Source organism: Saccostrea echinata, unplaced genomic scaffold (genome assembly GCF_033153115.1).
Source record: "Saccostrea echinata isolate AGI-Se365-2 ecotype Australia unplaced genomic scaffold, CSIRO_AGI_Sech_v1 ptg000054l, whole genome shotgun sequence".
NCBI classification, from domain to species: Eukaryota; Metazoa; Mollusca; class Bivalvia; order Ostreida; family Ostreidae; genus Saccostrea; species Saccostrea echinata.
Window position 1 is genome coordinate 1,742,124 of NW_026889803.1, and position 273,147 is coordinate 2,015,270.

General features: G+C 33.6%; 15 protein-coding genes, 1 non-coding gene and 1 pseudogene across 21 annotated transcripts; 8 read left to right on the forward strand and 9 right to left on the reverse strand.

Annotated features, from left to right (window-relative positions):
- Window positions 1–1,758: 1,758 nt before the first annotated feature.
- Window positions 1,759–93,754, forward strand: LOC133204531 (transmembrane protein 132C-like). 2 transcript variants are annotated; one of them, XM_061340279.1, is made up of 10 exons: window positions 1,759–1,769; window positions 80,657–80,812; window positions 83,998–84,814; window positions 85,085–85,234; window positions 87,724–87,916; window positions 88,562–88,705; window positions 88,881–89,089; window positions 90,658–90,955; window positions 91,197–91,385; window positions 91,540–93,754. In XM_061340279.1, the coding sequence occupies exons 2-10, from the start codon at window positions 80,764–80,766 to the stop codon at window positions 92,689–92,691; spliced, it is 3,201 nt and encodes a 1,066-aa protein (XP_061196263.1). In that variant the 5' UTR covers window positions 1,759–1,769; window positions 80,657–80,763; the 3' UTR covers window positions 92,692–93,754. The 2 variants fall into 2 exon arrangements, with proteins under 2 accessions (XP_061196263.1, XP_061196264.1); XM_061340280.1 differs by lacking the exon at window positions 1,759–1,769 and having other exon boundaries at window positions 80,594–80,812; window positions 90,664–90,955.
- LOC133204533 (MLX-interacting protein-like) lies at window positions 4,497–29,145 on the reverse strand. Of its 2 annotated transcripts, XM_061340281.1 has the most exons (19): window positions 28,719–29,145; window positions 24,885–24,991; window positions 23,564–23,637; window positions 22,671–22,787; window positions 21,747–21,930; window positions 21,393–21,482; window positions 21,019–21,104; window positions 20,357–20,845; window positions 17,789–17,882; window positions 13,373–13,417; window positions 8,758–8,885; window positions 7,983–8,070; window positions 7,676–7,899; window positions 7,309–7,392; window positions 6,832–6,919; window positions 6,613–6,712; window positions 6,006–6,129; window positions 5,683–5,812; window positions 4,497–5,517 (listed from the first exon to the last, which is right to left on the reverse strand). In XM_061340281.1, exons 1-19 carry the CDS (start codon window positions 29,030–29,032, stop codon window positions 5,399–5,401), a joined length of 2,685 nt encoding a protein of 894 aa, XP_061196265.1. In that variant the 5' UTR covers window positions 29,033–29,145; the 3' UTR covers window positions 4,497–5,398. The 2 variants fall into 2 exon arrangements, with proteins under 2 accessions (XP_061196265.1, XP_061196266.1); XM_061340282.1 differs by lacking the exon at window positions 13,373–13,417 and having other exon boundaries at window positions 28,719–29,144.
- LOC133171781 (carboxypeptidase D-like) lies at window positions 34,508–63,694 on the reverse strand. The gene is made up of 26 exons (XM_061306580.1): window positions 62,847–63,694; window positions 60,281–60,423; window positions 59,703–59,872; window positions 59,184–59,276; window positions 52,895–53,283; window positions 50,814–51,005; window positions 50,445–50,728; window positions 49,288–49,387; window positions 47,828–47,970; window positions 47,500–47,669; window positions 45,741–46,135; window positions 45,118–45,272; window positions 44,551–44,639; window positions 44,205–44,421; window positions 43,642–43,750; window positions 43,286–43,441; window positions 42,156–42,324; window positions 40,423–40,615; window positions 37,724–37,859; window positions 37,132–37,260; window positions 36,832–36,936; window positions 36,408–36,439; window positions 36,082–36,213; window positions 35,638–35,826; window positions 35,410–35,518; window positions 34,508–35,156 (listed from the first exon to the last, which is right to left on the reverse strand). Exons 1-26 carry the CDS (start codon window positions 63,685–63,687, stop codon window positions 34,924–34,926), a joined length of 5,073 nt encoding a protein of 1,690 aa, XP_061162564.1. The 5' UTR covers window positions 63,688–63,694; the 3' UTR covers window positions 34,508–34,923.
- LOC133171532 (CDP-diacylglycerol--inositol 3-phosphatidyltransferase-like) lies at window positions 64,122–70,361 on the forward strand. Its single transcript, XM_061306294.1, has 7 exons — window positions 64,122–64,184; window positions 65,275–65,370; window positions 65,545–65,600; window positions 65,828–65,884; window positions 66,707–66,827; window positions 67,353–67,525; window positions 70,274–70,361. The coding sequence occupies exons 1-7, from the start codon at window positions 64,145–64,147 to the stop codon at window positions 70,328–70,330; spliced, it is 600 nt and encodes a 199-aa protein (XP_061162278.1). The 5' UTR covers window positions 64,122–64,144; the 3' UTR covers window positions 70,331–70,361.
- Window positions 75,746–80,366, reverse strand: LOC133204537 (thrombospondin-1-like). The gene is made up of 4 exons (XM_061340287.1): window positions 80,301–80,366; window positions 78,068–78,145; window positions 76,167–76,302; window positions 75,746–76,079 (listed from the first exon to the last, which is right to left on the reverse strand). The coding sequence occupies exons 1-4, from the start codon at window positions 80,301–80,303 to the stop codon at window positions 75,931–75,933; spliced, it is 366 nt and encodes a 121-aa protein (XP_061196271.1). The 5' UTR covers window positions 80,304–80,366; the 3' UTR covers window positions 75,746–75,930.
- An 8,042-nt stretch (window positions 93,755–101,796) lies between the features above and the next one.
- Window positions 101,797–104,865, forward strand: LOC133206362 (dynein light chain Tctex-type 5-B-like). Its single transcript, XM_061342314.1, has 2 exons — window positions 101,797–102,087; window positions 104,253–104,865. Exons 1-2 carry the CDS (start codon window positions 101,950–101,952, stop codon window positions 104,811–104,813), a joined length of 699 nt encoding a protein of 232 aa, XP_061198298.1. The 5' UTR covers window positions 101,797–101,949; the 3' UTR covers window positions 104,814–104,865.
- A 7,020-nt stretch (window positions 104,866–111,885) lies between these two features.
- LOC133172000 (uncharacterized) lies at window positions 111,886–139,471 on the reverse strand. 2 transcript variants are annotated; one of them, XM_061306796.1, is made up of 3 exons: window positions 139,295–139,471; window positions 127,401–127,619; window positions 111,886–112,347 (listed from the first exon to the last, which is right to left on the reverse strand). In XM_061306796.1, the coding sequence occupies exons 1-3, from the start codon at window positions 139,440–139,442 to the stop codon at window positions 112,124–112,126; spliced, it is 591 nt and encodes a 196-aa protein (XP_061162780.1). In that variant the 5' UTR covers window positions 139,443–139,471; the 3' UTR covers window positions 111,886–112,123. The 2 variants fall into 2 exon arrangements, with proteins under 2 accessions (XP_061162780.1, XP_061162781.1); XM_061306797.1 differs by lacking the exon at window positions 139,295–139,471 and adding an exon at window positions 134,600–134,743.
- A 5,670-nt stretch (window positions 139,472–145,141) lies between these two features.
- LOC133171999 (arginine/serine-rich coiled-coil protein 2-like) lies at window positions 145,142–150,727 on the reverse strand. 3 transcript variants are annotated; one of them, XM_061306794.1, is made up of 9 exons: window positions 150,591–150,727; window positions 150,077–150,272; window positions 149,644–149,714; window positions 148,176–148,472; window positions 147,502–147,704; window positions 146,751–146,917; window positions 146,396–146,535; window positions 146,172–146,297; window positions 145,142–145,745 (listed from the first exon to the last, which is right to left on the reverse strand). In XM_061306794.1, the coding sequence occupies exons 1-9, from the start codon at window positions 150,660–150,662 to the stop codon at window positions 145,482–145,484; spliced, it is 1,536 nt and encodes a 511-aa protein (XP_061162778.1). In that variant the 5' UTR covers window positions 150,663–150,727; the 3' UTR covers window positions 145,142–145,481. The 3 variants fall into 3 exon arrangements, with proteins under 3 accessions (XP_061162778.1, XP_061162777.1, XP_061162779.1); XM_061306793.1 differs by having other exon boundaries at window positions 149,644–149,717; XM_061306795.1 differs by lacking the exon at window positions 150,591–150,727 and adding an exon at window positions 149,903–149,957 and having other exon boundaries at window positions 149,644–149,717; window positions 150,077–150,218.
- A 24-nt stretch (window positions 150,728–150,751) lies between these two features.
- LOC133172001 (Fanconi anemia core complex-associated protein 20-like) lies at window positions 150,752–158,126 on the forward strand. Its single transcript, XM_061306798.1, has 5 exons — window positions 150,752–151,067; window positions 151,898–151,985; window positions 152,134–152,244; window positions 153,356–153,522; window positions 157,942–158,126. The coding sequence occupies exons 1-5, from the start codon at window positions 150,934–150,936 to the stop codon at window positions 158,012–158,014; spliced, it is 573 nt and encodes a 190-aa protein (XP_061162782.1). The 5' UTR covers window positions 150,752–150,933; the 3' UTR covers window positions 158,015–158,126.
- On the reverse strand, window positions 152,517–152,589 carry Trnal-caa (transfer RNA leucine (anticodon CAA)). The gene has a single exon. It is a non-coding gene; the product is annotated as a tRNA-Leu (tRNA).
- A 1,801-nt stretch (window positions 158,127–159,927) lies between the features above and the next one.
- On the reverse strand, window positions 159,928–163,430 carry LOC133206109 (acetyl-coenzyme A transporter 1-like). Its single transcript, XM_061342038.1, has 8 exons — window positions 162,801–163,430; window positions 162,472–162,626; window positions 162,192–162,376; window positions 161,837–162,021; window positions 161,447–161,567; window positions 161,194–161,302; window positions 160,833–160,939; window positions 159,928–160,500 (listed from the first exon to the last, which is right to left on the reverse strand). The coding sequence occupies exons 1-8, from the start codon at window positions 163,388–163,390 to the stop codon at window positions 160,342–160,344; spliced, it is 1,611 nt and encodes a 536-aa protein (XP_061198022.1). The 5' UTR covers window positions 163,391–163,430; the 3' UTR covers window positions 159,928–160,341.
- Window positions 163,431–166,047: 2,617 nt separating this feature from the next.
- Window positions 166,048–174,205, forward strand: LOC133205770 (uncharacterized). The gene is made up of 8 exons (XM_061341639.1): window positions 166,048–166,820; window positions 166,949–167,134; window positions 167,368–167,493; window positions 167,662–167,868; window positions 168,108–168,216; window positions 168,524–168,747; window positions 173,210–173,336; window positions 173,581–174,205. Exons 1-8 carry the CDS (start codon window positions 166,077–166,079, stop codon window positions 173,718–173,720), a joined length of 1,863 nt encoding a protein of 620 aa, XP_061197623.1. The 5' UTR covers window positions 166,048–166,076; the 3' UTR covers window positions 173,721–174,205.
- Window positions 174,206–174,330: 125 nt separating this feature from the next.
- On the forward strand, window positions 174,331–178,874 carry LOC133206366 (uncharacterized). Its single transcript, XM_061342317.1, has 4 exons — window positions 174,331–174,960; window positions 176,222–176,597; window positions 176,721–176,921; window positions 177,059–178,874. The coding sequence occupies exons 1-4, from the start codon at window positions 174,763–174,765 to the stop codon at window positions 178,252–178,254; spliced, it is 1,971 nt and encodes a 656-aa protein (XP_061198301.1). The 5' UTR covers window positions 174,331–174,762; the 3' UTR covers window positions 178,255–178,874.
- A 395-nt stretch (window positions 178,875–179,269) lies between these two features.
- Window positions 179,270–185,865, forward strand: LOC133206364 (uncharacterized; annotated as a pseudogene).
- Window positions 185,866–200,569: 14,704 nt separating this feature from the next.
- On the forward strand, window positions 200,570–209,120 carry LOC133204904 (ferric-chelate reductase 1-like). The gene is made up of 4 exons (XM_061340647.1): window positions 200,570–200,909; window positions 208,119–208,377; window positions 208,703–208,779; window positions 208,955–209,120. Exons 1-4 carry the CDS (start codon window positions 200,651–200,653, stop codon window positions 209,095–209,097), a joined length of 738 nt encoding a protein of 245 aa, XP_061196631.1. The 5' UTR covers window positions 200,570–200,650; the 3' UTR covers window positions 209,098–209,120.
- Window positions 209,121–209,745: 625 nt separating this feature from the next.
- LOC133204534 (sodium/myo-inositol cotransporter-like) lies at window positions 209,746–223,982 on the reverse strand. The gene is made up of 16 exons (XM_061340283.1): window positions 223,897–223,982; window positions 223,379–223,532; window positions 222,947–223,018; window positions 222,700–222,804; window positions 222,100–222,159; window positions 221,856–221,960; window positions 221,603–221,708; window positions 220,323–220,403; window positions 215,600–215,811; window positions 215,127–215,262; window positions 213,666–213,773; window positions 211,919–212,069; window positions 211,405–211,573; window positions 211,056–211,277; window positions 210,311–210,533; window positions 209,746–210,195 (listed from the first exon to the last, which is right to left on the reverse strand). Exons 2-16 carry the CDS (start codon window positions 223,508–223,510, stop codon window positions 209,975–209,977), a joined length of 2,103 nt encoding a protein of 700 aa, XP_061196267.1. The 5' UTR covers window positions 223,511–223,532; window positions 223,897–223,982; the 3' UTR covers window positions 209,746–209,974.
- Window positions 223,983–242,415: 18,433 nt separating this feature from the next.
- Window positions 242,416–257,771, reverse strand: LOC133205853 (uncharacterized). The gene is made up of 3 exons (XM_061341737.1): window positions 257,599–257,771; window positions 249,587–249,793; window positions 242,416–247,289 (listed from the first exon to the last, which is right to left on the reverse strand). Exons 1-3 carry the CDS (start codon window positions 257,711–257,713, stop codon window positions 246,199–246,201), a joined length of 1,413 nt encoding a protein of 470 aa, XP_061197721.1. The 5' UTR covers window positions 257,714–257,771; the 3' UTR covers window positions 242,416–246,198.
- Window positions 257,772–273,147: the final 15,376 nt, after the last annotated feature.

A 273,147-nucleotide genomic window follows, 5' to 3' on the forward strand; every position in this document is an offset into this window, starting at 1 on the left:
TAATTTAAAACAAGAAAAAAACAGATGTGCAAGTTTTTATTGCAGTTTGAAATAATGCTTGGGTACGCCAACAAAATTGAAAAAGCTTAGCAGATATAGGGAAAACAACAAATTCTTTATAGAATGCTTTGTTAATCACAACTATGACATTAAGAATTTTAGTTATCTAATGCAGAAAAGTTAAGTATACACAAAAATATACATATATACACACCAATTTCAAGTATCTTCTGTTCAGTAACCATGCAAAAGTACACCTGTCTCTAAAGCAAAGGACAAATTAATACTTTCACTACCTTATGTATCTATATACATGTAGTTCTAAGCAAAAATTGTCACACCTGGGCATGGGATCATATAAATTTTGGACTTCAGTCAAAATCTGTGTATTGTGCTATTAAAAATGCTGTAGAAGGCTCAAAAATACTACATGTAGTAAGAGTCACTTGTAGAACTAGTAAGAGTCACTAGTAGAGAAAACGGGGATTAAGGTTGGAAGATAGTTTTAATTTTTCTTCAGTAATGTGTAAATGTGAAACACTTACGGCACGGCACTGACAAGACATAGACAAGTTTTAGTGTTCTACTACTGCAAAGAGTGATTTTTTTAAATACCATTCCAACAGTGAGTAGCTCTACATGGAGAGTACCTTACTTGGATATAAAGGGTACCAGGTTCCCCATTTTCCTAATTAATTTTACAACTTTTTAACACTCATGAAGGTACTCAAAGAAGAACGAGAGGCCCATGGGCTACATCGCTCACCTGAACACTTAGGCTAGGAAAAAGCAGAAATCCGTTAAGTATATAAAAGTGGGCTGGGGGAGTATAATTTGAACGAACTTGAATATACACTGCCTAAACATGCTTCTGATATGACTAATAATGGCTTTGCTGTTCTTAAGAAGAAAATTTTTATCGATATATCCTTTATATTCCTTTGTATAACTATGGCCCCTCTATACTCTCAGGGGTCATGATTTGAACAAATCATGGCCTTGCTGTTCTTGAAAAGAAGGATTTTAAAGATTTTTCTTATGTTTTCAAACTTTGATCATCCACTGTGGCCCCACCATACTTCCTAAAGTCATGATTTGAACATTAACTTCATTCTACACTACTGAGGATGATTCCATATGAATATGACTAATCACGGCCTTGCTGTTTTTGAGAAGAATAATTTTAAAGATTTTTCTTATGTATTCCTATGTTAAACTTTCATCACCCATTGTGGCCCCACCCCACCCCCGGGGGTCATGATTTGAACAAACTTAAAACTACACTATCTGAGGATGCTTCCATATAAATATGACCAATCATGGCATAGCTGTTCTTGAGAAGATTTTTTAAAAAAGATTTTTCCTATGTATTCTTATGTAAAACTTTGATCACCCATTGTGACCCCACCCTACTCCCAGGGGTCATCATCTGAACAAATTTGATTCTACACTACCTGAGAATGCTTCCAAATAAATATGACCAATCGTAACTTTGCTGTTCTTGAGAAGAAGATTTTTTTGTCTGTGTTCCTGTGTAAAACTTTGACCACTCATTGTGCCGGGGGTCATGAATTGAACAAATCTGAATCTACACTACCTGAGGATGCTTCCACGTAAGTTTCATATTTTCTAGCAAAGTGGTTCTTGAGAAGAAGTTTTTTAAAATGTCATTAATTTTTCAAATTCATAATTATCTGCCCTTGGAAGAAGGCATGGCCCTTCATTTGAACAAACTTGAATCCCCTTTACCCAAGAATACTTTTTGGCAAGTTTGGTTGAAATTGGCTCAGTGGTTCTTGAGAAGAAGAGGAAAATGTGAAAAGTTGACGACAATGATGATGACAGACAACGGACAAATTTTGATCAGAAAAGCTCACTTGAGCCTATGGCTCAGGTGAGTTTAAAAGTGTGTGTGTGTGTTTTTTTTTTTATTGTTTGCAACTCTCAAGTTCTGAAAAATAATAGAGCACTCAAATAAAAGAAAGAAGAGGAATTCCATGCATCACTAGTGATTTCATAGGAAGAATTTGAGTCTTATTCACAGGTTAAGCAAATGATTGACATTTTGACTTGAGTCTGCTTCACAATCCAAAGACCAGCTGTCACAGCTGATTGCAAAAACTTCAGATTTAACTTGGGAGTTCAATTTTTGTAAAATTTTTGTAGCTGCAGGTATTTTTAATCACCCTGCCCTTTTCAACATACCATCAAAAATACAGTATTATCACAATCATTTATTTTTTATTGTTCACATTTTTTCATTCGCAAAATTAATGTATATCATACTAACACTATATGTCATATAATGTCATAGCAACTCATTAAATATACAACAACAGTTTTTGAAACAAATACTATATATATATTATACTCAGAATAATGATTTCAAACCACCTTTAATATAATTCATCTACTTTTAAACAAAACATTCTTCCATTATAAATCTATACAATATGAATTATAGTTATGTATGCTGCCCTTACAAAGTTTCCTTCTGTAATTTTTCAAAAGTTCAGTAATGCAAGAGGCCCTATTATTGATGAGGATAACAGAATTCAGCCAGTGTGACAGGAAATTAAATAATTCATAAATAAAATATTCATTTCCTATGATCAATATTCATGCCTGAACCTGTTGTTTCACAAACATTATTATAGTAAATAAAAGGTTCACTGCAACAAGTACTGAATCATTGTCAAAAATTGAGAACATATTTGCAAAAATTTGTTTCATACAATGTAGCATTGTAAAACCTGGCATACAGACTGAGGTAGATAGGGGTTCACTAGTTTTTACTGATTATCAAACTGTTATACTAACATAGAGTCAACACTGGTAACAAATTCAAATGCCACAGATCAGATATTTATCAAAGATGAAATACATAACATCTTTTCAATTTTAATTCTTTCACACAAGGCAAACAGCAACTTATATAAACCAAGAGAAGTTTCACTACAATCTTGCATAATACATGTAGCTCATGTACCAACAGTAAATCACAACACAAGTTTGTTTAAAGCCAGCATTACACTTCACGAATTTATAGTTGCAGAAATATGGCACTATAAATCTATAAATGTTTGAACATTTAACGTTGAGGTCAAAGACATGGTCATCAAATCTTTTGTGAAAGTTTGTGTAATAGTTACAATTTATACAAAAACTTAATAGATCTGCTAATTTTCCAACACATGAACACACCAAATACATGTATGCTTAAATGGGTGTGGACGCAGATTTTGAGTTAATATTTTCTGAAATTTTCAGTAAAAAGCATTTCAGACCAATATAAAAGCATGATTAAAAACTTCTTTTATCTGAAAATTATTAAAACTACAAATTTTGGGACGTGTTTGAATGATAAAGTAAAATGCATCCCTAATATTTAATAAAAAGTGTATTACTGAAAAATTTTGAAACTATAATCAGAAAACTTGGAGTAGAAACGTGAGAAAGCAAAACCAACACACCTGAGTTGTCAGCTCATGTTAAGTTATACGTGAAAAGTTTAACTAATGAACACACTCAGTAAAACGTAAACATTAATTAACAATAACAGAGGTCATGCCCATGTTTAGAAATTCAGATGTTTGACATAATGTTATGAAGAATGACATCACCGAATTTTAAGAATTTTCATGAGAGTTCATTTCATTAAACTAAGTTATTTTTTGCATAATTTATAAATGTAAACAAAACAACAGTGTAACTTTGTCCAGGCCCCTTTCAATTCTTTAAATCCATGATTAGCATGAAATACTTTACTTGATTCATACCCTCAATCATAAAATGCATTTGTTACTTAGAAAAACTACATGAAGTTTAATGTAATCATTGCCATATTCATACAGTATGGGTAAATATGAAATAATTAAAGTTGCTATTGCCTCACAAGGTATACAAGTTTATTGAGATTTAAGTTTTAGTTCATCCTCTGCTTTTATTAGGAGCAAACTGCCTTTTTAATAGCATGGTTAATACTGCCATTCAACACCGGTACAAACAGACAACAGCAAGTAAAAATGCTTGGTGACAAGAATTCCATCTCTGAAGGACAAGTGGAGCAACTTGCATGAATTGTGAATGGTGCAATAATGTACGATCTATGGCAAAATAAGTTTAAATTTACATTGTAAAGGCACAATTTTAGCAACTTTTCTTGCAAATCCATAAAGTTCACAAATTATACTCATGACTGTTCTTATAATTTGTTGTGCATTCTGTATAAATCTTAAGGTTATTTCCTGGCAGGGAAGATGTCTGCCATGCCACTTTTATATAATGGCCAGGATCATGATACTAATGATAATATTAAATAGTGTAATGTTCAGATATGTGGACTGATACTTTTTTTTCAAACAGCAAGATTATTACTACACATAACTGTAATAAAACATTTAACTTTATTCACCTTTTTATCTACAATTTCATGTACTTTGCATTGCATTATGCCATTTGAATTCACAAAGCAAATCCCCCCCTCCCCCCCAAAAATAACTTACTGACAGTATTGTTTACAGAAAAGAATTAATGACAAACATCTGAAAATTAAATGGTTCATACTTTTGCATCTATTTCAATAATAAAAATGTAGTACAGAAAACATGTTCCTGCATAGTCATCTAGCAAGTTTCAACTATCAAAACAGTCAGAAAAATGTCTGTTGATAATAAATTCATGATATTATTATTTTTCAACATGCTCTTTTAAAAATGATATATATCGATAATATTCAGCATGAATGAGAATTTCTCAATAAAGTCATTTCAACTTACATGTATGTTACATTGTCAAAAATTTGCAAATTTACAAAACCATATCACTTCCATATTCTTAATTCCCTATTGATATTGCTTTGTTTCTTCATTATTGAGCAGTTGTCCTTGGAATATATGCACTTTTAATAAATGCATCAGGGATTTCACATTTACCAAGTTGCTTTAATCTTTTCATTTTGGAAACAACATTTTCTCTCTGAGTTCGATGCCACTCAAATGTAATTCCATAAGTAACCAACAACTTTAAGCCCTTTAATCTTGCTTAGGCTCAAAATCAACTTGAAATAAGTTTATAAGTTACTTGATATTTCTTCATGTACAAACTCAACAAATGCCACTTTATGTCAGGAACTCAAAATCACCTGAACAAAAAGTTGGACATAAAAATTCATCAAACAACACACATATTGCTTTTGCCAGCAACAAACTTTGAATTAAAGCTGCCCTATGTTTTGTCCAATGTTCGTGGATTTCTAGACTGATCTCGTCTCCACAGAAAATCTACCTCAGATTACAGTCCTTAACTGTACACAACGGCAAACATCCGAGGTTGTTCAGTGTGTGCTGAACATTTATCAAACTATGTCTATGAGCACAGCTGGCCTCTGTATGAACAATCAGGTGTCTGTTGACTTGTCTGTTTTGAGGACTGCCTCTGTGGCATGTTCAGGCATGCGTGACGGGTCAGACAGAATACACGTTGTTGTGCTCAGTTGGCGTAATGCATTCAACACAGCTGTAACAATAGAATTTATCATGATGATGAAACCTGCTATATTTGCAAAGGTGATCTAAAATTACTTTGAAATTAATCTTTACAAGCACAGTTCTTTTCCTGACACACATTTTAAAACTTGCATCATTTTAATGTTTTATTCATGAGAATGGCATAAGACCTTACCAGGCCTAAGAACCACTAGTGAGCAATGCTGATCCAGCCAAGCTAAGGTGGTCCTACAGAGTTCATCCACACTGGCTGTAGACACCATGTTATTGTAAGTATCAAACAGACCCTGGATGATGGTGGAAAACTAGGACAATGTCAAGGAAACTTTTCTAATTATGATAAACAGACTCCTCCAGCAAGTTCAAACAAATGAACCCTTATGAGCAATGTTATTAAAACTTGCTTTTATCTATGGGTAATAAATGAACTTTTTTCCCTTCTAAATCCCCAAAATTTAAGAAACTTCACATATTTTGATGAATGCTTTAAAAGGATACAATCCAAAACTTCCAGTTTGTGAGAGTTCTGTTTTTGACATATTCCTGGAACATCTCTTTCATTTGGTCCACCCTCTGTCTCGTGACTGGTACCCCCGTGGCTGGGAGTTGTGCCTGGCACTGACTGTAATAAAAGGTCAGAGGTCAAGATAAACCGTGACTTTGAATTAGGCCATTCCAAGTTTTTGCTATGCTTAGCGTCCGCCTTGGTTTTTGACACCCCATATCATAAAAAACGAACAAAGTCATGAGTCCTCAAATTGAATATTCTGGTCAAAATCACTGAATTCTGTCAATTTCTCAAAATATTTGTCTACAATATGTCATATTAGGAATATTGTAAGCATTGAATACCTTGATTTTGCTGAAGAATAGGTTTTTTCTACGAGAAAAATAGATTAATGAAATCAAATCCTCTGAGTGACGTCATTTTTATGACTATAAAGTCTGTGTTTTAATTATTGGTTTGTGTTTTTTTGCGAATAGGTAGGTAGGTTTTGAAGATGGGTGGACACTAAACAGAGAAAAAACTTGGAATGGCCTTAGAGAATCTTTATTTGAACAGTGATTTACTGTGTCTGCAGTAAGTCCTTGTAATTTAACAAACCTTATTTGAACATTGAGAGATTCTATTTCTTGTCGAAGGATCTCTGCTTCATTTTGCATCTGTGCTCGCTCTGCTTTCAATTTCTTACAATATTCAGCAGCTGCATAAGAAAGAAGCTAGCTTGGTAAAACCTCTTATCATTCTAAAATGTACCAAATAAAAGTTCTCTCTCCACCTCAAAGTAAGATGAGATAGTAACCAGAAATAAACAAGACTTACTTTTTTGAAGCATTGCTGCCTTGCTTACTTTGGCATTGGGATTCTGACTAAGGGTTGGGATCAGTGTGTGAAGTAGGTCAAAGCCACTCTGAAAGAACAAAAATATGGGATCAGTGTGTGAAGTAGGTCAAAGCCACTCTGAAAGAACAAAAATATGGAATTAATGTGTGAAGTAGGTCAAAGCCACTCTGAAAGAAAATAAACATGAGATCAGTGTGTTATGTAGGTCAAGGCCACTCGGAAAGAACAAAAACATGGTATCAGTGTATGAAGTAGGTCAAAGCCTACATGTAAGGACATGAACATTCAATAATATGGACCAATCCTTGAAAAGAACAATTCAGAAATTGTATGCCTTTTTTTTTTTTTTACAACTTTCAGTATTTCCATGATGTCCATGTATTACACACAATGTGAAAAAACTTGAGATTTCTTTCTGAATTTTTGTAACACAAAACTTTTTTGTAGGTTTCAGACCTTGATATTACACCTCCTCTTCTGTTCAGCTGATGTATGATTTAGTCGCCTGTGTTCTCCACCTCTAAATTCTGCATCAGAGTCCTGAATATAAATACAAAATATATACTGTTGAACGTGGCTAATGTCTTAAAATGGTAAAACATTTTCTTTGTTTTGAAGCATTCTAAGAGACTTTTAACTACTGACTCAGTACTTAAATGTGTCTTAGAATGCTTTAAAACAAAGAAAATGTTTTACCATAGTATTTGTATGTACCACTACGTATTGTGTATTTCTTAAGGTTAAAAAAATGAAACTCTTCAAATTTGCTCCACTATACAGAAGGACTTTGTAGTATAAAGATCTAATTAATTTTTTTCCTCACCCCTGAATAGTTGCCAGAGGGACTAGTAACTGACAGACTTTCAGATGGACTGGTAGGATTCGACAACACAGTGGTTGTACTAGAAGGAGGATAGCTGGCCCGCCGAGGAGAAAGAGTCTCAGACAGGTGTGAAGAAAGGGAGGGCAGGGCTGTTTTGGTAGGAGTCAACGTTGGTACACTGCTAATTTTAGAAACTGTTGTTGATGTATTCGTAGATAATTTTACTGAAAAAAGAAATGAAACCTTTTCAGTGTGGAAAATACTGCATTACAAAGAACCTTTATGTGAACACAGTACAATGTTTTACCTGGATTCGAAACAAAGTTGATCAATGTATCTTTGGTAGCTTCAACACCGGGACTCTGTGTTTGTAAAAGTATGCTTGCATCTGTTAGCTAAGGAGATAAAAATAACAAACTTTGTATAACACTTGGACATTTAAAACATGTATCTACAACATTTATAACATGCACATGTCTTCCCGACATACAAAAACATTGAAACTTGCTGGGGTTGTTAAATATCAGCTCACAAAAATTTCTGGTGTCACTTCTTTTGCACAAATGCTATAATCATGCACTCAAAATCAAAGAGAGATAACAAATGAATATGACAAACAGAAGCAATTTTTGACAGTAATAAAGAATCATTAATTTAATGAAAGTCTGAGGTACACAAAGTATTATTAATCAAAATAGAATGAATCCAATACTGAAAAAAGCAAACAAAACTGGATTTATTTTCCTTATTTTATGATGCCTCAGGGCTCTGGCAGTGGCAAATATGTACTTGTTTTGTCAAATATAAAGACTTACCTAACATGGTTCAAATTAAAATTTTGCTCAGTTAGTATAAAAAGAGAAATCACAAGCAAATTCAAAGATTTGTAGTCCCCTGCTTTCGGTGTCTTAGTGGTTGGGATATAATTGTAATTGTGTGTCTGTTTGTGCTGTCTACTGTTTTTGTGACAGACAGAAAGATAGACTGACAGACAAATAAGAATGTCTCCTCACTTTCGCAAAAGCCTCACCTCATTTGGAGCAAATAATAATTAAATGCAGATACTTTTTATTGTACGTTACCTTATATGGAATAGAGGAGACAACAAGGGGTGTGGGAGTGGGTTGTTGCCCTTGGATTGTCACCAGACTAGGAGTTGCCACCCCTCCCGCCTCTTTCTTCACATTGATTATAGCCCCTGGATATGTCCCTGATCAAAAAGAAAAATTAAATGAAGATGGTTTTCATTAAGAATTTTCACAATAAAATATACTATATATATATTAACATAACCACTGTAATTGTGTTCATGACACTGTGCCAACATCAGAATGGTATACAATATAATGGGTATTTTCTGTCAGTGGAATATTTTGCAATTTGACTCCTTATAGGTAGCAAATAAATTTCTGCATTTTTAATTTCTATGGTTGCAATAATCTGCAGAAATTCCAATTAGGGGATATGACTACTGAATATTTAAAGATTTGGTAAAACACTGCAACGTTTTTATATTTTTGCCTATCATAAAAAAAAAATGCCTAGATTTTCATCCCCGCCTGTCCCAATTTTTTACCCCGTCTCGATTTTATTTATTTCTGTTTTTCTTCATCTTGATTCTGATTGGGATCGGTATTCAGCTACCATTCAACTTTCATATAAAATAACTAGGGATGTCAAAATATTTATTTTCTTTAGTCGAATATTCGATTGCATTATTCGAATGATAGTCGAATATATTCGAATCTTTTTCGGAAAATAAAATTTTATTTCAAACCTCATTTGTACACAGACCTAAAATGTGGATAGCGTGTTTATATTAACTAAATCTTGTCCATAAATCGGTATGTAAAGATGTTTTTTAGTAAGCATAAAAAATGACAGTACTATTTATTTTTTAAGCTTATTAAAATAATTGAGGGGTAAGGAGGGGGGGGGGGGGAAACACACAATACCCACAGGCCAGATGTCTGTGATAATTTTAAACAATTGAATATACTTTTTGTCCCGGCTATCAAAATGTCTTTGAATTTTGTAAAAGAATATTAACTTTATAATAATTATCGTAGTGTCCAAACATGTCACGGCTATAATGGGTACATCGTTTGAGATCAAGCCCAATTAATAATTTTACAAACAAAGCGCAGCATACTGAGATAATTTTATTACAAAAACAACACATTAATTGACAAATAATTCTCGTGGAAGTGAAGCATTTCTAATTACTGTACTCTCTACATGTAAAGTCAAAAACAGTTTTTAATGAGGAAAATCATCTTATCGACTGTGTCTGAGGAAAGACGGTTTCTCGATTTTAAGATGAGAATTCCATCTCTTTATCATTCTTTCATTGAATTTATTCATTCGAATATCGTTTCGTTATTCGATCGTCGGTCCATTCGACTGATAGTCGAATAGTCGACTATTCGTTGACATCCCTAAAAATAACACAAACGTCAGCATTATTTTAACAGCTGACAAGATGGTAATTGCAGTAATATGTATTTAACAAGGATCATTGGTTGTGAAAGATTGGTGATGATGTGTAGTAAGAGATATGCATATTTAAATTGACCTCTACTTCGACTTTTAATCGGGCATAATCAATAAATCTGCACTGTCCAATTGATCAGGTCAACAAAAAATCTGCACAATGGAAGAAATAAAAAATATACAGTAAAATCCGCCTGCCCATCTCAAACTTTTAAACCAGAAGTCTCTGATGAGACTGTAGCTCTACTGGTCTGTACGTATAACAAAGGAAAAGTAGCACTTGGATTTGATACTTTGCAGCATGCAGCAATAAACAGAATTAGGTATCTTAATGTAGTCTACTTCTGTGCCAAGTTATATTGAAATCAAACGAAAACTGTAGGAGGAGTAGCTTGTTGAAAGTATTTCACAGAAATTTCTGTTTTTAGTAACCATGACAACATCATTCATCGAAATCAAAAAACGAAATACATATTATTTATCTAAGTGTATTCTAATTGTGTGCCAAATTAGATTGAAATCAGACCAAAACTGTAGGAGGAGTAGCGTTTTAAATGAATTTCACAGAAATTTCTATTTTCAGTAACCATGACAACACCGTTCATCGAAATCAAAAACCGTTGCACTAAATTATGTACCTTATTGTAGTCTACTTGTGTGCCAAGTTATATTGAAATCAGACCAAAACTGTAGGAGGAGTAGTGTTTTAAATGAATTTCACAGAAATTTCTATCTTTAGTAATCATGGCAACACAGTTCATCGAAATCAAAAACCAATGCACTAAATTATGTATCTTAGTGTAGTCTACTTGTGTGCCAAGTTAGATTGAAATCAGACCAAAACTGTAGGAGGAGTAGTGTTTTAAATGAATTTCACAGAAATTTCTATCTTTAGTAACCATGGCAACACAGTTCATCGAAATCAAAAACCAATGCACTAAATTATGTATCTTAGTGTAGTCTACTTGTGTGCCAAGTTATATTGAAATCAGACCAAAACTGTAGGAAGAGTAGTGTTTTAAATGAATTTCACAGAAATTTCTATCTTTAGTAACCATGGCAACACCGTTCATCGAAATCAAAAACCAATGCACTATATTATGTATCTTAGTGTAGTCTACTTGTGTGCCAAGTTATATTGAAATCAGATCAAAACTGTAGGAGGAGTAGCATTTTAAATGAATTTCACAGAAATTTCTATTTTTAGTAACCATGGCAACACAGTTCATCGAAATCAAAAACCGATGCACTAAATTATGTATCTTAGTGTAGTCTACTTGTGTGCCAAGTTATATTAAAATCAGACCAAAACTGTAGGAGGAGTAGTGTTTTGAAAAATTGTTTACAGACAGACGGACAGCTAGACAGACAGACAGACAGCTAGACGGATGGACGACGGACACCTTACTATCGCATAAGCTCTTCTGGTCTCTGACCAGTAGAGCTAGAAATAAGGATAAGATTCTAGGAATTTTTTTTATTATGGCCTTACTATAAAATTGACATGTTGACTGTGTTCAGGGAGAATCACAACTAAAAATAAGCTGTGCTGCTCTACTATCTTCAAGTTAGTGTTCAAATAACATTTATTTCATACCCCCGGTAAGCAATTCTTTCTTTGATTTATACAGGTATTAGCTATAAAATTACAGGTTAAATCAGGCTAAAAACTATTTTGACATCGGCCCCATTTATCATGTTTGCGAATAAAAGATGATGCAATTACATATTAATATCTGATAATATTTTTAGAATATTTTGCCATTGCATTTTTAGTGGATTTTTCCAATCCCAAGAATTGTTTAAAAAATGGACAACGACAGAATATACCCATTATACTATGCATTGCTATAGTTTCCTCAGCTATATAGATTTGTTCTGTCTCAAAGCTTTAATAAAGCTAAACAGATTAAATGTTTGTTACCAAACACATTAAATTACCGTGTTCTGATATAAAATGTATAAATGTCCACTGGAATATTCAAAAGAAGCTGGGTTATTAAACATCAATATATACTTTAATATTAATCATGATTACCAGTACATTTTTCTGATGAAAAAAAATTAAATGGATTTAATTTTCATTTCCTTGAGGACTATGTCCTGGCCAGTAATAAAGGAGAAATATTTTGTTCACAATTGAAAAAAAAATATTAAAAAAAAATAAATAAATAACTTAACATCAAAGCAATACCGATACATGTATATTGAGAGAGTAATGATGACAGTTATGTTTCTAGATCATGTTTACCAATTAAGGTAACCAGACCAATTCATTTTTTGTCCTTTCCCTGAATACAAGGTTCTTCATAAAAAGCAATGGATGTTTCATGTATACAAACAAAGACTAATTCAAGTAATGTTCCTTCAATAAATATCTTTAGGATGTTTAGAACAATGATGGTGTGCATTTTCACATACAAGTTTATAAATAAACATTAATTAATATTACTGTAGACATACATTTTTCCCAAGTGGGATGAATTTATGCTATTTACATGGTCACAAACTTTCCGTGGAAATTTGTCACAGTGAACTTAAAGTGCATTTAAGACAAACAAAGGCAATCTAAGAAATCTGAGTAATTTTCCAGCCACAGTTGAACAAAAATGTTGGTTCCGCAGAATGCTGCTGACCCCATGGAAAAAAGTACATTTACAGTATTTTAAACAGGAAATCAATAAGATCTTTAGTACAAAAATATCCATCAAAAATACAATTAAAAAATTCTGTATCATATTTGATTGAAACTGGAAAGTGAAATCAAATCCTGTCATACTGTATTTTTAAGTGATAAACCGATTATTCAATGCTTCCTCTACTGTTAGGCTACATGTATGTCATATTTACAATAGGATAACCATTGGTACCTTACATTCTCAAACTCTTATCAATGACCAATTACATATATACATGTATTACAAAATACAATACATGCAACTTGTAAATTTGCAAATTTTATCTTTTTTTATTCCTTTGGCAGATACTGATACTAGCTGTTATTAGCAAACGATATATTTGAAGATAAAATTCACATTTCAAATTAATAATTAAAAACAAGAATTAGATAAAATATATCAGTACTGAAATGAATGCAAAAAAATTTTCCATACAAGAAAAAATATTAATAAATAAAGCATTCTTGAAATAAAATATCTTTAAAAAATTCATAATTCAGGCATGCATGTGCAAAATCACTCTTACCAATTTGCTGAACTTGGGATAATTGCATTCCTTTGAGGATCATGTCTATTAAGTAATTATAAATATTGCAAGGAAAAGGGTCAGTTGTATATTTTCTGACAAAAACATAGAAAGATCTCTTCTCTAATAAGTACCTACTACCTTTAAACAAACTCAAAATATCAACAAACTGTCAGTCTCTGGGGACCAATCAGGCATATATTACCTTAAGAATCATGATTAGATCATCACCTGTACATGAAACATGATGATGAAATAGCATGAAGGTATTCAGGAGGTCAAGGTCAAATCAGCACGCTAAATTAGCATATTCTGATGTTTTCTGTGACCATGCAGGGTCTGTTTTACTTCAGGGGAAAAATATGTCAATCATCATGTGATTGTTACATGACAGTCTGATTAAGAGTCAAAACAAAAGGTGATAAGATACAGGTATTAAGTAAACATCTTATAATCAGGACTATACATTGATATGTAAATTATTGGTTGGAAAAATTTCCAGTGATTGCATTTTTAAATTTTAAATTCTTCACTTTACTTGAGGATAATTTTGGAAAGTTTGCAAAAATGCAGAGAGCTACAAAATTATGCTAACGAAAATGTAAATTATTATAAATTATAGAAATTTCAAAGACTATATAATTATATTTATAAACTTACAAATCAAAATAATTTGTTGTTGTTACTGTTTTTTTTTTAATTATTATTATTATTTATTTTTTGGTTTGTGTTTTTTTTGTAATGAAATAAAGAAAATGAAATCCTTTTATTTCTCAGAAAAGAATAGTAATTCTTTTATAAATAGAGTTGAGCACCGGCCTTCATCAAGCCAAAAACACAAATACTTCCTTTGAAATCATATTATAAGTTGGTGTAAATACAAGTTCATCATGACCAAACTGAGATAGAAAACATCCCTCTGTCAAAGATACATCAAATGACAAATTTTGTTGATTCTAAGCTTCACACTTGATGAAAAAGTCCTGATCCATAACTAAGCCATACTTCATAAATTCTAAGCCTTGAAATTATAAAGACCTTATAATTCATAAGTTACATTCTTGTCTACAGGTAGCTGAAAAAAAGCTCTTCAGAAAAGCATTAGAAGTTTTGGTGGATAAAACAGTGGCTACAGCTAACTTCCTACCTTCAGATCTGTAAAAATTGGGATGGTATCCATCCCAATTGTTTCATACCAAGCGAGCTAGAGATCTACAGCTACTTAAACTTCCCATATGCCTGACCATGACAACTGATTCCATGGGCACTTGCTTAATTTTATTATTATAGGTGATGTACTTGTTCAAGATTAGCCTAAAGCAATTTGAAAGAGGTTGTCTTTGAAAAAAAAAAGATATTTTCAACACCACCATCCCCCTTTTTAAAAAAAATATTTTTAGTCAATCAAATTATCTGGTTTACATATTTGTTACATTATTACTATTTGTAATAGCCTTTCTAACAAATGTCATGTATAGGAGGAACGATAACTCTAATTTATTGCAGAATTGTTCATAGTCAGCCATACTGACATTCCATGACTCGGAGTTTCAATTAAGTAAATAGATTTGTGCCTCAACATGAGACAAGTTAAGTACTGTTTAAAATTTTTGAGCAAGTAGCATTATTCTCACGTTTTTGTCCAGGAAAATCATGTAAAGCAAGAATATTTGCGTAACAAAATGCAGACCAACATATTCGAAAAATTAAAAAAAAAATTTTTGAAGTCAAATGAAAAAATACGCTTAGGATTCACACATTTTCTGAAAGGGTAGAGGTACTGCTACAAAATGTAGAAAAATGGAATTTTTGAAGCTGTTGATTTCTGTTCCTGATTTTTTTAAAAGAATAATTGCTAATGAATCACATTAGAAAAATATAGATTAAAATTGCATTTGATGATACATGTATACATTTCATTTCTTGCAATAATTGATATATTTATATCTGAGTGATACATATAGCATTATAGATTTAAGTGAAATCAAGCTATATTTTTTTAATTTATTTCATTTTATGTCTCCCAATATTTTGTTATCAAAATGGAGTTTTCCCCATACTTCATAGTTTTTTATCAAGCACATTGATTTTTTTCTCTCTTTCTCAAATATATTTCACTTGTTCTATAATATTGGAATGTTTTGAATATGAGTTATAAAAAGACAACATATTTAAATAAAACACTGAATGTACAGTCAGATATTCATTATTAAATTGCCTCCCTTTTTGAACAACTTTATATAGTGATTTTCAATTTCTTTTAATTTCTTATTTAAACTACGAATATTACAAAATCTCTTTGAGTCCTTAATAGTACAAGTACCAATTTTACATATTCGAAAACCAAAAGATTCTGAGACATGATTCATAATTTAAAGAGTAAACAAATATGGATTCACTTAACTCACTTCACCTTCAAATAAGTTAATATTAGCTATGCAAAAAGGTCAAAATCAAGCAATCATAGTCAAAACATGGCATATACAGTCAAACCTCGTTATCTCTAACTAGATGGGGTCGAGAAAAACTTAAAGATATCCAAGGATTAGAGATATTGAGGGTAAAGGGTAAAATACTTAAAGAATAAGTAGTTGGGACTTCCAAATCAATTCAATATATCCATGGTATTTGAGATACCCATGTTCAAGATACCGAAGTTCAACTGTATTTGATATTACATCTATATATTTCTAAATAAAAGTTTCATTTTCTTTTTGGAAAAATCTTTAAATCTTTTCATCTATATCACAGGCACTTGGGGGCTGGACCCCCCCCCCCCCCCCCTTTTCCATTTTGTTTTCTTTTTAAATCTGGGGTGACCAGCTGGTGCACACCAACAAAATTTACCCTTGATGCAACTCATTTAATCAAAATATTTACAAATCGGTGGCACTTAAAAATGAAATGGAAATATGAAAAGGATGAAGAATGTGTAAAAAATTAATTGATGTATGCATGTTCCATGTTTTTTATTGCTTTTGATAAATAATAATGAATGCAAAGTTTAAGCAAGGTGGCAGACTACAAGATAAGAGTTGCAAGCCTTCTCTCTTTATATGTATCAGTCGAAAACAATATACTTAAAAACAGCTTATTGAGATGAAATGGTTACATTATTGATATCATGTAGTGCATATTAGAATACAAAAATAGGAAAAAGGTGTGTCAACCCCAATTTTATTTAGGAAAAAAAATGGAAAGGGGGGTCAAGGTCAAAGGAATGGTCAAGGTCAAAAAATGTTGATGCAGTTGAATAGCTCTCATCAGTATGTATCAGCATATGAAGTTTGATAACTCCATCTTGAATGGTATCTTTAAAACTGAGCTAAAAACTTATTTAAGAAAAGTGAGGTCAAAGGAAAGGTCAAGGTAAAAAATATTGATGCAATTGAATAGCTCTCATCAGTATGTATCAGCATATGAAGTTTGTTAAAAATATCTAGAATTGTTTCATTAAAACTGAGCTAAACACTAATTTAAGAAAAGTGAGGTCAAGGTCAAAAGAAAGGTTAAGGTCAAAAAATGTTGATGCAGTTGAATAGCTTACATCAGTATGTATCAACATATGAAGTTTGAATACACTATCTTGAATGGTATCTTTAAAATTGAGCTAAACACCAATTTAAGAAAAGTGAGGTAAAGGTCAAAGGAAAGGTCAAGGTCAAAAAATATTGATGCAGTTGCATTGCTCTCATCAATATCTATCAGCATATGAAGTTTGATAAAAATATCTTGGATAGTTTCTTTGAAACTGAGCTTTGAACAGAGCTAAACGCAAAGTGTGACGGAAGGACGGAAGACGGACATGACAAACACTATATGCCCCGGCCATATTCATGGCGGGGCATAAAAATCAGCATTGATTTTGAAACTTTCTCTGAAAAAAAATTTCTCACCTACCAACTGACCCAATTTTTTCATCCCGAGTCAGGCGAGGGCAAGCAAACATTATTTTAAAGTTGGTCTAATTAACGTGAACATACAGTACATGCTTTTGTTCATACATGTTTATCATTATCTAAATACACAAGTTCTTCTGACCCAAGAAAAAACAATGATTTTTTTTGTTCAACTAACATTATAAGTTCTGACCTGATTGTTCTCATTATTTGTAAATCTGTCCACATTCATTCCTTCTGCCTGGTCACTTATTTAGAGGGAGACAACTCTTTGATTTGTAACAAATCAATTTCCCACTCCCAAATTCAACTCAGACAAATATATACATACATGTTTTTGACATGCTTGGCTATTACCACATTCAAGGCTGTTCAATTCAAGGCTATTCAGGAAGATAAACAAGTAGCTCTCATAGCTCTCAAGTTTCAATCAGAGAAACTATTCGAACACTCCAAGATGATACACACACTGAGACAAATAGAATGTCAGAGAAAAACAAACTGTTAAATAACTAACCTGTTGTAAGAAGCTGGGCTAAGTATGTGTTGTTTGCAGAAGGGGCTGGAGTTGGAGCAATCATTCTTTGCTTTGGTCGAGTTGCAGGTTTGTTCTGAAAATACATACTTCATTTAGATACTGAACTTCAATCATTATACAGATGTGCTGCAAAAATCATGATGTTTCTGATTTTTCACTTAAAATAGGATTCTTTGAGATTTGCAACATCTCAGTTTTCTTATTTCTTTCTCTAAATATACATGAATGCTATTTTTTAAGTATCTTTTTAGATCTATCAAAATTTTAATATGTCTCCCATTCCTATCTTTTAAATACAGATTATCTTCTTGTTAAAGCTATTCAATGACTATCAACAAATGAGTTCCAAAAATATTGGAACAAAATATGATGCTGATATAGAAAAACAAGAGGCCCATGGGCCACATCGCTCACCTGAGTAACTTTGGCCATGCTGTTCTTTACCAGATTCCCCCCCCCCCCCTTGTAATACCTATTGTGGCCCCGCCCTACCCCGGGGGGTCCTGTTTGAACAATTTAGAATCTACACTACCCAAGGATGCTTCCACATAAGTTTCAGCTTTTCTGGCCCCGTGGTTCTTGAGAAGAGGATTTTTTAAGATTTTTCCTATATATTTCAATGTAAAACTTGGATTCCCTATTGTGGCCCCGCCCTATCCCCCGGGGTCATGATTTTAACAATTTAGAATCTACACTACCCAAGGATGCTTCCACATAAGTTTCAGCTTTTCTGGCCCCGTGGTTCTTGAGAAGAAGATTTTTTAAAATTTTTCCTATATATTTCAATGTAAAACTTGGATTCCCTATTGTGGCCCCGCCCTACCCCCGGGGGTCATTATTTTAACAATTTAGATTCTACACTACCCAAGGATGCTTCCACATAAGTTTCAGCTTTTCTGGCCCAGTGGTTCTTGAGAAGAAGATTTTTTAAAATTTTTCCTATATATTTCAATGTAAAACTTGGATTCCCTATTGTGGCCCCGCCCTACCCCCGGGGGTCATTATTTTAACAATTTAGAATCTACACTACCCAAGGATGCTTCCACTTAAGTTTCAGCTTTTGTGGCCCAGTGGTTCTCGAGAAGAAGATTTTCAAAGATTTTTCCTATATATTTCAATGTAAAACTTGGATTCCCTATTGTGGCCCCGCTCTACCCCCAGGGGTCATGATTTTGATAATTTAGAATCTACACTACCCAAGGATGCTTCCACATAAGTTTCAGCTTTTCTGGCCCCGTGGTTCTTCAGAAGAAGATTTTTAAAGATTTTTCCTCTATATTTCAATGTAAAACTTGATTTCTCTATTGTGGCCCTGCCCTACCCCCGGGGGTCATGATTTTAACAATTTAGAATCTACACTACCCAAGGATGCTTCCAAATAAGTTTCAGCTTTTCTGGCCCACTGGTTCTTCAGAAGAAGATTTTTAAAGAATTTTCCTATATATTGCAGTGTAAAACTTGGATTCCCTATTGTGGCTCCGCCCTACCCCCAGGGGTCATGATTTTAACAATTTAGAATCTACATTATCCCAGGATGCTTCCACATAAGTTTCAGCTTTTCTGGCCCAGTGGTTCTTCAGAAGAAGATTTTTAAAGATTTATTCCTCTATATGTCAATGTAAAACTTGGATTCCCTATTGTGGCCCCGCCCTACACCCGGGGGTCATGATTTTAACAATTTAGAATCTACACTATCCCAGGATGCTTCCATATAAGTTTCAGCTTTTCTGGCCAAGTGGTTCTTGAGAAGAAGATTTTTAAAGATTTTTCCTATATATTTCAATGTAAAACTTGGATTCCTTATTGTGGCCCCGCCCTACCCCTGGGGGTCATGATTTTAACAATTTAGAATCTACACTACCCAAGGATGCTTCCACATAAGTTTCAGCTTTTCTGGCCCCGTGGTTCTTGAGAAGAAGATTTTTTAAGATTTTTCCTATAAATTTCAATGTAAAACTTGGATTCCCTATTGTGGCCCCGCCCTACCCCCGGGGGTCTTGATTTTAACAATTTAGAATCTACACTACCCAAGGATGCTTCCACATAAGTTTCAGCTTTTCTGGCCCAGTGGTTCTTGAGAAGAAGATTTTTTAATGACCCCACCCTATTTTTGTCTTTTCTTGATTATCTCCCCTTGTAAGGAGACTTGGCCCTTTATTTTTACAATTTAAACTCCCCTTTACCCAGGGATACTTTGTACCAAGTTTGGTTAAAATTGGCCCAGTGGTTCTTGAGAAGAAGTTGAAAATGTGAAAAGTTTACAGACGGACGGACGACGGACAACGGGTGATCAGAAAAGCTCACTTGAGCTTTCAGCTCAGGTGAGCTAAAAAGAAGCCTTTTGACAATTGAGGTAAAAATGAGTTGAGTTCACCCTCTTATCATGACCAATCTGAGCATAAGTTTCAGGATATTGAGAAAGATTTTAAGATATATTGATTGGATAACACTTGAAGGGAAAACAGCAAAACACGAAGATATCTCTGACCTTCTTATCTGAAAATTTGCATGTACATTTTATTGACATAACTTTCAAATCTAACTTACTGGCTTTACAAAATTGCCTTCCTTTTTCTGTGTTGATTTTTTGGACACCTGCGGTGCACTTTTACTCTTGGTGGGGGGTCTAGATGGTGGTGTTGCAGGACTTTTTGTATTCTGATTTCTCAAGACTGGATTTTTGCTAAGTAAAGCCTCCTCCAATGACGAAATTTTGGGGATTGCAGGCTCTGAAGGTGAATGTGACACTGTAGGCACAGAAGGCACACTGTTTATTGAAGTCTCCTCATTATTTTGGGGCAAGAAAAAGAGAGTGTTTGATGTGTTTTGTTGCGTTTGAGCACCGGACTGTTGCTGCTGCTGCTGTTGCAGTTTTATTAAGAGTTGACTTTCAGGACTGTTTACATCAGTAAAGGATGCACTATTAATACTTCCCAGAAGGCCACTTAGGAGGTCTCCTAAAGTCTTGTTTCCTGGGGACTGAGGCTGTAGTTCAATTCCTGGAGACTGAGTCTGAACTTGTCTCGTGTCTATGGTCTGAGATTGAAAATAATGAAAATATACTTGCAATTGAAGGTAAATAGCAAAATTAGTGAAAAAAAATTATTCATACATATATATTTAATTTTTTTATGCCTTGGAATTATTTAGGAAGGAACTATCAATTTTCTACATAATTTTTTTTTTCTTATTGTTGTGTAGTACTTTACATTCGAGTTTGAAGTGGTGGTGTCCATGTTCTGATTTCCTGTGAAGTACATCACATTATTACCCTGTGAGCGAGTGGTCACAATATCTAAAAGATTGAACAAAACATGGTAGGATATATATTTATGAGCAACATTAAGAAATGGAATTATTACATTTCATGGCAGTTCAATTTTTATAGACAACTCTCACCCCTATTTACAACCTCCATGAATATTAAACAATTAGACCCCTGTTTATTAAATTATGTCCCTTGAACCAATGAATTTTAAGCAATCCACAGAATTAATACATGTACAATGATTTCAGAATACAACAAATCATCCACATCAAATTATTCTGTGCTACTGTGATCAGTTTATGAATATTTATATACCTTGAATTGGATCATAGTCCATCAAATCATCAAGATTTGGTTGCAGAGGAACCAACCCTGGCTGCATCAGGTCAGCAGTTGACATTCCATCTAAAATCAGAGAACTGACTTCAATTACAAACTTTCTTTATTATCTCACTCATTGCAAAATATGCCAAATAAAGCCTAACTTTAACACCTCATCTTAAAATCTGAGTATTGCAATTAATGTATGAAATTCCAATTTTTGAAACTTAAAGTATAAATCATTTTTGTCTCTATCACCCATAACATCAAAGGATCCACTAGTCAGTAACAGAAGAATTAGTAAACCAGAGTTATCTTTCTTTTCATTGCTTCAGAAAAGCTACTTACAAAATTCTTTTGGGTTGGGAAATGCAAAAGGATGATTCAGATTGTTGAATAGAGAATCGCTGCTGAAGTCAATGTCCATGAAGTCTGTCGAGTTGAGCAGCAGATCGGTGGCTGACATCTGCTGATTATTGGGGATGGTCAATACCTCTCCCACTCGGGACAGTAACTCAGTGTTAGAGGCTTTCTGAAAATTTATAATTCATAATCTGTCCATCATTCAATGCTCTGTCTTAAAAAACAAAACTAACAGATAATGGATGATTGTAAGGAAAGTGAAAATTTAACAAGGATGTTCAGTATCTCAGAAGTCTGACATGGCAAACCATGTAAACTTTGGTTCTATAAAACTTGGATAGTAGATAAAGCAACTTTCTGAATAAAAAAAAAGGTATATGACTGCCCTTCCTATTGGACTTTGCTTACCAATATTTACAGCACATACATGATTGTACTTTCAATCAGAATACAAAGTCAACTGTAATAGGAGAAGACAATAAAGCAGGTTTGAACCAAAGATTTCAGCAAGCAAAAGCTTTCAATTAAATGTCTTAAAATTTCCCTTTTGAGGTAAAATGACTGCATATAATTTTGGCCAGAATATTTTGTAAAAAGGTATGGAAACATTTATTAATAAGATATTAATTGCTACAACCCAAAGATTTTAATGTGCTCCCAATCCTTAAAACATGGTGGATGGTTGGAAACCATAAAAAATCTGTGACTCAAGACATTCAAATATCAAAGAAAATTATCATTTTTTTAAAAATTTGTCTAAATAGTGACTATACATGCTTTTTCACATCATCTTCATTTAAAACAGGAATGCAACAGATTTTAAATTATCACATTGCTTTTGTGTTCAGGATTCATGATGTAGTAATTAACACTCCTCCTGACTTCATTATTGTTAAATATCCCACCCACCATATCACTGCTGAAGTTCTTGGCAAGCTGACTCTTAGAGAATTTCCTCCAGCTTTTGTATTCCTTGGTAACAGTATCCAGTCTTCTTTTCCAGTACTTCCCTTCCAGCACAATTGCCTAAATCATAAAGCTTTATTAACAACTTTCTCATATTAAGTTTATATCATTTCATTAAAATTTCTTAACAAAATACTCAAGTAAGTTGCTTACAACTAGACTTACAATCCAAAAGACTCCAACAACATTGCAAATTTAACCCATGTAAATAACTATGTACTCCAAATTATAATAATCTGACCCTACTAAGTATTTTCACGATCTGTGTTTTGAACTGTGAAATCACATTCTTTTTTTCGCTTCTACAATTCCTGCCGCAAAACATTCCCATCTTCACAAAAATGTTATATTCCACATCCCAAGACCTTCGTTTAGACCAAATATCCTTAGCAATTAATGGTTATTGGGCACTCTTTGGTATATGGTAATAGACAACCCAAGCACACATACTGAATGAGTTCACTCGATACAGACCAGCATTACATATATTGCAAATATGTGATGTTCATAATGATACTGTCAGTACAAGTTATAAGTACTTTATTTACTTCTTGGCAAATGTCATGTAACCTATATAGACCCTATGGCCCCAAAAAAAAACATCAATTTTTTTTTCAAACCTACCAATGCTTAGAGCAAAACATGAGTATTCAAGCACAATTTCTTCTCAAATTTTTGCAAAGAAACCAAAAGATGAAAGAAAATAGAGGGACACTGGTTACACATTTATACTACTCTCCAATATCACCCACCCCCCAACCCCCAACAAATCTCCACCATGTTAAATTTTCAGTTTTAGTGAATTTGTTTACTCTGTAAAGTACAGAATAAGATACCTCTGGCTTGGTATGTATGTCATCTGATAATGGAGAAGCAAACTGGCAAACTGTTGGCTTTTTCCCATAAATATCTAAAAAAAGAAAAGCATGCTTCCTTAACATAATTTTGATGAACCTTTACATGCAACTGCATGAAGCTAAAACAGAACACCATCAATGTTAAGATGCAAGGAGCATGTCTGTGATGAAGGGTTTTCCAGCAGCTGTTAATCACTTTATATACTCATCTAATTTGTTGCACAACAGCTGATAAAGAGATTGGATTTTTACTGTGGATTTTCAGAAAATACATGGCTAAAACATTAATATTGACAGTATTTTTCAATTAATTTACTTCTTTTTCCTTTTTTTTTCTTTGCATGAAAAGTTGAAATAACTTGACTGCCTGTCATGTTTATTGGTTAACTATGGCCCATATCTTTACACCAAATCAACAGGTCATAATCTACATAAATATGTAATACATGTATCATGTTCCTCATAGATATTTTAATTTCTATACATATCATTAAGTCTATTTCAATCTAAACAATGCTTGACTGAAGCTGTATTGCTAAGGCAATTTTACCTTCATTCTTATGCTCAATGCTTGCTCCCCAGCTGTGACACGTTAAAATTTTAAACATTCACATTATTTTCCTGCACAGTAATAGAATTATACAGCTAGTTCTCATGTTTGTTACCTCAAATACTACAGACTGCTTAGGACTGCCTAGACAAAGTCACAAGTGAGCTTATGTCACAGTCTGAGAAATAATCACTTAACTGTGTCTATCTACATTCAAAGAGTTAACTAATGGTATAATTTTGATTGATTTTCATAAATCCACAATTTTTAATGTCATATTAGATTATTCTTTAATGCATATCAAACACCTATAATATCCATAGATGCCAAGGCAAGATATTGAATTGAAATTGCATATAATCTTATAGAACAGACCCCCCCCCCCCCCCCCCAAAAAAAAAAATATATATATACAAGGGTTTGATAAAGTATCTTGAATAGTTTCTTTAAACTTAGCTAAACACAAAGGGTGAGGTCAAGGTCAAAGGAAAGGTCGAGGTCAAGGAATGTTGATGCAGTCAAATAGCTTTCATCAGTATGTATCAGCATATGAAGTTTGATAAAAATATCTTGAATAGTTTCTTTGAAACGCAAAGTGTGATGAAAGGACAAGACAGACATGTCCCTGACTCCCAGCCATATGCATAGCAGGGCATGAAACATTATTCTTAACACAAAATATCAAACAAATGGAATGACAGGAATAACAGCTATCAAAATAAATTTTAAAGATGAGGTAAATATTTTTACATTGCATGCACCATTCCCTCCAGATGATGTTGTTTAGCCTGACTTTGTCCTTCACAGTTAGATGCAGCCCCCTGAACGCCTTCCATTTAGGTGAGGTCAACTTTCCACTACAATAGACACACAGTACATATATCATTCAACTTAGTCAATCTCAAGGCATCAGAAAGTATGTTACATCTGTGTTAAACACAATTGTTTTAAACAGATCAACTTGTAGCATTTCATTTTAACCTACTATGAAAATATACACTACAAACATTTCTTTAATGCACTAGTACTTATTAATGAGCATGTAATATTCATGACCCCGAACCACTGTCTAAGGAGACCTAGACAAAATGCTTAAACTTAATCACAGAATTAAAAGATCTTAACACATAGTTTACCTAGTTGTACTACAACATTCAGGGGGCATAACTAAATCTAATTTATTTATACTATTTTTAGTCATGTTTACCTTATCAAATCTCAACAACTGCTCAGAGAAAATGTCCTGGATTTTCTTCTTTCCATATCCACTATATAATTTTTTCCCAGTATTTTAATGATGTTTTCTCCCAAGAGAGTTGCTCATTTTGTGAGAAAGCATTGGACTTTCTAATGTGGGGAAAAATTGAAATAAAACCCCCCCAAAAAACCTTTTTTAATGAACTTAGGCCATTCTAAAATATGCTTTTTTAATACAATGTCCTTTTTTAATGAACTTAAGCCATTCTTAAAAATGCTTTTCTAATACAATGTAACTCTAGAGGTTAACCTGGATATTATCTATGAAACAACTTTGTTCCATGAAGCAAAGAAAAAAACCCCAAAATTACACAATAACAAAACTGAGTTCCTGGATCTACTTGCCTAATCACTGCAACATATGGCTTAGACTTACAATTGATGATGTTTCTTGATAATATGCTATTACACTGCCAATAACACTTGATAATAATTACATTAAAGACAAGTCCAAAAATCAAATGTTTAACAAAGTATCTCTGACATACTTCAGGACCTAACTTTATATCAGATTTAAAACAGATCTAGCATGCTGCCTTTATTCTTCATTTTTCCCCTGTGCATTGATTAATAGATAGACATGGTGATCATCTCCTCAAGAACTTCACTTAAGGAGGGAATAACCAGGTTCACAAGAGGCCCCCGGACACAAACACTGACCTTAGTTGTTGTGCTCTTCAATGCACTGACAAAGGAACCTCATATACTTATATCACTCAAATATTTAGACTTATCACACTTAGCAATGAGTCCTCAAGACAATGTAAACAAGCATTCTGAGAGTATTGCATTAGCAATACTAGTCCCCTACCGGCAAGTGTAATCTGGTTCCCGTTAAGAATTGAAAATGCCATAATTCCGTCAAAAATTAATAAAGCGGGACGAAATGCAAACTTGATCTATAAGTAATCAAGGTAAAGCCACATACCAAAAATCAGCTCAATATCTACAAGCGTTTAGAAGAAAATTGCGGAAAACCCGTAAAAATTGAAAAGGCCGTAATTCCGTCAAAAATCAATGAAGCGGAACGAAATGCAAACTTGATCTGTAACTCATCAAGATACACTCACATACCAAAAACCAGCTCAATATCTGCAAGCGTTTAGGAAAAAAGTGCGGAAAACCAAGTGGGACAGACTGACAGACAGACAGAGGGACAGACAGACAGACAGACAGACGGACAGACAGACGGACGGACAGACTCAGAGGAAACCTATAGTCCCCTCCGGTTTCACCGGTAGGGGACTAATAAGAATCTATCTACACATCAAGGATGCTTAGGAAATTGCAGTCCAATTGTTTTGGTACAATATTGCATTTAAATTATCTATATGGTGGTCTTCCTCTGGACTAAATTTGTCAAAATCAGTATTGCGGCTTACCCCAGCTAGGTATAGTTTGTACATGTAGTAAGAAGATCAATAGTTGCACACCGAGTAACAGGACTAGAAAAGAATGTTTATGCATGATGAACGAGAAATATCTTAAAATGTAAATCCCATTGTGTCCTTATACTAAGCACTGAATAACTGAAAATCTCAATGTAATAAAATTTTCACATTTTTGCTCAATTGTTTCTACAGAAAATGACTTGTACATGACATCATTCTTTATTTTTCTTATAATAGTTATTACCTTTCCAATGTTTCCGTTAACACAAATTTATGGGTAATTTATGCATAAAAAATACTTTATACCCCTAAAAAATCACCCAAAGGGTCATCATGACACAGAAAAAATATGAAAACAACTTATAAAAAATTGGGTTCAATGTTGTTGCCTGGATGGAATCAGTTTACTAATCTGCATTCAAAGATTCTAGGAATAAATCATTGCTTTAATTTCCAAGTGACAGTGATTGGAGTTAGTCTCATTCAAGCAGAGGTAAAGTCCGACGAGCTAAAATATTAGCATATCAACAATCTATTTATATTTTCAAATGAGCTATCCAATTCTTAACAAAACCGGAAGTCCGAATTTAAAAGAAATCACATCTGACATCAGCATATTTATTTCAGTTTGGCTTTGTAAAAAAAGACTGAGGATGGTAATAATAAGGTCAGCGAAGTTCAAATAATTAATGAACAGTTTTGCAAAACGTTCAAAGAACTTTCAAATGTTGCCTCTTTAAAGACGTGTTACCAACATGGCGGAATCGGTAGAATGTGTATTAAATAAAACAAGTACAATTATATTTTTTACTTTCATATTTTTAAACATCAAATTATGATGAAAAGAAGCATATCTAGTATAACATCTAAAAGCTAAACAAGAATATACTTTGACCCTCAAAAATTCTCTTTGACTTCCAAAGGTTTACTTCAAAGGGTCATGATGACCCTTGGTTTTCAAAGTTAGCGTAAACACCGTCTTTCATTTAAAGAAAGAGAAAAAACACTTGACTATACTTGAATCCAGTTCTTATTATATGGGCTAGGCATTGGCCTTTCAACTGGTATATTCAATCAACAGATTTTTTTCCCTAAACATTCTACGCATCCCTTCAGTTCAACCAGTATATTGATATAACAGTGACTTCAAAGTCTGTGGGGATTTAACACCATGAAAATGGCCTCCAATTCAGAAAGGGGTCCATTATTATTTGTGATTTTCTGTTACTTGCCATCAATAATATTAACAATAAGGAAGCACATGTTCAGAAAAAAAAAAATTGAAGTCACAATCAGATTATCTTTGGAAATAATGACAATCTTGTGCTCTTGACAGCAATGTTCGAAATTTTCCATTTGATTTCTGTAAACTCAGAAATATCCCTTCATACTTTGTTTGTGTCAAATTTGAGGGAAAATGGTTTGGAAACAATAAATTTTAAAATATATTTTTCTAAAAATTCAGGTGGATGTGCAAACTCATGTTGGACAGACATCACTGACATTCAATCATGTTGATGATTATGTGTTGTGTCCAGTATTGTAAAATAATCAGTCTGAGAGTGTGACATTATTAGAGCAATCAAAATCATGTGGAGATGCTCACCTTTCAGGTGAGCAAACTGCCTGATATTGCAACATGTGCAATGATGATTGAAAAAACTTAGTCTTAGCTAGTGCTAATGTGCATTTTGGAATTAACCACATTAGAACATTGACTTTGAACTTTGTTGCAAAGTTTGCAATCTTTTACAATAAAATGTTATATAAGCTAACCTTCATAAGTTCATATAATTTTTTGTTTTTTTCTGGATCGTAACTCTTGAATTTATAAAATATTTAGCAACAGTTGCTTTGAATGTCATATATCACCAAAAATTTAATGCAATGGCCAATGGGGGCAGTTACAACGGAGTCGGATGATGAAATACTGTACCTGTACGCCAGGGACATGCAGTCAAAAAGTTTGGTGAGAGAGTCGTCAATCGACAGTGTTGCATTGGGCCCAAATGGATAAGAATTCGACGGTGTTTTGTTGGCAGTATTAAAATCATAACCAGTCTCTTCCAATTGTGGCTTGACATCTTCATCGTCATCTTCTTCGTCGTCTTGGTATTTGCCATGCACGTTTGTTATCATAAAATGCCCACTGTGAATGGGTTGCTCGTGTTGTGCACTCTCTTCCATTTTGCAATTTTTAAGTGTTGTCGCCTGAGAAGAAGAAGTCGAGGTTTTCTCTATTGCCATCATATGACAGCGCTCCTGTGTCTGTTTTCATGGAGAAAAATATTCCAGTTATTTTGCGTTTGTCAACAACAGACCATCCGCCATTACAGATCATGTAAAATATGCGTGATAGATTGCGTCCTTCACCCTTACTTCCGGTTATAGTTACGTAACGTGAAATAGAAGAATTGGAATGGGAATGAGCCGCACAGACAATGAGTCAGGGCCACTGATAAGTTTGTTATGGAAGAGCGATAGCGTTATAATCATGCCCTATATGATATGGTTTGCATATGACAAGAAAGATAACTCTTGCAAATTACTTGCATGACTTTGATATTGAGACATTGTTTGGTTAATTTCTATGCAAAAGTTTGAAGTCCTTTTCAGATCCCATCCCTACCCTGCATTCAACAGATTGAATATATATGTTTTAATCTATAGTAATTAAATGACATGTGTAATGAATGCTTGCACATATTATAAATTTGATCATAATATGTCCCCTAGCTTGTACATGTAGTTCTTTAGAAATGATTTTTATTCCTATATCATTCTATGTAAATCTTTGGATCTCCTTTGAGGACGATCTCTGCTCCACTGTGGTATGATCTTGAATTATAGCAGTACAAAATATATAACACAGTATCTTTATAGAACACATACACTATATATGCTTGCATTCAAGTGTACGTTACAGTGAGGCAACCATCAGAGCCATAAAGCTCAGTTGGTAGAGCACCTGTGTAGAGACTGAACTTAGTAGGCCAATTTCTTAATAATGCTTATTTAAATAACAGTCACATTTTCTACTATTCTGTTAAACAAATTAATTTGAAGATTTTTGAGCCAAAGTTTGAAGATTTTCAAAAAAAGAGCATTCCATACACAGTTATGCTTCGTAAAATATCTTGAACTTAATTCTTTTGATCTTTGATATCTCAAATACATGATGAATTAATTGTTGGAGTGAGTTGATCCTAACCACTTTATTTTTACCACAATATTTCAAATCGTCAGATATATCTTGAAGTTTTTTCTCTGTTTCATCGGGTTTGAAATATCAAGGTTTGACTGTATTCCTAATAAAATATTGACCCCAAATCTCATTATGGCCCCACTGAACTGGCTTAGGGAGCTATGATTTGAATCTTTAAGGTTTTGCCAAAGGTCAATATGTCCAAAAATTCATTTTTACAATACCTCCAAAACTATGTGAGGTATAAAGTTAAAAATTTTACAGTTTATAAATATATCATTGATTAACAGATAGAAAATATCATTTGAAAACAAATATTTAAAAAAATATATTTTTTAAGGAAAAAATTTCAAAAAATTTGCATATTTTAAAAAAATGCAACTGCTTAATTCTGTACTTTTAGTGAAAACCATCATTGCAGAAATAATATATGTATATCAATGAAGGGCAAGTTGGACGTGAATGGTCTCTGAAAGGCTGTTATTGAAAGCATGACATGTATATTATAAAGACAAGACCCTTATAAAATCCGCCATTTGCAATGTACTTTCGGTTTCAAATCTTAACATTTGGATAAAATAAACAGGGAAAACAACTTTCCAGAGGCTATCGAAGTCCAACTTGCCCTTCATTGATAAACATATATTGCTTCTGCAATGATATGGCTTTCACTAAAAGTACGGAATTAATTAGGTGTATTTTTTGAAAATATATGCATTTTTTTAGAAGAATTTTTCTCGATAAATATTTTTTTTAAGTATTTGTTATCAAGTGATACTTTCTATCTGTTAATCAATGATATATTTATAAACTGTAAAAGTTTTAACTTTATAAACCACATAGTTTTGGAGCTATTGTAAAAATAAATTTTTGGACATGTTGACCTTTGGCAAAACCTCAAGGAAAGCATCGCTGATATATTTTTCTTATTTCTGGCCCAGTGGTTCTTGAAATATATTTCAATGATTCCTGCTTACTTTACTATTTTAATATTAATGATTTCACTTTGGAGGGGGTTTGGTCTTTATTGTTGAATTATTATTAAAAGGATCAGCTACAAAATCTTTCAATTACTGTATAACCATAACTGAATCAGCCCAAAAATCTTCTTGTAACCATTACTGGATCATGCAGCCCCAAAATTTTCTAATAACTATACATAACCATTACTCGATCAGTCCCAAAATCTTCTAATAACTACATAACCATTACTGGATCAGCCCAAAAATCTTCTAATAACTACATAACCATTACTGGATCAGCCCCAAAATCTTCTAATAACTATACATAACCATTACTGGATCAGTCCCAAAATCTTCTAACAACTATACATAACCATTACTCGATCAGTCCCAAAATCTTTTAATAAGTACATAACCATTACTGGATCAGCCCAAAAATCTTCTAATAACTACATAACCATTACTGGATCAGCCCTAAATTCTTCTTATAACTACATAACCATTACTGGATCAGCCCTAAATTCTTCTTATAACTACATAACCATTACTGGATCAGCCCCCACATTTTCTTATAACTACTTGACCATTACTGGATCAGCCCCAAAGTCTGAGTTTTTTCCTTGCCAAGAACACAATTTCTTTAAAACAAAAAAATGTTCAAAACTTTTTGAGATACTCGGTACCTTGCAGATATATATACTCAGAATACGTGTGCTTGCCATCCAATTTTGACAAGTTATACTCTACAAATGTACATGTAATATTTTGAGATAATGATCCACAAATTAAACATTGTATCAATAAACTCAAGCCAATTAACTACTCAATTCAAACATGACAACTTCCTTTATCCTAAAATAGAAATCAAACTACTGTTTCATAAATTTATTCATAAAACATTTGCAATGCAAGTAACAAAAACGTGATACAATGTATTAGACTTATGTACAATTTGTAGATAACTCATATATGTTTACATTCATGTACATGTATGTTTGATTGAGATGCATGTAGTAAAATGAGAATATAAAAATATGAAATGATACTGATATACATGTATTTTTATATTTTGGCAATAATCTATTACAAACAACCCATGAGAGCAAACAAACTATGATCATATCCCTAAGCTGAAGGAAATGTGAATGCCTTTATTAAAACGAATATGATAGATTGGGTTCTCGAGATTATGATGCTGAATCTGAGTACATGTAATAACACAGAAAACTATATAATATATTATTGCAACTAAGGATGATTTAGTTCATAGTAACGTATAAAGTAAATAAAACCTAAGAAACAATATACTGTGAATTCTTTCATGTGATAAGACCTAAACATGCAAACCAAAGAAATAAATAATAAAATGAAAACATGCTAAAGCTATACCTATTTCAACATATTCCCCAAAAAATGAATACATGTATTAAAGATTCCATTTCCCCAGAAAACGTATACATGACATGAATATAATATACAAACTTTAACAATTACAGGTATCTATTACCGGTACAAAAAATTTAAATCTAAAATCTTGTTCTCTCAGTAATGACATGCCTAAGTCAAACATGAAAAAAAAACCCACTCATTTGACATTAGCACATGTGATCAAACAATATATGAGTACATGTACTACTGAACAAAAGAATTTTTCAATATTTCATCCTTGCAATTTTACAAAATACAGGCATATAAACTATGTCATAGTATATGTATTATGAGAACAACAATTCATTATATTAAAGATTTATAAATATTATTTGATTAAACAGACTATGAAAAATTGAGCAAATATAAATCCTTTACTGTAAAGTTACATGCCCCTATCAAGACTATCACATTAAAAAAATTTCAATTACCCTGTATGGTAACTTGACATTTTCTGTTTATGAAAATATATTGGTCCTCTCGATATACAGATACATATAACAATTTACATGTATATTTTAAATTAGCAAATGAACTTGTTTCTGATTCAAAATAAAAGTCCCTGAAATTATGTATGGTCCTTTTAAAATACTTGTATATCAAACAACTGATTTGGAATGTTATACATTGGTATCACAGGCAATTAAATTTTGCATAGATATCAACAGCTTCCTGACATATCTCTCACACAAGTTGCATTAATGTTTAAAAGCCTGCCTCTTTAACACTTTACATAGGATCATTATCATATCATTTAATTAAATGCACTGTGTCCTTTCTATTCTTACAACTTTAGATGCATTAAATGCATGGATTATTAACAAGGATTATTAACAAAGAAATCTTAATCAATATCAAAATGCTACATAAAAAGCAGATCTTGTTTTAAAATCTTAATCAATATCAAAATGCTACATAAAAAGCAGATCTTGTTTTAAAATAATTAAACTACACTTTATTTAAAAAAAAAATACATAATAATTTGTGCACTAGTATGAATACTTCTGATGCTGGTAATTACACATTAATATCTATATTAATTACAATAGGACGCCATTAGACTGATGAATAATATCAGAAAATATTCATAATACTGGTGAACAGATTCAAAAGTATTGAGGACATGCCCTTTTCTGATTCTTCATGGATAGATCTACATATATAATTATTACTCCGTCAGTATCCTAACAATTTATAATTTGGAGTGCATAAATATTCATGCAGTAAAAGGGTTTTAGTTATAATAATATACAAATTTTAAATTTACTTTGTGTGTGTGTGTGCGCATGCATGGAAATGATAGAACAATTTTTAGTAATTTTATTCCAATTCTACAATATATCTTAAAAAGAAAAATGTAAAAAGATTTCATACATAACAAGAATAAAAGAAATTTTGGATATTTAACAGAATTTATACTTATCATTTATAATTTTTATAAAAAAAAATAAACAAATAAAAAAAAAAACAAAAACAAAAAAAAAACATGTAAAGAATTAACGTGCTACACTGCATTAATTACACCAAGATACACAAAGAACATAAGCATTCCAGTTTTTGTCAAAGTTGAACACCCTCATATACTTATAATTGTACATATATGTAATGATTTAGTGACACAAAACACACAGTTTAGTTCAAAGTTTAAAAATTAGTCACTTAGTACTTAAAACTTAAAAAGTTAGTTGCACATGTACATGTAAATAAAATATTTGTGCATTATTTTCTAAAGTTTTTGAGGAACAAGACTATAATCATTCAGTGGGATAGTTTTGAGGAACGAGACAATAATCCTTCAGTGGGAAGTGTATAGTATACTTTGCTTATGAGTGTTATTCAGTGGGTAGTGTCTAGTATACTTTGCTTATGAGTGTTATTTATTCCAATAAATGCTGTTTACAAAACAAAAACAAAACCAGAACTCCACTGAGGCTGCAGTTCTACTGGTTTGTACATTTAGGAAGAAAGGTAACATTTTGAAAAAATTTAAAAGAATTTTCTATTTTTAGTAACCATTGCAACACCATTCACTGAAGTGAAAAAAAGATACACAGATCTGTCCAGTAGTAGTCTATTTGTATATCAAGTTTTCTTTAAGCAATCAAGATTGTGAAAAAAGAAGTTTTCTAAAAAAAAATTGTCATAACACCATTCATTGGCATCAAAAACTCATCAAATGAATTATCTGTCTTATCCTTGTTTACTAGTAGTTTTGTTGAAATTGAACAAAGACATTAGGCACTTTTTAAAAACTAACAGAACGCTAGACAGATGGACGGTGGACACTCCTGGTCTTTGACCAGTACCATAAAGACAAGGTTTTAACATAAAATGATTGCACTTAAGGACTAAATACCACTGAAATCAAATATACAAACCTTGACACATGAAAAAGCAATATTGGTAGCTGAATACAGAATCCATTTTGCATAAGTTCATACACAAAATTTTTTTGCCAATAATAAATGTGAAACAGTTAATTTCGTCAGTTTCTAAGAAGAACAAGAAATTGACTCTGAACACTAGTAGATACCCTAGCTAACAATTTACTGTGAATTCTTTAGTAACTTTTTATCAAACATATTATCCTCGTCTGAACTGTAGTCATGGTATTCCTTGTTCATGAACTTCTTTGTTGATCCATTGTCATAATATTCATCAAAATCTTCTTCATCATCATCAAATTTAAGTCGGGAAAATCCTGCCGTTTTCTTGGAAGCTCTGGCTTTTACACAGATTATTCCAGTACATAACAGCAACAGTATCAATATAATAAGGGCTGAAACGCAACATGGAATAATAAGTAATCAATGTTAATATGAAAATTTATCAATCCTGCTATACGCATGGCTATATGCCTATCTAAACTGTACGTAATAAAACTCTGTAGAGAAGTTAGCAGAGTTTACATGCAGAGAAGCTTGATTTTTATGATTACTAATAAAACATTCATCATGGATACAGGTCTGAGAGACACTTCCCTGTTCTTTATACTAAAAATTACAGAATGGTGAAGGTACATGTACACTTACAGGTAACGACAACAAATGCGGTCTGAGAAAACCCCAATATGGTGTTTGGTGATTCCAGCATAATCACAGTTTCATATCGCCCTTCTTCTGTATTTGGCACCTTAATACTCTGTGAAGATAAAAAGCATGCAGACATAGCTAGAATATCATAAAATTTCAACCTACATATTTCAATTAACCCTTAAATCTATGAGTCAGTCTGATCATTTATTACAAAGAAAATCCTACCATTTTCTTGTCTTGGTAGCCATGACACTTGATCATGACTTGGTAGCTCGCCGGTGGAAGATAAACATGGAACTTAGCCTCTTCATTTACTTGGTACGTCCAACTAAAGCCCTTGACTCTTATTGTGGCATTTATCATTGGATTTTTATTTTCTTTGTCTACTACTACTCCACTAAAACCTTTATTAGCCTGAGGAGAAAAAAGAAGTCCATGCATTTATTTCATCTTTCTTGTTTGTTCATGACTGGTATACACAGATTTCCATACTGAAGCATTTAAACATGAACTTCTGTGCTATTACTAGGATGCAATATGTGCTGCTATTAAAAGATCTGATGAAGAATTTCTATCAAAATACCAATAGTTATGTACACTGTCTTCAAAACCATTTCTTTCATTGGCTCTATAAATCTATCTGCCATACATACATGTATAAATACCAACCTCTGTAACCATGTCTAACATGGGCTCCCTGAGTTTATGCCAAATGTTGAGGAGTTGATCTTCATTTGGGTGATGACAACATCCTGTGGAAATCTCCATAGGAATGGAATGACAGTGTTTATAGGCATATTCCTGGAAAACAGAGCATATGTTAAGTGAATCATTCAGGATGTATTTCATCCAAACTTAAAACAAATAGTTACTTAATACTAGATTTTCTTTTTTACTTTTTTTTCTGGTCTGTATTAGTTTGCTACGTCAGACTTCATTTTAACAATTGCATAAAATTATAGGTTATTTTAGCTCAAAATTATAAGCTTTCTTACTAGAAAACTGCTGTTGGAGGAGGTATCACTGCCTAAAATTAAAACAATAGAAGAACTCAAATAAAATTAACATATAATAGTAATGTTGACACTTAAAAAATTGTATGAAACCATATATTTCTAAAAATTCACAAGCTTTATCAGAGTAATCTCCCAAATAAAAAATTCTAAACCTTGTCTTCTTCATCTTTAGTCTCGATAAAATTATGGAAATTGAAAATCAATTTTTAGAAATATGTACCGTATCTTATGTTGTGCACTTGTACATGAACAAATTTTTGAGAAAAGTTTGACAGACAGATGGACAGAATCTTACAAATGACAATGCTATTTTGGTCTTTCATTATGAAGTTAAAAATAAATAAAGCTATACAATGTTGGTATTTAAAAAAATTAAACATGTAATAATAATAATAAAATTCACCTTTTTTGCAGCCCTTCTTTCCAGTTTCCTCTATTGTTGAAAGTATACTGGTGAATTTACTGCCAAGATTATCAAATGCCAGCTTCTCTTGACGGTTCAGATTCACTAGAAATACATTACTTATCCCCAGTATATGAAATGACCAGATGTCTAATACATTGTACTTGTAGTATATGTACATGTACTATACTCTTGTTTTCTTCAGCCCGAATCAATCTTTTCTGAAATCTCTCTTATATCACATACATCAAAGGAGGAGAAAATTCATTGCAATATTTTAAAACATATGATTACATTTACCATATGCTGGAGTACTGACACCCTGGTATCCACTTCTAAACAAAAATGTCAGAGTAGGGTGAACCTTCATCATCCAGTCCATCAATAAATGTGTCTCTGTTTGAACTTCTTTCATCCTGTTTTCATCAGCTGCAAGCATTATTTGAACATTCAGTGTTAATACTCTAAAATCACTTATTTTTGTGGTTTGTGGGAAAAATAATGATTCAAAGGGATTTCATTTTGTGGTTGGTCAGCATAAATCGTACTGTACTTTGTAATTTTAACATTTCATGAAGGACTTGAATATGGGGGTCTCTTCATACAACAAAAACAATGAAAATTAAACCCTTATGAAAATTTGTGATTTCACAGTATGTCAGTGCATCAAGAGCATGTGCTTTACAGGAAATTGTTTCATTCTTGTGTAAAATTCTGAAGATAATGGAGGTCATACATTTTCAAACAGTAATACAAGATAATGCGATGTGTTTTCAAAATTCAATTTATCCCATCTTGAATGAATACTGATGCAAGTGAAACATAGATATTTTAAAATTACTATAAAAACCATTACACAATAATCTATTTACACTGTAGTGAGTGTACATACTGTGGAAGTTTAAAAGTAGGTCAACATTTTTGGCATTGGTTTTGCCCTTGGTGTCATTGCAGCCATCAGGGGAGGCAACTGCAGCTCCATCTGGGTTAAGGACAGGGAGGATATGGACCTTTGATATATTCACCATCTACAGATTTGTAGTGAAAGAAAATTTTAAATTTGTTGGTTAACATACATGTACATAAACTTTTCTGATAAGAAATTAAACTTAAATGCATGTACATGTATATCTGATCATTTCAATGAATCTCTTATAATCAATAACTTTTTGCCCCTTTACTGCCAGTGCTCTATTTGATGCACCTAACACTTTTTGGCACATAAAAATTAATTTGACTTTTTGACAAACAAGAAACATAAAATACAGTCAAACCTTATCCTAAACCTGATGGGACAAAGAAATACTTCAAGATATCCATTGACTCTGGATAGTGAGGTTAAAATACATTAAGTAAAAGTGGTTGGGACTTTCAACTCTCTCCAACATATTCATGGTATTCAAGATATCAAAGTTTATCGTAACGATTGATAGTAATACCAGCTACAAGGAATAAGATATGATGGGGCTCTCATTTGGCTCTAAAACTTACCTTAAACTTGTTAAAATGTCTTTTTTAATCACATAATGTAAAGAAATGAAAGAGTAAGTGCTTAGTTATTCAATATCTCATAATATTACAGGCACTGTTTGTCATAATATCAAAACATAGGTAATCAAAGATTACGAAGCTCACCTCGACGAATGTTATCTACATGTAAGGCAAATTTCACATCATATTTTTTTCTAGTTAGGGAACATCCCAAGATCAATATCCATGCAAGTTTGATTTAATTATAGATCTGCTCAAAAAACTTTTGACCTGTTTAGTAATCAAGAAAATTTTGGTCAGTTCCAACATCCAAAGCAAGTCTGGAAGTTTTCATCCTTAGATGCACTATCTATGCAAGTTTAATCATAACAGGCCATAATATTATGTAGCTACTCCAAAAAATTACCCTGGTCACTCATCTGGAAAATGTACGTCAGATTCAGAATCCAAGGCAAGTCTGGAAGTATCCATCCCTAGATACATCATCCATGCTAATTTGGTTAAAATATGGCTAAAATTCACTCATGTGGAAAATCTAGGTCAGATCCAGCATTCGAAGCAGGTTGGTTAGTGTACATCCCTAGATGCATCATCCATGCAAGTTTGGTCCAGGTAGGGCTTATAGTTACTTGGGAACGAGACTACTCCTAAATCTAAACCTGGTCTCACATGTGGAAAATCTAGGTCAGATCCAGCTTCCGAAGCAAGTGTGGTAGTGTCCATCCCTGGATGCATCATCCATGCAAGTTTGGTCCAGGTAGGGCTTACAGTTACTTGGGAATGGACCTGCTCCTAAAACTTTAACCTGGTCACTCATCCGGAAAATCTACATCAGATCCAGCATCCGAACTAAGTGTGGCCATGTCCATCCCTAGATGCATCATCTATGCAAGTTTGGTCAAGGTAGGGCTTATAGTTACTTGGGAATGGACCTGCTCCTAAAACTTTAACCTGGTCACTCATCCGGAAAATCTAGGTCAGATCCAGCATCCGAAGCAAGTGTGGTAGTGTTCATCCCTAGATGCATCATCCATGCAAGTTTGGTCCAGGTAGGGCTGATAGTTACTTGGGAATGGATCTGCTCCTAAAACTTTAACCTGGTCACTCATCCGGAAAATCTACACTAGATCCAGCATCCGAAGCAAGTGTGGTAGTGTCCATCCCTAGATGCATCATCCATGCAAGTTTGGTCCAGGTAGGGCTTATAGTTACTTGGGAATGGACCTGCTCCTAAAACTTTAACCTGGTCACTCATCTGGAAAATCTAGGTCAGATCCAGCATCCGAAGCAAGTGTGGTAGTGTCCATCCCTAGATGCATCATCCATGCAAGTTTGGTCAAGGTAGGGCTGATAGTTACTTGGGAATGGACCTACTCCTAAAACTTTAACCTGGTCACTCATCCGGTAAATCTAGGTCAGATCCAGCATCCGAAGCAAGTGTGGTAGTGTCCATCCCTAGATGCATCATCCATGCAAGTTTGGTCAAGGTAGGGCTTGTAGTTACTTGGGAATGGACCTGCTCCTAAAACTTTAACCTGGTCACTCATCTGGAAAATCTACATCAGATCCAGCATCCGAAACAAGTGTGGTAGTGTCCATCCCTAGATGCATCATCCATGCAAGTTTGGTCCAGGTAGGGCTTATAGTTACTTGGGAATGGACCTGCTCCTAAAACTTTAACCTGGTCACTCATCTGGAAAATCTAGGTCAGATCCAGCATCCGAAGCAAGTGTGGTAGTGTCCATCCCTAGATGCATCATCCATGCAAGTTTGGTTCAGGTAGGGCTTATAGTTACTTGGGAATGGGACTTGCTCCTAAAACTTTAACCTTGGACGCCGACGCTGACGCCGACGCCGGGGGTATAGCATAAGCTCATCTCGACTTCGTCGAGGTGAGCTAAAAATGACTGTTCTGTTTTTGTGGGAAACATGTAAAATTTGCAATTTAAACACTGCTTTTGGCTTCCAAAAGTGGGTGAATGTATCTGATGGTTATGATGTTAATAATAACTTGCACTGGTATTAAATTTTTGATGAATTGTGCTCTGTAATAATAAACTAAGGGTTTCAGAGTAATGTTTTGCACATCTTGAATCATACCTTTGTTAAAATAGAGTCTTTCCCATATGATTCACACAACTCACTGGCCAGCTGCAGCAAGATCTCCGGTCCAACAACTTCATTACCATGGATACCAGCCAAAAACAGCATGTGTGTTTGTAATGTATGTTTTTCCTTTTTGCTCCCAAAATCCAACATCCATATATCTTTATTATTTGAAGATTTGCCAAGGCTAAAACATACATGTATTATAAGTCTATTATAGTGTGATTTTCTCTTGATTTATGAGATACAGCCTACTCCACTTATACTGAAATTACCAATTTTGAAATATCACTTCTTTTGAAATAAGACTGAATCCCCAGTCATGGTATATCATTACCTTTGCCCCCCCCCCCCCCCCCCCCCCAAAAAAAGGTTAAATTGAAATTGCTTATTTTGAAGTAAATTATTGGTTAATAATGAGTTGTTTATATAGCGGCTATATTAAAGCTCTCCTGACTGGTATCTAGTATCTACTAAAAAGTATTAAATACAAATATGACCGAATTTTCAGATACTGAAGATAAACAAGTGGCCCATGGGCCACAACGCTCACCTGAGCACCTCTGGCCTTGCTGTGTTTCACCTGATTTCTCCCCTCCCCCTTGTAGTACTTACTGTGGCCCCGCCCTAACCCCAGGGGTCATGATTTGAACAATTAGAATCTACACTACCCCAGGATGCTTCCACATAAGTTTCAGCCTTTCTGACCCAGTGGTTCTTGAGAAGAAATTTTTTAAAGATTTTTTCTGCATATTTCAATGTTAAACTTGGATTCCCTATTGTGGCCCCGCCCTACCCCCGGGGGTCATGATTTGAACAATTTAGAATCTGCACTATCCCAGAATGCTTCCACATTAGTTTCAGCTTTTATGGCCCAGTGGTTCTTGAGAATAAGATTTTTACTACATATTTCAATGTAAAACTTGGAATCCCTATTGTGGCCCCGCCCTACCCCCAGGGGTTATGTTTTGAACAATTTAGAATCTACATTACCCCAGGATGCTTCCACATAAGTTTCAGCCTTTCTGGCCCAGTGGTTCTTGAGAAAAAGATTTTTACTACATATTTCAATGTAAAACTTGGAATCCCTATTGTGGCCCCGCCCTACCCCCGAGGGTTATGTTTTGAACAATTTAGAATCTACACTACCCAAGGATGCTTCCACTAAGTTTCAGTTTTCTGACCTAGTGGTTCTTGAGAAGAAGATTTTTAAAGATTTTTACTACATATTTCACTGTAAAACTTGGATTCCCTATTGTGGCCCCGCCCTACCCCCGGGGTCATGATTTGAACAATTTAGAATCTACACTACCCCAGGATGCTTCCACTAAGTTTCAGTTTTCTGGCCCAGTGGTTCTTGAGAAGAAGATTTTTTAACGACCCCACCCAATTTTTGTATTTTCTTGATTTTCTCCCCTTTGAAGGGGACTTCGCCCTTCATTTTTACAATTTAAACTCCTCTTCATCCAATGATGCTTTGTACTAAGTTTGGTTAAAATTGGCCCAGTGGTTCTTGAGAAGAAGTTGGAAATGTGAAAAGTTTACAGACGGACGGACAGATGGACGGACGGATGACGGACAACGGGTGATCAGAAAAGCTCACTTGAGCTTTCAGCTCAGGTGAGCTAACAATGTGTTAAAACATCAATAAAATCAGTTTCCACCATGGACATTGATATGGTCCTATCTTTCCAGCTTAAATCACCCTATTTGTACTATATGTTTACCTGTGGACATTGACCAGTTCCTGACACTGTTTGGAGATATTCAGGAGGAATTCCTTCATTGTGGCTTCTTTGTGGTATCCAATTTCCTTCAATTCAGTATTCAATCGTACCTGGACTTTTGAGGTAGTATCTTTCTGGATAACAGCTTGATGTGATTGTGGTTCAAATCCTAATTGTCAAAAAATTGATTTCGATTGTACATTAATAAATAAGAGGAACTAAAGGCTTTATAGAACAAGAGTGCCCCAACCTTGAAAACAAAAAGTTGCCAGTTTTTCTTTGTTCAGATGCAGAATAAAGTCCACACTATTCATTTTGGTAACAAAAAATATTTTAAGGAAAACAATACAGGTCCTTTCAGCCTGTGTTCCAAAAGAAATCTTCATGGAGTTATTCATCAGTCCTTTGTTGCTAATATGAACATCAAATCTCAAAGTTTAAACCATTGTCAAGTTATTGCAAAGAAATTGAAACTCTCTATATATAAGAATCTCACATCATGATAACCAAGTTTCAATTCAAACTGAGCTTTTCAATAGTACAACCCATTTGCTAATATTAACATCCCAAAACCTTCAAAAGTTATTGCTGGATACCAAAATTTGCCTTTTGGCTCCATAACCAAGCAACCCCAATTGAGTTTTTCATCAGACCAACAAGTTGTAGTAGGTGAAGACACCATCCAAACCCAACCCTTCTCTAAATATTGCATAGAAACCTGAATTCTATTTATAGCAATAAAAGCAACACTTTTTTATCCCATGATGGCACAAGCAATCCAAATGAAGCTCTTTATTAGATGAACCTGGTGCAAAAATGTAGATCCTGTCCAAAATCCTTGATATTATTGCTCGGAAACTAAACTGGGACGGATGTACAGACTAGGGACAAGATAACCCTAAAAGAAACCCCTGCCTGGAACATACATGGCTGGGTAACACTTTATCTTTACCTCTCCCCCCATTTTTCTATTCAGGGGGCATGAAATATTAATCCAAACTGGATTTCCAAGACACCATGACATTTGATAGAAAAACAACAGTATATTGACAGATCTCTTTGTTTGAGTCCACAAATATTTGAACAAATCTAATGCTATTCTCTGCTAGTGAACAACACAGTGCAAGTACCTTCAGCTTTAACATGAATAGTCTGTAGACCCTGAGTGAGGGGGATATAGAAATGGCCATCCTCTGCTGCTGTAAATATCCCAGTCTTACTGTCTACTGTTATAGTGGCATTCTTCACCACTCTACCATTGCTGTCCAAAACCTGCCCCGACACACCTGTATAATATATTAATAGACTGAAGCTTTATTTTTCTCATCTAAATTCATACTGTTAAAATTAATTTTTGTATGCATTTCAAAAGATCAGTCACATGCTTACATCTCAAAAAAAAAAAAATACTTGAAACCCTTCGTATTTAAACTCCTAAAATAAATGAAAACACTGCTGACAGAAAATTATGTAAAACCTGTCTTACCTTCTTTACTTCTCAGTACCAGTTGTTTTAATGGTTGCATGGTTTTCATCCATAGTTTTGGTAACTGGTCTGGAGGTGGGAGTCTACAGCAGCTCACAAAGGCAGAAATCTGATATATATACATCAAAAGATTACAAAGTATTTTAAAAAGAAACCTCTTATACCAGGTAAATATGTTCAAGCTCCAGGGTCATAAACCTTTGATGAGCTCACTTTTGATCTCAATCTCACTTTTCCATAATGAATTCCTTTTGTAAAAGAAAGAATGAGAAAAAAAACTGAGCTTGCTAAGTTATATGTCCCCAGAGCCTGGTGTTTTAAGGTTCTCAAACAATACCTGACACACTGGACACTAAAGGAAATGATGTACCATGCAGAAAATAATGTGCAACATTCTTCATACAAACATGGACATGTACATTAATGTTCATGTATTTTACTTAAAATACCTTCCCTTCAAACTTTTGGGCTAATGTTGTGAATTATTCATTTGTATCATTGATTTTGGCTGGTTTAAATTTCCAACCATCGATGTTATATGTGATTTAACAGATAATTTTTACCATGTAGGAATGGCCGTTTGTATACATGTCATCTAGGATACCAGATGTTTGACTGTGGAGTTCAGCCCCGTGGAAGATGCCATGATTAGGTGATGTTATACAAGCATCTGGCTGGTAGATCTCTGGATATTGGTCGGCAAAAGCGTGGGCAAGCGACTGGAAAACTTCCTCATCTTCTGTTGCTGCTACCCCATTATGTAACCTCTCAAATGACATCCTAATAAGAGAAATATTCCAAATGTCTGATTAATGATAATAGGCTTGATTGCAGTAGTTAAACCTGTGCCAACATCATTTATCACGTAAAATGTTTCTAAATACAAGATCCTGTTATAGATAAACTTACATTACAAAAAGACCACCAGAGTCAACAGTCAAAATGACATCAAATTTGTGTTGTTCTTTCAACTGATGTAGCAAATTTGCTGGATAAGACTGCAAAATTACAAAATGAAAGATCATTATAACAGCTATTGTATTTAGTGTTTTACATCCTAAACTGCAAAGCATGCATATCTATTAAACATTTAATCCATTAAGGACATAGGATATTCAACAAATTATGTTGTAGAAATGTGTAAAACAGTTTTTGCAGGCTTAACTATTGCTAAAACACATATTTACTACAAAATTTCCCTATAAAACCAGCCTTATTTTATCATTCTCCCCAAATCTTTCCTTTTATATCCATATGGAAATTCAATGTAAAAACATGAATATAAATGAAATCTCTCAGAATGAATACAAATTTACTCTAATTTCTACCATTTAACAAATTCAACTGAACTTAAAAATGGCAACAAGAAGTATTGATGAAATCTACACTTTCTCCAAATTTTGGATATCCTTTAACCTTAACCACAATGTCAAATCACAATAGGAAAGTGACACTTTGCATAAGACTAGGACCTACAGAATTAAACATTAATCCATTGGGATCTGCAACACAGCTGTGGTTTTGAAGGACCTTTCTCTCCTCCTCTGGAGATGGAACATTAATGTTTGGAATGATATGGAGGTGAATTTCCTGAAACATTTTCATGGTTTCAGAGTCTTTCAGTTCATAACCTACAAATATGCACAAAAATAAGGGTACATTATTGAATTCATTACACGCCATTCAAGGTACAATAGGTCCAAGGCCCTATTTATTGCAATTTTTGGGTGACACTCAGAACAATTCAATACTTTATAATCAAACAGCTGTAATTATGTCTGTTTCAAATTAGAGCTGATTTTCAGAGAAGTGTATATAAGAATCACAAACTCAATAAATTTCTAAAGCTTCCTGATTCTCTATCAATATTATAGTAGATTTTGTTTCCAAAATCCCAGAGGACAATCTACATATAGCCAATGTACATGTACATAAGTATATATATGTACATGTGTATGTTTGGTAGTATTTGGTAGTATCATATATCTTTTATATGAAAATAAGAGACAACCTTGCTTGTCATGATAACAAAGTTTAGCTATGTACAAAATTCAAGCAAACATTAATTGAAAGTAAAATACACATTAGGAAACCCTCACCTTTTACTTGACGTCGGATAAATCTCGTCAATAACTGAGCTCCAACTGGACTTTTGCCATCATAAAACCCCCCAATCAGAAGTACGTGTGGTTTCTCATCTTCATGCTTATCTAAATTAGCTGACAAATGGACCATATAAGGTGCATTTGGTGAAACCGATCTTTTCAAGTTTGTGGAAAGTTCTGTGACTTCCATAATTTTCGGATGACCTTCAGCCAAACTTCTCATCTCAGCCAGAAGATCTGTGTTGTTTGTGTAAACTCTCTGCATGTTTTCCTTGATGTCAAAGTCCTGGTTTTGTGACCACTGGTCGAGTTCATTTCGAGACAATGTGAAGTTAACCTCAACAGCGACATCAGAGGTTACATGCACTTGAATGGTCTGAGAATTATAACTGTAAGAGAAGTGTACACAGCTCAGTTTAAAACCTGCTCTGGTATTTCTTACCGTTTTTTTTTCTTTGATCTTTTTTTCATTTTGGAGTGCAAGTACAGAAGATCCAGTCTGATCATGATAATAATCAAGCATTATGTAAAAGAAAGGAATTAATGCATAATTATATTTGTAATCTTTCACATGTATTCAAGTTGCTCAAATACATCTTGATTATTGTCATTGTCTTTAAATATTATCATTCTTTTTTATTGCAGTACCTTGCTGACCTTTATTTATACATATGAGGGTTGTCCCAAAATTCAGTAGACAAGTATAGTTTTGTATAAACCCATTGTCATAAATTAATATTGTACGTAGATTAAACAAACAAAATTAATAAAATTATTAACAAATATTGAGTACGAGGTGAGTTCAAAAGTTACGTTACCACTGCTATAAAATTTTTAATAATCGAACGTCATCATCAAAATTTTGTTGACTAATACCTCTGTCTATTTTTACTTTTGCCTTAAATTTTCATTCAGATATATGAAGTATTTTTTAAAAAATTAAAATAAACACAACATTGTGTCTTGTCTATCACCGGATTGCAAGAATGTTATCGATGCTATTATGAAGTTTCTCTTTGGCACTCATTTTCAGTTCATCCTCAACTAAGATATTTGGACAAAGTTAAAATAATTTTAATGCAACTCAAAACAAGACGATTAAAAGCAGAATGGCAGTAAAGATTATTAATGGGAAGGAGGTAAGAGGTTTAATAAGATATGCAGATGAACAAAAAATAATGCTGAAAAGTAACATCATAACATCGATAACATTCTTGACGTGCAGCGATAGGCAAACCCTACCCCTGTATTTATCTTCATATTTTAAAGAGTATTTTATATAATAAAGCAAAAATCAAAACAGATTAGTGAATTAGAATGCAAAATTATTTGATAATATCCAATTATTAATTTAGAGATTTTATAGCAGTTGTGACATTAATTTTGGACAAACCCTTGTATTTATACAGATAAATTTTATTTAAATAAAATAGTTCATTGTCTGGTGTAAGTAGGCAGTGCAGTACCCAAAAATTGCAATTAAAAATTGGTATATAATCTTTAAAATTCTACAAAAAAATAATTAATACTCAGAACTTTGGGAATAGAGATAAAAATTTCTAATACCAGTACTGTATTGTTTACTAACTTTCCTTAAATTTTGTTGTTTATGCTTTTATTAATTTAAATTTTATGGCATTTTATATGCACCGGTTTGAAATCTGATGACAGCTGCATTTACACAGGCTGCACACTAGACTGTGATCAAAAACCTTTAACATGTAATGTACAGCAATGACAAAACTGTCTGTACCCTTCATGCGACGCTGTGATTTTGTAGTTTCCTGGTGCTAGTAATCTCCAGTAGTCTCCGTCACTAGCTGTGTGAATCTGATGATCAATTCCCTCCACAGAAATGGCAGCATTCACCAAGGGACTGTCTGGGTGTGTGTCCATAACAAAGCCTTTGACCCCTTTATGTACCTTTGTTATAAATATTAAGGACAATACCAGGTGGTGATCATTTAGAATAAACGTTTCTAAATTTCAGAGTTGGAAGGAAAATGCAGTATTTACAAAAATTATGCTAGCAGTGGTAATACTAGACATACTTCAATATGTAAATTATGTGAATTATTTACCTGTCCCATGTATTCTAGCAAGGCAAATTTATTGGCAGACCAGTAACTGGGCAGGTCTTTGGTCAATGGGAATTTTGTACAGCCAAGTTCTATTGTTATTTCAAAACAATTAGTGTGCAGGTAATTCCAGTCTTGCATGCCACCTGGAAAAAAAATTATATACCATAATGAAATGCTTTCGAGAAATACAATTAAATAGCAATGATTAATATGATGCCCTTCCTTTAAAGCAGGGTAAAATGAGGAATGCTGAAAGTAATGAAATAGGATACAAATCTGTACAGTTGCACCTCTGTAATCCAGGCCCTTGGACCATAAAATTTAGATGAGCTCACATTTGATCTCAGTCTCACTTTTGCACTTTAAATTCCTTTTGTAAAAGTGAGAAAAATCAAAAGCGACCTCATCTCAGTTTTACGGTCCTGGAGCCAGATGACAAAATCCAGATGATTCATCTTCTGTACAAACTTTGTCAGAAATGGAATTTCATTTATATCAACCAACTATTAAAGGTACAGTTCTGTAAATCTGGACACTTTATTAATCTGGTCAATTAGCTTGGGAACAAAAGCCTTAGGATTAGCAAGGCTGGACTATACCATTCATTCAAAAGAATAGCACAACATCAACATAGGTAATCAGAGATTACAGAGCTCACCTCAATGAATGTTGTCTTTAAGTAAGGCAAAGCCCCACACTAAACAAGTAATCTATGTTTAGAAAAAGTGTTTCTTATTATCAATCATGATTGATCGGATATTAAATTTTCTTGAAATGTTGCCTATCACTTATCAATCACAACTTTTTGAGCCTTTCTAGTGACAATGTTAAAAAAAATGTGTCAACTAGACAACTGCGATTGAAAATATCTTAAATTCAAAAGTGTTAATCTGCAGGAGACTACACGTAGCTCCTTCAAACTGAAGTGACACATCAAAGTTTTTTTTTCATATCAAATCTTTTAAATGCACTGTAAATATATTTTTTGTATCTGTTATAACTCATATAACACTTACTCTTCTGTTGATTGAGAAATTGAAAATAATATAATGGTTTATATACCGGTACATATACATATTGTATGAATAAAGGAATGGAGGAAATTCACTTTAAGAAAAGAAGACAATCATTTCTAGGAATAAATAAATCATGTAATACTGTTAAATGCAATAGAAAAATGAGATTTATTAACATACAGTCATACTGCTTTGATTTTTTTTCACAGATTGGGAATTTTGAAGCAAATATTTGAAGAAAATACCTGCTTTTTAGCATTGGGAATTGGGCCTATGAATCCCTGCAGGCCCATCAGTCTTGTTTGATTTCAACTCTACTGTCCCCCAGTGAATTTTATTGACCTTGAAGCCTTGGACCTGTGGGTTTTGGTAAAGACTGGGCTTTCCTCTGATGTTTGTGTAACACATTTAGATATAATTATAGGGTCCAATGCAAGAACTCACCAGACACGCTGTACCACTGAGCACCATTTGTTATACCATCTTTAAAGTATTCACCGTCAATATTTGGACATGGATGTCCTTGATGCATTGTGGAATGAGCCTGAAAATGAAAAGATAAAACTTTACTTACAATTACAAATAAAGTTACATCAACCTCAAAGTTTATGGAAAGTAGAGGTACTGTAAGCGAACTCACAAAATGATACCCCCAGCTGTGATTTTTTTAAGTGCTCATTCAAATTTTGTAAATGTGACCTTGAACTTGCCAAAAAGACCTTGGTTAAAAAAAGACACACCCTCTGGTCAAAAGTAACCTTTTATTGAAATATGGACATGCAGTGTTTCTCCATAAGAAAATTATAGACCCGTAATGAATTTTACACTATTTATACCAGTGACCTTATTGGAATGACCTTGGGTCAGGTCATGACACACCCTCAGGTCATCAATAATCTTTGTACCAAGGATGATCTTCCAATGATTCTCCATTGCTAAGTTATGGTCTGGACAAGAATTTTATACTTTTTCCTGTGACATTGAACTTGCCAGAAAGACTTTGGGTCAAGGTCATGACACAGCCTGAAGTAATAAACAATTTTTTTTTACAAGTATATGCTTCCAATGATTCTCCATTGCTAAGTTATAGTCCAGACAAGAATTTTATACCTTTTCCATCAGTGACCTTGAACTTCCTGAAATGACCTTGTATCAAGGTCAAGGCACATCTTGGGTCATAAGCAATCTCTGTACCAAGTATGAGCTTCCAATGTATCTTCATTACAAAGATATAATGCAGAGAAGAGTTTTATATTTTTTCTGCCAGTGACCTTGAACTTGTTTGAATGACCTTGGGTTATGGTCATGACACATTACTGGGTCACAAGCAATCTCTGTACCAAGTATGAGCTTTTATATTAGTCATGATTCTCCATTACAAAGTTATAGCCCATACAAGATTGCAAAGACAGATAGGCAAGGTGATTCCTATATAACTCCTCCCCCAGCTTCGTTTGCAGAGGTATAAAAACTGAAAACATATTTTGGTTCACAGTTTTTAAGACAGCTATATAAGTAACAAACAAAACCATGTTCAATTTTTATCCTTATAAAGGATACAGCAGGTAATGATTCTTTTTAAATAATTCACAAAAAATTACCAAAGAGTAAGCCTCTGAAATAACTTTAAAAACTCCATCATCTGGGCTCCTACTGTAGACGGAATAGCCACTACGAGTATCATCGTAAGGGTAGTTAGCCAGGAGTGACCCTCCATGTAGGTTTGCTGACAGGACAAAGGGGTATTTCTGTAACCAGGACATGACTGCCTGGGTTTCTGGTTCCTGGTGTTTATTGATCTGAGTTGTCTGGTACTGGTCAGGGAAATTCCGGTTGAGGTCAATGCCATGAGCATTTGTTCTCCCAACAACTCCCTGTACATCACCTTTTCACACAGAAAACAAGCTACGGCTAAATATTCAAACTAAGACATGTAAAAACCTCTGATTTTATTTGAACAAATATCTTACCCTCTCTTGCTATTTCATATCCATCTGGATTCATTGATGGCATTATGTGGATCCTTGTTAAATTCACCATTAGAGTCAGGAAATGGTTTTTGTTGTAATTTTCACACAAAAGCTGAATAAGGTTGAGGAGAATTTCTCTTCCAACAACTTCATTGCCATGCATATTTCCAATATACTTGAATTCTGGTTCTCCTATTATTTAAAACAAGCCAGGATTTGAACAAAATTGAATCTACACTACCTGATGATGCTTACATATTTTAAAAATATGATTAATCATGAAAATGTTGTTCTTTATAAGACAATCTTTTAAAGATTTTTTTCTTTGATTCTCTATTGTGACCCCAGGGGTCAAAAACTTGAATCTACCTGACCTGACAATATTTGCATTTTAATATTATTAATAATGACCCTATTGTTCAAGAAAGGAAGATATTGTAAGCTTGTTTTGCTATATTTTCCCATGTAAAACTTATCCTATATCATATTGTGGCCCTGCCCTATCCCCTGGGGTCTTTGTGTTGAACAAACTATTATTTGCACTACCTGAGAATGCTTACATATCAATTTCACTAATCATGGTCCTGCTATATTTGAGAGGATTTTTAAACATGTACAGTCAAACCTTGTTATCTCAAACTCCATGGGACCAAGAAAAAAACTTTGAAATATCCAAGGATTCAAGATATCGACGGTAAAATACTTAAGAAATATGTGGTAAGGACTTCCCCTTCACTTCGACATATCCATGGTATTCGAGATATCCATGTTCAAGATACTAAAGTTCAACTTTATTCTTATATATTCACATGTAAACTTTGACCTTTAATTAGGCCTTACCCTACCCCTGGAGGCCATGACTTGAATCTGCAATACCTGGAAATACTTCCATGTTAATATCACTAATCATGGTAATGCTGTTCTTGAAGAAGATTTTAAACATTTTCATATATATTCCCATCTAAAATTTGACCCCGTTTGTGGCCCCACTCTGCCCTTGGGGGTCATGATTTGAATAAACTTAAATCTTCACTACTTTGGAATGCTTGCATATTTATTAAATGAATATCACTAATCATGGTTCTGGTGCACTTCAGAAGAATATTTTTAAATATATTTTCCTTCATATTTCCATCCAAAACTTTGACCCTCTATTGTGGCCCCAACCTACCCATGGGGTGTGATTTGAACAAATTTAAATCTGCACTATCTGAAGATGCTTGCATATTAATTTTACAAATCATGATCCTGATGATCTAAAACTTTGATTCCCTAGTGTGGCCACACCCTACCCCAGAGGACTATAATTTGAATAAACCTGAATCTAAACTATGTCAGGAATCTTTCACATAGGTTTCAACTCTTTCTTGGCCCAGAGGTTCTTGAGAAGAAGATTTTTATGACACCCTCCCCCCATTTTTGCACTTTCTTATTATCTCCCCTATCAAGAGGTCTGGCTCTTTATTTGTACAAGTAATCCTCTTCACCATAAGGTACTCTGTGCTATGATTGGTTGACATTGGCACTGTGGGTGTGGAGAAGAAGATGAAATTGTGAAAAGTTTACCATGACAATGACATCAACTACAGACAACAGACAAATTTTGACCAGAAAACCTCACTTAAGCCTTGGCTCAGGTGAGCTAAAGAATGATTAGTCAGAATTAAAGCAGCTGCTGTGAATACATTATTTTGCATAAAATATGAAAGTCTTGTTTTTCCAATCTGTCCCTCATAAAGAATTTAGAATATTGTCAATGAAAAGTGACATGGGCAAGAACATGAAGGTATTAGGATGTTCTTAGAAATATAGGTTAGACAAAAGGTTCACCTCTACTTACTAAATGACCCTCACCTTTGAGGTGGTCTTTGTCAAAGTCACAACACACCATCCATTCAAATGCAATTTATGATTTTATGGATAATAACAGACTGATCAAGCTTGTTCCATCAGATTCATGGATGAATGATCAAATGACGGAGAAACAGACATTTGGAATCTTAGATACAATGTATAAATACATTTTGAGTTGGGGTAATATCTTCCATTTACTTGCTGTAAATATGAAATTATCTACTAACCAGGTTCATGTTTTCCAGGATGATCAGTGATTTCCAACACCCATAAATGTCTGCCTTGCACACTAAGTCCAATACTGTACAGTTTTGTAATGTTTGGATACTTCTTATTAAAACTTGTCATAAATTTTTCCATTGCTTCATAATTATGATGGTGAAATTCCTTTGGTTCAATGAAGTTGACTTTTTCTCTGTGTGAGTAATCCTTGATTTTGTTGATATGCTGGACCAGGGTTTCTAGGGTGTTGGGTTCCTCTGGTATGCTGGTGTCTGGAGTTGTAGGTACCATGGGAGTAGGAGTGTTTTTGGACTTGTCCATAGGAGTCGCAGAGGATTTGATACTTGATGGTTCCTGCGTTGTTGATATACTCTCTCCAATCTTTGGTACATTACTGTGAAAAATTATACAAAAAAAAAAAAACTAGAAACAAGAAAACCATGGGCCACATGCTCACCTTATTTTCCTAGGTCCTTCTATTATATTAAAGACTTTTCTCCCTCTTTATTCCCATTGAAAATTTTGACACCGTACTTTGGCCCCATCCTAGCCAAAAGGGGCCATGAGTTAATCAAACTTGAGCACAAACAACATGGTGATACTTCCCTATGACTGGCCTTGTTGTTTTGTATACACACATTAGATCTTAGTCCCAGGTCCATTATTTTTTTTTTGGGGGGGGGGGGGGATTTAATCCACACAACTTCAGAATGTTTTCATATTACATCTAATATGATGTAGTTTGGCTTTTGAAAGAATTTCTGAAAATTTTCCATTAATTCTCATATAAAATGCTATATTTTATTCCCATCTAGCCCCAGAGGCTATGATTTAACAAATATAAATCTGGAGTACATTGGGATTGTTGTATATTTTGAATAATAATACATCAGTATGACTTATCATGTCTAACTGGTTCTTTAGAAGAGGGTTTTTAAAGATTTTCACTGCAAACAATGTATCCAGGATTGTTTTTGGCATGTTGTTATCACCCTTTCACACTTGCAAACAATTTTGCCCCATTTTAAATTCCCTCAGACACAGTTGGGTTGAAGAGAAATTGTTAATTGTCTTCTTTGAATTCACTGCATTTTAAATTTGCCAGATTGCAACAAGGGCAAAAGGAATGAAAATAAAATGGGATGAAAATTTTCCTGTATCAGTATCCAAACGTAAATAAAGTATTCAGATTAACATTTGTGGCCCAACTTACCCTGAGAGCCATTATTTTAATACAAGAGGCCCATGGGCCACATCGCTCACCTGAGCACATTGGCTAGGAAAAAAAAGCAAAAATCAGTACAGTATTGAAAAGTTTATCCCCCATTGTGGCCCTACCCTATCCCCGGGGCCCTCATTTGAACAAATTTCATTCAACACTACCCAAAGATGCCTCCATATCAATTTGACTAATCAGTGCTTTTCTGTTCTTGAGAAAAAGACTTTTGCCTATATATTCCTCTGTAAACTTTGATCACCCATTGTGGCCCCAACCTATCCCCGGGGTAATGATTTGAACAAACTTGAATCTTCACTATCTGAGGATGCTTCCATATAAATATGACCAATCATGGCTTTACTGTTCTTAAGAAGAAGATTTTTAACAATATTTTCCTATATATTTCTATGTAAAACTTTGGTCCCCAATTGTGGCCCCACCCTACCCCCGGGGGGTTATTATTTGAACAAATTTGAATCTTCACTACCTGAGGATGCCTCCATATAAATATGACCAATCATGGCTTTACTGTTTTTAAGAAGAAAATTTTAGAGATATTTTCCTATATATTTCTATGTAAAACTTTGATCCCTCATTGTGGCCCCACCCTACCCCCGGGGGTTATGATTGAACAAATTTGAATCTTCACTACCTGAGGATGCTTCCATATAAATATGACCAATCATGGCTTTACTGTTTTTAAGAAAAAGATTTTTAGAAATATTTTCCTATATATTTCTATGTAAAACTTTGATCCCTCATTGTGGCCCCACCCTACCCCCGGGGGTTATGATTGAACAAATTTGAATCTTCACTACCTGAGGATGCTTCCATATAAATATGACCAATCATGGCTTTACTGTTTTTAAGAAGAAAATTTTAGAGATATTTTCCTATATATTTCTATGTAAAACTTTGATCCCTCATTGTGGCCCCACCCTACCCCCGGGGGTTATGATTGAACAAATTTGAATCTTCACTACCTGAGGATGCTTCCATATAAATATGACCAATCATGGCTTTACTGTTTTTAAGAAGAAGATTTTTAGAGATATTTTCCTATATATTTCTATGTAAAACTTTGATCCCTCATTGTGGCCCCACCCTACCCCCGGGGGTTATGATTGAACAAATTTGAATCTTCACTACCTGAGGATGCTTCCATATAAATATGACCAATCATGGCTTTACTGTTTTTAAGAAGAAGATTTTTAGAGATATTTTCCTATATATTTCTATGTAAAACTTGGATCCCCCATTGTGGCCCCACCTTACCCCCGAGGGTCATGATTTGAACAAACTTGAATCTACACTACCTGAGGATGCTTCCATATAAATATGACCAATCATGTCTTTGCTGTTCTTAAGAAGAAGATTTTTAAAGATATTTTCCTATATATATCTATGTAAAACTTGGATCCCCCATTGTGGCCCCATCTTACCCCCGGGGGTCAGGATTTGAACAAACTTGAATCTATACTACCTGAGGATACTTCCATAAAAATATGACCAATCATGGCTTTGCTGTTCTCAAGAAGAAGATTTTTAAAGATATTTTCCTATTTATTTCTATGTAAAACTTGGATCCCCCATTGTGGCCCCACCCTACCCCCGGGGGTCATGATTTGAACAAACTTGAATCTACACTACCTGAGGATGCTTCCACATAAATATGACCAATCATGGCTTTACTGTTCTTAAGAAGAAGATTTTTAAAAATATTTTCCTATATATTTCTATGTAAAACTTTGATCCCCCATTGTGGCCCCACCCTACCCCCGGGGGTCATGTCATGATTTGAACAAACTTGAATCTACACTATCTGAGGATGCTTCCATATAAATATGACCAATCATGGCTTTACTGTTTTTAAGAAGAAAATTTTAGAGATATTTTTCCTATATATTTCTATGTAAAACTTTGATCCCTCAATGTGGCCCCACCCTACCCCCGGGGGTTATGATTGAACAAATTTGAATCTTCACTACCTGAGGATGCTTCCATATAAATATGACCAATCATGGCTTTACTGTTTTTAAGAAGAAGATTTTTAGAGATATTTTCCTATATATTTCTATGTAAAACTTGGATCCCCCATTGTGGCCCCACCTTACCCCCGGGGGTCATGATTTGAACAAACTTGAATCTACACTACCTGAGGATGCTTCCATATAAATATGACCAATCATGTCTTTGCTGTTCTTAAGAAGAAGATTTTTAAAGATATTTTCCTATATATATCTATGTAAAACTTGGATCCCCCATTGTGGCCCCACCTTACCCCCGGGGGTCATGATTTGAACAAACTTGAATCTACACTACCTGAGGATGCTTCCATAAAAATATTACCAATCATGGCTTTGCTGTTCTTAAGAAGAAGATTTTTAAAGATATTTTCCTATATATTTCTATGTAAAACTTTGATCCCCCATTGTGGCCCCCCCTATCCCCGGGGGTCATGATTTGAACAAATTTGAATCTACACTACCTGAGGATGCTTCCATATAAATATGACTAATCTTGGCTTTACTGTTCTTAAGATGAAGATTTTTAAAGATATTTTCCTACATATTTCTATGTAAAACTTGAATCCCCCATTGTGGCCCCACCCTACCCCCGGGGGTCATGATTTGAACAAACTTGAATCTACACTACCTGAGGATGTTTCCACATAAGTTTCATCTTTCCTGGCCCAGTGGTTCTTGTGAAGAAGATTTTTAAATTATCTCCCCTTGAAAGAGGGCTTGGCCCTTCATTTGAACAAACTTGAATCCCCTTTACCCAAGGATGCTTTGTGGCAAGTTTGGTTGAATTTGGCCCAGTGGTTCTTGAGAAGAAGATGAAAATTTGAAAAGTTTACAACAACAACAACGACAACGCCAACGACAACAACGACGACAGACAACGGACAAATTTTGATCAGAAAAGCTCACTTGAGCCTTTGGCTCAGGTGAGCTAATAATTGAATTTACACAATATAAGGAAGCTTCATCTTTTCTTGTCCAGTGATTCAGATTATAAATGACCCCACCTTATTTATACTTTTTTTTTTTTATTATCTCCCTTTTAGAAAAGGGGAAAGGTAGGGAGGCATGGCCTTTTATTTGAACAAATTCCCTTTACCCAAAGATACTCTGTCCCAAGTTTGGTTGAAATTGGCCTATGTTTACAGACTTACAGATGAAGCCACTGTCAGATGGACCGATGATCAAACTTCAATCAGAAAAGCCCAATTGAGTTTTTGGCTCAAGTGAGCTAAATAAAAAAATGATTTGATAAATACAAGTGTAAAAAATCATTGTGGATTTTATCATTTCTGACTTTAAGATATGCCATCTCTCCTCCATCTCCAAAACAACCTTGTAAATAAATTCCATTATGTCACCTTTTTCCAAAATATCCCAGATGAAAGCTTAATATACATGTAGATGGTTCACTGACAATATACAACTAAGCATTTTTATAAATAAAAAAAACGTAGAAAATATACATCTGTCACTCATGTCCTAATTCACCAGTTTAAACAAAAATAAATGATTATAAAATAAAACTCAAACACTTGTGTAGAATGAGCTCGCATGCGCAAGTGCAACAGACTTTTAATAGCATATTTATACAAAACATTGTCGTCATTTCGACATTATCTTTCCAAGTCTGCAAAAGAAAAAGGACATTTTCATATGAATATAATTATAACTAACAAAAACCATACCAGGTTACCTGGGGTGGGGAAGGGGAGGATCTGATGCACTATAAAGTAGCAAAACTATAAGTAGCTTGAAAACCTCACAATTTTTACTCAATACAAATAATTCATGCCTCATACATAGCCTGATTTTACCTACTTAACTTTATGTATGAGCAATGTGAGCTTTGATGATCACACACATAAAATTCTGTAAAACAAAAAATATTTTCCAACTGAAGAAACTTTATAAATACAGTCAAACCTTGTTATCTCGAACTTGAAGGGATGGAGAAAATACTATGAGATATCCGAGGATTCGAGATATTGAGGGTAAAATACTTAAAGAATGAGTGGTTGGGACTTGCAAATCACTTCAACATATCTATGGTATTCGAGATATCAGTGTTCAAGATATCAAAGTTCAAATGTATATATAAACACTGCTTTATGTTGATTACTAGAAAAAAAAATCTTTGTGAAAAATCATTCTGCTGTATTTGTTTGGATAAAAAAAAAAGTCTATTCAAAGAGGCACTTTTACCAATGAGCCTTATGAAGAAGGGAAGAGATAGTGTGCTCGTGTATATCAGGCCAACAATAAAAAAATGAAGTTTGATGTACTTCCAACAACCCAACACAATCAACCCTATCCCAGCATTTTTTTAGGACTTAAAATTTTATATATATTTTTTGTTTCCATGGAAATACAGATTGGTCTTATCATTTTTAAGTTAAGGTTTATCATTTCTCAGACTGAGATGCTTTTTAGATTGAAAGTTTTTACAACAATAAGTATTAAATCTGTCTAGCTGTCCAGTGTATACATTATAATGAAAACATCAATAAATATCTAAATCTGTGATTTTATTGACAATTATAAATGTGTTCCAAGATAATTCAAACAAAATAATTTCCTACCTACCTACCCACCTTGAAAACTGTGCCTTGGGGAACATCAAACAATTTTTTTTAATGAAGGCCTCAGTATCAATAGCTGTAAATGGGATTCAATTAAAAATTTTTTGTTGGGGGTAAGGGAGGGAGAGGAGTCCTTAATTAAGGAAAAGTAATGTCAGTAAGCAAACAGAGACCAAGATGCAGATCCACAAGTACATGTAAATAAGCTCTTTAAAGAAAAATCTTGAACATAAACACCATTACCCTAAAACAGGATTATTTAGTTCCCATTTAAATCTGCCATAGTAGAACATTTCAAATCAGCCATGTTTACTTTTTTAACAGATGATTTCAGTTAATCCTCTGTGCTGCAGTTTTGATTTATCAAAATAATCTCAGCTAAATTTATGTTTCTTTTTCTATAACCATGATGTACCCATACACTGGCAAAGTGTAATCCTTAGAAAAATAATTAAAGAAAACAAGTTACCTGTCCACATTAGTCCCCCTTTTGACCAGCATAAAACTCATCTCAGTAGCTGGTCCAGCATTCACAGTCACAGTTTTTGTCTGTGGTTGGAAGCTTCATTAAAAAAAGAATGTCAATGTAATAAATATTTTAGAATAGGAAAGTTCATCCATACAAATTTTTAAATCTTGACTAAATCTGTGTACTTGAAATATAAAAGCATCTTTTAGAACCAACTAGTGAGTATATTTAGTACCAATTTGTAAGTTGTACTTATACTAGTATATGATGCTTCATTTATGCATACATGTATCTGCAATATAACAAACACATATGCTTATGATTTCATTCTATTTAAAACAAATATTTTGTTTATCAGAATAAACTTTAATTTAAAATTTATTTTGCAAAAAATTTTCGCTAACGATCTGTGTTAAACTATCTTTATAGTACTTATATTGATCAAGAAAGTTTGACCTTGTTAACTGTATTGAGTAACTTAAATTCACTAGGCCTGGTTAAGCTTGGGACAGCACATACCCTTCAGCTATAGCTGTCATCTTGTAAGTACCGGGTACTAGAAGGCGCCAGTAGTCCCCAAAAAACGAGGATGTGATGTTATGCTTGATCCCTTCCACCATAATTACAGCATTTCTTATTCCATTCTTCGTCTCTGCATCCTGAACAAACCCTTTTACCCCTTTGTGCACCTATTCAACATGTAAACTTATTAAAAATGACCATTTTTCAAAACATCTTAATATATTTTTATTAATGCATGTATATCGTACAATATCAGTTTTTTCAACAATTTTATAATAACCTGGTAAACATTAATTTTCTCAAAACACCTAATATATTATGATTAAACAAGTAGATATGCACGGACTTCATAACTATTATTCCTATTCACAATATTTTGCAATTTCTTGGGCAAATTATTATACTAAATGCAGAACTTCTGATAAGTCGAAATATTACATGCTTTCTTTTGAGGGTTAACACTATCTAATATAACTTTCCTAAATGTTTGTTGATTCACAAAATGTTTAGAGTTTGACAGCCATACTAATGGGACATTTTAAGCATGATGATGATGAAATGATTTCATTTCAAACCTCTTCCATGAAGGACAATAATGCCTCTTTATTGTTGTACCATTCCTCTTTCAGTTGTGATGCTTTAGGATATTTACAACAAGACAGCTCAATGGTAATTTCCATACAGTTGCTGTGGAGATAATTGTAGTCCTCCATTCCACCTAAATCAACAACAAAATAATTAATATTAAAGAAAAATATCACTTTTTTTCTAAAGTAACTGGAAGCATCTTTTAATCTTAGTGAATTTTGTCAAATGCAAGATGGCATGTTACAGGAATTTCCGTATTTTTTCTTTCAAACATTTCTCTCTTCTTCTCCTTTTGTTTTGTCTATAAATGACCATAAAGAAATAGGAATTTTTATCCCTACTTTATTGAACACATGTAATTGTACTATTATATGTAAGTTTTCATTTTGAAATTTTACATCTATATAATAGTATATAATAAGTTTATTGTAAGTTTGCAACATGGGAAAAATTATACATTTTTAATCAATTCAGAGGGGTTTATCAGAGAGCTTGTGGTCTGACTTCATAAAATTAATACTACATGTATTTCAACTCAATGCTATAAAAAATTATTATGCTATCATCAAATTACTTAGGCATGCCATGGTCACCATTTTGCCAGCTATGTTCTTTGACGACCTGCAATGTCACCTTGTAATAATAGTACTTTTCATGTTGCAAAGAATACGACTGCTCTGCAATTCCATATTTCATACAACTTCTCCCCTTAAATAAAATTATTAAAGGCATAACCAGTTTACCAGCACATTGTGAAGTAAGAATGCGCAAGTAGATTTATTTTGTTGATTTGGTTTTGAGCAGGGACAGTTGTCATCAGAACAATCAAGCATGTAAATTTATCTATTAAAGTAAAACATGTGGATAACGTTGCTTTATGTACCTTTGAGGATCTGCTTAACAATGGTATTTTATACAAGATAATCAAAATTCTGCATTTTTCACTTTAATAGATAAATTTACATGCTTGTTTGTTCTGATGATGACCCTCCTTGGTAAAACTTTGATTGCCAATTGTGGTGTCCAACCCTATTCCCGGGGAGCCATGGTTTGAACAAACAAGAATCTACACTACATGAGGATGCTTCCATATATGACTAATCAGGGCTTTGTTGTCCATTTAAAATAAATTCCTTTATATTCCTGTGTTAAACTTTGATCACCTATTGTGGCCCCATCCAATCCCCATGGAGTTGGGGAGGGGGGTCATTATTTCAACAAACTTCAATCTACACTACCTGAAGTTGCTTCCATATAAATATGAATAATTATCATGGGTTTGCTTTTCTTGAGACTGAAGAAGATTTTTTTTTTAAATTTATCCTTACATACCTGTATTCCTATGTAAAAGTTTAATCGCCCATTGCGGCCCCACCCTGCCCCTGGGAGGGGGGAGGTTCCAAATAAATTTTATTACACATGACTTTGCTGTTCCTGAGAAGAAGATTTTTAAATATTTTTTCATATATATATATTCCTTTGTAAAGCTTTGATTGTCTACTGTGGCCAGTCACCCTTTCCTCAGGGATCATGATTTGAACACTTGAATTCACACTATTTAATAAAGCTTTCACATAAGTTTCATCTTTTCTGGTACTGCAGTTCTCGATAAAAATATTTTAAGATGACATAAAACTTTCCATTATTCTTAATTATCTCCCCTTGAAAGTTGATGTGGCCCTTCATTTGACATCTTCCCAAGTCAAGGGCTTCTGATCCACTCTGCTCAACATAAACCCTTGACAGAATAGACAGTGTTTGATGGAATTAGAAATGCGCTCTCTGATTGGCCTTATAAAAATTTGCTTGAGCATGTTGAGACAATATAAAACATCATTTTATTTCACCTGAAACTAAATTGAAAACAGAAAAACACACCAGTTTTAGTCCAGATGAAAACATTGTTACCATTATATATTATAACCCAGTTAAATGCTTGTCTCAGTATTGGAGTTAAAGTTACGTTGAATTTATTATCAACTTTCAATATTGTTTTGCATTCTCTGTACAATCTTAAACCTACACTACCTGGGGATGCTTCGATTTAAACATGACAAATCATGGATTTGATCACCTATTGTTGCCCTACCCTACCCCCATTAGGTAACAATTGATTTATTGAACAAATTTGAATCTACCTGAGGACGCTTCCAAATAAATATGACTAATCACCGCTTTGTTGTTTTTGAGAAGATTTTAAAAGATATTTTCCTATATATTCCCATGTAAAACTTTGATTGTCTATTGTGGCACCACCGTTTCCTTGGGGTCATGATTTGAACAAACCCATCTACACTGATATACACTATGTATTGAAACTTCCACATAAGTTTCATCTTTATGCCTGTAGAGTAAGGCATAAACATAATGGAAAAATTATGCCTTCAAAATTATATAATTATAATAGTAATTCAATCAATGATATTTATCAATGTAATTCTAATAACCATGAAACATGTACATGTGTATATATCATGTTTATGCCTTATATTTCGTGCATTTATATATAGTCACTATATTAGTGTAAGGTAAAACAAAAATAGTGGTAAGTACCTGGAACATCATACCAATGTGCACCATTAGTAACACCATGTGGAAAATATTCTCCACAGTGTTTCCCAGACTTCATTGTTCTATGGTTGTTAGCATAAACATGAGCAAGTTGTTTGAATACAGCATCATCCGGAGCAGCACTATATTCTCCACCCAACCTATGGTCAGCGGAGTCATCGAATGGATAACTAGCCACCACACTCCCTCCATGAAGATTTGCTGAAAGGACAAACTTCTGTCCTTCAATCCAATCCATCAATGCTTTGGTTTCTGGTTGTATACTATTCTTAGGGTTTCCAACAAACTGATCAGGAAAATTTCTGTTAAGATCCACATTATTTTGATTTGCCCTTCCAGTCTCTCCCCTACATTGACCTTCAATGGCATTTTCAAAGCCATCAGGATTCATGGTGGGCATGATATAAATGTTTGTATTTTTCACAAGAGCAGTGATTCTGTCATCTTTTTCATAGTTTTCCAGGAGATACTGGATAAGATAAATAAGAATTTCTCTCCCTACCGCTTCATTTCCGTGCATATTGCCAACGTATTTGAACATGGGTTCTCCAGGTTCCACTCCCTCTATATTGTCTGTAATCTGAAGAGCAAGTAAGTCCCTGTTTTTCACACTTTTACCAATGGTATGAAGGCGAGATATTTTAGGGTATTTAGACGCCATGTCATGAAGAAACTTTGACAGGTCCTCATAATGATGATACTTAGAAAAGTCAATAGTTCCATCAGTTCCTGAAGCTGACAAATAATCAAAATGTATAAATATAACGAAATAAACAACAACCTTATACATTTTTCTATCCATTACACGTCTACAATCCCGCATATTGTCATTTTTTGCTAATGGTTTGACTAATTACCGCAATCACCAATATATGTACGATCGAAGCAATTGATATTTTGAAAAATGTCATGTGTATGATAATATCTTCACATTCATTTTTCACAGAGTAAGAAATAAGTGGGCGACAATACATCAATACATTTTTTTTGTGTGAATAGATTGAAGAACAATCGGAGTATTTTTGTCCTTTCGTTGATTAGATAACTCGTTTTTACGGAATGGAACTGAAAAAGTGAATACGAATGAATTATTTTTAAGCATAAATGGCACACTTGAGAAAAGAAAATGAATGCAATTGGTTGAAAATATGAATGTTTCTAATAATTTAAACAAAAATTCAAACCAAAAAATCAATAAATATTTAGTTTCGTTTTTTCTAACGATTGCTGCTCTACTAACACGTGATTATGTAAACAAAAACAGAGCAGACGCAGATAAAATGGGCTACAATGTTCTTCTTTTTGTTCCAAATGTTATAGGTAATGACATTATACAATAGATGCAATGCTTTATATAGATGGCAGAAATTAATCAGTATCACTTCAGGTCGTCTTATAATGCATCATTTTAATTTTAAAGGCACTTATATTACATATTTATCTGTAAAAACATCCCATCCAAACAATCAGCTGACACAAATTGTTGAGTTATGAGGTCCGGCACAGTCTTTTGATCTAGTTATATATAGCATGAACTAGCTGTATAGCTTTATTTAGCTATTTTTTTCATACTTTTTTTCTTAAATGTTCATTTTTAGCATGTAAAAAAGTTGCATTCAATGCAAACAAAAATGGTGTACAGTTACCCAAATAATGGAAATATATATCTTTTGCTTAAAAGAGTTCAAAAGAAGTTGAAATAATCTATAACTGTGCCAAGGGACAGGCCCTCACAACCTGGTTCATAGAACATTATCATTTTAATGATTAGAACATTCTATCTAGTTCACAAGCAGCAATGTTTAAACAATGTTTGATTTGGATTGCTTTTTTTGATAGTCCATAATACAAATATGAGTAGTCAAATACTTGCAACTTTTTGTCTAATTCTTATTTTAAAATATTTGTGAAAAGCTCTATTGATATAGCTTTGTCAAGCTATTTTGAATAGCTCAATTAAGCTAATACAGCTAATACAACACACACTCACACACAATGTGTAAATTTAATTTTTTTAATTCAATTTAACTTAAAAAAAGCAAATAGAGGGAAAGTTTCTGCTGATATATTCAATTAATATTATATTTTAAAAATTAATTTATGCTATCAGAGACCTATAAAAATATAGTTTATTTAGCTGTGTTACATATATGTAAGATATTCACATACATATTTTTTAGAATGAAATGCAGAGATAAAAATTACACCTATACTTCATATAGCCAACTATAGGTAAAAGGACAATTTTGCTATACCACTTAAATCTTAAGAATTCCATTGAAAAGCATAATCTTTAATCAGACCTAATTATTAGGCTCCCTTGGCATCCCCCATCATTAAGCAGACCTTATTATGCCCCCTTGATGTCCCCATCATAATGCTTTATAAACTCTGTTTGTTGTGTTCATAGGTTATTTTCGACTGTGTTTATTTGGAGCCAGTCTTCCTTTTTTTTCTCAGCCTGGATGTTTTTTAGCTCTGTATGGAACTTCTGTTGCCCTTGATGGTAAGCTGATATTCTTAGGAAACATTTTGCTGAAAATAATCAGATTATTCTTTTCAATCAACTATTTTAAAGCTAAAGTCAATACACATGCATCATTTCATCATTAAAAATGAGATTGTATATTAGAAGAACAAATAACAATCAAAACACATGTATTTCTCTTTGTTTTATCAGGATTTGATGGATATTTTGCAAGGAAGCTCAATCAGACATCAAGATTTGGAGCATGGGTAAATACGAATGTTTATACATAACAAATGTAAAATCTTACACTTTAAGGAATATGAAATCTTAGACTGATTTTTGTTTTAAAACTCCTTAAATATTATTACTTAGAAGGAAATAAATATTATACATCTAAGCACGAAATCTTCTTTAATTTTTAGAAGAAGGAGACATTTTCTTTGATTTCATTTAGATTTTCTGATTTTTGTTTTTTTTGTTTTGGTATTTTCAGTTTGATATTGTCATTGATTTAATCAGCAGAGGAGGACTGTGGTGTCTGCTTTACAAGGTACGCAGATCTCATTTTAATTTCCTTAAAATAAAACAATGTGATTCTTTTATTATTATTTTTTTTTTAATATAAAATTCAATTTTGCCTAGCAAAAATACAGTATTTAGTAAAACCTGTTGTAGAAGCACAGTTATATTATTATACAATTATTTAAATAATACTGTTTTTGATGTCAATACAATGATTTAGACACCGGAGAAGTACTTTATTCACCGAGCAGGAAGAGGGAGGTGAAAATTGTACTTTGAAGGTGGCTAAATTGTTTTATTATATGAATCAATGATTAAATGATACAAACTCTCAAATCCATGCCATCCTCCTTGTTTACATTTTTTGCTGAAGTCATAACCAAATGCAACGAGAAGCGGCAGTGTAATGAACATATAACCAGTTGTAAAATTTGGAATTTTTTAATTTAATCTATTTAAGGTGTGCTGTAGAAAAAATAAATGTCAGGCATGTAGAATTGATTTAGAGGGAAGGGGCATTACAAGGAAAAAATTAACAACTTGCCTGAAAAAAAATCTTTGATTATCCCTCATAAAAGTACTCCATTTATTTTTTTTGGGGGGGGGGGGGTCAATAATGGGATGTGTGTGAATTATGAACTGAAGTCTATCTGATATAATAAATTATGGACATAAGTAAGCAATTTTACCTGTCTCAGGTGATTTGCTTTGATCCATGGCCATGAATTATATTTGAACTAACAAATTGTACAAATTTAATTCAGTGCAATTCTGGTACAATTAAAAAAAATATTTGAATTCTTATTACATATTGTATCATATTTTGAAAAGTTTCTACAATTTTATACAGTATGGGTATTTTATGATAATTGTGGAATGGCTAACATTTACTGCAACCCACACTCGAGGAGCTAACTGGAAAATCCCAGATGAAGAATTTCCTTATCTCTGCAAATTAGTAATGGCAAAAGGTAATCCTTGTTATTGACTGCATATGCATGTCATACAACACTGTAGTCCTTATGTGCTGAATATTTTTGCATTGATTAAGGTGTCAACTTTCTCTATGTCAATTTGTCTGTAAACAACCTTTCATCTCATCCTACAGTTTTTGTTGGATTTCAACCAAATTTGGCATGTAGTTAATGCAGATGTTACCATGGTTACTAAAAATAAAAATTTCTGCAGAAACTTTAGAAGTAGACTAAACTTAAGACTATAATTCTATTTTTGGTGTTGCCATATGGTGGCTATAAGTTTCAAGTCTATGTGATAACATTCTCTTCATCATTCTCTTCTCTGATTCTTAACCAAGTATCTTGTAAGATGTAATAATTGCATGTGTGAAAATTGAATATATGATTGTGTTGATGGTAGTTATGCAATAAGACGGACAAAGGACTTCATGGTCATTTCCAGTAGTTAAATATCATTAAAAAGCACTGTTGAAAGTGGAAAAATTAAATTGATTCAGAAGCAAAAACATTTTTTTTCAGGTTTTAAAACTCCTTTAGGATTTATAGCTATATCTGGTGTACATGGGTTACCTATAGCTTTATACTGCCAGCAGTCGGACTTCCTACAGCTGTTCCCGATAATGACTCCCACTGTTTTATACACTGTCATTGTCTTCCTTATTCTCGGAAGAATCATAGCATTTAGGGTAGAGGTGAGTAGCTGGTTGTTACTGATACAGATTGTCTACAGTTGTATTTTATTTAATCAATAAAATGCTCTCTGTGTTTTGGGATATGAATTAAAGGTTAAAACAGCTATATTGCAGAAAAATACATAGCCCATGAGACTTTACTTTGTGAGAGAATACAGATTTCAATCTGCCACTTGTTTCTAGTTTTCATTGTTCTATTAACAATAAAAAAGATTATTAAGTACATATTTATTCAATACATTGAGGAACCCAAACTTATACAATATATACCATTTTCTAATCCCTTAATCACTTTTATGGGCTACAAGAAAAGTAACTCTGTATTCCAACAATCAAAGAAAAATCAAATATTACATTCCATAATGTTATTAAATGCTTATTTATGGATTAAAAATTGGAAGAAAAACTGCACAAAATTAACAATGAAAATAATCTGTATAAAAGATGATGGCTTAACTGGAACTGTGTATTTGAAAATAATAAAAGGCATAGAGTTTGTACAACAGTGGATGATAATATCGATCAATTTAATTAGGCCATTCCAAGTTTTTTCTATGTTTAGCGTCCACATGCGCCTTGGTTTTTGACACTCCATATCAGAATAAACAAACAAAATCAGGAGTCCTGAAATTGAACATTCTGGTCAAAATCACTGAATTCTGTCAATTTCTCTAAGTATTTGTCTACAATATGTTATATTAGGGATATTGTAAGCATTTAATACCTTGATTTTGCTGAGGAATAGACCTGTCTACTATAAAATTAGATTAATGAAATCAAAATCCTTTTGATGACATCATTTTTATGACTATAAAGTCTGTGTTTTATTTTTTGGTTTGTGTTTTTTGCGAATGGGTAGGTAGGTTTTTGATGGGTGGACGCTAAACAGAGAAAAAACTTGGAATGGCCTTATATCTTTAAAATTGAGATTCAAGCCTTTCAGCTGTAGTGTTTGTTGTTTGTGTGTATGTTTTAATTGATCCAACTTACAAACTGGGGGTATAAAAAAGTATGTCCTCAGTTTGTCAGTTGCATTAAAGTGATCTAAAGGCTGTGGTATGTTTGTATATTGTACTTTCATGTACTGGTAAATTAGTTGTATCTGATTCGTCAAGAAACATTTGTTAAAAAACACTATTACCTGCTAAATGATGAAGCCACGCCCTCCAGCGCAGCAACAGTTAACATTGCCTGACGACGGGTGATGTTCAAAAAAAAGTGACTGCGCAGAATTTATGCACACAAGGTTCACTGTTATACATGTATGTTTTTGTATAAAACATTCAGTATAATATATAATAAATATTGAATGTAGTTGAGTGTAACATTGAAAATTTTCACCTCAGTTGACAATGGTTTTCTTGGGTTGAAAATTTTCACAACTACATGCAATATTTATATAATATGTTTAAAATGATTAATCAAAAAAAAAAAAAAAAATTGTGTGGTCCAACTAGTTTCTTGTTTTTGAGACAAGTCTTACAAAAATGCATTTACTTCATCAGCCATTATGATGTCAATTGAAATTAAATTTCCAAAAAATTAGAATTCACTGTTCCAGTCAACATACCAGAATGTGATGTATGGACCATTTCAATACAATGAAAGCCTCAGTCAATATACCAGTACTTCATGACAGAAGTCAAACACTGTTGCAATACAGTAAAAGAAATATAATTATATACACTGTATATAAAATAATTTTCCCAGCTTAAATTACCTCCAAATACTAAACATTTGGAACAAGCAAATTCAAAGAATTGTGATCCCCTGCTTTTGGTGTCTTGGTGGTTGGGATGCAGTTGTTTATGGTATTTTGTACAATGTGCTACAAGTAAATTTGATGCAAAGCATAAAATCAGTTGCAAACAGAACTGAGCATTTTAAAAAGTACTTTCACAATTGATTTACCGATAGGAATAAATTAAAAATATATTGTCATCAACATGAAGATGTTCAGATCTCCAGATAAACCACGTGCTGATACCCTGGCTCTTTGTCACCTGACACTGCCGATGATTTCTGCAGACTATGCTCCAGGGAGGGGTGATGGACAACACATCAAATGCGAAGTGTAGAAAAATATGATCCTTGGATCATTCGCAGCTGTAGCATACTAAAAACAATTTTTACCAGTTTTACCAATTAACTTTTCAATTTTTATTCATCACTTTTACCATGTATATATGTACTGCTATTATCATCTGGAAAAACATAACAACTTGCATTCATACATTACACACTCATGTTGGGGGGTATTTATTGTAAACCCTTCTTATATAATCATAGATTAAAAATTATCTAGTGAGAAATGAAAATTAAATTGAAACATAATAACAACAATTACATGTAATTGACTTAGTTTTAACAAGTTTTTAAATTACTTAACTCATAATTTTTAAGCAATTATCACTAATTTGAAGGAATATTTTACCAAACCAATAAAGACATAACATCTCATTTGCCCATGTGCAATAAACACAACCACAAATACTAAGTAGATTGGCTGCTCCTGTGGCAGCCGGTAATAAATCAATGCAGCCCAACCAATTATAAGCATGATAAGACCCCGAAAGGGGGACTGTATTTGCTCGTAACATATATTTTCTTCTTTTTTCCATTTCAACAAGGAGAAGATTAAAAAATAATCTGTTGAAGATTAAACTATATCTTTAATACATGTACTATAACACCACTCACTGTAATGTAATTTTATATTGCTTTATATGTTTTATTTTTTTTTTTCAGATCTTTTATATACAGAGTCATATAAAAGGTTTACTTTTGGAGGAAGAAAATTCCTAGTAAAAGATATAAAAGAATACAAGTTGTTTTGACATTACCAATTACCGGTATTTAAATACATGTATGTGTATAATTATGCAATTTTTTTTCGTAATTTTTTAATTAAAAGAATCCTTTTTACCTCACTAAGCTCAACCAAATATTGTATAATTTTCCATTTATAAATTGTGTATATGGTATTTTGTTTGTGATAATGCACCATCCGTTACAAATGCAACCCATGCCATATCCGACGAGAACAAGCACAAAAAGCGATGTATGGCATTATAAGAAAAATTAGACAATTCCAATTACCAGTAGACTGTCAATTTGACCTTTTTGATAGAGTTGTAGTTCCAGTCTTACTATATGGCTCTGAAATATGGGGCTATGAAAATCTTGATATTATTGAGCGTTTGCACTTGAAGTTTATAAAGTATGTATTTAATTTGAAAAGTTCCACACCATCGTACATGGTCTATGGTGAAACAGGTCGCTTTCCTCTGTATATTACGGTATATTGTAGAATGATTTCATATTGGGCAAAGCTTTTTTCAGGCCCGCCAAATAAAATTTTAAATGTTTTATACAAACATATGTTTATACTGTACAGTGATGGAAACTTAACAAACCCATGGTCAGACTGTATACAGAAAATATGTGATATGTGTGGTTTATCAAATGTATGGTACGAACAGGGTGTCAATATGAATTATAAATGGATAACTGCTTCTGTAAAACAAATATTACAAGATCAATTTATTCAAAAGTGGTCTAGTGACGTAAATAATTCTTCAAAAGGACAGATTTACAGAATCTTTAAACAAAACTTTGGATCTGAACATTATATTGATAAGTTATCTCCTAAATTTAGAAAAATATTTATAAAATTTCGAACTGCAAATCATCATCTGCCAGTAGAGACTGGAAGATGGTATGGTATACCACTGTGTGATAGAATCTGTACACTTTGTAATAATAATCAAACTGCTGATGAATTTCATTATATCTTAGAATGTAAAACTTTAGCTAATGTAAGAAAAAATTACCTGGGCAATTATTTTTCCCACAGACCTAATGTTATTAAATTTATGGAATTAATGTCAACCAAAAATGAAAAAATGCTGAAAAAATTATGTATGTTTATTTTAAAAATTTATGATGCTGTCTGTCCTCCTTGATATATATTTTCCCCTCTCTTATTTATTTATTTTCCTTTTCAATCATATGTCATGTTTTTTGTTTTGTATATGTACCTCTGACCAGATTGTATATAATGTATATATGTTGTTAATGAACCCCATGTACCAATATTTTGGTTTGGGTGAATAAATTGAACTTGAACTTGAACTTGAATACATTTACAATTTTTACAATAACAGGGTATTATGATGATTGTATTTATCACATAATGTGACTTAGTTTTAAAGGCCGGGTAATCTTTATTTGTAACCATTATCTATTGTCCATTTAAATATTTAATGAAAGATAACTATTTTATACATTGTAAGTATATATGTGGAATTTTAAGTATGGGACCACTAAGATAATTCAAAGTTATGGGAGTAGGTTAATTATTAGTTACGGAAGATAATTAAAAGGTCTGAGGCTACCACTTAGGATTTACAAAGATTTGGGACTTTTGAGATCACAGTCAAGGCTGCTTTCATTTCTGGACATATGGGTTTATTCAACTTTTTGATTCATTGTACTTTTAACACTTTTTTTAAGACTGTTGTTCATGTATTGTATTTTTATGTACTGGTACTTAATTCCATTACTTATATACTTCCACATTTTATGAAAACCAACCCAAGTATTGTTACATTGATTATATTTATACACAACCAATGTGATTTTTGACTGATATATTGTTAATGCATTGTCTTTTATTGAGTGTGCACATGTGCAGTTTTTATATTAACTGATGTTTCAGGATGAATCCCACTTGAAAATTTAAAAAAAAGAAGAAAATTCATGATGCTTTAATGACAATCAATAAACACCCTACGTTTCCAGGGAATATAGCAAGTCATGCTTTTTAGCTCACCTGAGCCGAAGGCTCAAGTGAGCTTTTCTGATCACATTTTGTCTGTAGTCCGTCTGTCTGTCTGTCCGTCTGTCTGTCCGTCTGTCCGTCTGTAAACTTTTCACATTTTCGACTTCTTCTCAAGAACCACTGGGCCAATTTCAACCAAACTTGCCACAAAGTATCCTTAGGTAAAGGGGATTCAAGTTTGTTCAAATGAAGCGCCACGCCTTCTTCCAAGGGGAGATAATTAAGAATTTGTGAAAAATTAATGGCATCATTAAAAAATCTTCTTCTCAAGAACCACTGTGCTTGAAAACATGAAACTTATGTGGAAGCATCCTCAGGTAGTGTAGATTCAAGTTTGTTCAAATCATGACCCCCGGGGGCCGCAATGGACGATCAAATTTTTATACAGGAAATATACAGGAAAAATCTTTAAAAATCTTCTTCTCAAGAACAGCAAAGCCATAATTGGTCATATTTATATGGTAGCATCCTCAGATAGTGTACATTCAAGTTTGTTCAAATCATGACCCCCGGGGGTCGGGTGGGGCCGCAATGGGTGATCAAAGTTTTTACATAGGAAATATACAGGAAAAATCTTTAAAAATCCTCTTCTCAAGAACAGCAAAGCCATAATTGGTCATATTTATATGGTAGCATCCTCAGATAGTGTAGATTCAAGTTTGTTCAAATCATGACCCCCGGGGGTCGGGTGGGGCCACAATGGGCGATCAAAGTTTTTACATAGGAATATATAGGAAAAATCTTCAAAAATCTTCTTCTCAAGAACAGCAAAGCCGTAATTGGTCATATTTACATGGAGGCATCCTCATGTAGTGTAGATTCAAGTTTGTACAAGTCATGACCCCCGGGGGTCGGGTGGGGCCACAATGGGCGATCAAAGTTTTACATAGGAACACATAGTAAAAATCTTTAAAAATCTTCTTCTCAAGAACAGCAAAGCCATAATTGGTCATATTTACATGGAAGCATCCTCATGTAGTGTAGATTCAAGTTTGTACAAATCATGACCCCGGGGGTCGGGTGGGGCCACAATGGGCGATCAAAGTTTTGCATAGGAATATATAGGAAAAATCTTTAAAAATCTTCTTCTCAAGAACAACAAAGCCATCATTGGTCATATTTATATGGTAGCATCCTCAGGTAGTGTAGATTCAAGTTTGTTCAACTCATGACCCCCGTCAGGGTCGGGTGGGACCACAATGGGCGATCAAAGTTTTACATAGGAATATATAGGAAAAATCTTTAAAAATCTTCTTCTCAAGAACAGCAAAGTCATGATTGGTCATATTTACATGGAAGCATCTTCAGATAGTGTACATTCAAATTTGTTCAACTCATGACCCCCGGGGGTCGGGTGGGGCCACAATGGGCGATGAAAGTTTTACATAGGAACACATAGTAAAAATCTTCTTCTCAAGAACAGCAAAGCCATGATTGGTCATATTTATATGGTAGCATCCTCAGATAGTGTACATTCAAATTTGTTCAAATCATGACCCCCGGGGGTCGGGTGGGACCACAATGGGCGATCAAAGTTTTACATAGGAACACATAGTAAAAATGCTAAAAAAAAAAAAAAAAAAAAAATTTGTTAAGAATAGCAAAGCCATGATTGGTCATATTTATATGGTAGCCTCCTCAGATAGTCTACATACAAATTTGTTCGAATCATGACCCCCCGGGGGTCGGGTGGGACCACAATGGGCGATCAAAGTTTTACATTGGAACACATAGTAAAAATCTTTAAACAAAACAATTTGTTAAGAATAGCAAAGCCATGATTGGTCATACTTATATGGAAGCATTCTTAGATAGTGTACATTCAAGTTTGTTCAAACATGACCCCTGGGGGTCGGGTGGGGCCACAATTGGTGATCAAAGTTTTACATAGGAATACATAGGTTAAATCTTTAAAAATCTTCTACTCAAGAACAGCAAAGCCATGATTGGTCATATTTAAATGGAAGCATCCTCAGATAATGTAGATTCAAATTTGTTCAATTCATGACACCCCCCCCCCCCTCAACCACTTTTATATTTAAACTTTTCAACCTTTCAAGATTGAAGTGATTTCTGCTTTTTCCTAGCCATAGTGCTCAGGTGAGCGATGTGGCCCCTGGGCCTCTTGTTTTTGCTCTGGTGATTTCACCATATATGATTTTTTTTAGTTCACAATCAAATTAATAATAATTTATATTGAATATTATAATTATATAAACATAATATTTTGAAACATTGATTAATATATATATTAGTTCAAACAGAGTATACCCTTTCTGTGAAGCAAAGGAAAGTATTTTTTTTTCACACCACAGTTTAATTCCATAACAGTGATTTAGATGTAAATATTTGATGATATTAACATGTAAAACAATCAAAATATGTATTACCGGGACACTTACTTTTTATAAATGTTTATAATTTTTTTAGCATGACATGTTACTATTTATAATAACTAGGGGTGTAACCATACTGCTAAAGCCTATCATGGTATATCATGATACATTGCGACTGTATCAGGATACGTATTGCGATATTTCACCTTTCATAATTTTTTTTTATATAATTTGTGTGTCTCTGTTCTGAAACAAGAAATTCTCTATCATAATGTGAAAAGACCAAAGCTGTAGATTACTTTATCAGTTAACAAATATATTATAAAACATTTAGTAAGCTCTGAACACAATGAAACTGCATATTAATTAAATAAAGAAAATAATTCTTAAAAAGTAGAATAAATTCATTAAATTGCTTAAATTGTTATACATTTCGATTCACAGGTATATGGTTTTTGCATGGTACGGTACAATTTTTTTTTGTGTATTGCTATATACCAGTATATCATTACACCCCTGTTAATAAGTGTAGTTATTATATATTCATGTAATATGTGTATTTATACAGATATATATGTATATACTCCAATGCTCAAGCATTCCAAAAAAATCAAGTGTGATTATTATTATGATTTTATTATACATCATTGAATGTTGGGGGGGGGGGGGGGGGGGATTGAAATTATTTTGTTTGATGATCTCTAAGATAATATACCCAACATCTGACAATGAGAAGTAGATTCTATTAGAACTGTTAAACTGTAAAATGCTACCTCTCTTATAGGTTTTTTTTGGTTTCAAATAAAACCCAGTACATTATAGAGTGAAAATTTTTTGATACATTATGCATTTAATGTCTGAACGACTGTTGACATAGTTCTGATGAGTTGAGTATGTTTCTTAATTACTTTAAAAGTGATTTATGACCACAACAACATGAACTTCAGACATTACATTTAATAAATTTTTGTCATTTATTTTTAATCAAAATATACAATGTTGCATTGAAAATACACTTACACGTATCCTTATTATGTTTAACGTACACCAAAGAAAAAAAAAATTCGTTTTTTTTAATGAGTTATTATATTTTTTACTCAGTATAGCATGACAATCAGTATTTAATCAGTTGTTATTGCAAATAAAACTTAAAAAAAAAAAAAATTCTGTGTTACTTTCATTCTACAGAGTCATGTTTTTATTTAGGTATCAAACCAAAAAAAAAATCAAGATCTGCATTTTCTGAGAAAGCAATTCTGTAATTCCACATTTCCAGCATGACATCTTGTGACGTCATGACAAGTTCGTCTGCGCGTTCTTTGACCAGTTCCACAGCTTTTACTGCAAAGACTCCATATTGACCATGGTCCATATCCTGTCAAATAAAAAAAAAGAATCCTTGAACTGAAAAAAATATAATTAATTGATCATACGATATTTACCTCTGGCTGGAATAAGTTACCTCCGTTAGGATCAAAGTCATCCTCTTCAAACACAATGCTGTCACGTTTTTGTCGGTAAAATGTATTTACCAGAACATCCTTCTTTGTGGTGTTTGAAAAATACTGTTTATTTTTCCCAGCCATGGAATTTTTCTCCTGTTGATTAGAAAGAATTCTGAAATCCTAAATCCATAAAACCATGAAAACTGTTTTATTTCTTTAAAAAAACATTGGACAAAAGATTCTGATTTATATAAATTTCAAACTATTCCGAAATTGAACTTATTTGTCTTCTGGATCAATCAGTAACAGACCCGTAGGAAGCAATTTCAGTTTGTTTGTTTTTTTTTTTGGGGGGGGGGGGGGGCACAGCCATACATTTTCAGTTTTGGGGGGGGGGGGGCACTATCAACTACCAAAAATTCCTTGACAAACAAAAAAAAGTCATCAGAAGTTTTTTATTGAGGGGGCACAAGCATGTATAGTAGCTGTTTTCTATAGTAATCTATATGTCGGCAAAATTATTGCCGCCCCCCCCCCTCCGGTTCCTACGGCCATGAGTAACATTGCTTAATAGCGTAGATGAGGTGAATTAAAAATGAACTTTAGACTAGAATTTCTATCTGATGTTCTCTCAGACGCCCGTGTCAAATAGTTGTTTTGACCGTAACAGATTGAAATGACGTAAGCTGCATATTTCCAGTCTTGCCAGTTAATGTTCCGCGGTCTTAATTCAGGGAATTCATATGATCTCCTGCTTAGGGACAAAGTAAGAGGTGGAAGACTTACAAAATGCAGATGGAGAAAGAAAAGAACAATTGACCTTGACTTTCACCTTTCATACTTTAAATCAAAAAGTTTTTTCTTCCTGTTAGAGAGAAGCTCAAAGAGAACTAGTTATCATCTGAAAACTTCTTCATAGTATATATAATTTTTGACCATGGCCTTTGACCTTTTGACCTAAAAATCAAAATGGTTCTTCTTTAACTCACAGGGAATTGTAATAAAAAAGATCAAAAAGCTAAACTTATCAGCTGGAAGCCATTTTATGAAATGTTAAGTTAACAAACAGTGATCATGCTCAAAAGTCCATGTAAACAACACATATTGAGAGCAAAGCCAATATAGACCTCTGAAAAACAGAAGTAGGATCAGGCTTGGAGGAGTTGCAATAAATGAATTTCATTGCAAGAGATGAACTTAAGTTACGAAACAATACAAATCGAAAGCAGAGCAAACACGGACCTATAAAAACATCAGAGGTTGGATCATGTGCCATGGAGGAGTTAGCATCCCCTACCGACCGGTCACAACCCGTCGTTTTCTAATCGGGAAAACGGAAAAATCCGTAGACAATTCAGTTGTAAATAATGATCTAACAATCATTATGAAAAGCGTCAGTCAGTATTCAAGTTAATGATATATAGATTGTATTTGCTGACAAGGTCATTGTATTGACCATAGAACTTGTGAAATGATGACTTTAAACAATACTGTTGATATTCATGTTTCATCAACTTGTTTGTCAATAGCTTGCCTCCTTTTAGAAATTGTTTGTACGTAGAGCATGCTCTTGCGTATCGAATCAACTGGGAGGTATAAAATTATACTTGATTGACCGTTAAGGTCCTTGGGCCTCTTGTTTATTTATTTCTTTTATTTTTTTTTTTTTGAAGGTTAAGAAAATTTCTCTGCTCGGAGAAATTTCAGAAAATTGTTGATTGATAGAGAGAGTAGGCTTTTTCGTGGAAAAAAGGAGGAGGAACATTTTTGATTTATAATGTCTTCTCTGGACTACATGTAGTCATAAAATATACTACTAGTATTAAGCTCCCTCTCTCTCTCCCTCTCTCTCTCTCTCTCTCACACACACACACACACACACACACACACACACACACACCCTCACACACATACTTACACCACCTTCCTTGGTGTATATTTCAGATATCATCAATACAAATACATACGCTGTAAAAAGGCAAACTTTAACATTTTTCTGAAAGAAAAAAAACCAAAATGTTTTCAACAAGATAATTTTTTTTTCATTTAAGAATAATATTTACTTCAATTCTTTCTGGGCACTAAAGCACATTATCGCACAAAAATGTGTTGTAAGCCATAGACATGTATGTATACACTGTGTATTAAACATCACAAAATACAAATGTATCAAACTGTTGCAAGGTTTTGTTTTTCTCTCTCTCTCTCTCTCTCTCTCTCTCTCTCTATTTGTTTTTGCTCATTTTCAGCATAATATAAAGGAATAATGTATTTTTGATGCTCGTTTATATTGATACTTTGTCGTTATACATGAATGCTATCATTATAATGTTAATACTTAATCAGTATCATAAGTTGCTGACACGTTGACATAATATGTTGCTCAATTCTTTTTTCATTAACTTTTGTTAATGTTTCATTATACAACGTCAGTTCAACATGGTTGTTAGAGATTTATTGTTCGTTTTGAACTAGCCATTATTTTAATAAATTGGAATAAAACTTTATAGAGATGCAATACTCACTCAGTAAGTTGACTAACTGTTGTCCCATTGAGGAGGAAATTACAAAAAAAAAAAAAAAAATTATGCAATAATCTTGAAAGTGAAGAAGGCCATTAAAGCAATATGAACTACAACTTTGATGTCGGAAATTTTTGTTGTATAATTATAATTAACTATTTCAATGACAAAAAAGAAAACATTTATAAACTTCTTTTGTTCTTATTCGCGATGGAAGAACTATTTATAAGCTTTGATTGAAGCAAAATTACAATATTGTCGTACTATAAAATATTGATTTCTTATATAATACTATACGTACATTTCATTTTACAGAAGTCTTTCTTCTGAAACAATTTAATACTTAATTTAGTCTTATTGATCTAAAAGGTGTAAATTACATACAAATTTATCATAATAACACATTTTAACAGCAAAATAAAATTCTCAAAAAAGCAGCTCATATTGCTTTAAATATAGGGTTGGGGACATACCCTTGATCCAAGTTTGAGATTCTTATGGTTTTTATCCCCCCCCCCTCTTGTTTTCGAGATATGTCATATTTTAGACACGTAGTGTCGGGTGGTGGGTGGGGGTTATGGGGGGACATAGCCCTGGTCCAAGTTTGAGTAGATTCTGATGATTTTAAACCCCCCCCCCGTTTGTGATATATGTTATATTCTATTCTATGTGTTACATGTTATGTATGTTATATTGCAGGCATTTTCCAAACATAACCTTTCACTGTTGATAACGTTTATTGAAAGGCTGCCCCCCTCCCCCACTTTTTGTTGCATTATAGCCACGGTCAAATGAGGGTAATATGGCAATGTTTGAATAAAATTTGGTTGTGCAAGAAATTTGAAAATTTGAACTTAAACCAACTCCCACCCCCACGAAATAGGATTTTCGAGTTTGGACATTTCCCCCTCCCTCCCTTTTTCTTTACTGGTAACCTGTCCCCCTCCCCTTTCAAAAACTATACTTTTATGTTTGTAGGATTATCTTACCTTAGCCATCAAGTCTCTAAAAAAATAACTTATACGATTTTTTTTCATGGCTTGGTTCCCCTATTTATATATAATAGGTAAGAAGTCGGATGTGATTTGGAAAAGCTATACAATCGGGATTAATTAGGTTCACATTAATTTTCTAATATTAATCTACAATGCTTATTTCCGGTTCAGTCGGCTTCAACTAGCAGACGACTTTGCAGATGTTGGACAAAGTCTAAGAATTACAGTAATGTTCTGGTCAGTTTGTTGTGAATTAGAACCGTTATCACTCTGCATTTATTTGTTGTAATGTTAGAGTGTACATTTTATATTCGACCTTCAAAAGAGGCTTAAACCGTTACAAGACTGGGGGAGTAAGACCTATTTTAAGAATTGTCTTTAAAGACAAATTGAAGAATGGTCTTTAAAACAAAATAGATGATCACATACTTCGATTCAATACATAATTAAGGAATGCTTTAGTTAAAAGAGAAGTGTGAAGAATACTGTAAGACTACGGTATAGGCCTAATCTATTTGTGATATGATCTTCATTTTTTCAATCTGCATCAACATATTTTAAACAAAAATAAGTTATAAGGGATGCAATATAATTCATTTTCTTTGACTTGCTTTACAAATTGGTCAGTACCTACCATTTCGACTCTCGGAAGTTTTACATTCGAATAAAGGATGAAGATTATTTTCGACGAATCCTGATAAAATATGTTTAGATCCTCCCCTGGCATTGAGTAAAATATTTATTAATGGCGGAAGAATATCAGAAGAGAAAATATAGTCCATGCTAATTAATGAGGTTCGTTTTCTCAAAATACGAACTCAAATCATTTTATATGAAACAAAACATCTTTTACATATCTACTGGGTTTATCATGGGTACATTCTGAAAAACAGTTATACGTAGAAATTAGAACACGAACTACTTTTCTATAGAAGGTAATTCAGTGAAAATGGAGGAATAGGCACCAAAATGATGGATACATTTTGGCAGTCGGCGAAAGCAACAGGCTAAAAAATGGAGGATTCGTTTCGGAAATCTGGATTACTCCATTCTTGTGTGAACTGATGTAGGGCGAAATTTTACGCCTTGGAAAGATAATGGCTTGGAATTTTATTCACATCTCTGTAATATATGTGTTGTGTTATGGTAAGGTCTTATTTATCAAAATAAATGTTAATTTACATCAACAATTGACATTTTAATTATAACTCACAGGCAGATTTTTTCATCTTGTCACATTATTTATTGCTTGCTTACCAATTATCGTATTTTGAAAGACATGACAGTTCCTTTGATCTTTTTACATACATTGGTGTACAAGATTTTGCAGTTTTGTTGGCGGATCTGATTTCAGCTCATCTTCACAAGTAGTTAATGCAATTCATCGTTGCATAATGTTCCAATTTAAATTGAGAAATTTAAATTAAAAAATTAGACGACAGGACCCCAGTGTGTGTGATAGTTCACCTTTTACATGTACTTCATACATGGGTCTAGTATAAATTAAGAATATATGCAAGTCACCTGGGAGGGTATTGAAGCAGAATATATTACAGCTGCATGCCTGTAGTGTTTATTTGATAGCCAAATAGAAACTTCAAAGGTCTTTATTTAGGTCTATAAATTCTTTCTACAAACCTGTACTTTGCAGTGTACATGAAACGGCTAACCTAATATTTTGTATAGAAGTTGGTATTGATCAATATTTCGAGGTGTAACTTTATTTTGCGTTTCCAAACATTGATCAATCTGTTAGCAGTGTGTAATTTCCCTTTAATTGCCGATTTCATTCAGTATCAAAAACAATTTTAAAAGGCACACTATTTACTTTTGTCATGAAGAGAAAATGCAGTAGCACAAAACTTGTTTTGTAAAGGAGAAAATGATATATTGATCTATTAGTAGTATTTACATTTCATTTACATTTCTGGCTATTATCCTGTATGTATAATTCATCGATTTATATACTAAGATAAATTCCAGATTTTCCATTGCAGTTTTGAGTTGCTGATCTGTTGCATGTAGAAATATATATAAATTTTATATATTGTAAGGAAAACACTTCTCTCTTCTTATTCATAGTAATAACACCATTAATAGCATTCATGTCAGACTTTACATTAGATTAAAGTTATAGGAAGAGAATGCTTGTAAATGAATAATTTGATCTTTATTTCTGCCAAAGTTTTACATGAATGAATTATCAGAAAAGCAGCTGTGCAGTGTACAGCTGGTGTATTAAAGAATTTTTTTTTTAAACCAAGTTTGGAGAAAATATCCAGTCATAAAGATTACTAATTTACTTCAAATGACATGACATGCCATACTAAGTTACTGATATTTTAACGTAGAACCTACGTCGTATGACGTCATATCAAGTAAATGAGTTTAGACCGTCTTTTTTGGTGCTAGATCCACTATGATGTCATAATTAATTTAATGTTACTTTTTCCCCATACTTTCTCCAAGACTGTCTCATGTAATGAAGTTATACACAACTGTGATAATGTGAATGGCATGTAACTATTTTGAAGGCAATCAGAAATCCCAAGAAATCTAAATAGTACAATATCTTGATGAAATGTGTCTGAGTCAAAGATCTGTTCAAAAATTGTGTGTAAATTTTGTAATGTCTATCATGAAATGATGTGCATTCCCTTTCATAATTATTTGTTAACTATATATTCATAATGGTTGGTGTATAATAATAATGTTTCCCTAAATTATTATCTTTTTGAATTAAAAAAAATACATTTTTTGGTTAAATATTCATTGTTAATCTGAACATAACCCCAAAACGGTCATTAAATAATTAAATCCTGTGTAAGTGCAAAAAGGTCAACAAAAGAAGCATTGATAAATAGTGCCTCTCATTCATTTGCGGCGAAAGGTATATATTTTAATCACTTTTTGTAATTAATTGGGTATGATCTTCATCATATTAAAGATTGAAAACATTCTGACAAAGACTTTTGAAAAATATTTACAAATTTAGGTGGTAAATTGACTCAAAAAATATTGAGCACATTTGCCTATATTCGTTGAAATGTGGACTTAATCTTTTATGTCAATTGAATAAAACAGAATTTATTCTTGAATAATATTGCTTAATACGGTTCAGTTAATAAAGTCTATAAACGATGATGTTTGAAGAAGTATTGTTGTGATTTTCTATATTCTCTTTACGACCAGGCCCCAGGATCATGAAACGTCTTAAGCTTAAGTCAAATTTTTAGTACTGTGCTAAAATGTTGTAGAAGTCAAACAGACCAAAATCAAAATATTCTTCTATATTGCTTCACAAAAGTGTTGTCATCTGCAAATTTAGAGATTAATTCAATAATTAATCAACAATTTACAGACGATTGAAAATTTGACTTAAGTCTAAGTCTGTTTCATGATCCTGGGGCCAGTACCTCTAAAAATGGATTTGATAAGCAAGTGCTAATATATCATTTTAAAAAGTTTGAAAATCTTGTGACAAAGACTTTTCCGACATAGGTTCTACCTTATGTTTTTTAAAATCTGCAATTTGAACCTTCAAATATTTTACTTTTAAAGTTCTGTGTTTTTGTTAGTTCACCTATACCAAGGATGAAAAATATAGACCTATTGGAAAAATTCTAGTGTACTTAACTTTATGATTCTGATTAAGGACCCTCTATACACCGATACAAAATGTTTTTTGGACTTTGAGAAAATTATATAGCATAAAGGAGTACATATTAAAATTATCTAATTCATGTTTAACATGGGGCGCATGCTTTTTTTATCCAGGAAAAATCTTCAAAGACAACAACGTACTCATGTTTACTTACTCAAATGGGGAAAATACATGCCAAAAAAGTTTTCAATTACTCTTTCTTGCTCTAATATAATGTTTAGAATACTTGAATTAATTAAAATTATGTAATACTGAGGAGATTGCAAATTTATTCTATTTTATATCAAATGGTGGATCAGTCTAACTACACAAAAGTACCCTGATATTAGTGTGAAGTGTGTAGAGGGTCCTTAAAATGAAAAACTAAGCAAATACTGACAACCAGAAAGATTCCTTCTTGCTTTTGTATGAAATTGTCATAAGTCTTGTTATAAAAGATTATCCCATGAATATAAAGGAAGGCTTTCATTATCTTTGGATGTTTGGGGTTCATATACAGGTAGCTGAAGTTTCAGAGTCGATTAGTTTAAAGTTCTTTTTTTCTGCCTGCACCAGATACTAATACAGACAGGTAAAAGCACAAAATATTAGGGCCCAATGAAACTTTTAAAATGAAATCTAAAGACGGTAAGTAATTTATGAATATATTTTCTGTTTTTATTTGCAGGACTTTCCTTAGGTTTAGAAATTTACTTCAGTGATCCAAATGATGGATATTTCCTGAAAACAATATATCATAAAAAACAGTCTTGGGATCCTTTGACTCGGAAGGAGGATTTTATAGTCACTAGGCCCTCTGAGGGTTATGTATTAGGAGTGAGGAGTGGTCCTTATGAAAAGGAGCAAGTGATTCCTCAGGACATATCCAGCATCTACCCAAACCTTGACCATGTAGACAAACCGATACATCATGGCACTGTGTTTGGAATGGATGTTTCAGCAAAAGTGGTCACAAACAGCCTTTCTCCAAAATATCCCAGACTTCAAGTTCTGATTCATGCCAGTCCTCACATAAACAGCAAGAAGTGGGACCACCCTGCCAAAGAAATAGATTCCTCTTACCTCGCAGTTGATGGGCTCTGTGGTCATGTGTTTGTCCGACATGAAAAAGAGGAACTGTCCTCAATTTGTGTTCTCGGGACAGGTGACAGTGCTTGTGTCAATGGTATAATGTTTCCCACATCATGGTGGCATGAAAACTCTACAGTGCAAGTGTACTATGCATTTTCACAGAAGGGGGAAAACCAGGAGTGTGCCAGTGCATCAAACTCTATCGTGCCAGGAAGGCTGTTTGAGAAACCTGTTATAAGCAGTAGGAGGTTTCTAGCAGACATTGTGTTGTCTAAAGATGTGAAAGGTTTTCACAGGGAGAGAGAGGAGGATATATTGATTGATGTTCCAACCAGTGCATTTGATCCAGGCACAGTTTTTGAAGTCCCAGTGAAATTTGAGGCAGGGTCTGACATGAGAAATCTTGTGATGAGGTAAAACATGTTTTCAGACACTTGTTGAAAAATTAAGCATCAAGATTTCGATCTGTAAATGGTGTTTTATGCTGCAAGTTTGCTGGATACTTGCAGATACTTGCAGATGAATAGAAAATCTATTTCCACTCTTGCAAATGCATACTGACATTTCAATATTGTGTCATTGAATGGATAGGTAAATGATTGCAAATTCCATAGGGGCCACAATCAACAATATTGGAAGGTGTCATTCAATAATTTAATGACCTGTTAAATTTTATTATGCAGTGCTAGAGTGAGACAGGGATTAATGATTATTGGAGCAGAGGCAGATCAAAACAGTCCATGGCAAGTTCACGTGGACATTGATGAAAATGAGAAGACAGCCACTGTAACAGCTTATCTTAAAGATCCACTGAACTACAGAGTTTCCAACGTGTAAGAAAAACATTTTAAAAATGCAAGAAGTATATTCACAGTGTTAATACCCTGCAAATGATTTATTTTTGGGAGGATATACTACACTCTGTGTAATTTTTCAAAGGTAGGATTTTTTAAAAGTTGTGGAGGCTTAAATTTTGTACACAGTTTGTTTGTGATCAGAGGGTGTGCCATGATCCTGTATCAAGGTCATTTGGACAAGGTCTGGGTGTTTTATAAAGATTTGTCCTAATTTCCATAAATATACTTGTACTGAATATATTTTCTCTCCCTTGGCACAATCTGGCTCATACTTTGTTCCCAGAGTTCCATGGGGGTTAAAGTATGCAGTGACTTTGATCCAAGTTTCTGTATAAAAGGTCAAGGTCAAAAAAGGTCTCTATGTAGAATCATAGTCTGGAGCATAGTCTCATCCTTTTGGCTCAATCTGGCTAATATATCATGAAAAAGTGCCCATGGATGAAGGATTAAAGTGACCTTGAACCAAATTTTTACATCAGAGGACAAGGCTAAGCAAAGTTTTTGTGTAAAATCTTTGGGCAAAATTAAGATTTGTTCAAAGAGGGCCACAACCTTATGACATCTTTCAAAAATCTTTAAAGAAAATGATGGAAATAAATGGAGGATCTTTTAAAAATGTGAATAACAACAGGGCCAGTAATTCTGGGAAGGTGGCCCATGTGCCTCTTGTTTACTTGCTGGCTTCTTAAGACAATTATGACCCTCATTGAAGAGAGAGGCATATTGGTTTGCAGTTGTCGGTTGGTATTGCAGTTGGTAGACCAAGTCAAGATCAATATCTTCAGAATGTTTTGCTTGAGAGATATAAAACTTGATGCTTTGGTACCCCCTTAAGGAGTAGATTACCCCTATTGATTTTGAGGTCAGAGGGTAAGGACTAAACTTCATTGGACATAGGAAATTATTGTCAGTTCAGTTTCTTGATAAACTTTTGCTTGATAGATATCAAACTCTTTTAAGGAATAGGTAAATGCTATTGATTTTGAGGTCACAAGGTCAAAGGTCAGATTACTGGCAATGTGGACATGAGGAGATATCTTGAGAACCCTTCTCTTGACAGACATCAAACTTTATGCACTGGTATCTTTTAACGAGGCCAAGTCTAATTCGAGTGTGCATGTCTTTGCGCAGCTTTTTAGTTTCATGCAGTCATAGGTGCAACATAACACCTATCCTAAGTATTGTAATTTAAATACAAAATTAACATTATATTATCTGTAATGTTTATGGGTCTAAAACTGTGCTTTTTAGAGAATAAATAGGAATAAACGCTGAAATGGCTTTCACGACATCACTGTTTTCTGGTTCGGTAAGCAATGCATGATGCTGAAGAATAAGGCATAACTCGCTTGAGTATTCAAGATGTCCATGGACATTTTATTAAAAACTGTTGACAGAACATCAAAAGAAACATACCAGTAATCTAAACATGGTTATTTTGTACCAATATATTCATCTGCGCCGATATATTCAAAATGTATGCAAAATGTATACAAAAATGTGGCAAATTTAGAGGTATTAGGCATTGGAAAAAAATAAACTTTGTAATAATTCTTAGACCAAACCAGATGGTAAACTTTTTTGTAATTTCACAATTTTGTGCCTTTTTACAATAACTTTCATGTATTTGACTGAAAAGGAAATCCCTAGGGCAGAAATACAAAAAATACATGTATAGGGAAAATGTGATAATTTGGTGCTTTTCCAACAAATTCCCATAGGGTCCAATAGTAAAATTTGACAACTTTTGAGATGGGCTAAGAAATCGGGATGGTAAACATTTCATTTTTTATCTTAAAATAATTAGTATAATAGTAAAAATTCATTCAAGGAATTTTATCAAAATATCTAGGGTAGAAGTAATAAGACTCGGCCTTGTTAAGGAGTAGATGACCCTTATTGATTTTGAGATCATCAGGTCAAAGGTCAATGGCCAAACTTCTGGGGACATCCGAAGATACTGTCTGTACAATTACTTGAGAACTCCTGCTTGACAGACAAACTTGGTAAACTTGTACCCTCTAAGAAGTAGATAACCCATACTGATATCAAAGTCAGACGGTCAAAGATCAACCTACTCTAGACATAAGTAACTTTTGTCCTTTCAGTATTGTGTGAACCCTTTGCATGACAGACATCAAACTTGGTACACTGGCATCCCTAAAAAGTACCCATTGGTTTTCAGATCAATTGCAGCCATTCTAAATTTAATGAGAGTTGACCCTTTTCATATATTTCTAATATGTGTTTTATGATTTATGACTTTTCCAGGACACAAATTCTTTAATATTAAGTTGTTAACACAGTAGACCAACAGATATTAAAAGGCCAAAATTGTATTATTCACAAAACACAAGTGTCTCTCAGACTCTGCCACCAATCCATCTAGAAAAAGCAGAGTAATGCTTTTTGCAACATGAAAAGAGTTAGACATTTCATTGTTTATAATTTCTTTGTTTGAACAGAGTTCAGGATGTGTTTGCATGGAGGTTACAAGTGGAGCCTACAGTTAGAAATATAGAGGCAGGAAGGGTGGTGTGGAGCATCAAATATGAGAAAGATAGTAGAGGGGAAAGGTACCTCCCCTCAGAAAGCCAAGTGATATCAAAGATTAACCTCAGGGGCAAAGAGAATGCAAGGCTGGTCACTGTTCTAAAGGTACAATTAAATGTTAGGCATGATAACATGTGAAAAATATGATCACCAAATAAAAGAAATACATGTATTTCATTTTATTAAAAACAAATTTCCAAATTTTTCAGTTTAAGATAATGAACAGAAACTTCTTTTTGGTAACTTAGTACTGAAGACAATGGAATTCTTAATTTTGTGGGCAAATTTTATAAAGACATGTTACAGTAATCAGATAATTTTATACATTGTAATGTTTTTACCTGAAATAGAATTGTCATAATATCATTGTTAAAATGAGCAATGTCATGTATTAATTGCTATATTGTCCATCGGCCTTTCTTTTCCTTATTATTGTAATCATTTCATATTCGTCTATTTTAAATTAGAAATAAATATTCTGTTCTGTTCTTGAGGGTTCTCATAGGAAAAGACATGAATTGACCCACTACCACAGAAACATAAACCTATTCTATTATTCAAGTTATTATTTTGTATAATTTTCCTCAAAATATATATTGTAAGTAACCTGTAACAGATTTTGAGTTTGTGTATTTTGCAAAACTGTATAAATTATAAAATTTACACACTTGACTATATATATAGGTGTTTTATTCATTTGAGTTGTGTGTATTAGTGAGAAGAATTGAGAGCAATGATTTTTTTTTCCAGGTTGATGAAATTTTGAATTTTGCAATGTTAACGGGTAAAACACAGAGCTATCCACTACACGTGTATCTAGTCAGAGACTCAGATTCTCTGTTTAATGCAGTTGGACATGCTGCTTGTCACTCAAAGCAAACTGATGTTTTAAAGGTTTGTCATCTACAGCAATTTATATAAACTGATACTGACACTGTATTTTTCTTAAGTACTTTTAATAAATGAATAAAGTATTTGCTTTTATCAAGAATTTTATTCAAACTTCAAACATTTTCTTATCAATGGAAATTTTTACGTTTACAGGATATAACTGTATTGTATCTTTCAGGTGGCTCCAGACTGTTCTTACATTTATGTAAATGGGTCAGAAAGTCGAGGATCACACAATGTAACCATTATAACCAAATCAGGCCAGCACACTGCCTTTACCAATGTTAAGGTCTGGATCCCCATGAATCCTCTAGATATTCAAGTTTCTGACAGTAAACTCAGCAGAATTCGTTCCTGGAAAGTTGGCTCAGTCAGAAGCAAGAGGAGGTAGTATTTCCAAGTCTGTAAAGAAAAACTTTAATCAGGGTTGGACACTAACATTAGTCCGTTAGTCTCAGACTAATACATTTTCATTTGGACTAATAAAATCTGTGGCTAATTAGTCCGAACGGACCAATAAAAATTCCTGGAAAACAATATGAATAACCCCTCATTTATTTTTAGCTTTCTAGCTTCTTGGCGGGTAGTTAGACAATTTCGAGTCAATGCTTAATTTTTCGACTGATTGATATGAAGTAAAACGTTTTAGCAATCTATTGCTATTTATATGACACATAAGAGAAAGATGTCAGACATTTTGGATGTAATGTAAAGAGAAAAAGAATGAGATCGGAAATACGATCGTACTCGTTGATCGCGAGATTTCAACGAATCTGTGCTGTGGAATAAACCATTTCACATAAATTTATGCTTTGTTTATTAAAAAAAAATATTAAAACGTATATACATGGATTTATCAGTACCCTCTCAGGGGCCAAAATTGGGCCCCATATTCCCAATTGGAGAACAATGCTTTTATTTTTAATTATCTTGGAAAAACACAAAGTAAAATTGTCAGATTGTCCATAATTTTCATATGTTAAACTCATTTAGCAAAGCTACAGTCATAACACATGTTTAAAAAAAACTGTAAAAACATCGCCAACTTTTAATCCAAATTTCCACCGTTTTTTCTGAAAAAGGTGATATTGTGTAATTATATAGATTTGTTAAAGTTATTCCTACCTACTCAAATGATAAGGACTGTATGCATTATTTCAGATAGAAAAATATATTTTCAATGCATTAATTAATACATATTAAAAAAGAACTTGGAGAAAATGTGTACTTTAAGTATAATTTTTGCAGGAGGTTTATAATCTCCAGAAACAGATTCTATAGTGACCTAAATTGGAATCTCATACACGTGTACTATACTTTATACTCATTGAAGTCAATTTTACTTTTATTAGTCTATTATTCATAATTTATTGATCTTGTATGATGAAGTTGGATCATATTTAATTGTCTGTTTGTTTGCCCAAGTTAGAGTTCATGCTGAAATGTTAAATGAATTTCTCCTGAATACATGATTTAAGCAACATTTTTAATTTTCCCAATTTCATCAAATAGCCGATAATTTTTTCCCAATTCCCCAAAAATGACATTTCCCAAAATAGGCTGATAAATCCCTGTATATTGAAATGTTTATTTTTAAATTAATGTTACAAAACATTGATGTTTCCTTTTTTTGACGGACTCATGAAATTGCATGCAGACTAGTAAAAGTAAAGAAGCACTAGTCCGGCCGGACTAAAGCCTAAAAAAGTTAATGTCGAACCCTGCTTAATTAAACCTATTTGGAATGTTTATTATATTGGTTTTCTTAACCTGAAAGTACCAAGATCTCTTCACTTTTATTAATCTTTCTCTTTTGTGAGTTCTACATTTCATTGATCCCAACAAGGTTTCTTGTTTCACCAGCTCTTTTTTTTAAGCCAAAAGAAGCAAATGAACTGTTAGTTCTATATATTTCAGGAGCTTCAGTTGATTTTGATATTTGAATTCTTTCACAGATCAAGACAGAAGCGAGTTGTAGATCTGGGTATGTTAACCCATCCAAGTGTCCTCCTCAGTAAGAAATACAAACAATATGGCAAGAGCTGTCAGTTACGTCTCCAGCAGGCCCTGGTTGACGTGTATGCCAAGTTCTATATAGCTACTCCAGCCGGCTATGATTACTTTGTCAACAGACAAGCTGCCTTGAAAATTACAGACCTTATGGAGAATCAATTGCGTGTAGCTGACCCAAGAATTGTCAGTTTGGAGGACAAAGTTCTTCAGGGCCAGAGTCCAGGCCTAACTGAAATCCAGGTAATGGTCAATAAAGGAAATTTATATATGAAGATTTCAAAAGATATTTCAAGCAGAATTTAAGGTCAAGTAATTTTTAGGAAAAATGGGTTAAGAGATTTTAAGATCATTTTGAAACCTTGATATGTGCTGGAAACTTTTAATACTTATGAGCAAATTTGAAGAATTGGAAAGATTTTAAAGCTAAAACTGTTATTCTCTAATTGCTATAGTTTAAGCTGGTCCTAATTTATTTTTAAAGGTAACATCAGCCAATGGGAGAGTACTAGCAGCTCGTGTTGTTCGAGTTGGTAATGATAAAGTCCAGATAGAGAGACTGATTGTCAACCTGGTGACAGGAATCACTCTAGATGTGTATCCTTCTAAAGAAATCCCTGGGGCTTGGTCAGCTAGAGGCCACATCTACAGCAAATTCCAAACTCAGTGGCAGGTAAGTATGCATTGTATTAGGGGCTCTTATTTATGATTAGAGAATAGTTTTGTTTGTCAGTCAGCATGTCTGGCAACTACATCTTTGGAAATATTGTTCAGGTATTTCTTATATTTGATAACCGTGAAGAGTTGCTATTTTCATAATATTTCAGAGTGGAATTTTGGACATACATATTGAATTCAGTGATGGAACACGATTCCCATTGGACAGAGTATCAGATACTGACTACTATTTGGAGGTGGTAAACAGAAATCAAATCCTAATTAAAGTTATTGGAAATTTTGTCAGTAACCTTTCTAAAATTAAGGTGTACGCTGTTTCGGAGGGCAGAGCAGAATCCATCAAAGTATCTTTGAAACAAGGGGAAAGTTGTCCCAAGAAAAAGATGCCAACCCTTTCGTCTGGATATGTTATAACAGAAGCTGATTTTTCTGAAGCCAATCAGGTTCAGAGTGACCGTTTGATAAGTGATGGTCACTTTGGTGACAATAGAGCCAGTGACAGATATGATAATTTCTACGCACCACGCAAACCTCAAGATCTAGATAAACTTGTCAAACATCAACGAAGTCACAAAGATCATGATGAGAAGATTGAGAAAGTATCTAATACAAATCCAAATTCACAAACTGTCGTTGTTTTAAATGAACTGGAAAAAGATCTTGCCAAAAATAATCCACAGATTCAGGACTTATCTAGCGTGAACTCTCCAACAAGAAAAGAACCTTTACAGAGTCCAGACAAATCTAAGTTATCTCCCTTAGAGATTGGCATGTATGTACTTATTGCTGTTTTCTGCGTTGGTATTTCTGTGTTTCTCATCAACTGCATAGTTTTTATGGTGAGACACAAAAAGAAGAGGAAAATCCACAAGAGAAATCACAAAGAACCAGTATACCAGGCTAAGGACTGGGTATGGATCGGCAGAGCGACACTAGAGCGCAGCTCTGTAAAGACCGAGTGTTCCCAGTCTCTGATGCCAGCAGAGGATTTCAATGGAAACCATACCAACCATTTGCGTTCAACTTCCAGTCAGAGCAGATCTTCTTCAAGCCACGGGAACAGTGCCAACAGCAGTAATCGTAACAGCTTTGTATCCACAATCAAAGGATCTGAATGCAGCATTCGTATCACTGCTAACCCTCTGTCAGAAGATACCAATAGCAATGGTCATCGTAACAGTGATACTGCCAGCCAGTCTTCTAATTCAGTCCCTGATAGTAAATGGGATTATGAGGCAATGGGATTGACATTTGATCAGTTGGCTGATTATTTTGACAATCTGAAGGAGTCCTCAGCTTAGTGATTAGTGTGTTAGATAATGTACACACCTGTAATAACTGTTTATTTATGATGCGTACTATACATATGTGATATTCATTTTATTTAAAAGAACCCCAACTTACATTGGCATTGATATGATTTTATATCACTTCTTTTATCAGTTTATTGTTTCTATTGATATATTCTTGGTTATCATGTTTATATATATACATTTATATTGAATTGTTTTTATGTCGATGAATTTTCCCACCTGCTATATAACTTTATGTCTTCATTGTTTTAGAGTTTGTTTACAGATTTTCAAAGTTAATGTAAAACAGAGGCATTTTTTGTTTATATTATAATTTCTAGTTTTGATATTTATCTTGCAATATGCTTGCCATTATAATCACTTAATTTGTCCCAAGAAGAGCCCTGGTGCCTACAGTTTAGTAAAGGTGTCCAGTTTTTGGATAAACTTTTCTAGAATTTAAGGCTTAAAGTATATCATTGTGAGAAGTTTTATAAAATTTTCAAAGATAAGATGTCTGTAAACATCATATTCATATATACATGTATATAGTGTGTTAGATAACACACACACACAGCAAATTCACAATATACATGTTTTCATTCAAGTATATGACTACCAAATATGTTCAGGGAAATATGTAGCATAAAAGTTACCTTGGGGTAAGAAAGTTTTGAGAAGAATTGAATTTGAAATATAAATACTTACAAAAAATAATGCCAGTTCAATATTTTTATAATTTTTAGATCTTAAAAATTTGCTATAAAAGATTTAAATTTCGTTAATTTTTAAACTCTGTGGGACAGAAAATGGTTTGCTTTAACTGTGAATTCATTATAGTAAAATTGTTAAGAATTTTACAAGGAACCCAAAAAACTTTGCTGTATCTGTAAAATCGCTTTATCCATGATTGTGCTAAACGAGTTTTACTGTGTTAGATTTATTATAAGTACATTAAAAGTAGAATTCACCAGTAATGTGCTGACAGATGTATAAAGTGATATCCTTAACAACAATGTTAGTTAAGCACATTTGCGATCGAGTTGATAGTGGGGGTGGGGGGTGGTAAATAGTCCTGAAACTTTTATTTTAAAAAAATGGGGGGGGGGGGGGGGTAGTAGAGCTTAGGCTGTTGTTGGGATAGATAAAGTACATGTATATATATTCTTTTCTTTTTTTTTTTACACCAATTTCGTATGCAAGAAAAACTACTACTGCTAATAGATAAGCAAAACAGGCTACTAAATTGGCAATAATCTTGAAAATGTCAATTATACAAATATGTAACTTACCCAATTCATGATTTTTTTTTTAAATATAGAACAAGTATTACAGGGGTAGACCTTTTATTTATTCAAGTCATGTGTATTTCATCTATAGCAATGTATTGTGTTCAGCTAGAATCTCTGTTTAGGAATGACATTTGATGTCCTTTATTTAGATAGTTGTATTAGTTTGAGCTACTTTGCTTGATTCAGATGGTGCATTTCTCCCTATGTATGAGAATATATACATAGTTGTCATAAACTGTGGATTGTAATGAAGGAATTATTAATTCTTTGCTTTTATTGGTCATTCATGGATACACTTGATTGTTACCTTTGAAAAGTATTAATTCATGTTGATGTTACACCAAATTACATTTTAATACTAAATCTTTTGTCAGATGGTTGTAGAATGGTTACAAAAGAAATAGTGCTTTTTTGATCATTCATACAATGTTTAAAACAGTTTCATAGAGTCGGTTTTTATGTATTTTTTGGTGCTAGCAGTTTTGTTAGAGCTTGAATCTCAGTGTTTCTGTTATTGATTTTGAAGATATTGGGTATAATCATATGTAAAATGCATTGAAAATGGTAAACTATATTTGAAATAGCTAATACTTTAACCTCTGTAAAGAAAATGTTCTCACATCTGTGATAAGTTTACTTTTTTCATCAAGCTTGCTTTAAATAAAATAAGGATACTTAATGTTGTGAAAATCACCAAAGCTTTATAAATGTTTAATAATCTGGGCAATTTTTGTCAAGTACATTTTATGTCATGTGTGATTTTCTTTGTTCGAAGAAATGTAGAATTGGTTGTTAATTTCCCTCATTGTGAATTATTTTAAAATTAAATTATTACACAAATTTACTAGTAATTTTCATAACTTTTGATGATGGAGTTCTGTTATTAGAAATGTAAAATCAGTTGGGAGGGGGGAGCATCTAGTGTTTTGCCTATTTAGAGTATTTATAGTTGATCATGTAAGTTTGATTTTATGGCAATTGGAAGAAGAACAGAAAGTTGTTCTGCTTTCTCAGTGTCTCATTGCTTCACAGTATTGATACATTCATAGAAGGACTAATTGTCAAAGTTAAAAGAAGAAGGAGAATTGTGCAAAAATATCAAAGACAACATAGTGAGACCAGTTTGGAAGGGGTCGTAAAGATGATAGAATGAAATCCAAGACATGCCAAAAAGCACATCTGTTGAATTTGAAGAGATCAAATGGAAAGCACTGTATATGTATGTTTGTGTCTTTGTATATTACATCAAATATCGCAGTTTTGGTAGTATTACTCCCAATTAAATACTCTTGCAGAGATTTATCAATGTATGGAATTTTATGAAGTAATCTTTTATGGAATTGAGTAAGAAAATAAGAGCAATATGAGGATAAATATGAAATTCAAGGTTATAGGGAAGGTTAAGGTCAAAAATTTTCAACAAACTTTAATTGTCTCACCAATTTGAAAAGATGAAACTTTTGTGAAAGCTTTGATTACACAGTGTAGATTCAAGACACCCTGGGCTAGGACGGGGTGATTAAGGACTAATGACCCACTGCTATGAATTTCACAAATTTTTTTAAATTTCCCAACATTGATTTTCGCCAAGAGTTATAGCATCAGATTCAAACGAAAAATAGTATGAGGTATGAAGCGCTGCTTACTTTTTCAGAAATTATTTTTATGTCGGATCATGGTATGAAGAAATTTTAACACAGAGAATAGGAAGAATAATATTTTAAAAATTAGAAATATGAGGTGTTTATGAAAATAATATTCAGTGTCATACCTACTGAATTCGTATCAGAAAACATAATAAAGCGCTGCTTCCTAAGTCAGAATATCACATCCATTAGCAAGGATTATCTTTCTTATAAATGTTTTCTCAATGAAAAAAAATGTAATACTAATAAAAATTCTACATTTGATATTTGATACATTAAAACATTTTTAAAATGGTCCATAAAAAGATAGATTTATTCAATTTGTAAGGGTTGTAAAACTGGATTTAAATTTGATTTTTTTTTTTTTATCAAATATAATAAACAATTTGAAAAGTATAGGTAAAAGGAAATAGAAGTTAATGTTTCCATCATATGTCAGGTTTGGTCGAATTAATTACTCAAAGGTGTCAATTATTAAACTCTGGTAAAGTAAAGAAGCTGAACATGACGAGCGAAAAGCCTATAGATTGACAAACATGAAGGTGAAAAATTAAATCTTAACTATATCAAAATTTTCCTTGATAATGTCCATCGAACATTAAAATGTATTTTATGTAAAATCTCTACAATTTTCAAAAATCTCACAAAGATTGAAATTATTTGCTTATGAAATATTTTACACACACTAAAGAGGGCAAAAGAGTCATTTTCTCACACTATAACACTATTTTTCGTTATGAGTGGGTCTTCTTTCCATTTTTTTGAAACTTAATCCTCAAAGTTTGCATAAAAATATACATTTTTTGGTTTCCAAAAACATGGAGCAAAGACCCACTATACATTAAAAATATACTTTTATGACATAGCATTCGCATCTTTTCGAGAAATACTTGAAGTCCATAAAGTCAAGGGTCATATCACAAACATGATTTAAATGCCACTATTCATCAGGACTTGTGTAGTCTAGTGGTTAGCGTGCTAGTCTCAAAAGAATATGATACTCAGGGTATTTATTGCTAGTGTTCGAACCCCACGAATGGCACATTATTTGTTTAAGGACCGTCTATACCACCCCTACTATTGTGTTCGGAACACTTTATTTTTCTGTGTTCTGCAAATTATAAAATCCGAGGAATTCCCAGTAGCTCTCACAGTAGCTCTGGCGAGATCAAGCGAGACTACAACGAGATAAGGTAAATTATTCACGGAAATGTGCCTAGGAAGTGACTAGCACGTGGAGACATGGTAAACAGAAAAGTTATCTTGCGTTTCATTTTTCACCACTGCATAATATCTGTAGAAATGTACTTCAATTTCTCTTAAATTCATTCAAACGTCAATAAGTATTCCTCATGACATTATTTTCTGCACTTATGTATTATAATTTTTTTTTTTTGACAAACATGTATGCATGGGAACTGGGACTATATTTTTTGGCGTTAGATTAGCAAATGGGGTACCAATATAGCTTATTCTGAATGAGTGGCATTGCATTGTGGGTTACTACGGATACTACAGGAATTTTACGCTTGAAAAATAAAAACAAGGCGATCGGAAAAGCACAAAGAAAATTTTTTTCCATGCATTTGCGTGCATTTTTATGCTGTCCATTTTTATTCTATTATTTCCATGCTCACAATTACAAACAATTCATTAGTAACACGTTAAATAAACGTGGAATTCTAGGTTTACCAAAGTCATACTGTAAGGCGATTTCGTCCGCATTCCTCTGTTGTACTATCGGTGAATACAATTGTCAGGTGGGTTCCCTGACCAAAAAGCACAGATGATCACGGGTATTGTAATATGAAAAAAAAAAACAACTTTGTTGTCCATTTAACTGTAAGGAATGCTGCTCGTTTTCCTTAACCTTGAAGCGCTAGTGTTATGAACGTGGTACAGACATTTTTATATGCATTTTCTAGTTAACAACATAACAACAAAGAACAAGTCTCAGTAAAGCTTATCTGTGGTCCCCGGTTACTCGTCAAATTTCGAACATTTATTAACATTTTTAAAAATTAAATTTTATTATTAACTAATGTCTTTATTATTTGAATCATCATCTAAAAATGTCAAACAATAGATATAGGCAGCATACGAAGATGCGCGTTGAAGGTAAGGTCCTTTGATTTTCATGAATATCAAAAGAAATCAGTGACAGGTACACACTTCAAAGCTTTCGTAAACACCGAGCACAGGTTTGTTCAGAGTCGAGTTTGAAATATAATGTGCATATTACATGTGTAAAGGTTGAGTGAAAATATCTTTGTTGAACAACCTTGTGCTCTATGTTTTTTTTAATTAAAAGTATTGTGATTTTGAATCTCTTCGCTGGCTTCATTTACATGCGATTAACCTCTTTATGACCTGTTTAGAATCATAACAAGCCACGTGGATTTGTATCGATACGGGTAAATGCCCCCCAGTAATCGTGTTAGTTCTCAGTTGAAACGTACTCAGTTTTATATCGATCAGCATGAACTTGTTTGGTTAATCTTGTTATAGCTTTTTTTGCCAAAGTTCTGTTAATAGAAAATTGTATATGTAGTTGATTGTGAATCTTGAACATATTATTCGTCTTTGAAAAAAAAAAATATCATACCAAGATATTCTTTTTATAGTATCTAATATAAATGTCTCCGCCCATTTCCATGTAATAGAGAAACCGTAGTCTGATCGGGGGAAAATGTTCCGGCATTTTTTAGTGCGATAGGTGTTAAAAATAAGCTTGTATTTTTTGATATGTTTGATTATTCATTATAAATACACAATGTTTTAATTAGAAATACTTCGTTATACACAATGAAAACAAACTAAATACCGTATGCTTATATTTAACCGGTAAACCAAGGATGTAAAAAGGGACCACACTACTATACTTAAGTAGAATACTCCTTACAAACGCCCGTGGCATCTTTCATATTTTCTAATCTTTGTATTTTTTTTCATATAAACAGTTTTTTTTCCTTTTTTTTTTTTTTTCCTTTTTTTTTTTTTTTTTTTTTTTTTTTTTTTTTTGCAATCCATTCAATATCGATCGTAGATTGAGTTAAAGCACGTGTTCGAAGTAAAACGTAAACATACATGTATATGTTTCAAGTTAACGTTGCTATTCATTCAATGATTGGTCAGATCCCCTGTGCGTATTAATAACAAAAGCCATATAAGGTAAACAAAGGTTTGTCACAAACATTTTTTTCTACCAGCTTATCGGGCGATTTTGGAAAAAATAATAATACTAAGCTCCAATTCTCGCCGTAAATTATCACAAAAGCGAAGATTAAGTAAATAGATTGTGATTTTTTAAACACCCCCCCCCCTTTCTGTTTAAAATCTTGAAAATCTTTCAGAAAGTTTTTAAAAGAAACAGATTATAGTAATTCCTGTTTACTGCCAATTTTATTTATAAAACCGGTTCTACCCTTTAACCTTTGAATGGGTCAACCTACACCACGTGCCTTGAATTTAAATCACAATAACATTAGTAGGGGTGTATACACTGATGAAAAATGTTTTTGGGACTTTGAGAAAATTATATAGCGTAAAGAAAGATATTTTGATATTAACTGATTCATTTTTGATATAGGGAGCGTGCCTTTTTTATCCAGTAAAAATCTTCAAAGATAATGAAGTAATTTTAGATAAAATTCGCTTTTGCTTACTCAAATGGAGAAAATACATGCAAATAAAGTTTTCAACTACTCTATCTTGGTCTAATATAATGATTAGAATACTTGGATTTATTTTTAATTGTGTCATACAGTGCAGATTTCAATTCATTCTATTTCTATATCAAATGATGGGTCAGTCTAACTACACAAAAGTACCCTGAAATTAGAGAGGGATGTAGAGAAGGTCCTTAATAAAAGAATAAATTTTGCCGAGAAAATTTTCCTCAGAAAAGTTTTGTTTATTATGATTTCATAAATTTCAATAATGAGAACTTTACTCTATATATTAAATTCACAAATTGAAATGATTTTTATATATCTTCACCCATCTCCTTTTGAGTTATATTAGGTATGACGTTTGATGAAAATATTAAGAAGTTTCTTTTAAATTGTGCTAAATACAAAAAAATAAATAGTGAGATATTCCATAGAAAGTCAAGATAAAAAAATGACACTGTTGAATAGCTCTAATTAATGTGTATCTCTGTATGAAGTTTGATGAAAATATCTTGAACAGTTTCTTTATTTTGAAACTAAGATAAATGCAGAATAAGGAATAGCGAAGTCAAGGTCATAGGAAAGGTCATGGTCAGAAAATTATGACACAGTTGAAAAAGCCATATCAATATGTATTTTTGTATGAAGTTGGATGAAAATATATGGAACAGTTTAAAGCAAAGATAAATACGAAATGAAAAATTGTGGGGTCAAGGTCATTCAAAGATCAAAGTCATAAAATGATGACACAGTTTTACAGTCTCACCAATATGTGAATTGTGTGAGTTTTGAATGATTTTATTATGAACAATTTCTTCTAAAATATGCTAAATACAAAATAATTAATAGTGAGGTCAAGATTATAGAAAAGGACGAGGTCAGATATTAATGTCATAGTTGAATACCTCCCACCAATATGTATTAGTGTATGAATTTTGATAAAAATATCTTGAATAGTTATTTTGAAACTGAACTAAACATAAAACAGGGAATAGTGAGGTCAATATCACAAGAAGGTCAAGGTCAGATTAGGTGTCTGACAGTTAAATATCTCTCATCAATATGTATCATTTTATCTTGAAACTGAGATAAACGCAAAGTATGACGGAAGGACAGAAGGACGAGAGGCGGATGTGACAAACACTATTTCCCCGGCCATATACATGACGGGGCGTAAAAATACTGTCGCATGAGTGAAATAAATTCCATATCCAACTACAAAATACTGAATTTTCTGTTTGTTACATTTTTTTTTCCTTTTTGCACTTATCACCTAGATTTTATCGAACGCTACCTTTTCACAGTGGCGTAGGCTGTGACATATATACAATATGTAATAGTAGCTAAGGGATTGTGAGATTGAAAATTGTTAAAATGAATTTTAAAAACAATTCAAAGAAACCTTGTCGATTTTAGTCGGTATATAGGGTTGCTTTATTCACTCTTGCTATAGTTATCATAGTTATAAGGAGTATTTTCTTTAACACTCATCAGGGAAATTTTATTTTTACCGTGAAAGTAACGCGTCTGTGAAAATTTCAGTTTTGTTCAATGGATAAATTACAGTATTTTGAAAATTGTAATATATATTTTTTGTCGATAATTAAAGGCAGTAGGCCTGTAGAGGGCGCTAGATTACATTGACTTTTTTTCCAGGGTAAATGTTGTGAAGATTCTAAAAATTTTCCCTATAAATTTAAAATTTGACCATCATCTTTAAATTAAAAAAAATTCGTGAATATACTTGTTTATGTGATACATGCTATATATACATATTTAACTTAAATCATATTGTTGAAAATATGCGTAATGACAGAACTTATATATCAATCTTTTTAAATTATGGATGTTTTCTGTCAAGCAGATTTTCAAGTATCGCCGTAAAGTTCTTTATGTACGCATTGCGTTCCAAGAGAGTCACTTGATAGCCCCCTTACCTATCGATATTCGATCGATTTCACCTCAACCCCAGCAAATACATAGAACTGACACAGGTACTGGCTACAAGTTAAAACCTCTCAATTAGAATTTTACCTCAAATACCCATAACTTCCAGTTTGTTTACAGGACACAAACAAAATTGATTACATTCAAGTGAATTTATCCTACTGAATTTAACTGAAATAATATTTTAAAAGATCTCATACTAGTGCATTGAAAACTGTTTGATTATCTAAATGTCTTCGAATCGTTTTATATAATGTATAAATATATGAAAGATTTAATACATGCAATAAAAAAGTCTATTAGAAGAGACAGTCTTAATTTTCCTGAATAAAACTGTTCCCTTTTTTTAATCAATGGCAATTTTGTCGCTCCAGTTACAAACTCTCAGGTATGGTATAAATCTTATTTACTCCCAATTATATACCTATTAACTTTCATAAAGTGGAAAGGAAAGTCTATCGGTCCGTGCTCTCGTTATCAGGATCTCCAGTTTAAGAGGCACTTTATATTCACCATAACTACCTTAAAATCGGCCTTTTTATGACTTTTGGCTTTAACCCAGGTAGGTATAACTGGATAAGCGGGTGACAATCAGATACATAGAGAGTCACTCGAATTGATATAAATCGTTCTACAAATCTGACATAAAACATATGTACATAAAACTGGGGGTAGATTTGAAATGTTTTCATTGTTGTGTAAATTTCAGTGATGGAAGCAAGTGAAAAGTTAACGATACAGGCCCTGAAGGCACACGACAAAGTCCATCCAAAATTCAAGTCTGCTGGCCGAAATCTGAAACAAAAGAGTCGGGCCTCGCTATTATCATCTCCTGAAGATCCAAATGAAGTAAGTATTAATTTGTTGAAAAATATTTATTTTTGCCACTTTTTTTAAAAAAATACAGAGTCTAATACTTTTTTGCAGATCCACAAATCCACAAATTAGGTGGTGGTGGTGTGTGTGTGTGTGTGTGGGGGGGGGGGGACCTAGATATTTTGCTCATGTTTAATTGTAAGTGAAGCAAATGAACTGATGCTGAAATATGCAGATGTCTCTTTTTCAAATTCATTTAAATTTTATGTTGACTCAGTGGTCATAGTTCATACGTGAAAACAGTGACTACTTCAGGGATTTCTGACTTTTAAAATTAATAATGAAAACTATAACCCCCCCCCCCCAACCCCCATTTGAATATATCTGTATACATACTCTCTTATATTTTCTTTCTAACACATATTGTTTTGTTCGTCGGCTTTGATTAAGAAGTACTTTTTTCCTTTTTTGCTCGGTATTTTTTTTTTTCAGCTGAACTTACTTATCTCTGTATTTAACTGTTAATGGAGGGATATTCATTTATTTTCTTTAATTTTGTTCGTTGAAGCAATCTTTTAAGCCTAGAATCGAAAGAAAATGCTATGAATAAAAAAATTGTTATAATGAGCTTTTTCCTCTACAGAAGTAATTTGATTATAATTGCCCTAAATTTCAAAGTTTCATCAATGCTTCCTCGAATATAAATGATTTTCCACATTAAAATAATTGTAAAATACTATTCAACTTCCTTCATAGCTTTCCTAAATAGCTGTAAAGTACAATTTCTTTGTGATCGAACACCTGGAATGCTTAATTTATCAAAATGTTTTGTATACAGAATATAGGGCCAACTATACAGTTCAAGAACAAATTTGTTAAAAACAAAATGTAAACAAATCAACAGTATACCTTAATGCCTCGCTACCAGAATATCCGGACCACCAAGTACGCTGAAGAGTTAAATGTAGGACAAGAAGTTACACGAACAATTTCTTACATATTTTTTTATACGAGTTTTTATACGAATTCATAGTTACATTAATTCTTTCTGATTTTATTTCTTCTTATTCAAATTTCTTTATTTTTTTATGTCTTCTTTATTATTTATTTATTTATTTTGATATTTTATCTTGTTCCTTTTTTTTCTTTCTTGATTTAATATTTACATATATATGTTTGTTAGAACACACTTATATTTCAATATACTAGATGATTCTCCCTAGATGTGATTTGACTTGAATTTGGAGAACTTCATTCTCTCTTTCATAGTACTGCGTCACTTAAGGATATCCGATCCTCAGCCAGGAAGGATAACTCTTTAATTTATTATTTATTTCAAAAAGTCTTAAAATGAAGCTTAAATATGAAATCTTTTCATGCAACAATTTTCATTTTATGCATCTCAATGTAATTCAAGGTTCTTTGAAGTTTTAGAAACAGACTTTTAAAACTTTGATATGTTTACCCTATAAAGGTATGTTAAAAATACAGATTTAAAGAAACTGACTTTTTCTTTAATTTAGCCTTAGATAACAATGCTAATTAGCATGGTATGAAATAAGAAATGATTTATGGTGTTTTGCAATGATAGGAAACACTTTATAAACTATGCATTATAAAATAATTTAAGTACACTTAAGAAACTAAAGTACTGTACAAGTATAAAAATCATGCAATTTTCTTCAAATGCCTGGATACCTATAGTTTTTTATCCTAAAATGTTTTTGTTGATCAATTTCCAATTAGAAAATGCATAGTAGGTGTCTTTATTCGCATTTCCTGAATTTACTAATTTTTCCTATATAATATGATTAACTTTAATGATGAAGTTTGAAAAATTACCATGGGTAAATTGAACTAAATTCACATTACTTTGAGAATTCAGAGACATTTTTGTGAGCATTTTCAATTATTCAATGCCTGATTTTCAGAACCTGAGGATCGGACTACCTTAAAAAAGTCAGCTGTGTTGGATTTTATGTACATGCATACCTTTATAGAGCGATATATCCTATCTCCATTTACTGTCAATTCTGAGCACATCTCACTTTATTAAATACTGCTGTGTATAATCTCACGCTAGCAGCATTCAGTCAAATTGGAGATTAAAACCCTTATTTCAAACTAATATATGTGCAGCATACTTGACCTTGGTCTATTCTTTTAAATAAAATCAGTTACACATGTATCCCTTTCAGGTAAAGAATAAACAAGATGAAGGAAGCAACAGTCGTAGAAGTCGGACCCTTTCCACCAGTTCCCAGTCCAAGAAGTCTGAACCCCCCGCTCCAAGACGCTCCGGTATTACCTTCTTCCGTATCGTCGCAGCTACACGCGCATGGCAACGTCTTGCTAAAAAGAAAAGCAGCCAAGCTGCTGCACCCAGCAAACCCCAAGTTCGACTGGAAAATACGTACCAGTTGGAACCGGAGGACGATAAAACGTTTATACCCAAAAAGGCTGAAAAAATTATTCAGGAAATATTTGATTCTAGACTGCAGCAAGTAAAGTACGATTCTGTGCGAAGTAAACTTCTTGCAAAAGATTTGGCAACGGTCATAAACAAGAAAATCAAAGACTTGGAAATTCCTCGTTACAAGACTGTGAGTTCTGTGACAATCGTTGAAAACAAAGGCCAAGGACTCAAAGTCGTCACACGGTGCATCTGGAATACCACCACAGACAATTATGCCACATACACATATACCAACCAATCATTGATAGCGATCGGTCATGTGCACGTTGTATATTATGAATGAAATTTTTCATTTCCCTCTCCCGTTTTTCTTTTGAAAAAAAATCTTTTCTAACATGCCCTTATTATAAAAGTACATTAATAAAAATTGTGAGAGAACTTTTTGACCTCTTGAATCTTTTTCTGTATATTCCCTCCACGTATTTAATTTTGCATCCTCACAATATCAGGGGTCCTGTGTCACCTCGTTGCCGTGGGACCCCTGTCAAATTTCATTAAGTTTTTGTTTTTTTGTTTTGTTTTTTTTTTTTGGGGGGGGGGGGGGGCTTTCTTTCAGCGAGAAGCACAAATAAAATTGAAGTAGATAGATAATGTAAATAGAAAGGAATCAGTTGACACCTAAAATGCACGTGTTACGCATAATTTATCACCGAAAGGCTTAATGTGATTGGTTGAGAGATAAGAAAAACAATCAACATTTGTAATTTTCCCGAAAATTGTCTTTGCAGTCAGCCCGTAAAATATCGAATGGTATTTGTCAGGGGTCCTACGGAAACGAGTTGACACAGTACCCCTGACGTTGTGAGGATGGTAATTTTTGAAAATGAAAATACGTTGTTTGTCCTGCAAAATATGAAACAACAGAAAATAATGTTTATAACTATTGCATGAGCAATCTTTCAGAACTTTCAAATCCCTAAAGTAATTCCATTAAATCTATTTGTGATAATGATAATCATAAGAATACAGTTTTTGTTATTATTTGTTACCATTTTAACAATTTAAGGGTCCATTTCGTATTTTTCTATCCTCTCCTTGGCTCTTCTCTTGACTAGGGGAGTATATTATTAAAGGGATTCTCTTGACCAGGGGAATGTATTATTTAAGAGATTCCAGACCCATTGTTGAAAATGTTCCTTCATTTAAATTAATACACAATAGTAGTGTATAAATTTAAATACAATTTTTTCTCGGTTATTTCATATTTTGCAGGACAAAAAACGTATTTTTATTTTCATAAATAACTGAAATGTTTTCGTCTCCCTGCCGATATGTATCTTGGGTCTTGGTTTATAAAAAAAGGTATACCTATCAATACGTAAAAAGAGTATCTTTTACATATTGATAGGTATACATATCACTAAAACCAAGACCCAAGTATCTGTGTTTCTCATTATCAGGACTTTCAGAACGACAGATATACCATCACTAAGATCCTATCACAGCTATATAAATACTGATTGTCCCAATGTTCAATGGATTTCAAAACCGATGTATGATGGTGGTTATCTTCTGAAAATAGAATCTAGTTTGTTCATGTTTAACGAACTTCTTCTCTTTCACAGTTTAGAATGGTATTATCTATATGCATGAACATCCATTTAATTTTACTGCCATTGTAATGTGTTTCCTAGCTCTCCAATCGTCTGTTCTCTATCTCTAGAACTTTTTAAATGACCTTGGTCATACACTTTTATAATTCTTGAAAGAAATGCCTCAAAGGAATAACATTGCTGTCCAGCTTTTCCAGAAAATTGCTCATATAAGAAAATTTTCTGAGTTGATATGGATAGGTATACTTCTTCCTATCTGTCTTAAAATGTCTAAAAAAAAAAAAAGATATAAATTTGCAAAATAGAATAAAGATTTGCAAAGAAGTAAATACTTTTATAAGTATGGCACAAATTTTATTAAGTGTAAAAAGAAAAGAAAAAAAGGTTTGCAAGCCCGCAGTATATTTAAAAGGCTATACAAGTACTTTTAGCACTTCTTTGGTAATCAGACTGGTACTAGAAACTGAAGTCTATAAACAAGATGTGTTTGTGAAACACTGATGCCCCCCGAATGGCAGCTCATGGCGAGGGTTAAAGTTTCTCAAAAGCAAGTCAAACTCCATCATGGTCAAGAGGTCAAAACTATTGGTATCTAAAGAAAAGTCTTGTCACAAGAAATACACCTTTGAAATATGAAAGCCTTAGCACCAACCATTCAAAAGTTAAGGCCTAGGTTAAAAATTTTCGAAAGTAGGCCAAACTCCAAGATCTAGGTCAATGGGTCAAAATTGTTGGTGCCCAAATGAAGATCCTGTCACAAGAAATACACCTGTGAAATATGAAAGCCCTAGCACCAACCGTTCAATAGTTATGGCTAAAGTTAAAGTTTTTCGAAAGTATGTCAAACTCCAAGGTCAAGGTCAAAGGGTAAAAATTGTGGGTATCCAAAGAAAAGCTCTTGTCACAAGGAATAAACATGTATAATATGAAAGCTCTAGCTCCAACCATTCAAATGTTATGGCCAACATTAAAGTTCTTTAAAAGTGGGTTAAGCTCCAAGGTCAAGGTAAAAAATATTTGCACCAAAGTAAAGGTGTAAAGGTCTTGTCACAAGAAATGCACAGGTGAAGTTTAAAAACACATAGCCCCAACCGTTCAAAAGTTATGGCCAAGATGAAAGTTTGGTAAAACCTTGCAAAAGTAGGTCAAACTCCTAGGTCAAGAAGTGAAATATATTGGAACCCAAAGGCCTTGTCAAAGTAAAGGTGTAAAGGTCTTGTCACAAGAAATGCACAGGTGAAGTTTAAAAACACATAGCCCCAACCGTTCAAAAGTTATGGCCAAGATGAAAGTTTGGTAAAACCTTGCAAAAGTAGGTCAAACTCCTAGGTCAAGAAGTGAAATATATTGGAACCCAAAGGCCTTGTCACAACGAATACACATGTGAAATTTGAAAGTCCTTGCTCCAACCAATCAAAAAGTATGGGCAAGGTTAATGTTTTTGCGGACAAACAAACAGACAGACAGACGGACAAAGGCAAAAACTATATGCCCCGAATCTTCGAATTACGGGGATATAAAAGTAAGGTACAACATTATACATCCTCCAAAATAAATAAATAAATAAGATAATTTAAGAATTTAAGCCTTTAAAGAAGTAGTATTTACAAACTCTAGGCCCCTGAAATTAAATTTACCTGGAAACCTAAATTGCAACATTATTGATATACTGTACATGTAGCTGTCAAGACTCCAATTAATATATGGGGATTGACTCTATCAGGAATTAAAAAATTATTTTTGTTATCGTATACATTGTACAATATTTACATCCATTTAATATTTTCTCTTATTTTTTTATGAAAACGATTGTCATTATCATTATTAGATTCGTTTTCTTTTTCTTTTTTGAAAAACATCTATTTGAAACCTTTCTTAAGAACTTGGCTCTTCTAACAGTGTATATGGGCCAATAAAACAATGTGTTACGTACTTTCATCCACTTTATACGAATAATTCCTACGCATATAAATGCAAAAAAAAAAAAAAAAAAAAAAAAAAAAAAAAAATCTGCAAATGAAGGGATTAACGGTTGCAATCACTGCAGAAAAAATACAGTACATAGCCCACTTACGCCGGTCACGGTGTAGATTGTATTTTTTCTGCAATGTCGCAAACATTATTCCCGCATTAACTTACAAAGAAAACAAATATTGTTTAAAAATCTGAATTTTTTGTCTATTTCTGTCAAAACCGAGTACCCCCACCCCCATCCCCGGGCTTTACTTTCCTTCATTCCTTCAAAATTCACTGAAACAAATGGAGCACTCTTCGTCCACGGAACCAGTTAAAACATCTGATTTTACTTTCAAAAATATTTATTACTCAATGTTTAAATGAAACACCGACCTAGAGTTCTGCAGCATGTACCTACAGTATAGTTTTGTTGAGCCTACAACTATCCTTCAAAAACAGCATGATACAGCTAGTGATTGTGTTGTGTGTGTTTTTTTAGTTGGTACAACACTAAATGTTCTGTTAGATGTAAAAACAATTTATTCCTAGAACAACATCAGCATTTGAGCATTAAACATAACAGCAATGATGAAGTCTAATACATATATTAATGTTTTCTTCCCACATCACGCAGGTACATTTCAATATATTAATATATCATGGAAAACTTGTCATCTTGTCTTGTCTTGAAATACTGGTAATGTAACGTGTTTTGAAATCCTATATTTGCAAAGTTTACTTTCGGAATGCCAGTTCCCTGTCCCTAACCTAAGATGTTATGCTTAGGTTCCAACACACGCAGTGGGGACTATACAATCTCCGACCGCATGGTATTTCTATCTTTCTTCGAGATCCATCTTCGGACATTGCAGATTCTGTCAAATGTACATCTGTTCCTCGCCCAATCACGGACAGTTGTGTTTGGCATGTTGTACAACACATTGTCCGGAAGAACTGTTTGATCTGCACTTATCATTAAAATATTCTCTTTCGAAATAAGCCCTGTCAAATTCCGATGTAAATCAGCTTGCACAAAATCTAGCTCTCTAAGAATGGTCGCTAAGTTTCGGACCATGGAAAAATTAATCCTTATACTGCCTGACGCTCGTGGTATCAGGCAATGAATGTTCACCACTGTTCCAATTTATCGTCCAAATCACAGTGGCCATAAAACCCACTTCATCTTCGCAATTCAAATTAAGTTCTTCTCCCAATTTACAGGCAATTCGAACAAGCGGATACGTTTTCCAACATGTTTTTTTTTTTTGTTCATTTGTGCCACGGTTTTATATAACATTGTTCCATCTTTTACAAAAAGCCTTTTATCCAGAAGCTTTTGTTCTTCAATTATGTCTGAGCCTTTGAAAACATATTAATGACATGTCCATACGTATCATAACAGGAATGAACTGACACGAAATTGGATGCAAAAAGGTCATTATATCGACCATCGAATTTGCGAAATGTTGTCTTTAAACGAGATTGTTGTTACCACTGTAACATTAACTTATTTGTCACTAGCCTGCCTTTTGGATGTTGTGCGTATGTAGAACATGCTATTGCGTATCGAATTGAAAGCCACAGCAAGATTCTTCTTTATTTAATATAGAAGTTTTTCAATAAATATACTTCTGCTTCATGAGTACAAACACAAGGTCTGCTAAAAAGAGACACAATGAGTACTCATGGAAATTCCAAAAGATTGTTGAAAGACCTGGTCTTTAAAGACTACACAGATATTGCCAACTCTTTTAATATCAACTTCAGAGTACTTGTGTTGAATAAAAATACATTTTAACAAAATAAGTCTGCAGATGACCAATCAGAAAATTTCCGAGACCCATTTTTATTGAAGAAGTAGTTATGTATGCCAAGAGGCCTGCTCTTTAATTTGTCGTGTAGGAATGTAGAAAATGTTGAAAGTTATATGTTTTGATGCTATTAATTTTGGTAATTTTGTGATTTTAAATTTTCTAATAGTTCCTAGGAGTTTTTAGGTATCCACATTTGATTAACACCACTTCTCGAATATGTTGTTTCACAATATTGTTGAAGTTGTTCCCTTTATTGTTGTTGAGATTTACTAGTATACAGGGAGTAAAGAAAAAAAGTAGAATCGGCTTTGTATCTTTTAAAGATTTTTTATGAAGTTTTGGAATCCAATACAGGTATGGTAGTTCAAATTCATTTTGGTTGTTAGGAATATTGAAAACATTTAAACCTACATATGGTTTTGAAAAATCTGTTTCTTTGAAAGGGAACTGTAAGTATACTTTGGATTACCACTCCCTACTTTCCGTTGGAGCGCTAAGTCAAAAGTATTTTGTCGTGAACCTCTAGCATGCTGGAGTATGTTGTTGTATGTATTGTCAGCTGGAACCTGTAGATACTGATCATGTAATTTGTTTTTTAATTTTCTAATTAACAATATGTAAATACAGAAGGATAGATGGTTCGCATTTTACTACTCAAGTGTTTTATACGAGATTTCAATTGAAAGATCGGGGTTCCCTAAATTTTGGACCTTTGAAATGAGTGATTTAAGGTCCTCGTCGCTGAAAGAACAAGATAATGAACACGTAGTAGGATTTTGTTCCAGATGGTCGATATCTAGGCACTGTTGAGGGTTTCCTTTTTGTGGTTAAAGGGTTTGGGAGAATAATCAAAGAATATAAGGAGAAAAACGGATTGGGGACTTCAACTTTTAAATATGGTGCAAGACTGAACCTTTTTGTGATAAAATTTTTTTTTACTGTTTACGTTCGATCAATTTCTTTTTTGGCAAATTTTAGCTAAAGGAACCGACTTCACCGGATGATTTCAAAGTCCATAACACATGACAGAATAGAAAGCCTGTGATAAGCAGAATCCATAATCACAGATCCCTGTATTTTTCTGTGGTTGAAAAAAAAAGGTTTACTTTTATATATCAATTATTTATAGTAAGTATCTAATAAGGTTATTAGCATTATGATATTTTTCTTTCTAGAATACTAACTCTCATGACAAAAAAGAGCATCCGATATTTATAAAATATTTGTTCTGTAAATTTTATACCAATAAATAAATATATTGATTTGGCAAATTCTGACATTGAGTTACTGGAAAAATTCAAATTTTGTTGAATCCTATATATTTACTGTTTGTGTCATATAGAAAAAAATCGAATCTTGCATAGAATAACCTCTATTAACTAATATTCACATTTTCCAATGCCTTTCTCTGAGATAAATCTACAAATAAGGTAATGGCTTTATAACCCAATGAAGCGATTTGCTCAACACGTGACAGAACTGCATGCTTTTTCGCTGCGTGTTGCTTAGTAATACACCTGGCGGGGATGCTGAGATTTCTTATTATTGAATTTTTTTTATTGAGTCAAGGATCAGGTAAAAATTTAAATATAAGGAATAACTGTCTAGTTTTTGGTTTTATGATGATGATCAATCAATTTGCTCGCATAATTTTACGCATAAACGCCTTCGGCGTTTATGCAAATTATCATGCGAGCAAATTGATTGATCACATCATAAAACCAAAAAACTAGACAGTTATTCCTTAAGTAGATCTTTCTATTTATGATGAATGATCCTTTTTTAAAATTTGATGCTTTTCTATTACAGTGTTCGCATTTGTCTGCTTGTTTTGCTGAAAGTGGAGGATGAACCCTTCTCTCAACTTGGCTCTTCCCCTGTCTAGTGGGCGTATTTATATTGTTGTATACATATAGGTATTCCAGAATCCAGACCCGGACGCCACACTTTAATTATTAGGCCATTACTGACTTTACTGATACTTTGTCACAACTAGAAAAGTTCAAAATTAAAAAAAAAAACCAACAGCATGTTTCAAGAAGGAAAAAAGATGGTCATTATCATTTATTTCACTTTACACAAAGAATACGATATTATTTTAAATACTCTACTATTGGGTTATGTTAATATTGTAACGGTCCCTTTCTTTCGCATAATTTTCTTATTTTAGCTTCATAAAAGAACATAAACATATATACAATTCATCTACACGTGTTAACACAGTTTAAATATGATCACATCTATAATTGAATTGAGTGCATTAATCAAGTTTAATCGGAGTGATCATGCGCACTGCCTCGCCGAAAAAGTCCTCCCACTCCATGAAAGAATGACATTACTTTGGTTTTAATACTTTGCAAAGACCATGATATCAGATATCCTAGATCACGTATGTAACTAGCTATAACACTTTTACGACTCTGTGTATCCTCAAGTGCCTCTTCACCAGCAAGCTTTTCTAACCGTTTATCATCTTCGACTGTCCACGTATCACCTAAAAAGTTAGATACAATAATATCATTGTTATTATAGAACAAACACCCTAATTATCCTAAATAAGAAACCGGTGCTGTCACAAGTCAGCTATACTCGCACACAAGTGTTTGATTCTAAAATTATTCTCCCTGGTAATGAAGAAGCACATTCCATAATTTACATACACTAGTAAATAGTCATGTACCAAACTGCATAAGATGTTCAGGTGAGCATGTGGGTCGTTGGTTTCTAATGTTAGAACATATATTTCATAAAATATTCATTACCGTTCCGATACTATGGAATTCAATGAAGCATAAATTATGTTTGAAAAAGTTTTGAGAAGCAAGTTTTTGTGTTTTAAATAAATAATTTCATGAAGTCCGAATTTGCCCCCTCCCCCCCCCCCCCTTCCCACAATGGAAAAGAAAATTCCGAAAGAGCAAAACTTTATGGCACACCTATAGGACACCAACAGTCATGTTCTAAAAGTTGATTTGGCTACTGCATAAAATGTACGAGTTCTGGGAGCTTGATTTTTGTAGAAAAAGCGTTTCTCGATCCCCATTTGGCTCCCGGGGTAAAACTGAAAATTCAGAAACCCTACTGCAAACCAATCATATTCCAAAATATACTTTGACTGCTTCTTAAAATTTAAGAGGAATTCTGGGAACTATTAAAAAGTTGCTTTTCGATCCCCACTGGTTAAGAGGAAAATTCAATCAACAGGAGATCACCATTTTACTCCAAATAATGAAATTGGCTACTGTGTAAAATGTAAGAGACCTGGAAACCAGGTATTCGTACATAAACATCGTTTAAAAGCTCCCAAATGAAAATTCCCAAACCATAGTTTATATCTACAGGTCAATACCTATCATATTCCAAAAGATGAATTGGTTACTACTTACTACTTAAAATGTAAAGGAGTTTGAGGAGGAAGATGTCGAAAAATTGTCGTTTTCAACCCCCAATTGGCCCCTTGGATAAAATGAAAATTATCACATCTCAGTGCACATATACAGGAGTGGACACCACCTATCATATCCAAAAAGATGGTTTGGCTACTACTTAAAATGGAGGAGGTTTTTGGGGATGAAGATTTGTCGAAAATCGACATTTATAGACAGTCCCAACTTGGCCCAAATGGTGAAACTGAAAATTCTGTGAAACCTTATTGCATATGATCTACAGGTAACCATTTATCATATACCGACTTCTGCATACAATGTAAGCGATGTTTGAGGAAGATTTTTTTTTTGTTGAAAAATGTCTCAATAGACCCTTAATTGGCCCTTGATAGACCTTTTATTGGCCCTTGAGTGAATTGAAAACTCTTAAAACTTTTTGCATACCTAATGGGCACCACCTATCATATTGAAACAATCCGGGAAAAGTTATTCCGGTACAAGCGGTATTTTAGTCATGTTTCCGCTAGATGGCGTTGTTGGCCACATAGGGTATAAATACAAGTGAAGCGGCAGAGCTGTGTTAATTGCGAAGTTGATGCTGAAGTGGCAACACAAGCGGCGGACCATTAATGATCAGAGGTAACTTTTAGTTAATGATAATAAATAAATATTTAAAGCGTTAGACGTGACTGAACAAGTCTTTCCTGGCTTTAAATATTATTTATTACCAAGAAAGCTACCGAGGGAGCCAGTAAGAGCCGAGCTGTAAGAGCCGGTTATCATAAGAGCTGAGCTGTAAGAGCCAGTAACCATAAGAGCTGAGCTGTAAGAGCCAGTAACCATAAGAGCCGTGCTGTAAGAGCTAGTAACCAGAAGAGCCGAGCTGTAAGAGCCGATCGCTTAGGAGTCAGCGTCACTTTGATTTATTGTACCTAATTGATTAAAGACAAGTAGTCTAAACATTTATCTGTATATATTGCTTAATCACATATTTGTATATTTTGATCCTGCCAGGTCCTCAGAAAGTTAACTGGGGGAATTCAGCCGCCTCTGCTATTTGTTATTATATTATTAGATTTCACGCTACAAGTTTTTGGTGGCAGCAGTGGGATACTACCTGGTAGTATTTTATTGAATTTTTTTTCTTTGTACAATATCGTTAATCATGAATATTGATGAGGTCAATGCTACAATACGAGAGCTCGAGAGCCAGATTGCCTCATATGAGCTGGAGCTTTCACAAAGGAGCCACTCCACACCTGTAAGGACGCCAAATAAAGATCGTCAGGTTACAGACTCAGGGTTTGCAACCTCACATGCTGTAGATGATATTGAATTAGAAGAACAAACTGGAGCTAGGAGAAAATCTGTAAGATTCGGGGATCGTGTCGGTACTGCAAAGGAATCAATGGAGGATGAATTCGACCTTAGCCCTTATTTGAAAAAGAATGAACAGGAGACGCCCGGAAGAAGACGTGAAGATCCAGTATCAAATGAAACCATTAGGAGGAAGCCAAGAGCCTCGTCTCCCAGCACTGGAGTCCAGTACGCTACCAGTATGCGTGATACAAGCCCAATTCTACAATCTAGGAACCGTCAACATTCTCAAAACATAAAGCCGGCAACGTATGATGGTTCGACGTCTTGGCTTGATTATAAATCACATTTTGAAGCATGTGCAAAGTTAGGTAATTGGGACGAAACAGAGAAGGGGTTGTACTTGTCCGTATCTCTAAGAGGCAGTGCTCAAGGTGTTCTTGGAAATTTATCGGATGGTAAAGAAATGAGCTACAAAGAGCTGATATCTGCATTAAGTGACAGATTTGCTCCACCAGACCAAGTAGATTTATATAGAGCTCAACTGAGAGAGCGGAGACAGAGAGCATCAGAATCCTTGCCAGAGCTTGGTCAACAAATCAGGCGTCTTGTGAACTTGGCATATCCTACAGTACCTGCAGATGTAAAGGAAACTCTAGCTAAGGACCATTTCATTGATGCCTTAGCCATATCTGATATTCGGTTGAGAATCAAGCAAGCCAGACCAAAGAATTTAAATGAGGCTGTTAGAAATGCAATCGAACTAGAAGCTTTCCTTAAAACTGAACAAAGATTGGGAGGCGTGAATTCATCTTTGAGAGCTGTTGGACAAGACACATCTAGGGATGAATTAACAGTAGAGTTGAAAGAGGTGAACAATACCATACTGAATCTTCAAAAGTCGATGATGTCCATTGTTGAAGAGCTGAAAGAGCTAAAACAAAAACATGGTGATCTACAAAAAGACAAATGGACAAAGAAACCTGAATGGAAGAAAAACGCTACTTGTTATAACTGTGGCAAGAGGGGACATCTCAAAAAGGAATGTCGCTCAAAACAGAATCCCCAGAATGTCAATAAAAACCATGCAGTGCAGAGAGGAACAAAAGAAACAAAAGAGTCATGCAAAACGGAGTCTCCTGAAAAAGTAGGGATTACTGGGGATGCTGGTATTTTTGTTAAAGCATCTATTGATGGTTTTGATTTAAACATATTGGTTGACACAGGAGCTACACTGTCTCTTTTGGCTAAACATGTATATGATAAACTTCTCGAATGCAACAACTCACTTGAAACTTTAAAGAAAGTCAGCCAGCCAGTGCTATCAGCAAGGAATGACCCTCTTACGATTTATGGGAAACTCAGTGTCCCAATCCTTATAAATAACATTTTGTATAGTACCGAAGTTGTTGTTACAGATTTGACTGTCGATGCAATTTTGGGGTTAGACTTTTTGATCGGAAACAAATGTGTTGTCGATTTAACAACGCAGATTTTGGAAGTAAATGGGAAACCCTCACCTTTGAATAAAGCGGGTCATATTGGATGTTACCGTGTTGCTGTGGCAGAAACCATTCATATACCACCTAGGTCTGAAATTGTCATGAATTGCAACGTGTGTATACCTGACAAGGTGCCATTGCCAAGAGGTTTAGGGATACTAGAAGGCGATAAAGACTTTCTGAAATCTGAAAGAGGGATAATTGGCAAGGTGCTTGTCACGAACCAAAACTCCGTTCCTTGTCGACTGATGAATCCTAGTCCAGATGTACAAGTCATTCATAGTGGAACTGTTGTTGCAAATTTGACACCAGTTGATGGCATAGTAGAAGAATCACATCAAGCACCAACAAAACAGCTAAAAGAATTACCAAAAGCTCTCAAAGAATTGCTTGATAGATCAAGCAAAGGACTGAGCCAGCAACAGACCGAAGAACTGAAGTCATTACTCTTGCGGAATGTAAATTTGTTTTCTAAAGATGACAGGGATTTTGGAAGAACAGATATTGTAAAACATTCCATAAATACAGGGTCAAGAGTACCGATAAGACAGCCTCTGAGAAAAACTCCTGTTCACTGGAAGGACAATATAGACAAACAGATTGAAGAGATGCTCAAGTCAGATGTCATAGAAAAATCAACAAGTCCTTGGGCGGCCGGAGTAGTTCTTATTCGGAAGAAAGATGGGAGCCTTCGATTTTGCGTAGATTATAGAAAATTGAACGACGCTACTATCAAAGACGCCTATCCTCTTCCGAGGATAGATGAGTCCTTGGATCATCTTTCAGGATCCTCCTGGTTTTCAACCCTTGATCTATCATCGGGATATTGGCAAGTTGAAGTAGATCCCGTTGATAGACCAAAGACAGCGTTTATTACAAAAAAGGGTTTATATCAGTTCAAGGTAATGCCGTTCGGACTGTGCAATGCTCCGGCGACCTTCGAACGCCTCATGGAGACAGTCCTGTGTGGTCTCCAATGGGATATATGTCTGATATATCTCGATGATATTATTGTGTTTAGCAAAACCTTTGAGGAAATGACAGAGAATCTGCAGAAGGTCTTTGATAGATTACAGTCAGCTGGGCTCAAATTGAAAGCAAAGAAATGTACTCTTTTTGGAGAGCAAGTTGAATACCTTGGACATATTATCTCCAAGGCCGGAGTAGCAACAGATCCTAAAAAGATAGAAGCTATCAAACACTGGACAGAGCCGACATCTGTTAAAGAAGTAAGATCATTCATTGGGTTATGCAGCTACTATCGGCGGTTTGTGAAAGATTTTGGTAAGATTGCAAAACCTTTGCACAAGTTAACAAACAAAGATGCCAAATTTAAATGGACTGAGGAATGTCAGTCCGCATTTGATCAATTGAAAGGTTTCTTGGTCAATGCACCTATACTAGCTTTCCCTGACTTCAGTAAACCTTTTGTTCTTGACACAGATGCCAGCGACATGGCCATAGGAGCCGTCTTATCACAGAGCCAGAACGGAGCAGAGAGAGTCATAGCGTATGCTAGTAGGACACTCAGCAAGGCAGAACGAAAATACTGTGTCACCAAGAAAGAGCTATTAGCTGTCGTCTCTTTCGTAAAATATTTTAGACATTATCTGTATGGACGGAGATTTGTGGTTCGTACCGACCATGGCTCGCTACGATGGCTCCTCAATTTCAAACAACCAGAAGGCCAACTAGCGCGTTGGATCGAGATTTTGGGCATGTATGAGATGACTGTCGAACATCGCCCAGGCACTCAACACAGGAATGCTGATGCCCTCAGTCGACGTCCCTGTGGCAAATGTAAATACGATCCAGACTGGGAGGCTCACCTTCAGGCGACGATAGAAAAGGAGCCCAATAAAGTCCTTGGTGTTTCCAGTGGAAGCGAAGATGGTTCAAGTAATAACAATGAAGATGAAGAATTTTCTCTTGCTGATCTGCAGAGTAAAGACAAGGAAATTAGTCTAGTGAAACATTGGCTCGTGAGCAAAGACAAACCAACGCTTTGGGCACAAAGAAATATGCTGGAGATAAAAGGTGACTTGCTTTATAGGAAATGGAAAGATGACAAAGGAACTACTCTCCAAGCGATCATTCCATTTCAAGACAGACGCAAAGTTCTGGCATACTGTCATAATCACAAAACAGCAGGACACTTAAGAGTCAGAAAGACACTTAGTAAGGTTAGACAAAGATTTTATTGGCCCGGTTTGCAAAGAGACGTGAGACATTATGTAAAAGGATGTGAAGTATGCACCAGATCTAAAGGTCTGACGAAAACAAAAAGAGCTCCAATGAAAACATTGGGAGCTGGTATGCCAATGGAAAGGATTGGTATTGATATTGTGGGAGAATTGCCTCGAACAGAGGTAGGCAATCGGTACATAGTTGTTATCTGTGACTATTTCACGAAGTGGGTTGAGGCATTCGCGATGCCAAACATGGAAACAGTCACTATTACCAAACTGTTGGTTGAACAGGTGATATCACGATTTGGGGTGCCGGGATCTGTGCATTCAGACCAAGGTAAGCAGTTTGAAGGGAAAATTTTCACTGAAATGTGTAAAATATTGAATATCAAGAAAACACGTACAAGTCCTTATCACCCAGAATGTGATGGACTTGTCGAAAGGTTTAACAAAACCTTACTCACGATGTTGAGGACTCTTGTAGATGAGAATCAGTCAAACTGGGATGATCTGTTACCTTATGTGTTGATGGCTTATAGATCAGTGGAAAATGAGACCACTGGATTTAGCCCCAATTATTTGATGTTGGGAAGAGAGGTTGGTACACCTCTTGATATTCTTTTTGAGATGCCATCTAATATTAAGGAGATCCCTGCTCAGAAGTGGGTTTGGGAGCTTAAAGAAAAAATGGAGTTAGCACATTCATTTGTGAGAAACAATTCAATAGGCTCCATGCTCAGACAAAAGAGTCTACATGACACAAAGTTAAGTTGGCAGACATTTGAGAAAGGAGATGAGGTTTACGTGTATTTTCCACGATATGCTGTTGGGAAATCTCCTAAGCTCACACAGTTTTGGCGAGGTCCATTCATAGTAGAGGGAAGATTTTCTGATGTCACATACAAAGTTAATTGTGGTGCAAAAGGAAAATCTCAGGTCATACATGTCAATCGTATGAGGCCAAAGAATCCCCAAGTGTTGAGAGGAGAAGTAGCTTCTTCTGATACTCAAGACTTAGGCACTGATGATATTCAGGAGGAGGAAACTTTGCTGTTTGAGAGTAATAGTAGAATCGAACCCGAAAACCGCAGAGAGAGACGAAGACCAAAATATCTCTCCGATTATGTTGTTGATATATAACTCCTTTCATATTTGTTTGCCAGAAAGAATTATTCTGTAGATTTTAGTTACTGCTATTATCTTTTGACATACATGTATACAAATTATGCTATAGCACTATTCATAAAAATGTTTCTGTTTCATTTTAGACAATGCCTCTAACCAAGCTCACACCTAGAAAAGAGTCAAAATGTCCCATGTGTCGATTTAAGACTTATGACATGGCGGAAATGACTAGGCACATCACCGAATGTGGGTTGAAACACATTGAAAGGAAATTTTCTTGTGATAGAGAGGATTGCAACTTTACTACTAATAAAATGGGAAATCTTACAAGACATAAGAAGAGACATATTGAGCAGGAGGGACAGAATGATGATGTTCGACAAATCACATCTTCGCATTACAAGAATCAGAAAAGTGACAAGGAAACAGCAAGTGAGAGTTCACCATCTGCGGATTGCAATGATAAGAATAGTACCTCACAGGATGCTGGTGAAGGAAAGGCAATCTCGGACGAGGAGTGGATAGATGCCGACCCAGGGGATCTGCGAAGCATATTAGGCGATGTTTCTGAGACTGATAATGAACGGGAGGAGGATCCAAATGCAAAAAAAGTTAATGAAGATGCAAATATTGGAAGAATCTTTCGGAAACCTACAACTCCAATGCCGATATTTGCTCCTAAGCGCAAGGACCCCCTTGTTGCATCTTCTGGACTTCCAGCACGCCCTTTAGTAAGAAAACCTCAGGTTTGTGAAACTGGTACACAAACAGAAAGGAAGATTCGAAGAGTAGAATGGACAATTACCAAGTGGAGAGAAGGTGAAAGGGACTTTGAGCACATTGTGATGATTGAAGAAGATTGATGAGTTTGAGAGACAAAAGACTGAGCAGAGAAAGCATAAGTTTGTTTTGTCAATTTGAAATTGTTGTATGCGTATAATTTCCTAAAAGATGAATGTATCAATATCTGATTAATCATTACTTCGAAATAATCAATAAAGCAGGTAGCTGAGTTGTATTATAATATATTTGATAAAAAAAAAAAAATGAGCATGCGAGGTCGCATGGATTTTGAGGCGTGGATAATGAAACAATCCGGGAAAAGTTATTCCGGTACAAGCGGTATTTTAGTCATGTTTCCGCTAGATGGCGTTGTTGGCCACATAGGGTATAAATACAAGTGAAGCGGCAGAGCTGTGTTAATTGCGAAGTTGATGCTGAAGTGGCAACACAAGCGGTGGACCATTAATGATCAGAGGTAACTTTTAGTTAATGATAATAAATAAATATTTAAAGCGTTAGACGTGACTGAACAAGTCTTTCCTGGCTTTAAATATTATTTATTACCAAGAAAGCTACCGAGGGAGCCAGTAAGAGCCGAGCTGTAAGAGCCGGTTATCATAAGAGCTGAGCTGTAAGAGCCAGTAACCATAAGAGCTGAGCTGTAAGAGCCAGTAACCATAAGAGCCGTGCTGTAAGAGCTAGTAACCAGAAGAGCCGAGCTGTAAGAGCCGATCGCTTAGGAGTCAGCGTCACTTTGATTTATTGTACCTAATTGATTAAAGACAAGTAGTCTAAACATTTATCTGTATATATTGCTTAATCACATATTTGTATATTTTGATCCTGCCAGGTCCTCAGAAAGTTAACTGGGGGAATTCAGCCGCCTCTGCTATTTGTTATTATATTATTAGATTTCACGCTACAATATTCCAAAAGATGAATTGGCTACAACTTTAAATGTAAGAGGAGTTTGAGGAAAAAGATGTAATCGCAAAATATGTCACTATTTAATAGTCAACTGAAAATTTCTTAGCAGCATTGCATTCATTCAGATCATAGGCGCTTGGGTCAAGGATAATGTATCTTTTCTATATAATGTATTGTCGAGGAAATTCGAACTATATTCGTAACATTTTTTTTAAGCGCACAGTGGTAATTTTTAGTTTTTTGTAAATCTTTCTGCTTGATAAACACTAGGCTGCCACAGAAATTTGATAATATGCACGTTTTAAGAATGACATATTCCTACTGTATACTAAAAAGAAACAAGGCTTGCAACTACCTTCGCCCCTTTCCGTGCCCCCGACACGAATTTTTCCTTTTAAAAGTTATATGCAATGCTTACCAGCTGAATTGAGAACCCTCTTCTCTCCAGATAATTCTTATATAATGATAAAAATCCTCTGGTAACAACTTTTCGTCCATTTTATATTTTTAAATAATTATTTTCTTTCAAATTTCGCTCAGGCTCATTTAATTCTCTAATCACGGAAGTTCCCGAATACTAACATCCAAAACCCAAAACGGGCGACCAGTAAATTATTTGACAGTTCTTGAAAGACGCAAAGGTTAGAGTATATGCCAAATAGAAACTGTCTAAAACTTCCTTCCTAATCACTCACTTTATTAGTTTCTTATTTGCATCCTTAACAGGGGTGTGCAATTACAAAAATTAGTTACTAGCCCGTCGGGCTAGTGGTAGTAACAAAGTTACTAGCCCGAGGTTGCCAGTCACTAGCCCATTAACTACCGAAAACAATACATGTATAACTATAACAAAAAGGTTAAAAAAAACCCCATTTAACTTAAATTAAATAAAACAAATAATGGTTTGCGCTTTGTTATTGTCAGGTATTTCTCCCTATTTTTATCGACTATAATTATTATGTCACTGAAACGTCTGGCGATAGCAACACACAAAACATATATAGGTTAAAACGAATTAAAGATTATGATTTTACAACAAGGTTAATTTGTACATCAATTCAGTCAAATATACGTATACTTTCGTTTTAGATTTACTAGCCCGACGGGCTAACGCAGTATAGATTTATGATAGCCCGATGTCTAAAATTGGTAGCCCCGGGCGTCGGGCGATGGTAATTGCACATCCCTGACTTAATCAAAGGAGTTTGTAGTTATAATTTATGGACGGGGGGGGGGGGGGTAATGATATTAATCATTATAGAGAATGTATTAAACCATGTGGCAAGTTTATATGAACAAGATTGAAAAACTGTTTCTCTTTTTACTACATGTGATTCACACAGAAGATCCAAAAGACCCAAAGACTGTTTATACGCCAACGTATAAAGCGATTGAAACTTCTATAAAAAGAATCTTGATCTGACACTTAATTTAGTTAAAATATATTATTTTTACTTGTGAAATATTCCACCTAATAGCAGATCAACAACAACAACAAAAGCAGTAACACCAGAAACCACTCTTTAATCAATGATATTTTATGGAAGAAGGACTGAACCAGGTTCGTAGCACCCAAGTGTACCCCTAACTTATTATGGATATTTTCATTGAAACACCGGTTAAGCGCCACTCCTCTTCCCTTTTACACACACGCATGCTGACACTGTGACACATTTTGCTTCCAAATGGTTATAGTATCCTTATTTTTTTTTACTGTCAAGGAGAGAGAATGCACCCATACCATTATCACGAAATACATTTTTTTTTTACGTTGAGACAGTTTTTCATTTATATATTTTTTGCATGTCAGATTTTTCAAGCAGTTTTGTTTTCGAAACGTTTTATTTTGTTTGTTTGTTAATTATATTTTGGCTGCCCCACTTTCAAAAACGAGACTTCTTGTTATATAAAATTCACGGTACATATTATATAGCAATACATGTACAAATTAGTGTTGAATGAGATTTGAAATGCAATGTTACCCCCCCCCCCTTCCCCTAAAATGATATTTCATTAATGCATATATTAATGCATATATCATTTCCTCAATGCTCTCTGGCTCGAACTTTTAATTCTCATTCTTATTAAATTTACCTGTGATTCAAACTTCTATCCAGGTTGTGTACAAACGATTTTTTTTAAATTTACTTTTTAACCTCTTTGCGTTTATTGACCTTGGGTCCGTTTTACAAAAGAACTTAGTACGATTAAGACCAACAATTTTAGCTGTTTCTTACATCATGCTAAACTAATATTTTAGTGAAAAAAAGTGTCTTCTAAAAACGTATTTTTTAAGATTCAAGTTATCTTGCATCTTAGTCGTAAATTCCTTTGATATGCATATGAGCATTACTATTTTCTCTAATTTGCATGTCCGTGTAAAAAAAAATGCTTGCATTTTATTTTTCAATGTAAAGTTTAAATGTAATTCCATTGCCGCGATGTTTAATTCATTCTTGATAAAGATTGATAATATTGATATCGTAATTCACTTTAAAACAAATGAAATGATTTGGACTTACATAGGCCTAACCATGCCCCCCCCCCCCCGTCCATAAATTATAACTACAAACTCCTTTGATTAAGGATGCAAATAAGAAACTAATAAAGTGAGTGATTAGGAAGGAAGTTTTAGACAGTTTCTATCTGGCATATACTCTAACCTTTGCGTCTTTCAAGAACTGTCAAATAATTTACTGTCGCCCGTTTTGGGTTTTGGATGTTAGTATTCGGGAACTTCCGTGATTAGAGAATTAAGGGGATGAAGGACACATGGTCACGTGACTTTGTTAAACTACGTCATAGTCTCCATTTATATAAGTGCAAAACGTATAAAGCATCAGTTCTTGTATAAATTTTTGACATTTTTTTTCTTTAATTACCATCTTATATTAAAAAAATAAAAAGTTTAACATTCTTGTAAACATTAACAAATTATGAAAAAAGATTGATCCACTCCTCTGTTTCTTTAAACTGCGCGTCCAACAAGTCGGTGACGTCATACACGATCTGCTAGTACAGCAAGATCATACTCGGTGAATACAAGGGCAGTATTATTATGTAAAAACAGGTCATAATCAGTATATGATGAAGTATTTTGAGAAACGGGGAGCACAAAAATTATTTTTGCATGGCTGATGACGGAAATCTTATGTAGGTATATCTTATTTCGCTTATTTAGCTTACGTGTGACGTCATAGTTGGTTTTTCCCGTACTCGAGAAATGTAAACATGACAAGTTTTTGTCCTGCTTATGTCATCTTTAACGATGTCCTGTGAAATATTGAGGTCAGCTTCACCATTCGAAATTTTTACAGTTAATCAATAATTTGAAGGACTTGTATTTCAACGTAAATTTAAAAATATTGAATGATAGGATTTTTTGTAAATTACGTTTTTGTTGTTTAAGTTGTCTTAAAAAGTTCGTAATTTTCCCTATCCAGATGCAGTGTGATATATGAAACTTGCCTTTTCGAATTTTAAACCCAATTCATAGTCTGAAATATTTTAAAAGATACATGTTCACTTACATATTTTTTATATATGCTTTAAAAATCCAATTATGGACAGAGTAATGAGCCCAGAAACATGGAGGATTAAAACTCCACTTAGATACTGTAGGGCATAATATTTGTCAATCAATATCTCTAAAATAAGGTAAGAAACCTAATGATATAACTGCTTTAAGATATGTGGGACATACTGAATAAGAAATATGCAAAATATAAAAAAGAATTGAATGACAAGTAATTTTTCAGCTAAAGGTCCTTCTTCCCCTTAAATGAGCGAAATTTGAAAGAAAATAATTATTTAAAAATATAAAATTGACGAAAAGTTGTTACCAGAGGATTTTTATCATTATATAAGAATTATCTGGAGAGAAGAGGGTTCTCAATTCAGCTGGTAAGCATTGCATATAACTTTTAAAAGGAAAAATTCGTGTCGGGGGCACGGAAAGGGGTGAAGGTAGTTGCAAGCCTTGTTTCTTTTTAGTATACAGTAGGAATATGTCATTCTTAAAACGTGCATATTATCAAATTTCTGTGGCAGCCTAGTGTTTATCAAGCAGAAAGATTTACAAAAAACTAAAAATTACCACTGTGCGCTTAAAAAAAATGTTACGAATACAGTTCGAATTTCCTCGACAATACATTATATAGAAAAGATACATTATCCTTGACCCAAGCGCCTATGATCAGATAGTTGCTTGTCATTCACATTATCACAGTTATGTATTTTTAAAACTCGGTCACTTAACTATGACGTCATACGACGTAGGCTCTACGTTAAGTCATGTTTATACATGTATGTATAAGTAAAATGAATAAGTATAACCGCATAGACTTTAATTTTTCATTTAACGGGATTTAAACTGACAAAAAGGTGTATAGATTAATAAGGATGGTTAAAGAAAGGTAGAGTTTTGGACATCATAGAAAGTTTACAATTTTTAAAATATTTTAGAAATTTATTATTCGCATCATTTACAACCAAAATAAGTCCAAAAATATATACCAATCCATTTTTTGTATCATCTGTCCATAAAAGAAATCACCCTTTTTGCTCTTTAGAATTGCTCTGTAGTTATTTTCTAAGGGCCTGTGATGGGGATAAATTTAGCAAGCCAAAAGGGGCAAAATTAAGACATCGTTGTTTAAGATGAATACTAGTATATTAAGAAGAAAAAAATTATTTGTTAATTGGGTTTAAGGGCAACATCTTTGAGGTGTGTTCCTCGAACGTCTACTCACCAAAACCAACATCTAGTTATCACACTCAATTAGGGTGCCCTCTAAGGGGTTCAAGTAGAGTTTACCTGTATGAGCAAAGTATCTGCAAAGTACTCAAACTGTTTGCCTAGGGCCGGTAGGAAACATTTTGATTTGAGGGTTCGACAAAACGCAATCTGGCAGAGAACTCCGTCATTTTATGATTTTTTAAAAGTACACGTAACTTCTGAATACCAATGTATGCAAAATAGATATATAGCTTGTTGAATCGGATGTCAGATGACATTTTCTAACCTGAAGATAAACGAATACATATAAAGTGTGACTAAAAAACGTCATACCGGTCTAATATTTCAGAGACCGGTCAAACATCTCGCCAACCGGTACAATATCTCACCGACGGATCAAAAATCTTTTTTCTTTTTTGTTTTTGGACGCTCATGCTGCAAATCAATGAAAAATAATGCTCTAATTTTTTAGTATGAGGGTCATTCCTCCATTTAATCCTATGTAAAAGTTGGACTATTTTAAATGAGTTTTTCACATTTCTTTATTTCATTATTTGTTAAAAGTAACGCAAAAACTGGAAAATTGACAAAATAAAATTTTAGAATTAGTACCATGGCCCATACAAATTTTGTTTGATTCTCCAAAGTATTAGGTTTCATAAAATAACAGGTTTCATAACCTAAAAACCTAATTTTGTGAGATTTTTTTTGTCTGACCTAAGATACTGCTTCACTCCTTTATTGTACATGTGCGCAGAAAAGTTGAAAAAAAGTTGCGATCTCAAGTTCCTCCCAAAAATTTAAATTCTGGTAGACCGAGGATTTCGGTACAATCTTCGAAAAAGATCAAAATATATTCCGTACCTTTGCATGCACGACTTCAATATTATTTACGAGTTTTACGCTATAAATAAAAAGACTTGTTCTTAACATGGATGAAACATGTAACAACAATGCGGAAGATACAACCTTTACAGTGCAGGTGAATTTGTCAAAACTTTGCTCATATTTTTGATAATTCTTTCGATTTATGATAAAATATCATAAAAGAAATATATTAAGTTGACTCATCATTTCTCTTTAATTAACACCCTCCTTTCAAAACACAATTTTCCTTAACACAGTGATGATTCTTGTAATGTTTTGATGAAATTGATCACGTAGTTTTTGAGAATTTAAAGATGTACACAATTTACATATGGTCGACCAGAAAAGCAATATATGATGGGGTGAGTATGAAACACCGGTTGAAGAAAAAAAATGATGTAATTTTGATGGATGAAGAAATTTAATGGTAAAACACACATCCCAAGAAGATGGTCAAACTTAAAATTTTAAAACAGCCAAAAAGCTTTCAAGACAAAACCATTCAAGTTTGATTTTGATCCAGCAAACAGCTGACTTTCACAGTTACCTTGACCTTTACCTCGCACTCTCCTCCTAAAAAAGCATACATCATCTAAAAGCCTTAAAAAACTGTACATGAAGTAAAGACAATTTTCTCTATGATAGCATCCCCTTTCTCTATGATAGCCTCCCCTCCCCCTCCTTTTATACCCGATCATTGTCTGTATACATACTTAATGATTCTGGTAGGGGTTCATATATCGGATCACAATTCCAATACGCGATACACATGAAGCCGCTTTCCCCGACTTCTGTTACCCTATTCTGTCGTTCCTCCCATCGAAAAGCGATTCGGGTGTTCCGCCATACGACTACCCACTTCCATTCGAATTTTACATTAGCAGGTAGGTGGACTGAAACTATCCATTTTCCGGAGTTTTCTGGCTTTTCATCTGTAAAATAAAGATTTATTTTTGTCATTTTCCTTGTGTTGGAGAGGACAATCTAAGTTGGAATAACTTGTGTCCAATCCCATTGATTATATGTATCAATAAAATATGTTCAAATCAAAGAATTGTAAAGGCCAGTGAACATTAAGAGTGAACAGTCCAGCTCAAGGAACTAAACCTTAAAGAAATGATATGATCTTTGATTAAACGCAGATTGCTCATCACGGCCAATCAAAGTTTTTCTGCATTGTACCCAGGATTGTTATAAAAAATTACAATATGTTTCTTCGCATCAAAAAATTAACCCCAATCGATTATCAAACTCCGGAGTCAAGGAATATATGAATTATTTAGGGAATCGCTGTCTAGGTTGTTGAGTATGCCAGGGCATGTGTCATTTATCTTGTATAACGGACGAAGAATGTTATTTAAAAATTATCCCGGGTTTCAAACTGCCGTTACTAAGTAAGCCCGAGGAACATTAACTGGCAAGATTGGAAATGTGCAGCTTACGTCATTTCCATCTGTTTGGAGTCAAAACACTTGATGATAGACAATGAAATGGGCGGGTACAATTCGGCGCGGGCTTCTGAGAAAACACTGGATTAAAATCCTAGTTTGAAGTTCATTTTCAATCCGTCTCAGCTGAGTCAATATCAAAAAAACCCAGAAATAAAATCTCAAGAAAGTCAAGAATTTTCTTGCGTTCAAAATTATTTTTTTTTAATTGTTACAATAACACATATCTCAAAATCACTAAACTCAAACCTAGAAATTATTTGATTTCAGAGTAAGAAGAGGTCAAAGAACTGGTTCGCCTAAAATTTTGTCCTTCCTCTTACAGATAAAAAAAAAATACAAGTTTCACCGTTAAGAGGTACAAAAAATATTATAAAATTTGTTCATACTAGATTGTGAAAGCATGAAAAATAAAATACCAGTAATATTTTTTTAAATGAAACAGAAGCAACATAATTTTTACAATGATTTTAGAGACATTTTTTAAAACTGAACAACATTATGTACAATATTTTCACCATTTTACAGTCATAAGTTAGTACGAAAAACAACATGCGCACATTTGATTAGAAATGGCATTTCAGATATACATGTAGATCCAATCTTTTAACAATCATATATAAACAACATATTTTTATAATTATAGTGCCTGTAACACGAATTTAGACAGGCCAATAACAAGAAAGACAGTATTTTGCAACAGACATGTCTCTCCTGTTACAGAATCCTAATTCTTGTTTAGAGATGACTGGAAAGTGATATAGATTAATTTCAAACTATATGTATTTGGGAGTTGATTTATCTTTTAGATCATACATTAACAAATAGCGTATGAAAATAGCTCAGGTGGATTGAAAATGAATTTCAAACTAGTATTTCAGTCCAATGTTTTCTCGAACGTCCGTGTCAAATTGTAGCGGCCCATTTAATTATATAATCATCAAATATTTTGACGGTAACAGATGAAATGAACACTGCGACATTTAAGTCCGGACACGACATAGTCCGGACTTTTAGGTACCCTTTCGAAAAGACATAATTTAAAAATTTTCCTGGATTTTGGTGGGATTTTTTATTCTCATCTCATCATGTCAATCTTAACTTCTACAATGTTGTAGTTTTCTTATAAACTTCTCCCAAAACTTAAAATCCCATGGGAGAATGGGGGGATTTTTCATCCCACCTGAAATCTTATAACGTAAGCTGCATGTTCTGTGATCTTTATGTCTCTGGCATACCCAACTAACTAGACAGTGATTCCTAACATTATTACTTACATTGTGAAATAAAAAGGTAAATATAAATAACAAGAGGCCCAAGGGCCTTAACGGTCACTTGAGTATAATGCAACAATGTAGAGGATTCTTAGGGTATAAAATAAACTGATAGATGAAGCTTTGCTGCCAAAAGCAAGAGAAATAGGTTGATCAGGATCAATGAAATAATCAGTCTTGTATTTAGTACCAACTCTTAAATTAAGTTCTAATCTGTCCCTCATTTATCACTCTCATCATACAGACTATTAACAAAGTATTAGTGTTTTTGTATTATTTTAACCCCTTATTATAACCTCTTACATTGGCCTCTCTTGGTCTTTGAAGAACATTTAATGAAATAAGATATTTTTGTCTCATTTTATTTATCTATTATTTTAAAGTCTACCTGATCAATAAAACTATTGAAGTACTTTTTGTATTATACAATAAAATTCTTGCACAATTCTTTTATTGATTAATTATCAAAAGTGAATGGCAAAGGGAATATTTCCTCTCAGTAGAATCCAAATTAATAGAGTAGGACCAGAACACTTGACAAAATGGTAGAGATGTTCAAAAATCTGGTAAAAATACCGTTGTTACTTATTAAAACCTTGACTCTGTTTGCCTCCAGTATGCCCAGGAGCAGAGATTTTCAAATAAATAATGCATTTTCACTACAGATTCAAAACAGCCCAACCCTAACACCAGAACCCATAACCGAGTATCATGAAATTTACAAATTTGGAAAAGGTACCCTCATCAAAATAACTATGCACTCAGTTGAAGATTTTCAAAGAATTAAAACATTTTCACTATATTATCAAGACCATAAACTTGAGAACAGACTCAAGTCAAAGTTTTGATTTTGAATATCTTGAGTTTTATTTGGCATATGTGCATAAAAATTTGCAGGTTTGTATTATATTCAAGTTAAAACACATGATGAAATTTTGTTTTATTATCGAAATTATTTCAAAAATTATATTGATTTGAAATTTTGACTTAAGTGAATTGAACATATTTTATTGACAAAGTCAAAAGGATCGGACACAAGTTCAAAAACTTAGATAGTCTTCTCCTAATACAACATTTTGTAAAATTGCCAAAATAAAAAAACATATATACATATGGTCTACTACATATACATTGTAGCAATAGAAAGAAAAAAAAAGTTCTTTAAGTGTACATGTATAATTTGAATTGGTAAGAAGAATAACAAGATGTGTTTGTGAAACACTGATGCCCCCATATGGCAGCTTATGGCGAAGGTTAAAGTTTCTCAAATGCAAGTCAGAATCCAGGCCAAAAGATAAAAAATGTTAAATTTGAAAGCCCTAGCTGCAACTGTTCAAAAGTTATGGCGAAGGTTAAAGTTTTTTAAAAGTAAGTAAAACATCAAGGTCAAGGTCAAAGTTGTTGGTATCCAAAGGAAGGTCTTGTCACAAGGATTACATATGTAAAGTATGAAAGCCCTAGCACCAACCATTCAAAAGTTATGGCCAAGTTTAAAGTTTTTCAAAAGTAGGTCAAACTCCTATGTCAAGGTCAAAGGGTCAAAGTGGTTGGTATCCAAAGGAAGGTCTTGTCACAAGGATTACATATGTAAAGTATGAAAGCCTTAGCACCAACCATTCAAAAGTTATGGCCAAGTTTAAAGTTTTTCAAAAGTAGGTCAAACTCCTATGTCAAGGTCAAAGGGTCAAAGTGGTTGGTATCCAAAGGAAGGTCTTGTCACAAGGATTACATATGTGAAGTATGAAAGCCCTAGCACCAACCATTCAAAAATTATGGCCAAGGTTTAAGTTTTTCCAAAGTAGGTCAAACTCCTATGTCAAGGTCAAAGGGTCAAAGTAGTTGGTATTCAAAGAAAGGTGATGTCACAAGAATTACATATGTGAAGTATGAAAGCCCTAGCATCAACCATTCAAAAGTTATGGCCAAGGTTAAAGTTTTTCAAAATAGGTCAAACTCCTAGGTCAAGGTCAAAAGGTCAAAGTTGTTGGTATCCAAAGGAAGTAGATGTCACAAGGATTACATATGTGAAGTATGAAAGCCCTAGCTCTAACCATTCAAAAGTTATGGCCAAGGTTAAAGTTTTTCAAAAGTAGGTCAAACTTCTAGGTCAAGGTCAAAGGGTCAAAGAGGTTGATATCCAGAGGAAGGTCTTGTCACAAGGAATACACATGTAAAGTTTGAAACCCCAAGCACTAACTGTTCAAAATTTATGGCCAAGGTAAAGTTTTTCAAAAGTAGGTCAAACTCCATGGTCAAGGTCAAAAGGTCAAAGTTGTTGGTATCCAAAGGAAGGCCTTGTCACAAAGAATACACATGTGAAGTTTGAAACCCCAAGCACCAACTGTTCAGAAGTTATGGCCAAGGTTAAAGTCTCATAAAATTTTGCAAAAGTGGGTCAAACTCCAAGGTCAAGGTCAAAAGGTCAAATATGATGGTACCCAAAGAAAGGTCTTGTCACAAGGAATACACATGTGAAATATGAAAGTCATAGCTCCAACCAATCAAAAGTTATGGGCAAGGTTAAAGTTGACAACAGACAGACAGACAAACAGATAAACAGACAAACAGACAGACAGGACAAAAACAATATACCCCCGGGATCTTTCGATCCGTGGGCATAACAAAAGTAAGCTTATTTTGAAAAACGACCACATTCATTTAAGAAAGTTTGAATAGTCTTGAAAAGTTCAGCATTTTGTTCAATAGTAAGAGAATCATCGCCCCATAGCATTAAATGTACATCTATAACATATAAATAATTAAATGACAATAGCTTATTCATTAAGGAATTCCTTGCTTTTACATAATATTTACAAGCAAAAAACAAATGATATTCATCTTCTAGTAGTCCACAAGAACAATTAGGACTGGTTATTAGGTTACAGCGATATAAGTCAGAATTTAAAATACAATTATGTCTTAATCTTGTATGAATTATGTTCAAAAACCTTTTTCCATATGAAAAATATTTCTGAGGTTTTACAATACTGTTGTGCAGATAGTTTTTAAAAATTTTGATAGAAGTTGCCTCCCTTGTTTTAAGACTAAGGGAATTCCACTTTCTAACAGTATCAGGAATAAATGATTTATTATATAGTTCTAATCTGTATTTTGGCAGAGAATAATTTAAGGAATTCCTGGTAGTGTATCCTGACAATTTGCCTCTTGTATCAGGTACTAAATTTTGTAAATAATTAGGTACTAAATTATTGTGCATTTTATACATTGTTATTAATTTTGCTCTGTTTCTTCTGTATTCCAATGGTTCCCAACCTGTTTCCAAATATAATGAATTTCTTGAAGCAATAATTGTAAGCCCAGTAACTATTCTTGCAGCAAATAATTGTATTTTTTCAAGATTCTCAATGTCTGTTTTTGTGCATCCAGACCAAACTTCAACAGCATATTCAAGTTGTGGTCTAATAAAAGATATATACATCTGGGATAGAATATCTCTTGACACAAGGAATTTTAGTTTTTTAAGAAGCCCCAGTTTTTTGTATGCTTTCTTTATAATGATATCAATATGATCAGACCATCCTAAGCTGGACGACAGAAGTTGTTTGTGTTCTGTAACATATTCCAATTGGCAATTGTCAAAAAATAATTTAGGAAACTGCTGCACATTTTTTGAATTAAAAAATACAGCTTTGGTTTTCTGTGGGTTAAATTTCAATAACCATTTCTTTGACCATTCATCTAGTATTCTGAGATCATGGTTAAGATTTTGTTCAATATGATTAATATTATCTGAACATTGTTGTAAGGAATTATCATCAGCATATAATCTACAAACAGATATCATATTTTCAGCCACATCATTTACAAAGTCTTAAGTCTATTCTCATTTATGGTATTGGGGCCAGAACCCTTAACCCTGGGACCACAAACAAGTTTTGATAATAACTATGCACTTTGTTTATCTGCTCAACACTGAGGAGCAGACAGGATTATTTAATAGAATTAATGCATTATCACTATATTATCACTAGAGTCCCACCTCACACTAGAAAATCTGATCCAGGGGCCATGAAACTCACAATTCTGCTCATCATAACTATACACTTAGTTTCTTTGCTTTATAACCAAGAGCAGAAAAGAATATTTTCAAAGAAATTATGCTTTTTCACTAAAAAATCAATAGAGCCCCCGTTCACCAGAACCCCCGGACCTGGGGCCATGGATTGATTTCATGTATCCTTGAGTTGCGCTGTATTACAAAACTGGCTAATAATATAAAACATTAATTAGAACTATCACAACGATCACTTGTATTTGTTGTATTTTAAATGATATTTCTCACCAGGTTATTAGGAAAAATAGGGGCTATGCACCCTGGGTTCAACAAGTTGCATACACCCCGAGGACAACATTCATTTTTCGTCAATATCCTTACATACCAACTATTTTATTTCCAGACAATTTATACATACATTCATATAGAAAAACGTGTGTTTAAAAAGACATAGACAAAGATTTGAAGTTAACATTTTCTGTATTATATCATGACTTATATGTTGCTATAGATATCACACGGAAATATAATATAAAAAAAAAACTTATTTTATCTGGAAATGATTGAAACTACGGATTTCGGGACGCGTTTGATTGACACATCCTTGCACTTTCACAAAGTAAACTTTATCCTTAATACTTAAAAAAAGTAGAAATCTTGTTGTGTATTAATGAAAAAATTAAAGACATAATCCAGAAAATTCACAGTAGAAATGTGAGAAAGCAAAACCAACTCACCAGTATTGTCAGTCCGTGCTCAATGATGTGTGCAGAGTTTAACAAATTGAACACACCCGGTGAAACGTAAACATTAACAATAACAGGGCTCGTGCCCTGTTTACAAAACAAAATATGCTTCCATATGAATATGAATAATCATGGGCTTTTTAAATTTTTTTTTCAAAGATTTTCCGTATATAATATACGTATGTAAAACTTTGATAGCCAATTGTGGACCCACTTTACCCCTGGGGGTCATGAATTGAACAAACTTAAATGTACAATATGAAACTTTCAAATAAGTATCAACTCTTCTGGTCCAGACAATTTTCTGACCAAAACCTTTTCTCCCTACAGTATTGTGAGTAATGATAAATAAATAAATTCAACTTTTTCATGATCATGGTCACTGTTTTACATCTCAAACAGATTCCTTGATATATATTAAATATCTACCTGCTATTTTGGCATCTTTGATATTCCAGTTGCCGAATTCCTTGATAGACCCACTTATTGCTAGAGCCAAATTATTATCCGGGAGCATATAATCACAAGCTATTCCTAACCAAACCATGGCTTCTGATTACGATGTTCAAAGTAAACAAAGCGTGAAGCTATGCTGACTGATTGTGACGTTGAATTGCATCACAAGGTATTGTGACGTCACAAAAAGCATACTTTAAAAAATTATACAATGCGCTACATTACTCGTCATAATATGCCTTTCAAAATAAATGGTGGCATGTTATATTATCCACATCTACTGAACTCTGATGTTCATTTTTTTTTCAATATAAATACATACATGTATCCGTGAATTTGGTTATGGCCTTAAACACTGTTTTCGTACATTACATCGTATGAATGTAAAAATCCGTCACCTGGATGTTTTATATTTTATACCAGGATACTGAAATTTTTTTCAGTTTTGTTTCTTGTACTTTTTCTTTTCAAATGAGTAAACACAAACACGTACACATTTTTTTTACGTTTTAAAATGGCATTTAAAAATGTATTTAAATAAAATAAAAAAACAGCAGAAAAAAGCTTATTTGCAATAATAACGCACTCGTATACCTGAAAAAACTGTTACGATAAGACCCAACGACAAACCATGGATGGATTCTTTGTTAAGAAGAAATATGCGACTACGCAATAGGTTAAGGAAAAAAGCACAAAAGACCAAAAAAGAATCAGATAAAGAAAAATTCCGGAAAATTAGAAACAAAGTAAATAATATGAAGAAATATGCAATAGCGAATTATTATGACAATATTGATTCACATCTAAATGACGCAAATAAAAATAATAATAAATTATACTGGAAATTATTAAAAGATGTCTTTCATGCTAAAACTACATGCGAAATACCCCCTATTCAAGAAATGAATCGTAACGGTGATCCTATATATGCATTTTCCGATAGAGAAAAAATTGAATTGCTTAATAATTTTTTTTACATCGATCTCTGATATAAAAGATGAAGAATATGAGTTATCAGCTTTCGAATCCAAAGATGTTAAAAGATTTAGTGACTTGTATATACAAGAAAGTGAGATTATTGATATTATCTCTATCCTTCCCCTGAATAAAGCCGTAGGCCCTGATTGTACTAGTCACAAAATGTTAAAATCTTGTAAAGAAACAATAGCTAAGCCACTTTGTTTATTATTTAATAAATCCCTAAGACTCAAAATTTATCCTGAAAGTTGGAAACTAGCACATGTGCTACCTTTATTTAAAAAAGATGACCCATCAGTGACTTCAAATTTTAGACCTGTATCTCTTTTGAGTTGTGTGAGTAAAATATTTGAAAGAGTTATTTTAAACATGTACATATTTTTTTATACAAATAATTTGTTCTACAAATATCAGGCAGGTTTTTTGCCTGGTCACTCAACTGTGTACCAACTTTTAGAGACTTATCATACCATTGTAAAAAGCATTGATGAAGGGAAACATTGTTGTATGGTTTTTTGTGATTTATCTAAAGCTTTTGATAGAGTTTGGCATAGGGGATTGATTTATAAACTGAAAATGTATGGCATCTCAGGTAATATGTTAGAATGGTTGGAAAGCTACCTTATTGATAGAAAACAAAAGGTTAAATGTGCATAAACTGCTATGGGGAGATGAATCATTATCTTTGCATGAAAATGAAAAAATATTTGGTATTGTTCAAAAATTTATTCAGGATACTGGTCGTTTCAATTAACACTTACATGTACTTGTATTTACTACCTTTTGAAACTATTTAATTATGGTTATTGATGTCATTATAATCATCATTATATCAATTCATATTCTTTAGCAATAATAACTATTGTCTTTGTTCTTCTACGTTCATGTATAATATTATAAAATGTAAATCTTTGTAAATGTTCTATGGCTGTAAAGATTTTATGTATGGGAGAGGACTATCTAAGTTTTTAGAACTTGTGTCCAATCCCTTTGACACATTGTCAATAAAATATGTTCAAAACAAAACAACGCACTCGTTTACCAATTATCTCCTACGTGTAGTGCATTACAGCAATTTTTCGCAAAAAACTGAATATTTTTAGCATTATTCAACATGGTATGCCCTATAAAACCTTTGACAGTGACCTTCCTTAAAATTGCTGACAGATGTAAAAGTGTCGTAAATGTCCAAAGTGCATGAAAAGTGCTTACTGCTTTTACAAAAATAAATGGTAGATATAACGAATTTCGTGTAATTAATGTTTATTTTTTGACGCATTCATTAACTGGACTTAAAACTTATTTAATGTCTCGACATTTGCTTGTAGATTTTTAGCATTCGTTTACAGACAGCGCAGTGTTCCGAAATGACGGACTTAGGGTAGTGACGAAGTAAGAGAGTGCATAAATCGAAACATTATCCTAAAAAAAATCTATGAAATACACTTTCAAAATGGAAGCAAGGATGAACATATACTTTTAAAACGAGTACCGTGAAGACTTATTATTGAATTATTTACATTACGTCCAATGAACCCTACACACTCTACAATATGCCAACTTATTAAATACTTTTTTTCATTTTTAGTTCTTTATCCCTTTTTCTTAATCTTGTAAAAATGATTTAAGGTCAAGATCTAGTAAAGAAAGGAGCCTTCATATTTCTTTAATGATGCTTTATAAGTATAGCTTGGTCAACAAAGGTATATCGGGGCATAAATTGTAGGTATAAACAAGACGAAAATCATAGACTCTAATTTCTAATGAAAAATCAAGAAAAACAGTTATGAAAATGGGAGTTGTTTTTCATATCAGACAAAGGAAATGTGTGCAGATTGCCTACAGTCTCAGATAATCGTAATTTGTATGTTCTTAGCCTCTTCTTTAAAATAGCATTAAATTGAATATAGGTACCGGGAATACTTTTCATATGATTTGAAATTGAATCAAATGAAAATACTTTATTTTCTAAATACTTACATTTGTCACTTATGTTTTTCTTAGCCAACTATGAAATTGATCTGAATGCCATTTTCTCACGCGTAGAACGCTGATTCTCAAAGTATAGTATCAATACACTTTAAATAATGTACCATGTTTTAAGGAATATAACATTTCCAAAAAAAAAAAAAAAAAAAAAAAATTTCTGCTAGTCATAAGAACCATTGTGGGATTTTGATTAAAATACAACATTTGTTTGTTGTAACTTGAACGATTGTTTTAGAGGAAAACAAGCATTCTGAGAGTATTGCATTAGCAATACTAGTCCCCTACCGGCAAGTGTAATCTGGTTCCCGTTAAAAATTGAAAATGCCATAATTCTCTTAAAAATCTTTGAAGCGGAATGAAATGCAAACTTGATCTATAAGTAATCAAGGTTAAGTCACATACCAAAAATCAGCTCAAAATCTGCAAGCGTTTAGTAAAAAATCGTGGAAAACCCTTAAAAATTGAAAAGGTCGTAATTCCGTCAAAAATCAATGAAGCGGAACGAAATGCAAACTTGATCTGTAACTCATCAAGATACACTCACATACCAAAAATCAGCTCAATATCTGCAAGCGTTTAAGAAAAAAGTGCGGAAAACCAAGTGGGACAGACAGACAGACAGACAGCTAGACAGACAGACGGACGGACAGACTCAGAGGAAACTTATAGTCCCCTCCGGTTTCACCGGTAGGGGACTAAAAAACAACAGTTTCCTATGGATCAAATTGACCTACACTCAAGCAGCAGAAAATGCCTTTAATTAACAGTGGAATAATTTAAACAATAGCATTAAAAGATACGATAAAGCTCATAAAAATATTTACGTTACTATGCTTTAAAGTAAAATAAAATTAAATTCGAAAGCTGTTTGAACTGATTTGCCGGTGAATCTTTATTATTCAAAAACTGAGAAATTTGGTTTTTTTTTCTCTGGAACAAAAGTGCAGAGATGCAATTATGATTTTTTCATTATGCTCAGTAAATTTTACGTAGAAAGGGACAATTTAATTTGATTTGTTATTAGACAGAGTGTTTGTAAATGAACTTGCATATCTTTTTGAAAGAATTGGTAAAATAGATCTAATATGATTGTGACATTGAACGCCTATAAATGTTAATCATTATTAATTTGACTGTTATAACTCAATGATTGTAGATTTTCAGGATTTGAAAAAATGACGTCACAATCGCATTTGTTTATGACGAACGTGGAGTTTCCCTAAAGTGAAGACGGAGCTAGGGTATCAGGCGCTATACATCTAACGATATTAACTGACACCAAGTATCTTGTATTTGAATTTGAGATCTAGTTAATCCAATCCTTCTTTTTGCCTGTCGGAGTGTCCATTCATGAATATTTTCCTGCCCACGCCCCTCCCACTCTCTGTCATTTTCATTACCTTCCACACCACAATCTTAACAAAAAAGCGCAGTTAATGGGCTTACATAACACCACTAAATATGATGTATATCACATCCGTGTACATAACGTCCAATGAACCCCAGTTCCCTCCCAGGACCCTCTACAATATGCCAACGTATGAAATAAAATTTTTTCCAGTTTAGTTTTTGGCCCTTTTCTTAAACTATTAAGATACGGTTTCAAATCCAGTGACTATTTAGTGTTATGAACCGTTTACGTTTGTATATATTATAAAAGGACTATAAATAGATTATATATAATATATTCCCATATATTACCTGCAATGACTGCTTTTTTGACATCCCAGTTTCCAATCGCAGCCAAAGAACCACAAACAGCCAGACACTTGTCGTGTGCATCTGTCTTATACTGCGTCTCAAAGCTAATACAGATTCCAACGTCACCCTCGACAGACATACTTTGCATGTTTATTTTACTAATGCATGCCTTAGATTTGCTCGACCAACATGTTTTAAATAGTAGGACAAAAACAATACCGCGATTAAACGGCGTGAAACTCAAGGACAAAAGCAAATATAAAGTGACCTTGGTAAGTGTGTGGTGTTAAGTAGTGCAACTATATAGTCGTGTACTTATTTTACATTTTCAAATAAAAATAAACAACACTATGTAAAACTCTGTTCAGCTGGATTCATGTACCCACTTACTATTCTCTATTGAGAAGTTGATGTCTCGCTTCAGTACCCCCCCCTCCCAGTTGAGGGGGAGTATTAAAGCGAGCAATCAAGTTATAAATAGAGAACAACCTCTACACTCTACAGTAGTTCGGAAAAGGGGAGTTTCGCTAAGGCCGCTCAGCGGCCCACTTTTTTTCCATAAAAATAAATTTCAATCTATTTTTCAAAATTAGTTTAGAATTCAAGATAAATATGATAACTTTTGTTAATTATATTTCAAAAATTAGTATGAGGTGAATTCACACCGTAGCTGACACATACGTAAATGTACCTTCAGAGTGCTAATATGTCCACAGGCGATGCCCACATACTCCCTATATGGAAAGTGCTAAACGAAAATCTACTTGATCTGGATCACTGGGAACCCTGATGCATTGTGGGTAAAAAAGAAATTTCGGCAAGCAGAATTTGGGAAAAAGTAATTCAAAGTAATTAGGAAACGTCTTGAATTAATGGAGTCATTGTAAATTTTAAATGCACTTGATTATTTTCAAACGATACTCTGTTGTAAGAGTGTTTGCATTTAAATTTTCTCCCCAATTTACCAACGAAACATCATCTATTTTCTAGAAATTAGGCTTCTTAAAGAAAATGAGCTATTCTTGTTTTGAGTGAGTGCTTTAGTATGTTTGCCACGGTTTTTTATGCTCCCGTAATCGAAGATTCGGGGCCATATAGTTTTTGCCCTGTCCGTCCGTCTGTCTGTCTAGCTGTCTGTTTGTCCGCAAAAACTTTAACCTTGCCCGTAACTTTTGATTGGTTGAAGCTATGGCTTTCATATTTCACATGTGTATTCTTTGTGCAAAGACCTTTCTTTGAATACCATAAAATTTGACCTTGACCTTGGAGTTTGACACACTTTTGCAATATTTTTTCAGACTTTAAACTTGGCCATAACTTTTGAAACGTTGGTGCTAGGGATTTCAAACTTCACAGGTGTATACCTTGTGACAAGACCTTTCTTCAGATACCAGCAACTTTGACCCTTTGGCCTTGACCTTGGAGTTTGACCTACTTTTGGAAAAACGTTAACCTTGGCCATAACTTTTAAACCTTTGATGCCAGGACTTTCATATTTCACATGTGTATACCTTGTGATAAGACCTTTCTTTGGATACCAAAAACTTTGACACTTTGACCTTGGAGTTTGACCTTGTTTTGAAAAACTTTAACCTTGGCCATAACTTCTGAACGGTGAGTACTAGGGCTTTCATCCTTCACATATGTAATCCTTGTGACAAGGTCTTCCTTTGGATACCAACAACTTTGACCCTTTGACCTTGACCTTAGAGTTTGACCTACTTTGCAAAACTTTAACCTTGGCTTTTGAACAGTTGGTGCTAGGGCTTGCTTCCTTCACATATGTATTCATTGTGTCAAGACCTTCCTCTGAATACCAACAACTTTGACCCTTTGACCTTGGAGTTTGACCTACTTTTGCAAAACTTTAACTTTGGCCATAACTTTTGTCCGGTTGGTGCTAGGGCTTTCATACTTAACATATGTAATCATTGTGACAAGACCTTTGTTTGGATACAAACAACTTTGACCCTTTCACCTTGGAGTTTGACCTACTTTTGAAAGACTTTAACTTTGAACTTGATGTTTGACTTACTTTTGAAAAACTTTATCCTTTTCCATATCTATTCAATGGTTGCTGCGAGGGTTTTCATATTTCAAAGGTATATTCCTCGAGACTAGACCTTACTTTGGGTACTAACATATTTGATTTGTATTTGAGTAAGTTTAGCCTTTGATATGAGTTGCCATACGGGGGCATCAGTGTTTCACAAACATATCTTTTTTTTTTTTTTGGTCAAGTTTGATTGCTAACGTTTGATAAAGATTCATATAAAACTGAACAATAAATATTTTATTCAAATAATGTCCACGGTCCATTTAAGTGGGGGATTAATCGAAAAATGACCATCAGACGCGTGCAAAACGCGTGCCACCGATGTTTAGGAGGAGTAAATGACAAAAAATATGGTAAACTTTAAATAGAGCAAAAAGAAATTTCATATTAGTTGAAACAGTTTTATATGTGTAAGAAAACGTATTTTAATGACATTTTTTGTCTACATGTGCAGACAGAAATTTCGAATGACCCATCAAAAGTATAGCTAGTGATCCAAATCAAGCAGATTTTTGATAAGAACTTTCCATACAGTGATATTAGTACTAGTACCATGTATACGCTGCTCACATTTAGAGAAACCTTTTAAACTGCGTTTTCTCACCTTTATTCTAATTGACAGAATCGTTTTCCTCGAACTATAAATGAGTGTTTTAGTACACTCATGTGCTACATGAACTTACACATTTAGGCATTTGAAGCCCCCCCCCCCCCCTCCCCGGACATGAACTGCCTTTGATCTCTCTATATCTCCATACGATGGACTAAGTATTGTGCGTCGATCAGTTATGACTTAAGGACACACAATCAAAAAATGGATGAATGGATTGGTTATTTTGGTATATATTAAATCTCTTAAATATGAAGAAATTGTAGACTTTCCATGATATTCAAATTTCTTTCTTTTTGCCGTCACCCTTGTAAAATTTGTACAATTCTTAATCACTTTATAGGACGTCATTGAGAAATTATGAATGAAACATTCATTTTATTTATATAAATATATAATCAGATTTTTGGAAAAAAAATATGTATCATCTGTCCTTTAGTCATTAATGTTCAAGAAACACAATGAATCATATTGAGTAAAATAAAATTATTGTGCATTTTTTTTCTGTACAAAGCTGTAAAAATTCACTTATATGAAAGAATTATTATAGTACATGATGGCTAGCTTTCACTTTATTATAGTCAGTTACCTAACATTAATGCCTGTCGAATATTCCATTGGCCCATTTCTACGAGAGATCCGCTGATGGCTATTACGTGTTCTTCATGTTGTATAACGTAATCTGTCTGAAAAGTACTCCAAACTAATTTGTCAGGGAATTCTATTATGATATCTCTATTCATTTTGGACGTTCTTTCTGTTTCATCCAAACACTATTATGACGTCATAATATATATTCTTTGGTTTCCAATCTCATTGCTAATGAGGAGAATATTGATATACATGTAATTATACATGTGTATTGGGAAAAAAACTATGTACAATTATTCTATGAAGAAAGTTAAATCATTTTAGTAAATGCTAAATGTGTGAAGAAAGTTAATTTATTTTAGTAAATGCTAAATGTGTCAATACGACGCACGCTCCGCCTTCTGTCTAAACTGCGATGCTCACAATCTGTTATGAGTTAATAATGTTCCGTACTTTTTCTGCCATTTATAGAAAAGGATGTTTCATTGTCGGGAGTATGCCCTGTCTACAACAGATTAAGGCCCGTAGAACGCGGGAGGGGGGCTTGTTCCTGAGTATAGTATTTTTCCTTTAGATGCTGGTGTTCCCCCAACTTTTTGTTGCTGTAATTAAGGTCGAGCACTGGCAAATTCCAGGATTTGGACAGTAATTAGGTTTTTCCCTTGTCAGATTATGTTGGGAAGTCCCCCCAACTCTTGCTCAGTTTAGGTTTTTTTTTCTTGTCAGATTTTTTGGGGGGAAGTTGCCCCCCCCCCCCCCACTTTTGAAACCGTTGCTACGGGCCTGAGATTAATTGGAAAGTAGTGTATATTTGGATGCAATTTTCCAATCTTATGTATATATTTGGACACAAAAAGGGGGGGGGGGGCTGCCCTTATAAATCCGCCAGTGTGATCTCTACACATATGCATCTTGTTACGTGTTAGAATTTACTAGAATTGTTTATAATTGATTTGACTTTAAGCAAATTTAGCTCTCTTCAGTAACCTACTGATATTAATCTGAAAGTGAGTCACCCATATTTCCTGTTTATATAAAATGATTTTGGTACAAAGACACTTGCTTAATGACATCCAATCTAATCAGCCTGTACATTTTTGTGCTTATTAGATAAAATATATGAAATATATTCCGGTGTTGTTTTTTAAGATAATACAATATGCCCCATTATAGCCCATGTATACTATTTCTTAATTACCTCCCCTTGAGAGGTGGTTGATCAATATGACGCTGAATACCTTTGCCCAAGAATATTTTGCAGTAAAACCATATAAATGGGTAAATTTTGCCCTTTACAGTGAACAAAAGAAAATATTACATTTATTTAAAAAATAAAACTCTGTGGTTTGTTTGTTTTTTGGACACTTTGTAATTGCTCTAGCTTTATCAAGAAGCTACAAAACAAAATCATGCAGTAAACTAAACGGTGAACTGACATTTGACCAAACACTTCAGCTACCTGTATCTTTAGACACTTATTTTTATGCATTGCATGGATAAATGCAACTTCTAATTTTTCATTAGCCATGGGTCTCCTTGCACAAAACCACTAGCCTTTGGAACCCTTAGGGTCATACGCAACTTACATGCACGTACCTTACAGCGCACATTACCTACTGATAATTTTTTCCTAGACATTCTTAATTTAAAAAGTTTTAGACAAAAAATCATACGTTACCCGGGGTTTTGAACAGATATCAAATGAAGAAAAACTGGGTTATTTCAAGAAAAATATAACAGAATATATTTCATATGGTATTTCCTCAGTACTTAGTAGAGGAGTATAGGGCATCATTAAGGTCAGACAACACATTCCTCAATGATGTATAATTTTTCCTAAGAATTTTTCACTGAAGCATAGCTACTTTAACAAGTTTCCTCACAAGAAATTGAGGTACCTTACCAAGCCTATGTGCAAGATACCAGATGATGTTGTTTTCTATATAATCCTATTGGAGATCTCCTGAATTTTCATTATCACAATTTTTGGTGTCTTTATTTTTTAAGACATTTTAAAAACAGTTTAAAAATCACAAGATAATGATAATTATGAATATTTTTTTCTATATATTATGATGAGATACAAAACAGGTATTCGAGGAACGTGTCGTCTGACCTTAAGCATCATAAAAGTCGCAAAGGTCTTTCAATTATTGGAATCTTAAATTATACAGAGAATAATAAATATTTAGTTCAAAACTAGTTCAAAACTACATATCATATGTCCTTAAAACCAGTTCCCTGGGTGTCCTTATATATAGCTCCATAGACCTAAATAGACTAGTATTGCCTGTCTCTATCGTGTATATCGCGCATATCAGACAGGCAAGTCAGTCTAAGACCTAAAGCAATTGCAGGTCTATGAATACTCTTCCTCTGATAAGAGAGGTAACTCTTAAAGAGTTGTCAAAAAGTTTATTTTGCCCCGCAATCTTTGCTAAATTCGTTTCCATTTTACTTATAAAATGCATTGTTTTGGAAAATATTAAGAATTAATGCAACATTTTATATGTGTGAATAAAGGTATTTTGAACTTTATAAGTTGAACTTTTCAGAGATGGAAAATTATAAAAATTCAAGTGAACACAAATCAATCTGCAAGTAAATTTTTTTTAATAAAAAACAATACTTGTTTGTTTCTAAATGAAACAAATACAAATACCCAGTCCACTAACTGTTGTTCATATCAAACAACAACTATTCCTTTCCCAGAAATACTCTGGGTCCAAAACACAGGATTATCACAGATCATTTCAAAATCTTTTTGCTCTGCTCAGGGTTTCACAGTAAGCAAGTAGCTGGTTCACTTCATGGATAGATTAAATTCACATATCAAAATTCAGGATTAAGGACAATCATTTCTTGGATCAAGATCCAGATTCATGATTGTCACAAGAATGTCGAGACATATGTACAGATATTGAACATTATTACGGAGGTTGGATTCCCTGTGAGGAGAACCCCAAACCTACGCCCCTCTGTGTGTGAGTTGTCATGCGAGCAAACTCATAGTCTTTATCTAGTCTCGAGAAAAGCTCCTCTCGTTTTTTCTTCTGTTCCTCTGTCAATTCTGGGGCACTACCAGTACCATCATCTGCTCCCTCTTTCAAGCCCATCAACTTTTTAAATTTTGTAGCTATCTTTCCATTTTCATCCTGATTAAAGGCCGTATGTTGCCATTCCTTTTCCTTATCCTGATAAAGAATTAAAAAAAATATCTGTAAGCTTTGACATTTTGTTAAATAATACTGCATTTAGCATCAATGGCAGTAAAACATCTTCCTTCTTATTTACATGAAATTGTTCTTTGGAGAATCTATTCACAGGGTAAAAGTGAATCTACTGCTTTTTTTTTTAACATGAAGATATGAACAGATCAGTTTAATTTATGTACTGTAGATCAATAAATTTTCGCAACAACTATTTTCCTAAGATTGTTGTTTGGCATTTATAAGCAAAACAAAATTTTAATAAATTTTGGTTACTGCTCTATATAAAATAATAATCTTAAATGATAAGATTATACTCAAGAATGAAATTTCTGCAAGCAGATGGTCTCGCCTAATTACGTCTATATAAAGCTCTTGTGAACAGGAATACAGTATATAAAGCACACATACCTCTTTGTGTTCCTTTGCTTTTGACCACAATAACTTCCTTTTCTGGACTTGCTCAGCATACTTCAGAGGATTCACAGCAGCAGGGTTATAATATTTAGGAACAGCAACACCTGTCATTTCTTGAGCCTACAGAATCAAAATGTCAAATATTTTAAAAGTCATACTTGTAAAGATTTCCATTTTCAATGTTCCAATGTTGATTAGTTGTTTTTTCAAATACTGACCTTCTGGTGCATTGCTGCCATTGTGTGTAAGAGGGCCATCTGTGGAGTCACACTGGACTGTGTGGATGAAGCCAAAGCCTCAAAAAATCGTTTATGTCCATCACTTAATGGAAGATTGCTTGGTTTTTCCTTTGGAGTTCCTAAATTTGAATTTTATTAAAACTATTATTTCATGAAAAGTTTCTCTGAAGATATCTCTCTAAAAGTAATTTTCTGGACTTTTATTTTCTAAACTTTTTGTTCTCACCGAGTACACAGCAATTCATAAAAATTATTTTGGGTGCAAAACATGCAAAAATTTGGGGGCCATAATTTAGGAAGTTTCAAATAGGAATCACTTAACAAATGTACTTACCATCCACTTCTAGCCCTCCTTCCCCTGCCTGTAAGTATTTGCTGGCTTTCAGCAACTGCTGCCTCATCTTCTCCTTGAAAGTCAAATGCTTCTCCCCCTCAGGTTTGGAGGAGGATGGAGCAGGATGATGACCCCTATCTCTACTGCGACTACGGCTCTTTCCAGACCTAAACAATACAACAGATGACAAAACAGTTTGCTAACAGATATATTACAGATTGTTACTTATAAGGAAATGGTTAATAAAGTTAAACATGCCTAATATAATTTTACTAATTTGTTAAAATAAAAAAATTTGACACCAGTAAACATATATAACTACATCAATCAGCATCTTAAGAATATCATACTGACAGGACCTTGCTTAATTGCAATATATGCAAGAAAGTGAGAAAGTATTCAAGAGTAATGCAAGAATTATGCTAATTATGCGAATCTATTTTCCCCGCCCCTGTTTTTTTTTTTTTTTACTTCTGCCCTTTCTTTTTTACTCCCTGGCTTCGTTTTTCTTATTGTCATTACAGCCTTCTGTGTCTCTTGCTTTCAATGGTTTATCTTTCTCACTCCATGGCATTCTTTTCATGAAGTTCTCCCTTTGTTGCCACTGCACTCTAGCATTGTCACTCCTTTACATGTACATACATATTGTCACCCCCTCCCACTTCCCTGATCACATACTAAGGGCAAGGGAGAGAATATTAGCCTAACCAGAATAGTATACATCTATATAGCTGTACAGGTAAAAACAAACCTGTGTTTGTGTGGTGGTGACCTGCTGCGGTGTCTAGACCTACTCCTGTGACTCCTTTTACGATGTCTGTCCCTGCTTCGACTTCTTCGCCTATCTTTCTTGTGTCTGTGTCTGTCTCTAGAGGAATGCCTTCTATGTTTTCGGTCTCGAGATCTGCTGCGCCTGTGTCTCCTGCGTGATGAGCTGCCTTTCCTGTCTCGACTCTGCAATGCATCATTTCTTAATAAACTCCATGAAAACAAATTTTTCTTATGAATTTTAAACTAATACAGAATGTCTAAGAATTCTGGGTACTTTAAAGCATTTAAGAAATATATGCAATAAATGTTTTTACACAAAACAAAATGAATACTAACAAATACTACACAAGCGAGCTATGTTTATTCATTAGACTCTGATATTGCCACTTGTTTTATGATTCTATTGATAAGCTGACAATAACTTTAATACACAGGATTATTTCTTTTCATCTATTAATAGGTTTTATTGAATTGCATCTTGTCAGATATATAACAAATACTGCACATGTAAGTTAGCTACTCATAAGCAGACTCATGATTTTGCATCTTCTTTTATGATTCTATTGGTAAATAACCATTACACAATGAAAATTATGCAAATGAAAGTTTTAAAAAAGTATCCAAGACAAATAGTTGTGGGCATATTTCACATACCCTCCTTCTTGATCTCGATCTAGAGCGACTGGATCGAGACTTTTTTCTTGGGTGTGAAGTCCTTCTGTTACGTGACCTTGACCTTGATCTAGACCGCTTCCTATTGGAGTGACCCTCTGTGGACTGCCTCCTGTCTTCTTTAACCTCTTTACTGGATTCTTTATCTGGTTCCTCCTCCTGCTCTTCTTCTTTTTCCTCCTCTCTATCAGGAGATGGAGAGGCTGAGGCAGATCTACTGCTGTGGGTGGATCCAGAGGAGTGTGATGAGGACCTGGCTCTGGGAGGCATATCTAGTTCCTGCCAAAGACAAAATGATCTACTAATTCCTGGTATATTACTCTTTATCAGCTGAAAACATCCTGATAATACAGCTAAGAAAAGTATCTTAAAAACCGATGCACAATGTTGATCAATAAAGGAAAACAACAACACAAATAGCAACTGAAACCTTTTCATAAATACATTGTCATCCTACTGAGTAAATTAAAAATAAAATGACAGTTAGGTCTAGTGAGGATACTGGTAAATAAATTAATAAGTTATGGAGCACTTTATAGGCTTTTGAAAATTGACACAGGAAATACAAATTAAATGAATTATGTCAACAAAAATGCAAGAATTTTTTTACTTCAAGGTAAAGGACCGATTTTATTTGACCCTTAAACGAATAAAGATGTGTTTAAATAGTGAAGTCTTATGTCTGAGGTCAATATATGAATAAAATGTGTTAACATATGGATCATCTGGTAAGAGAAACAGGATATGTTTGTGATAAAGATGTGTTTCAAAAAAGTGAAGTCATGTCTGAGGTCAATATATGAATAAAACATGTTATCATACGGATCATATGACAAGAGAAACAGGAAATGTTTGCAATGTCTTTCCCAGCTGAGGAATCTCACTTTTGTCTTCATGAGACTGTAATCTTGGTTACCTCCTCTTCCATCTACTTACCCATACGCCATCACGGAAACAACAACAATTTGAGAGATTGTTGTCGTCATTATATGTTGAATCAGTGTTTCTTTGCAGCAATCACATGGTAAGGTAAACCTAATTGATATGTAGATAGCAGGTCAGATTATTGAAGAAAATAACCTTAAACCTTTTTTTCATATTTAATGTTATGAAAGGACCCGAAACACCTTATACATATTTTCAGGATGGGAATAATTCTAAAGGACTGGAAAACCCTGTCAAATGTGGAGAAAATATAAATTCAGTGAACTGAAGATTTTTTTCCCCTCTAAGGACAACGATACCTCTTCTAAGAATCCAATGAACGAATTGTTTTACTGTTCATTTTGGTTTAAAACTAATACTAGGCATGTCTCTTTAGGTTCAAAGCAGTAATTGATATAATCTATGGGGTTCAATGCGACATGAAAAAAATTGTGATTTCATTTTAATTTTGCTTTTTGTTATTTATCTTTTTTAAAATATCTTTCTTCCATTTTTTTTGGTTTACCTCTTCAACAAATTCCGATCTGAACAGCTTCATTACATCTTCAGCAAAAGATCTGGACTTTTTGGGACCTTCTGCTGTAAAGAATGAAATACATAGTTAAGGAACAAATTTTAATAATTATAAAAAGTGAAGTGTTATAATGAAGACTACTAGACATTAAAAACATGTAACTAAGACTGTAAGTATCATCATAATACCAAAATGAAAGAATTACTAACGATAAACGACCAATACTGAAGTTTTACTCATGGTAACTAACCTGTTTTTCTTTTATCAAAATGTGTCTTCCAAGTATCAGTATGATTTGATATAAGCTATCAAACAAGACATATCATGTGAATAATGTTTGAAAATGTTAACTATCTCTTAACAAAATGATATAAAAATTTTAAATATATATAAAATTCATTTTGATACTAAATTGAACTTTTACCTTCTTCCTCAGAACTTGAGGATCCTTTACCATCCTTTTCATTTTCTGTGTTGTTTTTGAATGAGCCTGGATATGCCACTATTCCGGCCTGTAGGAATTCATTTACAGATGTTGGCTTTTCTGTGTCTTCATTTAAACCTGAGATCATTTTCTCAAAAGATTCCCATTCAGCCTGCAGACTGGATGACACTTCAACCTTACATTAAAAGATAAATTATTTCATTGATCTTTGAACATCGTTTAATAGGATTGGGAAAATGTTCTCTAACTTCTCTACGCAGAATACAGCAATTTATACATCAAACAAAGGTAAAAACATCACAAAACGGTTGTCATAGTAAAGTTATTAGCTTGTACAAAATTCTTCATGATACAAAATTAACTTCCGTTTTCAAATTATTGATAATGGTGGAAGGCCGCCATTTTGAAAAATAAGAAGGACGTTTTCGTTTCGTTGATTTATAAACTAAGAAAACAAGATATATTCTTTAAAATATATATTCATAAAATATACCGGATCTTGTTTATTACTGCTAGAGCTTTGTGATTTATCTCCATCGTCATCATAATTAGCTAAGAGATCCATTCCGGAGTTCGCTACTTCTGCGCACCTTCTCGCCTGCCCAAACTTGAACGATTGCCAGACGTCAACTTCCGGTTACCATTTCATGTGCAACTCTGAACTCGAGGAAAATTTTGCTTTATTTCATTTCAAACGACAAAGCATCATTGATTACTCATTAGTATTGGAATAATAGTTTTAAAGTGCTCTTTACCTATCATATATTTGGAATCAAAAATCATGTTTTTGAGAATTATTTTCAAATATTTATACTTTGAGTGAAAGTGAAAGTAGCATGAAGCGACTAAGTCTGAAGCGAAAACTTGGTCCTACAAATGAGGAAAAGTCATTTGTTCAGTCTGCTCTGAAATCAAAGGATTTATCTTTTAACAAAAGAACTAATGATACCCATGACAATGCCAATGACAGGTATAAGATAAATACAAATACAAATATTTATTGGCACAAACACAATTTTTAAAGGTCCATTGAACATCAATAAGTATGTTTACATAATATTTATGTAGTATTAAGTAATTGAGTTCTATGTTCAAAACAGTCTCTAATAAATTTTAAGACTTTGTCATGTATGTTTATCACTGTTTACATATATATACTTGTAACATGTATCTTTCATTAATATTGTCCAGATTAATATTTTTCTTTATTATATTATAAATATTTCTAAGTTATGTGTTTCTTAGCTTAGAATAAGATTAACATTGAAAAAGAAAATGAATTTCATCCTCAATCACACCAGTATTGCAAGCATTACAAAATCTTTTGTTTCTTGATGTGGTACATGTAATATATCTACCACAGTCCACTTTCTATCGCAAGTTTATGTGCACTTAATCTAATTCTCTTAAAAGAGGATCTCTCAGATCTTTTTCTGAGTAAATCAACATATGAACTTCTTTTTCTTGTGTATAATTTTTTAAATAAAATTCAAGTTTTTCTGAACCAAAGATTTTTGATGTTTGCTCCTGAGTGCACTGGTCAATGATTCTTTGTTTTATACTGGGTAAAACTAAAAGCTGAAGAATTTAGCCTTTATATTTTGTAATGTTTGAAAATCCCAGATTATCTAGAATAAAAAATAATTTATTAGTCCAAGGTATAAGTTAAAAAAGGTACCTTGCTTTCTGTCATTAGTCAATTTTCTTTTTCACAGACCTTTGTTTGTTTCATTCATAGGCACTAACCATCATAATTGGTAGATAAAAATCCTCAAAAACACTCACTGATTTGTTTTGAAGATCACAAGAAAATGTTCCAACAGAAACAAACCAGCAACCAATGCAAACCAAGCTCACACCTTTCCCTCCATTCATACCTAATAAGAGGGTTTGTTTTTACTTTATTTATATACTATATCTGTATGGAAAATGCTCTTTTTAAAGTCAGTATGATTTCTGTGACAAGTGGTCTTTTTAAAATTTAAAGTAAATACTTCTAGAGATTTCTTTTACTGAAGTAAAAAGAAAAATTACAGGTGGAAGACAATGTGATTCAAAAAAAGCCCATAGAAGAAATGTCACCATTCCCACCTATGTGCCCTTTGTGCAGAAAACGGAAGCCACCTTCTTGTGATATCCTGGAAAATGTGAGTGACAGGTAGTGTAATTAAATAACATTCTGAATGCCAGAGGACATTATGGTTCATACTAAAGGAAGTCTTCTTTTATATTAGATCAGTAAGTAGTAAGTACCAGGGTAGCTGCAAAATTGTAGCTCTCTGATTGAGCTAATTTGGATAGACAAACCAGAGAGCTACAGATCCAAGCATTGTAAAAATCTTCAATTTACGGAGCTGCTTTTTTGTCACATGCTTTGGATATTATTTCTTGTCTTATATCAAGAAGTATTCTATCAAGAGGACCAGACCAGGATTTGAACCCGGGCCCCCTAAATCTTGAGTCAGGTGCTCTACCAAGTGAGCTATCTGGCCACCCATCCTCCCTCCTTAAAGGTCTTTGCCCCCCAAAGACACCAACCCAGGCTTTTCACTGGCAGGTTTTTCACCTGTCACTTCCAGGGCATGGCACCACAAATTAATTGTGGCGGTCAGACAGGTTTGATAGCAGGTGGCGACCTGACTGGAGATTCAGGGGACCTGGGTTCAAATTCTGGTCTGGTTTGTCACATTTTTCTCTCTTACGGTTACATTTGGTGCCATGACCTCCCCTGGACTTGAAGGTGAAAGACCTGATGGGAGCAGTAAGAACTTGGGTTTGTCTTTGAGAAAGAAGACAATTTAAGGAGGGAGGAATGTAGTGGTTTGGGCAGTGGATATCAGCCTACGTAGCTCAGTAGGTAAAGCACTTTTCTTGTGATGCAAGGGTCACGGGTTTGATTTCCAGTCCAGCCATACATTTTCTCCTTTACTGTTACATATGAAATGAATTTTGAAATGGAATTAGTAATTTTGTGCAGTTTGTTTCAAATCAGAATAAGTAAATTTGTGCCATCTGCCATTTGCAGTTTCTGCAACATTGTCAAATCTACAGCTTGAGTGACTTTTTCACCTGAAATCAGTCAGATTCTTATGAATGCTTTGTTTCCTGTAGATATATACATGTAGTAGTGTTCACCTCCATGTTTTATCCTTTTCAGTGTACAAAACTAGCCACCTTTCTTTGTAGCTCATCATTCTTAAGAGTGAACACGGAATCTTATATAAATGCATAGATTTGTTTTACAATCTTTTATTTTAGTGCTTGACAGTCATTACAAAAAGTGAAAGGAAAAGCTGTGCACCAGAAACTTCAGAAGTGCAGGGTGATAAAGTGAGATCACCTATACAGGAAACACAGCGTGAACCATCACAAAGTGCAAGCACTGTTTCACAATGTCCCATGTGTGGCAAAGCTTTTGATCCAAGGTATAGCTACAGGCAGCAGTTCTAACTTATAAATACAATTGAACTTCAGTATCTTGAACATCGATATCTCAAATACCATGGATATGTTGAAGGGATTTGGAAGTCCCAATTATTTTTTTTCTTTATATATTTTACCCTCAATATCTCAAATTTATAAATCCCCCCGCTTAAAAAGTGGGGGGGTGTATAGTGATGGGAGTTCATTTGTTTATCAGTAATTTGTTCCATAAATACAATAATGAAATGAGAAGATGAAAAAGATCATTTTCAAAAGTCTTGAAACAATTCAAATTATGAGCGGAGCGTCTGTCCATCTGTCTGTGTACATCTGTTTGTCCGTTATCCTTTGGAGTACCCATCTCTTATCTGCAACTCCTCTTATAACACTGAAAAAAATTTAATGATACTTTCACAGAATCTTTGTTACATAGTGCCATCGTGACCTCTTATTTTACTTTTTGATTGGACACATATTTTTGGTTTCAAGTGGGAAAACAAAGACAACCATTCTTTGTAATATTGAGGGGTACCCATCTCTTATCCACAACTCCTCCTATACCACTGAATGAAATTTAATGATACTTTCACAGAATCTTCATTACAAAGTGCCATTGTGCACCTATTTTTAGCTCACCTGACCTGAAGGCTCAAGTGAGCTTTTCTGATCACATTTTGTCCGCTGTCCGTCTGTCCGTCTGTCTGTCCATCCGTCTGTAAACTTTTCACATTTTTTCGACTTCTTCTCCAGAACCACTGGGCCAATTTCAACCAAACTTGCCACAAAGCATCCTTGGGTAAAGGGGATTCAAATTGTTCAAATGAAGGGCCATCCCCTCTTTCAAGGGGAGATAATTAAGAATTAGTGAAAATTTGGTGGTATCTTTTAAAAATCTTCTTTTCAAGAACAAATGGGCTGTAAAAGTTGAAACTTATATGAGACCTTCATTACATAGTGTAGATTCAAGTTTGTTCAAATCATGACCCCCTGCGGTAGGGTGGGGCCACAATGGGGGATCAAAGTTTTACATAGAAATATATAGAAAAAAAATCTTGAAAAATCTTCTTCTCAAGAACAACAAAGCCACAATTAGTCATATTGATATGGAATCATCCTCAGGTAGTGCAGATTCAAATTTGTTCAAATCATGACCCCCAGGGGTAGGGTGGGGCCACAATGGGGAATCAAAGTTTTACATAGGAATATATAGAAAAAAATCTTGAAAAATCTTCTTCTCAAGAACAACAAAGCCACAATTAGTCATATTGATATGAAATCATCCTCAGGTATTGCAGATTCAGGTTTGTTCAAATCATGACCCCCAGGGGTAGGGTGGGGCCACAATGGGTGATCAAAGTTTTACATAGGAATATACAGAAAAAAAAACTTGAAAAATCTTCTTCTCAAGAACAGCAAAGCCTTGTTAAGTCATATTGATATGGAAGCATTCACAGATAGTGTAGATTTAACTTTGTTCGAATCATGACCCCAAGGGTTAGGGTGGGGCCACAATGGGGGATCAACGTTTTACATAGGAATATATAGGAAAAAACTTGAAAAATCTTCTTCTCAGGAACAGCGAAGCCATGTTTTGTCATATTGATATGGAAGCATCTTCAGGTAATGTAGATTCAAGTTTGTTCAAATCATAACCCCCCAGGGGTAGGGTGGGGCCACAATGTGGGATCAAATTTTTTCATAGGAATATATAGGAAAAAATCTTCTCAACAACAGAAAAGCCATGTTTAGTCATATTGATATGGAAGCATCCTCAGGTAGTGTAGATTCAAGTTTGTTCAAATGATGGGGGGGGGGGGGTAGGGAGGGTCCACAATTGGGGATCAAATTTTTAACAAGGGAATATATAGGAAAAAAATCTTTAAAAATCTTCTGCTCAAGAACAGCAAAGCCATTTGTTATTTTGATATGGAAGCATCCTCAGGTAGTTCAAAATCCAAGCCCCCCCCCCCCCCCCTTTTAAACTTTTCAATACTGAAGTGATTTGTGCTTTTCCTTGCCAATGTGCTCAGGTAAGCGATGTGGCCCATGGGCCTCTTGTACTTTTTTGATTGGACACTTATTTCAGGTCTTCCATATAGCAAAACATGGACTTTGCCATTTTAATCATATGGGAGGCAGGGGTATCATTTTGTGAGCTCAATGCTCACAGTACCTCTAGTTTTTCTTGGTCCCATTAAGTTCATGATAACGAGGTTTGACTGTAAAATAGTTATCAGGGCACACTCAGAACTACTGGGTATTAAAATGGTTTGCATTACATTCTATTGATCCTAAGTGGATGGAACATAGAAAAAAAATTGATCTTCATTTTATCTTTTATAACCAGAATAAAGAAAAGATTTAACACATTATGCTTACACTCTGTATATGCATAAGGGTTATTAACTCTTTACTCCTTATTAACCATATGATGCCAACATCTTGAAAAATCATGCAATTTTACTGCCATATTACATGTACAATGGATAATTTCAGAGGATTAGTTTTTAGCTCACCTGAGCCGAAGGCTCAAGTGAGCTTTTCTGATCAAAATTTGTCCCTTGTCTGTCGTTGTTGTCGTCGTCGTTGGCGTTGTCATAAACTTTTCACATTTTCATCTTCTTCTCCAGAACTACTGGGCCAATTTCAATCAAACTTGGCACAAAGTATCCTTGGGTGAAAGGGATTCAAGTTTGTTCAAATGAAGGGCCACGCCCCCCTCCAAGGGGAGATAATTACGAAATAGCCAAAAATTAATGGCATTATTGAAAAATCTTCTGAAGAACCAATGGGCCAGGAAAGATGAAACTCATGTGGAATTATTGTTTGGTAGTGTAGACTCAAATTTGTTCAAATCATGACCCCCGGGGGTAGGGTGGGGCCACAAAGGACGATCAAAGTTTTACATAAGGATATATAGGAAAAATCTTTAAAAATCATCTTCTCAAGAACAGCAAAGCTATGATTGGTCATATTTATATGGAAGCATCCTCAGGTGGTGTAGATTCAAGTTTGTTCAAATCATGACCCCCAGGGGTAGGGTGGGGTCACAATGGACGATCAAAGTTTAACATAGGTGTATATAGGAAAAATCTTCAAAAATCTTCTTCTCAAGAACAGCAAAGCTATGTTTGGTCATATTTATATGGAAGCATCCTCAGGTGATGTAGGTTCAAGTTTGTTCAAATCATGACCCCTGGGGGTAGGGTGGGGCCACAATGGAAGATTAAAGTTTTAATTAACATAGGAGTATATAGAAAAAATCTTCAAAAATCTTCTTCCTAAGAACAGCAAAGCTATGATTGGTCATATTTATATGGAAGCATCTTCAGGTGATGTATGTTCAAGTTTGTTTAAATCATGACCCCTGGGGGTAGGGTGGGGTCACAATGGAAGATTAAAGTTTTAATTAACATAGGAGTATATCTGAAAAATCTTCAAAAATCTTCTTCTCAAGAACAGCAAAGCTATGATTGGTAATATTTATATGGAAGCATCTGCAGGTGGTGTAGATTCAAATTTGTTCAAATCATGATCCCCGGGGGTTGGTTGGGGCCACAATGGACGATCAAAGTTTAACATAGGAGTATATCGGAAAAATCCTCAAAAATCTTCTTCTCGAGAACAGCAAACTTATAATTGGTCATATTTATTTGGAAGCATCCTCAGGTGGTGTAGATTCAAATTTGTTCAAATCATGACCCCCGGGGGTAGGGTGGGGCCACAATGGACGATCAAAGAATTACGTAGCAATATATAGGAAAAATCTTCAAAAATCTTCTTCTCAAGAACAGCAAAGCTATGATTGGTCATATTTAAATGGAAGCATCCTCAGGTGGTTTAGATTCAAGTTTGTTCATATCATGACCTCCAGGGGTAGGGTGGGGCCACAGTGAAAGTTCAAACTTGTAGAGAAAAAAGTCAGTTAGTCAAAAAATCATGTAAGCATACTTAGTTAGTGTAGATTTAATTTTGTTCAAATCATACCCCCCACTCCCTTTTAGGGGAAGGTTGGGACCACTTATGCATTTAAGCTTTTCAATACTAAACAGATTTTTCCTCTTTTCCTAGCCACAGTGCTCAGGTGAGCGATGTGGCCCCAGGGCCTCTTGTTTGCGATTTGTTTCCAGTGTCTGCTGGGCATTTTTGCAGTTTCTGTTTGAAGAGCAATACCACTGATAAGGATTGGTTAATGTTGGATTCTATTTTTTGACCAAAATTGAATTATTAGACAAAATGAAAAAAATCCCTATTCATGAGTAGTACATGTATTACGTGTACAAATAACTAAGGATGTATTATTTAAATGATGAAGTAAACCTATGCATCATGTACAAGATTCATTTTTACCTCTTTAATAACATTCATTTTTTGCGAGCTAAATAATTTTTAATTGCACTCTTTTTAATTTGTTTTTACAGTTTCACTATGCTAGACATAGACAGCCACCTTGCTACTTGCCTTTCCTCCACAGATGATGATGTGAACTGGTGATTAACATCTCCACTTCAGCCAATCTTACCCTAAAGTGTTCATTTTTTATGTTTAAAAAAAAATATTAATAAAAACAGAAATTAGCCAAATGTGTTTTAACTTTTAAGTGAATATAAGACAATGCAAATGCATGTAAAGTCTTTCATTCATTTACATATAATGTTAGTATATGATGACTATAGGTGTGTACCTGGAGAGTTCACAAATTGATACCTTTCATTCTTTAACATTACGAAAAAATTAAGATAGTGGTCATAAAAATGTTTATTAACTGATCATGTGTTCTCTGTCACTATCATTTTTTTCAGACTAAAATATTGTGTTTGGTCTCAAGTGCAAATTTTATTGCCTAAAAACCAAAGCTGTTCTAGCAACAGAAGACACATTATTTAGACTCCTTGATACCAAAACAATTCCTCCTAAGCTCTGTCATCAGAGTAAGACTATTTTATAGAATCCTTGAAGTTACTGCACTGAAACTAAAATTCTCTTTGCTGCAATAGAAACCATGTTCTGTGACTCCAATAGCAATTACAGACAACTAAGCTCTCCAAAGGTGGATCCAGCGCCGGGTGTGCCCCCCCTCCCCCCGTTTGAATTTTTTTTTTTTTTAAATTTTGTTTGTATTATCCTAAAATCAAGGAAAAAACACCTCTTATTTGTTAGAATTCGGACCCCACCAGGGCTTTACCCTGGACCCACTGGGGGCTTCAATGCAGCCCCCAGACCCCCTGCCTTCTACTGCGCCCCCGCTATGAAATTCCTGGATCCGCCACTGCTCTCCGTCTGGCCTGGAGAAGCTATGAACATCCCATCCAAACTGTTGTCAACTTCGTGATTGAAGCCATGTTTTTATCTTTGCAAGAGAAGCTACAACCTTTGACCCACCCCAACCATAGTCTTCTCATCAGACCAGCTCATGGTACAAATAAGTAGCTGCAGATCTGTAGCTCCCTGGTCTGAAAAAAAAAATTGGGATGGGCAACCAGAGAGCTATAGTGCCACCCATTGAAAAAAAAGTGTATTATATTGCACACAAAAAAATTCTCTGCTTCTTGATTAATTTCTTTGTATTTTTAAGCTGCCATCTCAAAACATTACTAACCACATGTTCCTAGCATATTCATTCACTAATTCTACTAAAAACATTCCCAAAAATTGTTGTTAATAGCCAATTTTGGCCTGAAATTGAGATCATCAAAAATTTCACTTGTTAATCTACCATTTTGGGTGGCAAGACAATCAGTCCAACACGCTTCGTGCATGACATATATGTACATCCAATTTGTTGTTGAGTGAAAGAATATATTACAAACACATGGCAATATTTTGAAATATACAGGCTGGGTTCAAATCCTGATCTGGTCCATCGCATTTTTCACCTCTCCTGTTGCAATTTTATCAAAGTCCTAGTGTTTCTAAGTACATGTAACAAATTTAAGGGCAAAACCTTCTAATGATTATGTCCAACAAAGTTTAGTTCAAACTTAGTATTATGTTTGCCCCTGACTAGTAGATGACCTATTGTTTTCACTATCAGTATAGCAGTATAGAAGTCAGTAAAGCATTTCTAATTAAAGTGAATTCTTTATGCTGCCCCCTCTTCTACCAGCAGTATTATATCTACTCGAAGTGGAGGAGACATTGGCATGATTATCTCCTATAAAATCATAACCAGGCTGTAAGTCGAGAAACCTGGAATGAAATGACAGTAAAGTGAATGAATGTGGAAGACACATTTTGACAAAAAAACCAATATTCAAGTTGTATTTGGATATACCAATATGTATATGGTGATTATATCACCATGCTATCAAACACAATCCATTTTCCTCTAGCAGAATAAATTCAAATTGTCTGCTTGTAATGTAATGATCAGTCCTCATATTTTCATAACAAGGTTTAATCAAAGTAGCATTACATTATTTATCCATAACTTTCCTTTGACATTTAAAAATATAAAACAAAAGAAACAAAATCACTTTTTTGTACCCTACCTAAAAAATATCAACAAACACAACAAAAACCAAAATAGTTCTGGAGTGATATATTTTAAGACAAAGTAAAAGTCCATATAAATATTTCTTTTGAACTGCCTCTGACTCTGTAACACCCAGTGTTAATCGAGAGATTCAGATTTATCTATCAAAAATTCATTCCAATTAACAGTGATATTAATAGAAATATCTGTATGTACACAATTTGAGCTGATGAAGAATAAACAAGAAAACAATTTTTTGAATACATACAGTGTATACTAAATTCTGATTGCATCAAATAATATCAAAACACAGGAATGTTTGTTAGTGCTAAGCTTGAGAGTTAGATCAGGAGCATTTCCAAGCAGAAACATCAAGTCTGTCGAGCTGTTTAACTTTTCTGTATCTCCATATGTACCACAGGAATCCTACAGCTATCAGAAGAATAGACTCTATATAATATCCATCTATATTGGTCTCACATACACCACCATGCTGTGTACATTGCTGGAATGATAATAATAGATATGAGAAACTTTGGGCTACTAGCTCTGTCTGTAGAGAGGGTATAGAATACTACGGTATTGTCTGGCTTGCTTATACTGAACCAGTTTTCTATTGTGACCATGAAGTTTAATAATGATCTATTTACTCCCCCCTTTGTTAAGTTCCCAATGACAACTGAGTTTGATTTCAACATCTGTTTATAGTTAAGCATGTGACTGAATGACTTATCAAATCGTCACCAAACAACATACATGTACATTGTACATGTACTAGTGATTGTTGCCAAAAAATGTAGTCACATTTGTTGTAACAGTTAATTGTTTCTGGCTCACCTCTTCTAGTGGTGCTGATTTCTCACAACTCCCCATTGCTCCAATACAACTCTTCCATGTCAAGCCATCCACTAACCACAGTGCCATTGTACTAGGCCAGTTACCACCTAAAAAAGTAACTAAATGTTAAAACAACAAATACATGTCCTTGATATTTGTTCTCCTCATTCTTTAATATTTGCAAGAAGGCATTAAGAAAAGATTTATTTTCAATAGTTATTAAATATTAGCTTTGATGAATAACTTTGACCCATTAGAACATATATATTTTATATAAAATAAATATGACTCTTAAAATGATAATACATGTATAATGCACATAAGAAACTATTGATGCTCCAAAATTCAGTGCATATTTTACCTAGATTGGATAGGGTGTTGAGCAGTGTCATGTATGTGCCTCCTATGGCAGGGTCACTGATTTTAGCATGAAAAGCCATGCCCGATACAAACATGCTATACAATGTCACCTGTAATAAATATATATCATTTGCATTTGAAAAAAAAAACATATACAGATACAAAACTTGAGACACATGTATGATGAAATACAAATTAAATTCTGTTAAAACAGTGAGAAAATTTGTAATATAAAGAAATTTTACAGTACTCACCTGATGTACAGCATAAACAATTAATATGAATACATAAAATGAGATGGGGAAAACTCCAGGACTAGGCTGTACCCTGGATGCCATCCACACCATGAAAGCATACACCAGTCCTAGGAGTAATCTGTCAATAACAAGACCAACAAATCTCAGTAAAATATAATAACAATGAACACGCTTATAATGAGTTACAGCAAAGTGGTTTTTATTCTCTGTGGTTAAAAAAAAATTATGAATTTAATGGATATTATGTTTATACTGAATCAAAATTTGTTTGTGCTTGGCACTTTGCTATAAGCAAGTTTTTTTAGGATGCTTTATATATGCAAGAGATCAAGGGGAAAAAAATATTTTTGCCAAATTGTACTCAAAGACATCCTAAGTTGACATTACCTAAATGGCATTGCACGCAGAAACACATCCATGGGAGTTTTGCTGGCCGTGTATTTACTGATGATCAGTGGTAGAATGATCTGAATAGGAATCATGGGAACTGCAAACAGAGCTAACGTCTCCTTTTTCATTCCAGCCTCAATCAACTTCAGACCTGTTAGTGAATCAGCAGCAGCAAATCCTATCTGTTCAAAAAGTAATATATTTCACGTATATCTTATCTTATATCAAATGATGTTCACACCATATTTTTAAACATTTATATTTAAAATAAGAATGAAATAAACAGACTTCAAATTGTGAGATTTACATGAAACAATTGAGTTTGCAAAAGTTGAAGTTTCACTATAAATACCTTGACTGTTAGAAGGATGATGGCATAAGAGATGATAGGAGGTAAGCGAATGACCTTGATCAGCTGTTTGTATGTGTCGATGATACCTTGTTCACTGTCCGCATCAGGGTCATCAGTTTCATGTTTCATAATCATAACCAGGGTAGTTGTTACAAAGAAAACGATGCCCCAGAAGAACATAAATCCTACAAATTTTGAAAGTAAGCAGTTGATTAGAAATGATCAATTAGACAATGAATACTTCTAGCGGATGCAACATCTTATGTTACTATTTGCTTACCAGCAAGGGTAACAACTCCAGTTTCCTGAGGTTCACTTCTCAGGTACTTGTTACAAAAATCTGCTGACTCCAAGGCTAAGAATAGAATGTTTCCCAGAAAATACCCTGCAGTTTGTCCAACAGTATTACATGTGCTTGCCCAGCCAACATTTCTCCTAGAAAATTTATATTAATTGTAAATTCATTTTAAAATCAAAAACTGTAATTTTTGTCATTTTATCACAAATATTCTAACATTTAATCAATATTAAAATTATGTGCTTGTAAAGAACAACAGATCCTATTGACATTGTGAAAAAAAAAACACTGAAAAACTCTTGATAACTTACTTAGATAGCATCGTTAAGGCCCAGCCATCAACTGCTATGTCTTGAGTGGCAGCCAGAAAATTCAGCATGAAGAAAATAGCTGTAAGCATGTATATACTCACTCCACCACCACTTTTCTCGCTGCCTATCAAAGAGTCTACTTTATATGATAATAACATCATGAATACACCAATCAGATACTGAATTGGAACCAGCCAACTCTTCCTTCTTCCAAAAGATGGAAGATACATTGAATCCACAAGTGGTGCCCATATCAATTTAATGCTGAATGGCCAAAATACAAAACTGAACACAGCTTGTTCTTTATAACTAACATCTCGGCTTTGCAGCAGCATAGGAACACTGCCTGCTACTCCGAGAGGTATACCCTGAAGTACATATAAAAACAGTAGCAAAGCTACATTGCCATAGTCTCCTTCTAAACCTCTTGGGTTGTCTTGCGTTCCCCCAGATGAAATGGGAACATGCGGAAATGAATCCTCCCCTATATCCCTTTCCACATAAGAGTGCCTGGCTGACTGAGGTCGTCTTGAGGTCATGTTGGTTATTTTGACTAGTGATGATAGATTTCCAAGGATATTCTTCAACATAAATTCTTCATTCTATTGGTTTTTCATTATTCATCCCTGAAAAAAGCAGAGAGTATCCTTAAAAATTGAAATAATAGAAACCTGATCTGAAAGAAGCATTTCTTCATATTTCAAGAGATATGATCCCCACTATACACTGTCACTTTTAATGAAAAGATGAATTAATTAATTCCAATTTCTGTAACAACAAAAAATGTAAAGAGAATATGCAGACCCGTACTCTTGACCAGTATAACTATAAATAACACATGTGCATCTGTAAATTGAAATGCTGAATTTTTCTGAATAACACATTCCTCCCTAGTTAGAATAATCTAACCGTGTCTTGGGACAAGCCCTCACCACAGTTAGAATACGTCACATATACTTGCAATGTAGCAAATCGGAGTGGATCCACTCCAAAATGATTTTGAAGTATACAAAAGGAGTTGCACTGAAAATAACTACCAAATTAATCATAACAAACGTTTTTGAGATTGTATATGCCTTTTAACTAAAAAAAATAATCCATACAAAGATGAAAATTCAACTCATTTTCTCAATGTTTTTTCTCGCTTCAAATTTACACGCTATGTTGACACTTGGAACTCTCCAGATTGATCACAGTAAATGCACTGAGTTCGAGTTATCACCCATGTTTATTTTGCTACATTGCCAATACACGGAACAAATTCTATTTTTAAACCGGGTCCGTAGGACAATATCATTTTAACGATAGAACGTTCTATCAAATTCCTCCCATCTTAATTGTCTTTATTCCTGAATCCTGATGACAGCAACCCTTTCCCAAGTAGGACAGATCTTTTCTGAACCAGGATGGTTTATACTGCATGAAATGTAACAGGTATGGAACATGCAAAACACCAGAGATTTGAATCTGCACCTAAAACTCTAAGCATAAATGAGAAGATAAACCTCAAACAAAACAAAATAGTTATAGAATTATACCCAAATATCATACATGTGCACTATATTTAAACTGTTATCAATAAAATAACGTTAAAATCCTTGTACTCCAGTCAGTGAATACAAAATCAACAACGGTTTCAAAATAAACCATATGCCACTATCTCGTTTTGCAAGTGTAAGGAGGTGCTCAGTTCGTAATTCAGAACAACATCTTCTTTTCACCCATTGTTCAACATTACCTTGAAATTAGATATCATTACCTCTTAAAAGTGTATCTATACTTTCTTGGAACCATCTGTTGTTTAAAAACAAAAAACGCTGTAAATCGACGTGGCGAAACACGATTGTTTACTTCTCACAGGAAGTTAAACGTGCGATTTATACAAGTAGTACATAGGAAAGTCCTGATGAAGATCAAAATGCCATATATAGAGTATTTATTATTTAGTTTTGAAAAATTAATATTACTGAAATTAAGAAAAATTTAATGGAAAGATTTCCAACAGTGATCCCAGTGGAAAAAGTATCAAAATAGAATATGCAGAATTGAGTAAAACTGAGTAAGACTTAATGTCAGCCTAAAAGTGAAACCAAAAGTAGAGATATGCTGCTGAAACGCAAAAACTGGTATTATCATGTTTCCACTCTTTATTTCTTGCATATGCTGTAGATCGGGCATTGATTTTCTAAATTTTTTTTGTTTCTCTCATGTGCTTCAGTGAGTGATAGTCAGTGAGTGATATCCAATCACGCAGCACAGGAGTCGGCAGTTTTATCCATAAAACAACGTAAACAACAACCAGAGAGCTTCGCGAGCGAAGCTCACTGGTTGTTGTTTACGTTGTTTTATGGATAAAACTGCCGACTCCTGTGCACGCAGAGATGTCAGAAGTAGAGGCTTGTTTTCCTCTTATACAAAAACAGAATTCATAATACATCCACTAACGAAATGAACAACGACATCGAGTTCTGAGTTGTTGTCAGTAAATTCACTCATGCATGTAAAGTACTCAAACACAAAGAAATCGATAAAAATGCATGTCGTGTGAGGAGACGTTCTTTTATTCTGCCTTTTTGATACCTGAGTACTTTTCATGCACGAGTGAATACACTGACCACAACTCATAATTCGACTTTTAAATTTAATTTTTTAAGATTTTTTTTTGTATTTTCATTACATAAAATACCTTGATCAAGGTATTTTTAATACCTTGATAAAGCTATATAGCTACATACCTTTATCAGGGTATTGTGCTGGACCTGATTATGTTACATCACATCTTGACATTTATGTCTGCAGTTATGTCTACAGCTGTCTCTGAAGCCCCAGATGTTTTTTATTTTACAAGTTATATTTTATATATTATAAGTATCCATTGCTGATGTGTTTCAGTGCACTTCCTATTTTTTGTTTTGATCAGTTAGATATTTAGGGTTTCTCATAGCAAAGCCTGGACACTGCAATTCTTTCTATAACATTGGGGGGTAACCATCCCTTATTCCTCCTTTAGCACCAAATAAAATTTAATGAGACTTTCTCAGAATAATTATTAGTGCCATTGTGCATCTCATTTTTAATGTTCTGATCAGACAGATATTTTGGGTTTCCCATAGCAAAAAATGGGCCTTGCCATTATACACGTACTCGTATAGGAGTAGGGTGGGGGGGTGGGTGGGGGGGATATCATTTTGTGAGCTCAGTGCTCACAGTACTTCTAGTTTAGTTTGATTTTTTTAAATAAAAAAAAATTAAGACATTCTTATTTGTAGTTGAGTGATGGGAATCCGAGGCTTGTTAGGTCATTGTTTGAGGAGGAGGGATGAGTGTGCTGAGGAGGTGGACCTCGTAGCTGTGGCCAAAAGTAGAGGCGGCATTGAAATCCTGGTGGACTTTTATTCTTTTGAACACATGCTTCTTCCAAAGTTTTGGAAAGGTTTAAGCAGTCTCAGAAACAATGAATACTTAAGAATACTGGGAGGAGAATATGGATCTATGGATAATTTCATTAGAAGATTTGTTGAAATTTTCAGACAGTTAAAGATTTCTTTTGTGTTCTTCTTGGACGCTACTAAAGGATGTTCTGATGCCAATACACAACACAAATTAGACACCTGGATGAAAAGACATCATAGGGAAGTCAGTAACTTAAATGAGGTGATAAATGTATGTAGAGGAACAAAAGAAATGTTTGACTTGGAAGAACAGATGTTTATCAGACCCGTGTGTTTAGAAATCCAGATTGTTGAAACACTGAAATCTTGCGGATGCGAGTTAATCCAGAGTGTTACAGGGGAAGCGGATTTTATGATTGCAAAAGCTCTGCATGAACGTGAAAAAGCTTTTGTGATTTGGAGCAATGATTCAGATTTTTGTATTTTTAAGAACTGCAGATTTATCCCTAATGAACTGTTTGACTTCCTAAATAGTCTACAGTTAGGTCTTCCCATTGAAGTTCCTGTGAAACCTGAGTCAGTTATGTGTGGCATAATCTCCACTGAAAGAGTCATGAATACATTTGGGGTTGGTAGAAATTTTAGCATTGATTTGTATGTCTTAATCTGACTCTTAGAATTTTCATTGCTTTCTGTAACATGATGGAAGGTTACGTTTGTACAATTACCGGTAGAAGGAGACCATTAATTTTATAGTTTCAGAGTCACCATTTAATGACAGAACTGAGTATTATTGCTGGCAATGACTTCACCTCTCAATATGTTGTTGATGGATTAAACGAACAGCTAGACCTCAGGGGGAGAAAGAGTGTGGAAACTTTTGCAGAATGGGTTAACCGCTACAAAGCAATAGAAAACCATCCAATGTTATCCAGAGAAATGGTAAAACAAGCTTTCATGGTTCGAATAAACCTATGATGACTCTATGATTTTATATATATGTAATCTGTTTAGAATGCCATTTACGGCACTTATCAAAGATAAAGTGGTATATCTATCCAATTTATTATTTGTCATTGTTACTTTTAAAAGAACAAAATATTCACTGGATTGGATTTTTTTTACTTGTAACACATATTCTAAAAGCCTAAATATGTCTCCTGTTTCATTTACAGTCTCACAATTTTGCCTTTGCCAGATCTGTGGAACATTCTAGACTGTTTTACTGCCTACAGGCAAGCCCTGAGGAGGTGGTACACAAAGGATACTTTTCAAAACTTCTAGCAGAAAAGATAACCTTAGTAAGGCCAGAAAACAGATAACTTTTTGATTCAACAATACCTATTGCTTGTACAGCCTGTCACTCTTTGTTGGAACAATAATATTTTCTGACTTTATGTTATATAGAAATCCAGCAATGGAAGCACACTAAATACTGTACTCTTTCATAAACTCTAATTTTATTTTAGCTGAAGTATCCCACACATTTAATGGCCATGCATAATAATTTTTACTGGCATCGCATGCTCCAGGAGGACACCACCTATGGTCAGCCCTGTGTTGAGGTGGCTCTGGCTGATCTCAGATCTCATGTTTACAGAAGTGTCCTTCCACGCCAAGAAAATCTTGTCAATGAGTATGGACGCAGCCCCTGGGAACCTCTTAGGATTGCAGGGGTAGGGTTTGAGTGATCGAGATGCTTGTTCTAGGGTTTCATATTTTATTTGTGGAAACAGGGTAACTTTTTAAAATTTGTTGTAACAAATTTCTAACTAACAAACAAGCAAACAAACAAAAAAAGTTTTTTTTATTTTCAAGAGTTTAGGATAGGAGACTATAAAATTGCTGCAGTACAAATGTATGGATAATATATTTTCAAAAAAAGTTATGTTATTATACACTGTATATTTAACAGATTTTAGCCATTGACGACCCAGAAATCCCACCTGTTCACAAAATTCATGAAGATAAGATATTCTGGAACCTTAACAGCTTTCATCATATCATGTCACACCTAGAACCAGGTAAAACTCAACAAAAAAACAGTCAACTCTTAATACCTGCTATACAACATTGTAAGTAAAGGTCAAACAGACAGATCAGCTTCATCTATAAGATCTTACAAAGCATGATATTATTTTCATTTGGGGTCCTTGAAAAGAAAATTTTATCCAAGATGCCTTCATTCATATTTTACAAAAGAAAATCTACAATGGGTTTAAGGAGACTATGTCTCATTTTCAAGTATCTTTCAAGATCAATTATATGACTTTTGGTACTTTAATTGGATTTCTAAATCATTTTCTTGAGAAAGATATTATTTAATTGTAGTGGTAAGAACAAAATGGTTTGACCGCTATGGTAGGAAGAATGGTTTCATCGTGTACTGTTTGAGGTATTTCCTTTTGTTAACCTGGGGTCAGAATCTTCAAGTCACTCAACAGGAATTTCTAGCCTTGTGTGCTCTAGTTTTTGCTCGACCCCGGGAGGAACACTACCAACAGATCAGATTACGCCCCACCCCCAGATGTGTTACCATGGGAAATTGGTTTCTTGTAAGTATATGTATTTGTCTGAGTATTATGTACATCAGGTAATGGGCTGGTGGTGCATGCAGAAATACTGCTGGATGAATGGTTAGCTGTATTTAGATTACCGTATATACTCGCCGATAAGTTGGTTTTATTTTTTGAGGTTATTTCAAAGGGATTTGCCATTGACCCGCTTATAAGTCAGTACAACTTTTTGTTAGGATCGGTTGACAATTTCAAATCAATGCTCTGATTTTTTAACCAAGTTTCAATTACCTGGTAACATTTTAAGAAATGATGCTGATATGTAATTTTAAATCATTAAAAAAATAAGTTACGCACACTTAAGATAAAAATAAAGTTATTAAAATGCGTGATACTTGTACTTTATCATGTATTTATGCATAATCTTAGAATACATAAATGATATAATGTATCCTGACTTTGTTCAAAGATAGTTGTCGAAATGTTTAAAAAAATGCTACATTTGACCCTCCAGAAAGATACAGGTCTTTTTATAACTCGCCTATAAGTTGGACATAGAGTTTTGGACCAAAATTTTACTCCCCAAAAACCGACTTATAGGCGAGTATATACGGTATGAGTTTTAGATTTGTGTAATTGTTTTTTAAAACCCAACACAAGAGAAGGTAAACTGCAAGCTAGTGGTGGATGGAGAATTACAAGGAACTTACAACTGTTATTCCATATCTGCAACAAAATGTACATGTACTTCATCAAGGAAACTTAATACAGTCATGCTATTTATTTGTGGAAATGAATTTAAAAAAAGAAAAAAAAATTCTAAAGGTTTAATTATTATTTAAGGGATAAATTATAAAATTAATCCAATTATACAACTTGGGTTGGGGCAATCTATGCTTTATAAATCACAAACTGGTTTATAAAAAAGCAGGGTAACCTGGGTAACATTTAAACTCTTATTCTTTATAATTTAACTTTCAACCATTAAATGAAGAAATTAGATGATTTGTCCTCAAAAATGGCTTTAAAATGTACAAAATTTAAATATGACATCAAGTGGATTTGATACATCTTGATGCATTGAAGTTATATGGCGACATCAGATAATTAACACAGATAATATATGACATAAATTATTTTTTGAAATCCTATCAAGTAGATCTAGTGCATTAGAATTAAATTACTGTGTATTTACTGATAAAATATGCATCCACTGGTCTGCAGTTTGTAAAACAATAAAAGGATATTGTACTTTTAGAGACTTTAAAGATGATTTTGTTTTTTGTATTGTCATAATTATTATACACTGACCAGTAACAAGATAGACAGTATATATTGATTTAGGTGGTCAGTGTAAATCATCACTGCCTGTGATATTTCATGGCTTATTTGACGTATCCATCACACTCTATATATTTCCTTATGTCCACGGATTTCTTGATCACGAAAATTGCTAAATTAATGCATTTTCCACATTAATAGAGATTTTCTTTGTGACTGTCAGTTATTCTTTTTTGATCATTTATTTATGAGTGATTTCTTCTGATTGACATGTTTTTGGCCTTTCTGGAAAACATTTTCCATGCTAATGATTATTACATGTACAAGAACATTGACTTTTGATCCCATAACCCATCAGTTCTCTAGCAGTTAATGTATTACATATAAAAAATTTCCATATTTTTTCACTAAGTATGTGATTCTCATACATTTTCATATTTATTCATTATTTAGCCCTATGTTTGGTCATTTTAAATAACAGTTTTCTGATAGGAAAATGCAGTGAAAGTATATATAGCTTTATATCAATCAATAATCAAACAAAATGCTATGGTCCTTATGATGTTTCTTAAATTGTGTACAGTGGACTTAAATTGATATGCATTATTCATTAGCCCAGCTGAGCCAAAGGGTCAAGTGAGTTTTTCTGATCATATTTTGTCTGGCGTCCATCAATCTAGTTGTTAACTGTTCACATTTTTGACTTCTTCTCAAGAACCACTGGGCCAATTTCAAGCAAACTTGCCATGAAGTATCCTTGGGTAAAGGGAATTTAAGTTTGTTCAAATGAAGGGCCACACCTTCTTCCAGTGGGAGATAGTTAAGAATTAGTGAAAAATTTATGGCATCTTTTAAAATCTTGTTTTCAAGAACCACTGGGCCAGAAAATATGAAATTATGTGAAGCATCCTCAGGTGGTGTAGATTCAGGTTTGTTCAAATCATGACTCTCGGGGGTTTGGCCACAATGGGCAATCAAAGTTTTACATAGAAATACATAGGATAATTTTTTAAAAATCTTCCTCTCAAGAAGAGGAAAGCCTTGATTGGTCATATTTATATGGAAGTATCCTCATGTAGTGTAGATTCAGAGTGATTCAATCCATGATCCAGGGGAGTAGGGTGGGGCCACAATGGACAATCAAAGTTTCACATAAGAATACATAGGAAAAATCTTTTAAGAATCTTCTTTTTGAAAACAGCAAAGCCATATGATTAGTCGTATTTATAGAGAAGCATCCTCAGGTAGTGTAGATTCAAATCATGACCCATGGGGGTAGGGAGGGGACACAATGGGTGGTCAAATTTTTACCCATGAATACATAGGATAAATCTTTAAAAATCTTCTTCTCAAGAACAGCAAAGCCATGTGTAGTCATATTAATATATAACCATCCTCAGTTATGTAGATTCAAATTTGTTCAAATCACCCAGGAGTAGAGAAGGCTCACAACAGGGGATCAAAGTTATACAAAAGAACATACAAAGGAAATACCATTAAAAATCTTTTTCTCAAGAACAGCAAAGCCATGATTAGTCATATTAATTCAGAAGCATCTTCATCATCAGGTAATGTAGATTCAAGTGTGTTCAAATCTTGTCCCTGTTGGGGGTGGTGGTAATCTGGGGCCACTTTTATATTTTAACTTTCCAATACTGAACTGATTTTTTGCTTTTTCATAGCCAACATTCTCAGGTGAGCGATGTGGTCCATGGGCCTCTTGTCATGGTTACTAGTTGATTTTTTATATGCTTATCTAGAATTGTTTTAAATTCTCCTTTAAAAATGTAGCTAGTCCATTTGACTATATTCAAAAACAAAACCCAGATGATTGATTTTGAGGCAAATATTTTGCAGCTGTCAACATACAGGTTATTTTAATTTTTTTTTTCAAACTGGAGAATCTTCCTATATGCTGCATAACTTTATTTATAGATGAAAATTAGCCCCTTCAAGGTAACTACAGTACAACTCTTTTGCAGGGCAAAATAAAAATGTTTGGCGAAGTTTTGTTGACAGATACATGTAATTAAATGACATATATTTAACAATTACTTTTATGTCATATTTCACCAAACTATATCATTTTGCCCTACAAAAGAGCAGTACCGCAGTTACCATGAAACGGTCTATTGTCAAGGAATATAATAGGGTACCAATGGGTACATGTATATTTATTATTTGCAACTACAACTTTAAAATTCTATGACAATGTATCACACAATATAAACTGCTGCTCATGTAAAATTAAACTTATTTTAAAAAAAAAAGAATTGGATACTAGTACTTTTGAGTATATTCCTGGGACTGGGTGATATTAGATTGCATTGCACAGTTCTCAGGTAGATACACACTTCCTATGCAGTATTACACCGCAGTTTGTAGCCTCGGGCTGACATGTTTCTTGGTGTAGGGAATTCAGAAAAACAACACTCCTGCACTGTTATAATTACATGCATTCCACAGCTGAATAGAAAAACTTGTTTGGGTGTATAAATGAGAAAAAATAGTACTCAAATATTTGCATTGAATACATGTATTTAAATTACTGGTTTTCAAAGCATTTTCAAACAAATTTATTCGTAAAAAAAATAAATAAAATATAAAAGCTTAACTGTAAAAAATGCGTTGTTGCACAGTGATACAATTCCAATAAGTGTTTTGATTTAGAAGATAATTATCACTGTATGATTAAGAAGATAGCTATCACTGTAGATTTAGGTCAAGTTGACTCTCACACACATCCAGCAGGAACTCCCACCCAAGTTTTGATCATGAGACACACTTCCTGAAAGAGATCAAAGCAAAGAAACTTTTTTTAGTGCTTATTGAAAATTTGGATCATTGAATATATATATAATCATTTAGGAACATTCATAACAGCAGATATTTTCCTTGGAAATGTGTTAAGGATCTTGCCGAGATATTTTGCATATGCAATGTTTTGTTTTTTTTCTCAACACAATCAGTGATTTGACTGATTTCCATAGGTCTGATAAGAAGTCTATTAGGAATGTAATATAATTGTAATGTTTATTAGTTTTAATAGTTAATGAAAAGATGGCCTGATACTTTTCACTCAAGTATATTCTTATTAATAACTAGCTGCAAGAAAAATAATATGCATGAGTGAAAAGTAACTGCCAAACCCTTATAAACTTTCAAAGACTTAAATGCATTTATTGAATAAACACGTTTCTCATTTTTTTCAATTATTTAGGATATTTATCGCCATGCGTACCATTTCCTGGGAAAGCTTCTATTTCTGAGCCACGAGTTTCCACTTCCTGCAGAGATCTTCTGTGGATCAGCGTGGACCTGTTTCTACATGTCTTGTAAAGATGACAGTAAGGCTTTTACAGGACAACCATAGAAACCATTATAGATGTTCAAATATTTGGAGAAAATTATTTTGAATCATGGAAGATTATGAACAATATGAAAGAAATGGGGTTTCAGTCAGTGTCTTTATTTTCTGAGTATGCAGTGATGATTTCACCCCTTATTAAATTGGTAATTACTGCATCTGAAACCGTCCTGGATGATTAATTGTATTTCTGGTCATTGATTTTTGTTTAAATCTATTTATAGCATACTATTCAGCCTCCACACAGACTACCCCTGAAGTCCTTTGTTGGATACAGGATCAAATGAATGCAGTGATTAGTGACAAACGTCACATGATCAAACACATCACAGAGGGAGTGTTCGAATTCAATGACAGATTTTAGCCACATTCAGCAGCAGTGTTTTTAACTTGATGAATTTTCTGGACAGTTGTGCCATAAATATAGTGCTGTGGTTCTTGACACTGAAGTCTCCTTTTCCTAGATTCAATAACACTGTAATTATTAAAGCATTGTTCATGGATGATGTTTCTTCAAAAAAGCATGCTAAAGATTTATGTTGATTAGTACGTTGTGTTAGTGTTGTGGCTTATTCCAAACGAAAGGTTTTTTTCTGCAAAAAGAATTATTATTATTATTTTAAATCAGGTTAAAGAAGGAATGAACCAGTGTCTTTCTTATTGTTAAATGATAAGCTTATGCATTGTTGTAAAGAACTTGTCTATCCAAAGATGGTGAATTGCCACAGGGAAGTAATCGTTAGGTTAATTCATTCCCAACGTAAAATTTTAAAGCAAATTTAATATAAAATTTGCAGAATGTTATTGCTTTTCTTACTTACAGTAATAAAAGGCATTATAATCTAGTAATATATAGTGGGGTTTTTTTTTTTATTATAACGCCTCCCCCTTTTTCATTTTCCTCCAAAAGCATTTAACATGAGTATGGTGTTTTGAAGGATACTAATTATGACAATCGTGCATAATGTTTTCACGAAAAAATCGAAAAATCGTATTTTTTCGCCCTTGAAGTAATAATTTGTTTAATAAAATTCGTAATACAACATTAAGGTAGTAGACAGAAAGTCCAGTAAAGGCTTTACGTTAAGGGGAGTTACGTCACTGTGTACCCTTTGCTTTACTTGTCAAAGCAAGATCGCTTAGTTACGTTGCTTGTCAGAGTGACGTAATTGGGTAGCATTGGATCAGGTTATATCGCAGGACCGGTGTAGTGGACCAAGAATCTATCACTGTAGTACACATTCTGGATATTTTATGACCCAAGAGGATTGGAGAGAAATTCGCTAGGACATCAGAGTTAAAACATGCGAAGGATAGGCGTCTAAATATTAAGTCCACACTGACATCAGGAGAAATTGGATTTATAACTACAAAGAATATGTTTGGATAATTTATTGTGTTTTAATATGCAGTGGAAGATAATGAAGTTTTCTATTGGACTTTTTGTTTGTTTTGCGTGGTTCGCGCCTTTTGTTTTGGGGAATGGATTTCTAAAGTCCCCCACCAGCCGTTCATCAGTGTGGCGATATTTCGGGGAGGCACCGTGGGGGGACACACTTACGCAGAATACGGAGGATATGTCACTTAATTGTGGAGGGACTTATGTAAGCATTCCGTTCACCACTAATCACTTGTTTTAATGTTTAATGATATCAAACGCAAAATTTATAGATAATTGAAAACGATTATATTTTTGGAATAATAACCTAAATCCCTCTGAAGGATAACATAAACAGACTTTTTTCTCCGAAATCAGCAATGTAAACTAGAAGATTTTAATTTATATTCATGTAGATAACTGGGATTAATGATTGCAAAAGTAGTTTTGTGAGATTTTATATAACATCATAAAATGTGTGCCAAAATTTGTGTAGATTTATATAGAAAATGGCACAAAGACGCATATTTGAACACCAAAGAAATCCTACGATTTCCTTATATTAGTAATCTATTATTTGTGTCATTTCTATTCAAAATCGGTTAAAAATTGTATATAGATCAATCCATGCATCATTTTTTTGTTTGTGTTATGTATCCTTGTTATATCAGATGTGAATGAAATGAAACCTCGCAAATTTCTTTTGATTTATATTATTTTTATTTATTCATTTGTTTATAAGGCGATAATCGTAATATTTTGTTTATCTTTTGTTATATGTTTACTTCCTGTACACAGAATTAACAGTCGATTAAAAGGAAACCTTTATAAATGTTTTTTTTTACTACTATGGTTAACTAATTTTATTTTAAACTGAGGACGATGAGGAGATTTGACACATTAGCAAAATAGCCATGCGAGATCAATTGACTTCTACATTTTTATATATCTACCGTGAATATATGAATTCAAAAAAGACCTCTGATATCTTTCATTATATTTAATTAAATAATATTCTATGTTTGTGTTTATCGATAAATATCTTTTGATTCAAATATACATGAATAACTTAAAAATTATTTCGTATCCGTTGTAACGAAATTAAGATACATTGAAGACAACAATGAGACAACATTGAATTTAGTTATATGATTTCATAATTTCCTCTTGTCACTCGTGAAATGTCAGTGGTTGAGCTCACTGTATCAATCTACTTTTAAACGCAAGACCTACAAAATGCATTTACAGCCTTTCCATAATGCATTTTGTTCAAAATAAAATTGGAATCATGTTTAATATGAAACCAGGAATTAACATACAACACCACCACTGGCCTAAAGTTTCTCTTTTCATTGAAAACCTTCAATAATCTTTGCATTCCTCAAGTTTACCGGTGTCTATGAGAACCCCCTCCCCTTTTTTTATCAATATATCCAGAAAATGCGTTTAAATTAAAATAAATTTTTAAAAAAAATCTTTTTGTACAGACTGATGGAGACCTGACGGGAAAATGTGGTCGATGTGGGGATTACGTCGGGGGATCAAGACCAAATGAGGCCCCAAACGGACAGTATGCTTCCAAAAGGTCCACCTACATCTATCGAGAAGGGGGTGTAATAAATGTCACAGTGCAGGTCACAGCACGTGCCAATGGCGGCTTTTTCAAATTCAAGCTTTGTAAATCTGACGCCACTACCGAGGCCTCTCAGGTCTGCTTTGACCAAAATCCCCTGAAACTCGCCAATACCGCGGATCAAACTATCATACAGATACCTGATATAGACGGGGATATCGTCGTTCCGCTCCAGTTACCAGCAGGACTAACATGTGATCACTGTGTCATGCAGTGGACGTGGGTGACAGGTAACCGATGTCGTAACTGCCAAATTAAAATCAATTTCATTTTAGTGTAATCGTCTTTTAAGTATTTTGCACTGAAACTTTAATGATTAAATTTCATCCTTTTTTTAAAATTGTATCTTTTAGCTAGAGACTGGAGATGTGGCAGTATGAATGGTCAGTTGGTTTGTGGTATGGGATACGGAATGCAGCCCACATTTGTAAATTGTGCCGATTTCAAAATTCTTGCTCAGGGAGCATCTGTTCCGGCGGATTTTCACTGGCCAGATTACAACTCTGTATACGCCACCATTCACGGAGGACACACTGGATCTGGGACTACTCCAGGTAAATATACCGTAGGTTTGCAATGCTCTTGTAAGTCACAATGGTGAGTGTGTCACTTGTAAATTTAACAAAAATTAACGAAAAATAAGATCTAAGTTAGCAAATTGGGATATCCTTTTGTCTCTTTCTCCTAACAGCACCTGTTCCAACTACATCTAACCCTGTTATTGTCATCCCTACGACCACTGCAGCGACAACTACCGCAGCACCCGCAACTACTACTCCATTCCCGATCATCACAAATCCACCAAGTACAAGCCCTGCACCTGCCACAACCACTGGTGCTCCTCCAACCACCACTGACAAACTAATCATAGTAACACCAACACCAGTTATAACCACACCAAACCCTCAGCAAACCAGCAGGCCACCATCATCACTAACTACAACACCACCCCTACCACAGTCCACAGAAAAACTGGTTCCCGGCCCCATAATTCCACCAATTGCCCCATTGCCAGTGGCCCCAGTTGCTGCTGGGGGTTCCGGTATTCTTGGTGGTCTATCATTGGGAAGTATGATAGCGCCTCTGGGTCTTGGTCTAGGTGGACTGATGCTTTTGATGGCAATGAATGGAAGAGAAAACGGAGGCAACGTTGAATACATGGATATTCCACCTATGTCTATGCCTATGATTTCTCAGCCTGTACAGCCAATGTTCTCGCCACCATATGTCCCGTCATTTGGATACACTATGCTACCTGCTCCAGTGGTTGTCCCAATCGTGGAGGAGCCTATTCCAGTCAAGAAGGGATACGGGAAAAGTTATGGTAAAAATGGAGGTGGTTATAAACAAACAAGTTACGGCAGCAACAATTATAGAGGTTATGGAAACAGAGGGAAGAAATATGGTATGGGCATTGTGAATCCGGGCTACGGAGTTAATGGAGGAGGCTACGGCTATAATAAAGTACAATATCAACACAATTATAATCCAACATCATACGGCAACAATCGTCCAAACAGAGGAGATGAGCAGTTTTTCCAGCTTCCCAGCAATCACGCCTTCACCAGGATGCAATATGACGAAGAACCGGAAGTCAATAAAGTTAAAGCGAAGGAAGTTATTGAAAACCAGCCACATAAATTTGATATCTCAGCATATAGTAAGAAATGCCCGATCTCACAGCAGACGTGCAAACCAAGATACGGAGCGAATGAACCCACAGTATACGGGGCTGTTGATATAGTCAGTATGATATGCGAGCTACACTGCTCTGCACGCAATCCTAACTGCCCAGCAGAGATGTGCTCGTGCACGTGCAAAGAAGAGCCAGCAGCCGATATAAATTTACAGGCCAGAATAGCTGCTGCAAGTCTGTTTGGAAAGTAATGGTTAGCAAAATTATAGAATTATTTAAATTTTATTATTACTGCAGCAAAAATGTTAATGCAATGCAACATGATACGGAATTTTTGCTCAGTTTTGTACTGATATTTTTTGACGTATTTGAGGTCCTCAGTCACAAAATGTTATTGTTTATTCTAATGAGGTTTCTATCACTCCAGTTGTCAGTCTATAAAGTCACTATTGAATTGTAATTTTGCTAAAAGAAAAAAGTCTAAATACGGAAACAAAAAGATACCGAAAGGTGTAATAATTTTGTGAGGACTATATATTTACTATCAGTGAAATTTTTGTATGATAAGAGTTCTTTGTTATAAAACGATTGTAGAATGATTGTTTGTATAGTTGTAGATACTGAACCCCATACAGCGAGTGCCAAAAATCTGGTGGTTGGGTTCTATACTTCCATACTGTTATTAACTTTCCCCCATATAATTTTTATGTAGGGAAGAGCATACCTTTACATGGGTTTTATTTTTGTGTTCTTGTATTATTCATCAGAAGAAAAAAAAATCAAAGAAAGACAAAAATATTTGTAAATTTATCTGATCATTATCTAGAAGAAAGGAAATCATACTCTTTTTTTCCTCATGTAATTTGGAATACTAGCGATGCATCACAAGTGTGTTACAAACAATGTCATTCGAATAAATCGTTTTACTGTTGTTTATCTTATTTCAACATCTTATTTTCACTAGTTTCTTAAAGAATGCCTCGAATTTTTCATCACCACAGAGTAAATTCCACCAAACTCTTAATACAACTGTAACAAGTAATACAACACTGCTTATAAACTTTTCTTGTTGTTATACAGAAGGGAAGGCGACATTTATTTCAGTTATAATATATAACCTAACCTATAGAAAATCATTAACCTATGAACTCATTATAATGAACCAATAATACGACATCTTACCACTGAATGACGAAAAATTTTGTCGCCAGATTGTTTCACCGGAATAGGATGAATGTCACAGTAACCCTATAATGACAAACCTAAGTTAAAAAAAATGGTGTATAGTGACTGGTGATTACTCAAAAATTGATGGACCAAATGAAGGAATTCATATTCTGTGTTCTCTTCGCCCTGCTGGTGATATTTGTTGAGGTAGAAACTCAAGAAACGGGACCAAGAGCGTTTTTGAAATGTCCCACTGCACGTGCCGCCACTTTTATGTACTTTGCAGATATATGGACCACGGTGCCAGAACCAAACACCGATTACGATTCTCTGAACTGTGGAAACGTCAAGGTAATAGTTAGGATTCTTCAGATGAATAGAATATTCCCCCATATCCTTTCTTCATTAATCAAGATTTCGATAAATCAACTGCTTTATTAGATGAAGTGTTTTGCAAAAGTGTAAATAATCGTTAACAATGAAGATAGAACTAGACATTTCACAAAGATTATAAACAGTCACATTAAGGATCTGAATGACTCTATACATGTATATCCATAGTTGCAAAGCTGAGTTACGTATATATATGTCATTTCGACGTAACTGCTTCGGCTCAGTTTACTTAAACGTCTCTATGTATTCTCTAATACATATGCCAAACTTCTCCAACAATAACATTTCTATGAATTACAATTTCTTTCACGCACTTCATAAAATCTTTCAATAGATTTCAATGGGATTCAATATCAAGTATATCTACATTTTAAATATTTCAATGTAGACTTAATTGCAAAATATTTACACTCGTTATAAATATAACAAATTTCTGTTTTTGTACAATGAACCAACTTAAGCCAATGTGAGTATCACGGATGAAAAAAAAAATCTGCTCCAGAGAGTTGGTTTGAGCAAAACAGCTATAAATATGTAGTTTAGGTACATGTACCACACATTATTCTAATAACCTATATGTATAATATCTATTAGATTTCGTAATTGTATCTTAATATTGCCATTTGTAATCATATTATAACAACTAAGATACCTAAATAATGTTATTTCGGGAGAATTATTTTCAGTAATTAAGGCAGAAAATCGTGCAGTATTTGGGGAAATAAATCTGCCATGTAGTAGACTAGAATTCACAAAGAAGTATACTCGTGTTAATTAGATATAAACCCTTGGGGTGCTCATCCATCAACATAAGTAGACAAGATTGGCGAGGTTTGTGCATACCGGGTACGATTTCATGACTTGCCTAAATATTCTGATAAAACACGATATTTTCATTGAAATATATGAGATCATATCAAATGTCTTCCTTACAGTTATTCTCAAATCGCGTTGCTGAATTCAATTTATAACATTGGATATCTTTACAACATTGGATATCTTTATAAAAAAAAAAAGAAAGTAATATTAGTATCTGTTTAAAATGTGTATTTTTGACTTCAAAATTCGAAATTTTCACACCGAAACTTTTTTTTTAAATAGAAATGAAATTCAGTCAGAATTTTCATCAGAAAACAATTAATATTGGATTTGAAAAAAAAAAATTGTCTGTCTGATATCTGTAAATCAGGGTTTTTAAATAGGAATTAACTGGAATTTTTTACAATCTTGATATCAGAAATCAGTTTCTGATTTGAAAAGTGTTCTTTTCTTTTCTTTTTTTTTTTAAAAAAAACTTTATTTTAAAAATGCCTCCTAACCTTTTCGTATGAAAAATCAAAATTACGAGAAATATAAATTCGCGTAACCTTAATTTAATTAAATATAAGTTTGGGAGGAAATGGCAGTATAAATAGCGGAATCCTCTAATGAGTATTATTTAGGTAAATAGCATTTTAGTCTTCAAAGATATGCAGATTTACAATGCTGCAAAGTAGTGAAATCTCTTATTACCGACATAACTAAAACATCTTGGTGCTGAAGACTCCGTGGGTTGCGTTCAAATATCAGTTGGAAGAGATTCTTGACCCTTAAGGAAATTCCTATATTGTAGAAACTGAAAATCACACTCAGTGAATAACATAGATTCTTATTAAATACACCCTTACCGTAGATTCCCTGCAACACATTTAAGATTTAAATTTAAGATTTAGTTGTGATGAGAATAATGGAATTCAGTTGTTTGTGGCTAAATTTGAAAATAATTGAAATGACAGGTTGACTTTTTTACTTTTATTATAATACTTAGTTATAATAAATCCTTTACAAGGAAAGTCCGAAAACAAGGTATTCTTTTCCATAAAACAATTACTTACAAGGTTTTGCTTGCGAGCTCATAATTAATCGTTTCTGACCCCCCCCCCCCTTTTTTTATATATGTAAGAACATTTCAGTTACTTCCTGAAACAGGAATACAAGAAAAAATATTTTCTTTAAGGAAATAATTTTCTGATATCAAAAGGTCGATTTTTAAAAAAAAATATCTAAATATCATTTTTTGATATCGAAAGATACCTCAAACTTAAAAAAACGCTTCATACCGACAGGCATGCCATCTGAACTGTCATTCCTTGCTTTAATGTACATGTACTTACATGTATGCCATGTACTTTTATAAACTTATTCACAAAAGGTTTCTCTTTCTCTTGGTCAAACTATTTTTAGTTTAACACTTTTGAGTAACAAACACAGTGACAGCTAAATCAAAGATTACATCATTACGAAATAAGAATTATCATATGATTGAATAATTCCTAGCTCTCTGATTGTTGTAGAAAAAAATACTACGTTATGTTCACCTGCACGCTACCTTTCAGGTTATCATACGGATTTATTTTCTTTTTTACATTGAACTTAAAATACATTGAGAACTTCCATATTGATATTAGTTCTGAAAAGTAATTTCACTTTCACACGTTCCACTCAGGTGAACATAACATTCAGGCAAATAGAATCAGGGGTGGGGTGGGGAGAGGATACCCCGTTTTTATCTGAACCTAAATGTTTACTATTAATGTAGTTTGAAAATGTTCATTGAAAGTCTGGGTGCCCCCCCCCCCCCCACTTTTTAATACAGTATTAGTATATACGCTTAAAACATAACCCTTAAAAGTCATAAAAGTCTAGTTGCCTCCCCCTCCCATCACACATTTTGATTGTAAAAGAATCCTTCTACTTTAATGGACCCTAACCATACCTCCTACCCCTGAAATTAGATATGGAGTTTGGATATGGAATTCTCCTCTTTTGGGGAGCTCGTCAAGATTTTTTCAGGTAAGATGTCATTTTCCCCCTTATAATGCCCCCTTTAAAATCGATGCTAAGTGCCTGACATTTATTTTTTCTAAACCGCACCAAAAAATGGGCGAAGAAATGTCAAATTAAAGGGGCCTGGAATCATAATAAAAAATATTATTGCTGTTTTTTTTTTTTATTCAATACGATGAATTAGTCACCCTCGAAGTACAATATTCACTTCGCCCTTCAGGCTCGGTGAATATTGTACTCCTCAGGTGGCCAAATCATCGTATTAACTTCAGTGGCAATAATTGTATAAAACCATACTTTAACGGCTAACGGTAGTGTGTATTATGCAGTGAGTAATGAGACAAAAACAACAGCTTGATTTGTCAAATTTTCAATAACTATTTATTGTAAAACATTTGTGATGTACACCATTTCATATTCTTTACCGACAGAAAAACTTCAATAATCGTGAAAGTTGTCAGGAGTAGTAATGTACGTGTATGTAATAATGAAAATTGTAGACCATGCTGCTTTTATATTATGACGCTTCATCCTCACAACGTCAGGGGTCCAGAGTCAACGCATTGCCGTTTGACGTTTCTGTTTCCTACAAAACATCATATTGATAAATATTATAATCACGTGTCTATTATATGCTTTAATATGCCTTAATAAAACTTTGAACGTCAAATAATTTTATTTTAATGCAATAGTTATAGATAAAGATACAGTCAATATTGCCTATTCTGTAATTGAAGATAATATATTCAGGATGTTTACAGTATTTTAACGTTATAAACAGTAGAATTTCAGGTACGTTTTACTCTACGCAAAAAAATCCACAACTCTAATTATTCCCTCAGATATTGCACGGTAACTTGGACAGAAGATGTGGTGTATGTGGAGACTTTTACAACGCACCCAGACACAATGAAATTCCGAATGGAAAATATGCCGCCAATCGACAGCCTACTTACCTCTATCGAGAAGGCTCGATCATCAATGTCACCATAGAGGTATCCGAAAACGGCAATGGTGGATACTATATATTTAAGCTCTGTAACCCGAAGAATGCGTTAGAGGAAACACAGAGTTGCTTTGATAAGACAGTTCTGAGTTTGGCTAATTCTCCCAATGTTAAAAAAATATATGTTCCGAAAGTTAACGCCTCTAATGACGTAGTGGTACCTTTACAATTACCTACTGGATTCTTGTGCAAACTGTGCACCATGCAGTGGACATGGGTTACAAGTACGTATACATCATATTGTAAGAATGTCATGGAATCAATTATTTCTTTGATTCTAAATGTATAAATTTTTACTTTTTATGTTTGCTTAAAGAAACAAACGAAGAGAAACGAAACACAATTTTTACCTAAGCTTTACTTGCCTTGCAGACGTTGACGAGGGTTGTGAGGTTATCGAAGGTAAACGGATTTGTGGTAAAGGTCTTGGCCCACAGACGACCCTTGTAAATTGTGCTGACATTTCAATAATCCCTGAATCTGCGCAGACTCCGTCAAATTTCCCTTGGCCCGATTTCACTTCAAAATATGATAGTATGACACACAAAGGTAATAAATAGCAAATTTTGTTATTTCAAAAGGTATGTCACTCGTCAGCTTTAAAGAAAAGTTCAGTTAGAACCTCTAACGTCAAAACTATTTATTGCAATTCATTTTTAATAACAAATTTGAATTAAACAATGCAAATTACATAACATTCAATTTAAAAACTGCTCACAAAATCACTAAGAAAAAAGATTTAAGGGGGACTATTTCTTGAGGTGGAAGGATATTTAGATGAAAATTCTTCAATTCTTCACATTTGTTCAATTTAATATCTTCGAACTTTAGCCCTATATATCTTTACTCTGAGAATTTTTCCGTAATCATATGCTGGAAATATTAAATTCAGGTTTCAATGAATGTTTTTAGAACAAATTTTACACATTCACTCAACAGACTTTGCTAAGAAAGGAAGATATATTGAAGAAATCAAGATAAGATTTACACTTTTTTGCCTGAAAATCGCATATTTTGACCAATGTCTCAAAATTTATATCACTGGCCCTAAATTTTTCTTACATTATTTTAAACTACACGATACTTCTAAGCAATCAGCACTTAAGTCATAAAAAGTTTGATACAAGAAAATACTTATTGCCCATTTAGATTTTTAATACCCCCAAAATGATACTTTTTTAGTGCAAAGAGCTCACGCAATAATTTATGCGCATTAATTTGCATGATCTGTTCAATGATAAATTTTTCTATAGTTTTCAAACTATTTTACGTGCAAAAAGGTCAAGTTAATTGTACCGTTGCTCAATAAGATGCACACTGACCCTCAATTTTCTTTGTGATTTTGAGTCATGCTATATGAGTGCTTATCTAAAATGTGATCTACAAAAATCCTTGATATAACTCATGTCACGAGTGACATACCTTAACTCCTTTCTCATTTTTACAGAGCTGTTTTTTTTTCTTAAATGTTGTACTTTTTTTCAATAAGAAGATAAGCACCCTCCTGCTGTCAAAACAACAACGCCTACCCTTATAATAGACAGAAAAGAAATAGCCACGACCTTGTCAACAAAAACGACTACGCCTCTGCCTCCTATATTTCCCAAGCCAAAAAAGCCTTTTATGCGAAGACCACGGATACCAGATAGGCAAACTAAACCCCCCAAAATACCTATCAAATCAGAGAAAAAACCCCAAACGACCAAAACTCCAATTGTGGATAAGAAAAAATACAAGAAAGGAGTTGGTGGACTAGCCATAGGTCTTCTAGAACTGCTGATTCCGAGTGGTCTTATGCTAGGTTTGGGTGGAATGCTTTATGATCGCTATGAACAAAATAAGCAAAACCCACTACTTGTTGCTCAGCCAGGAATGGTGGTTGATGGCGGTGTTGGCATACATCCTGTCGCAGCTGAACACAGAGTCCTTCTTAATGCTCCGTTGGCTGCTGGAGGTCTAACAGGTGTTGCAGGAAATATAATCCCAGGTGCCCCAATAAACCCCGTCCCTATCGCTGGATTGTCCCCTATTTTGACTGGAATGCAAATAAATGACGCACAATTACAACAACTTATTCCTCTTATCCCTGTTTTGTCTGCTCCACAAATTCTCCATTTAATTCCGGACAACCGTGGATTACAAGTCCTAATACCATTAATGGTAGAACGTCGACGTCTTATTCAAGTATTTCCACATTTTACACCTGATCAAATAACGCAAATGCATTTACAATATCACGCAATGCAGAGGCAAGGTATCATGAATGGAGGGATCAACGGTCAAAGTGGACTCACCGATGTACGTCAAGGTCAAGGTGGTCTCGGTGGTGTAATGCAAGGTCAAAGTGGTATCAGCGGTATTACTCAAGGTCAAGTTGATTTCGGGGGCGTAATTCAAGGACAAGGTGGATTCGGAAGAGATGCTAATATGAATCAAAATTTCCAAAATCAGGTCGGAAATCAGCAGAGGAATTATTACACTTTTCAAAGCAATCAAAATTCTGGATTTTTTGAATTGCCACAAGGCCATTCCTTTACAGCAAATACCACTTTGACAACAATTAACTCAAAACCCTCCAGAGGGGACCTTGCTAACCCTGAGCTAGAATTTGATAGGGAGCCAGGGGTTTTAATTGAAAGAGAAAGGAAAAAATCACCTTACAGCAAAAACTGCCCACCAGTAAAACAGGTCTGCAAAAGCAAATTTACAAGGAAAGAACCTACGATCTATGGATCAGTTTCCATTATGAAAATGATCTGTGAAATAGAATGCAGCGATGGAAAGCAGTCTTGTCCAGCAGGGCTTTGTATCTGTGCTTGTCCTGAGGGGAACGATGAATCTTTGATGGAATTACTTTTTGATGGGAGATGAAACTTTCCGGAAAATAGAAAAAATCGATATTTTGCATTTAAAAATTGGTGTATCATTGTTCGACGTATTGGCGTACCTTTTCATGAAAATAAATGATAATCTCCCTCTATGATTTTGTTGGTTTTTGTGTTTATTATTATCATTATTTTAATTAAAAAACGTTAAGTACAACAAATAACATGTATCTAGTTTGTTTAATTAATGAATAGTCAAATGCATCAAAATGTCTCCATTAACGTGATTATAGGTCAACCAAAGGGGACTCAAATACTTCTCTTTAATTTCTTTTTCGAACATTATTGAAACAAATTGGGGACATCTTCCCTGTTCTGCTACTTAATCTGAGTTTTTGAATATTTAAGGGTTAGCTTCCTCTGAAATAATCTTGTACGATTTGTGTACACTAACATGAAATTACTGAAAAACAAACCGTTGTATTTTGGATAGAAATATCAAATCATTCGATGATTTATTCTTCCATTACTCAATTAATAAAATGCCAAAGGAGAGTTCGTTTTTTAAAATCATTTTTGGAGTGAAATGAGGTTTTGATATTATTGTTAGGCTAATAGAAACAAATAATAACTAATAGAAACCAGAAGTCTCTGATGAGACTGTAGCTCTACTGGTCTGTACGTATAACAAAGTAGCACTTGGATTTGCAATATGCATTAATAAATAGAATTATGTATCTTAATGTAGTCTACTTCTGTGCCAAGTTATATTGAAATAAAACGAAAACTGTAGGAGGAGTAGCGTTTGAAAGTATTTCACAGAAATTTCTATTTTTAGTAACCACATCAAAAACCGAAATGCATATTATGTATCATAGTGTATTCTAATTGTGTGCCAAATTAGATTGAAATCAGACCAAAACTGTAGGAGGAGTAACGTTTTAAAGGGATTTCACAGAAATTTCTTTTTTTTTTTGGTAACCATGGCAACACTGTTCATCGAAATCAAAAACCGATGCATTAAATTATGTATCTCAGTATAGTCTTCTTGTACACCAAATTATATTAAAAGCAGACTAAATCTGTATTAAGAGTAGTGTTTTAAAGTAATTTCACAGAAATTTCTATTTTTAGTAACCATGGCAACACCATTCATCGAAATCAAAAACTAATGCACTCAATTATGTATCTTAGTGTGAGTAGTTTACTTGTATGCCAAGTTATATTAAAATAAGACCAAAACTGTAGGAGGAGAAGTGTTTTTAAGAAATTTCACAGAAATTTCTATATTTAATAACCATGGCAACACCATTCATCGAAATCAAAAAACGATGCACTAAATTATGTATCAAAGTGAAGTCCACTTATGTGCCAAGTTATATTAAAATCAGACCAAAACTGTAGGAGGAGTAGTTTTTTAAAGGAATTTCACAGAAATTTCTATTTTTAGTAACCATGGCAACATCGTTCATTGAAATCAAAAGCCGATGCACTAAGTTATGTATTTTAGTGTAGTCTACTTGTGTGCCAAGTTATATTGAAATCAGACCAAAACTGTAGGAGGAGTAGCGTTTTAAAGGAATTTCACAGAAATTTCTATTTTTAGTAACCATGGCAACACCGTTCATCAAAATCAAAAACCGATGCGCTAGATTTTGTATCTTAGTGTAGTTTACTCGTGTGCCAAGTTATAATGAAATCAGACCAAAACTGTAGGAGGAGTAGCGTTTTAAATGAATGTCACAGAAAGGATGATTGCACTTAAGGACATGCGAAATTTGCGACAAAATAAACTTTCAAAACAAGCATATTTCTTTTCATTGTAAGAATGGTCAACATCCAATCTACAACTTTATGTAATTACGTTTAATAAAATTGTGTATTTACGAAGTTCGAATCTGTTTTCAAAGGCAGGGGTCATCACAATTTCTTGAATCTCCATTCGATAATGAGGACGCCCACTTTTTTACTGACTTTATACATAGTCAGCGCATGTTTGTCTATTGTTCTACGTTTAACAGTAGTTGTATATTTGCATAAATAATAATGTGTCAAAAGGAGATTAATAGACAAATATTTCCATTTCTATTTGTTTTCTCTGTGATAACTCTTTGAAAGTTAGGAGAGTTGATTTCTTGATCATTCTAACGGAATGCAAATTTTGCCAAGCGAAAGGTCAGTAGCTAAGAAGGCATAGTATGCATGTAATTCTCGTGCAGCTGTCTTTGTGTTTGACGTCAGTGGGCGGGGACCATTGAAATTGACATGTGAGGCCTCGTATAATTTAAATATATTAGTCTACATTTTTAAAATCTAAATTTACAATTTTATTTCAAAATGAAATGGAAATATAAGGAATCACTGTCTAGTTAGTAGAGTATGCCAGGGACATCAACGATAGTTGGAAACGTGGGATAATTTATGTTCGCCCGTTATGCAAATTATCCCACATTTCCAACTATCGTTGATGCCCTGGCATACTCTACTAACTAGACAGTGATTCCTTAAACATGCGCTCATGGTTAAAAAGAGAAAAAACGGCTTCTTCTTACATCCGCTCTCTGTGTTGTAACCAAGGATTGTGACATGTTGAATATGATTATTATAATTCACCACGTGATTTCTTACCCCAGATAACTTTGTGAATACTAAATTCCGTCACCTGACTTGTAAGATAGCATGTTTTGTGCTAACTAGGACATTGTGTTCGAACACGTTAAGTCATCTGGCATTGATATAAAATCTGCTTTAATTACATTGACGTGCTCATATTGTTAATTTCGTTTTGAAACCTTTGTCAGAAGTGTATTTGTGCCATACAGAATGGAGAAGGAAATTGGAAAGAGTGATCACGTTCTTTTTTCCAAACATGTCATTGTTATTTATCAAGTCTTATTTTAGACCCATTCTTACAATGTTAGCTCCACCTCTCATCTAATGTTCAATCAAGGGCAGGTAAGTGTAAATTCACTATATTTGGAAAGCAGTAAGGACAAAAAACATTGAATCATTTTATTGTTTCACAGTCTGATATCATTTTAAGATTAAAATTTGGTTCCAAATTGACAGGATTCTTTCATAAATATACAAAAGTGAAACAAGGTTTAGATATAAAAGCAACAGAAGAAACCGAAAAAGACCCAAAAACAGGTGTTAAGTGCAGTCATCCTTTCTATTTTTAGTAACCATGACAACAGCGTTCATCGAAATCAAAAGCCGATGCACTAAATTATGTATCTTAGTTGTAGTCTACTTGTGTGCCAAGTTATATTGAAATCAGACCAAACTGTAGGAGGAGTAGCATTTTGAAAAATTGTTTACAGACAGACGGACGGACAGACAGACAGACGGACGGACGGACGAAGGACACCTTACTATCGCATAAGCTCTTCTGGTCTCTGACCAGTAGAGCTAAAAATCAGTTGGAATTGAAGTAGTTTCATTTTATAAGGAAATAAACTTTGAAATATTTTAAATAACTGATACTAGGAATATAGTCTCTATCTTTTTCCCCTTTATTTTATCTTGAAAATACTTTTTTACCTCAAAAATTTGATAAACTCAACGTGAAACAAACAATCAAAGTGGAATATTGTGAAAATGCAACATCATGTCTTTATTTTAATTTCAAGTTAAGTACAATGTATATCATTATGAATAATATGTCTATTTGCTAATTAAAAAGGAACTAAATTAATTAGTAAGAAAGCAGGATGTGCACGACACAATGAATATTGGGATGGTTTGTCAATATATACAGTATCATAATACAGATATTTTAAAACAAAAAAACCTTCAAGGCATATTTATTAGTGGCCTTGTGCGCACGTGCGGATTTCATCTCAGGAGAATTAATTTTGTTGTTTGCAGACTGACGTGCATAGATTGAACATATTGTAGACAGTTTGTCAAACGGTCAGCAGATGAAATAATTTCGACAGGCAATATATAGGTATAGAAGTTCCCCAGGGCATCTGTCACATTGTGAGAATCTTATTAAGAAAAAAGCGGAAATCTTTGACTTTGAAAAAAATTACTTAGTTTTTCTCATCCTACATTTACTTGAGACTCTACCGATTTAAAATCAGAATTCTCAAAAATGGACTTTGTCTCTTTAATTGCTGTGTTAAATCTAATCGGCGCTGTCAGAGGATTCAGCTATGGTGCCCCGGAGGATTTTTGCCAGTATGAAAATTTACAAAGAAGAAATGTAGAAATGATACCTGGTCACAGAGGGGTGGAAGCTAGGAACGCCGTAGAGTCTGCTGGGTACAGGTTCGTTGTCGGTCCGGAGGACAGTACCGGGAACAGGAAGGGTGAGTACAGAGTCAGGGGCATTCACGTTATAACATCAGGAACCTATTTATTGGAGCGATAGTAAGTATATACATTTGTCAGGAAGTACTTCGAAATAATTCATTTGAGACTGCATTGGTATTTTAGAAAAATGTCACTTTGCAGAGGACAGTGTTTTAAAAAATTGTCTATAATATGTCGAAGCATTGCTCTAAATTGAGAAACTGGACAACTTAGTGTTTATTTTTTAGAATGACACATACCAGAGGTAAAAGGGTTTAACTACAGGAGTACATTTGGTTAAAGTATATAGTGAAGAAATCAACAGGTTAAAAGACTTTAGTTGAACATTATCCTTGACAAGCATGGATCCATGTGTACAATGTTGAAAACATTGACTTGGTCTTGTTCTCTTTTCATAGAAAATCATTTTTATGACATAACGTCTTCATCTCTTATGTATTGGACTTGACTGTTGTCCCTTTGAAGGATTTTGGTACATTTCCGGCTAAGCAAAAGCAATTTAATCAGGAACTCCAAGGAAATGTTTTCATAGAACATTAAAAAGTTAAACTTCTTTTTTTCTTAGAAATGTTTAAGTAATGTCTGCAAACCTCACTAGGTTTTATTGCTGTCTCAACAGAAAAATGCCCTGTATCCGACTTATTGTCTTATTGGTTCGTGAGGACAAGTAGGGATAAAATTCCTTTTTCGTCACCTGTCAATTTAGCGGCGCTTTTCGGAACCGCACTTGTCAGTTTGATTAAGATTTTATGTTTTTTGTGGCCTCACCATCCATCTGGGACACCCACGCCTGACTGACCACTTGTTAAAACGCACAACCGACCTGTCTGCAGTAGCATTTTGACGAAAACTCATTTAATTATTTCAGCGACTATATAATTTATGGTTTTCATATTTGCTTTTGGCAACATAATCTAAACTACGTTTCTTTTCCAATGAAATAAACAGCTCTTTTTATTTTCTAACGTCAGAGTTAAAGGAATCCATACTGACGTAGTAACTTCAGTTACCAACACCAAGTTAGATTTCCACACCCCTGCAATTTTACTTCCGTGTAAAGCAGATGATAGCTGGAATTATATCCTTATTGAAACCTTCTTGTAATTAATTATTATAGCAGATTGCTCTATCTCCGCAAAACATGATCTTGCATACAAAAATAATGCAAAGAAAGGTTACATTCTGCCATTGAAAGACAAGTATGATAACGAGATATGCATCATTTCGTAATTTTAGTTAAACTGATTACCGGTGTTCTGATGTTTTATTTTTCAATATTTGAAAATAAAAAAAATTGAAAGTTCAGGACCCATGGAATCCTGAACTTTTTTCCAGGCTGTTTTAGATTTGGGGAGGGAGAGAGCTATACTACAAATGTGTTTTCAATTTAAAACAAATGAAATTCCAATGCAAGAACAGATATTTTTGAATTTCATAAACAAAAACTTTGAGCAAGCATTTTAACACTTCTAGCTTTGAAACTAAGTATTTGAAGGAATTATGGAGAAAGTCAAATGTCTGAAATGCTTTTTAATGAAAAGATCTGATAACAATTTTCGTTACATTTTCTCCTTTTTAACAATTTTACTTTATCATGTAGAATTATTAAAATGAAAAAGTACCGATAACAACTTGTGATCAATCTCATATATCCTGTAAATAAAACGAAGCGTGAAAGGGCGTTTGAAAACACCAGAGTTGGGATCAGGTGCATGGGATGAGTAATCATCCCCTGTCGACTGGTCACGCCCACCGTGAGCCCACTGTATTAATCAGGTAAACGCCGTTATCCGTAGACACAGTATAAAAACAAAGGCCTTATACGAGTATAAAAAATGTAAGCCAAAATACGACCCTATTAGAATTTGCGAAAAGTTGGCTCCAAGCTGACCGTAGAAAGCCCTGTAACATCAACTTCTCTGCCAGTAGCCTGCCTTGATTTAGAAATTGGTCATACTCAGAATATATGCTCTTACGTACCGAATATCAGTTTGTAAACACCATATGCAGGTGATAGTGGAATATTACTACATAAATACGGAAAATTGACGATGAAAAAGTTGAAGTCGTCCCGTTTTTGTCATTGTTTAGTTGTTACATGTAGTTTGTCGTTAACGTCTGTAGTGAATAAAAAACTCCCATATATGGAACAGATGTGTAGACTCTGTGGTGTCTTTTATTTTGAGGTCACTCGGATATATAGAGTCGCCATGTAAATTAAAGTAACTATTGTTTTTTGATAAAACGTTGTTGATATATCTATATATCGATTTGAAGGCCACAGTAAGTTTTCTTCTTTTTATGTAGAAGTTTCTGAATGAATTCTGCTTTATAAGAATGTAAAAATAGGTTGACTAATAGAAGAGAACAATTAGTGCCCATCGGAATTCCAACAGAATGTTAGAGGACATTGGTCTCCAATGACTACATAGATGTTGCAATGAAGAACTCCAGCATCTTTTTAATATCAACTTCAGTACTTGTGTGTTAAATCAAAATGATTCTTGACAAGATATTCTTTATAATAGCCAATAACAAGATATGAAAATTTCGAAGAAACAGTTGTCTGTTATGTCAAAAAGCCTAAGTTGCTTTTCTAAAGACAGCTATTTAGTCGTGGTTTTGATTAGGATGTTTATTCTGTTAACGTCCAATCAACACTGTCTCATCTGGTTTCCATTTTTCACAATGTCATTACGTTCGTTCATGTTGTAAAAATAACGAAAGTATTTGAAAGAAGGACATTTTCAGTCACAGATCCTGGCTACTATATTCAATGAATAATTGAACGAAGCACACGTTGTTAAAAGTAAGATTAGAAGTACTATAATTACTACTTAGTATTACATGTAGTGTTAAAAATGTACATCTTATCGATACGTCTTTTTTTGACTGACAGGTTTCATATCAATTGTTAGTAACTGAATACAGATTATCCCGTTTACCTGTTCAATATAGAGGTCTCATGGCGGATGTGACTGGTCGACAGGGGATGCTTACTCCTCCTAGGCTCCTGATTCAATCTCTGTTGCTCTTCAGGGATACGTGTTGTTTTCTGACGTCGATTTCATCACTGTTCGTTATTTTCACCCTTTTCAGTAATAAACTAGAAAATCAGCTTGTTTATTTGTTGAAATTGTCATAAGATATACTGATTTAATTATAAAAATGACATGATGAATGGAAAACTTTTTATGGGGCGTTTGTGTTATGGTGATGAATGCATTATATTTTTTTCGATTCAAGTGCTAGACATAACTTTATTTGGTTATTTGAAGAATTATTCTGTGGTTGAATGAAAAAAGACAAAGCTTTGTGTTTTTTATTTATGCAATAAATTTTATTATCTGTAAATTCATGGCATTTAATTCCATATTTAAATTTCCGAAAGTAATAAAACAATCAAACCATGGTTCATTAAACACTGTAATTTTTTGGGCAAACATTCATTTGGTCTTAACGTTTCTTTATGAATGAAATAGTATAAAATTCTACTTCTAATGAACAAAATTCATAGAGAAATAGCTGAAAAACGTTTTAATCAGAATTAATACAATTCGAACATAGAATGCATTATACACCCGCGAACAAACTGACTTTTAAAGGCATAATAAGTAAGAAAACACGTTTAAATACAGAGTATAGTCACCTCTCTAGTATCTAGATAATAAATAAAAGTTATATTTTAAGGTTTGATTTGTACTTTATTTAACTCAAAAGACAAATAAACACAAATCAGGCCTTTAACAAAAAGAAAAATACTGAAAGTATCATACATCATAATACCCCAAGTTACAAACAATGCACTTCATGGTACAGTCTCCAGTTCACTGGAATAAGAAGTATAGGTACAAGTATAGATATATAAGAAAGTACAAAAAGGAAAAAAATAAAGAAACATATATAATTATTTCTAACGAGTAAGAGAAGAACAAGTGTTTTTTTTTTTAATTTTGACAAAGATATTTTTTTTAAACATAGTTTGTATTTATTAGTTCAGTTAACTTAAAATGGCTATTTTTTAATAAGCTGAAATATCTTTCTGTTGTTTGAAAAAGTGTGTACACTATATAACATAATGAAATTCGTCACAAATACTAAAACAGCCAAATATGGTACATGTTCTTAACTGTCAGTATCATATAGACTAGAAAAAGAAAAGGGTTAATAAATAATTCATTGTTATCTACAACTGGATTCAATTATGCATATATCATACAATTTAGATCAATATTATTAGCAACAATTACACATCCAAAATTAAGGTACGAGAGACAGCTTAGTAGACATCATTTTGTTTGCAAGAAATTTTCATATTTCACGCTACATACATATGAAGTATGAGACTGAAACAAATAATTCTTTCAATATTCAAATAGTCGATCAAAGTCATAAAAACAATGAAATATTTTTACAAATACCTAAGTCAACTTGTTGAAATGATTATAGGTGGATATAAAAAAAAAATCTACAAGCTACTTCTGCTTGTTCCCCTGGGACAATTACTACAAAGCAAATCCAATGTACGGATACACGGCCTTGGTCCTCTTTTGTCCTTGGCTGCCTAGCTTGGAATTTCAAAAAATTCAGTCACGATTATTGACTTTTGAGTTGAGTTCTGACACTGAAATTGCTAATTGATTCTGTTCTGTTGTGGGTGTATTTAAACTTCAATTAAATTTTAATGTTTGACGAATCATCTATTGCAAGCAGAATTTTTCATGGTATTAATAATTTTTTTTAATTTCTGGTTCATATTTGTAATTATGTATACATGTAATCCCTAATCAATTTGTTTTCTTAAAATCCAAATACGTTTTAAAGTTAACCGTCCTGAAGACAGGCTCAAAACTTCAGAAAGTTTGAACCTAAGGGCCCTCTTCGCCCCAAGAAATAGGTATTCCATGATAAGTCATTTTCCTTTTACAAAATAAATAAATAAATGAATAATGAAAGAAAATAAATAAAATCGATGCTACTCCTGATGTGAACCACATTCGAAAAAAATGTCATAAAACAAAGTGATACGACCCCGTAATACTGCGGATTTTTAACAATATGATTAAAATTGAAAATATGGTTGATGTTTGTTAGAAATTAATACCCTGAGAACTTTGTATTAAATATGATACCTTAATTCACTTTGATTTTTATTCTATCCAAGTTATCCAAAAAGATCGTGGACAATCAAGATCTGAATGTGAGGAATTTGTTTTCGATGCTTTTGTGTATAACAATGTAATTATAAAATATGTTCAAATTATCTGTGATCAATCTTAAAAATGCTGTAAACAGAACGAAACGTGAACAGGACTAAAACAATGTCTGGAAACACCAGAGATGGGATCAGATGCCTATAAGAGGAGTAAGCATCCCCTATCGACCAGTCACACCGCCGTGAGCACTCTTTGTTGATCAGGTGATAAGGAATTCTCATAGTATATACAATGGGTATGAAACAAGTCAGCCAAAATACGACCCAAGGTATAGGTTGTGTTTGCAAACAAGGTCATTAAAACGACCGTAGAATTTGCAAAATGCTGACTTTCAACAGACAGTTGAAAGTCATGTAATTTCAACTTATTTATCAGAGGCCTGCCTTGGTTTAGAATTCTACTGTATTGAAAACATGCTCTTACCATATTTTAATTGGGAGACATAAACAACATTTGCAATGTAATATTGGAGTATTACTACATAACCAGGGAAAGTTGACAATGGAAAAGTTGAAGTTGTCCCGTTTGTCGTACAGTTTTGTTGTTGATTTTCCATAAGCATCTCTATTCAGTAAAACATCCAAAAATGAAAAGATGTGACAGATTCTATGTTGTCTTTCATTTCGAGGTCACTGGAATATATCGAGTCGGCATATTAATGAAAGTAACTATTACTGATTGATTAAACGTTGTCGATATATCTATAAATGTAGAATTGAAGGTCAAAGCATATAGAAGTCTTAGAATAAATTCTGCTTCATAAGAATTTACACATAGTTAGGCTAAATAAAGGGGCACAATAAGTGCCCATCGTTTGATTCCTAACCGATTGTAAGAAACCTGGTCTCCAAAGACTTAAATATTGTCAAGGAGGAACTGAAGCATCTGTTTAAAAATCAGCTTCACAGTACTCGTGTATAGATTTTTCGAGTTCTATTTTATTGAAGAAGAAGTTGTTTATTATGTCAAAAAGCCTGGTCTTTAGTTGGTTGTATAAACTGTTGATGAGTCATACATATTAAACTTATTAGTTTTGGGAAAAATTTTGATACAGAATTTTTAAAAGGTTCTTTGGAACTTAAGAATCCATATTTGATTTACACCACTTCTTGAATATGTTTTAGCACATTATGTTGAAAGTTTCTTCTCATAGCAGTTACAGTAATACTTTGTGAGGAGTAAATATAGGGGCTTGATAGAGCATATACTGAACTCTACAATCTTTTTATCTTTGTAAGGAATTTTATGAAGTTTTAGAATCCAGGTACAGTAAATCCATTTCATTTCCGTTCACGTAAATGTTGAAAGTATTAAAAACTGAAACATGATTCTGCCTTTGAAAAGGAGCTGTTAGTATATAGGTTGGATTACCAGATGCGGAATTAAAACCAAATGTATGGGCGCCCATACAAATGCAGTTGTAATAATGATCCTTGCAAAAAAGATTACATTATTACAAGCTTAATTGGCAGGTGGAACCATAACATATTGTTCATGTAGTCTTTCTAATTCTTTTATCACGTCCAGCTTACTGAAAACGGAAGGATTGATTGTACGAACTTTGCCTTTTAATTTTTTAATATGATTCTTTAATATACTTTTAAAACATTTAATCTATTCTGACAAAGTGTCGAGGTCTTCCCCTTCATAATTAACCAAAATATTTGGTATCAAATATACCAAAATATTTCTTGATTAATTAACTTCTAATCAACAGGTTGTAGTTTAAATTAGATCTCCGTTCATTAGAATGAATGTCAGTCTCTGAATGATCCAGAAAGTGTTGGAATCCAGAAAATTGGCGATGGAAAAGTTGAATCATTTCGTTTGTCTAGCTGAGTTGTTAGTTGGCCATTGCTGTCTGTTCAGTAAAATAACAAAAGAGAGATAACCTGTATCTGTAATATACATTTCTGTAGATCTTAAAGAAAAATTTTATATAATCATACTAAAGTATCTATCTAGAGGATTTTTTTTAAATACTAGATATATTTTAATTCGTATTAGTGTAGTGTTACTTTCAATGTACTTTATAGAAGTGAGGATTACTAGTAATTAAGACGGAGAAAAAAAGAACGTAAGGAAGAAGATATACATTTATCTTTAATGTTTACAGAGTACATGCATTTTGGAACGCAATGAAACATAAAACATGTGTAATCGATGTTTGAAGTATGTAAAGTGGAAGAAAATGAATCCAATCTACTGCAAAATTAAGGAAAACAAAGAAACATGTAATAGATCAGCGTTTACACTAGTCAGTTTTAAGAATGCAGTAATTTATAATTTACTAGTATCTTTCCAACACAATATCTACCGGACCTATAAATAAAAGCCTGATTTATGACTTTATTTTTATTGATAAAAAGAAAATATTACGGAGAGACACTCATATTTAAGACACTCACAGTGCTATTTAGGGAACAGTTTTGTATTACTGCTTGATATGAAATATAACAAAAAGACGTTCATAAAATGGATGATTGATGCACATCTTTCTAGAAAAGATTAAATAATACACGTACTTATAAAAAACTAAAAACTTTGAACAGGTAAATATGGAATGTGTAATTCATTAATTAGCATTTAGTTATGTCAAAACGAAGACAGTTATTGGAATTTATAACGATATACAGAAAAAATTTCAGATGTCTTAATTGATATTCAATCTTTATCATCAAGTATATATTTCACTGATTGATTTTTCCTCAGATAATACATCATAAATGTACCTTGGTGTTATTAATAAGTGAAAACATCAATTATACGCCTTAATATTACAGATATGTTCATATATTTCCTGTTCTAGTGTTTTTGGATGGTCATTAATTTATAGCGTCACCTCATACAGACGGAAATGAAGACCTCACACAAGAAAACATATAAAGTGTACAATAAGCTGTTCTGTTACATAGCCAGATAAGTGCAAAAAAACATAATCTTTAAATTCTTCAATTAAACATATTAATATTACTAGGGCTCTCCATCACTTTGTTAGAATATTCCGTCTGGGAACACAGAATATGTCTCATATACATGTAGTTGCAATGTAGTAAAACAGAGTGGATTCGCTTTGGCAGGATTTTGGAAAATTCACTGAATGCAAGTGAAGTTGCATTGAAAAGGAAAGGAAAACAAACAAACAAACAAAACAAAATCAATCATAAAAACCTCTTTTGAGTCTTTATATACTTTCCATCCCCAAAAATTATTTCATAAAGAAAATGAACACTTTTCTTGTTTTTTACTAGCCTCAAATTTATCCGCCATGTTGACTTCGGAATTCTGAATTGTTCATTGTTATCCTATACGGGTACATTTGAATTATCTGTGTTTGTTTTTTAAGTTTCATGTTCAGTTAAATTGATCAGAATCATAATCAGAATTATCTCTGTGGATTGATATAAAGAATTCTGCAAAAAATGAAAATGGAAAATATTTTTGAATAAAAAAAATCTGATTAATGAGAAATTGCAAATCTCACATATATTTTACTTGAATTCTTTCATAGCCTTTGTTATGGTTATATGTGGCGTTCATAAAGTTATATATGTTTACAATCATGGTTGTTTCTAAACAAAGTCAGAGAAAGTTTGGTTTGCATAAAAATATCTTTTTGGGGGGTCTATATTTGTTGCCAACAAATGAATTATACCAAAAGCAAATGCTTAGCCTGAATTTTCTCTGCTCCTATTTATAAATCAATTTCAAGAATAAGACAGTATTACATGGGAGTGTCTTCTTTTATAAATTAAGAAGCTATGTATAAGGTGCCAGTTAGAGAATTTTTTCCATATTAGCTGTAATATAAATCTTTCAATTGAGACAAAATTTTGCTCAAGAAGAGTGCAAAAATCCCAATTGCAATAACTGAATCTTATTTCCGATGGAATTTTTTTTCTTATTTGCAAAGTACAGTTTGTCTGTTAAAGAATTTATGCACTGAGTTCCAATTTTATCATGAACTATTATTACATACATGTATCCCAAGTTACTCTTCTTTGAATGTTCCTTAAGATAAGCAGTGTGTTTGCATAATAAAAAAACCGAAATATAATGCCTAAAAATGTTTTCTAGGTATTGTAGCCTTCTTATGTTTAAAAATCGATCGTACTTATAACATGCTTTTGATTATCGAATGAGTAGGGGAGACACAAACACCATATGCAAGTGGAAATTTCAATTCAGAAAAACCCTAATTTTTTCTCAAGAACAGTACAAAATCCCAATTGCAATAACTTATTTCCGATGGATTTTTTTTTACATAGTACAGTTTGTCTGTTAAAGAATTTATGCACTGAGTTCAAATTTTATCATGAACTATTATTACATACATGTGTCCCAAGTTACTCTTCTTTGAATGTTCCTTAAAATATGCTTTCTCAGTGTGTTTGCACAATAAATAAATACCGAAATATAATGCCTAAAATGCTTATGAAACATAGTTATGAAAACATATTTCCATCCATCATTCGACTAGAAAATGTCCCAAGCGACCCACTGAAAAAGGTTACCAACCAAACTGCAAAAAGACCTTAAAATCGCCATATAGTAACCATTAATACTGTTTGGTAACAGAGTACCAAGACACACAGCTCTCTGTTTGGTTGTGTGATGACGTTTATACATCTCATTGTTTTCTTTTCTCTCTCTTCTTTGAACCGTGTGACACTTTTCGTCAATCTCTTTCGCTCTTATTGCCTCTTTGTCTCACATGACGAGCTTTTTGATTGACAAGCCGATATCATGTCATTGGCATATTTATATATCCCCCTGTTAATTAATGACAACTAAAAAGACTTCTCCTGACCTAACCACGTGATCTATATGCCATCTTTCTTATTTCTCTTGAAAATATTAGGAACCCCCTTTGATACTGAAATCGTTATCCAAAATGGCCGGATTTCAATTCCTATCAGGACTGGTACTTGTTTCAGTGACTGTTTCTGTTTATTCGTTTATCATTGGAGCTCCTCCTGATACCTGTGGAAATCCGACCACTTTCCACACGGAACCGCTAAATGAAACTCATGTCGGACAATATCTGGCCCAGAATTCTTCAACGGCTCCTTATAAAGTGATAATTGACACGAAATTCTATGAAAATGAAACTTATTCTAAAATTTTGGGAAAACAGAACAATCGAGTCAGAGGTAGGTGTTTTTCTGTAAAAAATTAATTTTAAAATGTTTTTCTTGATGAACCATAAAATAAATTTACACAATTGCAAAATCATTGGTTTTATCCACCTCATCAATGCAATCCGAGGAAATTTTACATGAATATCCTCGATAAAATTGATTTTGACATTTCCTTGTTTATACAATGAGTTTAACTTGATTCCTTTGTTACTTGTATGCTTTTCTAGAGTCATTAACGCTTTTTCAAGTTCATTTCACGTTTTAAGTATTAAGCAGATGACGTTTGTTGAAATGCGCTGTTTAAGATGATTTATTTTATAATTAACATAAAAAAGGTGTAAAGAAAAACATGCCTTGTTTTTTTTTCAAATCAAAGTTTCACGAGAAGCCAATGTTCGATGTCTGTGAATTTATAAAGTAAGAAAAAGGTAAATCTTCACACGACCTATTTGCTAATGTTATTTAGCTCTTAGTTTATATTAATCAATAAAAAAAATCTTATGCTGAACACAAATTGTTGTCAAATTGAAATACTGTATATAAAATTCGTAAAGTTAAGTTTCTTTGTCTTGAAGTTTCGTTCCTGCAAATCACTGGTCATTTACACGTGTTCCGACGTCACTGACGCCACATCGTCCAGACCCTAAATTACCAGGCGTGACAAAGGCTAAGATTTAACATGACAAATGTCTTGTTTAACCTTTGTGACCTGGGGTAAGGGTCATTTAATGACCAAACCTTTATGACCATGACGTCTTCTTGTGTAATTATTCAACTGTGTTTTGCTTTGTTTAGTAATCATTTACATAAAATACTATGTATAATAAAATGACATTAATATTTTGCAATAGGTTAACAGTGAAACAGAAAGTTTACTTATCGATTATATTTTTTCACTATAATGTATAAAAAGCTTTACATATTAGCCGAAAGTCAAAGTAAAATTTACATTAATCTTTATGATAAGTAATTAAAGCAATAAATAAATTGAATTGCATGATTCTGTTTAATCTTGAACATCTAACAGAATGATGAACAAACACTGAACATGTTTAACAATTAGTTAAGCAATGTCAAAAGAGGCTTGGGATCTATTTAAGACGGTTTTATTTTATAAGATCTTAATTAACTATAAAAACGGCATTATTTTAACTTAATGTATCTCTAACAAATATATACTCAGTACACTTCACCATTCATACAGTGAAATATGCACAATTGAAAAGAATAGTGTACACAATATTGGGTTAAATGTTACAGTAATAAATCAACCCTTATTAGAATAACTTTATAACTTGGTCAAGCTTTCCTTCATAACTTTGGGTAAAATTAAGAATTAATTGCAAGAACAAAACTCCAGAATGGCTTAAGTAAGAAACATCTGAGTTATACATGAACTTGCCTTTAAAGTCTTTATGTGTACTGTATTATTAAAAATAAGTTTGAAAGGAAATACAAGATGGAAAAAAAAACTAACATCATTTTAAAAAAAAAATGCAAGCTCTACAGATTTATACTTTATATTGTTTGCTTTTATAAAAAAAATTTGATATGTTTAACTTTTTTTTTAAATTTTCATTACCTTTATGAGATGACTGTCATTTCCAGCTTTGGTTAAAGAACTCCCTGATTTCACCAAGCATTAATTTAGTTATGAGAGTATAGATTATTTAGTAATTTCTATCGTCTGCTTAATTTCTCTGAGTTTCTGTATCATTGCGTCTTTACTGAAATGAAATTATTTTATTTCGGTATTTTTTACTTCTATTTCAAGTGCAATTAATAGGAACATGTCTGTCTTTGTATCGCTGACACTCCAAAACTTGAATAGAAATCTATTCAGCATTGCAAAGTTTTTATTTACTCTTTTAAATTTGAATTTGAATCTCTCGATTAAGAAATAACTTCAGGCGACCTTTTGAAGTATGTCACTTGTCAGCATTTGAGAAAAGTTTGGTCAGAATCTCTAACTTCAAAACTACACTTATTTATTACAATTCATTTTTTATAACAAATTTGAATTAAACAATGCAAATTATATATACAACATTCATTTTAAAAACTGCTCAAAAACCATAAAGAAACAAGATTTATGGGTGACTAGTTTTTGTGGTGGAAGGATATTTAGAATGAAATAAAGATAACGAACAGTATTCGAGCTAAGTAAGTAAGTAAGTAAATTTTATTTAAAGTCGGTATTTTTTACAAAGTTTAACAATGAACATGAGCTCTGTAGAGCTCTTAAACCGACTATCACAGCTAAAAATATCACAGAGAAAACATTTACAACATAAACTAACATGCAAAAAACACATGTACATGTATACACACACGCATGGCAGATAAAACAAATTTAAGAATTAGAAGAAAAAAAAACAACAGAAAACTGAAGAGCAAAATGATCAAAAATAAATGAAAAACTGCAGAAATAGAAGAATGTGACTCTAAAATAAATAAATAAATAAATAAATAAATATTGTCTCATCAGCTATGCTGCCCCCAAGCTGTGGTTTCTGCAGGAAGCTCAATAGGCCATTAAAGATTACAAAATAAGACCAGAGCAAACACGGACCTCTAAGACATCAGAGGTGGGATCAGGTGCCATGGAGGAAATTTGAGAAAATTCTTCAAATCTACACATTTGTTAAATTCAATAGCCTGGAACTTTAGCCCTACATATTTTTCCCCCGAGAATGTTTGGTTTCAAAAATATTTTTAGAACAAATTTTGCACATTCACTCAACAGACTTTGCTGAGAAATGAAAATATATTGAAGATGTCAAGATGAAATTTACATTGTTTTTTGCCTTAAAATCGCATATCTTGACGTATATTTCAAAATTTACATCACTGGCCCCAACTTTTGCTTTAATTATTTTAAATTATATTTTACTTCCAACGATCAGCACTAAAGTCATAAAAGGCTTGATACAAGAAAATGTTTTATTTTACATAATTAATACCCCAAATTTGATATTTCTTTAGTACAAAAAGGTCACACGATAATTCACGCGCATTAATTTGCAGGATTTTTTTCAATGATAAATATTATTCAATCTATTTTACATAAAATAAGATTATATATATTGCCATGATTACAATATGATAAATGTTAAAGTGATTAACTTAAAAAGTTACAATTTAAGTGCAAAAAGGTCAAATTAATTGTACCGTTGCTCAGTAAAATGCACACTGGCCTCCGATTTTCCGTGCGATTTTGAGTAATTCTATATATTATAGTAATCTATAATATACTTCTAAAAAAAATCCTTGATATAGCTCATGTGAGGAGTGGCATACCTTAAAGCATCGATTACTTATTAACTTTTGACAATATTTCACATTCGGCATTATTTTCACTTTTTGACTTCTTTTTTTTTTTTTTCAAGACTTCAATTAATGTTATGAACAGTTTTAAATATATGTATTACAATCTCTGGATATATTATTTTGGGTGTCTAGCTTTGAACAATTTCTTTGTTTTATTGATCTCCTGTGTGTTATACATTTTGTTAATTTTTAGTTTTATACTTCTGAACATAAAATCTATGGTAGTCTACTTTTGAGAGATCCATCAACAAAAATTCTACAGAATAAAAAAATAATACTTCTATTAATATTTACATTACAATGCTTATAAAAATTTTTAAAAAAATTAAATTTTCATTTTATTTTACAAAAAATATACCGAAAAAAATAATAATAACAAATAAATAAATAAAAACAAAAAGAAATGATCCTAATGCAGTATGCCTTGGTGTATATATTTGATATTTAATGTATGGATGTCCATCGAAAATTAAGGATGAAATACAATTGGGTTTTTATGTGCTTTTTAAATAAACAAAAATTGCTACAAATTTCTACTTTTACTTCAAAACAAATGTATTTTAATCTTTAAAGATACTAGTATATGGATCTTCATGTTTTTTCGACATTCCTTAGTTTGCTATACCTATGGATTTGAATTTTGCATATCAGTAAGGTAATTAAAAAGAATTTATGTTTAGAAGTAAAGCATAATTTTCATTCTTTAAGAAAACAAGCAATGAAACATTATAATATGCCATAGGTGAAAAGATAGAAAAAGAAATTCCCAAATATAGTTTGAATGACTAATTATAAAACACTAATCTTGGTTACAATATTAATGGCCTAGACTGACAAGAGACACGCTAATTTTGACCGAAATGCACAGGAATTATTTCAGTGATTGACAAGTTAAAATAAATTTATATTCCAACTTCTCTGTTTGAACAATTTTTGACATATAATTGACATTTTTTTGTGGCCACTTTTGAAATTTGTGGTAGGTTATCCATTGATTAGATGACAAAACATGAAAAATAAATAGAGCAATATTTACATGATAATAACGTTTTAACATATGTTAACCATGTTAAGTCATGACACTGGCCTCAATATAAGCATTTTGACGTTTGATTATCATAAAGACAGAGAAATATGTAAATGCTGTGTTTTAGCATAGACCTATTATATGCAAAAAGAAACGCAAAGGTCCCTCCGAAATGTTATAAAAAATATAAATAATTGGAAATAGAAATAAAAGGTTTGTGCTTTGGGCGTGTGTCCCTAATAAATGGGCTAAAGATAAAGTTATTCTTAGATCGATAACGCGGGTCCTAGATAGTTGATAAGTATTGGTGGTATTAGGGAACATTTATTGCTTTTTACAAGTCGCTATTTTCGTTTTAATACAAACAACTGTCCACATGATAATAATGCCTTTTAAGTAGACATGTTTGCAGATATTTATAAAACTTTATTTAGGAACTATATAATACTGCAACATTAAAAAACAGTAAGAACAATCAGGGAAATCAAAATTTACTGATTAATACTACAATATGCACATTCAATAAATTTAAAATAATACACCATAAACAAATATCTGTATTTGAAATGATGATGCTAGTCTTTTCTGTTTAATAAAACCATGATATACTTTATAAATGTAGACAGTAAAACTTGACTATAATGAAAATAAAACGTTATTACAGTTCAGGAAGAAAATAAATGTTAAAATGAATACTTGATTTCTTATACTTGTTTTTAAATAACGCTTTCCTTACCTGTATCATAAAATTTACGCAGTAGCGTCAGTACCATATCTTTTATATATGATTATTAGAGTATAAGTCCAAAAGTGGGCAACCCTGCTGAATTCCAATAAAACATTATATTGGAATAAGGAAATAATATCCCTCTTAATGTGGTCATATTAAACAAGCAAGAAAACAAACAAAACAATATACCTATACATAATGGGTCACATAAATTATACGTCAATGGTTATGATTTAAGGGAGTATGTATACTTTACTACTACGAGTAACACATTTTCTCCAAATAACATGTGAACAGGTGTTTGTGTAGGAAGTTGTCAATATCATGCAATAACAGTTGTTTAATTGATAAGTAGGATATATAAACATGGACTTTGCGCTAATATTTAAGCAATTACTACCATCCGACAGCTGAATGTCACAGGAATCTAACTATTCTCGCGGAATCATAAATCAGAGGCCTTTTATGACCACTTGTCTTAGCGATAGTATGCTAGCCATGCCATTAAAGAATGCCTAACTAACTGTACATTGCATGTTTATTTTGTTGGCAATAAGTTGCAAGAACGATATTTTTAAACTAAGGAGACATGCTTTTTGGAGTTGCGGTATTTTCATTTTCACTATGGAATGTAATTGTTGGATTTCCTAGTGGTGCTCCACGAAATTCGTGTCCGGACCCTGCTCCAATCCACCAAAGACGTATAAACTCTACCCATGTTGGTATTTTTTTCCCTCAGAGTATGGCAACTAGTCCATATGAAATTACAACTTCAGCCTCGCGGTACTTTAATGGGTCCATGATAAGAGGTAGGCTTCTTTAAGTGTTCTATTGGTATATTCAAGTACCATTTAAACAATTGTTCTAAAGTATTATTACTGTTATAGCTTATTTAAGCTGAATCTGCGTTTGAAAATTACAAAATTGTTTCGCTAAGACAGCGATCTTATCGAGTTCATCTTGATTTGGTTTTTAAAAAAGATATGGTAGTTTAGTACGAGCAATTGTTAACTATTTTTAGTAGTTGCAAAAGTGCCAAACAAGTTGTTCTTACACCTTACCCTTAGGGTAAAACACCACAGGTGACATTTGTGCATTGTACTAGTGTTCTTAGTGACATATCACCGGTTTTACTCTAATCAATCATTGTCCACACGTCTCACTCGGACAATGACAATCAACGGTTACCAAACAAAACTCTTTTGTAATTCAAATGTCCAAACAGTTCATGACTTCCTTTGACACACGCTAGTAGTTGTTACGATTAATACCACCAGAATTCTTGGTTCACTAGAATTCACGATTATTTTAGCTATTGTCTGATATTGGTGACTTTTTTTCTTCATACCTCATAGATAAGAAAATGTGTGTATGAATGTGTGTGTGTTTTAAAAATACCTATGAATGTTAGGTAATTCCATTTCCTAATGGATGGCTTTTTGAACAACAGATTTATTACATGCATTAAAATATTATTATTAAACTCTTAAGAAGCAAAATCAATGTTGTAGTTAGATCTGTGGACCTTTTCTCAAGGAATCTTACGATTAAGACAAAAATATTCCCATTCTGTAGAAAATATCTAATCTATAGCAGCACACAAAAATTTCTATTACATTAAAATTATTACATTATTGTGAATAATTCTTTGAAAAAATTAAGAAAAATTGCAGAGTTGTCAAATTGTAATCTAAGTTGTAAGATTTTTGTGAAAAGGACTTCTGAACTACAGTATAGGAAAGTGATTTCAGGGACACAAAAATTTTCATATTTTACCATGAATACATGTATCATATCCACATATTGTGAATAAAGATCGTGACAAAAAATATCGATATTTCTTGGTATATCTTTTTTCTGAAGTCATAAATTCAAAATGGAAAGAATTTTCTTTTTATCAGCAAATCATTCTTAGACTGCAGCATTGCTCTTGAAATTAACACGTTGTCAAATATTTTGATGATTGTCATAGCAATATCTGAGGCTTTGTTGAAAGGAAAAGAAATACAACTTAAGAAGGAAATAAAAATAAATAAAATCGTTATTTTTTTTTTTTTTAATTTGGTCTTAGTTTGATTTCCTTCACGTTACAAGTCAACAAACACATTCATAAGTTATTTTATTTCATTCACAGTAACGTTGAAGGCAGACCCAGGGGATTACTTTCGCGGTTTCTTCATTCAGGCCACCCGAGCTAACTTTGCTTTAGACAGAGGAGACCGACCCGCCTATGGAACCTTCCGTCCAGCCGATACTAACTCTCAACCCCGAAGATGCCGTTCAGCGGTTGGCAAAGTTGGAGGCATAACTCACACCGGAAATAACAATAAAACAGAAATCTCTTTCGACTGGGAGCCTCCAAGAGGATGCAATCTGGGAGACATTCAGTTTGTGTAAGCATTTCTAAAATGAGTTCTTTCATTCTGGAGTATGTGGTTTCCACAAATTAAATTTCATTGTTTGAAATAGAGTTTAAGCTGCGAGTTTATGAAACTCTACTAATTGAACCATTTTCTTATAAGGAAGTACAGTAAAACTTGTCTAATCAGGAACATCAGTGGTTCCAATGAAATTTTAAAACTTGAAATAACTGAAAGGCACTAAAACTTTTAATCTTTCAGACAAAATTTTGGAAAACAACACCCGGCTTGAAAGTTTCACTGCATTATCGTATGTTCGCAAATACTGAGAATACTAATTCATTTTATCTCGTTACAGCGCCACAGTTGTGAGGGCTTACAGTGAATATTGGGTTGATGTAAGATCTGACGTCATTTCACCTTCCGGTTTCGTCGGTAAGTAAAGCATTCTAATATCTTAATGAAAATGACATCGTAGCAAACATATAAATATAGTCTTTTAAGCACTATTGCTACAAGCTTTTGAATTCGATGCATTGCTTTCGTAGAAACTGTACGCATTATATGGAAACCAATCACTCATGAACTTTACCTATTTGACTTGTTGCAGGTGATCGGGGACTTCTGTGCCAACTCTACGTTAATCCATACAGCAAAATTTTGCAGAGACGTGTTCTTAGTGCTCTGAGAAACATTCAAAACATGCAGCAGAGAGGAGGTCGCCGTGGAAACAGAGCTCCAGCTCAAGGCTGAACTTAAAATAAAGATTCCAAAATCTGTAACCAAGTGAACCAACTCTTCTCCCGTATTTCTAAGCATGTACATGCTATACGTTCGATGAAATTTCATGGGTCTATATGTATGTTGGTTCATTTGCTAATTATGAGGGGTAATAAATATGACCAAAAATATTTCAGCTCATGTCAGTTCTCATTTCGATTTTGAAAAGGAGAGATGATTTTCCTCTTGAAATATGTAAACCCCAAAGGCATTACCTCAAACAAACATATTTTTTGTTTTAAATAAGTTGATATTTTTTTAAAATCATTTTTTCATTTTGTTTTGTTTTTCATTTTAATATTGTAAAGTGTGTGAGTGTTGGTTTTTTTCAATAAAGTTGTGTCGTAGAATTGGTTTTGCTCTATACACACAATTAACAACTTAAGCACTTGCAAAAACTCATTATATGCCTTACCACATTTTTAGTCTCTCATTACATTACTATTAACTGGTAGAGTGGTAGTACAAATTTAAATTTAAAATTCACGCAAAACTAACACATTGTAACTATGTAAAGGATTATGTAATTGGAAATATAACATACTACTATGACACATTTTGTAAAACCGAATAGAATTTACATATAAAACTAGAAAACTTAAAGTATAATGTTTAGGATATGTTTGAGATAACTGAAACCTCTGTGTAATTATTTGTTAGTAAAACATGTGCTTATTCTGAATACTTAAAAAAATATGTAAATTCCATATTCTACAAATGAATGTGAAACACATTTTTAGCAATTACAGCGTACAAAAAGTCTTTGACTCAATCTTTCATCCACATGGAATGAGGGAACCTATCAATTTCTCTAGTCTTGCTTCACTCAAATATCCTCAAACACGTACACTTATTTCGGTTCATACCTCCAATACGACCAGAAAAAATAAAGAAAAGCACCGATCATCAGGATCAAAACAAGACCGATGTTCAGAAATATTGCAGCTATCTTGTTTTGCTTGAGTTCTGCTACCTTCGCCATGTGCTCTTTCAATTTCAGATCCTCCTCCTCATTCCCTTTTCCTGCTCCGCATAGGTATTTTAAGAGTAAAGCCTTGCAGGACCTTTCATCTAAACCAAAAAGTCAGAACCAAAAAACAGTTTTCATATTAAGGTAGTAAAAAACAGATAATGCGATCACCAATGGATTACGTTATAGATATATTTAGAATAAAACGTTTACAACCTGTGTCCTCTCGATCCATTTTTTGTTGATCCAAATAGGGATCTCTGTACTTTTTTAAATCTGATTCTTCGACAGTAAAAACATGAGGTTTATTTGTCCCATTACTTGTTCCTTTTTCACTTATATCCGACATAGACATTCCAATATTGTCAAATTCTCCGCTCACATCGCCATTGCAGTCTTTGAGTTTGGCATGTCTTGTCCAATATGTTGTTCGAAAAAGCTAAAACAACCATGGAATCTTTTCAACACAAATGCCTAAGTTCATATAAAATTCTAATCTTATGGCAGAACTGGTCATCAAAATTCTGCTTGAACATGTCATAATGGGAATAATTTGAAAAAGAATCCTAATATCATTGGGGTGGTACTACAAGACACACAGAGGCATTTTCTTATCTACATTATTATCTACTTTTCTTACTACATAATATATATACTAAAAGCTCTCGCAGCACTGGCTAAAATCCGTACTATACAACCATCATAGATGTTTCAAGTAGGGAATAATGTCACTATATTACCATCGATATAACATTTATTATGGGAAGAAGTGGAAATATAGATGCTTAATTTCATGCCAATTTAAATCACTCCAAGTGTGCACACAAACTTTCACATCGTTCTAACTTATAGCACATTTAAATGCAAAAGTTTAGTTGTGATGAGTAGGATCATTCAAACCTTCCAAGTTAACAGAACGATAAAATAATTATAAACTTGTAAAAACAGAAGGAAATACTACCTGTTCTTCTGTAGGTCTCCCGGTGAAAAAACTAATGGCAATTGCAAACAGTGCAGTCATCAGTGTGATTAATAAAGCAAAGTACATGTAGTGAAAATTTTTCAATATTTCTGGACGGGTATCAGGTTTGAGACAGTCACCGCTGCTATCATTGTAAGCATACACTAGTATCATACGGGTCACACCCGCTACTAGCGCAATCATTAAAGACCAAAAGGCACCCTAAAAATTAAATAAAGATAATCAAATCATTCAGAATTAAAAATATAGTAATTTTCTTACAAAATAAGACTTCTATATTGAGCATTTTGATGTAAAAATATCGATCTATTAACTAAAGCTGAAATACCTTTTCATTAACCATTGGTACTAGTACGGCCAATAAAAAGACAGCAGCAAAAGGTGGTGCGAGGTAATTAGTTATTTCCTGGATATATATAAACACCTGTCCCCCTTGTGTCTCCTTTAGAATAGGGACCCAAGCAATGGATACCCCAATCATCACTACGATGAAGATCCTGTAAGAATAATTAATTTTAAAATGTATGCAATTGAAAAGATCTTGGTAGAAGAGATACCTTTTTTTACTTGTCATTTATAAACACAAAAATACATGGAGATATCTCTTAAACAAAAATAATACATGTACCAGTTTTCTTTCAGAGAGCGATATCGCCAAACAATTTTATTACATCTGTATCTTCTTTTTTTTCAAAAGCTATTTCTCCTTTTTTTAAAAGTCATATTTCAATATTTGAAAAATATATTTCCCAGTTAAAAATGTATTTATCAAAAGGCTACGTATAATTTTCATACAATTCTTTTCAAAAAGATACTGAAATAAAAGATGATGCTCTCAGTACCTTCCAACTATCATAAGTTCTTGTACACTGGCATTCTTACGGATTCTCTTGTAAATATCAATAGTGAAGAGAGTAGAGGCGCTGTTAAAAATAGAATCGAGATCACTCATCAGAGCAGCAATCATCACCGCCATCATTAACCCTCGTAAACCTTTTAAAAAGACATAAAGCAGAAATCATCATCGCCATCATCAACCATCGTAAACCTAAAATAGAAATAAAGCAGAAATCATCACCGCAATCAATCAACCCTCGTAAACCTTAAAAAAGACATAAAGCAGCAATCATCACGACTATCACTATCCCTCGCAAACCTTTATAAAAAAAAAAATAAAGCAGCAATCATCACCGCCATCATTAACCCTCGTAAACCTTAAAAAAGGACACAAAGCTGCAAACATCACCGCCATCATTAACCCTCGTAAACCTTAAAAAAGGACACAAAGCTGCAAACATCACCGCCATCATTAACCCTCGTAAACCTTAAAAAAGGACACAAAGCTGCAATCAATACCGCCATCATTAATGAAAAAGGTGAAGATAACGAAGAGTGATCGACCTCAAAAAATCTAGAAGCAATACAAATCTGTGAAGAGGGCATAAACAGGGACCCAAGGAAATTTCAGTGGTCGGATCAGGTGCCCAGGAGAAGTAAGCATGCATTGTCAACCGGTCATACCCGCTGTGAGCCCTGTGTATTGATCAGGTAGACGGAACAGTCAAATTTAGTATAAAATCAAAGGTCTTACAAATGGTATGAAACACGTCAGCCTAATTACGACCCAATGATAGATTATATTTGTTTGAAATGTCATTATAACGACCATAAAATTTACGACATGCTACTTTAAACATAGGTGATGAAATCCCTGTAACATCAACTTATCTGTCATAAGCCTGTCTCAGTTTACAAATTGATCCCACCCAGAGCATACTCCTGAGTATCGAATAAGTTTGGAGACTAAACACCATATGCAGGTGATAGTGGAATATTACTACATAAATAGTGGAAAAGCTGAAGTCATCTCGTTTGACATACAATTCAGTTGTCAGTTGGCCCTTATCGTCTACAGTCAGTAAAACATCCAAATTTGAAACAAATATGGCAGACTCTGTAGTGTCTTTTAGTTCAAGTTCACTTGGATATAGCTAGTGACATATGAATAGAAGTAACTATAATTGAACACTATATTGTTACTGTTACAAGCCTTGTCTGCTGAAACCATAACATAACACCATGACCATAAACATATTGACCATGTAGTCTTTCTACTTCTTTCATCAACTCCAATTTAGTGAAATAGGAAGGATGGATGGTTCACACTGTGCCCTCGTAAACCACAGTTAAAAAACATAAAGCTGCAATCATCACCTTGTAAACCTGGGTAAAAAAGACATAAAGATGCAATCATCAATTTCATCATTACCAATTATGTAAACCTTTAAAAGACATAAAGCAGCAATCATCATCGCCATCATTAATCCTCGTAAGCCTTAAAAAGGCATATAAAGCAGCAATCAGCACCTCCATAATTAACCCTGGTAAACATTTTAAAAAGACAAAGCTGAATTCATCAACTCCATCATCAACCATCGTAAACTTAGGTTAAAAAAGACATAAAGCGGCAATCATCACCTCCATCAATAACCCACGTAATCCTTAAAAACATATTATTGGTATCTGGAAAAAGTGTTTAGGGTAAATAATATTTATGATTAAGAAGACATTAAAAATTCATTGTTTTACCTTCGGGCATGATTCCTAACACCAGACGGGGATAGGCAATATTCGTACACCCAGCATAGGACTGGCACACTTCGTAACAGATGTCTCTGTCGACGCAAGCAACTTCATCTGTTCGAGAACGTGACAATACAGAATTGTTTTAAATACAGAATACAAAAATATTTTAAATAGTTAGAATTTGTGTTAGGTTGAACTTGTATCTACTGTGTTAATCCTCAATATTAAGAAATTAGAAGAATGTAAAATATAAGTTTTCATTACCATCTGGGTGAGAAAAAAAAAACAGAATTCTTTTGCCAAACTAAATAAAAAATGAAAAAAAAAATATAAAAGCAACAGAAAAGAAAAAAATTGTTTTGTTTAGAATATGAAAATAGAAAATAAGTGATGCAAAATTTAGACTGGAAATTCATATAAAAATTATTTTTAGAGGATTTTCTTCTAATTCGTTATGTGTAAATAATTGTTTTGTTCAATGTGTTTATAATAATTTCTGTTTCTTGAAATTCATGTTTGAATACAGTCAGAGAAAATCTTCCTCTAAATTATATACTATCAGTGCAATACTATTCACTAAATAAGCATAAGCCACAGTTATGTTTTCTCATCGTATTGACAGTACATGTTTAGCTTAATTTCTCTGCTTGTTTTCTTGTAGTCGGAAATATCAACTCCGATTGGAGAGGGCGAAATTTCCAGTTTTCGTAATGGCGCCGGTTCTGACGTTTTCCTGGCTTTTTTACTATTTTTATATTTTACGTGCCAGGAAAACGTCAGAACCGGCGCCATTACGAAAACTGGAAATTTCGCCCTCTCCAATCGGAGTTGATTTTCGATACCTGGGAACCGAATTAAATGCCGTTTTCACAATTCATCAAAAGCACAATGCTTCTAGTACTCACCAATATCGATGAAAAGAAACATCACTCATCATTTCGATGCGGAACTTGAAACATTTTAAAATGCACGATATGAAAACAAATCTCGACAGTCAGATAAAATGTTTTCATCGGATTGTATATTTTATAAACAAACCATAAAAACGATGGTGGTGAGTACTAAAAGCATTGTACTATTGATAAATTGTGAGTTTGGCATTTCAACCCGAGAATGCCGCCTCTGGTTGGAGGCGGCGAATTCCCAGTTTTCGTAAAGGCGCCGGTTCTGACGTTTTCCTGGCACGTAAAATATCAAAATCGTGAAAAAAACCCTGGAAAACGTCAGATATTTTGGACTAGTTTTCATGTAACAAAATCATTTTTTTTCACAAATCTTTTACACAAAATACACACAACATTAACACTAGGAGTATCTATTTTGTTAACAAACCAAGTATAAGCTTCAAAAATGGTTTACAATAGAATACTATTCTGTCTCCTGCGTCAAAATGAATCTTAAAATGATTGTACATCATACAGAATAATCGGGGAGAAGCTGGCTGGAAATAGACTATTATCATACCTGGATATTTGATTCTACTGATCATTCCTGGCATAACCATCATAAACAGAGGAAGGATTTTAATGAAGCCCGCCATAAGTGTTGCTCCTTTAGCATGGGAGATGCTTTTTGCTGCAAGTAACCTTTGGACAATGACCTGTTGAAAAAGCAAAAAAGAAAAAAAGTTAACGTATAAGCTAAAAAGGTTTCACCTATTTGTTTTTTTTTTTTAAATTAAATCAGTCCATATTATTTTCACAAATAACTTTGTATGATATTTACGTGTAGGCTTACACTTGCATTCTCAGCATCATATTCTTACTGTATATTTTGGATTTTTTAGACCAAAGAATCTTATTTATAAAAATACGGTTGTTTGGGCTTAAAATATAAATATTCAAATAAAATGTAAAAAAAAAAGAAGGTTTAATGAAAACTGAAATCCAACCAACAATGAATACTGAATGTAAGGATATTTTTAAAAATGTCATTACCTGATCTGCACACCAGTACCAGATTGAGCCTGGTGTCTGACCCAGCAAGAATCCAGCCCATGGCATGTAATCATCATCCGCTTCTCTCAACATCCGAAATGCGTTTTTGTCCGGTAGGTGGCAGGTAGCATTAGGTATTTGATAACTCTCATTTGTCATGGCTTTCTGATACTCTTTCACCATGCCATCATATCCACCAACATCCTTAAAAGCTGTTGGATAAAAAATTGTTTAACGTCTTAGTATTACAGTTTCAAATTTTTCCTTGTTAATATTAACCATCTTCTGTTGATTTCTGTTTTCTTATAATGATTAAAAGTGAAAATTAACGATTTAAAGTACAACAATTCTTCATAGAAATCTTCATGTAATACATAACAATTTTACTTATTTTTTTTTAAAATACATTTGTGATGAATATTTTTGGAAGGATTCGTTTTTGAATGTCTATATTTAAAAGTTAAAGAATCAATTACGTTTTTAGGAAAACTGAATCCTTTCATAAAAATGTATTTGTACACTTATTTACATACATGTAAAGAGCTTCTTATTCCATACATTCTAAACAATTGCTTGTGTATTATACTAGTCAACTGTTGATCTGTTGCTCACTTAGCAAGACCAATGGCATTATTTCTTAGGATATATTTAGGAGTTCTCATTTTGATTGATTGATTGTTTGTTGTTTTACGTCCTACTCGAGAATTTTTCACTCTTAAAGATACGTCACCATATACCGGTGAATGGCTTCATATTTATACTTTTACTCGGCACTCAGGGCCATTGAGCAGTGAGGGTTACCAGGCCTATCGTGACACGGGGCCTTGGTTTTTAAGGTCTCGTCCAAAGGACCCGCAACTTTCACTTTAAAGTGCCGAGCAATTGGCCAAGGAACAGTTGCTTCCTATTTTTTTTATCGACTTAGGTCAGTCGCAGCCGTGATTCGAACACACGACCTTCCGATCACGGAGCGAGTCTCTACTGACTGAGCTACCGTGACGGCAGTTCTCATTTTGAAAGAGGGGTTACATGTACATATAGCATCCCTCAACTGTGTCCTCAAAAGTCTAGCATTTGTTCAACTTTTATGAAATATCTTTACAACATTTGCATTTTTTTCTCTTTTGTACACAGGCAAATTTCAGCGAATGTTAAACTAAGTTACAAATGAACGTTTACCAAAAACAAATTTATTTTTCCATTTAGGGTGAGCAACAAATATATTAAGCAGGAGTTCATAAATGCTTGTCAGTGCATGTTCCGGTATGATTATTACCTAACCCACTATCTCAATTGTCAATATAAAAATTGAAATCTTTCTAAATATTTTACGCTTCATCGTAAAAAAGGAGAATGTTAATCTATTAACAGTCGAATGAAGCGTCGTGATATTCTGACTTTCAAGTGATCACGACGTTTTTGCCAAATGACAGTTTCTATTTCGTTATATCAAAAGTTAAGTAAAAAAGTTCTGCAGGATTGATTAACTGTTTGTTTTTATTTTAGCTAAGAATGCAACGGTTCATTCGACTGTTAAATTATAAAACAACCATAATCAATTCTGAAGAACTTCTGATATAACGAAAGAGAAACTGTAATTCTGCAAAAAAAAGTCGTGATCACTTGAAAGCTCGAATATCACGGCGATCATATAACCATGAACTAAAAATTTATATAGTAGTTCAGGTAGTAAAACACTTATTTCATGTCAGGGGAATAGACAAACTTAGAGTTTAGGTAGTGAAAAAGACCTTGGAAAGACCTGAAAAACCGTTGACCTCAGACATCGTCCTTGGCCAGCAGTTACAGATTTTCCCCACTTTCATGGAAGATTACTTTGACTGTTCCCCAAGTATCCATGAAATAAGTATACAGTGTTTCAGCATGTCTTTAACAATTAGAATTTTCTCTTATGTTCAGAAAATGTTTCAATTAAATAATAAACAAATGTTTGAAACTTATGTTAAACATACTGCTAATACTTGTGAAATTTAACAAATCCATTACAGAAATGTCGAACATATGAAAACATGCTTCAAACATACGATAAGCATACTGCTTAAGGCCAAGATTTTAAAAAATGGTGCTTGTTTTATATTTAGAAAATATTTTACAAGCTTACATGTCTGCATTTATCCTTGTTTTAAAGAGAGTTTATTGAAAACATTAATCATTTTTATTATTAATATTGAATACATTTATCGAAGTATAAAGATTTCTTGAATATTTTACCTCTTGACAGTGTTAACTTTTTAAAATTCTTTTCAAAAGATAAAATGATTTCTACGGAAGCCCGTTGATGCCAGTTCAGAGAAAGAAATATTTTTTTATTGCGTTTAAACGCAATAATTATTGCGTTTAAACGCAAAACATTGCGTTTAATCGCAATAATCATTGCCTTTAAACGCAAAACATTGCGATTAATCGCAATGTATATTGGGTTTAAACGCAAAACACTTTGCGTTTAAACGCAAAAGATTGCGATTAAACGCAATCCTTTGCATTTGAACGCAATACCTTTGCGATTAAACGCAATAATATTTTTGCGTTTAAACGTAATAATATTTTTGCGTTTAAACACAATAATTTTTGCGTTTAAACGTAACAATTTTTGCGATTAAACGCAATACTTTTGCGATTAAACGCAATAGTATTGCAATTAAACGCAATACTTTTGCGATTAAACGCAATAATCTTTGCATTTAAACGCAATAATCTTTGCGTTTAAACGCAATAATCCTTCCTTATAATGATTTGTTTTGCATTTAAACACAATGATACTGTAGTTTCAAAATCAAACATGAATTAGTCAAAGCTTATAATTACATGTACATGTACTAGGACCCGACACTTCAACTTTAAGAAGATTCGATTTGTTCTGTGTCTTTTTGCAAAATTTTCCAGTTTTTGAAAATTGTGGTAAAACAATGGCATCCTAAAAACCTGAATGTCTTAAATGTATTAGAACCCAAAACTCTTTATGAAGTGTCTGATCAATTGCTTACGTATATCACAACTTATAGAGAATGTTTCAGTGGTATTAATAGCACTTGTAAGTTTGATACATGTAGTACACATCGATCAATCTGTTTTCATTTGATTTTGATTTTGATCTCATATAAATCCATCACATATGTGCTTGTGTTTACCGTATGCAACCATAGGAAGGGTTATGAATGTACATTAAAGTCTAAATACTTCATCATGTTGTACGTAATTCCAACATTTCCTCAGTCCTTCAAACAACGTAGGGGACAGTTTTTTTTTAACAGAGCAACTGACCAAAACTTCATTAAGAATGTAGAGAATAATAAGCTTAAGACATGTCTCGTTCTTAGGTTGCCTTTGTTTTAATACCCGACATTTTTCTCCTCTATTATTATTAGTGATTTCTCCTTTCAGAGAGCGTTTCTGATTCTATAAAGCTAAACAATACGCAATTTCCTCATAAGTAAAAAGAGAAAGAAATAAAAGATATAAGTATGCGTGGGTCCACTGCACTCTGCAAAGTTTGATATATATGACTGTTTGTAAAAACAAAAATTATTGCCTTTGAACTAAAAGATTATTGCGTTTAAAAGCAATAATATTGTGTTTAAACGCAAAAACTATTGCGTTTAATCGCAAAAATCATTGCGTTTAATCGCAAAAATATTATTGCGTTTAAATGCAAAAACTTCTGCGTTTAATCGCAAAGTTATTGCGTTTAAATGCAAAAGATTGCGTTTATTCGCAATCTTTTGCGATTAAATGCAAAATGTTTTGCTTTTAAACGCAATATACATTGCGATTAAACGCAATCTTTTGCGTTTAAACGCAATGATTATTGCGATTAAACGCAATGTTTTGCGTTTAAACGCAATACTTATTGCGTTTAAACGCAATAAAAAATATTTCTTTTTCTGAACTAGCATCAACGGGCTTCCGTAGATTTCTCTATCTCTTTCATTGCAGCCCGGAGGACCGGGCTGCTCTATACATATAAGTTTAAGTGTTGGTATATGGGGATTGAGGTGGGAGAAGTTATTCAGAATTAAAGGTTTTCTAAACATGAAAAAGATTGTTAATCAGAATGTTCTTTCCCTTTATAAATTACGAGATACACAATATATGAACTTCCATAAAGTGAATCTGTAAAAATATATATGTTTTTCATATTTAATATATAAAGTTGCTTATCATTTACTATCGAAAAAACGACAGGTCCCTTTTTTTAGAACATCGAATTTTACTTATCGCATAAAAACGTAAAAAAGTACTTTACACAGTTCGTGTTTTATATTCTTTAAGTGAAAGACATTTTTGAAAATAGGTGATGCATGTGTCTGGTTTCAAATTATATTTTATGCAGCCAACATTACTTGAGGAATTGATAAAGTTTAAAAGGGTATCGTTTTTGTTCGATTTTCATCCGACTATAAGTTTTCAAAATATTCTCGACTATCGTCTCCATCATGAAGACGCATGCCTTTTTCACACATATCGAAGCGGTTTGATGATCAAGACTCATTTCTATTGTTTACTTTATTTATTTCCCGGGCGACAATTGATGGTTACATCAATGTTTTCTTGTATTTATTGTTTTAACACTATCAACCACGTGAATACATTCATCGGTGAACAACAAAATAATCTGAATATTAAAAGGGAATGATGACAGAGAAAGTATGAAATATTTTGATTTATGTAGATTTACAATTGCTAACAATAGATTTTTCATTACCTAGTCCCATTAAAGTCAATCCACCGCCGACCATCAGGAAGGCTTGTATAGTATCTGTGTAGATGACAGCAGTAAGTCCACCTGGAATTATTGCAAAAGAAATTTTAAAATTGAAACTGGCAAAGAAATCTCTATCTTTATAATAGATACTAATATTTAAAGATAAAAAATATTCAAAAAAAAATATTTGATATAAAAGTATGTTTTTCCTTCTTTGCAAAGTTATTGTGATTCTAAAAATGGAAAAATGTTGGACATCAGGGAATATAGAAAATTACTTAAAACGCAGTTTTGGAGGCCTTTGTATGGAAGCCCTGGAGGGACATTGACTTACTTCTTAGGTGTTTTGACTTAGTTCTTATGACTTAATTGTTAATTCTTGTTATTCTAAATTTGGTATCACACATTTACTTAACCCAAAACGTGGCGTGAAAGATGGAGGGTACGTGTAGTTTTAGAAAAGAAGAAAGTAATATTTTGCCTTTGAATTTATTAGTCTAGATAAATTAGTAGTTATGTTCATGCGTTCAATCATTATGCAAACTGGAAGTTACAAATAAGAATTAAGAAATGACTATTAAGTAAAAAGAAATATTAACAAATAATATTAACAAATAAAAATTAAGTTGTAACAACAAAGTTGCAAGATATAAACAGATAAGAATTTAATGGCCACAACAGTACTGGACGTTAAACCACAATTAATCAATCAAAAACCACAGTTTAACTAGGACTAAACATATCATTTTAATGATACACGTAAGTCAAGCCACACGTTCTCCACAGCTACGTTACACTAAGTTATAACCAGCAACAAAAAAGTCATAACAAATAAGTCACAACAAAAAAGTTATAACAAATAAGTCACAACAAGTAAGTCAATGTCCCTCCAGGGCTTCCGTACCTTTGTCATCTATGGAAGTAAACGATGGGTGAAAATTAGGATGGCAGTTTACAGAAATTATGAATTGGATAACAAACAAGTTTCATGCGACACAAGTTTTGTTTTACAGCAAGTTTCACTTATTTGTCTGAACGTTCACAAGTGATAATTCCAGAACGTTTAATAATAATATTTGTTTACTTATATACCGTTTTAATGCTAGCATCTAAATCAGAATTAGTTTTCTTTTCAAAATATTTTAACGCCCCTAAACCATAGCTTTATATACATTAAAATATATGCCAAAAAATGTGGATAATTTTAAATCAAGTTTTTTTTTTCACATGTACTCAATATTTACAGTATTGTTAATTGCAAGTTATAAAAATAATGATACCTGTTATAGTCATAAGTCCTGTGACAAAAACAAGAATGACGATGCTAAGATACAAGTCCCACCTGAGAGATTGCTGAATGAAGAGAGCTCCAGTGAAAAGGTCTCCCTGTGTAAAACAAAGAAATACGTTGAAATCTGGCCTCTTAATTCACAAATTGTCGAAAATAACATTTTAAAACTGACATATGCAACAGTATCATTAAAAGTCAAATACTGCACTAATCATACATGTACTTACAGTATTCATACTTACCGAACATTTTGTAAAAATGTACAGGATAAGCGAAAGAACTGCAAAGTAGATTCGAAGCCGTTTCCCACCAAATCGCTTGGAGAGGTACTGAGGCATTGTATACGTCTATTGAAGCACAATAAAAGTATAAAGTTTCAGAAAAGGAAGCTTATAACGTTCACTGAAAATTAATAAGGTAATTATTTTTACTTTGAATTAATTCTTTCTATGAAATTTTAATATTCTAAGTGAAACTTGAACATACCCCGCAAGCTATGTACACGGGTATAAAAATCCATCCCAGTAACTGAAGCAACAGTATTGCCTAGACAACAGAAAGGACATTTAAATATGATGATAATAAGAACAGATTGTTAATTACTCTTCATAACAATGTAATTGTATACTTATTTTTATTAAACAAGAAACGACTTTGTCAAAGCGTTCGAAAATGATCGAAATTTCTATGAACGTTTGTATATTAATTTGAGGTGAACCAAAAATTTGAATTATTATTACTCCCTTCCTCGGAAACTTGTTTGCGGAGAAGTATATAAGAATCACCTTGTCCGTGCAATCGCACCTTCGTTATACAGTAACTTTACATTATAATTTTTATAAGGAAAAAATCCGGAAGCTCTTACTTGACATAAATATTGCTTATGACATAACTTTAAGGCTTATTTTGAAGTAAATTTTGTTGAGTATGAATTCTTAAAATCTGATGCTGCAGAATTTTGTATAGGTCCTCTGTATCAGAGAAAAGTTGTTCGTAGTTGAGACGTTAAATAAGTCATGTTGTATCTCTAGAATGAGTAAATTAATCTTCAGTTGGATGAAGTCCGTGAGTTTAGAGTGTACGTACATTAAATTCCCATGCACCGACACTGATCCCATTGCCTGCACCCGATCCTGCCAGTCCAATGAAATGTTCAGTTCCAATATTACTTACAAACAACGAAGCACCCACCTAAAAGTATGAAGTCAGAAGGAGTTTAAAAAGCACAAACATTTTTTATAATTACTATAAATAAAGAAATTTAGAACATGTAAGCAGACTTGCTGAGAATAGAATTTTTGGGGGATGTTTTCTTCTGCACTGAATTACTAACAGGTAACCAAAGCATTGACCTTCCTGCCAAAAAATAACCACCAACTGTCTGTCTGTTTGCTCTATACATTGCCTACAAATAAAAGGATAAGTTATAGAAATGCAGCATGTTCATAAGTGGAAAAAGTATGGAAAAATTGATATGTGGGTTGTTCCTTATCATTTGATTAGAGTTTTTTTGGTCGTGTCACAATACATACACATCAACACTTTTTATATACATTGTAATCAACATCTATTAGAACTGAATCTAATTGAAAATCGATTGAAAACTGGTACCATCGTAATACCGTAATAACTACCCTGTACTTTCTTTATTTTAACGATTGCTTATTGCCCCCTAAATTTTGTCTGCCAAAACATTTTATTTAAATATGACATTTGGTGTTATGTCTGTTCTTCAAATCAAACCCCTTGGGAGGACAATACTTACGAATATTCCCACAATAATGATGACAATGAAGTATGCAATGACAACTCCGATATCACCCCCACTTAGGCCAGTGTCCGTGTGGAGATTGTAATTTGCCTTAAAATTATAGTACGCTTCGCTCTTGTCCCCCATGGTGCTTTTTCTTTCTTTGTTTCTGTGAAAATATAAATGTAGAAGTCAAATCTGCAAAATCATATTCATAGTTCTTTTTAAAGAAATTTTCAATGAATAGTGATAAAGCACAATATCCAAGCATTCCCCACCGATTAAGGAAAGCCTTCATGATAATGCAGATCGTCAAAGCACAACGTTTTGTGCTATTTCAAAAATTTGGGCTTTGAATTGGGGAAAAAAGTCAAGAAATCTATTAGTGATGCACAATTTAAAATTAGGTTCTTAAATGTCATCTGAAAAATTGAAATACATATACTACGAACAAGTATTCTTCATGTTTCAATCTCTACAAAGCAATCATTTATTTTAAAAAGTAAATCAGGTTGCGCAATACCTATAGTTACCTTGAGTTAAGATTCTCTGGTAAATTTTTGATATGTTAGACTACTCCTCTGTGCAGAAGGTACATTCTCAACGTTTCATTGTGATCTTTTCTGAAGTGTAAACAAAGTTATGCAATATCAACAAAATCTTTCATGAGAGTTTTTATTAGAAAAAATCAACTAGCTGCTGTTTCCAGAACCTTCAATCTTCAATACAATGTGATTTAAATCGGATATTTTCCTCCCAAAATGCCTGAAGATGATAAAAATGTTTCTTATTCTTAAACATAATGAATCAATTTAATAAGGTTGCATGAGAGACATGTAACAGTATCACAACAAATAAAACCACTACAAAAAGAAGACTTTGTTGCAGGTAAATGTCCTTGATAAAAACTTTGCAAACAAGTTTCGTACAGAGTGGTTTAAAATTAAACGAAAACTAGTCTATTTATTCCAGTTCTTTATTGTCAATTACCATGCCGGCTTCATGATAATTATCATGAAGCCAATTGTAATTTAATGCTCACTAAAGGCATTTAGTGATGTAATTGAAACCAGAATTACTGCGGAATAGGTACATGGGTTTTATGTACATTTTTTATCTTTGCAACTAAAATCACATATAAAAAGTATAGATTGTTTCAATAGGCGTTTTAGAATAATTACCCACTTATGAGACGTTAATTTTAAAGAAGTGCCACATTTATGCCAAGTTACTTGTATTCTGTAATGAACATTGATTTCCAGTTCAGATTTACTACATATTCAAAGGGCATGTCTAAAAAGAATTGGTGTATATACAATTTTCAATTTTGCTGTAAAGGACATCGGATACTCAAAACAAAAATATACGTTAAATTTATTTCACAGGCGTTATTTTTGCTGAAATACATATTTAATTTTTTTTTAGTTTTCCTATAAAGCCATTCTTATTGCATTCTCCTTAAATCTCTACTTTCACATGCTTACTCCTCCATGGTACCTGATTCCCCTCTGATGTTTTCCGAGCTCTTGTGTTTGCTCTGCTAACAATTTGTATTGTTTCATACTCACAGTTCACTTTCCAAAGAAGAAATTCTTCAAAATCATATTTCAGTGTTTAATACTTTTAATATACCAGTCAACCAAGATGAGTAACTCGGAAATTGCACATCTTGTGATTGGTCATCAGCAAAATTACTTCGTTGAAAACCGCTCTGATTGTACACACAAGTACACCGAAGTTGTTATTTAAAGGATTTTGGAGTTCCTCATTGACAACATTTTTGTAGCCTTCGGAGACTTTTGTGCTCCTTTATTAGCTGACCTGTTTCTATATTCCTGTGAGGCAGAATTTATTCAAAAACTTCTACACGAGAAGAGGAAAACACTGGCTGTGGCCTTCAATTCGACATTCAGATATAACGACGATCTTTTATCAATTAACAATAGTTATTTTCATTCGTATGTCGACTCGATATATCCCAGTGAACTTAAAATAAAAGACACCACAGAGTCTGCCACATCTGTTTCATATTTAGATGTTTTACTGACTATAGACGATAAAGGCCAATTAACAACTAAATTGTATGACAAACGAGATGACTTTAGCTTTTCCATCGACAACTTTCCTTATTTATGTAGCAGTATTCCAGTATCATCTGCTTATGGTGTTTATATCTCCCAACTTATTTGCTACTCAAGAGCTTGCTCTGAGTATGATCAAATTATTAAAGCGAGGCAGGCTACTCACTGATAAGTCGATGTTACAGGGATTTCAACAGCCTCGTTTAAAGTCAGCATTTCGTAAATTTTATGGTCGTTCTAATGACCTTGTTAACAAATATAACCTATCATTGGGTCATATTTTGGCTGACTTGTTTCATACCAACCGTAAGGCCTTTGTTTTTGTACTGAATTGACCACAGAGGGTTCCATCTACCTGATCAATACATAGGGATCACGGCTGGTGTGACCGGTCATTAGGGGTGCTTACTCCTCCTGGGCACCTGATCCCACATCTGGAATTTCCAGGGGTCTGTGTTTTATGCCTCTTCTCATATTTGTAGTGTTTATGGATTTTTTTAGGTCGATCACTGTTCGTTATGTTTTCCTTTTACATTCATTGGATTTTTGAGCATGATTTTTTACTGTTATCTTCACATTTCATTACTGCAAAAACATTTTTTAAAAAATGAAATCCCCCCAATCTGTTGATAATGATTTTCTGGATATTAATGCATTTCATGTATCTATGATTTATTTACATTTTTATGTGATTAAATAAAAGGACATCCAATGTGTTCTCAGAAAAAAATCCGATTCCATTCTTGAAGTATTTTTTCTATGCTTATATATATAGAATAAGGATGGTTTACAAGGAAAACTTACAAGGAAAATATTTAGGTAATTTATACAGGCATATTTACGTTACACCTCAGCGATAAAATAAGCATCGTAAAATTTCATTTCTTCGGGTCCTCATCAAAATGAATACTAAATTTACTTTTCATGACTTTACAGGTTCTCCAAGACGTGTTAAAATGACTGGTTTTATTTGTCCAGTAAAAGACCAAACAATGTTATGGTGTTAATTTCTTTAGGAAACTGTTTACAAATGCTCGTGTTTCAACATCCCTACTTGAAAGATCTTTCGGTGTGTTTCAAAACTTGAAGAAGCCTGTGCATGACAAGTTTTCCGAGTTTTCAGTGATTTTGTTTATTATCACACTTTTTTGTATGTTATGTTTTTGTCAATTTTGTCACTGTTGAAAAATTTATTGTTTTTAAATGATTTAAAGAAATTTTAGGTATTTTTTACTTTTTAACATTGAATGTTATGTAACATTGTTTAAGAGTTCAACAGCTTAATTATAATTTCTCTTTCTATCTTTTTTATATTCACTTGTTACTAAGGTGATTTTCATCAATTTCTTTCATGTTTTTAAGATGTGAATAAAGAAGTGCATCAAATGCAATAACCTATCCAGAAACTTCTCGAGGCATTTAATATTGCATAAATAACGGTCAGAAAAAATCGATCTACGAGTCACATCTCACTACCGTTTGTAATGAAAATATTTCATATGATTTGATGAATTCAGGTAACAGCTTTTTGGCTCTAGGACATGACCAAAAAAATATCAAAAATTCAAAATTTCATTACAATTTTCAAGTTATTTAATAAATTCATACATTTCACCACTGAAAATAGTGAACTAACAAGATCTCTAAGATTACAGATAACAATTGCGACATTACATTACATTGTTTAGAGAAAGATGCATAACTTCTGTCTGTGTGAATAAATTGAAAGTATACTTAAAATGTCCAATGCAGATATAAAAGAGTGAAAGAAAGAAATGAAATATGTTTGTATCAAATAGCATTGATTCATAAAGAGACATTGTAATATTATACTAGTCTTTTAACATTGATGCAGGTACCATTTAGAAAATCTTACCTTTATTTAGTCCTAGCTTTAATGTCTAAGCAGAGTCGCCCCTTTCTTAGTTCGTTCTATTTACATGGAATGAAGTGGAGCATATCAATTGGAGGTTGAATAAAGCGTCAGGTTAACATATACGCATTAGGTAGTGGGGTTTCCACCGTTTAAAGCCCCATCCCTCACTATTAAGTCCTGTATGTATTTATGACACAATGCGAAAGGACGGACAGAGAATAATTACACATGGTTAGCGCGTTTTTTAACTTAAATATGAAATTCTTAATTTTAAAAAAAAATCTTAAGATTCATGATAATACATTGTAAACAAGTTATTATCAATTGTGCATGTAATGTCCTATTCTAGCACTTGCAGAACTGCTTGTGTGCAACAGGTCAAATACCAAATTATATGCTGACAAATAAATGTCACTTGCTTATTAGCTAATAACACTCATTAAACTATGGAGGAAAGTCCACGAATAAACCCAACACTTAAACCAAGATAATTTGAAGTGTCAAAGGTAGAAAACTGGTAGAATTTGATTGATTCACTTCAAGATAGATGAACCAAATCTGACCTCACACATTTTATCAGTAGATTATTACCTAGAGTTAACTGTAAAGCAAATCAAAGTAAAGGATGGTATTAGTTGTTCCCTAGACTAATTAACTACTACTATAATAGTAATCTAGAGTTATTAGTATGTCAAGTCTGAAGTAGTTATATAATCCTGTTACAGAAACCTCTTTGACTGAGGCAAAATATGAAATAGATAATGCAATTTTCGACATTTCCTTAATATTTAGAACACTTTGAAATTAGAATTTGTAGTTTAAGCATCCAGGCTACACCAATGAATTTCGTATCATTGATTTTGTAAAGCTTGATACTTTAGACAATTAAATACATATTAAAATCTTCCTTTACTATTTCTAATTTCTTTTCTATATGTGCTTTTTTGTTCACTTCAGAGATGCTGACAAAGTATCCTCATACACCTTTAATTTTTTCCTAATATATTCAGCACATTTACGTATTAAATAAATATTTAAAATTCTTATCAAATATTTTTTGTCAATTATATTATTTTAAAGAAAAAGAACATTAAACTCCACGTGATCGTATTAGGTATTAACCCTACGTTCTTGTCACCTTTTCTTAAATTTGAATCAAGCATGTGTGGTAAATTTAACTCTTATATTCTAATATATTTTAATTCCTATATTCCATAGAAGAAGAAAGTCTAAATTTACTTACTAGAATAATTCCTCTATAGTTATTATGATCGTTTCAATATCTTGTCTTTCTTTGAAAAAAACGGATCCGGTACAATTGTATGACTTATCATTTAGAATTAGAGTAATTCTAATTAGAGTAAAATTCAGAATCAGAGTATAAGACTTAATAAGGCATTAATTTATTGTATAAAATCAATGAAGAATTCATTCAGCATACACAATACAAACACAATTATTATTATTTATGCTAAGGGTTTCAAAAATCCCACGCAACTTAGCATTAGCTCACTTGAACCTAAAGGGTATATGCTTTTCTGATCAAACTTTTTCCGACCCTTTTTGGATCCATCTATAGCTGTCTTTCTGTAGTAAGTTTACTTCACATATTCGACATTTTTACAGAACTACAAAGCATCCTTCTTTGATGGGAATTCAAACTTACTCAAATGAAGGGGGACTCTCCTGTTCAAGGATATATAAATTTAACATTTAATGTGCATGGCCTCATAAATGTAAAAGGTTAAAATATCAAATAGTAACCAATCTCATAAATCCAGCAAACAAAACAAATCGTGTATTGATCAGGTAGAAGGAGTCAAATTTAATATAAAGAAATAAACACATGACCACGTGATCATACAAAGAGTACAAACATGTCAAGCAAAAATATTACCCGACAATAGGTTGTATGAATTTGCAAACAAAGTCATTATAACTATCATAGACTTTAAACGGGGTTGTTGAAATCTTTGTAACATCAACTTATTTGTAAATAGCTTGCCTCGTACTCTGATCGTACTCTGAGCTTGCTCTTTTGTATCGATTCAGCTGGGAGACATAAACACCATATGTAGGTGATAGTGATATATTATAACATACAAGTAAATTGGGGGAAGTTGACGATGGAAAAGCTGAAGTCATCTCGTTTATCATACAGTTTTGTTATCAGCTGGCCATTATCGTCTATAGTCAGTAAAACATTCAAATATAAAATAGATGTGGCAGACTCTGCATTGTCTTTTATTTTGAGTTCACTGGGATATATCGGGTCGACATATGAATGAAATTAACTATTATTAATTGATATAACGTCGTCAATATATCTAAATGTTAAAGAACTGCGAACGATAGTATTGTTCTGCCGCCTACCTCCAAGTCAAATTTCAGAAGTTAACATATTTGAATGATTTTTAATATTTTATAGATATTTATGTGGATTTTCATAAAAAATAAATTATTTGGGGAAACTAAAAGAGATAACTCTTTAATTTTGGTAAATATTGCGTTTTTCACTATAGAAATCAACGGAAAACGGAAAATATTTTAAAAACATCTCTCTCTCTCTCTCTCTCTCTCTCTCTCTCTCTCTCTCTCTCCCCACCGTGAAACAAAAAATCCTTTTTATGAGTTTTATAACTTTTGTTATTTGACAAATTCATGCCAAAGCTTTTGTTGTTTCACGGGGGGAACATATGTTTACAGGCAAAAAACTGCGAAAATGGTCATTTTATTATTATCAATTTCATATAAGATTACAAATAATATAAGGTCTTTTATCAATCTTTTATGTTGAATTTTACACAAGTTAAACATACGGAAAATTTTAAGGGTCATTTTTCCATTTCCATACGTTTTTGAAAATCTAGCAATTTTTAAAGCCCCCCCTTTTTTTTAAAGAGTCGTAAAAAGGAGCAATTAAGTTTCTAACACTGGTTTTAAAATTATTAATCAATTAATAATCAACTCTTCTTTAAATTCAGTCAAGTTTTAATGTCCAAACTGCCATTTGTATTGAATTAAATGGGTGTAAAATGTAGGCGGGAATCGAGGGTTAGCGTGCGTGGTTCTTGAAGACACAGCAAGAGACTTCTTTCTTCTTTTCATGTAGAAGTTTTTGAATAAATTCTCATTCATGTGAATATAAAAAAGGCTCTAATAAAAGAGCACAAGTAGTGTCCTTCTTTTTCCAACAGATTGTTGGAAGAACTGGTTTCTAAAGACTACAGAGATATTCTCAATGAGGAACTCAAGCATCTTTAATTTAAATATCAACTTTTGAGTACTCATATAAGATCAGAATGGTTTTTAACAAAGTAATTTATTAGCTCACCAATCACAAAATGAGAAAATTTACAAGTTTCTTTTTTATTGAGGAAGTAGTTGTCTATGCTGTCAAAAAGCCTGCTCTTTTAGGCAATCTATCAGACATGTCTAACCAGAGTCTGGTAATAGATACAATTACATAGTCATCTCAGTTCTTTTGCCAATATTTTTGATAGTTGTTTATAACTTTTGACCTAAATGAATTTCCACTTGGTTTATTTAACTGTTACAAATTGAGATATTTCTATCTCTTAAAGAGTACAGTAATTTATCATAAGTACTATATATAGACTGTTCATTTTAAGTAATTTTTTTCCTAAACATATTTTAAAGAAAGATAACTTTTGCTGATGGATGCATTTTTCTCCTTATATCCTTATAAGCACAGAAAATAATGTGATATTCTGACTTATAAAGCAGCACTTCATTATATTTTCTTATATGAATTCAATATATATGACACTAAATATTATTTTCATATATAAATCTTATTATTCATTTTACGCTGTGATAATAAGTTATTGTTCTTTCTATTCGCTGTCTGATTTTCTTCATATCAAGTTAAGACTTAAAATTCATTTCTGATAAAGTAAGCATTGCTTCATACTTCATACTATTTTCCATTTGAATTTAATGCTATTCTTGTTGAAGAAAACCAATGTTGGAATTTTTTATTTTTTTATGAAGGGGGGGGGGGGTTAGAGAAGAAGGTCATCACATCTTAAAATTTGCCCCTCCCTATATGTAGTTCCATGCTTCATATGATGAGGGGATAGTGACACTATTGGAGGAAATTTGAATCTACTCGACATAGAAAAGTTTCAAAGAACTGAGTTTTCTGTATCAATGTATCTTCTCAGAATTTTTTTTCAAATGAATATGTAATATGTTCACTATTAATTATCGTTGCTTTGAAGACGATATGATGTATCTCCCCCCCCCCCCCCCCCCAAAAAAAAAGAGATATGGATATCATAGAAATAAGTTCCTTTCTTTGGATTCAGATCATTGACTTGCATGCACACAAAACAGATAAGATAACGGAAAACCACTCCTGACTCTCTCAAAATGTTAATAGATGTTTCCTAAGTGTGCTCTATAGAAAGAGGATATTCATCTCGTAAAGTTGGACATGCTCCTGACTGTAATCCAGCGACTGTAGACAACTAAAGAAAAGCCATCATGATAGCAAAATACAAGGTGTGAATCATGCAGCCAACTGGAAAGTTAGAAAAAATCTCGAAAGATACGGAAAAAAATTAAAGATAAACAGCTGATAGAATTGAGGTGAATAAAACGTTGTCAAATAACATGGACACATACTTTATAGAAAACATCAGGACTTTTATTAATCTTAGATAAATGATGCGCGAAAATATTTCATTCTTATGGACTTGCATGTTTATTCACTTCTCAGAATTGTTTCGAGTCTCAATAAAAATACAGCTAATAAGAAGAAACAGGACACCTAAGAATATTTAAGAAACAGAGTATTGAATGTTTTGATAGGGACTTTTCTCACTCTTAGTTAATTTATATGCTATCCCACACGTGAAATAAAGTACAAGGTAAGGTAACGGCGGAATGTGGCTACTTATTCGAAAAAAGGGGGGGGGGCAAATTGTGATAGATTGCAACAAGGAACTTGAAATATTATTTTATAACCGGGATTGATTGTAATTAAACTCATACAGGGAGGCTACAAGACGGTGACAAAGTAGAAGATTTTACCAATTTTCCCAATGCTGATGAAATTTTGTCAAATTTGAATTACTTTTTACCGCAGAAAACATAGAGCACAAGCTGGCCTATCTGAGATTTTTCATACACAAATGTATTTGATACTGGAGCCAAAAATATATAAATTTGGTAGATAGGTACTAATAAGCTTGTGCTCTATGTTTTGTGAAACAAAATGTACTTTAAAGTTGATAAAAATTTGAATAAATTTGATTTTAAAAAATTGAAAATTGACAAATTTTGCGACCTTCCAGTGACCTCTGTGTATCATATAATTTGGAATCAATACTCATTTTGTAACAGGGATGACAGCAGGCTTTCCATGATAAATTATTGCGACGTTCTGAAAACATCACAAACCAGGTTTAGCCTATCTTGTCCTTTCAAGCCCAACTACAAAGGTGGCAGGGGATAGTTTTGTACTAAAGAACAGTTCAAATTTCTTTTTTAAAAAAAATGAAATATTCCCTGTATGATATGATATTTAATGTAGAAAATGAATTGAAAAATTATGGGATACATGTGCAGTGTGGCAGAGTGCTTGCAGAGAAAAATGATGTGCAACATGTAAGTGTCACTATGATGCTTAGCATATACAGAGTTGTAAATGCGAAACTAAGACACGTGGTGACGTTTTTCATACTAATTGTTAGGCCATTATTTACACACTGAATTGTCGACGGTTTTTTTCCGTTATTTACCGATCATATGCATGACAAGGAGCACTCAGCGGGTGTGACCGGTAGGCAAGGGATGCTCACTCCTCCATGGCACCTGATCCCACCTCTGATGTTTCTGGAGGTCCGTGTTTGCTCTGCTCCCGATTTGTATTGTTTTAATGGACTTTGAGCTTGAATACTGTTCGTTATCTCCATATTTCATTCAATAAAAATGGAAGTCTGAAATTTTCGTATTTTGTGATTGGTCATCAACAAAATTACTTCGTTAAAAAATCCCTGATTCTACACACAACTACTCTTAGGTTGGTATTGAAAGGATGCTGGATTTCCTCATTGATATTTATGAAGTCTTCGGAGACCAGGTCTTCCAACAAGCTTGGAATTCCAATGGGCACTACTTGTGCTCTTTTTAGCCGACTTGTTTTTGTATTCGATATATCCCAGTGAACTTGAAATGAAAGACACCACAGAGTCTGTCACATTTGTTTCATATTTGGATGTTTTACTGACAGTAGAAGGTAAGGGCCAACTAATAATCAAACTGTATGATAAACAAGATGACTTAGCTTTTCGATCGTCAATTTTCCTTATTTATGTAGTAATATTCTGCTATCACCTGCATATGATGGTGTTTACGTCTCTTAACCTATTCGATACTCAGGAGAGGCAGGATACTGACAGATAAGTTGATTTTACAGGGATTTCAACAACCTCCTCTAAAGATAATATTTCGTAAATTTAATGGTCTTTATAATGACCTTGTTAGGAAATATAATCTATCATTTGAGTCGTATTTTGGCTTTCGTGATTCATACAAATTGTTAGGCCTTTGATTTATACTTAATTTAACTACTGAGTGTTCCGTTTACCTGATCAATGTATAGGGCTTACTGCACGCGTGTTACCACACACAATATTGTTATATACCAGTACTTTGACTTTTCAAATAAAAATCATTCTTATGAAAATTTTAAAGCAATAAACACACATTCCTATAAATCACTTTGAATATTAATTTTTTATAATCTGAAGTGCTAAATTTGTTCCTTTGTGACAGCTTATCAAAATCAACAATGCTGTCTATAAAAAATCTCCATTAAACGACACTTATTTACTTAAATACCAAAGCATTCCTTACTTATGGTTCCATAAATTCTAACAGTGATGGAGATCTAGAGCGTCGAAAGAGAAAGAACAATACAAATCACAGTAGAATATCATTATGCAATGTTATCCTAATGCCAAAATGATAGTGGAAGTTGAATGATCGAACACAACATGCTTAGTGGTCGACACAAAATCAGGATTACTGGCATCGCAAAGCTAAGAGAAGGATATAGAGAAGTTTAAACAGTAATAAAAGACATCTAATTACTGTAGATTCCTCATTTTTTTTGTGAGTACTTTATATATCGAAACGGCTCTTTGACGTCATATAGCGAAAGCAATAATTCGCGAGTGGATGGTTGTTCAAGAGATTTTATATGTATATAAGTACCAAAAAAAAATAAAAGCGAGTACATTTATTTGGCGAGTTGTGCTTCTCGCGAAATTACGCGATAATTAATTCCTCGCGTATATTTTGGAATCTACTGTACATCCTTGAAGATTCAAAATGCATTCAAATCTAACTATAGGCATATTCGGACTATGGTAGTAAGTATACACCAATCATGGCAACGTCCACGTGACAGTATTAAAATTGAAAAACAAAGAGAAAGAAAGAAGCTAGATACAGAACGCTTCAAAATGAATGAGGAGATCACTATTGCAACCCTTTACAAGCAAGTATGAGCAGTGGAATATTGAGACAAAAACGTCGATCACTGAGAAAAGCACATCAGAAATAAATGAAAAAAAATATCTAGTGATGTCAAAAGAAAGAGTAAAAGTCACTGATCAACTCGACATGCAGACATGGACGAAGAGATAAGAACAATGCATAAACAAGCCAAAGAAGATTACGTGAACAAAGAATATGAAATTCTGAAGAAAAAAATTATGTAGTACTTAAACAGCTTTGTCTCAGAAACGGAAATATTTTTTTGGAAAGAAAACATCTCATTCCGGAAAGTGCACACAGTTAAAAGATAACACGATCATGAGGAAAACCCCCCAGAAAACATGAAATGATACGCAGAAAACAAACAACAGAGACAAGAAGGAAACCTTAAGGTGTTAGGTGAAAAAGAGTGAAGATCTATAACGAACAGTGATCGATCTCATAAAAACTACAAACAATACAAATATGTGAACAGAGCATAAACACGAACCCCCAGGAAATTCCAGAGGTGGGATCTGGTGTCTAGAAGGAGTAAGCATCCCCTGTTGACCGGTCACACACTCCTTGAGCCCTATGTATTGATCAATTCCGTAGTTAAATTTAGTACAAAAACAAAGGCCTAACAATTAGTATGAAACAAGTCAGCGAAAATATGACGCAGTAAAATGTTTATATTTGCTAATAAGGTCATTATAACGACCATAGAATTTACGGAATACTGACTTTGAACGAGGTTGTTGAAATCCCTGCAACATCAACTTGTGCGTAAGTAGCCTGCCTCGGTTAAAAAATTGATCGTACTCAGAGCATGTTCTTCATTATCGAATAAGTTGGGAGACATACACACAATATGCAGGTGATAGCGGAATATTTCTACATAAATAAGGAAAGTTTACGGTGGAAAAGCTGATGTCATTTCGTTTGTCACACAATTTAGTTGTTACTTTGTCGTTGGCCTTTGTCTTCTCTAATCAGTAAAACATCCAAATATGAAACAGATGTGGCAGACTCTGTTATGTCTTTTATTTCAACTTCACAGGGATACATCTAGTCGACATATGAATGGAAATAACTATTGTTAATTCATAAAACGTTGTCGATATATCTGAATGTCGAGATGAAGGCCATGGCAAGTTTTTTTCTCCTTCTCATTTAGAAGTTTTTGAATATATTCTGTTTCATAGGAATATAAAAACAAGCTGGCTGATAAAGGAGCACAATAAGTGTCGATCAAATTCCAACAATTTGTTGAAGTTTCTCCTTAACAACAGTTAATATTTTGGTAAGGAGTAAAGATAGGGAATTGGTAGAGCATTTGCTGGACCCGACAATGTATCTTTCTTTTTAAGGATTTTTATGAAGTTTAGGAATCCAGTATGGGTAGGGTAGATCGAACTCAACTTGGTGACTAGAATGTTAAAAGTACGCGTATGAAACACTGAAATGTAATATTGAAGAATTTTATCCTTTGAAAATGAATTGCTAGTATATGTAGGTTTCCAGACGTGGAATTAAAACCAAGTTCTTCCAGAAAGAGTTGTAATAATGAGTCTTACAAACAACGACGACATTGTTACCAGCCTTGTCTGCTTGAACCATTACATATTGTTCATGTAGTCTCTCTAACTCTTTTATCAACTCCGATTTAGTGAAAACGGAAGGATAGATAGTTCGCATTTTGCCTTTTAATTTTCTTATACGATTCTTTAATATACCTCTAAAAAAATTAAGCCATTCTGATGAAGTGTTCAGTTCCTATTTCATATTTAGCCCAACGTCTGGCACAATCTTTGATAGAATTCAAAATAGAAATGAAGTTCTGTTGCCAATGGAAAGAACGGGGCTCACTGTATTTAGGACCCTTTACAATGAATAATTAATTTTAGGTCTTCATTTTCAACTGCATTAACTGTAATGATGTGTCCAGCGGGACTGTAGTTTAAAGAAGAAGAGGAAGAACTCTTAAAAGAATTTTGTTTTAGATGTTCGATATCTTGACACTGTAGGGCTTGTTTGTAATTGAAAAGTTTGGAAGCAATAGTTTGGGAATAGAGAATACACCGAAAAAGACCTACATAATGAAAGAAGAATGAGACATGCTCTGAAAAAGTAAAAACTGGAAAGTCAAGAGTACCTAATGAATTGTAAAAAGAGCAGACAGCGTAGGAAGCAGTTTGTATTGAACACATCACAGATTTGCTGAACAATATTTCCAATAAGAAATTATTCTTGAGACCGACGATTCAGTATTGGTTGTTCTACCAACAAAATTCGGTTATTGAACAAAACTTTGGCATCGTGCAATAAGGATAAAGAGCCAAAATAGCAAAGCTTCTGCTAAGAATAAACATGCTTAGGATAAGACGTTAGCATAAGCAAGAAATATCTAACGAAGTGTTTGCTGTAAAAAAAAAAAAGGACACGACCAACGCCATTTACATATCAAGAACAATTGTGGAGCACGAGAAGACCTGTGTTGTTAAGTGAGATTTCCCCAATAATCAGGCTACCCCAAGGAAGACTGGCTATATAGTGAGTCTTCCTCCCACAAGGCTCGATGTATAATAAGCCTTCCCCCTGGAAGACTGTCCATATATAGAGACTTCTCCTGGGGAAGTCTTACTATATTATCAGTCTTTCGGGGCAGAGGGGGGCTCACATTAAGGCCATTCTCCTCTCTCCCTTCTCAGCAACTTCTTCCACTTTAATTTAGAAAAGTCATATCTGGTCTTGTATGTATGAATACAGCTTGTTCAGTACTGACGTTTCTTCAATTTTAACAGTCGTCACGGTAGTTCATTCAACAGAGCGCTAGCTCCGTGATCGGAAGGTCGTGTGTTCGAATCACGGCCGCGACTGACCTAAATCGATAAACATAGGTAGCAACTGTTCCTTCGCCAAGCGCTCGGCACTTTGAAGTGAAAGTTGTGGGTCCTTCGGATGAGACTTTAAAAGTCAAGTCCCTGTGTCATGGTAGGCGTTGGCACGATAAAGAATCCTCACTGCTCAATGGCCCCGAGTGCGAGTAAAGGTCTAAATTTGAAGTCCTTCACCGGCATATGGTGATATATCTATATGAGTGAAAAATTCTCGCAACGGGACGTAAAACAACATACAATCAATCAACTTTAAAAAATCATCCTTCTCCGGAAATAGCCTTAGAAACCTAACGACAATTAAGCATTTACTATAACTTTGCATTCGATGTAAGATATACGATATAGCTAACAAACGTTGTATCTAAGTTCAAAATAACGTGCAAATATTATATCTTTACATGTTTTCCTGCCGAATTCTACGGAAGCCGGTTGGTGCCAGGTAGAAAAAATATTTTATCTGGCGGCCGCCAAATAATTATCTGGCGGCCGCCACATAAATAACTGGCGGCCGCCAGAAACTTATCTGGCGGCCGCCAAATAATTTTCTGGCGGCCGCCAGATAAAAAGATCTGGCGGCCGCCAGATAACTTATCTGGCGGCCGCCAGAAAGTTATTTGGCGGCCGCCAGAAATTATCTGGCGGCCGCCAAATAATTATCTGGCGGCCGCCAGAAATTATGTGGCGGCCGCCAGATAACTTTCTGGCGGCCGCCAGATAAGTTATCTGGCGCCCGCCAAATATTTATCTGGCGGCCGCCAGAAAGTTATCTGGCGGCCGCCAGATAATTTCTGGCGGCCGCCAGATAGGTTTCTGGCGGCCGCCAGATAAGTTATCTGGCGGCCGCCAGATCTTTTTATCTGGCGGCCGCCAGAAAATTATATGGCGGCCGCCAGATAAGTTTCTGGCGGCCGCCAGATAAGTTTCTGGCGGCCGCCAGATAGGTTTCTGGCGGCCGCCAGTTATTTATCTGGCGGCCGCCAGATAATTATTTGGCGGCCGCCAGAAACTTATCTGGCGGCCGCCAGATAAAATATTTTTCTACCTGGCACCTACCGGCTTCTGTAGAATTCAATTATCTACACTAAGAATAAACGATAAAAACATTAAAAATAGATTGCCGCGAAAAAAAAAAAAAAAATCTTTAAAAAAAACCCAGTTGAAATGTAATTAAGATATATCATATCCGATATATTTGAAAGGGGGAGGGGTATATTTTAGCTGACACAATTTACTAAAGTTACTGAGCTAACATTAAGCTCTTATACAAAAGGAAAAAATTGACTGAAGAGCGTAAGCAGATTTCAAGACCATCGTTGCAAGTTGCAGAAAGCATCCAATGTGCATACACAGTATATTAACAATATGAATAAAACCCAAACAAAGCATGTTGAAGGGAAGTGGTTGTGGAGGAAGAGACACTATACACTCAATGACTCACTATATAGCTGGTCTTCTGGGGGAAGTCTCATTATATGACTCCTGTACCAGTATTTCGATTCCACCAAAATCTTATTGACATCGTATCATGCACCAGAATCTCAGTGACCAGGCCAGAGTAGTCAAGAAACTGTCCTGGAAGCAAACAGCTCCTATAAAATACAATGAATCAAGAGAGAAGTAAGGAAAAAGGTGCTTTCATCTCACTTCTACAGCGAATGCATTATGTGAATTTTAAAATATACCCTTTAAGGTTTCACTATCAGAAACCATGTTATTAACAATTAATTTTTGATATGCTGATGATCCTGTCCTTACTGGAAAATTGGATAAAGATCTTTAGCATTATCATCGTGACAGGGCTGACATATTGGAAAACAATCTCAAAAGCCATTTGCAAGAAGTAAAAACAAAATTCGCAAGATTAATAAATCTCAAATGATCTGTAATGCAGCAAGTGTACAGTGTAAAAGTTAAAGTATTTTGGATCTTAGAACATAAACACTGCTATGATTTTGAATGCAATTACTAGTACTCTATGAACAGAAATGTGGTCCTTGGGCCACAATGTTCATCTAACTAACTTAAGTTCTGTTGTTCTCGAGGGAATTTTAAAAAGATGTTACTCTTTTATATTCCCATGAAAAATTGTGATCCCCATCGTGGCCCCATCATAACTCTAAGGGGTCTCTAAATCCACACACCATGGGATTGCTTCAATAACAATTATGGAGAAAAAAATCTGTTCCTGCATACATACATAATAAAAAAATATCTACCCCCGTTTTAGCAAACTCTTAATTATGGTCCATAATTTAAAAAAAAATGTGTCAACACAATTTGGAAATGTTTGCAAAGTAATGGGTCTACTGGGGTTCTTGGGAAGATTTTTGAAAAGGTTTTTTTTTCTAGAGAGTCCATGTATAGCATCGTGGCCCACTCTACCCTCGGGGCACATAATTTGTATAATTTAGAATCTACATTATGTCAGAAAGCTTTCACATTTTCATTTTTTCTGATCCAGTTGTTCTTGAGAAGATTTTTAAAGATTTGTTCCAATATATTCCAATGTAAAATATTGATCCCCTGTTGTCCCCCTACCGTACCCCTTGAGGTTATGATTTGAAAAATTTAAAATCTAGATTATGTCAGGAAGCTTTTATGAAAGCTTCAACTTTTCTGTGGTTCTTAAAGATTTTTAAAGAATTTGTCCTATTCATTCCAGTTTAAACTTTATCCCCTATTGTGGCTCCATCCTACCCCCAAGAAGCCATGATTTGAACAATTTAGGATTTTTACTATGTCTGGAGGCTTACATGTAAGTTTTATTTTTCTGGTCAAGTGGTTCTTGAGAAGAAAATTTTTAGGTTTTTTTCTGTATGATATATTTCATTGTAAAAGAAGGTCCCTTGCTATTGCCCTTACCTACCTCATAGAACCATGCTTTCAACAATTAAACATCTACACAACCGTACAAAATATCAGAATTACATAAAAGTTTCATTTTTTCTGGTCCAGCAGGTCTTGAGAAGAATTGTTCCTTTATGATATACTCCAAAATAAAATTTGATTTCCTTTTGTGACCCCAACCTATCCCTTGGAGTGGGGAGGCATAATTTTAACAATTTAGAATTTATAAAATATCAGGATGTTTTCACATACATTTCATTTTTTTTCTGGTCCAGTTGTTCCTGAGAAGATTTTTTAAAGATTTGTTTCAATATATTCCAATGTAAAATGTTATTCCCATATTGTGACCCCTACCACGTGGGCCATGATTTGAACAATTTAAAATCTACATTATATTAGAAAGCCTTTTATCCTTTCTGGTCCAGTGGTACTTGAGAAGGAAATTTTTAAGGATTTTTTTTTTACTATTTATTCTAATGTAAAATTTTAATCCCCTAATGCTGTTCCACCCACCCCTGGAGGCCAAGATTTAGACAACTCGGAATCTATACTACATGTATGTTTGGAAAGTAACATATAAGTTTCATCTTTTCTGGTCAAGTGGTTCTTGAGAAGAATTTTAAAGATATTTTCCTATATGATGTATTTCTATGTAAATCTTGGTCCCCTAGTGTGGCTGCACCCCATCCCCGATAGCCATGATTGAACAATCAATTAAGAATCTAAACTACGTCTGGAAGTTTTCAAGCCAGATTCATCTTTTCTGGTACAGTGGTTCTAGAGAATTTTTTCCCCCAATATGTTCAAATGTTAAATTTGATTCCCTATTGTCACACTTACCCATGATTTAGATTCAGGACCATGATTTAGATTCTATATTATATCAGGAACTTTTCAGGTACGTTTCATTTTTTTTAGGTCCAGTGGTTCTGGAGAAGTTTTTTAATGACCCTACTATATTTTTGCTTTTTCTTAATTATCTGTCCTTCACCCATTACCCAAGGAGTCTTTGGGCCATCTTTGGTTAAAATTGGTCCAGTGGTTCTCAAGAAGTTGAAAATGTGAAAAGTTAACGGACGGACAAACAGCTAGACAAAGACGGCGTCGGGCAATGGGTATTCAGACAAAAGGACTGAACAAAATCCTCGATATGTGATAGGGCACTTGAAGGCTGTCCTCCCATCATAAAAATTAAGTTCCTAATATCATTCAAATTCCCTGCACAGAAGTCCTTCTACAAGTCAAAAATTTAACAGATGGGCTTCTTTTGTAAATATCATGTTAATAAAATACGATTGATGGGTTTGAGCTTGAATAGGTACCATATTGCTGAGGTGGCTACTCCTATGAATTTAACGTTCCACTGTTTTTTGTTAATGTTCCTAATATTTGTGTCCTGAGAGTTACATCCCAGAAAACTATAGTTATGAAGCTGACCAAAAAGAAATTGACATACCACTTTTCCAAGTAAGAAATATTTAAGTACAAATTAGAGATATTTAAGTACAAATTATATGCCCTTTGCAATGGCAAAATTTTTCAATAAATCTAGCTCTATCTTATATCCACATTTTGAATTTACCTGGTGGCAGTAAATACAAAATTTACATGACAACTACACACAAAAATTTGCCTTTAGTGGAACTTTTATGCTTATTTTAAAATGGAGAAAATTGTTATGCTGTAAAATAAATTAAAATGGGTTGATCTGATTGGTTTGAAACAACTCTATTCCATTAACAGAAATTTTCATATTCAACATAGAAATACACCGTCAGGTGGAACACCTTGTCACTGATTATATACTAGTAATCTTGAAATAAAATGAAAAAAGCTGGACCATTTTTATAGTTTATTTTGATGTTTTTCACCATGAATAAACTGTATTTTAAAAAAAAAACAAAAAAAACAAGCAAATAACAATCCTAACTGCGGTATATCATGATGAGTTAACAATTATTTTGTTCAACTCCACAACAGATCATGACATACAATCAAGCACTGGTATATACTTCCAAGAAAACAATAAATTAGTACTAGTACATAAATAATCACAAATTACACAAAATAAAGTCAAAAATTAACTTTTAATTTTAAATGCAGCTAAATGCCTGCAGATCAATTTCATTATAACTAAAACCTGAGCAATTTCTGTATTTCATGCATGCATATGTAAACAATGAAAATGCATCATAGAAGTATTTGGTTCTTCTGAGTTATTTGAACTAATAAAGAAGTATTCTAAACTTTTCTTTACCAAGCTTCACACACAGAATAACTCTGGAATACAATATATGAATATTTAGGCATTTATACCACATCAATTTCAAAATAAATTGCACAGAATGAAACTGCACCATTCCGTCAACTGAATGGTCACTGAAAGGTCTGGAAATGTGGCTATATGACAAAACTCTGCCATTCAGTCACCTTGCAGTAAACTTTCAGTCACCTTTCATTTAATTGAATGGCATAGTACATAAATACTACCTGAAGTCTCCCTGTAAACTAGCAAAATATTATAAAACAAAACAATGTTTATCTAAGTGTGTATTTTATCATGAACACTAGAACTTTACATTTGTGATGACATATCTTTTATATCTATATCAAGATCCCGAATTATCATAATCATTAAGGTATACAGAATTTTTAACTAGCATGTACAATACATGAAAAATAAATTAGAAAATGTGACACAGGCTAATTATTCAATACACAAGTCTCAATACTAATTAGCATTTATTGTTAGGTTAATTAAACTGATTGAAAATGTTGTTATACATGTTGTAATACCAAATATTATGATATCATTAACATGTTGCTTTGATGACATTTGTTTCTGTGTTTTGTTCATGCCTTATATTCATCAATTGAAAGAAAATGGGTGAACAAGCTTAAGCTGTAAAAAAAAAAACCTATGGTTCCACAAACAAGAAAGTGAAAATTAAATTTCAATTAGAAAACAATTTTCTTTGTTATTTCAGTTAACATTATTGTATAGTTTATGTAAATTTTCTAAAATTTGCAACAATCTCACCAAGATTGAAATTATTTGTCTATGAAATAGCAGACATATACCAAAGAGGGTAAAAATGATCATTTCTCCAAACTATAACATCATTTTTCTATGTAAGTGGGTCTTTGCTCCATTTTTTTTTTTTGAATTTCAAAGTATATCTTCAAAGTAGGTCTAAAAATATACATTTTTGCTTAAAAACATGGAGTAAGGACCCACTCTACCTTGCAAATACACTGTTATGTCACAAAATTTGTATCTTTATGAGAAATATTTGAAGTCCAGTTACTCAAAGGTCATATTATAAACAAGATTTAAGTGCCGCTACATGTACCTGTAATGAGCTGTGTAGTGTAGTGGTTAGCATATCAGTTTCCAACAAAGAAAACTGATACTTAGGATTTTTATTGCTTTGGTTCAAACCCCAAAATATCTTTTGCTATTTTTTAATCATAAAATAATTTTTGCCACAAAAAAATTGTTTGTCATTATTTCATACCTTTCAATTCTTAGAACTTTGCTCCAAATACTTAGTTCAACAAAAGAATTTGATTTTTTATACATTAGAAGATATGTAGGAATTTTGCACACCTTGTTCGCCCATCTTCTTAAAAGAAAGTGCTACAATCACCGATTAGAGCAGTTTCATAATTAAAAACACTGCAATATGTAAGTATCATGCATAGGTTGATAATTCATTCCTGAAGTAATTTGACAGACATAAGTTTTTCTGATTCCCCATGTTCAAGATTCTCAATCATTCTAACAGGTTGTATCTTTAGAAAGTGTGCACTCTCATCTGAATAAAAAAAATCCCAGAAATTAAAAATTCCACCTCAGAATGTATATCTTCTCCATTCATAAATACTATCTCAAGATCTGATCCCAGTAATAACAATTCACTTAAGTTCAAGACAAAATCTGAGTATACATGTACCTTAATGATACTGAACTACCAGACACAATAGAAAGACTGCATGAAGCAAAATTATTTAGTAAGTACTAACTTGAATAACAGAAAATGATTGTATGCGAATTAATACATCTCGTATTGAATTCAAAAGAATTCATGACAATCAAAAATAGTTAATAAATAAAATACAATAAAATACACATGAAAAATTAAAAAACAACAATAAATTCGTCATTGAATTAATACATCTGATACTGAATTCAATAGAATTCATTGTAAAAATAGATTTCATTGTAAAAATGCTATCAAAATATACATAAAAAAGCAACACTAGACCTTTTTGAACCTTTCACTTTGCTAGATCTCTCTTGAAAATGACAAAATATGCATGTGCCTAGTACGATAGGGAGAAACTCTTGCTAAAAGTATGTCTTTAACATAATTGTACCAACTAGAAACTGACCAGTCAGCAAAGGCTGTTGTACATTTCTTAATACAAGGGACTAATAAGAACTTCATACTTTTAACATTGATTTTTATATTCAATTCTTAAAATTATGATTCAAATAAACATAACTACTTCAATCAAATTGGCCCAAACATGAATTTAGTCAGTACAAACATCCCTGATACAGTAGCTTTAACTTCAAAACCGACAATTGTTGCAATAAGAGCTGTTAAATGATCTTAATTTGACAAGTCAAGATTAGTCTTTAGGCATTTGAAGGTAATTCATTTAAAGTATGGACCATTTTTCAGAATTATCTCTCTTTGTTCATTCTTACAAAGTCGGGAATCCTGCCTTAACGCCCTTACCCCAATATTATAAAACCAACTGATATCCGCTTTTTCTCTTATCTCTTGCCTTTTTTCAATCAGTATTGTTTTTTTTTCAGAATTCTTTGACAAAATTATTTGTATCTAACCTCTTAAATATTAAAAAAAATATTCTCCAAGCCAGGTTTACTTTTTCATCTCTATGAACCCCTCAAATATTTGTTTTAAAGAATGGTTCTAGCCAGAGAACAAGTTCTGAAATAGTCTACTGAAAGCACCATGGAGTAAATTAAAATGATGAACATGAAATAGGCATCTTAACATTGATTATTCATGTTAGACATTTTAAGAATACAAATGCACCAATACAATGAAAAGGTTTCTAATGAGCAAAAATGAACAGCATTGAAGTAACATATTTCTTTTTACGATATTTCTTAAATATTTTCATATAATTCAGATCTAAAATTCTACACATGCACATTGTTTATTGGGTCATTTAATTAAAATTACGTCTACATGAGACACTACCCACACACCCATGCACACCTTTTCATCACATTATATCTACTATATTTCAGATCTAAAACTCCACAAAATTGTTCTTGCTGTAATGATTTAAAATCCATATACTTTAACATCACATAATTCACACAAATAATTGTTCAATATACATTAATCAAAGCCATGTCTCCACTGACTGTAAGATTCACAGGAAATTGAAATTCTTGGTAACCTATTTTTTTTCCAAATGCTACAAGCTTTTTATTTCACATAAAAGACAGAGTAACAAGAGTGAGAGAGAGGGGAATAAAATTTCCCACCATACTATACAATATATCTTGGAATTCTCTCTACATTTCAAGATGAAATTTAACATATTGCAATTGCTATTATTAATTTATCAACACATTTATATTACAGAGAAATGACAACTTTTGTGTACCATGGGACTAGATTTAAACAAAGACTTGTACTTCTGCTTTTGAAAATCAACAAAGTACTTGAGTTTACACAAACTCCATGGGTATGTTTTTGTGCAAAGTGGAACTTGATGAGAAATATTGATACCATTGTATAATATTTTCACATAGTAAGGATTAACCTTTTCATAAATGTTTCTGTAAATTTCTATGGCAACATGTGACCCTGGGTGGGTGACCTTGACATTGCGATACCTAAATGATGACATCAAGTATGAAATAAAGGCTCTATCAACAGCATAGATGAAAACCTTTTCAAAAACATCTCTTATCATTTGGACATTTTTAAAAAACTCTTGTAACCATGGGAATGTATGCAGATCTGTTAGCTGTTGACATCCATGATGGCCACTGCAGGATTTCATTCCTTTGTCCATTAAAAGTAAGGAGTTCTGGACAATATTTTCTGCTGTTTTATTTCTAGATTTTTGAGAAAATGAAGAGCAAATATTTGGCAGGACATTAGAATAAAAATGGCCAGTTCCACTATCCGCTTGGGTGTGTTTCATAAAGTGTTGATCAAGATAATCAGTCAGATTGGGTTGAAAATTACATTCTAATTTTATATCCTTCCTTTTAGACACCTTAGTGATTGCATCTAACATCTGAATATTTACATTTTTAAAATGTTTCTGTGGTAACATACCATGCAGAAATGATATAAGACTTGACAAACTGTCTTTTTTATCCAATGAATGAATTCTAAAATGTTTAGGGGCAACATGACTAGCTTCAATATTCCATTTTTCCATATACAGTGAAAAGTATTGTTTTCCTAACTCATGGAGCTGATGATGAGCCAAGGGATGCAATTCTCCCTTCTTACAATGAATACTGCTGTTTGTGATGGGAACATTTTGAAAAATTTTGTGAAGAGCTGTGTTTTTCAGATGATGAACTTGAGCTAAGTAATGCCTGCTCTCTGGAACTTTGACACAGTTTGGGATATTTTCTGAGGATGTAATGCCAGGCGTGAGAAGAATGTGGACCTGTTCTAAGCTGAATCCATCTGGTATTGGACCTACAATATAATTTAGTTATTGATTAAAAATCAAACACATTTTTAAAATATTAATCAACCTCTAACCATCATACATATTTATTATGAACAGGAAAGCAATCATATGTACTGGGAAACAGTCTTTACTAAAAGAAAATACATTCTCACATCAAAGCCAATTCCCATTGTATCTGGGATCACCGAAAAACCTTGTGACCTTACTATCTTTATTTAGTCCATCACCAGCAGATACAAGTCAAACTGAAAGATAGAGTTTGGGGCTGTTTGGTACGTGTTCTGCTCTGTCATCAGTCTGTCAAACAGGTGCCAATATATAGGATTATCTGTCAGGTTTTATGCTAGGCTAGGTGTCCTTAAAATTGCACATGTGATTATGGTCAGGTCATAATTTTATACATGTACTTCTCTACATTTCACTCTCTAAATAAACAAATCTATATGGAATTCTTGTGAACAGCTAATTTATGCTCTTTTATTAAATCATATTTATCTAATAAATTAATACATATACACTGTACAAGATTTGAAAAACTGTCAAAAAGGTTATCATATATATTAGTCATGTGCAGATCTAAAGGGGGAAGGGGGGTGGATGGGTCCGGAAGTATCAGCATATGAAGTTTGAAAAAAATATCTTGAATAGTTTCTTTGAACTGAGCTAAATGCAAAGTGTGACAGAAGGACAGACGGAGGGATGGAAGGACAAAAGGACATAAGACAGACATGACAAACACAATATACCCCGGCCATATTCATGGCGGGGCATAAAAATTATAAAACAAAGTTTCTCTTATGATTAATCTTCAGTGTAAATCTGCTCACAGGGGCCTGTAACACACTATATATATGCTGGATTTTACATGATCACTATATATATAATGATCACATAAAATCATAGTATGTTCCCGGCCCATGTTCCCAGTATAAGGTTTTTATTTCGGAAAGGGTAAGACTTGTTACCACCAATCTCCCTCAATTTACATCATAATAAATGTTGGGAAAATGACCACCTCATATCCTAACAACAACCTTTTGACCTTGACTTTTCAAAGTGTGACCTGTAAATCAAACTACTGTTCCTATACATAAATTGACGTATTCAAAATTTAGCGCAATCACTAGGTATTGACATGTTGGCATATTCATGAATTAGCACTACACACTACCGCGCCATATATTGTATTCATAAAATGATTTAGCATGAATTAGTCATGAATTAGCGCATCGTTGTCCGCGCCAAAGCCACTAAAATACGAAGCCCGCTTTTTAAAGGACACATACAGTATGTCTTCTTTAACCACCCTCCAATAAAACAAGTAAGAAAAATTTAATTGGGGATTCATGCATTACAACTCATGCATGACCTTAAAATGAAAACAACCAAAAACTGTTGGAAAAAGTAGCATTTTGAAAGCACTGAACATACCATGGGTAAATGTCTATATTTTTAAACCACTGCAACACCTTTCATTGCAAGGATGGGGCAATTGTAATAAGTAACTGAATCAGCTGTAATCAATTACAGACTGCTGTGTAATCAGTGTAATCATGAGTAATCATGCATTCTTCTGATTACAATTAAGCAATTGTAATTTGATTACTCTGAAAAAGGTCTTGTAATCATGATTACTTTCTGATTAAAGAATTTCATTGAAATGAAAAAAATTATACACTGTATAAACAGAAACGAGAAAGTATCTTGTTGTAGTCTAGTTGTTTGCCAAATTCTCACTTTTACCCAGTAGAGCTAAAAATTATGATAATGTGTTATCACTCCTTGATACAAGAATCTAAACCTTAATTACTATTTTCACAAAGGTCTCAGCTGGTATCAGGAATAGCACAAGGATTATTCTAAGACATACTAAAGTACAAGCATGCACGTTATACCATTAAAAGGATAAAAATGCACCGTCTCTGTCAAATTTATGTGCTAATTTATAATGCAAAATGTTTTCCAAGAAAACTGATCCTGTGAAACTTGTTTTTTTTCCTCTGTTTAATAGCTTTTTACCTTACAAATTACATGTACCAGGTAATCATAATTATTTTTCAAATTCAGCCAGCTAATCATCATTAATTAAGGATTTACAGTGTTTCAAATTGAAAATTCATGCTCAGGAAATTATTTTTAAAAAAAAATTCTGTTGACTCTACAGATCCCTGAAAATCATATCCCTTATGTGGAATCAATTTTCATGTCTTTTCTTATGAATGTCAAAAAATTACACCCATGCAGTACTGGAATTTAACTTTCACAAAATTAACCATTTGGTACCTTTTTCTTGAAACTATACCTGTGGTTATTTGATTCGGTTGATGTCCATAACAGTAGTGTTGCAACCAGAAAGGCAACAACTTTTCTGTAGCAAATTTCCTAAAATCGCCCGAGTGCTCAGTCTGTCCTACACTTCTGATACGTCTGTGCAAGGTAGGAAGAAAGTTCTGCTGGTCTTCAGTTCCATGTGAGGTAGATAGCTTGTAATGGAGGAACACAACACACACTACAAAGAAAAGAACCATTGATACATGCGTAGGTGACACCATGAATGATGAATGGTTTGCCTTTACCAAATCACTTGGAATACACCTTTTAGCTCCATGCCACTATAACCACTGTGTTGCCAAAAATGAAAGTGGCATATATTATTTCTGTGCTACAGAAAATTTATTTTACCGGTAATTAAAAACAAAAGTTAATGAGTACATATTTACTTTTTCTGAGTATCATATTCAATTAAATATTAGTATATTCATTATCTTCAAAATTAAATATAAAGCTGGAATCTTGTCACAGAAAACACTATTCTACTTCTTTTTTTCCTTATTAAATTAATATCTGTGCAACAATGTTTCCACACAAAATCCATTCAGGGAAACCTGTTATATAAGCAAGTTGCAACAGAATCTGTCTTAAGTTCAGAAGATCCTAGTTTGAATTTTTATCCTTTTAATAAATTTATGTTATATGCAAAGCCTTATAGTTAAGGTTCATCATAACTCTTTTAATTCATACAAAATTTTGATGTTCTTATTTTTATATACCAAGATGCAGTACTTCAGTTTTTTATTGACTTGAAAGATCTTCAATGATGGATACTGAACAATAAGTATTACCTTAGGTAAAATATACAATTTACATTGATCAGGTTTCCATGGATATGGAGTGGTTTTGATATAATTTGCCCTAGGACATAAAATTCACACTCTATTGATCAATCTCCTACCACACAGCTGTAATTATGGCTGTGCAGTGACTAGCAAAATCCAATATAAATGATGTAAAACCCTACTTTTTTTATTTTGAAAAGTAAAACTCTTCTTAAAATAAAAAATAAAATGCATCTTATGTATGGGTGTGCCTGTCAACTTTGCCAGAGATACCAATCTTTCATACCACCTGGTAGATTTTTTCTTCAAAAAAGCACATTCTTATATAACTTTAAACAATATAATGACATTTCATGTAATGTTCTATGGATGTGTGTTGTAGTAGACTACAATATACACATTGTTTCAATACCTTTAAGTTCCTGGTTATGTTTACTTTTAATCTGATGTTCCTGGTTAAACCCATATGCATATTATTTACATGTATATCTGTAATCATTACTCTTAATGGTATCATGCACCTGTTACCTTTATGTGGTATGTAGCCAAGATACACTCTTCCTGTAATTGCTGTTTGTCAGTTTTAATTATAATGTAAAATAAATGTTCTTTAAAATGAAATGGTTTTTCCTATAATTTCTTAGTAGCATTTTTTTGTTAATATAGATGTATGACTGATTAGCTATGGGGTGTCCACACTGTGGCTTGAAGCTACAATTATAACCCTCAGATTTAAAATCCAACACTCTACCAACTGAGCTAAAGGGTTAACCCACTAGCTAGCACTAAAAGGAGCGTGGCCTCACTATTTACAACACATAGCCACTTTTACATTGTGGCCCCACCCTACCCTCAGGGTCATGATTTGGACAAACCTGAACATACATTACCTGTAGATGCTTACATATAAATATGACTGATCGTGGCTTTGCTGTTCTTCATCACAAGATTTTAAGATTTCTCCTATGTATTCGTATAGAAAACTATGATCTCTATTGTGGCCCCATCCTTACCCTAGGGGTCATGATTTGAACAAACTTGAATCTTTACAACCTGAGAATGCTTCCATATTAATATGATCAATCATGGCTTTCCTATTCTAGAGAATATTTTTAAAGATTTTTTCCTATTTATATCCATATAAAACTTTGATCACCCATAGTGACCACACCCTACCCCCAGAGGATTTGAAAAATTTGAATATACACAACCTGAGAATGCTTCCATATAAATATGACTAATCATGGCTTTGCTGTTCTTGAGAGATTTTTCCTATATATACCCGGGTCACCCATGTAAAATTTTGATCACCCACAGGGGGTCATTTTTTTAGCAAATTTGAATCTACACATGTTAGGAAGCTTTCATAAGTTTCAGTCCAGTGGTTCTTGAGAAGATTTCTAAATGACCCCACCCAATTTTTCCTTTTTCTTAATCATCTCTCCTTAGAAAAGGGAATAGCCCTTCATTTGAACAAATTCCCTTTTCCCAAGGAACTCTCTGCCAAGTTTGGTTGAAATTGGCCCAGTGGTTCTGGATAAAATGAAACTTGTAAAAAGTTTACAATGACAAAGACGACAGACAACGGACAAATTTTGATCAGAAAAACTTGAGACTTCGGCTCAGGTGAGCTAAAAATAGATGTGAATATTGAACATCAACGGCATTTTTTAGACTTTCAAAATATATTATAAGAAACCTTTTTAATTCCTTTAAATAATTCAATATCTATTCAAACACAGCTAAGTCAAATCTTCTAAAAAAGAAAAAGTTTAAGGAGGAATTGGACAACAAGAGGTACTGACATGGTGAAAAAGGTTTGAAAATTTATGTTTTCAAAAAACATTTTTCTAAGAAACTTTTTTTCAGATGCGACATAGTAAAAAAATTATCATGGCATCAAAACGATTCTAATCACAAATCACGCCTCCAAAATCAATTATAGATCCTTCCCTTTTAAGGTTGATATGTTTACTAGTAAGATGATTCATTAAGATCATCTTACAGTCAATCAGTTTTTGACCACAATGGTGAACTGCAAGCCAACAAAAATTTTGCTGACAGACTTAAAGCATGACAAAACAAAGGATATGACATCAGTTCTGTCTTTCCTCTTCCTCTAAATCTTCTTACATTAATCTACGCAGTGTGAAGTGAAGATGTATCTTATTTAAGAGGATTTTGGTTAAAGTATTAAAAGACAGCCAATGACTTATTCAATGAAATTACGTGTCAAATAGCATTGCAAAAAGCACTGCAAGTGGACAAAAATCTAAAGTTACATACTTTATATATGTACCTTGCATAATTAAAAACAGAGAGAATACACTTATTGTCTGGGTTCGAGGGCTAACATGCCTTTTATTGGACCCAAGAACCAAACTGTTTGCCTGAGGTCATTAGGCCAAAGGCAAACAGTTTGTTTCGAGGGTTCGGCAAAAAATGTTTGTCCAAGAACACAGTCAATAAATGTTTTGTATTATATAACTTATACTTTTTACCATAATGTATCTTGCACTGGCTTCAATGTTTGCAATGAATATGACAAAATTTCTCTGTAAATTTGGTTTACCTGCACTGCAGATTTGACTTGATCATTTCTGCCACTGTTGAACACCAAAGAATGCAAATAACGTATTATTAATAGCTGATCCTGCCTATGCTTGACATAAAAGAACATCACATCAGTCCAAATCTCATCCAACATTTCACAGAGTGGTACAACATCTAATTTTTTTTACCGCTCAGTAAAACATTGGAAATGTTGACTTAATTTAGTATGGAGTTAAAAACGAAACAATTTTAAAAAGTGTTATACTGTATAACAGGACATTCAATGAATTGACAATGTAAAATTCATAAATGAAATAACTTTTATGTGAGAGTTGGATTACATCAAAATGTTATTTATATCTGTGTACTCAATGTAAAACATGTCATTCTGTGCAGTTACTCATATGAAATTGAAGTTTAGTTTCTGGTATATTTAGGTGAAAAGGAGAAAAAAAATGGTGCAGAAGTGATACACACTACATTACAGAGCTAACCTTGCCTTTATTTGCAGTGCTTTAAAAACATTTGATTATATTTTCTTGCTGAACTTTTGGGTCATTTTTGTGTAAACAGATGATTTTTCAGAACGAAATGTGTCGGTAACTAAGACCAAAAAGCATGCTATACATGTATAACTCATTTAACTAAAACATTTTTTGAAAATTTTAAAGCTTGGCAGATACCACAAATAACTAGACACCTTTCTATGACCCAAATGTATAATACAGCATCATAGTGCTGAAAATTGAAAATGGTATTAGTTTAATATTGTCAGCAGTCTCTCTCTCTCTACAATCATGCAAATTTGCAAGTATAAACCATTTCATTTCATAAGATTTATCATGGCTATTCAACATCATAACTTGTTAACTACTGTATTTATAAATTAAACTTAAAGAAATGTTAGTGCTGTAACTGCTGTTTCATTGGTCAGATGACATCAACAAGTGTGACTTCATGTGTTGAGTGATAAGTAGATATACAGTGAAAGAGATGATAACAAGGCCCAAGGGCCACAATGCTCACCTGAGTCACCTTGGTCTGTTCTTCAGCATTTTTTTTTTAACAATTTTATTCACATGAAAAATTCTTATCCCAAATTATGGCTCCATCCTAGCCCTAAGGGTCATTACATAACCGAACTAGAATCAGCACATCCAGGGGATGCTTCAATACCATTATGACTAACATGGACTTGCTATTCTGCAGAAGTTAAGATGCATATGTTAAAACTATCTCCTGATTTACACATTTTTTTTTTCTTTGAAAGCGATGGCGATATAAAAAATGTTAATATCAACAAACCTGTCGAGGAGCACCTTCACTAGCCCTGCGCAAGTCTCACCGTGCTCCCATTTCTTCCTCATCCAACGATTATATTAACCCCCCAACTAAAATTTGGCCACGAAATTCACTTTTTCAAGCCCTATTTTCAGTTTGTTTTTTTTCTTGTTCAACCTACCAGGCTATCCTCTTTTACCATGCTGTTTTTTTTTAATTATAAGCATGCATGAGTTAATAGCATGGGATGTGGAGCCCCTAACAAGTTGTGATGTATATTTATGGTCCATAAGGCCAAATAAAAATTATATGTGGTTCCAGTTACCCAACCGTCCCTATTTTATACCCCCTACCCTAAACTTTTTTTGGCAATTTTCATATTTTTTCCGGAATTTCCCCAATTTCCATCGATAGCTCAGGTTTAAGTTTTAGTTTCAGCAATGACGGCCTCCTTGCAAAACATAGTGCAAGTGTTTAATAGTGTTAAATCCAAAGCAAGGTAGCTTGTAGGTGTCCCCTACCAATATTGACTAGTATATTATCACACCACATCTAAATGCCACTTGCAAAGCAGTGATAGGTATTATTTAGAAAAATTAGGAAAATTATTTTGTTTAAAAAAAAAAAAAATCCCTACCTACCTACCCTAATTTTTTTGGAGGTGTAACCGGAACCACACATATTTTTTTGTTTGGCCTAAATAATTATTAATTTTAATGAAATAATCAGAGTTATTTATTTACGAAACTAGTAATTTTCTGAAGTTTATTCATTTATGAGTACATGTAAGTAAAAAAATTTATAATCCTATCAAAATTTTTTTTATTAAGTCTTTTTTGATGAGATGCGCCATACTGTCTCTTTAATATTTAAAAAAAAAAATTGATCCACACTAGAATGTTTCCATATACGACAGGGCTCTCACACCCATTTTTGGTACTGGGGCCGGGGCCAATGGAATTGGGAAAAAAGCGTTGTTTTTATAAAAATTGGGAAATTTTTACCAATCATAATTTTAACTCTTTAAAGAAGAAAAATCAAATAAACACAGAATAATCATAAAAACTGAAAACAAATCATCTTATTTATTCAAGGTAGATCTTAATTAGACATGTAATTGACTGTTCAGATGTTTAGAACTTTGAAATAAAATGTTCATCTTTAAATGTCCTGAAATGCTCTAGGGCTCTGGTCAGAACTTTAAAGAGGCTGAGGGGTTGTGGCCATTTTTAGACTATATTGATCTCCTTTAGAAGAAGAGCTCCATATGAAGATATAGAAAATGATCAAATTTTAAAACTAAAATTTTTGAAGTTTTTCTTTGCCAAATGATAGTTGACAGCTTAAGATATCAAATCTAAAAAATTAAGTTAAATCTGGTGGTTAATTTGTGGTTAATTTGTTGACCCCCCAGCCTCCTTAAATGTTTGTCTTTGGATGTCCTGAATTGCTCTAGGGCAGGGTTTCAGTAACCACTAACTCAGAATGAGATTCTGTTAATTGTAGAGCGGCAGCCTTTTGTTTAAACAAAGTGTCTATTTTCTTACATTTGTTAGTTGTCTTAGTAGAAATCTTTTTTCTATAGTATTCACATTATGCGACATGTTTGTAAATAAACAAGTCGTACCTAAGAGAATTCGTAATTTACGGTACTATAGTTGACTTTCGCTTTCATTTTAAACTGGTTCCAGCATATATACGAACTACCAGTTTACAACACGGAAGTGTTTCCTTCATATATCTTCACAGTGCTTTTACGACTGTCAAAAATATGCTTTATATTTTTTTTTACAGTAATAAATTTTAAGCAATCATACATTGGGAATTTTTACACTCAAATTTGGGAAAAAAGGTGCCTTTTTCACGTTGGGAACGGGGCCGAATATCGGCCCCAATTAAAGAGAATCGAGAGCCCTGTACGAGAATGTAATTTAGTGTAGCCCTGATATTTTTCAAAAGAATTTTTAAAATCAGAATCGTAATAAATTGCTATTTAAAATTTTTATCCCCTATAGTGGCCTCAATCTACCCTCAGCAATGGGGGGATGCCTTGATTTTTGCATTACTTGGGATGCTTGCATATTAATACATGTATTATTAATCATGGCACTTTTGCTCCTGAGAGGATTTTAATACATTTTCCCCTAGATATTCCCCTGTAAAATGATCCCCTATTGTGGCCCCTCCCTACCCAGGGGCCATGATTTGAACTGCAGTCTGAGGATGTTTGCATCTTAATATTACTGATTGTGGACCTGTTTTTCTTGAAAAGATTTTCAAAGAATTTTCTGTTTCTCTCTCTCTCTCTCTCTCTCAAACCAGCTGTTTCAAAATTTCCCTTTTTTATAATTTATCCATAATTTAATGAGAGTTTTGTCTTTGACAGATAAGGTATTCTTTTGTACGCATGTTATGAAGAATTCGGATAGATACTTAATTGTGCTGCGAGTCTAATTAAACATCGTTAATAAGACTGCACTTTCTTGTACACAATGTGCAATCTCACTAATGAAGTAGATATACACTTGTAAACTTGATCATGCCACTTACTGTTCAGAATAGCTTCATATTGGAAGATGAATATTCCTGTACTCTGGAATAGTATAATGTTGTGTGCGCTATATGTGTCAATTTACATAATGTCAAAGTAATGTTTAATGATGTAACATTGCAATATGGATTTAAAATTGATTTTTTTGGCTTCCTTTTTGATAAGAGAAAAACCATATCTTATTGGCTATCACATATATATGCCAGTTCAAAGCAGAAAAAACAAATCATGAATAAATTACTTGTATTGATAATAGGTATATATAGTAGACAGATATGAAGTGTTTGATAGAGATCGAATTTTGGTTCCTGTCTGATTGATATATGTACCCAGTAAAACTACTTTTAAAAGATCTTCCTTTTCCATTCCTTTCAGCAACATCTCTATTTAAGATCTAAGTTTAATCACCTCAGTTTAATGTTAATCTATGATAGACTGATAGTTAATTATTTAAAAATCAATGCACTCCATTTCTTTTCAGATTCTGCAGATTTAATTTCCCTTCTGATACGACCTACAGCACGGGTATCGTTTGGGGGTGGGGGGATGGGGGGGGTACATATCTCTAGTCTTTTAGAACAAATCAATTATATGTAGGCCTCTGGAATATATTTTTTCTAAATAGTTATACATTCTCAGTTTCTCACATGTTTTCTTTAATGAAAACATAGTGGATAATAAATTATACATATCTTATCTGAAAATATTTCCTTTAAATTATTTCCTTTTCATAATTTTCATTCAATAAACTGCAAAGCAGGGAAGCAGAGAAAATTCGATATTTTGTAAAAGGACAAACAAAGGTACACTTACACAATGTTGTAACAGTCACACAAACAAGACCAATGTCTGAGAAGAATCGCTTGTTAAAAGTCCATGCATTTTTCTTGTATCCCCGTACGCAAGGCACGTACATCCTCATGAACATACATGGCAAGTTTATGCCCCATATCTTAACACAGACAGCACACGTGTTTATTTTGCTTCGTGCTCGTTAGCCTAGTACCCGAGGTCTTCCGAGTGCATACACGCTTGCACTCGGAAGGCTTCGGGTACTAGGCTACGTGCCGAGTGCTACGTGCTCGTGAATCTGAGTGGTTTCGCCCCAATCACCTGTTCACCCTAAGTGGATTCGCCCCATGTTTTTTTTTTTTTTTGGTTTTGTTTTGTTTTGTTTTGTTTTTTGTTTGATTTTTTTTGCAAACATACAATGTACTTGATGTTTATAAGCAAAAGCTTTGATCAGTGGGTGTTTAGCAGTTTAGATTACCATAATTAATGAGCACTTTCATTAAATTCAATAAGTTGCCATTCAATACCAAATAATTATTTCCGATTAAAAAAAAATAATAAGGACATATATAATACAAGCAAACTTTATTTTTCCAAAAGTCATGAAAATAACAACTTCATCTCCGTTTATAGTAAAATAAATAAGTTTAGACGCATAAAGTTTATTTCAAAAATCTCCATATTTTTCTGAAATATTGAAAAAAAGATTTACTTAGTAAGGGCAGAAATGCTTGTAAATGATGCAATAAAGAATACCTCTCGATTCCCGCCTACATTTTATCCCCATCTAATTCAGTATAAATGTCATTTAAAACTTTTTTTGAATGCAAAGAAGGGTTCATTAGTAATTGATTTATAATTCTAAAATCAGCGTCAAAATATTAATAAAGTACATTTTTTTTAATTTGCTATCTCATTAGAGATTGATTATAAAACGAACTTTTTTTTTACTGTTTGTGTGTATGTGTGTGTGTAAACATATGCCCCCCCCCCCCCCCACGCACACACCGTGAAACACAAAAAGCTTTGAGTCGCCCGCGTGGCGCAGTGTATAGAGCGTCTGCTCCAGAGTCGCGAAGTAAGGAGTTGATCCTTAGTCGCGGGTTCGAACAACAGTGGCTGTCAGCTATCATCCGCAACTGTACTCGGCAATGCTGGTACCGGACATCCATGACTGTACCTGCTCACTAATATCAAAAACGGAATGTCAGAGCAAGATTTTCCGGATTGTTCAACGTATTAAACTATATGTTGTTGATTAAGTATGGATTGTTTTTTAATGAAAAATACGTGTTAATATGGAGGAAAGAAAATTTCTGATTTTAAATAAATCTACTTTATGGAAGGCTGTAATCGCCAAAACGGTAACGATAACTGGCTTAGTAAATATATCGCGGAAAATATATGTAAGCTTGACTATGCCTAAATCCATTGTATGAATCGCTATTATCTCTAAAAAGTAACATTTACTACAGCGTACATTTTGTATATCTATGACTGTATCCTGTGCCTGATATACAACATCTGCGACTGTACCTGTGCCATACATACACACTACCACTGACTCAACCCGTGCTTGATTAACTAACATCCACAACAAAAAATTCTGTGGATTTTCTCCGATTTAGATTTAGACTGAATCAATCAAAGCGCAATTAACGCTAATCTTTATATTACCCATGACAGTGATACCGAGACAAACGAACAAACGATGTCAGCAGTAATTAGGGAAGGATCCACAACTTTTACAGATTTAAGTTTAAAGCTTTATGTTCAGAGTACAATATGAGCCAGGTCTTTAATTTTTTTTTTTTTTTTTTTTTTTTTGGGGGGGGGGGGGAGCTGGGGGCATGATTTCAATATCCTACGTGCTCAATAATAATGATGAATTTAAAATGAAACATGCTAGTATAATTATAGAAAATATATGAGTAAACAATAAACAAAGTAAAATAAAAAAGGAAATTAAAATAAATATTGGAATTAATTTGTAATCCTTAATTTTATGTTAGAAAGTATAAGTACTTCACAATATTATTAATTTCACCCATTTCATTGATCATGCAAGTGGTGTCAATGAAAAACACAGGTTTTTTCCCATAAATATATGTCTTACGATATATACGGGTGGAATGGGCTGATTCACCCGTTTTCAATGTGTTATATATAAACATCTCAAGTGCACCCCAGGAAGTAGCCTCCTATGCCCTGCATGAAAAAGAATAGATCCTGACAAAAAAAACCTTTATTTATTTACAAAGTACATAAAATTTACTAGGCACAGGCATCAAAGTTGTAAAAATAGACTGGAAGAACCCCCCCCCCCCAAAAAAAAAAAAAAAAAAATTCTCAAAAGAAATAAAAATTAATTTTATATGCATGGAACAATTAACATCTTGACTGGTGGATAACCGTGGTGTGATACCTGAAATATGTAGGGTATGGTATTAAAATAATTGATCATATCAAAGGAAATAAATGCTATAATTATCGATAACATCCGAAGAAAATATTTGTATAAGTAAATATTTTTATTAGATCCACCTCTCTGAGATTCTGCTGTACTGTCCAGACAACTCTAGAAATTTTACACCATGACTGTACCGGTGTCTGATTGACAACATCCACGACTGTACCTGTCCAGTACACACACTTTATTCTACATCCATGACTGTACCAGTGCTTATAAACAACATCCATGACTGTACCTGTGCCTTATAAACAACATCCCTGACTGTACCTGTACCTTATAAACAACATCTATGACTGTACCTGTGCCTTATAAACAACATCCCTGACTGTACCTGTGTCTTATAAACAGCATCTATGACTGTACCTGTGCCTTATAAACAACACCCATGACTGTATCTGTGCCTTATAAACAACATCCATGACTGTACCTGTCCAGTACACACACTTTATTCTACATCCATGACTGTACCTGTACCTTATAAACAACATCCATGACTGTACCTGTGCCTTATAAACAACATCCCTGACTGTACCTGTGTCTTATAAACAGCATCTATGACTGTACCTGTGCCTTATAAACAACACCCATGACTGTATCTGTGCCTTATAAACAACATCCATGACTGTACCTGTCCAGTACACACACTTTATTCTACATCCATGACTGTACCAGTGCTTATAAACAACATCCATGACTGTACCTGTGCCTTATAAACAGCATCCATGACTGTACCTGTGCCTTATAAACAACATCCATGACTGTACTTGTTCAGTACACACACTTTATTCTACATCCATGACTGTACCTGTGTCTTATAAACAACATCCACGACTGTACCTATCCAGTACATACACTTTATTCTACATCCCTGACTGTACCTGTGCCTTATAAACAACATCCCTGAGTGTACCTGGGCAGTATACACATCTTACTCTACATCCATGACTGTACCTGTGCTTATAAACAACATCCATAACTGTACCTGTCCAGTACACACACTTTATTCTACATCCATGACTGTACCTGTTCCTTATAAATAATATCCACGACTGTACCTGTCCAGTATACACACTTTATTCTACATCCATGACTGTACCTGTGCCTTATAAACAACATCCACGACAGTACCTGTGGTGTATACACATCTTACTCTACATCCATGACTGTACCTGTGCCTTATAAACAACATCCACGACTTTACCTGTCCAGTACACACTTTATTTTACATCCATGACTGTACTTGTGAGTTATAAACAACATCCACGACTGTACCTGTGCAATATACACATCTAAATCTACATCCATGACTGTACCTGTGCCTTATAAACAACATCCACGACTGTACCTGTGCAGTATACACATCTTACTCTACATCCCTGACTGTACCTGTGCCTTATAAACATCATCCATGACTGTACCTGTCCAGTACACACACTTTATTCTACATCCATGACTGTACCAGTGCTTATAAACAACATCCATGACTGTACCAGTGCCTTATAAACAGCATCCATGACTGTACCTGTGCCTTATAAACAACATCCCTGACTGTACCTGTGCCTTATAAACAACATCCATGACTGTACCTGTGCCTTATAAACAACATCCATGACTGTACTTGTCCAGTACACACACTTTATTTTACATCCCTGACTGTACCTGTGCCTTATAAACAACATCCCTGAGTGTACCTGGGCAGTATACACATCTTACTCTACATCCATGACTGTACCTGTGCTTATAAACAACATCCATAACTGTACCTGTCCAGTACACACACTTTATTCTACATCCATGACTGTACCTGTGCCTTATAAATTATATCCACGACTGTACCTGTCCAGTATACACACTTTATTCTACATCCATGACTGTACTTGTGCCTTATAAACAACATCCACGACAGTACCTGTGGTGTATACACATCTTACTCTACATCCATGACTGTACCTGTGCCTTATAAACAACAACCACGACTTTACCTGTCCAGTACACACACTTTATTTTACATCCATGACTGTACCTGTGAGTTATAAACAACATCCACGACTGTACCTGTGCAGTATACACATCTAAATCTACATCCATGACTGTATCTGTGCCTTATAAACAACATCCACGACTGTACCCGTGCAGTACACACACTTTATTCTACATCCAAGAATTTACCTGTGCCTTCTCAAAACATCATCCACGACTGTACCTGTGCAGTATACACATCTTACTCTACATCCATGACTGTACCTGTACCTTATAAACAACATCCACGACTGTACCTGTGCATATATACATACTTTATTCTACATCCCTGACTGTACCTGTGCCTTATAAACAACATCCCTGACTGTACCTGTGCAGTATACACATCTTACTCTACATCCATGACTGTACCTGTCCAGTACACACACTTTATTCTACATCCATGACTGTACCTGTGCCTTATAACAACATCCACGACTGTGCCTGTCCAGTACACACACTTTATTCTACTTCTATGACTGCATCTTGCTTTATTAACAACATCCAAGAAAAGTAATTCAAGGCTCTACTTAAAGTTTGTTCTTTTTCGTTTGTGACCCGAACCCCCATCCCCAATGCAACCCCCACCCCGTCAAAAAAAATGAATCATATGCCTGCAAGAAAGTGTGGGATTTAGACTTTTGTTTTTAAGAGGAAATACTCCTTCTTTCGATATACTCCATCCTCGCCTTCACAACTTCTGCCAAGTTTTATTATTATTGTAGAAGAGTTTATAAGTAATGGATTAATTATTTTAAAACCAGTGTCAAAAAGTTAACTGCTCATTTAAAACTCTTCTCATAAAGAGGGGGAAGGGTTAGACAATTTTATAAATTGAAATCGGGCTTTAAACATAACGAGTGAACCAGATTTTCAAATACTCATGGAAATGGATAAATAACCATCAAATCTCTCCGTATGTTTAACTTATGTAAAAGTCAACTGACATATTAGATTCATTGGCAATAAAATGACTATTTTTGCTGCTTTTAGTCTGTAAACATATGTTCTACACCCCCCCCCCCCCCACCCCCACCCCCAAATATCTCACTCCCCTGAAACAAAAAACAATTGGTATAAATTTGAAGTTGTGAAATAACAATTCATAATACTTGAAAAAGGAATTGTTGTTTCAGTGAGGGGGGGGGGGATAAAAATATTTTCCGTTGATTTCTATAGAGATGAAGTTTTACCAAAATTATAAACTTATCTCTCTTTGTTTTCCCAAATAAGTTACGTTTTCTGATAAAATTCACATAAATATTCGGTATATAAATATGAAAAAATCATTCCAAGAATGTTAACTTTCTAAATTAACTCTGCGATAGGTGGCAGAATTTTACTATCATTCTTGCTATCATATGGTTTATTCAAGCATGCGTATTAAAGCTATTGAGACAAACCTTCTGCATTAGCAATACTAGTCCCCTACCGGAAAGTGTAATCTGGTTCCCATTAAAAATTGAAAATGCTGTAATTCTGTCAAAAAATCATTGAAGCGGAACATAATGCAAACTTGATCTATAACTCATCAAGATACACTGACATACCAAACATCAACACTCAATATCTGCAAACGTTTTGAAAAAAAAGTGTGGAAAACCCTTAAAAATTAAAAAGGTTGTAATTCCCTCAAAAATCAATGAAGCGGAACGAAATTAAAACCTTGATCTGTAACTCATCAATACACACTAACATATCAAAATCAGCTTATCTGCAAGCGTTTAGAAAAAAATGCGGAAAACCAAGTGGGACAGAGTGACAGAGGGACAGCTTGGCGGATAGACAGACGGACGGACAGACTCAGAGGAAACCTATCGTCCCCTTCGGTTTCAATTTATTTTATTAGTTGTTTATAGAAACCGGAGGGGACGATAGGTTTCCTCTGAGTCTGTCCGTCCGTCTGTCGGTCTGTCTGTCTGTCAGTCTGTCCCACTTGGTTTTTCCGCACTTTTTTCTAAACGCTTGCAGATATTGCGCTGATTTTCGGCATGTGAGTGTATCTTGATGAGTTACAGATCAAGTTTGCATTTCGTTACGCTTCAGTGCTTTTTGACGGAATTACGACCTTTTCATTTTTTCAGGGTTTTCCGCAATTTTTTTCTAAACGCTTGCAGATATTGAGCTGATTTTTGGTATATGACTTTACCATGATGAGTTATAGATGAAGTTTTTATTTCGTTCCGCTTCATTGATTTTTGACGGAATTATGGCATTTTCAATTTTTAACGGGAACCAGATTACACTTGCCGGTAGGGGACTAGTATTGCTTATGCAATACTCTCAGAATGCTTGTTCTTGATGAAAGGGCAGATTAATTACTCTATTTGCATAAATGTACCACAAAAGAGCTGCGAACGATAGCATTGTTCTCCCGCCTACCTCCAAGTCAATTTTCAAAAGTTAACATATTTGAATGATTTTTCATATTTATATAGATATTTATATGAATTTTCATAAAAAACATTACTTCTTTAGGAAAACAAAGAGAGATGACTCTATAATTTGGGTAAAACTTGTGTTTTTCACTATAGAAATCAACGGAAAACGGAAAATATTTTTAAAACATCTTCCCCCCCCCCCCCCCCCCGTGAAACAAAGATTCCTTTTTACAGGCAATATGGACTGTCATTTTACAAATTCATACCAAAGCTTTTTGTGTTTCACAGGGGGGAACATATGGTTACAGACAAAAAACTACAAAAATGCTTATTTTTTTCCCACCAATTTCAAAGGGTTTTACAACTAAAATATTGTATTTTATTAATAATATATGTTTAATTTTATATGCGTAAAACATAAGAAAAGATTTAAGGAACATTTATTCATATCCAAGAATATTTTAAAATGTGTTGATGCTTTAAAGCCCGATTTCAATGGAAAATATCGTCTACCCCCCTTATTTTCAGGGCTAGAATTAGGGGTAATTAACTATTTAACACTGGCATTAAAATTATCAGTCAATTACCATTGAACTGTTCTTTGCATTCAACAAAGATTTTACGGTCAAATTGCCATTAGTTCGAATTAAACGAGTGTAAAATGTAGGCGGGAATCGAGAGTTAGCGTGCGTGGTTCTTAGAACTCTTTAGTGTGCAGTGTATAGAGGGCTCTTAAGCACATGAAAAAAAAATCCAACTTTTTCCTCATTTTCCTCTCCTGTTTATGTCATGTTTCATCATTGGCTTATTTCTTAATTCTTTTGAATGCCATTTAAACATTGAATTGTGAAGTGTAGATACATGTAGTATTACATGTACTGCAATAAGTATTTTCAATAGGTCTTTCTTTGTTAACACGATAAAATGCACTATTCCATCCTAAAATGTTTTCAACTATGAAAACATTTTTACACCTTCTTCTGTGCCAATCCCAAAGTTGCGGGGTATTATTATCATAGTTTACAACTGATTATACGTCAAACGTATACGACAAATGTTTATTAAAATTAATAATTGTAATTGGCTATGATTTGACTTATAGCTTTGAGTTTTCCACCTGTACACTGATGATTATTCGTGTCTCGAACTTGATTCTAATTAATTTTCATGGTCAAATTTTAAGAGTCAATGACACACTTTAAGATCAAAATTTGTGAGTGAAATAAAATTGTTTAAATACTAATGTTTTTTTATGGTAGGATGGTCCAAATACAGTATACAATACGTACCTCTTAAACCCTGAGAAGTTTATTGTGTGTAAATCTTGATTATAAGGCATAGGTACAGTCATAGATGTAGTGTGTGTCATACACAGGTACAGTTGTGGATGTTGTTTATAAGACACAGGTACAGTCATGGATGTAGAATAAAGTGTGTGTACTGGACAGGTACACTCGTGGATGTTGTTTATCAGGCACAGGTACAGTCAGGGATGTAGAATAAAGTATGTATATATGCACAGGTACAGTCGTGGATGTTGTTTATAAGGCACAGGTACAGTCATGGATGTAGAATAAAGTGTGTGTACTGCACAGGTACAGTCAGGGATGTTGTTTATAAGGCACAGGTACAGTCATGGATGTAATATAAAGTGTGTGTACTGGACAGGTACAGTTGTGGATGTTATTTATAAGGCACAGGTACAGTCAGGGATGTAGAGTAAGATGTGTATACTGCACAGGTACAGTCAGAGATGTTGTTTATAAGGCTCAGGTACAGTCATGGATGTAGAATAAAGTGTGTGTACTGGACAGGTACAGTCGTGGATGTTGTTTATAAGGCACAGGTACAGTCAGGGATGTAGAATAAAGGATGTATATATGCACAGGTACAGTCGTGGATGTTGTTTATAAGGCACAGGTACAGTCATGGATGTAGAGTTAGATGTGTATACTGTACAGGTACAGTCAGGGATGTTGTTTATAAGGCACAACTAGTCATGGATGTAGAATAAAGTGTGTGTACTGGACAGGTACAGTTGTGGATGTTATTTATAAGACACGGGTACAGTCAGGGATGTAGAATAAAGTATGTATATATGCACAGGTACAGTCGTGGATGTTGTTCATAAGGCACAGGTACAGTCATGGATGTAGAGTAAGATGTGTATACTGCACAGGTACAGTCGTGGATGTTGTTTATAAGGCACAGGTACAGTCATGGATGTAGAAAAAAATTGTGTGTATTGGACAGGTACAGTCGTGGATGTTGTTTATAAGGCACAGGTACAGTCAGGGATGTTGTTTATAAGGGCACAGGTACAGTCGTGGATGTTGTTTATAAGACACAGGTACAGTCATGGATGTTGTTTATAAGGGCACAGGTACAGTCAGGGATGTAGAGTTAGATGTGTATACTGCACAGGTACAGTCGTGGATGTTGTTTATAAGGCACAAGTACAGTCATGGATGTAGAATAAAGTGTGTGTACTGGACAGGTACAGTCGTGGATGTTGTTTATAAGGCACGGGTACAGTCAGGGATGTACATGTAGAATAAAGTATGTATATATGCACAGGTACAGTCGTGGATGTTGTTTATAAGGCACAGGTACAGTCATGGATGTAGAGTATGATGTGTATACTGCACAGGTCCAGTCGTGGATGTTGTTTATAAGGCACAGGTACAGTCAGGGATGTAGAATAAAGTGTGTGTACTGGACAGGTACAGTTGTGGATGTTGTTTATAAGGCACAGGTACAGTCAGGGATGTAGAGTTAGATGTGTATACTGCACAGGTACAGTCAGGGATGTTGTTTATAAGGCACAAGTACAGTGTTGGATGTAGAATAAAGTGTGTATACTGCACAGGTACAGTCGTGGATGTTGTTTATAAGGCACAGGTACAGTCAGGGATGTTGTTTATAAGGCACAGGTACAGTCAGGGATGTTGTTTATAAGGCACAGGTACAGTCAGGGATGTTGTTTATAAGACACAGGTACAGTCATGGATGTTGTTTATAAGGCACAGGTACAGTCAGGGATGTAGAGTTAGATGTGTATACTGCACAGGTACAGTCAGGGATGTTGTTTATAAGGCACAAGTACAGTGTTGGATGTAGAATAAAGTGTGTGTACTGCACAGGTACAGTCGTGGATGTTGTTTATAAGGCACAGGTACAGTCAGGGATGTTGTTTATAAGGGCACAGGTACAGTCGTGGATGTTGTTTATAAGACACAGGTACAGTCCTGGATGTTGTTTATAAGGGCACAGGTACAGTCAGGGATGTAGAGTTAGATGTGTATACTGCACAGGTACAGTCAGGGATGTTGTTTATAAGGCACAAGTACAGTGTTGGATGTAGAATAAAGTGTGTGTACTGCACAGGTACAGTCGTGGATGTTGTTTATAAGGCACAGGTACAGTCAGGGATGTTGTTTATAAGGCACAGGTACAGTCCTGGATGTTGTTTATAAGACACAGGTACAGTCCTGGATGTTGTTTATAAGGCACAGGTACAATCAGGGATGTAGAGTTAGATGTGTATACTGCACAGGTACAGTCAGGGATGTTGTTTATAAGGCACAAGTACAGTGTTGGATGTAGAATAAAATGTGTGTTCTGCACAGGTACAGTTGTGGATGTTGTTTATAAGGCACAGGTACAGTCAGGGATGTTGTTTATAAGGTACAGGTACAGTCAGGGATGTAGAGTTAGATGTGTATACTGCACAGGTACAGTCGTGGATGTTGTTTATAAGGCACAGGTACAGTCATGGATGTTGTTTATAAGGCACAGGTACAGTCAGGGATGTTGTTTATAAGGTACAGGTACAGTCAGGGATGTAGAGTTAGATGTGTATACTGCACAGGTACGGTCAGGGATGTTGTTTATAAGGCACAAGTACAGTCATGGATATACAATAAAGTGTGTGTACTGGACAGGTACAGTCGTGGATGTTGTCAATCAGACACCGGTACAGTCATGGTGTAAAATTTCTAGAGTTGTCAGGACAGTACAGCAGAATCCTAGAGAGGTGGATCTAATAAAAATATTTACTTATACAAATATTTACTTTGGATGTTATCGGTAATTTTAGCATAAATTTCCTTTAATATGATCAATTATTTTAATACCATACCCTGCATATTTCAGGTATCACACCACGGTTATCCACCAGTCAAGATGTTAATTGTTCCATGCATATAAAATTAATTTTTATTTCTTTTGAGAATTTTTTTTTTGGGGGGGGGGGGGGTTCTTCCAGCCTATTTTTACAACTTTGATGCCTATGCCTAGTAAATTTTATGTACTTTGTAAATAAATAAAGGTGTTTTGTCAGGAACTATTCTTTTTCAGAAGGCTACTTCCTGGGGTGCACTTGAGAGGTTTATATATAACACATTGAAAACGGGTTGATCAGCCCATTCCACTCGTATATATCGTAAGACATACAAATATATATTTATGGGAAATAAAACCTGTGTTTTTCATTGACACCACTTGCGTGATCAATGAAATGCGTGAAATTAATAATATTGTGACGTACTTATACTTTCTAACATAAAATTAAGGATTACAAATTAATTCCGATATTTATTTTAATTTCCTTTTTTATTTTAATTTGTTTATTATTTACTCGTATATTTTCTATAATTATACTAGCATGTTTCATTTTTAAATTCATCATTATTATTGAGCACGTAGGATATTGAAATCATGCCCCCCCCCCCAAAAAAAAATAAATAAAGACCTGGTTCATATTGTTCTCTGAACATAAAGCTTTAAATTTAAATCTGTAAAAGTTTTGGATCTTTCCCTAATCACTGCTGACATCGTTTGTCTCGGTATCACTGTCATGGGTAATATAAAGATTAGCGTTAATTGCGCTTTGATTGAATTCAGTCTAAATCTAAATCGGAGAAAATCCACAGAATTTTTTGTTGTGGATGTTATTAATCAAGCGCGGGTTGAGCCAGTGGTAGTGTGTATGTACGGCACAGGTACAGTCGCAGATGTTGTATACCAGGCAGAGGATACAGTCATAGATATACAAAATGTAGGCATAGTCAAGTTTACATATATTTTCCGCGATATATTCACTAAGCCAGTTATCGTTACCGTTTTGGCGACTACAGCCTTCCATAAAGTAGATTTATTTAAAATCAGAAATTTTCTTTCCTCCATATTTACACATTTCGTATTTTTCATTAAAAAACAATCCATACTTAATTAACAACATATAGTTTAATATGTTGAACAATCCGGAAAATGTTGCTCTGACATTCCGTTTTTGATATTAGTGAGCAGGTACAGTCATGGATGTCCGGTACCAGCACTGCCGAGTACAGTTGCGGATGTTAGCTGACAGACCCCACTCGGTTCGAATCCCACTGTGGGACGTGTAGACCGGTCCTTCGGATGAGACCGTATAAACCGAGGTCCCGTGTCGCAGTAGGTGCTGGCACGAAAAAGATCCCTCACTGCTCAATGGCCGTATAAGTGCCGAGTATAGGACAAAATTTGCAGCTCTCCACCGGCAAGTGGTGGCGTCTCCATATCATGAGTGAAAAATTCTCGAGAGGGACGTTAAACAACATACAAACAAACAAAAAGCTTTGATATGAATTTGTGAAATAACAATCCATATTGCCTGAAAAAAAAAGAGGAATTTTTGTTTTACGGGGGGGGGGGGTTAAAATATTTTCCGTTTTCCATTGATTTTTATGGTGAAAAATACAATTTTTACCAAAATTATAGAGTTACCTCTCTTTGTTTTCCCAAATAAGTAATGTTTTATGAAAAATCAGATAAATATCTATATCAAAGGCGGATCCAGCACCGGCGCGTCGGGCGTGCGCCCCCCCCCCCCCCCTTGTTTGAATTTTTTTCTTTTTTGGATATTTGGTTTGTATTATCCCAAAATCAAGGGAAAAAACACCTCTTATTTGTTAGATTTCGTCAGTTTCCGGGGGCAAAGCCCCCGGATCCCCATCAGGACTTTGCCCTGGAACCGCTAGGGGCTTTGATGCAGCACCCAGACCCCCTGCCTTCTACTGCCCCCCCCCCCCTCGCCGTTATGAAATTCCTGGATCCGCCACTGTATATAAATATGAAAAATCATTCAAATGTGTCAACTTTTAAAAAATTGACTTGGAGGTAGGCGTGAGAACATTTACTATCGTTCGCAGTTTTTTCTAAAATATTAAGAAATTGTAAACTCATTGTTGTGAAACTTTGGGTGAAAAATTAAAAACTATACCGTATACGGTTTAACTTATTCATTTTATTTATATAAACATGACTTCAGTTGTTATTTTCAAGATTTTTGATAAAAGTTTGTACATACATCACCTGTCTTTAAAATCATATTATAGTCAATAAAGCGTACACCATTGGATACATCAAAAACCATCCCGGCCCATAATACCATAGGCATCGGAACCGACGGGAGGCTAGGGGGCTTACCCCCCCCCCTTTTTTTTGCCAAGTTTGCCAAGATAGACATAATATAGGCATTGAACATGGGGGTGTAGGTTTAGCCCCCCCCCCCCACTTTCAAGAAGTTCGACCCCCCCCCCCCCCCCCCCCCCACGAAATAGGATTTTTGGATGTTTCGGGACCGCGATGTTTCGGGACCCCGACGTTTCGGGACCTGACAACACGTTTCGGGACTTGGGCCAACACGTTTCGGGACTTGGGTTAACACGTTTCGGGACTTGGGTTAACACGTTTCGGGACTAGAAATAAATTTGTTTGAAACATGAATCAGATTATGCAGTACATGTTTTGCATGAAATATAAGAATTTTAGTAAGCCTATAACACATTAAAATAATGTCGACATAAGAAAAAGAATTCGTATGTGTGCAGTAGTTGGTCAAAATATGTTCCAAAAAGGCTGAGGTACTTCGAACTCTTGAAGAATTTGAATGCTCAATAGGTAGTCTATTTTTTCCTTCAAATAAAGTATTTAGATTTTTAAAAAAAATGAAATATTTAAATCCGCATTATTAATTTTTATTTAGGAATATTTTTTACATATATTTACATGTACATTTATATTTTTTACATATATCCTATGCAAAGGAGCTCAGTCAATATTTTAATCGAATACACAATCATAAAATTATCGAGGTCATTTTTGAAATTTTACAATTCAGAAATTCACATGTATCATGGGATTTATCAAATGTATATATTCCTGATTATTTTCATTTGTAAGCGAAAATAATCGTGTAAAATGCATTTTAATCCCGATTTGAAGCTTGGGTGAATAATATTGTCATCCGTTTTCAAAGCTTAATTCCGACTGACATTAGGAGAGAATAAATACAATGTAAAATAAATATATTTTTTAAATAATTATTTTTTTTTCATTGTTATTTTTCCTTCTCAACTTTGTATTAATATCTGTTACTGCTGTAAAGCTCCTGCATTTATTCTTTAATTATTTTTCCTGTAAATTCAACCATATTCTGTTGCATTTCTCTCTCTCTCTCTCTCTCTCTCTCTCTCTCTCATACACACATATTGTACAAATCCATTAGATTTCCTCTGTATAATTAGAACGTCATTCATTTGTGTGAATCGACATGATTTCTAATTTAACATGTATGTCAATTTCATATATTAGTTTAAGTATTCAAACTTGTTTCCGAATCCTTTTTGATTTTTTGTACTACTTGCCTGTATTTCTGCTTGTCATTTTCAAATAAAATATGGTTTAAACTAAAATAAATATACGAAGGGTGTCCCAGAAAAACGCAAACTTTTAAAATATTTCATAAACTACCTGACCAAAGTTATTTCCAATTTCTAACTACTATATTAACAGTTCATTTCAGCTGTTTATTCCTAAATCCCGTATACCAAATTAATTCAAAAAATCCATTTATTAAAAAAAAATTATACGATATTAGTTACTGGAAGCACAAAACATTTTCTGGCTCATTATAACATTTAAAAGCATTTTTAAGATATTTTCAAAAAAAGATTATGGTATTATTTCTAAAACATTCATGGAATTGATTTAAAACGTTTTAAATCAAAAAAGATACTATAAATATGTCTTATTTGCAAATATTAAATTCATGTTTTGTTTTGAAAATGTTTATAAGACATTCTAGATTTTAAAAAAAATTGATTCCGTTAAGTATATATAGGTCAACTTGAATTTCAAATTTCCACTTGGTCACATTAAATAGATATTATGATGAAATTTAAAATGTTTAAAACATTTTTAAGGTATGTCACTCGTGACATTTTGAAAACGTTTATATTTTTTTTTTTTATGATTGGATATTACTATTATCAATTTTATCTGAATTATTTCATTTACCAATAAATAAAAACAATGAGCAATAATATTTTTCCCACATTTTTACATCATTGTTTTTTTAAAAATAATTTCAAGAGAAACCATGAGACACACAATCTATTTAGTTCTCATTACCGGCGGCGCCTTCAAGTAACTCTTCCCTATGTACAGCATCAGTAGGGATATATGTGACTGTGTGTGATCCTAATTGTTGTTTTAACAATTTTCTGACATGTTGTTTTAAACACATTGGACGGTAGCTGGAGATCACTTGAATAAAAATTATCAATTATCATTTTAAATAAATTTCATCAACGTGAGAAATCTTTTATGATTCAACCCCCCCCCCCAAAAAAAATGTAGTAAAGTTTTACTCGT

Coding starts and splice junctions, on each gene's coding strand:
- LOC133204533 (XM_061340281.1), bottom strand. CDS start 29,032: ATGATGGCAATAGAGAAAACCTCGACTTCTTCTTCTCAGGCGACAACA. Junction 22,788..23,563: donor ACATACATACCAAGCCAGAG/GTATCTTATTCT, acceptor TTTATGATTTAG/GCAATTGTGCTGGAAGGGAA. Junction 13,418..17,788: donor AGCCCAGCTTCTTACAACAG/GTTAGTTATTTA, acceptor ATTACTTAATAG/ACATGATCCTCAAAGGAATG.
- LOC133171781 (XM_061306580.1), bottom strand. CDS start 63,687: ATGCGGGATTGTAGACGTGTAATGGATAGAAAAATGTATAAGGTTGTT. Junction 60,424..62,846: donor ACATTGGTATGATGTTCCAG/GTACTTACCACT, acceptor TTGTTGATTTAG/GTGGAATGGAGGACTACAAT. Junction 51,006..52,894: donor TCCTGGAAAACATGAACCTG/GTTAGTAGATAA, acceptor TTTAAATAATAG/GAGAACCAGAATTCAAGTAT.
- LOC133171532 (XM_061306294.1), top strand. CDS start 64,145: ATGGGCTACAATGTTCTTCTTTTTGTTCCAAATGTTATAG. Junction 64,185..65,274: donor TTTTGTTCCAAATGTTATAG/GTAATGACATTA, acceptor TTGTGTTCATAG/GTTATTTTCGACTGTGTTTA. Junction 65,601..65,827: donor CATCAAGATTTGGAGCATGG/GTAAATACGAAT, acceptor TGGTATTTTCAG/TTTGATATTGTCATTGATTT.
- LOC133204537 (XM_061340287.1), bottom strand. Junction 76,303..78,067: donor TATACACCAAGGAAGGTGGT/GTAAGTATGTGT, acceptor TCTAATCAACAG/GAGAAAAATTCCATGGCTGG. Junction 76,080..76,166: donor TGACTTTGATCCTAACGGAG/GTAACTTATTCC, acceptor TTTATTTGACAG/GATATGGACCATGGTCAATA.
- LOC133204531 (XM_061340279.1), top strand. CDS start 80,764: ATGGCTTGGAATTTTATTCACATCTCTGTAATATATGTGTTGTGTTAT. Junction 89,090..90,657: donor TCAGTCAGAAGCAAGAGGAG/GTAGTATTTCCA, acceptor ATTCTTTCACAG/ATCAAGACAGAAGCGAGTTG. Junction 90,956..91,196: donor CAGGCCTAACTGAAATCCAG/GTAATGGTCAAT, acceptor TTATTTTTAAAG/GTAACATCAGCCAATGGGAG.
- LOC133206362 (XM_061342314.1), top strand. CDS start 101,950: ATGGAAGCAAGTGAAAAGTTAACGATACAGGCCCTGAAGGCACACGAC. Junction 102,088..104,252: donor CTCCTGAAGATCCAAATGAA/GTAAGTATTAAT, acceptor TATCCCTTTCAG/GTAAAGAATAAACAAGATGA.
- LOC133172000 (XM_061306796.1), bottom strand. CDS start 139,442: ATGCAAAGTATGTCTGTCGAGGGTGACGTTGGAATCTGTATTAGCTTT. Junction 127,620..139,294: donor CAAAAAAGCAGTCATTGCAG/GTAATATATGGG, acceptor TTTATTTTACAG/ATGAAAAGCCAGAAAACTCC. Junction 112,348..127,400: donor ACCCCTACCAGAATCATTAA/GTATGTATACAG, acceptor CTAACTTTTTAG/GTGATACGTGGACAGTCGAA.
- LOC133171999 (XM_061306793.1), bottom strand. CDS start 150,662: ATGGATCTCTTAGCTAATTATGATGACGATGGAGATAAATCACAAAGC. Junction 147,705..148,175: donor GATCGAGATCAAGAAGGAGG/GTATGTGAAATA, acceptor GATGCATTGCAG/AGTCGAGACAGGAAAGGCAG. Junction 146,918..147,501: donor TCACCACCACACAAACACAG/GTTTGTTTTTAC, acceptor TGTATTGTTTAG/GTCTGGAAAGAGCCGTAGTC.
- LOC133172001 (XM_061306798.1), top strand. CDS start 150,934: ATGAAGCGACTAAGTCTGAAGCGAAAACTTGGTCCTACAAATGAGGAA. Junction 151,068..151,897: donor CATGACAATGCCAATGACAG/GTATAAGATAAA, acceptor TTTGTTTTGAAG/ATCACAAGAAAATGTTCCAA. Junction 151,986..152,133: donor CATTCATACCTAATAAGAGG/GTTTGTTTTTAC, acceptor GAAAAATTACAG/GTGGAAGACAATGTGATTCA.
- LOC133206109 (XM_061342038.1), bottom strand. CDS start 163,390: ATGTTGAAGAATATCCTTGGAAATCTATCATCACTAGTCAAAATAACC. Junction 161,568..161,836: donor CTGCGTGCAATGCCATTTAG/GTAATGTCAACT, acceptor TGTTATTGACAG/ATTACTCCTAGGACTGGTGT. Junction 161,303..161,446: donor TTGTTTATGCTGTACATCAG/GTGAGTACTGTA, acceptor TATTTATTACAG/GTGACATTGTATAGCATGTT.
- LOC133205770 (XM_061341639.1), top strand. CDS start 166,077: ATGGGAATCCGAGGCTTGTTAGGTCATTGTTTGAGGAGGAGGGATGAG. Junction 166,821..166,948: donor GAGTCATGAATACATTTGGG/GTTGGTAGAAAT, acceptor TTAATTTTATAG/TTTCAGAGTCACCATTTAAT. Junction 168,748..173,209: donor CCATGGGAAATTGGTTTCTT/GTAAGTATATGT, acceptor TCAATTATTTAG/GATATTTATCGCCATGCGTA.
- LOC133206366 (XM_061342317.1), top strand. CDS start 174,763: ATGCAGTGGAAGATAATGAAGTTTTCTATTGGACTTTTTGTTTGTTTT. Junction 174,961..176,221: donor TTAATTGTGGAGGGACTTAT/GTAAGCATTCCG, acceptor CTTTTTGTACAG/ACTGATGGAGACCTGACGGG. Junction 176,598..176,720: donor GCAGTGGACGTGGGTGACAG/GTAACCGATGTC, acceptor TGTATCTTTTAG/CTAGAGACTGGAGATGTGGC.
- LOC133204904 (XM_061340647.1), top strand. CDS start 200,651: ATGGCCGGATTTCAATTCCTATCAGGACTGGTACTTGTTTCAGTGACT. Junction 208,378..208,702: donor CTGGGAGACATTCAGTTTGT/GTAAGCATTTCT, acceptor ATCTCGTTACAG/CGCCACAGTTGTGAGGGCTT. Junction 208,780..208,954: donor TTCACCTTCCGGTTTCGTCG/GTAAGTAAAGCA, acceptor GACTTGTTGCAG/GTGATCGGGGACTTCTGTGC.
- LOC133204534 (XM_061340283.1), bottom strand. CDS start 223,510: ATGGGGGACAAGAGCGAAGCGTACTATAATTTTAAGGCAAATTACAAT. Junction 222,160..222,699: donor TCGGTGCATGGGAATTTAAT/GTACGTACACTC, acceptor TCTGTTGTCTAG/GCAATACTGTTGCTTCAGTT. Junction 211,278..211,404: donor TACCAATGGTTAATGAAAAG/GTATTTCAGCTT, acceptor TTTAATTTTTAG/GGTGCCTTTTGGTCTTTAAT.
- LOC133205853 (XM_061341737.1), bottom strand. CDS start 257,713: ATGTTCATGAGGATGTACGTGCCTTGCGTACGGGGATACAAGAAAAAT. Junction 249,794..257,598: donor TGTGACTGTTACAACATTGT/GTAAGTGTACCT, acceptor TTTTCTTTGTAG/TGTGTGTTGTGTTCCTCCAT. Junction 247,290..249,586: donor ACCGAATCAAATAACCACAG/GTATAGTTTCAA, acceptor ATTATATTGTAG/GTCCAATACCAGATGGATTC.